At 45.3% G+C, this 253575-nt stretch overlaps 1 protein-coding gene across 2 annotated transcripts; it reads left to right on the top strand.

The window, feature by feature from the left end:
- Positions 1 to 63124: 63124 nt before the first annotated feature.
- ABTB3 (ankyrin repeat and BTB domain containing 3) lies at positions 63125 to 240744 on the top strand (the record flags this gene model as incomplete). Of its 2 annotated transcripts, XM_082495625.1 has the most annotated exons (17): positions 63125 to 64103; positions 165122 to 165271; positions 179291 to 179495; positions 191532 to 191684; positions 205690 to 205855; positions 209260 to 209349; positions 212517 to 212618; positions 213728 to 213821; positions 213931 to 214066; positions 215721 to 215941; positions 217375 to 217553; positions 229526 to 229631; positions 230445 to 230547; positions 232284 to 232365; positions 233386 to 233454; positions 236567 to 236680; positions 240535 to 240744. In XM_082495625.1, the coding sequence occupies 17 exons, from the start codon at positions 63125 to 63127 to the stop codon at positions 240742 to 240744; spliced, it is 3159 nt and encodes a 1052-aa protein (XP_082351751.1). The 2 variants fall into 2 exon arrangements, with proteins under 2 accessions (XP_082351751.1, XP_082351752.1); XM_082495626.1 differs by lacking the exons at positions 213931 to 214066; positions 215721 to 215941.
- Between the last annotated feature and the right edge of the window lie 12831 nt (positions 240745 to 253575).

Genomic DNA, 253575 nt, shown 5'->3' with positions numbered 1-253575 from the left:
TCCAGTGCCTCACCACCCTCAAAGTGAAAAATTTTGTCCTAATGTTTAATCTGAACCTGCCCTCTTCCAGTTTAAAGCCATTCCCCCTCATCCTATTGCTACATGCCCTAGTAAAAAGTCCTTCCCCAGTTCTCCTGTAGGCCCCCTTTAGGTACTGGAAGGCCGCAATAAGATCTCCCCGGAGCCTTCTCTTCTCCAGTCTGAACAGCCCCAACTCTTTCAGCCTCTCCTCATAGGAGAGGTGCTCCAGCCCTCAGATAATCCTCATGGCCCTCCTCTGGACACGCTCCAGCAGGTCCATGTCCTTCTTATGTTGGGGACTCCAGAGCTGGATGCAGTACTGCAGGTGGGGTCTCACGAGAGTGGAGTAGAGGGGCAGAATCACCTCCTTTGACCTGCTGGCCACACTTGTTTTGATGCAGCCCAGGATGTGGTTGGCCTTCTGGGTTGCGATCGCATGTTGCTGGCTCATGTTGAGCTGCTTCTTGTCAATCAGCACACCCAGGTCTTTCTTGTCAGGGCTGGTCTCCAGCCATTCCCCTCCGAGCCTGTATTTGTGCTTGGGATTGCCCCAACCCAGATGCCGGACCTTGCACTTGGCCTTGTTGAACTGCAGGAGGTTGGCTTGGGCTCACGTCTCCAGTCTGTTCAGGTCCCTCTGGATGGCATCCCTCCCTTCCAGCATGTCTACCTCAAGCCAAACAGCTTGGTATCATCAGCAAACTTGCTGAGGGTGCACTCAACCCCACTGTCTATGTCACCAACAAAGATGTTGAACAGTACAGGTCCCAGTACCGACCCCTGAGGAACGGCACTCATCACTGGTCTCCACAAGTCTCACTTCAAGTTTCACGATGCTGAATCAAAACACTATCCAGATTACTCATGCCTTTGTTGAAATTGTATGCAGGTATGTATTCTTACCATTAAATGTTTTTCACCAATGCATTTAAGTGTTTCTTCAAAATCTAGGCGCTTTTTTTTTTTTGCTATAATTGCAATTTTCTTGATAGCCTGGTAAGCTTTTCTGCACTGCAGTTAATTTGCTGTTCTTTGAGGATGTTGATTTCTAAAAACACATTGGATTTGCTGACTACACAGTCGATACTGTCTCAAGTGTTTAGAGAAGTTATATCTAAATGTTTTTTTCCGACCATTAAGGTCTCTGAAGGAAGCAGTCTGAATTACTGTGTTTTACATATAAGTAGGTCAGTTACCTACTTGAGTGGGTGCACAAATTCTCATGTGGGAGGAGTTAATTATCTTGTTCTTAGTATCACACGGGTGACTTCCAGTCGTGGGGCGCTTCTGTGCGTTGGTTTCAAATTCAGACCAGATTTATGGGTTGACAATATACACAGTGGGGCACTTGCTGCAGAATAAACTGCCATGGTTCTGCCTGTCCCTAGATTTTAAGTGATAATATTTAATGTAAATATCTGCATACTGATTTGGGTGTATGTCATGGTTTAGGCCAAATCCGCTACTGGGGACCTGGGGGACCCCAGATGGGACCGACAGATGCTCCCCTCTACCTCTCTTCAAAGAGAGAGTCAGAGGAGGAAAGAGAGACATGAGTTTAGAAGGAACTAAACTACTTTAATGAAATATTAATAATAAAATAAAAAGAAATAATGAAAAATAGATAGAAAACCCTATAAGCTCCCGAGATGACAATCACGTCACCGGCTGGCACTGGGGCAGTCCCAGGCTGGACTCAGTGACAGATGGGAACTGGATTCTGGATCTGGATTCAGGATCAGGATCACAGGCAGACGAACAGAGTCCTCCTCAGACGTCAGCCATTGAAGGAAGAGATCTGACCCTTTGATCCCTCAGCTTTTATACTGAGCATGAGGCAGATGGGGTGGAATACCCTGTTGATCAGTTTTGGGTCACCTGTCCTGTCCGCTCCTCCCTGCAGGTAGGACTCCACTATGCTTTTCCGCTTCCGACCCTCCAACGTGGCAAATAACAAAGTTGGTTGGCCTTGGCTGTTATAGCAATAAGTGTAAGCAAGAGCCTCTCCGCATACCGTGCCTGGGCATCAGCTATAAACAATTGGTCTTATCACTCTGAGAAAGTGAACATTGTCTGCACAATATGCAGTTAATTTCAGTAGTTAAAGAGGTCCAGCTAAGAAGCGAAGTTACTGAACAAAATTGGTTCTGTTTTACCTCAAACCAGGACAGTGTACAATAGCAAAATCAAAAGTACTAATGAGAAAATACAGGCATGCTCACTGTCTTGGGTGAGAGAATCTTCGGCTGATCTTGAAGGAAAAATAAAATCTCAACAGTGAGAATGGAGAAGCAGATGCTAAGTATTTTCCGCAGATCAATCCAAGTAGAATGGAGAGGTTTCCTAGGGGCGTACGCAATCAGTAGAATGAACAATTCTGTTCATTTAAGTGATCTGGAAAAAAAATACTATAGGCCTACACTGTCTTAGGAAGCGTTTTATTTTGTCAAGATCATATCGGATTTTTTGTGCTGACTTCTACTAACAAGCAATCATACCATCTAAATGAAGTATTCCACCTAGCTGTTCTGAATGAATAGGCTATGTAACTGCCGCAGAGAAACTTCATCAAGGTAAGAACATATGCTTAAATATCGCCTTTCTCCCAACCAGTCTGGAAGTTCAATAGGTGAAAGAGGAAATTTCCCAAGGAGTTAATTTCTATGGTAAGTTAATTCCCCCCTCCTTAAATGCTAAAAGGATTCTTCTTTTTGGTGCAGGCAAGTCCTTACATTAACAAAGGAAAATCTGTGATGAAGATGCTGTTCCACTCGTGTGCCGGCATGTGTGAGTTCTGGTGCTGGGACTGCAGTGGAAGAAAACTGTAAGTGGGTTACTGTGAGAGAGGGGAGAAGTTGCCTTTTGAGTAGCAGTAGGTTCATAAAAGCCCGTTGTTTCATATTCTTCCCTCCCACTAGTACTCACTGTGACCACAAAAATAAATTAAAAAAGGCTGAGGCTTTGGCCGCACAGAAAAATTGACCAAAATTTTTGGAGGTTTTCTCCCCCTGCCCCCACTACAGCCCCCTTGTGATTTTCAGGAGGAGTTGGATGTGGGTTATTACCCTGTGTGTGCAAAGGCCAGGATATTGTTTCTTATTAGACCTCTCCTTCAGAAATGGAGCTTTAAAAGTATTCCTCAAGAAAGCTCTGCTCCTGAGGGATTTAGCTGCCCCTTCCCAGAGCCGGTAGGGGACAGGGAGAAGAGTGTCGCAGCCTGAGGCTTCTTGGAAGCCAAACCCCAGGAGAATGTATTCTGGAAGTGTGCAGGGACAATTCCAGCTGATATTTGCGATGAAAAAAATAAACTTCAAGTGTCTTTAAGCCTTCAGGAACTGAGTGTTTCCAAAGGAACTTGCGTGGCCTGGCTCCTACTGGTGCTACTGGCTTACAGGGGTTTCTGAAAAAGGAGGGGAATGAAAGGAATTAAACCGCAAGCAAACCTGGGCAGGCACTGCTGGAGGGATCTGGGGCTAGTTTGGAACGAGGAGTACCTGTCGGTTAGAAATCAGAAATTAGTTTTATGCTGGGCTTAGTGACAGAGTGGACTGGTTTCTGTTGAAGAAAAGTGACGTTTATACGAACCTTCCTGTAACTTAGAAACCCTGTCTGACCTGGGCACCAGCGAGCTGTGATACACACACGGATGTTTACTACTTCCCCACCTTGTCAGCAAAAGGCAGTTTGCAAAGGCAGCCGGCTGCCCGTGCTGCTCCCCTGGGGGGTGGTGGGGAGCCCCGCTTCCATCATGGCCGGGCTCGCTCCAGCCGCCCGCAAATGCCCGGAGAATTGGATCCCTCTATTTACAGGTGGTTTGGGCTACTAAAAGTGATGCTCAGAGGTAAAAAGGAAAAAAAAAAAACAAAACAAAAGCAAATAAAAAAACCCCAAACCTTCAAGTTCTTGAGATATTTTTTAAGTAAAACTATTGGTTTTGCCTATTAAGCTCTGCGAGCTTAATTTTAAAATTATACTTTACCACAAAATTTTAAAGTATAATTTTAAACTCAAATGTTCTGTGCCACGCATATCCTTGAAGCGTTTTTTTTTTCCTACTCGCTGAAACTTTAAAAGGCAGAACAACTCGGTCTTTTTTTTTTTTTTTTTTTTGAGATAGAAGGAGAAAAATACATCATTTACGTATGTCACAAGCTATACAAGCGTAGGCGCCCGGAGAGGCACACGTGTTCCCTGTGTCACCGTGACATGGCCTCAAGCCCCATCGCAGTCGTGAGCGACACCCGAAATCGGTCTTCCAGGGCTGGCGCCGCAGCTCGCCCTCTCTCCGTGCGCCCTTAGGAGCAAACGGCAGCTTGAGGAGGAATTATTGCCCCGTTCCCCTTTCCGACCCGCCCGCTCCTCTCGCTGCTGGTGGTGCTCTCGGCCCGTAGATGGTGCTGCGAGCGCGCAGCTTGCGCGGAGCTTGCGCGGCTGCCGGCGGGGCCGGGGTGGTGGTGATGGGGGGGAGCACAGCGCCTGGCGAGGGGCCATGGCGACCGCTGTGTGTGGCCCGCAGAGATAGAACCCGCCAGGTCATCTTCTTACCGGGAGTTTGAGACCGCCCTTGAGTGAGAACTTTGGGTTTTGAGAAGGGGAAAAATTAAAAAAAAAAAAAAAAAAAAAAAAAGGTTTTAGTCATCCAAAATATTCTTGCTAAGCAGCTGGGGGAGGGGGGGCAGGTAGAAAGGACAGAATTGCTGTGTAGGTGCAATGGTTGTCGCTGTGTTTTCTCCAAATCAAACCCCAAATCTTCTGTATTATTCTAAAAGCTGCTTTTCGGGAGCGCTGCCCTGTGTGTTTGACTGCATAAACGTATATTCTCTTTTTAAATACATTTCACCTAGAGGTTATTTAAAAACTGGCTTTTGAAAACATTGTCAAGGGTTTACCTACCTGGAGCATTCACTAGGCTGGCTCTGTCCCCTGGGGAGCCTTGTGACCAAAGCACGGGGCTGGGACCCCCGAGATTTAGGTTCTTCTCTCTGCTCTATCACAAACTTGCTAAGCCCATTCCTGAGGCCTTCCTGCGCAAGCTTTTGCTAGTGTAGCCGGGTTGTTCTGCTTTGGATTAGATTAGATTAGATTAGATTAGATTAGATTAGATTAGATTAGATTAGATTAGATGAAGCAGGAGAGAAAGAGAACCTCCTCTCTCATTTGTTCTCCTCATTTCCCATAGGAAAGTGGTGTTTGGGCAAGAATTCCCTCTCTTAAAGGACACCAAGCAAACAAAATTCCCGCACTTCAGCCATTACCTCTGCTTTAAATTTGAGTGCTTTATTGCATTACTTTTTTTTTCCAGAAATGCAAAATTTCAAAGGTGGGGAGAATTTCTAGGTAAAGGGGAAGTTTGCATTGATCCAAAAAGCACAGGGAAATCTTCAGTAGACGTAGAGAGATAATTGTAATGTCGATTTCAAGGGATCTAAACTCCTGATTTTGAATTGTGTTTACCGCAGATGCAAAATTAATTCAATATTAAATTAAAAAATGCAAATAGGGTTGATTTTTTTTTTTTTTTTTACAAAACCTTCTGCAGAACTAAAAGATGGAAGATGCCGAGAAGAAAATGGAAAAGATACAAAAAAGGAGCTTCTCTCTTCAGGATGCTGTTGCTGTGTGTGCTTGCGGTAGGTCTTAGTGCAACTTTCACAGGCTGAAACTCTTGCAAAAGAGCTGCAAAATGCCGAAGTGCAGCCAGTGTGTGGGATCACACCCGAGGACCTGTGGTTAGTAGAAGCTTGTCCACCTAATGCCAGGTAAATTATACTTTTCTCAGATTTTCTTCTCTCTGCTAATTACACCTCGCACAAGAAGCTAATCTTGTTAACTGTGATTCTTCTGACTGGGAGTAGCTGGTAAGCACATAAATAATTAATAAAAGAACAATTTATAGTCAGCAATTACAGAGAAGGGAGGATTTTCTTCAGGTCTGTTTGGCTTTCTGGAGCTTCAGCCCACGTGGTCATCGCAAGGTCTTTAATTACCTGAGTTAGATGTGCTTCTCAAGTGCCTTTTACCCTGTCCACACTAGGAATATTTTTAAGCAAAGCCATCTTTACCTGGTGGTAGATAGAGCAGTGCTCTGAGGAACGACTTGCCCCGGCAAACGTCATTAATGTCGCGTTCAGACCGCAGGGTGACTGCTACACAGCCAAGAGCAGGGAGTTTCAGGGAAGCTTGGCGAACGGATGGAAGAAAGATGATGGGAGTAGGGAAGGCTTTTACAGAAACCTTAGAGAGGGAAGAAGGAAAATTAAAGGGGTGGTATAAGCTAAGTAGCTAGATAAAGGAAAGAAGCAAAAAATCAGATAAGAAATTGAAGTGCAGTGGCAGATGAGGGTGCGTGGACAAATTTAGTATCCGCTGTGTCTTGACTAACTGGATAATTAGTCCTTTTATAAAACAAGCTTTTTTTGAGGGGGTGAGAAGGGGAAGAAATCCTTTTCAGGTATTTCAGGTATTACGCAACGTTACAGAGTTCTGAAATACTTAAAGTGCATATGGCTTTGCTTTCGAAGTGGTTGGGGATTTTGACAGTTTTCATCCCAGTTCTACTACCAGCACCTGCTGGGAAGAGTGTTACATGGTCGTACACACGGCTTCTCTCCCTTCTGTGGGGCAGCGGAGCCCCCGCCGCACTGGGTGCTTCAGCGTCCCCCTTGTGCACTCCACCAGCTCAGCAAAGCGTGGCCGGGCCCTTAAGAAAGTGGCTCACCTCCTGCAAAGTATTTGCATACATGTTTGTTTTGTTTTGTTTTGTTTTTTTTTGTAATTAGCGCAGTCCGACCTTGATTTTGTTTTGTGACATCAAATGCTACTAATTACAGCGCTTACCCCCCTCCTCTTGCCGTGGCTCCTGTTGTTAGACTTCTGCATGAGAAGCTGGAGCTCAGGAGAGGCTTTTTCTCTGTGCCGCACGTGCGTTGAGGCTACACAAGCTGTGATTTTAGGTGCTAACTGAGGCTGCAGTGCCGGGTGCTTAACGAGTGTTCTGGCGAAGTCCGGTAGCGACGTCATCCAGCTTGGCTCGTGGGTAACGCGGGGAGCATGGAGCCGAGGGGCTGCTCAATGGAAGCCATTTGTGGGGCGGCGCATGCCTTGCAGTCAGGCAGAGTAGCCTGTCCTGCCCCGCTGTGGTCCAACTCACCGCAGGGAGAATTCAGGACCGTTCCTTAATTCCTTGTAGCTGCCTGGGCTTGAGCAAACAGCTGGCTTGCTGGGGGACAGCTGCCAAAACCAGGGCTCTTTGGGGGCTCCAGACAAGACTTAGAACCTCTAAATGGTTGCGCTTTGGAAGGCACTGGTTTAATCCTCCAGTTTAGGGACAAAAGTGTTGAGTGGACATGTGAAGAAGATCAACTCACAATTGGTACAGAAAGAATTACCTTAGTGCGTGTTTGAAGGTAGTATCTGAAAGATTTATTACAGTTTCATGCTCCATACCATAAAACATCACCCAAAGTAATGAAGTTCGTAGATAGAAGAAAAATTATTGAAATGTTATCTTTATGATGGTGTAGCATTTGCACTGCAAGGCATTTTGTCATGTGCTTACAGCCCTAATCAAACATGTCATTTGTAGATCCAGATAAAGGATAATGCAATTTTGAAACCACAACAGCCCTGCTTGATGAACTCTCATTTAATTCACAGTTTACTAGCGCCAACAAAATCCTGGGCTGATTTTCAGGCTGTGTGTGCACGTCCCTTGGTAGAGTGTGCACTGGTGAGGGAAGTTGCTCTCCTCTTTCTGCTCTTGTTAACGTATGTGGAAAATCGTGACAAAAATGAAGCCCTGGGAGATGCTTCATATGCCGAGATTTCCAAATTTGCATACCCAGCCTCAGGATCTAAATCCAGATTTAGACAGTTTCTAAATAATTAATGACAGCAAAATGTAGTCAGACTATCAGGTTTGACCAAATTATTTCTCATCTGAAACTGATACAGTCACCTCTTTCCTTAGGGTACCACAGGTCCGTAGCTCATGCCCAATTTCAAACTGGTACTCTCTTTACCTGGGCTTTGCCTGTTAGTCACACTGAGCACTTATAATCTCCCCAGAAATGAGCTAGCAACAAAATACGCAGGTGTGGGGGTTTATCTGTGTAGACTGTGTCCCAGGTTTAGGTCTCCTCCTCCCCGTGATCTGAGCAGAGCCGTGAGTCTCGCTTCCAGCTGCCCTAGAAAATGTTCCAAGTTTAGGCACAGTTCTCTGTGTGTAGAGCCAAGCCTCAATTTCTAGGCATTTTGCATTGTTTGGTGGGTCCTGTTACTCGTTAGCGTGATTTATGTTTTACTATCGCTCCTGCGAGAGCTGGCATCGTCCTACGGAGTGTATTTACAATGGAAAGGGATTCCTGCGGCTTCACCGAGGTAGTGGTGGATTCCATTCCCCATCTATCTTAGCTATTTTTATCAGACGATCTGGGGTGGGTTTCTGTCTCTACAGCTATCATGACACGATGTGTTTTAACGTGGCGACGATTATGATCCGTAAGTTTCTTTCAGCCTCCAGTGCCCCAAAAAGGAAACCCAGATCCACACCCACCCACCCACCCCAAAAGAAATCTTTCTTGTATGCAAGGGCACTCATTTCCAAAACACTCCCTTCTCCAAGGACAAGTATAGATGAATGGGTCCTTTTTTCTCCGATGGTAACTGCAGTCTGACGAGTGAGTGCGGCGTCTCCACTGGATGCTGGAGGCGGGCAGGGATGGGATCTCTTCCCGCTGGAATCCCTGCCACGCCGTGCCTTGCGACGAGGATCTGCTGCCAGTTTCCCTCCAATCTCCCTCTCTAACTTCTGTCTGTAGTTCTCGTCCCCGTCTGCGCACAGCCAAGTAGGCTGTGCTGCTTCTAATTAGGAAGATAATTTTGAAATATCTCTTGAATGCTTGACCCTCAGGATTCCCTCAGATGACACCCCTCTGTTCTAGGGAGAGCTCTTCTTCCTAGAAGAGTTGCCACTCTTCATGTGAAAATAGGTAGGGTGTAATTTGCAAATATTTATAAAGTTCTGTTCTGGCTAATTGAAACTGTTGTTAATTGCTCGTTATTTCAATCCAGACAGCTGGTTTGTTTTTCTGCACCGCTCCCACGGGAGAAGTTGCGTTACTCAGTGCCTCAAACCCCCAAAGGGCTGCTGGTTTGCACAGCAGATTGTCTATCCACCGCATTTGCAGTCACACTTGACTGAGTGGCGAAGGCGACAGTGCCTTGTTCCAGGCACTGAGACAGAGAATAGACAATACATAAAGCATTTTGACTTTGAAAATTTAGAAAGGATTGCACTGGGAGCTGAATGAGCACAAAGAGGAGAGGGAGCAGAGCTATCTGCTGGGGTTCGTTGGCAGACCTCGTTAGGAGGGCAGACGTTACCAAGCCTCTTAAATGGTAATCTGAGGTTAGTTAGACTTCAACTTTGACTTAGGCTGACTCTCTGAAGGTCAGGATGGGTATACTTCACTGTGGCAAAGCACATTTCACCAGAAAACTATGCATGGGTGGGTAGATCCCACCAGAAAGCTAACGAGCAGCAATGGCAGGAGAAAGGGAATGCCAGGAAAGCTGGTTAATATTATACCTGAAAGGCATCTATGAGAAGAGAGCATGTTAGAAGCAACTGGGAAAATTCAAGCAGCTGCAAGAGAAGAGGAGAGATCATTCAGGGCCCAATAAATCAATAAGGTAATCAACAGCCATGTAATTTAAAGAATGTTACAAACAACTTAAACACAGCAAAGAACAAAAAGAGACAAAAGGAAAAGAATCTGCTGTATACACGCATATAGACAAGTGTGTGTGTATAGCCTTGTATATAATAAGAGGAATAGAGGATCAATAAAAGCAGCAGTGCTCTTGAAGGGAAAAGATTGATGAGTTGGATATTGCTGTGGAACTGAATGTCTCATTAAAGACAGTGAATGAAAAATGGTCTCTGGAAATGGGAAGAAAATAGAAGAACTGAAGGGAAATCCAGGCAGCAGGCAATTCAAAGCACCTACACAGAAGTGAAGACGCTACTCCAGCTGCATCTGTGGGACCATCTCACACCCTCCAAGGGATTTGTGCAGTTGCCTGCAGCTCACAGCATGGGGCAGTGGCCTCCTCCGGCTCCACCACCCTCCGTGTGAGAGCAGCCTCATCCACACTGCTGAGAATTGGGCCCAGGAGGGATGATGTCTGCATTGGGCTTCAGCACGGGCAAACACTCGCCGTGGCATTCAGCCGGCAGGGCCTAGAACCCATGGAGCTGCTGGCTCCATTGCTTTGCAGGGGTTTCGCTCCCAGACCTTCGTTGCTGTCTTAAGGTCAGGCAGGATGAAGCTGGAGGCAGAGCCTGATGAAGTCAGTCATGCCTGGTTGCCCTGATGAGTTGGTCACCTTCCTTGGGCTTTACATTAGGGCTTTGTTTTGCAGGCAGGGTGGGCCAGGAGGGCTCAGTGTCCCCCCTTCGCACCAGGGCTTTACCAGCCCTGCCTGGGCGGCAAGCCTGGCAGCTCCAGCCCTCTGCCAGCTGCAAGGATGCTCAGCTGTGTCTGGGGAACCAGGGCATGAGGAATAATTAGTTCAGACTAAGCAAAACCCAAGTAGTCCACAGCGGGAGCTGGCAGTGTGGGACGTCTTGGGCAGCTCGTGAACGAAGGAATGAGTATAGGTCAGACCCAAAGCCCCTTGATGGCAAGAGAAGACGCCCAGTGATTTGGGGTTTCGGCTGTGCACTCCTCATGGCTGCACAAACGTCAATGCATTGGGGTGTCTGAAGCACATACTAAACATGACATAACACTTAAGCTACTTTTTGTTTCTCTGGAAATGATAGTTTTGAGGTGCTTTTAGGAGAAACTCAGTCAGTTAAACTGAGAAAACAATAGCCGATCTCAGAAGAGGGGCTATATCTAAAGGAAGCTGGGAAAAAGCAGACAGTTCAATATAAATATTGATAAGTTTTAATTGTAGCACATAGAAAAACAATGGAATGAAAATGCTTTAGATAGTAAAGGGATTTATTTGGATCATTCTTATTAATATCCACCCTATGTCTGTTTATATTTGATACATTACACAGGGTAAAATGTCCTAATTTAATTTTTAGAAAATGGCTTCATGCACATGAATTGTACCATCCACTCTTTTTTTTTTAAGAAAAAAAAGAAAAGACTTTTGTAGCTAGTTGTTGTATTAATTTGGGAAAGATTGGAGTCAGGGGAAGAGGCAAATACGTACATCTGCTATGTATGAAAATCATTGTATTGTCCATTCCTTATTTACTGCCATCTAACATTGTCTTTAATGGCAAAGGCTAATGACTGCATAACTGCAGAAAATACCGAGGAGACAGAATACACCCAGTAAGACCCTCCAGCCAAACTGAAACTCCCCATAAGCCCATAAGATCTCCATTAATTAAAATCTCTACAGATGGGTTCCTTTAATTGTAGGAAATGGAATACAATCCCTATAATTAACTCTTCCCTCAAAGGCTTCCCCCACCCCCCCTCCCCCCAGCATCTGGAAAGAGCAGCAGTGATTGTTTAGCACCTCGTTGCTGGAGGCCACCGCTGCCTCTCCAAAGCGACCTGTTGCCCAGGGCCCCACACCAAAACCAGTCTCATCACTTCGCTCAGGCTCCTCCAGCAACCCTACCGTGCAGCACCAAGAGGTTTTTGTCTTGGTATGGATCACAACGCAGGTATCCACTAGTGCAATGCCCGTTTCTCTTCCCCACGGAGGGAAATGTTGGTTCTTCTCTGCCTGGGCTGGAGGATGAGCACCTCTCCTCTGCTGCAGTGCAGGGAGAGATGCCAAGCTGTGGAGCAAGTGGTGTCAAGGAGTAACCAAAGAAAACTTGCTGTGCCCCTTGGAGCGTCAGGCAATCTTTGGGGCAGACCTTGCCTTATGATGAGTTTGTGGAGCACCTAGCAGTGCGGCGCCACCAGTCCGTGAGGACTGCCAGCTAGTTCTGTGGCAATTTCTGTCTCTGTCTCCAGAGCTTACGGTTTCTTCCAGTACAGCTCTGACATGTCACGTTTTCCCTCTACTCCTGTAACTAAAAGCCTTGTCCAATCCCACAGCATTTCATGTCCTGGTTGCTGCCTCTTTCTCCTCTTCCATCCCACTATCCCCTCTTGTTACCACCTTCCTTTGCGTGCTCCAAATCCTGTAATTGTCTCAGCCTTTCAGGAGGCTCAGGAGGTTGTTTTCCCTCCATTAGCCGTATCCTCTATGTGGCACTGAATCCCATCTGCTGTCCTGCCTTTTCTTCTTCCATCTTGTCAAGTCAGCACACCAGAGTGGGGCACAGCTGAGGAGAATGAAACAGCCTCCTTCCTGCAGCTACTGCAAAACTGTGTGTCTTTTTTGTTTTGTTTTGTTTTCCTTTCTGCTGCAGTGTGAGGCTCTGTTGACACAGTAAAGAAAACTTCCCAAGAAATGTAAGGTGGTGCCAGGCAAACTGCAAATCATGAGCTCCAGCCCTAAGACAGAGCAGCTGGGGAAAGGTGCTTGCTCCAGGCTACCCAGCATCCCTGGTCTTCTGGGACAGCTTGGCTGCGCTGCTGCTGGTAACACAAACCACCAAGGCATTGGGTATGGATGGGCCCTGATCCCGAAGGGTACGGTAACTATTACCAGGAGCAGCTGCTACAGAGAGCACTTACACACACTGCTTAGCTAAGGGTTAAGGTGTCACCACTGATGTTAAATGTCCTTGGGTTCTTCCACAGGTGAACCACACAGATGGAAGAAGCAGTGGCACCTCATGCGTGATGAATTTTAGCACTGAAGCCTGAAGCAACGTATTTCTGACCACGTACGACTCACCCAAGGAGCTTTGCTGCTTTTTGGGAAAGCCAGGGGACACCATCTGGAGAGAGGTTGCATGGTAGGAGGATTCTAGGGGACCCATGGAAGTGGAAGTAAAGCAGATACCCAGGGTCACTCTGCAGATTGCAGCCCTTCCAAATATCAGCATGGACCTTGGAGAATTCTCAGCTCTTCATGCCATGAACACAGGGCAGCTCTCCAGCAGACATGTTTCTTTTGCAACTCCTTTCTGCCTGCTATGACCAACAAGGGTCCTGGTATTGTGTCTTGGAGGAGCTTCCGCAGGCGTGTTGGAGCCATTCTCCAGGGAACCATGGGAGCGTGGGACCAGCTGCAAGGCTGACGTGCACAGTGGCTGCAAAGGCTCCCCCAGAGAGTTGCATGAGAGGAGCGCAGGGTGCAGAGGGCTGCCTTCCTCCCCACCAAAACTACAAAGAGGAAGGTCTCTGCTGGCAGTTCAGAGCACACATAGCTCACAACTGTGTCACAGACAAACAGATGCAAGAGAAGACATGCTCACACATCAATCTGAGGTAGGGGCTGCGAAGCCATGTGGCGTCTTGCCCATGGACTCAACTAAGAAAATGTACTTCATGCAAGACGGGGTCTCTGGACCAGCCCTGACCAGGAAAAGCACTTTCAAAAGGGAAGAATATATACGGGGCAGGGCGGTAAGAAAAAAAGAAAATCATCAGCTTTCTCTTTCTGCCACTCAGTATTTATTTTATTGCCGTACGTGGGTACCCACTCGGTACAAATCACTGCGCTCTTCTGCTGAATGCATTTCCACATTGTGCAGCACAGCACTGTACGAGGCAGATGTTTTACTGCTGCTTCCCACGCTTATCAGGAAGGAAAGCCAGCAACTGAAATAGTGATCATTTAATTGCTCATATGCTGTCACTTTGTTCTGCAACAGCATTGTCAGAGTTTTCTATCTATGGCGGATTTTTTTCCCCTGATCTTTAGGATGAGTTAGTTTTAGGAATGCAAATCTGCTTTTAATCAGTGTTTTTAAAAAACAGTTTTTCCTAGAAATAGCTCAAGCATTGGTATCCCTTGCTCCTTGAGACGAGCTCTTGGCTGCTGTGAAATGCTAGGGTCTGCTGGCTACTCTGCAAACAGTTTCAGACAATAAAGAATTGCATGTTTTGCTTCATGTAGCCAAGCCAGACACCCTTCAAACTGCAAATGTTCAACTTCAGGGTGGGCAGCACCTTTCTGAGTGTGGAGGGGGATCCCTGTGCTTGTGCCCATGTAAGGCACTAACCTGCATCTCAGGGCAGCTGTGTTTCCCACATTCTCCTACTTGGAGCAAGTCATTCAAGAGGGAAAGGCTTCAAGCTCCAAGGGTAGATTTAGACTGAACATTAGGAAAGAATTTTTCACAGAAAGAGTGGTTGGGCATTGGAATAGACTGCCCAGGGAGGTGGTTGAGTCACCATCCCTGGATGTGTTTAAGAGACGTTTAGATGTGGTGTTGGGGGATATGGTGTAGGGGAGAACTTTGTAGAGTAGGGTAGATGGTTGGACTCGATGATCCCAAGGGTCTCTTCCAACCTAGACAATTCTATGATTCTATGATTCTATTCCACAAAATAATTTCAGAAATGATGAAGGAAGCTTAAGACTACATCCTCAAAAATTACATATCTATTGTAGAAGCCTTTCACTGCAAGTCAATTTTGAAAATGGGATAAGCCTTAGAAAATAAGGAAAGGGAAGTATATTTGTGCTTTGTAAGGCCATTGGACATCACACAGCAGTGCCGCACAGGGCCCCAAGATGCCCCTTTGTCATGCTCCTTGCACCATCCCTTTTGCTCTTGCATATGGCATTTAATTTCTGCTCCGCTCTCAGCTCCTCGGAGGTGACTCCTCCTGGTCTTTCTCTCTGAGAGCCCATAAGGGTAGCAGCCCAGTCCAAACCATTGCTTCTGAATCCAGTGCTCCTAACAAAAAGGGGTTCATTCACCTGGCAGAGGGATCTGTAGAAAAAGGCGAACCAGCAAGTGGAGTTCAGCAGCACACTCGAAGGTAGGATTTACTAGAGAGAAATCTAAGCGTGTGCTTAGATGCTATAACCTCTTGGTCACCAACAGACGTGCAGCTAGAGAGGCACCAGTCTTAGTTGCACAGAATATAGGATGAACAAGATGAACACTCCTACATACCACCACCACCCATTTTTGGCTCACTAGCACTGGGCTTCCCACAGTGTGCAACAATCTGAGTGTGCCATCACCTCTGATCCTCTGCATCAAGCCAGAAGTGGTGTGGAGACCCAGTTTACCTCCCTGCCTTTTCTGAAGGGCTTGAACTGCTCAAAGGGCAGGACTTGGGTCAGACTTGCTTCTCAACAACCTAAACAGAGCTTCTGCACGTGTTTAAATTTGGGGATACGGCTAGGGAGGATTTTTCCTCATTCACTGCTAACAAGAAGAGTGATTCAAATTTTAGAAGTGCTACTTCTTCTACCAAGAGTATTTAATCTGCAGGGATACACCCAGTGAGTGATTTTTCTCCATCAAGTTTTGCTACATATTTCAAGAGACTGTTTCATGCAAATTGCTACCTCAATTAATCTGCTTTGCAAACCTATATGGTGACTTAATTCACTCTGCTAAAAACTCTCTTTAGTAGAAGTAATTCCCACCTAAAGGTAACGTATCCACTGTCACCAATGGATTTTTAAATGTCTCTTTTTTTTTCCTTTCACTTCAGTGGTCTTTGTTGTTGAGCCATCAGATGTTATGATCAGAATACAGACTTTTTTCCCCTCTGCATGTATAAGACTGTAAAAGTATAAGCATTGGGTCAATTGTACATTCAGGTTTTAAGAGGCTGTCTAGTAGCAAAAGTGAAGTCCTGGTTTCCTACTGCTTCCTGAGTGAAAAGCATTTCTGTTTAGCTCTTCCTAGCCAGAAAGCATCCTGCTGGCTTTTCACACCACAGGCTTGTTCCCATGCCTCCAGAGTCAATAGGGGTTTCGTCATTGATTTTATTTTTATTTTTTTAACTCTTTATCTTGTAAGGTAGATTATAGTCTGTACTAAAGTCAGTACACAATGCTCATGGATTTTGGTGGCACTGGATTAACTCATTAGTTGTAACTACATTTGCAGGGAGGTGAGGACCATGAAACGCGCCTAGCTTCTATCTGGCCTGGCATAGACACAGACACAGAATCTAGTTTGACATCCTCAGCCATAATCGTGTGGGAAATCACTAGATACTGACTTACCAACTCCATGAAACCAAAGCACAGCACAGCAGTTCTCATGGTATTGGTCTTTCTAGGAGTGACCCGTGCACGCCCAGGTGTCTCTGCCCAGAATAATTTCTTAGGTGTAAAGCTGCAGGCTAAAACCATCCAACATAAAAGAAAACATTGTGTGTCAAAACATGACAATCTTTGGATGTCTAACTTATCTGTTACTGGTGTTGATACCCGCCCTTTCCACTGATCTGTCAAGAGAAAGATCTTGAGAGATCTTTCTCTTGAGAAAGACTATTGCTTTTGTTTTCCAGCTCTGGCCCATGCAGTGCTGTAGTCAAAGGTAAATATAAGTTATCAGAACATATTCACTTCTCATTTGAGCACTGTCAACTTTAACTGCTTTTCACATACCAAACTCATTTTATATATTTAAACCTGCTTTCTGTTTTGCTTTCTACTGTTGATGTGTTGCGGTGGGTATGAGCATGACATAGAAATACAAGAAACAGAAGCCTCAAAGGGGCTGGTGCTTCTGGCTAGTTTGATGTTTGATTTGTCATCGTTGTTCATCATCTTATTGGTATTTACTTGCCATCCCCCCGGCAGTACCCAACAACTCTCACGAGACTTGTTCCTTTTTATATTCCTGTCAGGGAGAATTGCGTGCGATGGCATTTTTTTAGGGAGGCATGTTTATAAATGTTCACGTACACTAAGTCAGCTGTTCTCAAACACAGGGCGTTTGGTTTGAGCTTGGGAAGAAGCGTGAGGACCGGAAATATTGGAGAACAGTAGTACTTGCCACTAGCTAAATGTAGCTGGGAAGAGAAAATGATCTCATGGAAATCATTCCACTGTTCTTACCTTTTTTCAAAACTTATGGGGATAAATTTGACCCAGTGATATTTTTAATTTTGTGACCTTCCAATAGAAATATTGATGCACCGGGAAGGCACAGGCTGACAGTCAATGACTCATCAGTCTTATTTTATGGACCGCCTCTGCCTCTCAGCTCTTCTAATTAAATATTCATTGCTTGGAAATGCCCTCCCAGTGTGTCCTTACTGGTTAATTATAACACCCTCACTTTGGCTCTGAAACCTCTCCTGCAGAACAAATGCAGCAAACTGCTGCTCCTTACCTGGGCAAATCTTCCACCAGCTCCCTGGGTTTGTGGAGGGTGACATTGTGGCCCTGAGGTGCCGGCCACCAGGTCCTGCTCGGGTCCGCTGGGTCTGCTGTCAGCCACAGGGAAGCCATGGCAGCTTCTGCTTGGAGAAGACCCTCTGCCTTCATCAGCGCTCAGACTCTCAACCTGCAAACTCAGTGGAAGCTGCTGAAGTTGGAAGAGGACTAATCTCCTGTTGGTGTGAACTGGAACAAGGGCATTTAATTAAAAACAAAACAAAAAACAATCCATGTGGCTTCTCCGCATCCACTGATAGCTTCCCATGTGGGCCTAGCTCAAGTGTAACTGAAGTCCACATAGATTAGATCTAACATTTTCCCTGATCAAGACAAGTAGATACCCAAACAAGTTTAGTCTCATGCACTCTGTCTTTCCTAAAATCATATTGCATTTTTGCCTCCATTCGTTTCTGCATCTTGATTATAATTTCCTCTAAAATCTGTTTTAAAATATTGTACATGAGGTCAGACTAATCAACTACACTTTCTAAATTATTTTTTTCGCTGGCTCAAGATCTATCCCCACATCTTTAAAACTCTTCCAGTCATTTAAGTGCCTGCACAGTCTCCACTGCTTCTTGTATGTTAACAACATTGCAATACTCAGGTAAGTTATGCATAACCTTGAACTGTCAGTATACACAGGTTCTCTGTCTGTCCAACATAATATTAGGTTTTCAAAGAAATTGAACATGATGCAGTTTGAGACTTTCTCTATATCCAGCCTTAAATTTGTATTTATCGTGAGATAGCCTCTGCTCAGAATTACCATCATATCAATAGTTAACAAATGTAGGCAAAAATGTTCATCTGTTTCATTTACTTGAGTCCCTCAGATCAATAGAAAGAGTGTCTTTTTTTTTTTTTTTACTTTCCTATGCAAAAATGTCATCAATTATTCATCAAAGCAGACCCGGTTTCATTGAAGATCTGACTTCCTGCAGCAAGATACGGTATCCTTAAATGTTAAAGGTGCATCTTTCGTAAAATGCTAAATGCTAGAGTAGCTTTTAATTGCAATATAGAATGGATGCAGTGGTAAAGCCTAAATGAGTGTAAGCATGAAATGTGGGCTGCAATGCTTTCACACATGCAAAGAGCTTTAATGTGAGTACCGAAACTGTACAGAACAGCATGATACACAAATGGTCCTGCAGGACTTTGACAGAAAGCCCACCCCACCCCTGGATTGTTTTCCCATCCCTAAGGATCGCTCTGGACCTCTGAGAGGCACAGTGGGATGGTCACTCCTGTGCATAAAGTAAATAGGCCCCCAAATCTAGATCATCTTTAGAAGTAGGGGACACTAAAAACTGAATTTCAAGGCTGGGAGTTTCTCTCCTGCAGTGGTCTCTGGTGATCATTGCCCCGGCTAGCAAAGAGGTCCCGGGAATTCTCAGCCTGCCGGGACCATGCCAGGACTGGAGCTGCTGAGGGAAACAGGGATGTTTGCTGGAGTGGGGCTCAGACCTCGCATCAACTTTCTGCAAGCAGCTTCCAGTATTTATTTCAAAGCTCTGTTGGCTCAGTTTAAGCCATGCCCGTCACGAGCATTATGTTCAAATGCAAGCTAAAATGACTTAAAGACACATTTAGAAGGACCGTGAACCCCGTCAGAACTGATAACCAAGGCCTCGCTTTCTTTATTATTTTCACACACTCAATTTATTGAATATGTGCAGAGAATGAATTGAAAACAAAGTGCTGTATTTGTGTGACATATTTAAATTATGTATCAGTAGCCCGAGACACTGTGGTTAGCCATTAAATAAATCATCGCAAACAGACCAATTCAGAATGATCTATTTCTATATTTACATTTGTGGCCTAAGAGAGGAAATGGAAGCTTTTCACGGAGGAAAAGAAAATCCATCCATCATAGGGTCCTCCAACTAAGGTATCCAATGCTAGTAAAAATTATATTTTAAAACATAATATCAAATGAGTTTCCAGCTTCTCCTCGGAGTGGAAGGCAGTGAAGTTTCTTTGCTTTACCTTTTTTGGTTTTTACATGAGGTATGTATTTATTTTGAGAGAAATGCAATAACACTTTGTTGGCTGGGCTTTTCTTTTTAAAAGAGAAAATTGGTTTCCGCTAATTAAATTGGAATTCATCCCTTTGAAACTCACCTGCCGCAGAACTCAGCAGGCAGGAAAAGACAGTCCTGCTGGCCTTGGAAACAGTAGCAATGCTCCAGTTAATTGCAGTTGGACCAGAAAAAATAGCACTTCTCACAACAGCCTCATGGATTCAGCATGTGCGCTCAAGTGTTTGTGCTTCTCTTTTTACGGCTACAGCTCCTGGAGTCACAAGATTCCTGTCACATTTCAGTTGCCCTTTTTTGAAAAAAAGAGGGGAAAAGTTTCTACCTCTAATTGTGGACGAGGTGGAAAAAAGGGACCCCCAGGACTCAAACATGAGAAGGTAAATAAAGGTGTCTCAGGTTGGCATAGTAAACCCATCTCACAAGTGCCTTTTTGAGTCCTTGCCTCATGATTTTGAGAGACCACTCAAAAGTTGGTTATGCTACAGCAAGTTCAGGCCCTGTTGTTCAGAGCCATAAGGTCAATTATGCAGGTGACTTATGCAGGTGATCAGGAGTTAAATGCACACCTGAGATGTATCATCCCCAAGCAGGTGGCTGAGGTGGGACCTAACTTCCTTGGAGTATTCTGTCCCAGGATCTGTTTGGGTAAAGCATCGTGTCTACCAGAACATCTTAATGTAAGTGAGACCACTGGAGTTAGCAAAGCTGAGGAAACTTTTGGGATCCTGTTCTGCTTTTCATTAATTGCATTATTTTTTTTTAATTTACATCTCAGTTAGGTTGACAAAAATCAAACTCAAGTTTCACTTTCTTCTGCAGAGCTTCTGGTTAATTTAAGGTTCCCATCTGCATCCTTTGATGCAGTGCTGTAACAGCAGCAGCAAGTGCTCTGAGGGGATCCTTGGCTTTGGGGTTTATTTTTCTAGGGGAATATATACATAGAAGACACATTTTTATTGCTTAAAGAAAAGGATCTTAACCTGCTGACTTCCCTCCATTTTTTTGTGTTGACCTTACTGCGTTTGATTTACACTAGTGCCTAATTTCAAGCAAGGAACCTCCGAGCTTTCAGGAGCTAAGCAGTCTCTTTTGGCGTTCCTGATAAACCCCTTGATGATGACAGATACTATATAAACTGTGAGTACTCAGAGATACTATCTTTTTGTGATGGTGCATTTTTAACCCAAGAACAGAAAAAGCTTCCTGCATTTACACTTTGCTGTCACAAAAAACCCAACCACAAAGGCAAGGAAAAATCAACAGTAAAAAAAAAACACCCCAGGCTTGCTTTTCCCTTTGTATAAATATGCTGACTTACATCAGCTGAGATCTGAACCTGTGTGGGAAACCTGAGAAGCTGTATGTAAGCATCAGGAATAAGTCCTCCTATATTAATACCTTGTAAAAAGAGGAACAAACTGTTCTTTAGAAAGAAAAAAAATTGCACAGCTCTGTATGTGAATGATGGATCTATTACACTTACACAATTTCACTAAAGATTCTCCTGGCAAGAAAAATGCTCTGGGAAACTATCCCGAAAAGATCCAACACTGCCATGCAAACACCACCTCTGTGTATGTCACCGTATGTAAACCCGGCGAGCTAAATGTTTAACTGAATATTTCTGCTACTCCCCTCTCACCCTGAGAGCTGTTTGCATTAGCAAAGAAAGTCTTGTGTACACAGTCACCCACTCTGTCTCCCTCCATCATTTAGTTTTTATTCCAGAGAATTACTCTCTTCGGTGATGCTCGGCTGCTGTAATCGCTCCATTGAAGGATCCTGCCTCTCAAAAGAGAGCTGTACCTGTGGGGCCAGAAGATAAAAGCTGGGTCTGTGCACTTTAATTGACAGCAAAAGTTCTTTTAATCAAAAGCAAAAGGCACTGCCACAGTCTCTCTGTGACTGGAAGAGACACGGATGAGGACAGGAAGCACGTCTCTCGCTCCCTCTGAAAGTTAACCTGCGTAGAACAAGAATTGCCTTTACAGGAGAGGAAAAAAAGATGCAATAAAGCATTTAGCATCCAAGCTGTGCTGGTGAGCAGAGAAGTCCACAGTGGCATGTGCAGGTGGGTATTGTGTTTGTTCCCGGAGGCAAAGCCGTGGCATGGAGGTGAGAGTTTTCTTCAAGGCTGGAGAGATTCTGGATTAGAGATGGGGAGAGAAAGCCCATTTTGTGATGCCGTGCTCGTAGCTCTGTCCCCTGGAGCCCTGCGCACGGTACTGAGGAATCTGTGAGACACTGATTGAAGCTCCAACAATTTTCTCCTCTCTCTGGCTGGTGAGTACTGTTGTTAAAATAGTCTATTTCCAGCTGTCCTCCTCATTGCTCCTACAAACCACAGTAGTAAAAGTGGCAGGAATTACCTTCCTCCGCCTTTGAGTTACTAGGAAACTTCATCCGTTCCCTTGAATTACTGTTCAGTCTCTTGTTGCCTAGAAATTATTTTCCTTGACACCAAAGGGGGACACCTCACTGGGGCTGCAGTGTGCACCACGTGTAGTCTTGTGCTCAAATGTCGTAGTGGTGGGCCATACATAGACTTGGTGGATAGAAGGAGAAGGCTATATATATATATACGTAAGAAAACCTGCAGAATATATCTGCTGCTCCTAGCGAGCTAGGGGTGTTTGTGGGGGGTACTTCCCTGCTGTGGGACTGTGCACTTTGTGCTGATGGACACGGGGCGTGGGTCGGGGCGTCATTCATCAGATTTTGCTAGGAAAGGCTCACCTTGGTGTGGCTGGCCATGAAGATGATGATGCTACAGAGACCTTCACACAACTATCAGCAGGCAAGCTGTGAAGAGGAAAAAGCAGTCATTTGAGAATGGTGCCCAACATGGGTCCGTGTCCGCACAGCCTTTGGCCCTGCCTTCCTCCAGTCTGGTTTTTGGGGATGCTGCGGGTGATGGGGACCAGCCCGATGGCAGCTCGGGCTATGGCAAGAACAGTCTCATCCCTGGGTGAGAAACCCACCAAGGCAAAGTCCCTGTGGGTACAAGCACAACTGGTTTTATGTGACAGCGGCCCCATGGGGTGATAGGGTGCTGGGGAGGCAGCAAGGGGACCATGCGTGTCCGGCGGTGGAAAGCCAGCTCTGTCGGAGCTGGGCAGTTTTGCCACTGATTTCAGCAGAGCTGGGATTTCGGTGCTGGTGGTATCACGCAAAGGAGGATGCTCCCGTCCTACACGATCTTATTTGCTCTCAGAGACGGGTGTCCAACCCCGGTTTGGAGTAAAAATTTGGGGACTGGAGATGATAGACAAAGCACAGAGCCATGGTGAAACAGAGCTCTGTTCTTCCATCTTTACACAAACAAAAGTTCCATTGAAAGCAGTAAGACATTGAGTCCTCTGATTGAAAAATATATATATAAATATGTATAAAAAAATTATGTATTACAGTTTCAGCTCTACGCTTTCCCTTGATTTTAATTTTCTCTGTGGAGTTCAAATACAGAGTGTTCCTTCACAGCTTATTTTCAAAGCCTTTTTTTTTGACTTTCATATTTAAACTATTTAAGGCCTTTAGATATTTTGTCCCAGCTGTGGAAGGCAAAGAAAGAGAGGGATAGAAAAGTCAAAGACTCTTTTACAATACTGGAAACTTTAAAGAAAATCCTTGAAATATAGAAAAAAAACACAGTAAATAATGCTTCAATTTTTTTAAAGGAAGTTATCTTTTTGAGTGAAGCCTTTTCCCATTCTAAGAGTATGAAATAATTAAAGTGTGTGCGTGCATAATTATGTTTTGTCTCCACACCTGCAAGTATTGCAGGTTTTTTTTTTTCTCACTTTTGCTCCTATTTTATCTCTCTTGTATTACCAATCAGCCCTTGTTTCCTGAGCAGGTGCCCTTGGAAAGGAGAAATGCCTGAGCTTATGCCAGAATCCCTGTCCTGGTTCTTCAGCAAAACCAGGTTTCCAACATGTGCAGCACATGCCCTGCCCAGGGCAGGTGACTGTCTCGGGGCTTTCGTCCAGCAAGGCTGGGTGCTGCTCTCCGGGGTTTTGTTTCCACCCGACCTTGTAGCTGATGTGGCTGCTTCTCATCTTCTTTGCTTGTTTTTAGGACAAAACAACAAAGTTTGTGCATTTAAGCAGATTTGTGCAGAAATAAGCAGTGTGTGTTCAGTTCAGGTGCCTCTTGGACATCTAAGTATCCCTGGGTGACCGAAACTCTCGTTAATGGGGCTGCAGGCTTGGTCTCAGCCCACCCCTTTGCAGGCCTGGGGAGCCTGAGGTCCCTGGACCCGCTTATCGAGCGCAGCTGGCAGAGGCAGCTTGCAGATGCAGCAGCTTGTGCAGCAGTTTTGGGGCTCTACTTTGAGATCCGAGATCGAGGAGGCTCCCGGGAGCCCTTTGAGGACTGTGGGGTGAGGGCAGCAATCGGGGGCCGTGACCACTAGCGAGCTCTGGCAGCCTGGAGTTCATCTCCCTTCCGTAACCTATACTGCTGTAAAATGCTGATTCACTGAAGCTCTTTGCAGACATTTGCCTGTTTCAGTAGCCGTTTGCTTCAGCGTGACCAGTGGCGAGAGCGCTCAGCCCTGGCCTGCATCGTGCAGGCCATAATTTCGCTCTCCAACCCCACCCCCACGCCCAGGCGAGGCTTTTGCTCGCTGTCCCGAATGCCTCAGGGGCTGTGGATGGGCCTGACCTCGTCCTAGGTAGGGATGGACAATGTCTGAAACTATGCATTTCTTTTCCCCACTCAGAATGCAAAATTTTATTTCTTTATTTTTTAAAGAAATAGAGTAAGTTGGAGAACAAAAGTGAGAATTTTTGTATTGCAAAACTTGATTCATTGTATCACGCTTCCCCTGTACTCTTCTTCCTCCTCTGAAACCCTGTTTCTCCGTAGCTCTTCAGAGGACTCGTTGTATTAATATCGCAGACTGTGCTGGATTTGGAAGCTCAGTGGCTAGAGAAGGCGGCAGGGAAAGAGGCCAGGCTTCCCCAGGATGGACATAACACAGGCTGGCCCTGGGGCCACCCAGCCTTACGGGGTGGACTCTCTCCTGAAATGCTTTTCAAATGCCGGCAGCTTTGTGCACCAGCTCGGATCTGAGCAGCTGGGTTCGCTTCTTTGAAGAGTAAAGCAAGCTACTAGGAACCTTGGGAGGTGTCTCTTAAATATTGGGTTGTGGGGGTATCAATCAGACAACGTAGGGAGCGTGGAGGTCATCCTGGAGGGCCGACTCTGATGCCGGTTGTTCACAGCCCCTCCTCACGCTGGATAACAAGGAGATTTTCTTCCCATGGAGGAATATCCTCTAGCTGAAGCTGAGGAGGACAACTTCCCACTTAGAAAGCTTGGAGCATCCCAAGGAGCTATTCGGGGCCTCCTGCCAGAAGCTGCATATCTTCCAGGTCATACACAGGTGACTTTATTGGGTGCCTCTCGCAGAACTTGGGGCCACTGCCAGGGATGCTGTGTTTGTAAAACACTCTGGTAATACAGCCAGGGAGGGTGACGAGTTAATTTCTTCCTCATTTATTTTCTCTGGACGAAGCATTTATTCATGCAGTGTAATTAGTGGGGGCGTGTGCAGGTGTCTGCCATCTGGAGCACACCCAATTAAGTCAGGAGACTAAAAAATGGACTGGGAGGCTCATGGAGAATGTGAGAGAGAAGAGTGTGCTGGCTGGGAATAGGACCCCCAAAAAGGTCCCTAATGCCACCCAGCTTGCGGGCAGCCGTCCTCTCAAAGGGGCTGTGGGGCACGAGGATGTAACTCTCAGCCTTGCCCAGTCTTCTTCACCTCACGGAAACATGCCATTGCAGCAGCATTTAACCCACTGTGTGGGGAGAGGTAGTGGAAGGAGATAAAGGGTGGTGGGCACCATGGAAGACTGGAGGAGTTTGCTCCTGCTTATGGACTGGACACCATTTCCAGCTCCCTGTGTCAGGGCAGTGGGACTCGGCTGCTTGTCACCACTATTAAATTTTGATCCTGCAGGCCAAATCCAGCAGAGTTTGAGAAAAACTCAAGAGTCTCAAAGTAAATTGTATCTTCTCAGCAGATTTATGAAGAGGCTCATTAAATCGAGGAGGTGGGCCCAGGCAGGAGCCCACCAAGGGGACCATGGTTGTAGCTCTGTCCAACCAATGCTGGTCCAACATCTTGCCCATGCATATGTCACCAGAAACAGAGAGCAGGAACTGGTTATTGCTGGGATGGTGAGGATTGCTGGGGAACAGAAGATAAATCTGTAAAAACACAGGCTCCATTAATTTCACTGCTTCATAAATGAGGGTGGGGAAGAAGGGGAAGAGCAGTCATTACTAGGATGCTTGTGATTATTAGGACAAATCCACTAGAGCTATGAAATTAATATACTTAGTGTCCTAACTCTCTGGATGTTCTTATTCAGAAGTCACTTTTTTTACTACCAGGTCTTTTGCTAGATTGTTAAAAAATAATTAGAGGGGTCCAGCTCGAGCTCAGGGTAGCTGACCATGTGAATAGGACTGTATGTGAGCAAGAGCTCATCAGGTAAAAGCTGAAGAAGCAGAAGGAAAATCTCAGGTCAAAAGAAAGCGTCTCCAGACTCCAGGAAGGGAGAGAAGCTGAATGTTCTGCCTGTCTATGAAATGCATCTCTCCAGCTAGATTTTTGAGAGAGATTACTCTTAAAGGGCTGTTGTGACTTTATTTCTTAAGCATGTCAGAGAGGCTCTTCTAAGATAGTGCTTACATTTCCACTCCCTTTTGTGACAGTTGCAGATTCTCAGCAATGCTTGTTATGAAGTCTTGTTCTCAAGTGCATCTGAAAAAAAAAAGAACGTAGAGCCATCCTTAGCCATCCTTTCTATGGGGACTTGATAGATATTCTGCGTATGTTATACAACTCTCAGCTTCTCACGAGCAACTCAAGTATTTTCTATTTAAAAATGGCACAAACCCACTTCCTAAATCAGAGCTTGAGACGTGCCATGGAAGGGGTCAATAAAATGTTTGTTCTTTAAACAAGTAAACATATCCTGCTCCTGCAAATGCAGCCCATTGCGCTATGCCTAGACTGTAGGCAGTGGTGAAGGGTAAGGAAGCCATCTGGCCCTCTGAGAGAGGTACTAAGGTGCCTGATCACAAGAAAGTGATGGTCCCAGGAGGGTGAATGAGTGGCTCCTGGGCTCTGTGCTCCTGTGGGAAGGCTGTTACTGGTGCTCCAGCTAGCTCATTTACAGCTGCGAGCTGCAGTGTGGACTATCAGACACACAGTGGCTTTAAAACGCAGGGGAGACCCAAGCTGTAATTTTCCACCAGGGATGCAGGTCTTTTCCCAAATCACTTTAAGTCGAGATCATTCATAATCATTGATGCAGCAGCACAGAGGGGCTCCATTTGAAATTGGGCTCCCTTGGGTGCACTGTTGCACAGCCTCATATTAAAGGCACTCTCTGCTTTGAGAAGATTCTCCCATAAATATATAAAGCAAAGGATGAATGTGAGGGGAAAAAAGGGCCTGTCACGTAACCAGTGAGCCTGGGTGCCAGAGGCAGGGATAGCAGCAGGGATCTCCTGTATCCCAGCCCAATGTCTCCACTAGTGTTGCCCTCCCACAGAGCCTCCCTCGCTGTGGTTCAGCCGGCGGTGGCAGAGGCAGAAGCACTTGCTCAGCCCCTTGCTGGTGGAAAGTTGTTCTTTCTGCAGCGCTTCGGTGCTCAGGCAGAAGGGGCCGACTTACTAATTTGAGATCTTCGCTTTTGCTGACAAACGTGCCTCAGGAGCTGCTCAGCTGGTGGCGCTTGCTTCTCTCAGTCGATCCAAAGCAAGACAACATACCATGCCAAACCCTGCCAAAACAATGCACGTCTGCCAGGCATTATAATTAGAAGTAATAAGGCCCTGGAGGGGTTTTGTTGCCTGCAGCACAGTTGCAGAAGACTGCGGTATCCAGGCCAGGTCCACATTCAGGGCACCACTATGCTGCCAGTACAGTTGAAGTTAACCCCTGCGTCTAATGTTGCCCAGGCAATGGGGCTGCTGGAGGGCTGCACAGGCTGGGCAATAGGCAGGGAATCCAATCGGTTGTGTAGGTGCTGCCCATGCTGCACTGGATTTGGTATCTTGCCGTAATGCCTGATGTGAGACTCTGTGGGCACATTTTGGTTGGTGAAAGTAACATGTGTGGGAAGCATCGTGGTCAATCCCAAAAGACTGAAAGCAACAGCCCATGCAAGGCAGAGATGACCTGTCATGTTGGGAAAAGCTGTTTTGATATAAGGTCCTTTGGTGTTTCTGGTCCCATATGCAGCAAGCCTGTGGCTCCTCTGGTCTCTCGTTCGCTGGATGAGCATGTGCTGGCCTCTTTATGTGGCACCATTGTGACTTCTGGGAGAGCTCTCGTTGACTTTGATAAATGGCATACTGCAACCTGGCTGCCATTCTTCCATGCGCTTTCATGGTAAAAAGGTGTGATTTTCAGTTCTCAGGCATCTTTCTGTATCCACACAGGAAAAAAAAATCTGGGAGCTGACTGTCCACAACCCCTGAAACAAACCAGGAGCCTTACTCCTGTATAAAGCATAGGAAAAAGTGCCGCAAGACAGAATACAGTCAGAGTCCCTTGGGCCTTACTTGGTAAGTGATGGGTTGGAAAAACCCCTCTGAGCCACCTACTGCCTCTCGGAATAGTGATCTAAACAGGGCTCATGAAAATGTCTCCTCTGCGCTTTCAGTTCCAAGCTGGTGCTCTTTGTCATGCCATCTCAACCTCCTTAACTATTTGTTTCACCTTTCCTTCATACCCGTATCTCTGAAATTGTTTGGGTAATTAGCTATTCGTTGTCACCTTTGGTCCTTTTTTCTTAAAATTGGGAATGTTAGATACTTGCAAATACTCGTGCATTGCTCCTTCTCATCCTTTGCTTGCTCTGGTGGTGTTTCTTAAGATCCGCCTCGCACTTAGACCCATCTGCTTTGTAATACTGGTATACAGCTAATAAGCAGTATGATTTTTATCTATTGTAAGCCATTATCATTTATTTTTGCCTCTCCTACTGTATTCTTTTGAACTAATAGTCATGATGCTATAGTTATAATTGAGTTCTAGTTTGTACATAAGGCTGGCATTCATAATCTATTTGTATGAAAAATACAATTTGTTCACTACAAACTTTACAGCACTTACTCACTGAGTAGAAACAGGACTTTTATTGAGAATTTGCAAGTATATCTTTTAATTAACTTGGAGTTAAAATTAGTTATATATTTGTCCCTGTAAGAAAGTTAGTACCTGTGTCAAATCTTTCACTATGAGTACTCTTGATATCAGAGTAGCACAGATACCTTACACACTTTGTATAATAAAAACGAAATCTTAGTTCCGGGTGACGCTGAGAAATATTAGGTTGTAAATATCCTAGTTATTAAAAATTGCATTTAATTACTATAATTGGATCAGGTTAAAATACGGTCAAGTCAGCAGCTTAGATAAGCCTTAGGTGAGGCTATTTGTGACGTCAAAACTAAAGTCACCTTCCTCTGTCCTGCCTGTACAGCTAATTAGTGTGACATGATTCAAACATCTGTAATGAGGAAAATATATGGGCGAGCAGGGACCCATGCACCTGGGGCTACGTGGCAGATTACGTGAGGCAGCCCTGTTGCTCTGGGAAGTTTGTGGCTGCACGCTGACATGGGCATGGGGGCTTGCCCCCAGCCCTGCACATGCGTTGGTGCCCCATGACCAGGGATGCTTCAGGAGGGGCTGAGCAAAGCGTTAGGTGCCTGAGGAGGGGTGCCCCAAAGCCCTGAACAGAGAGCTTGCACAGACAGGGCCATGGGTAGGTAGTTGGGTACCCAACCAGGCTGCCAGAGGCACTTCTGCATCAGATTTGTAGCTTGTGGCTGGCATTGTGTTGGGCTTCTCTTGATGGTCATCGCTGAAGGTGCTTTCCTGGACCGTGCAAGACTTGGCCGCTGTTTTCTCCTCTACCTTTGAGCAGCTGAATCCCCATCTCCCACTTCCAAGATGGGACTATCCCTTACCCTGCTGAAGGCTAGTCCTACAGCCAAACTTGTCTTGCTTTACACAAATACCCTGTGACCCACAGGAAAAAAACCAAGTTCCTAGTCTGAGGATTAAGATGCTCTTCCATCCAAGGCAAAGAAGTTGTTGGTTTCAGTCCCTGTCCTTGCAGATGATTACATATTTCATATTGAGTATTCAGAGAAACAAGGGCCAGAGCCCCATTTCTGCACCATCACTGGTCTGGGGAAGCTGAAGGTTTTCCATGCTAAGGCGTGCAGCTTGAAGAGGCGATGGGGGAGCTCAGCCTGGTGGGAAGGTATGTGCTCAGCTCCCAGGGGCTGGGGATGGCATCAAGAGCCGCCCTGTCCAGCCAGGGTGTCCTCTGAAGGACAGCAGTGTTGGGTGAAAAGGGAAAGGCATTGGCATTGCTGCTCATGCAGTGGAGTCCACACGGCCTTCCATTGATGCCTGAGGGCTGCCAGAGACAAATGTGCAAACTGTTGCTCTGAGGTGATTAGTGTGAAATGTAAAAAGATCAATTAAATTAGTTTGTAAGACAAATTAATGTTGACCTTTAAAATGGTCAGTTGAAATCAGCAGCAAAAAGGCAAGGCTTGCCAGAGACTGATGTTGATTGGATAAAACCATCATGAGATAAACGAGGAACAATTTGGAGAGCCCTTGTGGTGCTTAGGACAGAGATCACATTGTCATGTGGAGATACTGCTGGCCAGAAAGGTGGTGGCTCTGTACCAATGGGTCACTTGCTGTGTCACTGAGCCATTCTGGTTTGCATTGTGTGCCTGTGCGTGTTGTCATTGTAGCCATCAGGTGAGCTACTGTTTGCATAAAATCATAATAATGTTAACAATAATTGAGATATTGTTTTATGTGATGAAGGGTGCATAACTCAATGATCCTTGCGTAGGTCATCATCTGATCCAATCATAGGTCTCGCTATGTAAATTGATCCATAAGTCTCAGAGCTTCAGGTGCTGCACGCTACGATTTATTCTTGAGGAACATCGCAATCCTGCCGCGTGGGGAGGTGCCCGGCATGGCTGTGTGCAGAAGTGGCCTTGACTTTGGGAGCAGTGATGCCGACCTTGCTGTGGCCATGGAGGGAGAGGACCTCTGCTGTAGGCAGCACTGGAAACACAGCACAGCGGCCATCTCTTCCCTGCCTTGTCTTTAGTGGCTGTATGAACTCACTCAAATTGTTTTCCCAGTTAAACCAAAACCTAGAAATTAATATAAATAATAATAATATAGAAGCATTGTAATTCCTTCTCCTGCTCTTCCTGGAAGCTAGGAATCTTGCCAGCTATGTTTACCTCAAAGCATTCAGATTTCTTGTTTATTCCCCAGTAAAAGTGCACAGGCAGCCACATCTCTGTCCTGGTGTGACAGTGCAATGAGAAAATTGTATCTTTAAATACCAACTTAATCTAATCTGGGACAAAAACAATAAAAGCCTTTAATTATAATTGCACGGTGCTTGCAGGCTGTCACCAGAGGGCAGAGACAAGGTTGTTCATTGCCACGTGTGGATAGTTTAGAAATCAAATCCCCTTTTGCAAATGCAATAGATTCTGCTCTTGCTTGTGTCCTTTCCAAATATTTCAGCTCTGTAACCAGATAGCTCATTTCATCAGCATCTGTCAGAGACTTTCTCTTGCTTCTGTCAAGCTGTGTACAAAGGGGCAAGGAGAAATGTCTTTATAATACTATAAACGCCTGACTTTGTAACATCACAGCTTACATTAAATGCTAGCTCTAAATATAAACAGGAGACTTTTCCTTCACAGGGATTTTTCCACTGCTTTGTACTTGTAGGATGTATGGTATGTGGATGCATCCCACCCTGGGTACCCACAGCAAGAACGGGGTGAGTCTAGTGGGAATGCATCTTTGGTCAGGAACTGCTCTCATACGGTACACGTAGAAAACTGTGCTGTGGTTGCAACTTAGAAGAATAAAGGTTTTAAAGCCCAGACCGGTAAGGTACAACTTGTACGCTGCTTACCCTACATAGGGAAGGCAGATTCTGAGAACTCTTCTATTTTCCACTTTCTAAGTTGGAAAGACAGCGAGGGTTTTGAGAGAGTCAGTGGCAGCCTATGAATTCATTTTTGTTCTGGTGAATATCATGAGGTTTTCGGCAGCAGGAAACCAGTTCGGTCTTAGACACTGAAGCAAGGCACATCAACCTTGAGAAACTCCACCCTGGCAGAGCCCTAGCAGCAACTGGTAGTCATTGACTCGAAATAGCTCTGTCAGCATTTCCGCTTGAGGACTAGCGCATGGAAAATCCTAGTACAAGGGGAACGGGCAGAAGTGCCACAGGCTGACTGTTTTAAAGGGAAATGCCCTCCGCCCAGGAATAGGCACTCTCTGGAGCAAGAGGCAGAAGTAGGAGACTGTGAGTCCCTGAGTTAACTGCAGATACCAGGGACTTGTTGGCGGCATGGGTACCTGGGGTGGGAAAGATGTGCTCAGCTGTCTGCTTTTTCATGGCTGCATACCTCCTTGCTCTAATCTATAAGTGACTTGGTTTTTAGGAGGAGGTTTTTAAAAGTCTTTGCAATCCTCCCTGGTTGTTTCCTCTGTGTTTAAACTGCATGCAAACACCTAAGGACTTTGCACCTTGGGGAGGCTGAAAGTCTGCATCAGATGATGCCAGGCAGGAAACATATATGAGAGACCAGAATTATGTACAGGATCTGGACGATGCTCATAACCTTGGAAGGAATAAAGCAGACTGACTCCTAAGGACAGCATGGGAGTAAAAAGGAATGCAAGAAGCCTTGAGCAGAGATTAAGTAAATATAATTTATTATACTTTGTGTCTTAGCATATAATGAAACACTCAGCTCTGCATGTTTCCCTGTCTGGAGAGGGAAAAATGGAGAAATCCATAAGTTGGGAAGGATTTGTACTATGGCTGAGTTCCAGGGGTACAGTAATGCAGAAAGATGCTGGGTGCTCTTTGCAGTGTACTAGGTTTGCAGAAGTTAAGCTGAAATTGGACAGTGTCCTAAATGTGACACGGAGGTCTTGCAGGATGCTAAGTGGGTACTCAGCAAACAGATTCAGCATCACTGATGTCAGCCATGTTGTTACAGATGTGCGATCAGCATTTTTTGCCATCGAGTTTCTTCTAGTTCCCAGCTCCAGCAGGTTTGGTGACCAGTGAACGCATCAGGAAGGACGGAAGCTCAGCACATGCAGGAGTTTGGCTTTGCACTGCAGCAAAAAGAGCAAGGGAGATGTGGCTCTTTCAGCACGCCTGGTTTTAAGGAGCTGCTGCTGCAGGATGCACGGAGGACTTCAGAAGAAACAGCATTACATGCGCTCTTGCAATTCAGGTACTGATGTTTTCCTCTCCACCCTCTCCCCACACTGCCACGGCACTGATGCCATCACCGGGGGATGTGTTTTCCCATGGACATCTCTTTGCTACCAGCTTCCAGACAGCTCCGTGGAGGAGAGTTGCTCCTAAAGTAAGATGCAGAGGCTGGGGCTTACTCTCTGCCTTCCATCTGTCGTGTTGTTCACGTAGGTCATGTGATGAGGGATCAGACACTTATACAAAGTTTCTGATCTTAAATTTGTGGTCAAGAATAGAAGATATGGGGAAGCAGACTTGCTCTTTCATCCAACCCCTTTTTTGGTCTCCTAAGGACTTAATCAGAATCCAGTCTCTCCCCACCTTGAGCCAGGATATCTTATTCTTTATTTGGAAAAATATTTATACACTAGCTCAGGCAATAGAACAATGGAAGGGGATAGAGGCTTCTCAAAGCATCTTACAAATATATTGTAGAGTAACATTATTTTGTCCTACCAGCTAATGTCCGGACTCTGCATTTGTCATTTTTACATTTTAAACCTTAAATTTTTGTAAGATAATCAGACTATAACACTCTGATCACAATTACATGCCTGTAGTTTTAGCTTAGTTTCATGGTCATGGTATTGAATCACTTTAAAGCGGAGGCAAGATAGTTTGATTGCAGTAACTATTTGTTTCCGTGCTCAGCTGGGCTTGCATTATTTCTCAGCGCATCTTTCATTCTGGAAAGAATTAGATTTTGGATTATTGCAATGCCCGTAGTGTTTTACCCCAAAATGCTCTTTTGGACTGTCTCCCTTCAACAATACCTTGGCGCAGCTTTGGTTTGGGAAAAGCTACGTTGCACAGAACAGTGCTGCCAGGCTCTGTAATGAACTGCAAGACGACTGAAAAATGCTGCCTGTTTTTCTCTGAGGTTCCTGCTTTCTAGAAGCTTAATTTAGTAGAACTGAGCCCAGTTTTTTGCCTCATGATTATGGAGGCTGAATTTCTGACCTGGCTCACTGCTCCCACACTCCCGGGACAGCCAGTGCTTCCAGAGAGTCTTTTATCTGTTGTCAAACGTGAATCCAGAGAGGTAGGCAGCAGACAGCTGCTGCCAGTGAAGATGGTTTGTGCCATGTACCACTAAACGACCCGGTCTGGAAGCTATAAATGATCTGTTGGGTCTGCTGTTCATCACTTCAGTGTGATGGCTTGACTGGAGTTAAGCCTTCACTCAGCAAGTGAAGAAGGAAACACTTTTAATCAGAAGCAGGAATCATTTGGGCCAGCTTGCCAAATCAGATTAGGAGCAGTTTATATGACCATTGTAAGGATTTATCATAAAGTGCCTGGACATGGGAGACATCAGTACATAAACAAGATATGCCCTGATTTTTTAATTATTTTGGCCTGCAACAGTGAAAAGCATTTGAAAGGCCAGATCCTTTGTAGTGCTGAACACCCTCAACTCCAGTTGCGTCCCTTGAAATCCAACATGCTTGGCGACTTCCCAGGAGGTGCATCTGGTAAAGGCCCCATGCTGCCCTCCCTCCCAGTGAGCAGCCACTACCACCTCAAGGATGAAAATTAAAGGAGCAACCTGACTCCATCAAGAACTGCAAGACGTTCCTTGTATGTGAAATTACTTCATATTCAAGATTTCTACATAGCTGTGCTGCCACTTACAGAAGCATGTTTTCACAGCTTAAATGCATTAACCCCTAGTGGACCTCAGGTCTCTATGTAGGATTTGATGTGTCTTCAGGAGATCTTCAGGACCTGCCCAGGAATCTATGTGAACTAAGCACCAACAGGAAGTTAAAAAGCCACTCCTGGAAATTAAAAAATAACTGAATTTAGATCAAACACTTGAAAAGTCTGGCTTTTGCCCTAAAAGGTTAATCACTATTTGGAATTTTTTGCCGTGGGAGATTCCTTGTGCAATATTCAAAGGCAAGATCAAAACCCAACATTGTCTTTTGAGTGCCAGTGTCACGCCTGGATAAAAACAAGCTAGATCAGCCCTAATGATATTTGCTCCCAGACATACTGCTGAATCTCTGGCTATGTTTGGGATAGGAAGGAATTTCCTCATGCGGTGAATTGGCAAAGCCTTGGGGTTTGTCTTGTTCTTGTGCATTGCTCAAGGACCATTTTTAGGAGTCTGATTTCACATTCTTTGACTTTCTGCAGCCTTGTGATCGGAGCTGAACATTTGCCTTTTCCCATCACTGGGCCCTGTTTTGTTTCTTAAGATTTCCTCTGCATTACCAAATGGGTATGGATGCACCTGATTTTTCTGCATTACAAATATACTCCAGTAATCACAAAAATAATCCAGATTATTGCCCACCTGGAAATAAATGCAGGGAAGGGAAGAGGGTAAAAGGAATAATTAGGTACTCAGTCAGCCACAGCCTTCGACTCCATTCTCTAGAAAACAAATGGATTGCAGGACGCTCCAGTACGCAGAAGCACACGTTGTGTTGGGGCAGCTCTACCTGTAAGGAACAACCTCTCTGCTTTCATGTGCAACTCCATCGTTATCAGGCCTAGTATGAAACAGAGAAAGTAATTGCTAAACCTCACAGTTAATGACAAAATTCCTTTATCGTTCCCTTGCTGTTGTAGTTATGAAAACGATCTGTAGGTCTGATAGATACTTAGAGCACGCTCAGTTACTCATGTTACTTCAGGGACGTTACTTCCAGGTCTTTGTGAACAGCCCCAATTCTTTCTTTTGTCGTTCTTCATAACCTGTGCGTACTTCAGCCTTACTTGAAGCCAATGGGAGACTTTGCACTGGACTCACAGAGAGCAGGCTTTGGCTTGGCTCAAGTAGAGCCAACAACTAGATCCAACAACAACTACTTGATCTGATGTTTCTCTAGCCGTTTTCTCCATTCTGCAAAAGGTAAGCTTATTTTAAATAATAGTCCCTAGCTTGGCATACCCCTCTCTCACATTCAGCCCCCATGATTAGAGACCCACCAAGACTGGACAGCTATGTGAAGGTTGCATGTAAGCAAACTGAAAATTGGAGCTTGAAGAGAAGGGTAAATTTAATTATTCCTCCAAAAGGAGTATTCGTTTCAGCACGTTGTAACTGAAAGCAGTGCTGGCAGTTTAATACCTAATTCCGTTAGTTATAGTTAAACTGGTCCATTCTGAGGGGTGCCTGGAGAGTTTTCCCAGATAGGGTACTGCTGTCCTCCCTTCCCTCGCCTTAGCCTGCTTTAATATCTTCCTCGTTGTTCATGGCCCACCCCACGGATCAGAGGCTGCTGAAGATGCTCATGTGAGGCAATAGCCCCAGCATGCGTCTGGCAGGCGTGACCCCCCAACTGTACGACCAACAAAGTGCTCATTGCTGCTGTCAGTCCCACTGCCATCCGGCACGCAAAGCTTAAAGGACTCTTTGACAGGCTCCAGCCGATCATACTGAAATCCCTTTCATTTAGTTCCACTTTGCCCCTGTCCTGCTGCTGCTGCTGAAGTCAGTAGCAAAAGTCCTTTGACTTCAGCTGTGCTGGATGGAGTATGTGTCCTGCCTGACCAAAAAAAAGAGGAGTCGGCTGCAATGGTGCATAAAAGGCAGGTGGAGAGGCCTGTTCCTTCCATTGTTACTTTATTATTGTTCATCATCTATCATAATTGTTGTTTCACTGTTAATTGCTGTGCATCTCAGGAACGTGCATGAAGCACGCTTCCTATTTGGAACTAACAGAGAAGGAGCATCTCAAAAAATCCCTGAGGATTTTTGAGATCACAAGGCTCAGAAAGATAACAAAATTAGCACGCATAATTCCCCTTGGTTTTCTTTGTGCCTGCTGACAAGGTTAGCAACAACCCTTCTTTCTGAGAGCTTGTTTTGTCTCCTCTACCAAACAATCCAGATTGGCAAGCGTTAGGTCTGATTTATTATTCTATATATTGTTTTTCTTATGGAAAGGGTGGTGAAAGTAGAAACAAATTATGTGAAAAGATCATAAATTATAAAGGCTGGATACTGAGGAAAATTAATAGAAAACAACTTTTTTTTGTCTTCGTCATTAGCTTAAAATATAACCTGAAGACTGTGCCTAAAACTGACTCCTATTTAATACATCCCTTCTCTAACTTGAGTTGGGGGATGGTTTAAGCAGCTTCATTATGAGATGAACAGTGAAGCCCGAGCTTGGTGAAACTGCACAGTGATTAGTATGGTCTGTAATATGGCTGTTGGTGGCTGAGCCAGGCTGCCTGTCCTCAGATGAGTTCCTCTTGAGTTACAGTAACTCAAGCAATTCTGACTGTCTCCTAGATGCCAGCTCTCAGCAATTCCTGGGATTAAATTCTAGGATAGTAGCATGCATTTTAACAGCAAAAATTCTATTGGATCTCCATTTATTTCATTCTCACAAAGAAATGGGAATTTTTCTAATTTCTGTTGATTTTTCCCGTGCACCTCCTGCTTCTCCCACATGTTCTGGCTTGTGACAGAGGCACTTTGGTGATGAAAGAAACCAGGACCTGTTCATGGGAAGAATCAGGCACGGTCTGTATGCTTCAGAGGATCATCTTGTAAGTAGCTTGTCTTTACTGTCTCACGGTATGAAAATGAGTCCCTGTCCTTGTTAATCTGGTTGATTCAGGAGTTAGGAATGGTGTGCAATGATATCGATGGGTTATCCCTAGGGCTGAAGAATGAGAATACCCATTACTTGTATTTTAAAATCTCAGTTATTTATGTTCTCAGCAAAAGCTCCTAATTTTCTCAGCTATTTCTGTATATTCAGCATAAAAGGATTGCATAATGGACCCAGCGACTCCCGCAACTATTGTTTACAATCTGTCAGCTAATCCTTTCTATGAGTCAGGCAGTGCCTACTGGGTTGGGCATTTGATTGGGATTAGAAACTCATTATTACGATGATGCATATTGCAGTGCTGCCTGGAGGCCCCAGCAGGATTACGGCCACAGTGTGCTAGACAGCATGCAAACCTATAGCTTGTAGCCTATTGTTACAGCACCTTCGCTCTAATTCTGGATTTGACCCCATTTCTCCTCATGGCCCTTGGGTAAGACATCTAATCCTGTTCTGTTTCCATATCTTTTCAGGGTAGATGATAATTTGTTTCCTATCATCAGTCAATGCCTGGAACCACCTGCTTTTGAAGGAGAATGCCAGGATGATATCACTCAAAGGCCAGAGGGAAATACTGCAGCGCAAGTGGGAAATAGTGTTTCCTCTGCTCGAATGCCTCTCCTATTCAGTGAAGTAAGTTTTGCAATGGGAATTTGTGCCCTTTCCAGCAGTGCTGTTGCACCCAACGAATATTCAAGGTGAAAAATGCAGCAAGTATTGAGTTGCACCAATGCTATTTGCAGCCATGGAGTTGCTCGCTGAGCCAGGAGCGCAGTAAGTGGTGTTAGAGCCTTCCCTCTCCCCGCTCTGTGCTGCACATGGCTCCCATCCTAATGCTGGGCAGACTCTCCTCCTCCCTGTCCTTTCGGGTTCTGGGCGTTCGGGCTGCTGCTGTTTCAGTTTCATGCCAAAAGAAAGCTTGCTGGGTCCAGCTGCCATCACACCCTCTTTGTGCTCCATCTCTGCACTGCCACGGCCACGCATCTGTGTCTGTGGTTAACCCCGAGCCTTGTCTACACCTGCTGTTCACTCACCGGCAGCTACTGCCCTACAATATTGCTCAAGTGTGAACCTTGACGGGGATAAGCTGTCTTTCCTTATAGTTTTAGGTAAGGTGAGCTTGACTGGATTTTATCACCCCATGGAAATGGTGCCTCTTCTTGTCTGCCCCGGGCACTTTACTGAGGTAGCCATATCAATAGCCTGGGAAAATGGAGCTGAGCTACGTACAGATGAGCCTTTTGAGTGTTGCCTGGCGCCCCATTTCCCTCACTGGGAAAAGTGCTGGTCAATGGGGCCACTCCGCAAGATGCTTCTAAAGAAGAACAAAGATGTCTGAGACATCTTTCAAAGACAGCAGAATCCCTCAAAGACAGGAGCAAGGGTGGTGCTTGCTGAGGAACTCCTGGACAGCTTCAGCTTCATCTCCCTCTTTTCTAAGCCCAGATCCCTCCTCTACCAGCTAATAACAATGAGCCAGCATCGTCACAGCCATCACAGGCTGGAGCTGGCACACACAAGGTTATCCTGTTTCGTGAACTTTTTTGTCTCATGGGAGGTTTGAAACTTAAAGAGTGACTTGGTCTGTACCGCCTTATTTGAGACTGACCAGTCTGAATCACCTTTGATAAATTTCCAGCAGGAGTCTCAAACATAGTTAAGTTCCTATCAGATTAATTAAAGTAGATTACTGGATAGAGAAACCCTGTGAAATGCTCCCATAGAGGAGAAAGCCGCACCGTGAGTGCTCCCTGGAGTAATCACCAGAGGCTGCTATCAGCAATGTAATTGGCGATGGCTGGTATCACAGGGCACTGAAGAACTTAACCTGAAATTCAGACTTCAACACATGCCAAAGAACAGTTGAGACAAGAGTGACTAAGGACTAATTGTGTCTACTGTATTGTGAGAATAACTGAAAAGTAAATAGAGGAGCCGCCATAAGGTGGTCTGAGACACAGGCATGTAGGAAACTGGGCTTCATTGATTTTCTTGTATTAGGGACAGCCTGTTTGATGTGGCCAAGGTTTTTAGATACCACTTTCATGCTATTATAGGCACAACGTCAATCAGGCAGTAAAAACTTTGTTAACTAAAGCAAAGTTATATTTAAAGACTTTCTTCACCTATTCCATTCTAGCTCTGCCCTGCAGTAACTTTCTAGGATGTGGTACCATGTGAATGAGGCTGGAGATGAGAAGATGGAAAGAGACAGCAGGGAAAAGAAAGCATTTAGAGTTGGCACGGAGTTTACTTCTTGCTTCTCCTACCCTGGTGCATTACTGGTGCCAGCCACGGTGGTATGGACTATAGCAGGTCACCTCTGGGGACTCAAATGCATTTGATAGACATATCTTCTATCTTCCATAGTTTTCATTATGTCTTCACAAATTAGTGTTTGTAGAAACTAACTGCAGATTAGATTAGTGCAGTGCTCCCACGGGATGCAGACTTTAGGGTTTAGGCAATGCTCTGTGGCTAACAAGAGCCAACAAGTTATACCTGAGTCATGCCCCTGGGGTGAAACATGCCCTGCTCCGATGACGACAGGAGCGAGCTGAGCAACTTCCCAGGAGACACCAAGTGTCTACACAAGGGCAGTCGTCTCCCATTGTGATTAGCCAAGCAGAACCTGCAGTGGAAGAGCCACGGAGGTGATCAATCTTACGTTTATCCTAGTGGTGATATCAGGCTGCCAATGAGATTAGAAGGACGACTCTTAATGTACTCTTTTGGTGGTGGAGCAAGATTTATTTTCTTAGCATAAGCTGCTTAGGAAAAGCTCCTTTTACTTAGCATTTATCACTTGTTACTGATGTTTTATTACATTGACAGCCATCCCAAGAAAATGTTTTAAAGTGCCTACCTGTTTCATACATAGGCATATTCCCTTCCATGCCAAACATATTTTGAGAGAACAAGACTGGAGACAAACTGAATTAGACCTACTTAGTTACACTGACGTAAACTCAGTGTAGCTCCCTTTTTGACCAACGAAACAGGCACCTAATGTGCTTTCTGAGTCACTGTGTTTCTTTCTGCTGGCACTGGTGGAAGTAGGATCCAGTGTACAGTGACCGCAGATCTGTGAACCTTACTCAGGAGGAGCTTACAGTGAGCTTAGCAGGATCTCTGGCTTAAGCAAGAAATTCCAAATTTGATCCTATAGGGTAAAACATGCTGCATTTCCTCAAAAGTCTTTGGTCCACTTTCCAACCCCACCCCCCTCAGATGAGCCAAGCCAGACACATTCCTTCTAGGTGAAATATTCTTGTTTGTTTCTTTGTTTTTCACAAGCTTCTCAGGTATACAAAAGGATAATGCAGTGTACAGCATCATCACCTAACGGTGCCCATAATGTGCACTATGCAGAAGAGTCCCAGGGTGTTGTACAATGAAATTCTACAATAATCTTAGTAATGAAGGCCAATTAAGAGCAGCAGTTAACCTATATTTTTCTACCCTACTTTAAGTGTCAACTTACACCCAGGATTGCAAATACTAGTTGGAAGTGCATCTCACCGTCCAGAGGCATAATTACAGAAAGCTGTAGTTGTCTTTATCACAAAGTTTTAATTAGCAGGACACATTAAATAACTAGCTGATACAGATCTTAATGAATCATTTATAGGCCTACATCTGAGATAATTATATGTAGCTGGTCACACATAATCACTCACATACGCCTGGGCTTATGTGAAATGCAATATGCATCTTCCTCATGTGAAGTAAAGGTGAAAGATAGGGACAAGACAAAACTGGGGCAAGAACTCACCCTAACCGAACAGCTCACGCCTGGACCATTGCTGACAAGATTGGGCGGGGGAATAAGAATAGTTGGCTTCCAAAGAAATCCACCTTGAGGAAAGGCAGGAGCTCTGGGTTCCTGAATTGTTGGCTGGTTTGTTTTTTTAAATCAAGGTGGCTGTCCCAGGTGGGCACTTCACATGGTGCTGCTCAGGAATGAGGAGAGGGCAGATGCACACCAGGGTTGGGGACACGGCTTCTGGGGCGAGCCAGGACTCTGCTGTCTGCAAGCCACGTCATGCTGTCCTTGCTGTGGCTCCCTGGCAGCCTCACACGCCCTTGATGTGTTCCCTTTTTCTCCAGCCACGCTGCCTGCCCTGGAGCACAGAGAGGCTGCTCCAGAGCAACCACCACAGAGTCCCAGCAGCCAGGTCTCTGCTCCACCAGGGGAGCTCCTGGCTCTCTGTTTTCACCAGCTTTCTTGCTGCTTGGTACGTCTGGATGAAATAGTGGGAAACATGCCCAAATCTCCAATTGCTCCAGGGCTAATTTTTGCTCCACGTACTGTTTTAGGGCCAGATTTTCAGGTCATTTTTTTTGTGATTGCTCCCTGATAGTAAAAAAGAAGTATGCGTTATGTGTTTATCTGGCCAAGTGAAGGAGGCATGGGAGCAGCTGGCCGTGAAAGCGTTATTTATTGTCCCTGCTGATTTCTGTAGAGCTCAGTAAGCGTATGTACATAGCATGGCTGAGGCCACGTAAACAAATAAGTTGTGATGTGAGAGGTGTAACGCGCGGCTCTTCCTCCCCTTTGCCTAGAAGATGCGGGCGGCTGTGGGCAGACTGCTCTCGTTGATCGGCCGCGGTGGCAGGACGGTCTGACTGATTGAGCTTCGCTCGTGGAACTGGTTCTTAGGGGAAGTCTGCCAGGCTCCGGGATGCGTATGTTGGGCCCGGTGCCAGTCCCGTTTCTTTCAGCAGGTTTATCCCTCCCACCCCACCGTGCTGAGCTCCCCCGTGTACTCGCGTCTCTGCCTCCGCTCCTCCCTGCCCCGTGGGCTGCCTTGCTCTCCGTCTCCGGCGCTGTCATTTAGCTTGTATAATTTTGAGCTGTTGGTTTCTTCTCCTGCTTTTTATCAAGTAATACTTCAATGCCTGGTTTGGTTGTATTTAATACAAAAAACGCACCAACAAAACAAACCTCCTGTATCAGGTAGGCGTATTTGTCCGTAATCTTTCTTGCAATGTCTGACTTGGCTTACCCTGCTCAGCTGGAGCTCCACTAGGAGCAAAGCCCGTGTTTGTCTGATTGCAAGGCAAAAGCTAGCGATAAACAAACCATTGCAAATGTATATTTGAAAAGATTAGGAGCAAAGTATTACCAACCCATGCACTATTGTAATCGAAGGTCCTTTAAAAGCAGCAGTGAGTAATTTTCTCAATTATACAGAGTCTGCTGTTAACAGGTTTCCCTGGTTCCCTAGCATCAGATGAACTGCTGATCTCTGCAAAACTTCTTTCGGTTTAAGTACAGAGTTCTCCTTAAAATTAGTGGGCTTTTCAGAGGCAATATATTAATCTCCTGATGCACCACAGCAGGCGTCTGGAATAGATCTAACGAGACGGTTTACACTGTGCTTCCTTTCAGGGTGGTTAGAGGCGAGGGAGCACTTGTGGCAAGAACTGATGTGGTGCAGGGTTTGACAGCATCTTTCCACACCTAGTTGTTGCTTTTGTGGAGGAGAGAGGAGCGGAGGCTCCCAGTATGGCTCCCAGTATGGCTTCTTAGCTTCTTCGCATCAGGGGTCTGTCACAGAGCAGGGTGCGAGCCCCTGCTCCATTTCCCCCAGCGTGCTCAGGGTGGCAGAGGTTTCCTTTGCCACCTTCTCCTGGAAGAAAAGGAGAAACCTGGTGGAAGAGATTTACTTTCTCCCTCTGAGGCAGAAAATAGTTTGTTCCACCCACTGAGCCTGGAGGTACCAACGCCAGAGGAGCGCACCGCATGCTCCATCCGACAGGGCAGCCGCTGGGAATGCTCTCAGCACCGTGTCTGATAGCAGCCTACGTGCTAAAGCTGACAGTCTCTCTGGACGGATGGTTGTAATAACTTTGCACTTTGTGGCTGTCGCCGTTTTTATCCTCCCAACCCACCCGGGAGGTAAGGAAGTGCTGTTAGTCATTTTATGGGGAGAAACTGAGCCACGGCATGATAAGGCCGCACAGGGAGCCTGCAGCAGAACCACTCAGCTATCAGACTCTCCTCTCCTTCCTTATCAGCTCTGCCTGATACGTGTGCGTAAGTAGGATATGGGGGAAATGGCTCCTGAGTGACTGTGAAGAGTGGGAAGGAGCCAGGGAAATGGGAAGAGCAGTGCCTGCTCCTGACACCAAAACTGGGCTGCCTGAAACCCTCAGTACACTGAACGACGACAGATTTGCTTCAGCACCATGTTTTCAGTGGAACAGATTTTTTCCCAGTTCTCTTGTTAGACTCTCAGTCTTGGTTTTCCAGCCACCGCCAACACTGTCTGGGCACAGGTCCATGTTTACTCTAGCTCCACAGCCAGAAATATGGTAATCTCTGGTTCATGCTAGTGTGTGGTTGTGCTGAATGCATCAAAATGCGTCATCAAGAGTCACCAGCTACATAAAGCACGGAGCCGTGGCAGGGAAATCAGAGAGTATATAGCACAACACTGAGGAGAGTAGCAGCACTGGAAGCCAGAAACTTGCCCAGAAGACTCTGAGGTTTAAAATCACTTTATCAGAAGGCCACTTCCTAAAGTAAAATGTTTATTTCAGAGCACCATGTTTTGATTTCTGGGCTGGATCAGGAGTACAGTTTATTTTCCAAGAGCCAGTGGTACCAATTATAGCCCAAGACTTTCAGAGCAGCACAGGGGACTCAACCACACATCTTCCATTAATTATCTCTTGGCCAAGTTAACTCTGCAATGATAGCACAAGTAATATGTCACAAGCTCATTTTCTGTCATTAAAATCAGCAGCTATGACCCTGATCCTTGCTGGGAGCTCATCTTCTCAGTAAGAAGATGCTATTTTATTGCAGGCGCTTTTCGAAGAATGCCGTTTTAATGCCAGGCTGTGCTGAAGCAGAGCCCAGCTCCTGCTTTCTCAGACCTCCTGAAGGAAGGAAGAATGAAGAGTCTGCATGAGCCCTCTTATCAGTGCAGAGCCTGGACTAAGTGTGTCTTTGCTGACCGTCTTTTCCTCCTGTTGGTAGAACAAATAAATTACCTTAGTTTCAAAAAGCTGAAACATAGGTACAGCTGGTAGGTATTAGCACTTCAGTTGTATATTGCTGGAATGCAAATAATTTGGTGGCTGTTGTTTTACTTGCTTGGCTCCTTGGTGTATATGCTTAAAAAGTCTTGGGAGCAAGTGTCCCTGATTCCAAATCCAACATTTTGGGCTCCATAGTGGGAATAGAGTGTTGCCGCTGTTGTCTACCTTTGGAAATTGTTTCAACTTTTGGTGCTCCTGTTCCCTCTCCCTTCCTGCCATATAACCTTTGGGGGCCAAAAAGCATCTATTTCTAGATAATGTCCAGTGCCCACCTCTGTGCATTAAAACCCAGCAATGCACTAACCACTAGTAATGACAACTTATGCGGCAACTTGCTCCGCCAGCCAACACGCTTTGTATCTGAGAAAGAAAAAGCAAAAAATGCTCAGTTTGCAATAACCCCATAGTATGTGTGATATTGCCATTTTAAAGAGAAAAGGTAGACAAAACCAGCCACTGGAGTTGACCATATCCTTCTCTTACCCTTCACGAAAAGCAGTGCCAATGAATCGATGTGTGCATCCCTCGGTCCATCTGGCTGCCCGGAGCCTCTGAAGACGGCAGCTGGGCTGAAAGTGGGAAGAAGGTAACCTGCTGAGAGAAGGTGTCTGGATAATAAATTAGCCCCTAGAAAACTAAAAACAAGAAGAAAGAAATTGCACTGTCCAAAAAGCAGAAGTTAAAAGTGTCAGGATTATACCGCATTAAGCGGCCTCCTCTTTGCGATTAGAACTAGGCGTCAGTAGCAACAGAGCAAGTTTTCTACCAGCTCCTGGGAGGTGCTCCAGCAGGATGGACGTGGAGATTGTGCGGCAGTGAGAAGCAGCTGGGCCTCACTGTTTTAGGGGGGATTGTACCTGTGTGGGTTTGTCCTGGCAGACGCCAGCTGGAGAAGGTGACACGTGCCTCAGGTGGGGTCTGGAATCCTGTTAGGATGCTGTGTTTATTCAGGCAGTGTTAATGTAAGGCTCCAGTTTGAATTTCTTTCTGTGAATATCAATTTTTTTAAAATTTTATTTTTAATTATTAGAGTTGTCAAAGAGTGAGTCTGCTCTTTCCTTTACAGCAGCTATTCTAAGACTACTAGAAAGTCGACTTGGAAGATGCACTCCTCCAGGTGTGCAGGCAGTGACAAGGACCTTACCCAAGAAGAGCTTTGTGCAGACAGAGCCTGACTGAAGTCGGAGCGGTTGCGTGAAAGCCTGGAGTTTATTCCTCTCCTGGAGTCGCAGTAAGATGAGAGGTGGGACTGTATGCCTGATTTCAATTGCAGGGTTATAAACTTGCCTTGGACCTCCACACTTATCTGTGTGGCCCACGGGCTCTGGCGCACCCCTCTGAATTGTTGTCACAGCTAGGAGCATCTCTATCCCCACACTCGTTCACAGCTACAGGCACAGAAAAACAATCAATCTCTTGGGCTGACAAAACTGCAGAAGATAAAGGCTTCTGTTTCAAGGCCATCAAAGAAAAATATTGCACATTCCTTCCTCCTTGGGCTACAGAACCTTTCCTAGAAGGGCTCCGTGACATGCTGCAGCAGGGCGCTGGGACTGGTTTCTCACCCGATGCCACGGGCATAAATGTGAGTGCAGGTGAGCAAAGGCTGGTACTTCTTAACCAAACCAGCATGGATGTAGAAATCATTATTTGGCAGGAATGTCTTAAAGCAAAATACATTAAAGATTGTGACGAGGTGAGAGGCTGTAGCAGTGAGAACTGTACGTATTTACAGTGGGCTGTATCCAGCGAATGTTACAAGAAAGCCAGGATTTCAGGAATAAGAGGAAACTGGTTTTAAGCTGATTTCTAATAAAACAAGGTGTACACAGTCATGTTATCTGTCTCTCTCTGCCTGTTTATACCCTCCCTCTTCTCCTCAACAGCTTTTGCCTCCATTAGGGTCACTGTCCACTATCAAAGACAGCGATGATCCCACCAGGTCTGTAAACACCAGCAAAGCAGCTGGGGAGAGAACCGGGAAAATGCTGCCCGTGGACAGTCAACATTCACACAGCTCCAGGCTCTGCTAGGGCCAGTGGCTGTGGCCAACCTCCCTGTGGCTGCCCCAGCTTCTGGCTGATGTGAGCTTCTGGTGATGGTTTTCACCCTTTTCCCACAGGAATGACCTCTGCCTTTCTCCGCTTCCTTGTGATGCACAGACGAATCTTCAAAGTCTATGACATAGGTTGGTCTCACAGATGACTTCCAGGCTTATTTTAGGGTCTGTTTTAAGCCAGGAGAAATATTGGTAGTGTCTGTGGCTGGCGTGGTCTCGCCTGGCTCTCATGCTCTCGGGAAGCCAGTTATCAGAGAGAATTTTAATGGCTCTTACAGACTATATGAAAGACTAGTGATATCAGAGGGAATTCTTAAACAGATTTGTTCCAAGCTTTACACAGTGTCTTTTTTTTGCCTTGCTGCAGAAATGTAAGCCCTAGTTGCGTGCTGCAAACTGGTACAGCTGATGGGTGCTCTGGGGAGATGGTGCTTGGGAGAAGCTGCCCCCATTGCCAGTTCTGCCCAAGGGGTGGGTTTGCATTTGCTGCTCACAACGATAACCTGGCTCATGGACTGTGCTCCTTTCCTGCAAAAGGGCTGCACATGGCACTATCCCTTGTCCTTCTGGATGGAGCCACCACTGGGTTTGTGCCTTAAAAGCTGAGTGCTGGCAAGGGGAGAGAGGAAGATCAATAATCCTCAATAAAGGGATAAGTAAGACAGTGGCTGAAGGGAAAGGTCCAGAGAGCTCATAGTTATCATTAAGAGAGACAAGGAGTGATGTCTTATTGGCATATCTCATTACAAATTGCTGGGAGCTACGGAACTGGACAGTCACTTCAAATGCCAGCAACCCCGGGGGAGCTGGATGTAAATGTTGTAATTGATATAAGGATGGAAGCTGCTCCACTACAAAGTGACATTTCAGATATTGTGGGAACTGATGATGTGAAACATCCTCAACAAGATCTGTTTCCCTCAACTCTTTTGACTCCTGTCAGAGGTGCATGTTCGAGCTTTTCTCTGGGCAGATGGCTTCTGCAAATAGAACCGGCTTTGAAATACAAAGTTTTGCTGAATTCATTATATGCCTTCTGACTTCAAAGCTTTGCACTTTCCTCTTTAGTTTTAAATAGAGCCACTTGGCTGCTTTCAGGCCTGTTCCATTTGCGACGGGTGCTGCAGTGGATGTCACTGGTGAAGCGCAGCAGCAGTGGAAGAGCTATTTGGGGTGCACTGAGCAGCAATATGTCCGCCTGGGGCTGTGTCTCACCTCTGCCTACATCTGGCCAGGAGGAACATGGTCCCTACAGTTATGTGGGACTTGGGGGTGCTCTCCCTGTCAGGGACTTTCCTGATTTTCTCATTTCTCAGCGAGGGGGATGGCTGCACTAGCCTGTCCCTGTGCCTCCAGTTCTCCCAGGGGGTGCAGGGCACTGTGCAAGGAGGAGGATGGGACGGGGTGATGGTGTTCCCAAAAGGAGTTCTGCCCAGCTCGGCACAAGCTGGAAGTCCTCTTCATTGAGGACTTCACAACAGGAAGCTTCTTCCCCAGGAGGGAGGATCTATATGAGTCAATCTTTAAAGAGCTTTATAATGAATTTACTTTCTGGAGTGTGGTGGTTTTCCACCTCAGCTTAGCAAGTGCATACCAGTAGTCAGAAGTTACTGTAAGCCCAAAGCTGTCTCCAATACTTTACTTTGGCTATAGGTACTTCACTTCGACTGAAGTGACAGATTTTGGGTTTCACATCTCATTTTTACTTCTGAGGATGTGTTGGAGCCACTCAAAGGGATACAAATTGGAGAGCTTTCTCTTTGTGTCTCACTATGCTACACAGAGAGATGACAATTTGTTGGCCAAAAGTTTTCTTTGAAAGAAAATGTCACTTTGGAGACTGAAATGTCAGCTTAGTCAAATTGTTCATACGCACAAAAGGGGGGAGAAACAAGCACCCAAACTTCAAAGCAGCTGAACCATTCGTTTCAACATCTTCTGATTTGCCACAACTTTATTTCAAGATCTTTCAGGTTCAGTTTGGAAGTTTTAAAGGCTCAAAGCCAAAATATTCAGACTGAACAAAATGTTTGCTTCACCCACATTTTTTTTTTTTTTTTTAGAACTGGCTTCGAACTGAAAACCAATTACTTGCCCTGTTCAGGTTGTCTACAGCATCTGGGTAAGTTGGAGGCAGAACTTGCTAAACTGAAAAGCATTTAGGCAGAAAAAGTTCTTCATTTGTACCTCAGCTCTCAGCAGCTGGGTGCTTTGGGTGCTTTATGGATGCCCTAAAAAGCGTTGTATTTCGACTTTCAGCATTTGTCTGTATACTCTTGAACTGGGAAGCTTTTGTAGGATTTTTGTCTTATCAGCAGTACAATATTAAAATGTCAACTTTATCATTTCATTGGGAGGACTATTCTTAATTTCAACCCTGGAGTTGGTTTGTGTGTGGGTTGATCATCTGTTCCTCCTTTCATACAGATGCTATCAACACGGGCAGCAGAGCAGCCCTGTCACACAGGATTAATGGCAGAACGTGGTGTTGCCTGTGGAGGCAAAGTAAGTAAAGGTGAACAGTAATATCATACCATATGAATAAACACTGAGATTAGAATAATTTCTCTAAATGTTTCAGCATCTGAAGTACAAAGTAATAACCCTGTCAGGAACGATATTCACCGCTCTCTCATCTGGCTGTGATGGAATTAGTGGCAGCCTCCTGGGAAGAATGCAGGTATGTCAGTGGTGGAAACTCAACATGCAGTTGTGTTAAAACAAAAAGCAAACAAATCCCTTGGTCACAGTACGGGGGGGAGAAACCTAATACTACTTGGAAAATCAGCACTGCTTTGAATATGGCATTTATCTTGGTTTCCTCATGAGAAGGATAATGCAAAAATGGGAGATATATATGTATTTGTATATCAGACAAAATGTGTTGTAGAATTTGGTAGAAGATGAAAATCAGAGGCTGTGAAATCTAGAATTAAGGTAGGAAGATATCAAACAGTAGGCAAGTAGGAAAGACCTACTGACTACTCTCTGCCTTAATACAAAATCAAGGAGGGGCAAAGCCTCAATGAAGGATGTGACTTAAAAATATTCCAGTTCACCTCACAAAAACAGAAACAATTCTGTGGCATTACCAGGGTGAGGGGAGGTTACTTAGCTGCTTTTCAAATTTGTTAAACTATTTGCCTCTAGGTTTCCATGTGCATTCATTTTTAGAGGCGCCAGCCAAAAGATTTCTAATGCTGAGAAAATTGTAAAAAAACCTAGCTCTTCCTAACTGCCCCAAGGTCAGTGCTTAGAGCGTTTAAATTTTGGAAATGTCAGGTCGAGGCACTTGCATAGAAAAAACAGATGCTCAATTACACTGTTTATCCTATCTACTTGCAAACATGTTAAACCCTAGTCATCTTTGAAATAAAATCTTTCTCCGCAACATATTGCTGCCCAGTAGCATGTGTCACAGAGCATATTTAAGATTTCTTTGGAAGAAGCCAAGATCAGCCACTGCCAGAAATCAGATATTCAATTAAACACTCTCATGCTTCAAGCCAGTATGGCAAGAGTACCTCTTCATGAAAAAATTGCTGCTGTGGAACAGCTGGGATTAAGTGATTACGGAGAGAGAATTTTTGCATCAGCAATGTAGTCCCTTGCATGTATGTAACGGCAGGATCTGAAGAGGATGGCCCCAAAGCTTGGTGTGTGTCAGATGTTGCCCATGAATGCACTTTTCCAGTCTCCAACCATGATCTAGCCTGTCCTTGGAAAACCAGAGGAAAGATAAAAAGTGGCTGTACTAAGATGATGGCTTTGTAGGAAGCAGTTGCACTCTGGCTATGGCTTTGCAAGAAGTGGCTTTGCTGGGGCTGTGGCTTTGAACGTTGTTTCTGACCATGCAGGTTTGTGCCTTTACTGCTTCTCTACCCTTCTCCAAGGCTGGCCATGTCCACATATAGGGCTGTCCCAGCACTGAACTGTGTCACAGAGCGGAGGTCACACCTTCCCCTTTCCCTTTTTGTTTTCTCCCAGTTATTTTCCCCACCAGCTCAGCTCCCTGGTCCCATTTGTGGTGCAGTCCGTGCCCCAGCGTGGCTGGGGATTACCAGGCTGGGGCAGGGAATGTCCCAGGGAACAGGAGATTTTCTGTGCCTGAGGGTGGATGTGTGAAGCACAGGCTATTTTATTTGCCTTGGGATCTAACTTTCTTGGTTTAGGTATTGTCAAACAGCTGAAAGGACTGACATTAGCCGCCTGGTTCCCATTAGCAAAGCCACTTTAAAATCTTGTTGCAATCACTTTGTTTTCTAACATGTAACTAAAGGCCTTTTTACGATTCCTTTACATGATGGATGCTTTCTACAGTCTGAGCCAGGCAAACCGAAATCAGGCATATGCATCTTGCTGATATGGGTATTTTGAAACACTTTCCAAATACTTTCCGAATACTTCTGCCAGTGACTGCAGAAAAGCTTTTATATCAGTAAGAATGTATATATTGGGTTTTCTTCCAGAAGCGGCGAGAGGGGCACAATATGTGCTGCTGGATTATTTTACCAACTGAATAAATGTCATCTCTTTTTCAAATAAGAAACCTGGACTGTGGCAGAAGTATTTCACTGTATAAATGAGTTCTACGCATCATGAGCAGGAACTCAGTGCCTTCGCTGGGCAGAAATGCTTGGATATAATTTTATATTTTTGGCAGATTTTACCTGTCCAGTACTGCACATAGGTTTACGCACACGCATACACACACCTTGGAGGAACTGGCTTTTTAAAGTAGCAGCTGAGACCAAGGGGAATATGTGAGGCCTGAGAGGAAAAATAAATATTTAACAAAATCTCAGGCTGGGCCTCTGATTTTGGGCTATGTGGTTGAATACGTGAATCCTGGACTTTTACCCCCACCATCACCCTGTTGTTCTGATGATTAGGCTATATGCTGTTTTGTATAAGGCAATGGGTTATTGTAGTCAAAAGTCTCACTGAGATACATCGTCTTTCTATCATCTGCTGGTAAGTCGTTGGGGTATTTTTCCTTCACAGGATGAGAATGTATCAGGAAGCCACAGGTCTCCTCGAGAAATGCATCGTGAGGTTTAAAATGTAGCATACAACAAAAGTGTCACGTTAAAATTAAGCCTTCTGCTCCTAATTAGGAGGTTAGGTGCCGTGCTCTGCAGGTCTGCAAAAGTCGTACACAGCAGCTGAAATACCCTAGGATGGACTGTAATAGCCACCTTGGTACTTAGGAACAAGCCCGGGGTAAGCTCTGTGTGTTCCCTGAAGTGAAATGCCATGTGGACCCTGTTGAGCTTGTCCTTGAAGACAGCTACCGTGCCGACCTTGCTGTGCTCGGTGAGGCTACCACAGATTTACTGTACAGATGGTGACCCTAGGGAGTCCATCTCCTAAATGCTCATCCAGACACCCGAGACAGCAGCGCTGTGCAGTGAACGCGGTGTCCTGTGACTGCGGAGGCTGTGGAGCCAGCTTCTCCACTCGTCTCTTTTTAGAAGAAAACATCTGTATAAACCTGTTCCTCTCCTTCCTCGCTGCAGGACTTTGGAAAAGGTAGAGTAGTGCCCACCACCCTGCAGCTCTGTGGCTGCTGGGATGGGAGCTGGGTGCTGTGGGGTCCCTACAGATGCTGGTACCCACAGCAGATGCTGGTACCTGTGGCAGAGGCTGGTACCCACTGCCCAGGCCAAGTCTGCGGCACACAACTGCTCTCTGCTCACCAGCGGGTAAAGCACCTCTGTTGCACACCCTTGTTAAAAATGCACGGGTTGTGGCACTGTAAGAATGAAATCGATGCATTTCCATTTGACTATTGTAAGTGTATTTTGCTTTTGTGGGTAGCTCCTCTAAGGCTTTCATTGGCATTGTCTGGTGATGACCGGGGTGTAGAGGGAGAGCAGGAAGCAGACGATTTCTCAACCACAAAGTAGCAAGTGGCTTTGGGCTGGCTTTTAGCAGAGCGTAGGATTGGGCTGGTTTCTTAACCTTACCTAGAAAAACCTTGAATTCGTTCTTCCGTTTACCTCTTTGCTCAATGGAATACAGGAGGTGTTCATTTGAGCTTGCACGGAGGTTAGTTTGGGATTTTTCTTTCCCATTGTCAGCAAATGGGACAGTGCTTTTGTTCCCAGACAGTTTTTAATTTTTAAAGCTGATGAGTGCTGCACTTTGACAGAGTGTTAAACATTTAGATGCACTGGTAGGGTGCCTTCTTCATATCAAACTCAGATGGCTCATCTGCAAAAATAACCCCCAAAACAAACTGAAAACAATTCTCTTCATATGCAGAAAACTCGGCCAAAAAAACGTTCTTCCTTCTGTGATCAAAGCAGGAACTATGTAGTTTGGTTTGTACAATGGGGTTAGATTTTTCTACCTCCCTGTAACATAGCTTCAGTCAGTTGTCAGCCAAGAGATATGTTTGGATTTTTCATCCCCATGTGGATTTGTGGGAACACGCTCTAGGAGACCAGATCAACATTGTAATAGTGCCTGCATTGATCTAACGCAGTGTTTATGTGGACTCCAGCCATCATTCTTTTTTTCTCCAGCATCCAGAGGCTATAATGGATTATTTTATACAATAATCATGATAGTACTTAGCTGTTGTCTAGCATTTACAAGGCATTTTATGAAGGAGGTCAATATAATTATCTCTATTTTACAGCTGGAAAATAAAGGCACAGAGACACAAAGTGATTTGTCCAGGTCCATGAGCACCACAGCAGTGATGGGACTAGGGAGAGGATCCAGGTCCCTGGAGGGCTCTGGCTGGTGCATCCTGGCCATGCCACTAAAATGAGCCCTCTCTTTTCCACTCATGTAGGACTGTGCAGGGTCAGCCCCCTGTGGCTCCAGGATCAGCACCCACCCTGGAGACCCATGGCCTGGGAGAGGGTATATCTCCCCAGGAGGACATGGCTGCTAAAGGATACAGACCATGTGGTTTTCCCCAAAAAACTATTGCTCTTTCCTTTGGTCACTGCAACGACTGTGTGGAGGTGGGTGCAAAAGAGAAGCATCTGTGTCTTCCCTCTCCCAGTTGCCTTTTCTCTTTGAGAAATCCTATCACTGGGATTTGACTGGAGCCTCACTGGTGTCTGGAATATCTGCCCTGGCAGCTCCTTTCTCCACCGACTCACTGCATTTTCACCTCTCCTGCAGCGGCTTCCTCTGGTGGCCCAAGGGAACAGGTCCTGTCCTTCCTCACCCCCCTCTCTCACCAAGTCCAAGGGGATTTGGCAGCCCAGCATGGCCACCTGTGACAACTCCATCCCTCCCAGCCCATCCACAGCAGCTCCCTGACGAGGTGCGAGAATATGGGCGTTTCCTAACATTAGGCTGAAATTAAGATCTGAAGCCAGATGAAGGCGGTGGGCTGTCACCATCACCACAGAGCTTCTGTGCTTGGGGGCAACAGACTTTGCACATTCAGAATCTGTGGAGAGCTTATCTCATTGCCTTAAACTTAGTTAAAAAAAAAAATAATAATCAGAAAATTAGTCTTTAATAGGTCCTAAACTATCCATGCTTACAAATTGGGCCCCACCTGGCTTGTGCTGTGTTTGCAGCATATGTTTGACAGCTACTTACGGGCACGTTCCTGCGCACAAGCCCTGCCCACAGGGGACAGGAGCACGGGCTAAGTGTCTCATTAGCTTTTCCCTTCCACTGTCCTTGTAACTACAGGATAAAACTGTGTATGTGATTAACCTACACCTCCTCCCAGGCCCGGAGTGGACTCCTGTCCTGTATTTACAGTCTCCCGGTTGAGCATCCAGCAGCTGCCAAGTGCGAGCCCTTCCCAGCCCCTGCTTCGGGTACTGGAAATGTTATTTTTCCCTTTGCAGCTGACATCAGCGTATGCCTGGCATCAACGTATATCAAAGTATCCAACAGGGGCCTCTGAAAGGAGAAAAAGTTGTTTGTTTGGAAAGGTGTTTTGGCAGGTTTCTAAATGAGATACAGGCCATTTGAGAGTTTGTGATGTGAAGCAGAAATGGCTCCCAGACTCCCTCTGCTTCTGCAGTGCTTGCTTCCCAAGCCTTTTGGCATATGTAAATGCAAGAAACACTTGAAATTACAAAAATTGGAAGAGACATTTTGGTAGCTCATATTTCTTTGAGTACATGGAACTCCAGTAGGTCGCTGGCTGGATAAAGTGGATAAAGCACAATCCCTGTGCAGACCATAAGTAGTTTGTCTACTCCCAGGAATGGGAGGGAAAGGGGGGGAGAGGGTGGAGAAAGCAGGGATTATGGGTCAATTAGAGGGAGAGATTTCCCACAAACATTTTATGATTTGCTCACACCTTCACCATGTGTGAAATCAGGGGTACATAATAACTTTCCAATTTCTGAAAAGCGAGTGACTCGATTCAGAAGCTGCAGCGGGTTCGCAGGAGATGTTTGCTCCTGCGTGGAGCCCACCGCCCTCGCGGGGCGAGTCCTTGATTTTATTAAACTCATTGTAACCTCATGTAACAGCATCCTCCAAAGCGGATAGCTGGCCTTTCCTTTCCCATCTTGCTGTACCCTCCATTTCTGAGTCACCAGGGTACTTATGCTGGACTGCGCTGCGCCACATTGGGGCCCCACAGAATGATGAAACAGGTGATGAAACACACCTCATGATGGCATTGGGAAATGTCAGTTCTTATCACCCCGTGTTCTCTACTGTTGATCTTAAAAAAAAAAAAAAACAAACCAAAACAACTATTAATCTTTAAAAAGAAAGGTTTGTATTATATGTTGCTATATTTACAATTTAATTTTTTTTTAATGTAAACTTCTAGCAAGAATGCTCCCTTGTCTCTCCCATGCATCAAGATACAGTTTGTTGTTGAACCTGGTAGATTGCCCTGATGTAATATCTCTCTGCAAGGAAAAATGCTGACAGCAATATGAGTTTTACTGAAGTTTGAGGCGAGTTGGTTGGAGGTTTTTTTGCTAATTTATTTATGGGCATTTCAGCAATACTTTTGGTCAGTCAAGGAATGAACAGAATGCTGTAAAGTTAAAAAAAATGGAGCTTTGATTAGTTTTTGAAGGGAACTGTGAGGAAAACGTGCAAAAGAAGTTGCAAGTGCTAGGACAAAGGAAAGGGAATGGCTCAAGACTGCTCAGTTCCTTAAATGTTATCTTGTGCCAAAATGTCTAGTTTTTGTTTTCTTATTTTTAAGAGATGAATTATTGGGAGAATAAAAAAACCCTTTATATTATAATTACTTCTTTTGTGTGCTTCTCTAATGGTTTGCCTACAAATAGAAAGTTCTTACTTAATATCAGGGAATTGTATTAGTCTCTTATCTTAATTATGCTTTGTAATTGCATAGGCCAGCGGCTCACTAATGCCTGCCACAATTATTGCAGGGGGAAGAGAAAAAAAATCCTTGCCTGCTTAAACAAGAAAGGAGTGAGGTTGGGAACCTGTGTGCAAAGCCCCCTCTCCTGGAACTGGGTTGGAGGGTAGTGGTGGAAGAGCTGCTCCCGCCCTGAGATGGCACGGACTGACCCACAGCTCCTTGTTTTGCTGCTCACCCATGAGATGGTGTGGTACCAAGTGAGGGAGGGAGGCCACGGGAGATGCAGGGAGCAGGACCTCAGCCGTGGCAGCGTGCAGGGTGGGGATGGGAAGTGGTGGTGCAGAAGAGATCTCCTACGTGGATGGCAAGGTCATTTGTGTATCTGCAAATGCCTCCTTAAGGAAAAAAAAGAAAAAGCAAAAGCATTTGATGGGGAAATTGAGAAAGTCTTTACCTGGGACTTTCCTTCACCAAATAGTGACATCTGGGAATAGGCCTAGCCAACACCGTGCTTTTTTAATAGGGCTTACCTACATTTCTGCTAAGTACTGGCAAGAGACAGAGGTGTGAATGGATTTTAAGATAATCTTCTGTAGTCCTTTCCCCCCCACCCCCCTTTCTGTTTCAAAAGAAACCCCCACAAGTGGAGGAAGTGGATAACAGCTCACATTCTTCTCCCACCCTTCCCTTTGCACGTTTGCCAGAGGGTAAAGTCCTGTTGTAGAAGCTGTAGCTCCTAAAATTGCATGTAAGGCTATGCGTGGACGAGGGTACCATGAAGAATCACATTTAAAGCCTCACAAAATACCTATTTTCTTTTAAAATCAGGACTGACCCTTAAATTGCAAACAAGGACTAATGAATACAACGCCTCAGAAGAGATCAGACGCACTGCGTGGCGCACCGGGGTCCAAGTGAGCACCAGGCCCAGCTTGTCACCTCCTCGCAGCATCAGGATGCCACAAGCACAGTTGCCTAACTGTGGGGCTGAGCCCCTGCAAAGAGCCAACAAGTTTCTGAGCGCTCCACTCCTTGAGGAGACAAAACTGTCATTCCTGAACTACCAAGTAGGAAGAGGATTTCAGTGGTGGCAGACAGACAGAGAGAAGCAATGACTTAAAACGGTAGAGTCACTTAAACCATTTTTTTGCTGGACATCCTCCCAGGCGAAGGGCTGGCTAACTCGAGAGCTGCTGCTGATCTCGAGCATGTTTGTCGCTTTAGATTTCACCTTTACATTGTTTTCTCATATAGCCATATATATGTTATGCAGGTTTGCTGTGTCTTGGGTGGGAATGGAAAACACCACTGGCTGAGCAGTCTTTCCTTGTCACTGTCCTCTGGGAAGCCTGCTATTCCTGTTTCTTTTGGTTCTGATCAAAACATAGTATGTATGTATAATCTTATTGCACACAAAGCATGCAAACACTGTTCAGCTTTTTGGGAGTGGTGTAGTGAATTGAGAAGCACCTACATCGGCCGGCTGGGGGATAATGACATATATATTCTGTTTGGGTCTGTAAGCTTTTAGTACTGCCCAAGATAAAATGAGACAGAGGCGGCCAGTCCAGTCCACTAAGAAGGTTTGGGAGCATCTTTTTATTTTTCACATTTGTAGCAAATCAATGGTTGGGTTAGATGTTAGGAAGGCTGTTTTGAGCAGTAAGATTATTTGGACTCTGACCATCCAGGGATGTTATAGAGTCTTCATCATGAATGGTTTTAAGAAGAGAAGAGATTAAAACCTGTCACAGGGTTCATGTAGAGGTTGCAGGTGATCCTTAGAACAAAGGATGAGATCCAACATCTTATAAAGACAGCACGTACCGCTGCGTTCGCTGTGCGGACCTCTGAACCAAACTACTTGCAAACTGGTGGTAACACCCTTGGCTGGTGTGGGAGTAAGGGCTTAAACCCAAGGACTACCTTGGGGGCTCCAGTCATGTCTCTGCAGCGCAGTATCTCATCTCGCACAGCTGCCCATGATAGACCCATGAGGCACTGAGCGATTATGAAGTGCTCCTTCCCCTGGCATAACCTCCCCGCTTTGGGCAAACAGCTGTTGAGAAACTTTCTGAGATGAAGATTGCATGCACATCATTGTGTTTAATAGTTACCAGTGGCCTTAGCCTCCAGGAATTTGTCAGCTCTCTTTCTGAAACCATTTATGCTCTTGGCTTCCAAAATGTACCATGGCCATGGGCTCCACAGCTTCATTATATGCGGTGAGAATTGATTTTGGCTCGCAGTTTCTCTGAGCGTCCCCGGTTAGTGGCTTCTGAGAGATGCCGAGTAACTGCTCCCTTTCATGCCATGCACGAGTCTGCACATCTCTAATGGACCTGCGCTCAGCTCACAGGGGCATGGGGACTGCAGGAACAAAGTGTAGGGAGGGTTTTGAGGACAGTGGGCAGTAGGAGCTGCTGCTTTTGCAGAGCAGATGAGTACAGCCAGGCGGCTGCCCCCGGCTAAGCAACAGTCGGCTGAAATTCAGGGGCAGCCCTGCTCCTTAATGTCCGCAAGAAGATCGGCTGAACCTTGCCTCTTCATGGGGCAATACCTCCTGCTGAGTCCTTGTCGGGGGTCCTAATGCAGCTAGTTGCTGAAATCAGCAGGATGGAGCTGACTGAGGAAAAAGTGGGTGCTGCGGTGTCTGGCGGCCGTGTCTCCTTCCCTCCAACTCACGCTGAAGGCACCACCAGTGCCTCCCTTCCAGCTAGTGAGCCAGTGGCCTCATTGCATCACTCACCCCCGCTCCTTTCGGTCGTATGCGTTTGAGGAGCAACACCAGAGCCATCTCCCTGGGCCTGCTTGGCTAAACAGTTGGCAGCAGTCGCCCAGTGGCCCCGCAGGGACGATGCTACCTGGTGCCAGCGCTCGGTTCCTTCTTTGACGGGCGGTGCCTTTGCAGCAGACTGTACACACGCTGCAGCCCCAAGGGCTCCTCTGCCAGCGATGTGCATTTCACACCTGCTTTACAGGTACAAGATTACAGCCTTGCTTTGTAAATTAACCCCCTGTGATTAGAAACATTAGCACTCCGTCTTCCCCACCAACATAAGCAAGGTCCTGGTAAGGCTCCCGGCTCGTTCCTAGCAGTGGGAGATGGCACCGGGAGATCCTGCGAGTGCTGCTTTCGGTCTGAGCTGCTATTGCAGTGCAGCACATTGAATTTGGAATACAAAAATTGCGTTGAGTGGCCGGATCCCAGGTACATCCCTGTCCTGTCCGGCAGCCTGTTTGCTGTCCTGTTTTCCCCTACAGCTCTCCAGAAGGTGCCGTTTGCCGGCAGTTGACTGGGTGGGGAAGGAAATAATTGAGCACTTACTGTTCTCCGTACAAACTCCAACTTCCCATTCACTTAAATGTGCCCTAAGCACCTTTATAAAACGTGGTTTAATTTCCCTCTTTCAGAGTTTTTGCTGGCACTTATCATCCTGGAATGGTACTTAATCAGTCCCTGTCTGAATTCTCTGTAAGGGTAATTGATGTCCACGTCTCCAACAAGCTGAAAATTGTTTCCCCACCCCCAGCCTTTGACATATAAAGGGACTTTGTTTTCTGCAGTGGATGTTTTTGTCTAATAGGCAAATGACCCCGGTGGAGCGGGGTACAGCTGCAGACACCTGCCTTTCAGCCCAGGGCAGGAGAGGTGTGGTGCCCTTTCCGGATTAAAGCTGAGGGCTGTCTCCAGAGCTCACCCCATGTGGGTACTGGACTTGTTGCCGGGGTGTGTTTCCCTCCAAACTGTTTGATCCCATCTTTTCCCAGGGTGGTTTCAAGAACGAAGTCACTCTGTCTCAGGAGCGCTTTCAGATGTCCTTCCAAATCACGCTGGAGCTCACTCTGGGATGCAGCAGCCGAGGTATCCGCACCCAGGCAAGGCGAGATCCTTCAGGCATAGAAGATCACCAGAGATCCTGAATGGCCACTCTGCACAGATCCGAACTTCCAGCCCTTTCAATGAGAAAGTAATTATTCTTCTGAAGAAATGAGTCAGAAGCGCTTGCTGCTCCTTTTGAAAGTTTAAACCAGCCCGGTGCTGCTGACAAGCCTTTGCTGTGTCCAAGTGTCGCAACATCTTCTGAACTGGTGGCGTGACCAGGGAATCAAACCACCATGTGCGAAGTGATGCACATCTCGCTGCGACTACAAAATCTCTAGTAAAGCCCAATATTTTGCTTTCCAAATTAAAACAAAATTAAACCAAACATCTTTTGAAGTACAAACTAGCTCTGAATCAGTAGTACCAATGCCTGAGTCTGCACACAGCCTGAGACAACTGTCCACTCATTTCTCCTGTTCGTCTCCATGCGTGGTTAATGCTGTAGCCTAAAAACAATGCTTCAGAGGTCAACAACCAGCCTAGGGCTGGCGTTGACCTCTGAAGCACCGTTTTTTACAAAGGCTGGTGAATAAACCACCCAACTCACTTGTTCCATCCTCCCTGGATGCCCACCTTGTGTCTTCTTGAAGCCCAACAAAACATTTGCTACAAAACTTCCCAAACTTGGACTTTCCTTGAGTAGTCTGACCTCCTGTCGCATGTGCTCAGCATGAGCAATTGTGGCACTTTGGGAAAGCACAGGGACAGACTCAAGTGATGGAGTTTGTTAGAAAAACAAATAACCGGAGGGGTTCGGTCCTGGTGGCGCATTCCTTCTACCAAATGGAAACGTGAGTTTTCAACAGCCACTGCACTGAAGTGCTGAAGACACCAGAGGGCTCTACTGCGAGACGTACAGCTGGATCGCCACAAAGTCCACAGGATTTTGCTCTCAAGGCACGCTCTCAGTTTTTATGATCCCCCCCCGCCCCCCCGGCAAAGACTAGCTGCTGCCGGCAGTCACAGAATCACAGAATTTTCAGAGTTGGAAGGGACCTCTAGAGATCATCTAGTCCAACTCCCCTGCTAAAGCAGGATTGCCTAGAGCACATTACTCAGGACTGCATCCAGGCGGGTCCTGAAAATCTCCAGAGAAGGGGACTCCACAACCTCCCTGGGCAGCCTGTGTGGGCCTGAACTTCTTATTTACAGCATGACAGTGGCTCTAGTTCAGGTTGTTCCTGCCCTCAGTTCTGCTCTTTTTTATCAAGACACAGTGCCGTTCAGGATTTCTGTGGAAACCTATTGTGCATAGTATAACTCGTGGAAGGACGAAGGCTATGCTGAGAAACCAGTTTCTTACAGCACTTGACTTAGTCTGGAAGACAAACCCCTCTCTCGGTGTTTTCGGTGGTGTCATGGTTTTCCCCAACCTGTTTGACACATGAGCCTACCTGTAGTTGCATTTGTGCCTTTCCTACAGGAAGTTTATGTTGAAGGATCGCCAGGCTTCACTCACTTGGATGGGGAAATCTCTTACATGACTTGCCTTGTCTGCTCAAGAATTTTGGCCGCCTCCGTTGGCATGATAGAGAAATGTGTTTGCTAGGCTTTTATCCTTAAAGGGATAGAATTTTCCTGGTATTTTACACTTAAAAGGATATGATGTTTCTTCAAAAACAGAACACACTAGCATATACATTCTCAGTCTGTTGCCTGGGATATTAGCCAGGCAACTCCTAATAACATTAAAGCCCAGCAAGGTAAGATTAAAATACATTTGTTGGGGATAAATTGGCCGTATTATTGCACAAGAAATCTTAATGTGCATAGGAAATGCACTCTAAGCCCAATACAAATCTTACTTGTCAAAGTCTTTGTGATACTTAGGGGGTTAATTCCAAGAATGTCTAAGGGCTTTATTGTACTTGGTTTAATTATTTGGAAATTGCTCTTCCTGACTCCAGTGATGCCTGTTATTCTTACGTAGCAATTTCTGCTCAGTTTCAAAACATCTTGACTGTCTCATGTTGTTTGTGTGTGTGCCTGTGCTGCCTTTCATTTGTTTATAGCAACATCAGGAAACTGCTGCTGTGAAAAACCAGTGAGGGCTGGAGTGGGACACCAGTTTATGTGCCTGAGGAACGGCAGCGGTGGATGTAAGGGAGACGTACTTCACACCTTGCTGTCCCCAGCTGGGAGGGAGAGAGGACTCGGTGCGTGGGGACACGGTAGGCCGTACTCTTCCCAGAGCCTCACTGGGCCGATGCCGGATTAACATGTTGTCCTGGTTTGAGCGACACAGGATTCATTTCTTTTTTGGTAATTTTACTTTTCCGTAATGTCTCTTCTAATGCTTGGGAAAACTGCATTTTTAGAAGACTCCAGTGTCTGAATTTGTGAAAATATTTACTTTATAGCCGGCTATGGTATGCGGTTTTCAAAGTCTCAGTGTTTTTGAGCTCGCCAGGTGCAGGGACAAGGAGCAGTGAGACCTGGGCACTTGACCCAAGCGGGCCAATGGGACTATTTCATACTATGAATGTCACATTCAATATAAATTAGAAAGTTCACTGAGGAGTTTCTGCTCTTCTATGATGGCTGCAATCCTGAGAGCTTCTTGCCCCGGCACAGGACCCCTGAGGCCTTCCCTTCCTCCCAAAGCCGAGCGCTGGCAGAGTCCGACATTTGCTGTCCACTGCTGGGAGTGCAAAGCTTCCTACTGATAGAATCGGATGAGTAAAATCCTCGTATATTTTATATTGGCCTCGGGATCAATATTGGTTCTTTAGTGTTGTTAATGTTAATTATTTAGCATTATTCTATTAAATCTGTTTACATTTCAACCCCTGGGGTTTCCTTGTTTTTTTTTCCCCGATTCCCCTTCCCGGGTGGGGAGGGGTCATCGGGTGAGAGAGTAATTGATTAAACGACAATAAATCCTTGTGGGGTTCTTCAAACCATAACACGTGTCTTCATTTTGCAGCGCACAAAGGCCGCGCTTTCGGGACTGGACCACGGGGACCCCCTGCTGCAGCCCGGGCGGGGGGTCCCCGCGCAGGCGAGAGGGAACTGCAGCCCCGCGGGACCGGGACAGGCCGGCGACAGCGGCGGAGCGGCGCCGGGCGGGACCGGTCCCCCCCTCCCTGCGCGGTGCGGTGCGGTGCGGTGCGGTGCGGTGCGGTGCGCCCCGGCTCCGCGCCCCGCGGAGGCAAGGGGAGGAGCCGCCGGGCGCGAGGCACCGTCCCATTGGTCGGCGGGCGCGGTGCTTTGCATATCTCCTCCCCTACGCGCCGCCCCATTGGCCGCCAGCCGGAGGCGCTTTGCATAGTCCAGCCCCCCCCCTCCCTCCCTTCCTCCGCTGTGCGCCGCCTGGCCGGCGCTGCGCTGCGGTGCGGTGTCGGGCCGGCGGCGCGGCGCGGCGCAGTGCAGGAGCCGGAGCAGGAGCCGGCGCTGGAGCCGGCAGCAGGGCGCGGGCAGCACCGCCGCTTCGCTGGCGTCTGGCGGGCCGGCGGATCTCGCCGCGACCCCCCTCGCTGTTCTCTCCCCCCCCCCCCCTTCCCCCCTCCCCCCCCTTCCTCCCGTGCTTTTCCTGCCAGCCGCTCCCCGCCCGGGTCCCGCGGGTGCAGCATGAAGTGCGGCGATGGCCCGGAGAGGTAAGACGGCGGTGAGGACGCTGGAAGACCTGACGCTGGACTCCGGGTATGGTGGCGCGGCGGACTCGGTGCGCTCCTCCAACTTGTCGCTGTGCTGCTCGGATTCGCACCCCGCGTACCCCTATGGAGGAAGCTGCTGGCCGCACCTAACTGACTCCATGCACAGTCGGCACAACAGCTTCGACACCGTCAACACCGTCCTAGCGGAAGACTCCGAGGTGCTGGACTGCGCGGGGCAGCAGTGCTCCCGGCTCCTGCCCGACCTTGAGGAGGTCCCCTGGAGCCTGGAGGAGGTGGAGGCGCTGCTGCTGCCGCCGCCGCCGCGCCGGGAGCCGCGGGCGCCGGGTACCGCCGCCCCCGCCGCCAGCCCCGGGATCCGGGATGCGGCGGCGCGGCTCTCCACGCTGGTGAGCCGGGCGCTGGTGCGCATCGCCCGGGAGGCGCAGCGGCTGAGCCTCCGCTTCGCCAAGTGCACCAAGCACGAGGTGCGGAGCGCCATGGAGATCGTCCTGGGCTGGACGCTGGCGGCCCGCTGCACGGCGGCCGCCCTCGGCGCCCTCTCCCTCTACAACATGAGCGGCAGCGGCGGCGACCGCTTCAGCCGCGGCAAGTCGGCGCGCTGCGGGCTGGCCTTCTCCGTGGGCAAGTTCTACCGCTGGATGGTGGACAGCCGCGTGGCCCTGCGCATCCACGAGCACGCCGCCATCTACCTCACCGCCGGCACCGAGAGCCTCTTCCGCGACATCCACGCCCGGGTGCTGGCCGGACCCGCCGCCCCGCTCCCGCCGCCCGGCCGACCCCCGGCCGCCGGCGCGGCCGCCGCCGGCCCGGCCGAGAAGGAGAAGGAGGGCGGCGAGGCGCCCCGCTTCACCCTGGAGGCGCTGGAGCAGACGGTCAACAACGACCCCGAGCTCTGGGGTTTGCTGCAGCCCTACCAGCACCTCATCTGCGGCAAGAACGCCAGCGGTGAGTGCGGCGGCGGGGCGGGACCGGGCGCCACCGACCACCTGTTGCGCCGGTGCGGGAACCCCCCCTTCTCCCTGGCGGGCGCCCGCCCGTCCGTCTGTCCGTCCGTCCCCGGGGACGGGACGGGCAGCGGCACCTGCCGTCGGGGCGGCCGGGGAGGGAGGAGGGGATAGCGCGGTGAGTTTGCCCCTTCCCGGCGGTGCCCGGCCCGGAGAGCGGGGAGGGAGCCGCTGAGCATCCCTCCCCACCCCCCCCGGCTCTGCCGGGGCTGCCCCTGCGGGAAGGGGGGGGTGCGTGTATGTGGGGGCAGCTGTCAGGGGTGCGGGCGGGGGGTTGGGTGATAGACTCCGTTCAGAGCTTCAGTTTTCCACAGGAAATGGCAGAAGCGCAGCTGAGCGCTCGCAAGCGAGATCAAACTTTGTTACATATGCAGTGGTTTGGCCAGAGATTGCGTGGTTGGCGCTGAAATGCAGTCTTTCTGGACAGATTTCATTCATGTTGCTGCTTGTTTACCCAGAGCTTGACACAGATGCAACACGGTGATGCATCAGCTTCCTGGGGATTTCCCCCCCCCCTTCTTCTTTTTTCAACGAAGAGTCCCAATATTTTTAACGAGTTATCGTTTGGTAGCGCAGGATCCCAAAGTTGATGTTTCTTATTTCAGCTCCCTCTATTTGTCAGGGAAGGGAAAATGGAACGAGCCGTGTCTCAGGGAATCCGAGTTAAAATCGGGTGGTTTTCTCCTACCTTCTGCTAAGCGTGCACAGGCACATGCAAACACTTTTATTCACCTTAAATACAAAATACCTGTCAAGCTGAGATGCAAATAATGGGGGGAGGGAACTGGGAGAACAAGGATAACTGGAAGCCTAGATCAGGTCTACAGATAAGCCCTGTTAAGTTGTTACAGCCACGGAGGATGCATTACAGCTAATTACCTATTGTGTTAAGACACCTTCTCTCCCATAAGAGACCCAAAGGAGGATGTCAAGCAGGAGCAAAAGAAAGGGGCAAATCCTCCTCCCCGGTGTAAATAGATGTGGCTCCGTTATATTCCTCCGGCGGTTTTACTCCATCCGTGGAGGTCCTCCCCAGAGGCTCTGCTGATCCTCCCCTCGAAACGCATCTGCTGTCGGGGCCATGGGTTGCAGGAGCCTGGCGCGTTATTCTAGGGCTGTCGCAGGCAGGCATGTCTTCCCCAGGAGTGCCACCGCTGTTTGTTTTCCTCGAGTCCTGGTACTATGTCTGTAGGTTTCGGATGGCACTGTGTTGCATTTCTGACATTGCAGCACTGGCTGTGCAGGCTCCTACTGAGCCTTTCATTTTGTTTTGCGGCTCTGTCTAACTCCCTCTGTATCAGCTCGGCGGATTTAAATTAACTTCATTCTGACCCTCAGTTATCTCCCTTCCAGGGGCCTGATTCGGCATTTTCATCTCCATTTTGTTGTAGCTTTACCTGGCACAAACCTCCTTGGTGGCTCGGTCCTGACTCGAGCAAATGGCATTTTTCCAAGATGTTCGAATCAGACCCATGCAAGTTGTCCATTTTGTTTTACCTCTCCTCGTGTCACTATGTTTTCTGTGCAAATGAATGTAATGGTGTTTTGCTTTTTAGCATCTTATAATATGTAGTTTGACGTCCTGTTACATACATTCAGAGTTACAGGTGCAAACAAGAGTCAGGCCTTCTTGTAATAAAAGCCATTTTTTACTGCTGTTTGTGTTTATTTAGATTTAATCCAAGGACGCATTGCATGCTCTTAAGTACTTTCATGGCAACTAAAACAGCCATTATAAACCATTAAACACATCAGTCTCTTTCTTCACCGGTGAGATACGTATCTGTTTATATAGTCCTCACCATTTTGATGTCTGAGTGCTCCATGGTTGGTTGCAAATGTTTCCTTCTCAGGCACTTAAAAGGTGGGGAAGTCTGATGTGAGAGATTATTTGACCCGCTCAAAACTATTTGGGCAATCTGTGGTAGGAGGCTAGGACTGCTGGAAGCTACATCTCTATGTAGTGGCATAACCACAAGTTCAGTACTTGAAACGCAGTGATAAAGCAACTTAATAAGTAGGAGCCTTCTCCTCGCAGTGCCTTATCTGCAGGCACGTTTTTTTTTTGAGGGGAGGTGGTGTCTCCCCGGCAGGCAAATATCAAACCTTTAAAAAATTTTCTGGGATAAATTCAACACCTTAAATTCCATCCAGATAGTGAAACAGGCAACCCATGACCATCACGGGATGCAAGTAAGGAGGAGCATAAGTCTGTGCATGATGTAGTTTGAGGTTACTCTAATACAGCGTGTAAACACGAGTGTTGGGGAAGGTGGTCTGAGGGTCTGCAAGACACAAACCAGCCTTTCAGGGCTTCCCTGTCAGCTGTGCAGAGCATTTAGTGGTTTAGCTGAGGTTTCTTAGCCTGGTGTCATACCCAGTCATCTTGGAAGCTGCTGAATAAGATCAGTATTGCATGATAACCTTCTCCTTCCTATAAATGATGGTCATGTGCCTTCAGACAAAGAAGATGTCTGAGCCGGTTCTTTTGGTGAGTGCTTCAGGCTGCTGGGTTTGTCTCGGGTATGTCTGGCCTGAGCTCAGACAGCTGCCTCCACAGGAGCCCTTCTCTCCAACAGCTGCCTGGGCGTTCCTCGTGTGGGGTCGAAGGCACGTGGATGAACGTGGTGGCACTCCTTCGTGCGTTGCAGGCAGTGGGCCACATCTCCGTGATAAGCCAACCTCTCGTGTGCTATGGGAGTAGGGATGACAAAGGAGAAGCAGGCAGTGGCGTCAGGAACAAGCCACTGGAGTACGCCAGCAGCTGCTGGTGTCTTGGCTGAGCTTATCCCAGTTACTATATCAGAAAGAATAGACCTTAAAAGCACTCTGAGGTAGTATTTCCCCCCCCCCCCCCCCGCACAACCAGAATTTTAATGTCATGGTTGAATGAAAATTAAAAACTTTACGTTTGGGGTTTCATTGGTGCTCAAATGTTTCAATTACGAGCTCTGTCTGAACAGCACAGTACACATTTCACCTCCTATAACAGTCGCACAGAGTGTTGTTTCCCTTGAAATGGGATCAAAATACTGCGTACTCAATGAAAAACAGTAAAAGCTGGCACCTCTGTGGTTTGAGCTGTATTATTTTCGTTTCTTTATTGCTCATCAAACCCCTACTTTTAGGCCAGATCTGAGAGCTGCGTTGAGATGACTGGGAAGTTTCCCCAGGTCTTGGATCCAGGACAAATTGTAGGAGTAAGTCCACGTATTTCATTGTCACAGGGGATGTGTGGATGGCAGGTCCAAATCGCTCAGTGTCACCTACGCTATGTTACGAAGGTCCGCTTTTACCAGGTGGAGGAATGGTATTAGGCAACACTTAGATTAATATAGAGTTTAGAAAACGGGTTGTTTCTGTTTCAGTCTTGGGGTTCTCCTTATCTTGCATGTCAGGACTCATGGTGGGAAGGACAGAGGCCGTGAGGGAGACAGCCGTGGAGCCCGGGATCACAGGGAGGAGGTTTCTGCAGAGCTGCTAGCATGCACAACTCGGCCTTGTCTGTTTGTGTACAGCTACTAAAAATAGTTATTTGGAACCCAACTGCATCCCTGTGGTTTCTTCCTATTCTTAATAATCTTTAGAGAGGAAGATACAACAACTAGGAAGAAACCCAGGATTAGGTCAGGCTTGGCTGACACGTGTCAGCTAACCTCAGTTTAACCTCAGCCTCTTCTCCTAATCCAGGCGAACTAGAGGGACTCCAAGCAAATGAGAAATACCAATATATTAGCACAGCTTAACCAAAGCAGTTAATGCATTTAAGTTCTGATACATATGTATACATATGTGTGTGTATATAGAGACCATATCCTTCCTTTACTGGTGAGCGTACTGTTATGTTTGCTATTTCTCTGCTTTCTATTGTAATTGAACCATTCAAGATGCTATTATGGCTTTAGGGGCAATGTAAAAATCAATCTAAAACTTATTTCAGCTAGGATGATAGAGGAATATTTGGGCACAAAATGGAATTTCATGCTTCTTTCCTGGGCTTTTTTAACTGCAGTTTCAAGAACATCCTTTTTTCTCCCCATTACATTTCAATCGTATCTTTTGCTAGGAAAAAGAAATTTGGAATCCAGTTTGAAGTTTCTTATATGCACCCGTGTGTTATACTTGGGGGTCTTTGCTGTTGTGTTGTCCCCATCTGCTTTTTGGCGCTTGAGTCCCTTGCCCAGAGGTTGACATCAGTAGAGGTGCAACAAATGATGTGTATTTTTGCTTGATTTTCTTACCTGACAACCTTCCAAGCAAACATCCACAGCCTCTCTAAACAAGTTGTGTGTTTGTGCCCTCTCCGCATGGGAGGGAGAGTCTCCTGCCTGTGGGGTAGAGGGTTGTGCCTGGTGGCCGCTGATGCTGGTGGGAGCTGGGATGGCTGTGAGGAAACCGTGTTCCTCCCCTGGGGGGGGTGCGTGTGTGTGTGCATCGTTCAAACACCTGGTGTTGGCAGGAGCAGGACAGACAGACACTCAGCTTGTGTGCGCTCGTTGCAGACCTCCGTTGCCTTTTGAGGGTTGCGAAGGAGCAGCGGTGGGACAGGGATGTAGAGGCCCAGTGGGAGATTGCTGTTTGACTGACTGGCCGATGAAGGTTTGTTTCCCTCTGGACGTTTTTATTCGTATAATTTGTTTCAGTTATGAGTGTAACATTAGAAACAAACAAAAAATTTTCCCAGAAATGGTTATACCAGAAGCACCCAGAATAATCGTAAAGATGATGTATGCCAATATGATTATTCCCTTTATCATGTTGGAAAGTACCTTAATGGCAGTTATAGCTATGGCCATGCTAGGGAGTTTTAGGGCTGCAGCTATACCACTTAGTTTCTGATGTAAATGAGGCTTTGGACTTACAATTGGGAAATATGACTGTATATACTAGGAGGATGTTAGGGGAATAACGGTGTAATATTAGTAGTGTATTTGGTTCCTGGCTTTTTTGCTGAATGCTAACAGGCTTCATCTCGTCTTTCAGTCCTCCTGTGAGCTGGTGAGCGTTAGGGACAACGTTGCGCCTTTCCCTGATGCTCCTGCAAATGCTCTTTCTTCCTTAGCTGCTCAGAGTTACTTTGAGTGAAAAAAACCACCATGGTTAGTGCGTTGGCCTTTGTGCAGCACGTATCAAACCAAGCTGTCAGTTATAAATAGGAAATCTTCCATGTTGTCCGGACTAAATACCCAGGGGTGCACCAGCTGAGGACTTGTAAAGCCTGAGCCTTTTCTCCCTTATCCTGGACAGGGACCTGGTTGTCCTCTCTCAGAAGCCAGAGGAAAGCTTTATGGTCTTCCCCTCACCTTACCCGCAATGAAGGTGTGAAAGGAGAAAGCTGCGCTCAATGAGATGACACCAGAGGAGAAGAGAGCTGTTTCCTGGAGCGCGTGGGCGCTGGGAATTAAATCCTCTGCCCAGAGTAATTTCCTCCGGCCAATGTGTAGTGCAAAAAGAGCGGGGGCTCCTTTCAGACAGCTCGCTGAAACTAGCAGCTTCCACCCAAAATAGCTCTGTTGCTGGCCTAGTAGAGGCTGTACAGAAAAAGCAAGGAGGGGATGGATGAAGGAGTTCATCACCAGGATGTGCTCTCTTGCTGCGGGCGTCACGAGCAGTAGTGCTGCCACCGTTTGCGTCCCCATGCAGCTTGGCTTTCTGCATGCTCACAGGGGCCGAGACGGCTGCTTGGAGCCTGGCGGACTGCTCCCGTTATCTCCTTTAACACCAAGTTTTAGTATTAGCTGCTTGGTGTTGTGGGCTGATTTTTCCAACGCTGTCGCCTCCCAAATCTCCTGTACGATCTTCATGCCGTGCATCAGTGCTTGCTCACTTTCCCAGTCTCCTCCCAGTTTCAAGACTTTGCTGGTGCCTCTCTCTCAGTCTCCCAGGCTGAATCGTCGTGTCCAGCCCTGGTAGCGGTGCCAGTCCCTCTGTCTCAGCGCTCCTGCCCATGGCCCTGTCTGCAGGGTGTTCTTCTTTGCCCTGGGGGTTGGAGGTTTCAGCAGGGTATAAGGAAAAAAAGTAGGGGCTTTTTTCTTCCTTTGCTCTTCTCCTTGTTTTCAAAAAAGCACAAAAAGCAATTGGCTGCGCCATTTCCATATAAATCTGTATTTATAATTGTTATGCACCTGGTAAGTATTTTAAAGATTGTAAAAGACATGCAAATGGAGTCAAAACTGCCCCAGAGCTTGTGCAGTCAGCTTAACCTGTAGTCCCTTTGCCAGAGGTGTTGAATGGGGACAGCCTGAAAAAACCCCACAGATGTTATAGCGGACTGTGCCAGCTGAAGCCTCAAATGTAGCTCTCAATCTGTCCTTCCTTTCAGGTTTTTCCTATAACAAAGGGTTCCTATCAGTGGGCTCAGTGTGGCCACACTTGTGTGTCAGCACGTAACCATCCCATTTTCCCGGAAGGTAATACAGCAATCCTGCTGTTGTAGGCTGTGACGCGATAGAATCTGGTGTCAGTGACTCCTTTTGCTTTCCAGAAAGCTACGTCTCTCTCCTGTAAAAACAGAAGAGAGAGGGCCACTGAGGGGGTGAAATGAGTCCGTGAGAAGGCAGCTGTAGGCTCATTTTGATAGCAGGAGTGGGAGCAGCTGAAGAACAAGGAGCCATCGTTGGTGTGGATCAGTTGAGCAGCAGGGATGGGTTACATACAGGCACTTATGCTGATGCCTTGCTGAGGCTGCAGAGGCTTGTCTTGCTTATTTTAGTTAATTTAACCTGTTGTACTGAACTGATGTTTTTGAATCATCACAGTCCCTCACCAGGCTGTTTGTAGGTGAGGAGAAGTTGCACCACATGGCTTATGGGACATGACTGTTTTCCTGGGCTCCGTTTAACCCATGCCTGTTATCTTGATGGTATTTTCATCTCTTCCTTGATTCCTACACTCAGTTCATAGTAAGCATTACCCATTTTTGATGTAATTGTTCCTGGAAACAACCCACGAGGTTTTTTGTTATGGTAACATAAGAGAGCTGTTGGCATCCTACAGTAAATGCATGGACCACCTTGGGGGCTGAGAAGGTGCTTGGGACGCTTGGGGTTTCCCATGGGCATTCTTTTGGTTTGTCACCAACAAGGAAAAGGAATCTGCTTTGACTTGATTTAGAGTTAAACAATACCAGGTTGGTAATAAGGAACAGGAAGAAAATTAGGCCACTTGTACTGACAGGCCTCAGGACAGGTGATTTGCTGCTGAACCGAGCTGGCAGAGGTGGGTCAGGGAGGAAGGAAGGACTTGTTCATCCCAGGTGGTTCCAGGCCATTTAAAAGCACTGTGTTAAATGGTATCCTGCTTGTTTGAAAATTTTGGGCCAGATTCTGGTCCTGGTGGCTGTCATGCCGGCTTGGTGTAAATCTGCTTGGTAGTGGTAGGTTGTCTGCCACCAGTGAGCATAACGGAGCTGCTTGGTGGGAACTTCGCTGGCGTGACGCTTTGGGAACGGGCTCTTCCTACCCTTGTGCTTAAGGCAGTAATGGATGTCAATACTGTATATGGAACTGCTGATACTGTATATACTGTCGATGCCGTATATGGAAGCATAAGGGAACAGGTATAAGCTCTTTTCTCCTGGTGTTGTAAGGCTGCTGAAAGCGAAAGTGCAGGGAGGGATCAGTGCTGCGGGACGTGTGGGAGGCGGGATGCTCGCCAGGAGATAGGAGCGCACATGGAGGTGTAGCAGCCGAGCCGGGAGGGATGGGTAATACCTCTGGGTCAGCAAGTTCGAAGCCTGCTCCCAGAGCCCTTACGTGGATAGATCTCGCTCCTGTGAACAGCACGTGGACTTGACGTGGCCGTAAAGGGCTCGTGAGTCAGCAGACGAACATGCAACCCCCGAGAAGATTAGAGGAGAGGCCTCTTCAAGGACCGGATTTCTGACCTTCGAGCGCTGCGGAGTAGCACCTGGACCTGTGAGAGGCTGAGGCTTTAAAATTAATAAAAGCCACCCCGCTTTTAAATTGCACTGCTATGAAATATTGCTCCCAGGTGGGGGGAAGTGAACAGGGCTGGGGTTGCAGCAGAGGTATGGTGAATGCATTTGCATTTTCAAGGCAGTCGAATAATTGGGGGAAGACTTTGCATCCCGCAGTGTTTCGCAATTTCTCTGGCCCCGTGGTAGTCTTGGATAAACACTGCTCGGCTGTAGTGCCTTTGCTAATGTATTGTGTTTGGCTGTGAACAAGGAGCTAAAGTCAGAGAAGGTCGGCTTTTCCTTGCGGAGGGCTGAGCAAGACTTGCAAACCCCTCTCCGGGATGTTATCTGGCAGGGATTTGGAAAACTAGAGGTTGTGGGGCTGTGGGCCGTATCCAGTCCCCAGGCTGCAGGTCCCTTGCCCCAAGTGAAGCATCTTTGCTTCTCCATCAGCTCAAAGCAGAGGACGTGGCCGGTAGAAAGGCAAGCTGCCACTGGTGATGCGAGCCAGATGCCCCAGGGACTGATGCTGGATTTCCAGCCCTTTGGTGGGAAGTGCTCCCAACAAAAAGGAGAGAGATCTCAGAGGTCAGAGTAATTTTGGGTACCCACTGAGATGCTTTTTGTGGAGGATGCTAAGAAGATTTTTTGTTTGTAATGTGGGGACATTTTTTTTGCATACCAGCGTATCACAGAATTTAGTTTCACTGAATCATTCACCGTAAGTTTGGGTAGGTAGATAATTTTGCTGTGGGTTCCAGTATAGTGAACAAAACTGCTAGGGGCTAGATGCAGGTACCTCTGATGCTGTTACTTTCCTTGATATTTATAAAATAAGGGGCACAAAACTCAATACTTTGCAAAAATTATCCTTATGCTTCTGGTGTTATTTCACTTCTCTAGCGTACGTTTTGTATGGAATGATGTACTATACAAGATATTCCAAAGGTATTGCTAAACCTAATCCTGCAATCCTCGCCTGATTTCAGTGGTGAGGGCAGCCCCTCAAACACCAGGACGAGCTCTCACATTTGGTAACAAATTAAAGAAACTCCTGAGTCAAAGCTGTAGGCCCAGATTTAGTTTTGCTAAAAATAAGCTTTTTCAAAACTGAAGATCAATATCAGTACCTCACTGCAGATATTTATAATTTGAAAGGATTTTTTTTTTTCATTGTTTTACTGATTCGTGGTGTTCAGCTTAAAGACTTGAAAGTGAACTCCACTTGGCGCAGCCTGTAAGCCCTCATGCTAACTGGCTAGCCTATTTCCACTGGCCCACATAAGAAAAAAATCCTAAAAATAGTCCAGCAGCATATGTTTTCAAAACTAAATTAGATTTTAAAAATAAGACCTTCAGTTTAATTATCTGGCACGCTCTCAGTAAGGAGGAGGGTGTTCAAGATAAGCAAATCCTTTAACGTGGAAAAAAACCCCCAACTCCAAACAAGCCACTCCTCAGTAGTTAGAACCCGTGGTTGCTTTGCTGTTATGCTTTACCCATTAAGTAGTTCTTCATTATACCAAATTCCCCCCCCCCCCAAAAAAAAAAAAATTGCCTTGTGCATCAAATCGTTTTGGATAGTGAAAAGAGTTTTGCAAGCTGAGTGAGTGCAGGGGCAGACACCAGCAACGTGCAGACTATTTTTAATGAAAAATTCCTGCCTGTGTGAGTGCGTACAATGCCTTGCCTTCCATCTTAAAGAGCAGCATGTTTGGTGAACCACAGGTAAGACAAGCAGGAGTAATTTCAACTATTTTACAGGTTTAAATGTAGGAAGGAGATTAAACACCCATCTAATGCAAAGGATGCTGAACTTAATGTAGCAATGTTCTTGCAGCCAAAAGCTGGGAGCTACGGTAGATAAGTCGGTGACGCTGTCTGTCTGACATACATCAGCAGTTAAACTGTGGTGGCTGAATGCTTCTAAAGCAAGATTAAATACAACAAGAGAAAAATACCCTACCCAGAACTTATTACCTCTTAAGCATACAGATAGTCTAATTGATTTTCAGGAAGGTTATGGGCTGTCACATCTCTTTGGCACATAGAAACTACGTATGCGTGGGATAATTGGCGGGTTTTATAAGGAGACCAGTGGTGATGAGAGCCATCAGACCGCCAGAGCAGATGGGGATGCTGATGTCTGCAGGCTCTGCCTCCTCTCCTCTGACCAGGGATGTTGTGGGGTGAGAAGGGCTTGAGGTTGTGGAGAGACTCAGTTATCAGACAGGTGGGAAAACACTGCCTTATCAGGGCTGGTGAGGTACTATCGAGACACCTTTAATTACAGGCTGTGTCCGTGTGAGGCAGGAGCTGGTGAGTCACAAAGTGTTTTCTAAGGTTTTGGGCTGGCCCTGGATGCTCAGGCGTCAGCCGCTATTGCAGGTGACTTCTCTTTCATTCGGAGCGAGGAAGCACAGCCATAGCAAGGTTTTCCTTTGGAAGGGACCCTGCCACCCTCACCCTGCCTTTGTCACCTTGAGATTAGATGGCTGTGATTTGCCCAACCGAGGGCTACGCTTTGGGGCTCCCTGGGAGTTCACCTGGAACGCCGCTGCCTGCTTAATAGCTGCTTCTTATGCAAACACACCCAAACTTCAAAACTGGCTACCAAGCTAGTTGCTGAGCAGAGTTAGACCTGTACGGTGGCAAGGAGCTGCGAGGCCCACGGGCAGCTTGTGCAATCCATGTTGCGTACTCCCCACAGTGCTGCTGAGACATCCCTGGCTAGAGTAAGAAGGTGCTGTGGGCACACTGAGTTCTTTAGGGTTGGGATTCATACCTTTTGTGGTCTGGTAGGGTCCAAGTTGGATGAGCCCCTGGGAAAACATCCATTTTGGGGGTAAGGACGGTGTTCAAGGGAAAAAGGGTTGAGAAAATGAGGACTTCTTAGTTTACTTCTCCCCGTGACTGTGGCTTGAGGAACGTCACAGGGATGAGTTCTGATCTTGTTCGCCTTGAAGGTTCACAGTGTTGCTGGCATTGTGCTGATACACTGAAATAGTTGTCGTTATTTAAACAAACACGCAGGTACTGGATGTGGCACAGTGAAAAATGAGACCAATTCAGCACCCCCATAAAACATAAAACATCCTCTGAGCCTGGAGTAATTAGTTCGGTTTCAGTAGCCTCATTTCCAGAAGGAGAAAGAATAGTGCAAACAGCAGAAAAGATAATGAAAGTTGGGGGTCCCAAGGGGAATATTTTGGTACGGCGATAGTCAACTGGAGTGGCGTTATTTGGTCCAGAAAGAAGGTACCCAGGAGATGCTGTGATTGCACCGTGGAAGAAAGTGAGTGGCAAAGCTGGATCTGATCAGCTGCCTTTTTTTTTTTTTTTTTTTTTTTTTTTTGCAGAGAGCCAGGAGAAGATTAAGTGAAACTGAAAGAGAGTAAAATTTAAAATAACTCTAAAGAGCCCTCTCCTTTTTGCAACGTACTGGGGGTCTGTGGAGCTAAATACTGCAGGGAATGACTGGGAAGCAATTTGCTGGGGTTATGCACAGGAAGGAGAATGTTTCTAAAGATTATATTAATACTCTGTCTTATATTAATAATTGCAGAGGAAGTCCTGTTTCGTGTTTTAGCCCAAACTTCGCTTGGACAGCCTTCCCAGGCATTGCACAAGATGTGGTGGGTGTTCCTGGCCTTCCTGTGTGCTGCAGAGCCATTCACTGCTGGCAGGGCGCTCTGCAAGCGGAGGCTCCGTCCTGCAGTATTATTCAGACAAATAAACTTTATTTGTTTCAATAGTCCCGTGAATGAGTAAGAGCCGCAGGACTGAATGATGTACTGTTTTAAAGCTCCTTTTATGATAGCTTCTCTAGGTTTTCTTCTGCAATTTTGACATGGGCAAATCTTCCTTTCATGGCTTTCATATGTGCTCTAGAGGGAGTGGCGACTCTCGAGATATAGCTGCTTCCCCCCCCCCCCCTTAACTTCAAAGAAATTCAGTATTTATGTAAGCGGCTCGCTAATTTACTGCATTCTGGCTTAATCTCTCTCAAATGCCTTTCTGAAAATAGTCTGTCCAGATGAGGTAAAAAATGTTCACTGTCAAAGCAGAGTATTTAGAAATAGCTGTAATTTTGAGTTGTATCAAACAGAAACCCAAGCATTTGCATTTGATTAAGGACAGGTGTTTAACTTTTTGCTCAGCTGTTTTTTAGGTTGTTAACTGGAATTTTTGACCTACTGGAAACTAGGCCCTTACTAAATCTGGCGTCGGTGCTGTAGCTCCGTGAGGTTCATCTTCAGTAGGAAGAAGGATGCAAAGTACCGCTTCATCACACTGGACTGTTGCATCAATAATGTAGTAATGTAATGTCTTGAAGGGAAAATAATGGGCTCTAATGGTGTAACCAGTGTGCTTACTGATACCGCAGCACAATTAATTGTGGCTTTCTTGGAATTAAGTGCTGCAAACAACTGGATGCAGGGCATTTGAGCTTAACCTCCTCCCTGCAAGGAGGTCGGTAGCCTTACCCCATCCCCTTGGGATGATCCGCAGAAGAATAAAAATGGGGCTCGTTAATTGAAAATGATGGGAATGGGTTTCTCCGTTCATCATGTGTGAGAGGCCAGTGCTCTGCTTTCTCAGGCCTGTGCTTTGTCCCTTCCTGATAACCATGGGGACTGACTGGTGGGAGAAGTGCTGTGGAGGGGCTGTGGGCTTCAAGGCTTTGCCTCCAAGTCTTTCCCTGTGGGACTGTGAATAATAGGACTGGGGTCTTAGTGGAGGTCTGTCATCTTTCTAACAGCACTGAATTTGTCTGAGAGCCTGGCAGCGCTTGCCTGAGAAGGCAAGGGAAGGAACCCTTCCTTGTCTGGGAAGGGTTTGATCTCGCTGAGAAAAGCAGCTGGCTCATGGTGGCCCCTTGTGTGGTACCCAAGCACGGCATGGGGAGGAGGCCCTGGGCAGGGCAGAGCAAGCTGTGAGGCAGGATAGGCTGCCGAGACAGTGAGTAGACTCCATGCTTTATTCAATTGTTGAGTTATTTGTTATTGTGGCCAAACCCCAGGGGTGGAGGGATGAGGAAGGCTTCGTGCTGGGGTTGGGTTGATGAAAGCTTTTTCCATCTTTGTGTCATTCGGTACAGTCCTGTGTCACTTCTCTGATGCCCAGCAAAGGTTCAGCTTGCCACCAGCCTTCCCCTCCACAAGGGAAAACGGTATAGTCTCTCCTACATCTTTTGCTTCCCTAACACTTGCAGAAACACACTTGTCAGTGGCCATCTCTTTTGGCCAGAGTTAGTTGAAACCTACCTGTGAGCTGGAAGGTTGCTGGAGGCAGTGGAGGGGACTGGCAGGCACATGGAACCATGTAAATCTCTCTTTCTTAGAAACTAGGTTAGAAATGCAACTTCCCATTTTGCAAGGATTTTGAGAAATGGTCTTTATGTGCTTATTCATATTTCTTGTAAACTCACTTAACAGTCACACTCATGTCATGTATAGAAGACAGAGAGTTACAGGAACTGCAGCTCGGGCTCCAAACATGGTGGTTTAAAGGCATCCCCGAGGATTCTGATGTCTTTGGCAGGCGAAGCTCTCACTGGATCGGCGGGCTCCAAGTTGTGTCCTGCTTTCTTTGCTATGTATTATCGAGAGGGGGGATACAGAATAGGAGGGTGTACATTTCTTAAAGCACTTTTTATAATGCACCTTTGTCCCCGCTTTGAAACTGAACAGGATGTTTCTGAAGGGATTTTAAGTGACAGTTGTCCGTTAGAAGATTTCTTTCCTATTACGAAATGAACGAATTGTTCAATTTTATCTTTAATTTGTTATAAAAGAGCCAAAATGATACATTCAGTCATTTCATAACCACACACTTTCAAAACTGTATTTATCTGATCTTTTTGCTGCAGAGGATAATTGGCTTATACAAAAATAAGTATTTTCTGTTAGCGGGTTACTTGCCTTTTCACATGTATGTAGCAGCTTTTTTTTAAAAAGACTGTGCCAGGGAGAGGTCATACTTTGGTTCACAGAAGTGACAGTGTGCATCTAAAAAGTGGAACGCTTCTTTTTATGTAGCATAGAGAAGCAGTCATAGGTGTCCATGTAATGTGAACTTGGGGCTGGGACTTACTGGGAAGATTCACCATTTAATTACCTGAGAATAGGAGCTCACCCTTTCACGGGAGTCCGCTGGAATTTTGCTGGTGGCCCTTTCTGTTAATAAACACTTACCTCATCACCTGAAGGTGCTACATACAGACAGACGTTTAGTGTATTGTAGACTACCTGCAGCCACAAGCCTCCAAGGGCATAGCCAACTAATGGTGGTGGTAGAGTTTCCTCCCCGGGAACAAGAAGGAGCTTCTGGCATGCTTGGGCCACAAGCCAGGCTTATTTTTTCTTACATTTGCTACATGAATTTGGTGTCAGCTTTCTTCCAAAGACTACAAAATCATAATTTATTTTATTTATAGGGCTGTGTGATTTATACCCTGAGATATGTCTCGATGGTTTCAAATTACAGAGAAGCATGGAAATACTGGCTGATTTTTCTCTTACCCAGTCCATAGACTCCAAGCTGCAGGTCCAAGCTTAAAACTCAGCAGCTGGTAATGAAAGCAGAATTTAGTTACACGGCCTTCAAATCTCTCTGTAAACCTTTCCTAAATTTCTGCTGCTAATATCCAATGAGGACATGCTGCAATGGTCTTCCTTAGGCATATCATTAATGTGAGGGAAAGCGATTTTGGTTTTGGTTCCATTTAGGTCAAATATATTATCAGGCAGATCTAGTGGTTGAAGAATGGAAAAGTTCCATTGAAGTCAGTATAGCTGTGTTTTAAAAAAAAAAAACCCAACCCACCAAATGAGTCTGTGACCTGGTATCTTCTCAAGTTATTGAGAGTTGACCTAGAAAAGAAAAGATACATACATCCTTCTGTTAATCACCGTGTTTTACTGTGGTTTCTATTCCTGGAGCATGCTTGTCAGAGAATACGTGTCTTATATTTGAACTTTCAAATAATGCTTCTCTCCTTAGACAATTCTCAGTGCTATCAGCCTTTGTGTTTCAAGCGCTGCTGTTGATGGAAGCTGTCCTTACAACACACACGCTTGAACTATCTCAAAATGAATGACTGATGGGGACATTAGTGCGTAGTATGTCACAGCTTTGGCGTGCCACACCTTTTTGAAGGCAGCGTAAGGAATGCTATCCAGATACAGCCAATATGCTATAGCCCGTTGCCATCAGGTTGCTTGATGCCTTCTCCTGGTGAATGCGAGCGATTCTCCGACATGGAGTCATTTCAGGCAGTCTTGCTGCCTTGAGGTGCTGGATAAGCTGTCAGCTGGTCGATAATTTGCCTCTGTTTTACATGTGTAAATGCAGCATTGGGAAGCGCCACCTCCCTTGAGCGTGCACAAATCAACCTTGTACTTGTGCACGTATTTTAGTCTGGGGATGTTGAGGTTTCCCATCACTTCACTATTCATGCAGGAGATCACCTGTGGGTAGGTGCAGCTGTAGCTAGTCATGGCAGTAGTCAATTTGACGCCTCTCATTCTGGTGTAGCATCAGCTGCCTGACTGTGGGAGCTCTTTTCCCTGACTCTTGGGAAGCTGGAAGGGATGTAAAGCAGGGGTGGGTATTGCCTTCACATATGGAAATGCCACGTCTCCTGGCGTGCCCAGCCTTGCTCAGTGCCCTGCTTCACCCCTGCGCTCTGCCAGATGGAAACCATGCAAAGATTCTGGGTAGTTGGGGTCTCTTTGCTCCCCTTAGTTGTGAATCTGTCTCGGGAGGCTGATGGGCCTGTAAGAAGGTGCTCTGGTTGGTGTCAAGCTTTCTGTCTTTGTTAGCGGGACACCCGGCTTTAATGTCTTCAAGGGCAGTATCTTGGAAGACTAGTAGAAAGCAAAAGTTTAAGTGCTTTGACTTCTTGATCTTCCTTGCGGAGACAGACTACTCCTTTCAGCCCTGTGCGTTGTGTAGACAGTCACTTCTGAAGTCTAGTCGTTTCTGAAGAGCCCGGGCCAAAACAGAGGGTCTCTGGAAGCCTTTCTGCTCAGAGGTGACCTTCGCTGCCAGCTCCGGCACCCTCCTCAGCTCAGCAATGCTGAGAGACTGGTGCGATCCGGCGGGAGGTACTTGAACTCTGAATTTTTTCCGAGACCGCAGCAGAGCCTTTGCACAGCAGCTGATTGCATTCAGAAAGTCTGCACCTTTTTATGGCAGCAGAGGGAACCAGAAGGCTTAACGAGTCCTGTTGGCTCCTCCAGAAAAGGAAGGAGGGATTTATGTTGCTCTGTAGGCCTTTAAATAAAAATAATAAAAAGCCAAATACTTTTTCTGACTTGTGCGAAGTGAATGTCTAAACTTGGTGGAAACTGAGGGGAGATTTATGCATCGTCTGCTGTCCTGCACATACCTGAGTAATTCAGTGAGAGGAAGTAAGGGTTAAGGAAAGCGGCAAAGAAGGACAGATGTCTGCAGGAGTAGCAATTGCTGTGCTGTGAGAACATGGGATATTGTCCCTTCTGGTATTGCATGCGTGCACTGAACCTCTAAAGACACCTGGAATCAGTAAACCATTTCAGGCCAAGACATCTGTCCAGAAAAAAAGGACAAGTGGAAATAAGTTGCTCTCCTGAGAAGTTATCGTTTGGGTGTCAGGATCTATACCTGTTCCTGAAGCAAAGCGAACAAATAAACAGACTCTTCCTTTGCAGTGAATCATTAAGTTGCTGGAAAGTGTGTGTGCCTGTGTGAGGGTATGTATGTTTGCGTTGCATGGATCTGAATTTGCCTGAGGTTTATATGTCTGCATTTGTATTTGATTGCTTGCTATCTACCGCGAGGCCAAGCACCTGGAATTGCATGTGCATGTGGAAGAGAAAATGCATCTAGCCAGGAGCAGTGTGGAAGTGATCTGATTGACCAGCTAAATGGAGTTTCAGTTTTGGTTGCTCAGGAGCACTGCAGTGAGTAGTTTCCATACCCGCTCAGCTCAGGACCCCCTCAAAATGCGAGTAGCAGATGTCTTAGATTATGTCTTCAATGTGGCCAGCTGTTGATATGCCTCGAAGAAAAGCACGCAGTTGTTAGTTGCACAGGTTTGGCTAATGATACTGTGCTGCCCACATTTGAAAACCTGGCTCAGCATCCGCTTCCATGGTTTGCAAGGTGTTGATGGTACCTGAGGCATGGTGCTGCTCCACTGCCTTCTGGGGTGTGTGCTGGTACGGCTTCAATGGGAAGAGAGTTGGGTCTGTAGCACATACAGTCGTCAGCGAGCGGTGAGGGTGTACTGTGAATACGGAGTATTTCTGTCCTCGTAGTATTTCAGTGACTTGTCCGTAATTGCTTCTTTAATCACCGTAGATGTATGTTGGGTTTGTGATTTGTAAGAAAATAAAAGGGAAGCAGGAAAGAGTGAATAATGTTCCTGTGATACATGCGCTCGTGGAATTCACGCGTGGAGTGAGCTCTGGAGGCTCCTTCCAGTCCTCCTCTTCTGTGACTCTGCACTGACTGAGCTCCATGGGAATTAAAGTTGCCTTCAGTCTCACTCCTCCTCAAGTAGTGGCTGTACGTCAAGTCTGTTAGTCCCATGTTTCTTGTCAGGATGGTGCTGCGCCAACTACAAGTCTCTGCAGCTGCAGTTACAGCGGGTGACACGCTATAGGGTGCTGCCCTCTGCCACATTTGCTCCTCCCTTGTCCGCATCAGTAAGCTCATGGCTAGGTTGATTTTGAGACTGAAACACAGAACGGGACAGGAGGAGGAGGAGGAAAACCCTTCCGCCCCGATCTAATACAATATCCCTGGAGCAGTTAGAAACTGCAGCGAATACACCGCGCAGCTCTTCTCCCACTCCTTTCAAGGGGGTCTGGAGGGAAGGGTGGGCTTTGCGCGGTGCCCAGGAAGGTTGCAGCAAATCTGTTCAGTGTTTGAGAGCTTCACTGGCTATCGAGGACGGTTGCCTATTTTTACCCGTGCATATGCTGTGGGAAAATAAGAAGGATGGGTTCTTAAAAAGCAGGCGTTTCTGAGTGAATTGTCTTCCCAGCACTGCTGTCTTTCTTCAACGCATAAATAGTGGAGACGAAAGCAGTGTCAAAGCTAATGGTGGGTGAAGATGACACATAAAAATGCTCTCCACTGCTTGACGGTAATGGGAGCTGCAGTGCATTTGACTGGAAGCGATGGCAGCAGCTGTCGGTGCAGGCACACCCATGGCAGTGTCTCTTCTGCTGTCGTTCCTCCGAGGCACGCTGCGACATGGTCTTTTGCCTGCATTGGTGCTAGACACTTTCCTAATGATGTCCAAGGCAGCTCTCCCAGGGAGTGGCTTCTTCACAAAGTTTCTGCTTTGCTTCTAAATTTGAATTGTGAGATTTCATTTAGAATCCACAGGCTGCGGGAAGTAGTGGGGCTGATTTGGGGTTTTCGCCTGAGACGTAACATCCGGCTTGGATGTTCCTCGACCATCACTGTGATGCATCCGTGGAATAAAGTGTTAAAACTAAAACCACGCGTTGGTTTGGGAGGTCTAACCTCGTTCCTCTTTCACCAAATGGGAGGTTGCTGGAGTGACAGTGTCACATACCACGCTTGGTGCCGCGTGTTACTAATTATTGCACAGGGGCTCAGGCAGCCCCATTCCATACATTCTCATTTCCGTTTGTTACTAATTAGGAGTCGTCGTGTTGCTGGTGGTCTCTGGTGCTCCCCATGTATTGTCCATAGGGTAGGCATCTGCCAGAAGGTGGTGTTTACTTCGAATTAGAGCTAAGCAGCCACATCCCCCCTCCTGCTATTACCCCAAAGTTTCAGATTTCCCTGGCTTTAAAAGTGTGAAATCCCTACAAGCATAGCTGTTGAGAACTACAAGTAGCCACTTCTGGTGTGAATCATAATGTCGTGCGAAGGGAAATTGGGAACACCGGGCTGTGTAGTACAATATTACCAAGAACTGAAGGGTGTTTAGGAAACAAAAAGCAAGCGTAGGTATGGTGAATTCTTGAAGGTGACCTGTAAAGTGCTTTAAAAATGGAGTTGTCCCTTTAACAGTATGCAAACAGCAACAGGAAAGGAAGTATTTAGTCACATACTTTTCGTACATATATATATTTTTTTTTTTTTAAACCTCTGAAGTCCTCTGAAATCGCTGCAGCAAGCTATCCCCGCTGTGCTGTGGTGCCCCAGAATGCTCTGATGTCCCTGGTGCCCTGCTGGGTGATTGATCTACCCCATACAGGTTCTGCATGGTGGTGATAGCATATTATGAGATGGCACAGCTTAGCATGGCCTATGATCATTATATCCTTTGAGATAATATATACGGAAATGTTTTTAGAGATTGTGAAAAATTGTTGCTCTTTTTAAGCAGTATTTTTCCATTCTTCTTTCCAAATCTGTCCTTTTGCCAGTGAGTGGAGAGGTGAAATGAGTGGAGATAATTGCCTCAGCCATATGGGCCAGCAAACCAAGTGGATGCACTCCATAGTCTGGTATTTTAATTTCCGAGTTCCTATCAGTGCTGCTGAAAATAGTTTGCTCTTTAGAGGCTCTTGGTTCTGCTACTTTGGGATGACACGAAATGTGTCCGTAGCATTTTGCAGCTTTTAACTTTTGCGGTTTGGCTTCTGATGGCCAAGTTGCCTCTGTTTTCTCTCGATCTCTCTTCGATCTCATCCTTCAGCTGGGCTGAAACTTGTGTTGTGCAGGGACAGTGGAGGAGTCACAAAAGTTCTTTTCTAACTGGGGCCACAAAACTTATTGTGGTAAATCGGATCTACTGAGCATGGTTGCGTGGGTTAGAAGTATACTTTTAATGTATATAACATCCAACTAGCTTGGGAGATTATGGAATAAAGCACATCACCACCGCAGCACCAGTGAAGGAGGTGCAAATGGTCTAGGATGAGTGTTTTTGTCTATTCTGCATGCTTCTGTGCTTCATAAATGGTTGCCAAATAGGTATCATGCACCAAGTTACTTCAAAACTTCATCACACCGTGCAGCTGGTGAAAAGGGAAATGCACAGTGACCATCTTGACCAAGTCCATGTACTGTCACTGGAAGGTACATGCTGACACATGCCTAAGGTTATTAAAGCTGTATTTCTAAAGACTTTCCCTTCCTCTTAGCGCTTTGGTTTCCCAGTCCTGTGGCCTGCAAGAGCCCCTGATGCTGACCAGAGCCCTGGAAAATTGCAAAGACGAAGGAAGTCAAGGCTGATGGGGAGGGGATACCCTCCTCCTGCAGCTTGTTTGTCAATGCTGCTGGTAGAACAGTCAGTGCCGAGGCTAGTTGCCACTGCTGGATTTTGGCACCGTTGTGCAGTGGTTTCTTAAGAGCACGTGGCCAGTGTTTCCTGATGCATCACCTGGCATCTTCTCTAAGCCTGCATCACCTGGCTTTCTGGGAAGGATGCTTGATGTTTGCTCTTGGAGAAGCAGAAGAAGTCCCAGGAACTTCACTGAGAGTGGAGAAAGGCAGCTAAAAAGAGACATGAGGAGCAGCCCAGCTTTTGATAATCCGTGGCTAAGCCACCTGGCACCAAGCTTATCCCCTGAGTTGCTGATACAACAGTTGGAAAAAGCCTCTCTTGCAAGGCCCAAGACTTTCCGAGAAGACAGGTTAAGGGTAGATGTACTGCAAATCCACCCCCTCAGCCTTCGCTCTGGAAATGCCCATCATCTTCGAGCAGCTGGGGGGGGAAGGTATTTTCATGAGGGCCATGAACTCCATAAAGAATGGGTGAGCCTGGATAAACTTGTTTTCCTGTTCCTGTCTTGACAAGGTAGGTCACCTTTAAAAACACAAAGCGTACAACAGGCACTTGTAGTTACTCCTCCAAGAAACAGAAATGACTGTGTAGTGCGCCGTTTGATTGACAGCTGCTGCAGCAGCCCTGGCTTGGCATGTAAGTGCTTTATAACTTGCTGAAGCTATTGAGTGGGTCACACAGAAGCCGTGACAAACGTCAGGTGTTGTACCTGCCATTAGTGTGTCCCTTCAAAGCCGTAGGCACGATGGTGTGGTGGTCCAGTCCCCTCCCGTGTGTGTTAGGTGCTGGTTGGGAGTCAGAGGGACAAGTTGACCATGATGGGGAGCTCCCTGAAGTGGACAACTTGTAATGCTGCAGGGATTCAGCAACGCTTGCTGTTTGTGTTATTAGGGATGGTTTATTTGTAAAGTACCTCCTCAGGCAGGGCAGATAATGTCAAATAAAAAGCAATTTTATGATGCCAGCAGAGGAGCTGTTTGGGTAAGTGCCAGGAAGCCTGCACCTTGGCAGCTTGGTCTGAGACTATTTTACTGTAACGTACGGGAACCTTTCTTCCAAGCTGCTTATGGTTTTTCATCTATTGTACATTATCCATCCCCTCGCTGCTATATATTGCTATTTTTCAATTACGTGTAAATTGTCTGCACTTCCTCTTTTCTCCCTGAACTATAAACAAATTTCCTCAAAGCCCCCTGTGCCTCCTAAACCTGCTGATCCTATTGGTGGTATCTCCCCAGTTGTGTGCCTCTCCCACCCTACAAACCTCCAGCCTTTTGCCACAAAATTGTGCCTTTTGGCTGAACAAAGGCTTATCCTTCCTGAGTGTGCGTGTCTCCCTGGCATGTGGGCTCAATGCATGGTTTCACTCAGTTTTTCCCTGGTGTTGGTGGTTCTCCATCACCTTGTGACCTCCTCATTGCTCATCACAGTGAAGTGGGTTTTCTTTCTAGGCTGTAAGAGGAAGGCGGGAGCAGATGCGCATCAGCCCTCTTCCTGGCATCAGGTGCTGTTGGCTACCTTTTGTAAATGTGATTTGATCACGAAATTTGCTTGATATTTTTGGTCTTTAAGTCATTTTTTGTAAAAACACCCTGTATCGTTTTCTTCATGTGATAGCATTTGGAGATCTAGTGGTTCTGCGTAAAGGTTGTGGGTGCTATAGGAACTTCTTCCTCTTCTACCACTGTTGTAAATAGACAAAATTGTGCATTAAAATACTGTGAAAATATGTATATGTGTGTATACGTACACAAATTGCCAACTGGCTAGTGTACCCACATTTTTCAGATATCCAGGTTATTTAAGATCACAGTAAGCACACCAACAGAAGATGTGGATCTGTGATTTGTGTAGGTGACTGAAAATCTCCAAGCCTGTTCCCAGTAGTAATACTGGTCTCCAGTGGAGAGAGTCCATGATCCGAATTCAGTTTTGAGTTAATCTGAATTAGTCTTCATAACCAGCTCCTCTGTCTGGCAGCCTGAGGTCGGACCATGCTCAGTGATTTATGGTTCCTCTGGCATGAGGAGCGGTTTGCTTTCCAGGACGAGCCGAGAATGTTGTTATCCCTGTGTGCTAAGTTAGCACCTTTCCTAAGAGCATTAGTTCACACTGTGAAGGGATTGGGTCCAAGGCTGGTCCAGCCTTGGCTTCCAGCTAAATCTGTGGCAGCTGGTGAATGTTGTCCAGATTAACACCAACGTAGATGAGCGTAGACGATGACCTAGGTCTTTCCCATTCTCTCTGGTTTTGTGGGGTTATTGTTTGAAAGCGTAGTCTGTCGTGTACATTTGTAATCCCATAGGAATAAGTAGCAAAGACTGCTTAAGTAATTTAGGATTCATTCCCTCCAGGATGTTTGCACGTTTGGAAGACATTCAGGTTTCTCTGGGCAGAATCATTCTTTATCGAACCTTTCTTTTACTCATCATGCTGTTTTATGTTGTATATTTTATTTTTTCTAATAAAGCAGTTGATTGGAATTTCCTAACTTGATGTCTTATCCCATCCCCGTGTCGTACCTCTTTTCTACAAACTGTTTATCTCCAGACTGCTCGTATCTTGCTAGTTCCATATGAGCTTCAAGACTGCTCAACAGCAGTTTTATGGTCTCAGTGTATATTTTGTTTCTTTAGATCCCTTCTGTGCATGTCATTTGGTCTTATTGAGTTATAAAATGTAGGCTAAATTTATCCCTTGTTTAACTCCACTGACTTCAGTAGATGTTTGCTATAGAAAGAATTTGGCACATTGATTAAATGAATATACTTTCACATATCTTTTCTTCTTCATTTTTTGTTTCCCAGGCTTATCTAGATCATGAATTTTATCTCCTGCTTAATACTTCTGTGTCCTTTGTAGAGAACACATAGGGAAATAACCACTGAGTGCTTCATCCATCTGGATTCTTGTTATGTGATCCCCTGCCTTGTTCAACAATAGACCCATTCTCTCCCCTGTATTTTCCTTGGTTATATTTATAAAAACATATACTTGTTTCCCATTACTCTTTCAAGCTAAAAGCAAAACAAAAACCCTACTGTTTGTCCCCTTAACTTTAAGCCTTATAATATTTTATCTCCAGCGTATATTCAGACTTCATAACTTCTTTTCTGTTTCCTCTCTCGTTTCTTTTCTCATTTACGAAATGAGCTTGCTTTATGTCAAGAGCCAGAGGAGCCATTTATTTTGACCCCTTTGTTTCTCTCTAGCAATGGAATCGCTTTCACATGTATTTCTTCCAGGTTAGCCTTTAGGATATCCCATTCTTTGCCTTTTGAAATGCAGGTCACTCTTTGCTCATTTTTTTTGTTTTAATTGAAGATAAATTTATTTTCCCGATGACCGATTGATTCTAAATTCCTTCCTTAGTACTCGGTTCATGCAGAAGGGTCACCAAGGGTTTTCTTCCAGGTTTTTAGTAAACACCTCCCTGCTAGCACCAAACTTAGCATTACCTCATGTCTCATTGCATTCCCCGTTGAAATGTGTTGTCGTTACCTTCACGGTTCACAAAGTCCTCTGACCTATATATTACAGGATGGCAGGTCTTTCCCAAGAGCTAGCTCAGCAATTAAAATTTCCCACTGGCACAGATGGTTATGATAATAGGACATCATATATTTATATATAGAGAAAGTGAGAGAGAAGGAGAGGGAGAGAGCACTCCTACATTTTTCAAAGCAGTGTACAAACATTAGCTAATTAACCGTAATAACAGCTCTGAAAGGAAATTAAATGTGATTATTCCCATTTTATGGATGGAAAAGCTCAGGGAAGCAGACTAAGTGACATGCCAGATGCCAGCACAAGATGTCATTATTGAGGGGTGGGATGAGGTGTGAGGACCATGAGCCATCCTGGCATGGCCGCTGTTCAGTCCAGCAGGCTGCTGAATGCCAGGTGAGAGCTTTCCCGAAATCCGGCTGGTTTATACCTCCTGTATGGTTTTGAATTGTCCCCGGTGTGCTCCTTTATTTAAGAGAGAGTTAAATTGTTATTTTCATAGCTCATCCTTCTTCGCATGGCTTACTTTTGCCACTACCCTGAAGCCAGAAGGAGGTGCTTGGTGCTGGAAGTTTATTTTCTATCCAAATTTTTTGGCAATGAAAACAAGCGGGTTTGTGTTGTAGCTGCACTGAGGACATCCACCTGCTTTCAGTGCAGGCAACTCCAGCACCATTTTCTGCATGCGGCTGCAGTTGGAGTTGAAATAAAATCAGCGAGGCCCTTGTTGGAAGCTCTGACCTGCTGAAAAAAATGTAGAAGTACTTGAGTAGTGAATTGTTACTTAAAGTGACACTTTTTTGTCACCTCGTTGGCTTCACCCACTGTGGGTGGTATGCGTGTGTCCCAGTCTGTGAATGGAAATTGTGCTTCTTTGGGCACAGACCTCACCCCATAGCAGCACTGGGCAGACATACCCCGTTTGCCTGCTCTCAGCATTGCATCGAAGCAGTGTGGCAGCAATGAAGCAGTGTGGCAGCAGCGTGCTTGCTCTTAGAGGCACGAACAAGGGGCTCAGCTCGTTGACACCTACCGGTTACCAGCCCTGTCTGTGTCCTAGCTTATCCACAGTTTTAACAGGGCAGCAGCGTAGTAACCCTTTGAGTCTCACAGCTTTTCTGGAAGCCCCTTGATGCAAGGGGAGTTTTGAGGCGATGTCCATGTCAGATTCAAGTGGTCAATGCCCTGAGGCTGTGGTGATGGTTCCTAGGATTTGAATGTAAGATTTGGATTTGGTCTTCCTAATGAAATAGAATGTGAAATCCAGTTGCGCTTTCCTAATCTTTTCTCACCTTGCCTGTCACTTGTGGTTTTTGAGAACTGGGCAGAAGTGTTGTATAGTGTTATCAGCTGCTATTTTTAACCCATGCAAGCAGCAGTGTAGATAACCTGTACACTTTGCAACCATTCCTGGAATGTAAGTCTTTCAAATAACCTTCCATCTCAAAGCACACACGTGCAAAATCGGATGCAGAGGTCGCAAGCATTTTGGAAAAAGATGGTGGAGTTTTGAATGTTGTTTGCTTTTTATTTTCGGGTAACCATCTGGCTAAACACCTGAAAGTGGGGTAGTATGGTGTTTACTCTTTCATTACAAGTTGACGGCAATAGCAAAACTTCTCCCTGGGGAGTTGTCCTGGTCAGGGCACAGCAGGAGCATTTGGATTAAAAATGATTGTGCTATCTGAATTTTTCTGTGCCTAATGGAAACTACAGGAGGGAGCTGGAGGAAACAAAACCCATTTCTTTTTCTGTGATGTCACTATCGTAATTTACAATGTAATGAAGCCCAGTTTATCTCTGGTTGGCCTTCCACCCAGAAAACAGGGAAGCAGAGCAAAGCCGTGCTGGGTGATGAAGGGCTCTTACTCACCGTCCCACCCCTCTGCACAATAGAAATGCTTTCTCAGCAGCAGGAATCTCTGCGAAACCTGAAATCCCTCCTGAAGCGAGCTCTGCCCCTGCGCCCGGGAGCTGAACCTGTGTGTGGCCGCCTGTGCCTAGGACATGTCGGGGGGCTTCCCCTGATCCCCACTGCTGGGGGGAACCCATCTTGCCTCCTTACCATCGCCCTGTGAGCTGGTGAAGCTTTGTTATTCCCGTGCTATGGAAGGAGGGGGATGTTTTTGGGGGTCCAGGGGAGGAGTAGGGCATAGGTGGGTGCCCTGGGAGACCATGCTCCCAGTGATCTTGGAAGAGCTTGGGTGCCCCTTCCCTGGAAGTGTTAAAGGATAGGTTGGATGGGGCTTTGAGCAACCTGCTCTAGTGAAAGGTGTCCCTGCCCATGGCAGGGGGGTTGGTACTAGATGATCTTTAAGGTCGCTTCCAACCCAAACCATTCTATGACGCTGTGACTGGAGCTGCTGTCTGGGAGAATTGCCCTGAGCCCTGCCCAGCCCCCTGGGCAGCTGCAGCAAGCAGGGGAGGAGGCATCAAGCCGGTAGCTGGTGAATTTTAAGGGTTTGTGCCACAGGCCAGACCTCTCTGAAGCAAGGAGAGGTGGGGATGCACTGCAGTTTCCCCCGAGGAGTCATAGCCTTATCCCTCGCCATGGGTGCTGGAAGGGAGGTGGATGTCACCAAGGGGGCTGCCGTCCCACAGCAGTGTTCTCTGCCCTCATCGGCCAGTGGAAACTCCGTATTGTGTTAATTATCCTTGATTTGTGCCAGGCTTCATTGTTCAAATGGATCATTCAGCACAGGGATACAGCTGGACTCGTTACGGCCTGGTGTGGATTTGGTTTATGAAGGAACGTAAATGTAGTGGTTGCTGCTTTCAGAGGAGCCTCTTTTGGAAAGCAACTTCACTCCATCAGGCTGAACATTTTAGTTTGTTTGCTTTATTCTGTCTTAAAATTCAGCATCTGTGATGTTATTTCCATACATTTGGAACTATACTAGTAAACATCTGCCAGCTGGTGGGGAGGTCCTGGAGTGACGTTACCCATCTAGAGAGCCCCATCCGGTGGGCTGGGCTTGTGAGATGGGTACATCACCTGAGCCGAGGTTTTTAGTTGTCTTCTAAGAGCAGTATCATGTGCTGCTGCCCTATATCCCTCCTTTACCTATGGTTTTGGCATGTGCCCTAAAGCTTCCCCTATGTGCCGGACCCTGGGGGAGCTGAAGGCCCAGCTGGGGTTGTTTGCAGCGTGCTGCAGCAAATGGAGGCTCTTTCATAGCAGAGGCTGTGAAAGACCAACGCGCAACGAAGCGGCATCACAAGAATACATGGGATTAGAGATGGTCTCTGGAGTTGCTGTTTCTATTCTGAGTTAAATTAAGGTTTCTGAAATTTGAAGTCTAAGGGGGAAGGGGGTTTACTGGGAGATGTAGCTCAGAAAACCTCATTATAGAGGCCTGTGTAAAAAGGCCCTTAGGAATCTGATGGAGTGCTTGTATGACATATTGAGGAAAACCAGATTGTATTCCCAATTTTGCCCTTAAATATACTTTCCTGTCTTCATTAAAGTCGGTGGCAACCTTGCATATACATCTGAGGTCAGAGTTTCGCGTATGAAAAGAGGCAGGCTTAGAGTGTTTATTGTTGGTGCACAGATTGACTCTGCAGGGGATAAATTCAGTTTATTTTCATATGGTGTAGTGTAAGAATGCTTCAAGGAATCTCAGGCACCAGCGGGGGCTTATAGCAAAATCTGGAAAAATATTCACAGACTTAAAAAATTAAAGTACAAGTAATAATTTTATTTCAAGCTTAGCATTATGATATTTTTCATTCTGCAGAAAAATAAGATTAAAGAATTGGTTTTCATATGACACTAATGGATTGGTTACATAGTTTGAGCAGATCTATGCTCAAGATATGAAAAATCTTCGAGACATGGCTGTATAGTTTGAAAGAATATTGATGCCGTTTCTGTGAAGTTTTCTACGCATTAATAAGTGGCCTGGACAAAGTAGGAGTAAGGTGTGTAATACCCAGTTATCTGAAGATGACAAATTGAGCGTGCTTTTAACATTGTGGCAGCAGCTGCGAGACGGAAAGTGTAGGAAGACCAGGAGAGTGAAGAAGAACGGGCAGCTGCTTGTGGTGTTGGAATTAGCATAGGTGTGTGGAAATACTAATACACTTGGGGTGAAAATACTATCAGCCAGAAATTAAAAAGAGATTATTAAAATGCAGAGGAGCAGAGAAAGCCTGAGGATACCTCCCATAACTAGGTAATCAAATGTGAGTATTCAGTTTGATGTGTTGCAGAAAGCAAATGTTATTTGCCTTCCAGGACTACAAGAGAATATGTCCAAGAGCAAATAGTGCATTCTTAAGTGGACCTGCTTAGCATTCCTGTGCGCTGGGGTAAAATAAGCTGGTTTGTACTTGAGGCAGCATGAGAAAGGACCTGGATTTTTTTCTTGGTGTTGGTTATGCCAGTGGGAACTAGCTCTGGCTGGAAGTCACACTTAAACTTATTATATGTTCTTCTGTCATGCAAGCAGCTTAAAACCGAAATCACTTTGGCAATGGTATTTTTCTTCATTTTATGCCATTTTTCAAAGGTTCTGGGAAAGTGGCAAAGGAAATGATGTTAGATGTCTCATTTCTTGGCTGAGCGGGCACCCCGCTGATCCATTGCTTTGGTGCTTGGGTATGCTCCCAGTCTTAACAGACCCTTCTTAACCCATTAGCACCGCTGTCATGGGTTAAATCTTGCCGCTTGCATTGCATGAATGGCCTGACAAGGGAAGCTGTGCTGCTTTTTTTCCCCCTACTATGCTCACATGGCAAAAAACCTAAAAGGTCGTCTAACCTGCTCATCAACAGCACTGAGACAAGTGCCAAGCAGAAAAGGTAGGGATTTTGAGGATTGTGGCCAGGGTGCCAGCAAAGACATGCTAGTCTCTTTTTCAAACTACCTTACCTTTCAGGTGCGTATGCTGATAACATGGGCTCTGCAACCCCTTCCATCATTCCTGTGTGCTTGCCTCCTATAAAGGTCACATCCCCCATTTCTTGGAGTTCACAGCTGGTGAAGGTTAAGTGATGAGTGAGGTCTTCTTGGAAAAGAGTTAGCCCAGTTAGTCATTTCCAGCAGGGTAACTCAAGATAAGCATGGATTAACAGAGTTCGTAGGTTTCTGATTTGGACCTGGTAGCATCTACCTTCTCACACATGCCGAACAGGTAGGTTTACCCTGGTTTTATTCATGCTGTACAGCAGCCCAGTCCCTGGCGTGCTGGTTCATGTCTTATACTGGAAACTAGAAGCCAGCCTTGCTTCTCAGAGGCTCCCATAAATACAGGCTGATTGTGTGGTGTTTTTTTTTTCCCCCATTCCTCTATGATGTTGCAAAATGCTTTATGTGAATGTCAGTGAAGGTATTAGTAAATACCTGTGACACTTGCTTTGTTGTTTTGCAATTACCCTCATGCCTTTGCAAGAGCAAACTCACTGGCTGTTCTTGACTCAAAAAGCAGTTTGATGAATGCGTGGTGATATATGAGTAGTGAGCGAGCGAGATGTGATCAGCTATTTGACTTGAATTCTTTCCGATCAGCCTGTCTTGCCATCATTGCCCTCCGTGAGTGCTAGCCAGTCTGTGGACTGGGGCACTGGGGAATTTGTGGGTGCACAGGGGTGGAGAGGACCATTGCTTTCTCCCCAGTAGTGCCACTAGGTACAGCATCACCCTCAACTGTGTGAGGCAACTAGTGCTCGTTCTCTTTCCTTGTGCCTCATAAACTGACCCCCCCAGCTGGGATGCGCTCAAAGCAGCCTATGCAATATGCACCCCCAGCCCTCATGTCCTCAAATTGGCCAAAATACCTCCTGTGTGCTGTGCTGCCTGGTGAAGTGTGGCTGCTGCTAGCTGGATGAGTGATTGCTCACCAGCAGAGATGGATGGACACAGTATTAGTGATGGTGTAGAAGAGTCAGGGCAAACCTACGTATGGGGGTGAGCAGTCTTTGTATCTGTTTGTGGAAATAGGGAACATAATCTTCCTGGTGAGTGGTAGTCTACACTGAAGGTAAAAAACATGTGGACATAGAATTCCTAAGATGTGACTTATTTTTTCCTCTGTCTTTTCTCTCCCTCAACCAGTTACTAAGAACGTCTCCTTTAATCTCCCCTACCTCCCACCCCAAGAAAAACAAACAAACAAAAAAAACCCCAACACAGAACAAAACAAATCACCACCCTACCACCCCAACAACAGCAGCAGAACTTGTTTCTTCAAACCACGTGGGGTTTTTCTTTCACTGCAAGATGGACTTTCTTGCTGGGCAGCTTTTGCTCACCACCTTGAAACTCTTTCAGGTTATCCTGGTGCTGGGGTCAGTGCTCCTTCATCCACAGTCTCTGCATTACATTGCTTCCCATGCATTTTCTCCCATTGCAATTAATATTTCTATCTGTGACCATCTTTCTGAGCTCCTTGATCTTATCTTCAAGCCAAGCCCAGGATGTGGCACCCCAGCTAGACTGAAGGTTTTTGTAGCACCCAAACATGAGGACTTTTCTGTGATATCGAGGCCTGATTCAGTCACAGAGGACTCTTGGTGGCTTGAGCCATAGAGACCGGGCTTGGGGACCACATCTTGTAGGACATTGCGGTGACGGAGCAACCACCTTGAATTCCTTGGGTCCCAAATCAGGAGGTGATTCTGCCCCTCTACTCTGCTCTGGTGAGACCCCACCTTGAGTAATGCGTCCAGCTCTGGAGCCCTCCACACGGAAAGACATAGACCTGTTGGAGAGGGTCCAGAGGAGGACCATAAAGTGATCAGAGGGATGAAACGCCTCTCTCTAGAGGCTGAGAGAGTTGGGATTGTTCAGCCTGGAGAAGAAAAGGTGCTGGGCAGATCTTATTGCGGCCTTTCAGTACTTAAAGGGGGCTTATAAGAAAGATGGGCACAGACTTCTTACCAAGGCTTGTAGTGACAGGACAAAGGGAAACGGTTTAAAATTGAAAGAGGACGGATTTTAACTGGATGTAAAGAAGAAAGTTTTTTTTTACAATTGAGGGTGGTGAGATGCTGGAACAGGTTGCCCAGAGAAGCTGTGGATGCCCCACCATTGGAAGTGTTCAAGATCAGTTTGGATGGGGCTTTGAGCGACCTGATCTAGTTGAAGATGTCCCTGCTCATTGCAGGGGGGTTGGACTAGATGACCTTTAATGGTCCCTTCCAACCCAAACTGTTCTAGGATTCTATGAAGTACTGTCCACTGGAAATGACATTTTACATTCTTTGTGGTGGGGTTTTCCCTTCCTTCCTCCCGCAGCCCTGAGTTTAATCCTGCCCTCTGAGCCTGCTGCAGTGGCAACAGCTGAAACATAATGAATGAATATTTATTCATTTAAGGAGCCCTTCAGGGACATAGAAAAACATTTAGTGTGACACTCTTCCTTTTCAATAATGGTGTGTGAGTGTTTCCACATATATTGAGGAATGCTCTCTGCAAGAGGTTGAAACTGCTGCTAGCAGCTCTATCCTCTGTATTCTGATGCAGTGTTCAGATAACTCCCTCCACTTGAACCAGATTGCATCCCGAGAGAAAATCTCCCCGGGAATGAAGTTGGGCAGCTTGACTGTATCATTTTATATTGTCATTTGAAAGAATCATTTCTCTGCAGCTGGGACTGTTCCTCTGAAAGAAGTGAAGGTTATAATTTACTTAGCTCCAGCAGGGTAGGGGATGCTGCACAGCCATACACACAGTCTTACTGTTTTCACAGCATTGAGCAGCACCATCTTCTCAAACTCAGGGCCTAGGTTTTAATACGGTTTATGAAAAATGACAGCTTTTGCAAAAAAACAGAGTAGAAGTATTAATCTGTATGCCTTTATAATTCCCACATGAAGTGAAAATTAGCCTTCTTCCACTTTGCAGAAAAATTTACCAAGAGGGAATCTGAAGGAAAGGTTGTTTTATTTTTACTTGACATACTATATTACATTTACCGGCTTCTTATCAGTAACTGAAACCACACTGCAGTTGTCAAAATAGGTGAAGCCTATTTTGTTTATGTATAGAAGGGTGCCTGTGTATACAGAGTTAGTGCTTGGTCCTGAATGATCATGACTATCCACCGAATGTCCACCTACTCCTCCAGCCTCTCGATACAGCGTTTGTGGTCACTTGTGGTCCAAGCCAACTCCCGGGTATGTCACTGGAAAAGCTCTTGTGGCCCTCATTTGGAGCTGGCTTGGGCCCTACGCTTCAAGATGCTGCCCATGCGGAGAGGGACTGGACCTAATACTCCAAGCTGAAATGAACTATTTTAGCTTGACATCCAAAGCCGTGCCGCATGCTTCATTCTTGACGGTGATGGGAAGTATTTTCTCACCGGCAGTGGACCGGGGCTGGGGAAACATTCCTGCCCTTCGTGCAACAACTGGTGGAGGAAAGCACTTGCGGGGGATCCTGTTGCCTGGTGTGCTGTTACTTCTGCTTTTGTCTGTCAGCTGTTGTAACAGGAGTTACATTTACTGGATGCTGATGCTGTGGGGTGGGGATCAGATTGCTTCTTATGGATTGGAAGACTTGAATGCATTGGTAGATGCTCCCATATATAGTGCCTTCTCTGCTTGACAGATAAGTGTCCCAGCAAGGCTACCAAAATAGCACAACAGCGGAAGGTACACAACCAGCTGCTCTCCCCATCCTGATGTGAAATGTGATGACTTTGGAGATGAGTGCAGCCATGCCCCATTGGAAAAGTCAATGAGAAGGACCCAGGTATGAAGAGTCAAGAGTATAATGCCATGTTGCAGCTTGGCAGACACAACCTCTGGGCCAGTGAAGTGGTTTTTGATGGGCACACAGAGAGGGATGTGGCTTGGCAGAAGTCAGGCAATGAATCAGATGAAGCCCAGAGGTCTTATCTCTGCAGCCACTGGCAAACTCTTCCTCCTTGCAGAACCAAGGACAATTGTTAGATCAACAACTACTGCAGGAGCTAGATAATAGTTTTATTTAAAAAAAATGAATTTTATATGGGTTTACGTTCAACAGGCCAATATGTTTGAAATCTGATTGCAAACAAATTTTTTTTGCACTGAAAGATGAGGCTGTTGTGATTTGATTTTTTGATTTTTCTTTTTTTTGTTGTTTTTTTTTTTTGTATTTGGCACAAGTTGGCTTTTGTTTGAGATGACTGGGGGCATTGCAAGGGTTCTGAAAATGCAGGGACGGCTAGACATAAGCATCCCTAATGTTCTTACATAAAGATACAGTAAATACACATGCATGCATACAAATGTGTGTAGGAACACATACATTTGTGTAAATTTAGCAAATTGTGACAGTAAATCCTATGCATTATTAAAAAAAGGTTGCATGTTATTTCCAGTTTCAACTGTTCGAGTGCAGGATTAGTTTTTCTGGCTGGACTGCTCTGGAAACTTAAGTCCAATATTTACACACAATGCTTGTGCTAGAAATGATATAATCCTATTTCAGAGCAGTTTAGTCATTGATACCAATGTAGGTTCACAGAGGTTAGATGATGCAAACATAAATCAGCAGAAGCTGGTTCCAATGAGAGTTTAAGTTTTCAGAGCCCTGGAAGGCACTGGCAGTCATCTTAATGTGGAAAACTAACACACAGACCATAAATATGCTGAGTGCAGTGCTTTTCGTGGCCATGAGCAAAGCACATAAATTTTTTTTTTTAAAAAAGGAGCTATTTGTGCATGTTTGTGCAGCATTTTGTGTTGTCACTGCCAATCTAGCTTCCCTCTGTCCTCTTTCTCAGCCATTTTAAAGAAATTAATCTCTCTACTCCTGCATCCTTCCCCTTCCCCTCTTTGGGGAACCCAGATATCATTGTATTGTGCTTAGCAGAGGTGAATACCTATTGGAAAATGAAGCAGCAGCTTAGAAGATGTGTTGTTCTGTTGCAGCTCGTAGACTACTCGTGTGTTCTTCTGAGCATGGTTTTGCCCCACCTATCCATCTGACTTCCCCCTCTCGTGGTTTTACAGCCCTTCGGCAGTGGGAAGTAGTTACACATGTCCCAAGGAACCATAACTGATTTCTCCACTCTTTTTCCTGTCCTTTCCAGTTGCAGCACATTTTCCTATATAGATTTTCAGGTTTCAGCCTTTTTGTCTTGTGGGGGTAGGCTTGCTTCTGTTCTCCTAAATTAAGTAAGCTCAAGCCATGCTGTCATTGATATGCTCTCAAATCAAACCTTGTAATCTCTTCATAAGATGTCTTTGGCCAGATTATGAAGTTTGCACTGAAGATGAAATCAATAGGCCTTTGCCTGAATAAAAACCTCAGGGTAAGGTTTTTGCAGCGTGAACTTGTTATGATGTATGTGAATTTAACCCTTCCCCTTAAGACAGTGGTTGTGGTTTGAACCAAGTGTTCATCCTTGCCTCCTAGTGCTTTCTTTTTTTCTATCGCAAAGGCTTTTGGTTGGATCCTGATTGCTGCTCTTGTATGCAACCATAAAGGTCTGTCTTGGTGCCTCCCCATGGTACCTAATGTCTTCTGTCCAATGTCTCTAATTCAGGACATAAGACATTGCACTTATCTGGCTTAGCCTTTGACTATTGAAGCAGCAGACCCTTGTCTTCAAAAATGGAGAGAGGACAGCCTGTATATAAAGTTTAATGCTGCAAGGTAAATCATCTGTGCTTTTATGCCATGGTACTAAAATCCGTGTAAGAGCACAGACACGTGTCAGGGCAGAAACTGGCTTCTGTGTTGTAAACCTGTGTTTTGGAGACAAGCTTATTAGGTGGGTGATCATCCTTCTCTCTCACGTTTTTGTTTTGGTTTTGTTCTCAAAAGCTGTCAAAGTAGCAGCGTGGTTGTAGGCCTCTTAAAATACTGGTACTTATGAGCCAAGAAAAAAGATGTGTTACAGTAATAAGTAGCTCCAACAGAAGGATCTAATTGTTCTGGGGCTTCTGGTGACCTCACGAACCACATGAGCAGGCTCAGGGTGGCTTCTCACCACATGCCCCAGATGGGAGGCGCTTTGATTGCACAGTTGTATTTGAAAATTAAACTAGTTGTACTTCGATTGTTTCAGCTCACTTTTCGCACTCCTCTTTACTTGTGGTCATCTCAAACCCTCCCCCTTCGTCCATCCAAGAGTGACTTGAATGTGTGCTGTGTTTTGGTATGAGGAGCCAAACCTGTACGGCATGGGTCTTCAGCTACTGTCTTGGTATAATGTTTTCTGCTGTAATGGCCCCTCTTGGCTTCATTGCTGAGCCCTCCATCCATCCTCCCTGTGCTTCCAGTTAAACACCCTTCCTATTGCTCACCTCCTCCAGCAGCTCCTGCCTGTCCTGTAGCCTTCAGCCTCCTCGCTTTCCTCTTCCCAAAATGCTGATTTTTGTTTTGGCTGGGAGTTTGTGAACATATTATATCTACATGCAAAATATGGCACTGGCTAGTGGTGCAAATTACCCAATCTGTGTTCGGTGATGACCTTGAGAAGTGTGACGTTCGGTGCAGCAGTACTTGAGTGTACGCACTCTTGTGTCACAGTGTGCGGGTGATAAGTCACGTGCTGGTTTTGGTGCCGCACATGGAGGAGACTGTGAGTAGCGACCTGTAGGCTGCCCAGGTGCCAGAAATGTAGTTTTATGCTCATCTTGCATACTCAGCCTCTGCTGTGACCTGCAGGCTGGGTGGGTTAGTGTAGCAGTAGCTCAGCTGGAAGCAGCCCCCTATGTGGGACTTCCCCAGAGCCAGGGTTGGACTGGTGGGCTTCTGCATGGGTTTTCCACCGAAGTCATCGGGATTGCTCGGGTGCAGGGGTGGGAGTTGGTGGTTCCTTTTACTGGTTTCCTTGAATTCAGACACAAATGACATGTAAGCCTTGTGGTGGGAATTCACTGGGGGGATTACGGTCCAGGGTGCCGATTTCCACAGGACTTCCAGTGAGTTCAGCTCACCGAGCAGTAGGTTGGGCATGGCTTTCTTATGGTACTTAATAGTGCTGATAACATTGATTGCCTTTGCTTTTTTGGTAAAGAGTGCCTGTTTAGAGGGAGGTATGGCAGCTCTTAGCCGATAAGATACAGCTTTGCTGCGTAAACAGCAAATACTGCTCTGCGTACAATCTGCGCTTTGTTCCTTGGTTCAAAATTTCCGTTTTTCTCCCCAAGGTCTACTGATTTGTAATGCTAGGTGTGAGACTCTCGCTGTAAGGCTGCCTCCCTGTCAGGAAAAAACCCTGGTAAGCAGATGCCTGCTGTGCTCAGCTCCACCAGCTGTTGCGCAGGCCGACAGCTAAAGATACGTGTTCTGCATCTTCCGTGGGGAGTGTTTCATGTTAGTGAGTAATTAGCTTTAATAATAATTAATGTTGGATAGACGTAGTTTGTACCTCTATAGTGCATTTATTTTGAGAATCTCAAAATGCATGTAGTTGCGGGCTACCAGCCTGGAATAAATCTTCATGCAGCTGGGGTTGGCGGCTTTAACCCTGCTGTCCCCTAATGAAAAGTGTGGGAAAGCTGGAAATAAGAGCTCCTTGACACTTGTGCAGCAAATCCTGGGTAGCACCCCTCCCACCCCTACAGGGCTGCTTGTTGTGTATCTTATTTTAGGTAGATGTTTTACAGTAGCTCTTGTGAGCATCAGCAGAGATCCATTATGCTCCCCCCAGAGCAAAGCATAAGCGGGAGGCGATGGCAGACCTGCCTGGCAGAAGTCAGGTGCTGATCAGTGGGACAGCAGTGAGAGGGACGGAAGCAAAGGGGACACGATGGCAGGGGCAGCTCAGGAAGCCAGCAGTGGAAGTGGCGACTGAGCCCAGCACTGCCTGCCACAGCAGGGATGAAGCCGGTGTGCTTAGCTGCGTGCCAGCCACGGGTTGTGAGCTCGGTGGAGAGTACCCGGAGCGAAGCGGAGCTATCACAGCCTCGTTTTATTAATGAGCAAAGCCTTGTGAGAGCATGGGTTAGTTAACTGGACAGGAGGGCTGAGCTGTCTTCTAAATCTGTTCTCTGTGTTTTTTTCTTAGCATTTGGCTGCGCCTCGCGTGTTACTTGGAAGGCTGAAAAGCAGGTTCAGGTCTATTTATTAATCTTTGCCTAATAAAGATAACTACCAGATATGTTCTTTGGCCTTAACAAAGAGATATAATTAGTGATGAGATTAGACATGACCCAAGAGAAGGTGCCTTGCTTAGGAAAACATTCAGCGATGACTTATAATACAGTGTGTCTGAGGCACCACATCCTCCCTGGAGGCCTCATCTCGAACTGAGCAGTGACCCTTCCCAGCACTTCGGTGCCGTAGGAAACCCAGGAAGAATACTAATGATAAAGGGATGCACAAAGCAAGCTTTGCCTCAGTCAAACAACACACTGCCAACCTAAAATTATTCAGCAGAAGTTTAGTTGGCGAAGTTAATAATTTATGGTTCTGGCTGATAGCACCCCATGCAATAGCAGTGTGTTCAGCAGCCCCAGACCTGATTAAATATGCATGGACTCATTGGATGCAATTTCAGTGCAATTAGTGTATGAAGGCAGAAGGAGCTGTATCATTTCTGGAACTGTACTAAGAGGCTCTGGTAGTTCTTCCATTATAACGTTTTACAGGATAGTAATTGTTCCACATCAGCTGTATTTAAGTACACCGCTTTAAGGAGCGGCTGCCTGCCGCGTTATGTGCCATATGAGAAGACAAGTACTCTGTGTGTCACTAGGCATGGAGATTGCTTGGAAATACTAAACTAGTACAGGACTAGAGACAGCTTGTTGCAGTAGAGCTTGTAGCCTCACGTGCACTAGATTTGTATGTGCTGGCAGTGATGAGTGCAGCCTGAGGGAAAGGTTAGACCAGAGATGATCATCGATCTTGTTTGTTTTTCTTTTTTTTTTTTTTGTTTTGTTGTTGTTTTTTTTTTTTCTGTAAAAACTTGTGTATTGTGCTCATCGGTGGGACTTCTGAATGCTGGGCACAGGAGCTTAAATACTTGTAGAAGCGCTTTAAATAAGAATGAGGAAAAAAAATGGTACTGGATGTTCCACACCCAGCGTTGTCAGCATCGGGGTGTATGTCCTGGCAAAGCACCAGTTGCTCGAATGACTTTCCTTCCTAGAGCCACATCACCAACAGTTATATTTCATGCATCTCCAGCACGGCCAGCCCCGCAGATGGAGATGAGTCTGACCAGTTTACACCGGTTGACAATCTGGCTTATTCTGTTTAGTGATCAAGCAAAATCCTTTCTCTTCTCTGCAGCTTCCTTAATTCTCTTCTCTCTTTTTTATTCTCCTTGTCCATACTTGCCTGCACTGGCTTCTTTCACCTTCCTCCTAGCTGTATGCTCTTCAACCTGCTGCCCACTTGTGAGCCCACGTTGTCTGAAGCTAGTCCAACTCCCTGGGTTTGTGGCACGTGTGCTTTTGTTCTCCAAAATACATCATTTTACTAGCTTTTCACCTAGTGGTGATTTAAGACACCCCTCTGAAGTACTGGCTTGCCTTCAGATGTGGTTCCCTTGGTGCAGAGTCACCTGAAAAAGCAAGTCTCTACAGCAGCTTTAAGGGGAACGTGGGCTCAGCAGCTCAAGACCAGAAAGGAGCTCGAAGAGAGGAGTGTTAAAATCATCTCAGTGCCATGGTGGAGAGAGTCAGAGAAGAATTGGGGTTGGAACAGACTGCTGGAGAACATCTAGTCCGACACCTGGCGGGAGACAAGACTAGCTTCAAATTTAGGTCACTTTGCTCAAGGGCTGTCCAGCCAAAGGTTTTAAACAGAAAGAACAAGGAGAAGAACCTGTGTTCCTGCTCAGCAAATAAATGTGTAATTCACCTGTTTTGGCTGGTGTAAGTGAATTGTTCAGGCCACGGGAAGAACTTTTGTATTTTTGCTTTGGTTAAAATCCTGAAGACGTGCAACCTGTATTTACTGGTATGAGTTCATACAGGTGCCTGCTCACCTGGTTGTTTGATCTTGGTGCATTATTGTGTCTGTCCCGTGGAGGCCTGGGTTTGTGTTATTTTTTGCAGTGTGCCAGTGCAGGGAGGGGGTGGCTGCGCGGTCTTGCGCGTAAGGCTGAGACTGTGGGCTTCTTATTCAGAAGTTTGGTCCTTGTTATCCCTGTGAGGACATCTCTAGCATTGGGGTTTTCAAAGGAGCCTAAGGGAAGGCTAAAAGCAGGGCAGGAATTGGACATTGAGCTCTGCATTGATGCTCAATTTCACCGAGATGCCTGCAGCTGCCCTGCCCTTCGCTCACCCCTTGTCAGCTGCCCTCCAGAAACCTCCAGGGCCATTGGTGTCTAGGTACGGGAACCTGGGAATTTAGGGCAGCTGAATGCCGCCCTTAATGCCTCACGGTCTCCTTGAATATTCAAGCCTCTAACTCACTCCCTTTGCTTCCCAGACAGTAATTTGGGGATAACAGAGGTATCTGCTTCTCAGAAGTGCTGGTAGGATTAATGGGTGAGCATTTAGGAAGCCCTTTGAAGAGGAACGCCTTGAGTGGTGGTGGTGTTGCAGGGTGGCAGCTGGCATTTGCTCAGTGCATGTGGATGGGAGGACAGCCTGATCCATCTATGGCCAAAATTTAATTATAATCTATAGGATAGCACTCCTCATACAAGGTTGCTCAGCAGAACTCTGCTGATGTGAGTCCCTTCTCTGCCTGTGATGATCTTCTACTGGGTTGCAGGGACCAGGACTGGGTTCAGAGGTACATGTGGTGCACAGTCGAACGGGTATTCCATTTCATTTGTGGAGCCCAGGGAAAGGTAATGCCTGCATGGTAGTGCTGGAGTTCAATGTATGATGTCTAAGTGAGCTGTCACACCTGCAAAACCCCAAGAAGATGGACTGCTCTGTGTTGATCGTGCTTTGGAGGAAGGTCATGCAAATAGCTTGTTTCTCCATGGGCACAGCGGTGTTGACCTTTATCAAGTGCTTAGTGCTTTTTATCATTGAAGGTGTTACTCTCAGCTGCAAAACAACTTTTTGAAGGACAGAGCTGTTGTTAGGATGTGCTGTCCAGATGCAGAGCCTCTGGCATGAGGCAGTCTCTCAGGTGTCACATGGGAAACCTGCAGGTGGGCAGCTCTTGAAGCTAATCCTTCCACGTGGCTGTCTACTGGGCTTGTCTTCATTTCCTCCTTTGCCTTTGTGCTTCATTGAGAGGTAGTAGAGTGAGTGATAGCTTGAGTTTGTCCCATTTGGTTGTCAACTTTGAAGATACAATAGCGGAGTTGCAACAAGTGACGATATGGTGAGGACAGATCAAAGGAGAAGTTTGGAGCACAGAGAAGAGGGATGCAGGAAGGAAGGCCAAAGGAAGAGGGAATGATGGTGAAGGACTGAATGTCGTCTTGCTCATTTATGTCAAGAGTGACCCATATAAATCCATGTGGAAAGACGTTGGCTGCCACTTGCATGTTAACTTGGTGAAGTGTAGCTCAAGCAAGGAGGTAGAAAGAAAAGCATGGCCTGATGAGAAGAAAGAATAAGAGAATTTGTCAGAAAGCAAAAAAAAAAAAAAAAAGGCATCTTGAAAGTTTGGGTGAGACCATTTGTAGCTCACAGGAAACTTCAATTTAAGCATCTTTTTTTTATTTTTAATTTGTAATAATCACTTTTGCTACCTTTCAAAATGTAATTGTATTCAGTCAATGTTTTCTATGTGTATTTTGTTCACATTCTGAAAAAGAATTTAAAACTGTACATTATGAAAGTCAGCTAGATTCAGCTTTACATCTATCTGTCAATTATTTATTTTTTTTATTTTCCCTTAAGAAAATATTTCCCATACTTTTAGTTTTCCATGCCACTACTTCTGGAGGTTCTGTTCTTTTCCAAAAATTAGCTATTGCACATCTGGCTGTTAGTAGCATTTGTGTCGTTGTTGGGTTCTTCACCAAGACAGGGATTTCCTTGAGTTGTAACACAATAAAATCAATGAGTTTTGTGCATAAAGCTACTGATCTTGAGTATTCTATTTGTCAGTTTTCCTCTAAAACGGTACTTCAGGATATTATTACATTTTCAGAAAGGTCCTTCCTTGAAGGAGAAATCATAAATAATGAGGTTTTAAAGGAGGTTGAATGAATGGGAGGCTCTTGAAGTAAGGAGAATCCTGTACAGAATTCCCCGTTTTACCTCCTGCAGGAATAGTTTGCCTTCTTCTGGTGCAGGTTACGGAAATACATTGCCCAGTGGGGTGGGCAAGGAGTTAGCCACTGCAATACTTTACAAAGAATCTAGTAGCAATTTGAAAAGCTGAACAGTATTTCTTTTTGCAGCATTTGTATGTAGCAAATGTAATGGCAAAATTCTCTGGTTAAAAATGGCCTGAGAGTTTTCTAGAATAGTTTTATAAAAATTAATTATTGCAATTATTCATTAGAGACGGCATTCAGTAACAATGAAGTATGTATGTGGGGAACAGATTATTGCCTTAAAGGCAATGATACATTCATATTAAGTTTTGCATAAACATAAATTGATATATAATCAAATAGACTGGTTCTAGTGAGGTTCTGCATATTCAGCAGCTCTGAAAGAGAGGTTGGTTCATATCTTCCATCAGTCTTCAACAGTAGAAGCATGTAAATCATTTTCCCATGAAAATTTAAGTTAGAGTTGCAGCATTATTAATCTGATTACTCAACTTTTCTCAAGAACAAGGATAAACCAAGGAGCTAATAATTAAATACTTGCCTGCAAACACAAAATAAAAAAAGCAGAATTTTTTCAGTGGAAAGCATTAGTTAGTTGGGGCCATGGGAACTGTTTATTTAATGATGTAACCTTTAATGTAGTGGTGCTTTAAAAGAGTTGGGTAGGAAGGGCTTAAATACTTGTTTTATTTCTAGAATATCAGCTGGTAACTTGAATGTAAACAGGAAAATACGAGTTTTCCATCCACCCAAAGCAGGGTGATACCATCATGTAACTAAAGTGGGGTTATTGTGGATTGCAAGGAGGAATGGTAGATTCATAAAAAAAATTGCTGTTAGCATTTTTTTTGTCCCAAACCACAGGGTGGTTTTGATTAACTGGTTATTCCTGGCCTCTCGAGGGAGAGTTTGGAAATTCAGAGTAAGAAGAAATAGCAAGACAAATGGGAGGGTTTGACATTATTCTGGTTCAGATCAGCTCAGATGGTGTTGGGGATGGAACCAGTGTGACTGAAAACGTGAGCACAAAGTCTGTCTTTGACTGTGGATTTTAAACCTGTTTTCCTTTTTGGCAGAAGAAAGTAGCATTGAAAGCTTGCTGCTGTTGGTATATAACCTACAGATTTTATTTTCCTTTTTCAATGCTACGTGGTGATGATGATTGTAGACCTCCAGTTTACTGAGGTCCAAATGCTTTTGTGCATCTCAAAAGCGATGCTATTGCCAGCTGCTGTGATTTTTATTGCTAGTGTTTCAGGGACTGTTTCCTTACTCCCTGTAAAGCCCTAGCTACTACAGTGGGATTTCAGAAGAATTGCTGCGTTCATTTAATTTTCTTTCTTTCCTCAATATCCACCCCCACCGCGCACATGTCAGTTTTTACATGCTGTGGCTGTGCGAAGGAGCTCAAAAATAGGAAGCATGTGTGCTCCGGAGGCTCAGAAACCTGACAGCAAATAAAAAGAATTATGGTTTGAAAATATATACATTGGGCTTTTTCAGCCCATAGCACATTAGGGGAGAAGAGGGTGGCTGGCAGATGAAGTTTATACCTTTGTGATGGGCGGATCTGAGCCCCTGACCCCAGGTACTGGTTATGTGCGTCTAAAGGAGCTTCAGCCAGGTGAGTACAGCACATTGGGAAAGGTGTTGGAGAACATATTAAACATGGGCTTCACATTTTGCTATAAATACCGTTCAAATATTCTTTTATTTAAATAGTTCGCCTTAGCATCCTGATGCTGTTGCCACAGTTGCCTCTAAAACAGAAACTGTGCCTGAGGATTAACTGATCAAAGATGTACAGGAGTATCATCTAGTTTATTCAAGCAGGTCCTCCAGGTTACAGAGAAATACGTGAAGGGGTATGGCAGGGCTTTTCTGCTTGTGCTGTGACTGCTGAGTAGATTTTAGTTTGGTCTCAGTCCAGAGAGGCTGTTGAGACCTGGCTGGCTTGAGCGGGCACAGGACCAGACCTGTGCAGAAGCTTTCTTTCACCATCACCCGAAGACACGGGTCCCCATTAACCCCTCATACGCTAGCGATAAATTCATGCTTGCGGAGACAGCAGATGGAAGGATTCGTGTACCTTCTAAACTCTTATTTGAAATATCAAAACACGGCTTGATGTTGGTGGTGCGTATGGATGCATTTGTGATGGACCTCCTTTTTCTCCCAAATCCTTATTAAGTAAGAAGCAGCAGTAGCTGGTAATCAAAGACATGAAATACATTTATTATCTGAAGTCTAACAACCTGCTATACAAACTGATGTCTTGAGTCTGCAAATACAGGAGTCGTACAAGGCGCCAGGATACCGTACAGCACTATAATTAAGCGCTTTTACCTGGGGCTCGTCCTTATTTAAAACAAACGAGACGGTTCATGGTAAAAATGACAGAGACGAGCCTGCCAAAGGAGGTGAGCATTTTCTACCTGTCATGATCACTAAAAATATACAAAATAAGTTGTGGGAAGAATGCATTTCAGGCAATAAAGGTTCTGTAGAAAACTGTAGTTTGTCCACAGTGTTCATTTAGGGGGGAGACTCAATAAGCAGCAATTTGGAAAATGTACCCCAATAAGCCTTTCTGGACTGCAGTTCCTTTAGGTGTTTTGAATATTCAGAGCAAACTTTGGCACTTGGAGTTTGCAAGTTGCAGGGTTGCTCTGAGATGGCATTGGCATTGCCTGCCAGGTCTGGGTCAGGCTGTTCTCCATCTTACGTCTGAGCATAATGTCATAACAGCCTTGCTATGCTAGCGGCCCCGAGTGCTGGGGCTTTCGAGCTTGGCTGGTAGCCCGGTGGGATTAGACAGCAGAAGCACTGCTTCTTGGGCTATATATCTTGGGTGGATACAGCGGCATTGATTTGGGGGAAGAATGTGAATGTGACTTTTTGGCCGAGACTGTGTGCAGTAGCCATTGGTAGGGTCTCATCTGGGCAGACAAAGAGGGCCTACCTCCTGTTGACACATGGAGGGGCTCCCCTCATGCCTGCTAGGCCCAGCCGGTGGGCACCCTCATGGGCAGAAATTATTTTAAACCCAGGTCCTAGTGTTGAGGAAGCACCTGGGTACCTGCTGGGTTTGAGGTGCATGCTGGAGGAGTCTTAATGGTGGCAGCAGGAGCTCAGTACCTACTATCCTGAGTCACGGCTCAAGTGATGCTCCTCCAAAAGTGTAACTCTTCAACTTTTGCAAGTTTAGATAATTTCAAAGTTGCATCTAAAGCTGGAGCATGAGGTGTTAGTTCCAGCTTAGGAGCTATGTTTTTAAAGACCGTCAAGGTGGGCTGATCTGGTGGTAGCCCCTGGAGAAATGAGAGTTGTTTGCAAGGGGTTTGAAGTTATTTCCAATGTCTCTATAATGAATGCTTGGGTGCAGTGGGTGTAAATAGTTACTGAGACGTTGACTTGGTTGGTGGTGAGGAAAATGTTAGTAACAAAGAGAAATTAATGGTTCCATTTATACTTTTTGAGCATTTTTTTTTTCTTCTGTGAGCATGGATCCCACAGACATGCCATCATCTGAAAGAGCTAAAGAGGTCTTTATGGGCTTGGGACCGGAGGTAGGAGCCATACTCTACACAAACACGCACAGATTTTTTTTTGGTCTTTTTTTTTGGAAGTGCCATTTACTTACAGAACGGAATGCTTCTCCCTCAGAAATCTGGCCACTGGCTCTTCTCATAGGGCTTTGGGGAAACACAGGCACCTTTAACACTGCTAAAGTGAAGCTGCCAACAAGGTAGGTTTTGACTTCACCTGAAGCTGGATGCACTCAGCTCTAGTAAGGTCAGGCCTTTGGTAAGGGCTCTTTTTGAGTAGACATCCAACTTGAAAAGGTGTTAGCTAAAATCCTAAACATGAATTTGCTTGTTGGGGTAGGCTTTTTATTTTGTTGGTACCTGCCACGCTAAAAGTCGAGTTTGCTTGTGGAAGAGTTGTGAGCTTGTCCTGTGGCCTGTGGTCAATTTGGAGCTTTTTGAGCACAAGGAGCATGTCTTCAGGTGTCCTGGCATGAATGCATAGCCACGTGTGTTTGAGCAAACCAGCCCTGCTCAGACAAAGGTGTCTTGCTGCTTCTTCTGGGGAGAGAACGAACGAGTGAGATATGGTAGTAATTCAGCAAATACTAGAGTGGAGTGCCTGGTGTCAGAAAACATATGAATTGGTGTGTTTATCAGTATTGACCCAGTACATTCACAGCTACACCCAGACTTCTTACCTGTGGCAATTACCATCCATCTCACTTTTCTCTTTGGTTTCATTCTAAGCTGCAAAGAACCAAGACTCAATTACCTGTGTTGCACGCAATGCAAACACTGCTGTAGAAGGCGAAGCCTGTAATCTTCAGCATTTCTCATCCAAATGCGGTTATTCTGATTGCCACATTTCAAGCCTTTCTACAGATGTTAACCCTCTCCTTCTGTCTTTTTATTCCCCCCATCAGCTGCTGTGGCAGATCTCATGGTCCTACAATCATCCTTTGATTTTGATGATTTTTTTTTTTTTTTTTAACCTCCAAAAGGAGACCCTGGGCTGAGTTAAGGTCCTTCAGGGTCTGAGCTGTTCAAATTTAGCATTTAAGCATGTGTCTTTGTCCCACTGACTTCAGTATGACTTAAAAATCATGTATGTGGGCACTGAGGAAGATCCAGTCGTTCCCTTTGCTGAAGATGTGGGAAGACACAGCCACAGCCTAGAGGCAATGGAGCTCAGGAAAATGGAAAATTTAGCATCCATGCTGCTTTTTTTCCTTTTCATCTGTATCTATTTTCCGTGGCACTAAAAATACACAAAACTTCATTATCTTAGAAACAAAACCAAAACAACCTTTTCTTTATTCATGAACTGATGTCTGTTCTGAAATCTCATCGGGGGGGGGGGGGGGGGGGGGGGGGGAAGAAAAAAAGTTTCTTTATTTGCTTGCTGGGTTGTTTACTTCCACGGGGTGCTGCTGGTAGAAATCTCGCAATAGGTTGCAAGGCAAAATGGATTTCGGGAGACTTCCTAATTTAGCACCATGATTCAGCAGGGTCCTAGAGCAGAAGCCCTGGTTTGTGATGGAATTAGGAGCTAAAATGAGGCGGAAGGAGGAAAAAACAGCAGAGCCTCAGATTGAAAGCAAGCAATTTGTGATTAGCTGTTAAAAGTGGTTTATTCAATGGATTTGTGTATGCCTGTGCCACCCAAGCACAGAAATCCAAAATCCTTTGCCAATGCCCCCGTGTCCCCTGTTTGTCCCCATATTCCCAGGCACCTTCTTCCAACCCCCTCCTGTCCTCTGCGCTGCTGGCAGGCGAGAGGCAGTGTACCCCCTGGCTCCTTCTGACCCTGTGTCTGGTTGTCAATTTTCATTCATTTTGGAGAGACTCAACATTTTGGAAACCTCATTCCCTCCCTCAAACGGGGCTGAGAGTGGCCATGGATTCAAAAGGGACCCCAGGGGACCCAGGAGGCATGAGTGTCCCTGCCCTGGGAGAGCAGGCTGCTGTGGAAGGGTACAGCCTGGGTAAAGAAGGGGAAAGACATGTTGGAAATTACTGTTGGAACAAGAAGCTAACGCAGTCAGCTAACCATATTAGAAAAGATAACCATAAAGAAAATGGAAAATGAAAGAAACCTGAGTTTTTCTGTTCTGTATTGCAAAATGAGGTACAGATTTATAGACAATAGAATTTCACGTGTGAAAGAGCATCTAAGAGTGGGAGATTTGGCTTATCAACACTGATTATTTTTTCATTTTCTAGTCTCCTGAAATTATGTCTAATAACATTTTTAATTACCTTTTCAATATTGTTCTTTATCATAATGGTTTTACTTTTTGAGGCCATTCGGTGTTTTCCACTTAAAACTAATCTTTTCCTTAAATTTTCTCTCTTCCCTCATGCTTGTTAGATGTTGTTGAGTCAAGAATCAATTTTTTTTTTTTTTAAGGGATTATATAATTTTATGTCAGATACTCTGTTATGGATATGAAAATAGAACTAAACAAATTTCATGCTTCAGGATATAGCTCCTTCTCTGGAGATGAGGAGAGATGTTTTGCTGCATTGCATAGTTGCCTGGGTACCTTGGTCCCGCAAGTGGACGAGGAAGTGTTGAGCATCTTTGGGTGCCCTGTGAAGGCTGGGGCAGGTGAGGGCACCTCTTACTGTAGCGTCAGGTATTGCTCGCTGCTGGAGGTGGGAACATCAACCCAGTGATATGTTACGTTAAAGTGAAGCCATACTTCTCTGTAGCTGCTAGACAGTTCTTACGTGTTTTACAATGGTGATCCTTTCTCTGCTTCTGTAGTTTTAAAATGTCTGTATAATGTGCAATGCAGGTAACAATCTCTGCAAATCAAGTCCCTTGAGCAATTTATTGCACTTTGGGACTTTATCAGCTGTTTGTCATGTTGTCAAATTGTAAATCCCTGTGCTGAAAGTTCCCAAGAAGGTCAGCCAAACCGATGTTTACACATATTTCTTTTTAACTTCGGAGTGGGAGGGAATTTCAATCAAAATAGCTCAGATATTTCCAAGAGTGAGATTAAGGGGAAATACGTTATGTGGTCCAGGTGAGATGTTTTGGGAGCGGGGATCTGTGGTCTGGCAGAGGAGCTGCGCAGTGGCAGACATGCCTCCCTCTCTGTCCTCACGAGGATCTACACAAAGCAGGTGAAGTGCAAAGCCTTGAAAAAAATGTCACACTGGAAAAAGTAGATTTGACACCGATTCTCCTGTCATCAGCATCCTTCTTTCTTCCCCTCAGCTGTACAGCGGCCATCCCTGCTGCGGCAGCCCTGGCTGCTGGGCTCCTGGTCCCCAGGGCAGGTGGGAGCCCTCAGCTCCCGGTGTCGGTGTCGCAGCTTTGCCTGGATGGTGTCCCAGCTATGGTAGAGCTGCCCCTGACGGGATTACCAGGCTGCTGCCTTGTGTTCCCGCTCTTCCTGAACTCCAGCCTCTGGGCTCTCGTGGGTTTAATAGGTGTATGAAGTAATGCACAGGTGATTTTTTGCATGCCTTTTTGAGACAAATTAGCCCTTACTTAGATAATCTGGGAAGCTGTTAGTTATACCCACAACCCCTTCCTCCATTTCCATGCCCCAGTGCGTTTCTCAGTTTAGAGCTTTCAGTGGGATCGGGTGCCTGGGGTTCCCCTGTGGCTGCCACAGGCATGGCCAGCGCGTCCGGGAGCTTCTCATCCCGCCCCTGAGCGGCTCACTTTGCCCTTGGCAGGGCTCGCGATCAAACGGCAATTCTGCCTGTTTGGAAGGGATGTTTTCTGCTTGCAGCCTCCTTGTGCAGCCTGCTCCTATACCTGTCCTATAGTTTCTGAGTGGAGTGTGATCAGCAAATTGCTCAGCCCCCTGCCAGGGCCGTGCTGGTCCCAGAGCAGCGGCGGCTCTGCTGGATTAGTTTTCTTCTTTCAGGAGAGATTTTTCATAGGTGTCTGCTGCTATTTCATGGTCCTGTTCTCTTGTGCTTCAGTTTGGAAGTGCAGGGTTTTTTTTGCTTCTGCAGTTTTCCAATAACTGAGCAATAGTTTACGTTCGCTCTGCAGTAAATTTAATTTTCAGTGTGCTGGCCTAGTTATATAAGTGATCCGAATCCCTCTGGATCTCTCTTGTGGTTTGCTTTGTATTTACTACTCCCTTCAGTTTCATGTCATCAGCAATTTAGCAATTTTACAGCTGGTTTCTCCAAGTAATTTATAGACATTATCAACAGGGTGGAATAGATACTGAAAATTTGCTGCATAGATCCCACTGACTTTAAATGAACTGCTTTCGCATGAGCAATAGTTGTTGACGGGGCTGGTGGTGTGTGTGATGGCAAATATTCATATCTCAGGTGGGCAACGTGTGCACACTGATGACCAGAAGGTAGGCTGGCCATAAATTTTGGTGCCAGCATTGGAGAGTTTGGGATCGATGCTTTTGAGGGTTTCCAGCCAGATACCTGTGCTGATACGTATAAGCTATTGCAGCTGTGTTAACGGCAGACACTATTGTCAGCATCACCTTGGAAGGATGCTTGCAGTGAGATACTAGCTTAATTCCTTCCCCTGGGAGATACAGGTATTTCTTCTGCTGCTCCTTTGGAAGCAGTGCTTAGGGCAAGGATGCTAAATCTCTGTGCTTTCCACAAAATAAGAAAAGGAGAAGAGATCCTAAGAAGAACCACGTGGCTGAAAAACTCGTCAGCTTGGCAGCATGAGGAGTGAAAAAAGAGGCACATCTGTGCAGAACTGCTCGGGCATTTGTTCTGTAGCCACAGCTCTGGGGAGCAGAAACTGCCCAGGACTAGGCTGCTCTTCCGTAGGGTGCCATAGCTGCTGGCCCTTTAGAGAGTGTATAGCAGGAGCAGGCTCTGTTCTCCAGGAAAGTCCAACCCCAAGACGTTCCTTGTCATTGTGCGTAAAATCCATGGCATTGCTGACCTCAAGGCTGTGATGACGGATGTGAAACTGGGGGGCTGACTCATTCCATCTGGTAATTCAGGCTGAAAGCTGGTGTTCCCCAACCTTTCTTCAACATTTAAGAGGTGTTCCCCTTCCCCTCTGAAGAAAAGTAAACGCAAGAGTGCCCCAGCCGCTCTCACTATTGCTATGTCGTGTCAAGGACTTTCTTCATGACTGCAGGCGCTGAGGACTGAATTAAAACAGTAAAATTAAAGCCGATGGTGGAAAATAGGGGTGAGGGCAGGTCCCTGCCCCTAGCTGGCTCACTCTTCCTCTTCAGGGGGAAGTGACCCATACTTAGAGAGATGTTACCACAAACATCTACTCTGAAGGGCAACAAAACACATCCGTTCTTGTGAGGAATATTAAAAGTTGACCTTTAGTAATAATTTAATGGTTGTTAGAAATTTTTGGTGAATAATACGTGGGCTTCCCCAAGAAGCCTCAGATTACCTAGGGGGGAAAAAAAAATCTCTCACCTCTTCTCCGGGTGAGAGAGATGCGCATCGCGGGTGCTGTGTGCATCAATAGGGACCTGCTGGGTAGGTGCCAATAGAGAGAAACCTGCCCTCTATTTCCAGTGTTATAAGCATCACAAAACCTTGTTTTAAATGTTTGCAAAATTTATCTTGGCCCTGTCACCGTTTCAAAAAAAAAAAGAAAAAAAGACCAATATCAAACAAACCAGCCCTTTGAAAGTGCTTGGGATATTAGATAGTTCTAATTGCTTTTCTCTGCAGTGCAAAAACAGTCCCCTCCCTGCCAAACATGCCTGTGATCACTGGTATTTTCTTTTTGTTTATCTGTGCATAACTGTGCTGTATTTTTGTGGTGACATTTCATACCTGGTTTTGATACTCATTGTTTCACTGCTTTTGCTTTTCTTCTCAAATGGGATGAGAAAAATTCAGCCTTTCAAGGTAGAGATAAGCCTCTTAATCACTCTTTTAATACTGTGATAATAAGGGAGAATTTCAGGTCCTTTTCCTGGTTGATTTTCAGGTCCTTTTCCAGTTTTCCATTTGCCTAAGTAATTCCTCGATCCCAGAGCTGACCCTCTTGATTTCTCAGTTGATTGGAGCACTGCTGAAGCAAAGAGCAAGACTGGCAAAATTGGTCTCTGGAAAAGCACCCTGGTAACTTAATAAATAGCATAGAGTGGGTGTTGTTTGAAACCCACCACACATTCAGTTCCTCATAGGCTTCAAAACAGCAGTATTGGTGGTGGTTTCTGTAGTTTAGTCCAGGAAATTCAGGCACAGGCACAGTCGGCGGTAGCAGCGAGGGAGATGTCTATAAATGTATAAAAACACATTTCCATACCATTCCCAATACTTTTAACACAACAAATGTCTAATTTCTGAGGTTTCTCTTAGAAGTGTGGGCTCCATAGCCTGCCTTGCCAGGCATGCACTGACTTATTTGCCCTATATTCATTACCGGATCTTGCAAGCTGTTAATGGGTCACCTCGGAGGTGCTGGAATGTCCTGTCTGAAGACCATTAGCGAGGTGCACACATGCCACTTGGCCCCTCCTGGCACCTGCTCCTACCCCAAACCTGCCCTGCAGCAATGCTGCCTGTACCGAGCTGCCCATCAGCCATCAAGAGCTAACGGGGGACTTAATAGCATATAAAGCCTGCACCTCTCATAGGGTTCCCCCCGCTCCCCCCTTAGTTTTATATGACCTGGGGGAGGCTGAATGCAAACAGGACCAGACCTGCCACGGGTCAAAGGAACGAGGCAATCAAGAAGGTAAAAGTTTTCCCAAGGGGGGAACGGACTTGCTGGCTGAGGGCCGGGATAATGAAACTGCTCGGGAGAAATGTCAGCTTAAATGAGTATGTGCAAAACGCCGGTTATTGCAGCAGGACTAGCGGGCCGTGGCTGCTTGCAGGACAACACGCTGGTTTGGTCTCGCCAATGGTTAGTTTGTAATGGTTGCAAGGGTGACTGCTTGCCAATGTAAATAGTTGGATAAACAAACGTACAGGAGAGCAACTGTGGATGTGAATAACCCACTCTTTATTTAGAGGTTGTGAGAAAATGTGTAGCTCTAATCAAATTTGCTGGGGAAGTGACCAGGGAGGAGATTCGGGTGTGATGAAGAAATGAAAATGTTTACCTGGGGGAGAAGAGCAGCTGAGTGCTGTGACAGAGACCCCGGGGCCTCTATCAGTAGGTCCTCCACTGGTGGTGGGGCAAAGGGCTTTGAGGGCAGTTGTCCCCATGCCACTTGCAGGGCTGAAGCTGTGGGAGCAGAACAGTGGTTGTCATGATTGCAAGCATCCCTGGGGACCTGGCTGGTGGAGAAAGGACCTATGAGGGTGACAAGGGGTGAAGCATCCTTCCTCTCTCAGGTTGGGATGCTTGTCTGCAAGGCTGGGTGGAAATCAAGGGCAGGCTGAAACTCAGCGGAAAACTTTGCAGTTCTGTGCTAAATTTGTAGCCATTAAGACTCAGGGTGCTTTAATTCAGTGAGTCATCACTTGTTCTTATTAAAGAGTCTGTGGGGACAGCTTTTCTGGCACACGTGGCGGGGTTGAGGTACAAAGGGGAGCTGCTGTAATGCATAGCCAAAGGACCAGTCGGTCCCAAAGGCATTATCCCAGCTGGAGGAGCTTGGAAAGGCATTTTCTCTCAAGAGGCTATTGGTAGCCCGAGACCAAACAAGAGAGACCTGGTCAGGAATGGCGGTGCTCAGCTCAGGAGGGTCCTGCCCTCAGGCTGGTGCAGGGAATGGAGTGATCCTGGCTGGGCACCACGTGAGAAGTGCTGTGGGATGTGGGAACATGGGCAGGATGGATGTGCCAATGGGGCTGGGAGAGTTGAGTGGATAAGAGTGTCATTCTCCTCTGATATCCCTTGTGAGGACAGGAAAATACAGGATGTCAAATCAGAGCATGCTTTCCACGCATCTTTCTCCCCCTACCATGGCAAGCAGAAGCTTGTAGTTTACTTTCTAGAGTCGATGCCTAAGTGCGTATAAATAGATGACATATGAAGGGAAGAGCTTTAGAGAACAGTGATGATAGCTGTGCTTTTCAAGAAGTAAGCTACTGTTGAAGTACCTGGCATATCTTATTGCAGTTAAAGGTTTTGAGGATGGATACTGTCCTTCAGACTGCAGCAGCATGGCTTGTGTTACCAGTTTCTTGGTGGTGGTGGTGATAGTGGTTTAATGTGTGGCGTTGCAGAGAAACCCAGTTGAAGCTGAGGTGCAGTTCCACAAGGTCCAGTGCAGGTGTAATTCAAAACACAAACCTTCCCCAAATAGCTTATGCTGTTGATTTATTAAATGACAGTAATGATTCTCTTTTGGCCTGCTTTTGGGTTTGCAGCTACTCAATATAAAACCCATTGCATGGTTATGATTTGGTAGGGTCTGAAAGTCTGAAATCTTGTTGTCCGTGTTAGGTGGTATTTTCAGTTTTGAGAGGATAGCCAAGGAAATCACTGAGCAAATCTCTTGGAAAAATTGGTGCCACCTAACTGTAACCTGTACTTTAGCTGATGTACTTCAGTTCTAGAGGTTTGGTAGGAGACATCTTCAAATGGATATTTAACATGAATAGTTAGAATAAGTTGCATTCAGAATAAGCAAATGGTTGCATGAGCACTCAGTAAAGCTATATTAGATGAGTGAAAAGCAAGGTGCAGTGCCACGCAAGGCAATCAAAAAGAGGCATTTATCTAGACTATCTTTTTATCCAGTAATATTTTGCATGGAAATTAATTATATGTAAATACATAAAAAATTAAACGGATGTTTACCTAATCTTCATTGCTAATTGGAACTCTAAATAGCTGTGTTATGTTTGATAACAGATTGATTGACCTGAGCAAAGCTTGCATATCTCTGGGATGGAGACAATTGAATTATCATTCAGAAAAAAGCAAAGATGATTATATCGTATACCATAGTTTATAGATGCTTTCTTCAGTAATATTGCCGTTAGTTTTCAATAGGTAGCAGTAGGCTCAGTATTAATGTTGCCGTGATTATAATATGGCCTTTATGGATGCAGGAATAGGTTCAGGAAGCACCACATCCTGTACTACAATTCAGACTTGGAGGCCTGATCCCATCCATCAGAGTGGGCGATGAAAACTTAAACCAAATTAGCTGTCAGCTTTTTTTTTTTTATTTAAATGTTGAGTTGGTGTCCAAGACCAGAACATATAACAGCAACATCCTTAAGAAGATGAATAAGAATGATGGAAAACACAAACTTACACATACATTTCTTGGATTCAGTGTATACTTGCAACTGAGAGGAAGCCTTAGGCCGCAGGGCACAAAGTGCCACATCTTTGTAGGTGGTCCAGAGCTGCAGTTTACAGACAGGCACACAGGTGCTTTTTGTTATTTGTTTTCCTTTAGAAAAATTTTAAGATCTCAGGTACGCAGGGTAAAGAGCTCTGGGAAGTTCTTCAGTGAAGGCAGCTGCAAGCGGATAATGGGACTGAGTCTAATTGGAATATTTTTGGCACTTTTTCTCTAAATAATTAACAACACTGTTTTGCTGAAGCTGAACCATTTTGCTGAGATGTTTTGATTTCAGGAGGGTTTTATTAGATTCTGAGATTCAAGATGGATCCCCTCCTCATCTACCACACTATCACTTGTGAGAAGGTGGTAAGAGGTGTGTTGGGGTGAGGAAGGGGGGGAAAGGGGAGAGAAATAGAAAATCTGACCTGTTTAGTCTGTTGTGTCCCATGTTGAGTTTTCCTGCTACTAGTTGTGCCTGTAAAGTTTCCAACTTACTAGGCAGAGAGATCCCAAAAATATAAATTAAATTTAATTCTCAGTTTAAAAAGGTTTTTTGTCCTGGGGAGAAGAAAAAAAATCTCTAATGGGCGGGTGTCTTAGGCAGCTCAGAAACTTCGGGGCCTGCCTTGAAGTATAGTATTGATGTTTCCATACTCAGAGGTTTGACAGGAAAATGTCTTTTACCACGTTGGCAGGAGCAATCCCTTGGGTAGGAAAAGCTGACGTTAATATCTAAGGGAAATCCGTGTTTTGTGGCCACATAGAACCCAATGCAGCACATGGTAAAATCTTACTAGGTTGGAGGAGGTTTTAGATAAAATACATTGTCAGATTACTCCAACAGCTAAAATAAGTAGGAAAATAACAGCTCTGTGGGCAATCTAGTGATTGAAACATATTGAAGATGTCATCAGACGACTAATCTGAAGACGTAGTATGCATGCTTGTAAGGTAAGACATCAGAGGCGAAACCTCCAGGGATAAAAACGGGGCTGCAATCTGTCCTTGTTTGAGAGCCTGCTGCTGAAAGGTGGTACAGAGGAATGCTGGACCTGAAAGCTGGATGCCTGCAAGGATGGTGGTCACGTTGCATGCAGGGGCCTGGATGGAGTGGCTGGATGAGTGTTTGGTGGCGGGCAGCAGGACTCCAAGAAGTGGGATAACAAAGGTGCTAAATGTGCCCCACTCCTCAGGGTCCTGTGGAAACCCGTGTTCGAAACCATGTAGGAAAGCGGTACCCAGTGTGAGCAGGTGATGTCTTCTAGGAAAAGCCTGGAGGTGAACATCATTGTGCAGATCATGTATTGCATGCTGCTAAGTTTTTGTCCCTTTGACAAACCAAATACATTGGTTCGGTGTTTCTTCAGCACAGTATAAATGAAGCTTCTGGTGACAAGGCTTGTGCCTTGGAGTCATCTGAAAAGTCCTCTTGGGCAGGAAGCTGCGGCTGGCAGTGAGTGACCCCGGCTACTTATGGCGACTGGCTTTGAAAAGATCTTTTTTCTAAAGTGTTGCTAGTGTGCAATGAGTGCTTTTTAGGCCAACATATTTTGTAAACTTGAAAATGAGACTCGGGGAATAAATTTCCCTTTTGACTGCTGTCAGAGAGTTTCAATAGTTTGTTTATCAAATCTGTACCAGCTCTTTGGTGAGCCTGAGAAATGATGGTTTGGGGCGTTATCTCTTTTCCCAAGCCTCCGTTTCCACTGCAGCAGTATTGTCTTTTTTACTGGGGACAGCAAACATGCAAGCAAGGGCTTGGAGCAGATGCTACTGCAAAGGTAACTGCACTGTCATTCCTTTCAGCTGGAAGTGTACTTGTAATTTTAGAATTAGATTTGGGTGGAAATGTTACTTAACTTGTTTATAAATACACCCAAATGGCAGACTATTTTTTTTTTTTTAAATGTCCTCAAATACAAAACAGAGCACAGACAGAGGTGGCTGAAACATTGCTTATATCCTGGGTTCCCATGTTCATCAATGGTAGCTTTCTAGTCTTCTAAACCCCCATTTTTAGCAGAAAAACCTAAGGCACAGACATATGGAACGGGAATCTGAAGCACTTCCAGAGCCTGCCAAGCTCCTGGCAGCCGCCTCAGGTTTTCTGTCACATGATTTCAGACCCATTTTTCCCCCCCAATGAGTTAAGTTCTCAATCCTCTAGAGTCTCTGCCGTTCTTCACTTTAGGGAAGATGCTCTGTGACCTCAGGTAGTCATCAAGAAGTCACTGGATTTGTATCAGGTGAAAATCAAACGGTGGTTAAAATAGTGCTGGCTGCTGGGAGGATGGGAAGATTGTGAACTCTTTGTCTGGGGTGTCCATACCTGCTATCATCACAACCTGGCTGCAGGCAGGAAACCAAACTCTGTCTGCCTCACCTCTCCGTGTAAAGTGGGGGTGTCAGCACCCACAGTGGGAGCCTGGTTGAAGTGCTTTGAGATCCTGAGACAGAAGGATCTACACGTTGTTGTCTGTGTACTTGTCCTTGTTCATGTTCTTCCCCCTCTAACGTGACTGTGATTAGCACTAACCAAGCAATGCAGGTATTGTGGCTAACTATTTATGTAGTACGTCATTAGCTTACCATCTTGAGCCTGAGAAATACCAGCCATCAAGAATTTTGAAAGCAAATGTACTTCTGCCCTTCAGTCAGCATTGTCCTTCCTCCTGTCCTCGCCCACAAACAGGAGGAACTCCTAATCTCTGTTCTTGGTAATGGTGTTTACCATCTCTCAGTCCAGGATTCTGTCGTACACTCACAAGAATAGCTCTGGGAATTGTTTCAGGAGCCCACCCCCTTACACCCGATAGGGTATCTTTGCCATTTTTGACAGAGTTTGCCTATTCAGTTTGTAAAAGTCTTCCACATGGGAAACTCCACAGGCTCCCGCAAGCGAACCTGCCCAGGGTTATCTTTACCACTGGAAAAAAAGCCTTCCCTAATGCCTAAATTAGATCTTCCTTGCTGCAGTTTGAGCTCCTAAGTTCCTGTTCTGTGCACTGTCAGTGCGGAGAACAAATCAGTTCGTTTCTATTTGCAGCAACCTTTGATGTGTTTGCTGACCTCAGAGCAAATCTGATCACTTCGCTCTTCTCTCACAGGTCCAGACCTTTGATTATTCCTGTCCTCAACAAAGTAGTTCCTTCAGTTATCCGAATTTTTTGTTCCAAGTGCAGATAGCACAGGTTTGGGTTTTTTTTGGTAACGCTAGTTTGCTAGATGTATATGAGTTCAACTCAGGAGCATGTTTGGTTGACTGAAGTAGCTCATGAGTCTTGGCAACTTTCTTTTATAGACTTGGTACTGTCAGTCAAGTTGCCATTCTATTAATTTCTTATGTCCTTATTTCACGGTCTTGCTGCCCTAAGAAATCAAGTAGTTATTTTTGAAGGTTGAGGCTTCCAGGAGTATTGGCAATCACTTGTTTTGTTTCCTTTTGAGATAAATGCTGTGTTTTCTTTCCAGTTTCAGATGACAGCAGGTGATCAGCAAGGGCATAACAGAATACGTGCATAGAAATTGGGAGGGGGGGAGTCAATGTCAGAAAAACACATGATCTGGTAAGCTCTGGATTCTCCTTTAATGTCTGTGGTGGTCAGACATTATCTGGCCTGTCCTTATATGGCTGCTTTGCTTCCCAGCCCTTTTGCACAGTAATTTTGAACCTCTGTTTGGCAGTTTACAATGGATTACCTATGAGGTCTCTGCAAAAATGAGTCTAAAAAAATCAAGCTCATTGGCATTGAACTGAACTGTGCATACATGGTGCCACTAGAAAGCTTTTAAGAATCGAAGAGTGAAAAAGGGTTAAAACACCCTTTCCTGTTGCCCCCAAAGTCCTCCCTTTTCTAAAGTAAATAAATGCTGTTCCTATTCTGTAGCACTTCTTTTCATCGTCAGAATTTCAGCAGGAAAAAACAGTTTTAGATATTTTGATTGTGATCCATCAATTGGGATAATTACTGTTATTTGAGCTCTTTGATGTTGGGAGTGAACAAGATCTGATAACCTCTATTGTTATTAAATGGGATAGTAAGACCAAGAATATTTTGTAGGATAAGATTTTTTCAAGACCAAATGTTGCCACGATTACAAATGTCCTCCCCCCCTTTATTTTTTGCTTTTCTGAAAGTGGAGGATGTTTTAATAATAAGCATCCATTTTTAAATAATACCATGCGAAAACCACTAATACGTGTGTGTGGAGTTGCACTTAAGTCATTTGCCAGACTATGCAGGTTGTAAATGACTCCCTGACACTTTGAAAAGCTGCTTTTCTCCGTCCTACAATGAAATAATTCACAAGGTCACAGAACATTTGCAAATACTCACAGGGCACCATTCATGCAGAATGGCAGGTGAAGAAGGAGTCATAAATAATTACAGAGTCCTTTCTTTGCCTTTGGTGAGCTTGGGATGGGACATGGCAACTAGCTGGCAAATGAAAACTGAGCTAAAAATATTTGCATATAGGGTTTGTTTCATGGCCATGAATGCTGAATAGACTGGGAACCTTTACAGCCACTTTGAAGATCATTTGAGGCATATAAGGATAAATTGTGTAGGTAAATAATGAGCAGCTGGCAATTTGACAAGATTAGGTTTTGCTGCTCTAAAAGGCAAGTGCTTAAATATCTTTGTGATGTGCAGATGAAGAATCTTAACTTATTTATTGTACAAAGTTTGAAAGAGGGAGAAGGTTTGCTGAGCCGCTGGCAAGTCTTGTAAATCTCCTGTAATGGGGGCTTGCCATGACACTAATAAAAAGAGAGTGACATACCCAGGTGCATTTATAGCGTACTTTTATAAGGACTGAGTTTTCAGTTGACAGAAATGAGGGAGAATTTACTTGGGCAGAGGCGACCCGGTGGTTTTCTTGTTCTCCCTGTCAAGACAGAACTGATGTCGGAGGCTACAGTCGACTAAGCTTAGGGATGTTCAAAAACCAGTTGCATTCTCCTAATTTACTTGCCTAATTTAGTTACAGCTAGTGGTATTTTGGTGCTAGCATGGAAGAGGTGGGGCTGCCCAGAGGCGAGCAGGTTCCCACCGCACCCTCGGTGGCACAGCTGAATTTTAAGCATGAGGGAAGCGCCTCACTGAATACCAGGGACTTTATTCCTGGCAGTCCTGGCATATGGGGAGGGGATTTGGGAAGAGCTCTTGTAGCAATGCTAAAAACAGAGGCTGTTGTTTAGCAGTCAGGATTTCTTTGCAAACCCTGAAAAACTCTATTATTTATTCGGTTTTTTTTTTGTTTTTTTTTTTTTTTTTTCTGATTTTGAATCATGCTCTCAGTAAACTGGTGGCTTTCAAGAGGGGTCAATAATAGATGCATTGGTTAGAGGGTTGTTTTCTTTAATGTTTTTTAGGAGCGATGGTATTAAACAGATGGATATGAAGAAAGTTGTCTGTAGAGAAACTTCAAAGTTTTGCTTAGTCTGTAGGAAGTGAATCTGCAAATTGGAGCTGGAATTAATGGGTTTTTTTTTGTGCAATTCTCATAAGCAGACTGTCGCTAGCGTGCAACAACAGCAGCTTTGGTATTCTTTTGGGATATTTTTTTGTTTGTTTGGGAATTCAAGCTGCTGTACCTGTAACTCACTTTTAAATATGTAATTTCAAAGAATACGATAAATTTCTTTGCCTGTTGGTATCGCGGGCTTGAAGAACGATTGAACGTGAAGTTTTATTAACTGTAGCCCTAGCAATTTCAAAGATACTGGTTGTGCTGGAAGCTTTTCTGACAGGTCTTATTCATAATGGCCTGAATGTGTCCAAGACAGCGTGATCTATAGCTTTTAATCAGCTAATGGATTGAACCTCACAGTGAAACTTGGCTGTATTCAGGCGGGTTAGAACAGAAAGGATTTTGCAATTTTACAGTTTTCAGACTGGGGCAAGTTTCTGAGGGAAGCAGCAGCATCGTTCCTGGCTGCCGGTGAATGACAAAGCAATGTTATAACACAGAATAAAAGCTTGCATTTAGCTCAGCTTCACCAAAGCCTTTGTAATGGCCTTTGCCCTTGTCCTGTTTTAGGATTTTGGATCTCTGTATGGCTGTGTTTTGGTCTGGCTATGGGTAAAAGCAAGTAAGGTAGAGCAGAGGGAGATTACCAGAATTCAGGGTTGGATTGCAAAGCTTTATAATCTGTCATTTTCCCCTGGATTGCAAGTTCAAATAGGTAAAGGGCTGTGTAGAGAAATAGGCAGTGGTCAGGGTCACCACATTTTGTCCTGGTTGTTGTTGCAGTGCCAGGTGGGATGTGCTGTCGGGGGCATCCAGTGGCAGGAGAAGCAGGGAGGCATGGCCCGGGATGGCACCTTCAAGTTCAAATCCAGGCATGTGGGGTGTGCGCCCCCTGAGACCATTCGGGGACGTATACGTAGGATGTCTGAAGCAGCATGCTGGAGTCCGTACAAGTTCCCTTGTCAGAATTTCTTCGTGTCTGAGAGCTCTTCATCTTGATTAATGAGGTTACACATTTCCATATTTAGTTCTCCTGTCAACCACTTCCTTTTGTCTTTTAGTCCAAACCTCCAAGATTGGGGAAAAGAAAAAGAGAAAGAAAAGTAAAAGAAAAATCAGACGGGTTGATATAGGTCTTGGGGAGTAGGAGTTGCTAAGGGATAGAGAGAAGGAGTTATTCTGCTTTGAGCAGAGTAAGAAGATGAAAATTGCCCTGTAAATATGAATTCGCCGACTTTAACGTGTGTGTGATGAAGGCCTCAAGTTCTATGGCTGTAGTCATAAGGTAAGATGAGCCTTTTTCTTTTTCTTTTTTTTTTTTTCTTTTTTTTTTTTTTTTTTCCTCCCCTCTTTCTAAAAATAAGGTACTGACCTTAGGATTGGCCAGCACTGCTGCAGGTGGTGCCCTGGGCGCAGGTGATGCTGTTCGCAGCCACACTTACTCTGCTGTAGGTTGAAGCTGGTTTGCCTGCTCTTCCCAATTCTGTGCCCGTAGAGTAAAACAGACTCTTCCCTTCAGACAATCTCAGATTTCTTAAATGTTAAAACGTGGTATTCACACCTGGCGTTGCAGAATGAAGGCACTCTATTTTTGGTTTAAAAAAAAAAAAAAACACGAGAGAAAAAGCTCCATTCCTTGGTAATACTCTTCCCCCCCCCCCCCCTTACTTAAAAAAAAAAAGAAAAAGAGGGTGTGTGGGATGCTGAGATGACTGTTACACAGGCCTGCAAATTTGTCAGGTACCCAGACATCCCATTTAAGTCACGGGGAGCTGTATGGTGTTGCTGGTGGGGCCGGGAGCATCCTTACTGGTTCCTCTTCCTGCCAGGAGCAAGGTGGCTCTGTGCAGCAGCTTTTTTGGGGGGTGTTCTGCTCCCCACCCATCCCCATGCAGAGAGCAGGGCCAAAGCCGCCGGGAGGGCTGCGGCAGAGTAAGAAGAATGGGTTGCTGGCGTCTCCCCTTGGCCCAAGGATGCCGTGGCAGAGTGGCAGGTGCTTGGGGGACAGGGCTCACCCCCTGCCCGCTCCCAGCCCTGCCCCACGCACCCCTCCTTTTCGGCAGGGCGATGCAGGGCGAGGGGTTGGTGTCAGGGAGCCGCGACGGTACGGAACCTCCCCCTCCCTGTCCTGCTGCTGCGCTGGGGTAGGTACCGCCAGCGAGTGTTTAAAGGGATTATTTGACACGCTGTTACTACACAAGCTGTAACATGTTTCAGCCCTTAATTAAAGGGACATATTTAGGAGCTATCTGCATACAAGCAGTGCTGTTTTCCCATATGCAAAAGGCTTGTACTTGAGCTTTGCAGGGAGACCGCCTGGGAAGATGGATTTTAAACTGTTGTGGAGAAACTTCTCTTTGCAGAGCATCGTCTGCGAGCAAAGGTAATTTGTGCTGGCGGGCTGGCCCTGCCAGCGACAGAGCTGCGCTGAGCCTCAAGCCTTACATTGGAAGTTGTTTTTTGCAACGATGGGTGGAGGAGGAAAAAAAAAAAAAAGGAGAAATAGTCTTGTTCCACATGGGACAGGAATGATTCATGGCCCACCTTTGTTATTACTGTGACTTAGCACTTGCCTTGCCCAGGAGGTATGTCACGCTAGGTTTGCTGCGCACAGACATGAGGTGAAGTCACTGGATCAAACTTCAAACAGGAAGGTAAGGAGACTGGTGGGTGGCTGGGAGAAGGTGGTATTTCATGGGCTGCAAATGTGAGACTCATGGCCAGTGAGCGCACCGGTGTCACACCCAAAATCTGCAGCGGATCCGACATGAACCCTCTCTGCCTCCTGCAAAAGCAGTCTGCAGAAAAGAGAGTAAGCAAGTTTATTTTCTGGAGAAGTTAAAAAAATTGTCCCATATAAAATTCTCTTGAGTGTTTGGAATGGGCGTATCACTCATTTTTATGAGCTTTCCTGAGAATAAGCCTTTGGTCCATTGCTCTCCGTGTAGTGAGTGATGATTACTGATCTCAAACTTGATACAGCAGAGGGTGAGTTGACTTGTTCACATCCTTTCTGGAGGATTAGTATTCCTGGGCTGGTTAGCCGCCATTTTGGTAGTAAGCCATATGAAGAAAAAGTTTTGAATATGTTTTGATTTTTGGCTTATTGTGGCTTGTATCAGAACAGTATATACTCTGCAGAGTTTGGCGGTGGTGGAAGTAGGGTGGCTGTGAGTCCAGGGGGCTGCTGGTGATGGGAAGGTAGTTGAGGACCAGCTCACACCTTGGGTCCGAGAAAGCCCTGGTGCCCCCGCAGCGAGGGGATGCCCACGCTGGGGCTGTGCCCCGCCGCAGGCTGAGCCCAACCCGTACATTGACCTGCGGGTTAGAGCACAGCCGGTTTGGGTAGGAGCGAGCCTACTAAAGCCCTGCGTTGTGCAGCCGTTGTAGCTGCTGCACTTGCACCGCATGAGCGTGGATGCCTGGTCGGGCACACAGCTGCTCTCAGCATCCCCGCTCCGACTCCTTGTTTGTAGTTAGGAGATTTCCCAGCCTTCCCTTGCTGGATCCTTCCCAGCTCTATGTGCTTCCCCCGCAAGGAAGTAAATCTTTTGGTCAGCTGGGGAGCAACCGAGTGGGATGGAGGGCTGCCAAAAAGCTGCATGGGTGCAGGCTGAGCCTAGCAGATGTGCTCACGGTCCTTTGACAGCGCGGGGGGAAAAAAGCCCTACTCATCTATCACAAGGAGTAGATGGGCAGATGTCACCTGTGGCTGCTGAGGTGGGTGTGTGTGAGGGTGCGGAGAGGGGGGATTTGGGGAGTCCAAGGCTATGCCTCAGGACTTGGTGAATCAAAAGCCCTGTCTTCATCAGTAGTTCTCCTGGGGTGTTCTTTGAATTTCTCTTGTAACACTCTTAAATGCACCAAATGAGCACCAGCTGAAGCCAGAGCTGTGTACAGTAAAACCTTTCCCAAACACAAGATAAGAAAAGACATAAGAGCACCTCCCGGAGCTGCCATGTGCTGGCACTGCGGGGAGGTATCAAACTCCCCTCCCTGTGCAGCCGTCTGTCTTCCATCCCTGTGCTACAGACAGGTGGACAATGAACCCTCATCCCTCAAGTATAGCAGTTCTCCTCTTGTCATACATACCATCTATGAGAGGCCACTCTGGCAGTAAGATAAGTCCTGAATATTTGCACTTTGTGGGAGATAGTGGTTTGGTGGTTTTTTCCTTTCCCCCTAATGTATCTATAAACGGGATTTCTCTTTTTTTATGATGTTTCCGCAAGTGGAAATTTCAGCAGATGCTGTCTTGGCTCATCGCTGTTGTCTCCAGCTGCCCCCCAGCAGTTGTCTTTGAGGGATGGTGTGCTGGGGAGGGGAAAGGAAACCATTGCCATGGGAAATTAGCAGGGCTGGGATTTGTGCCAGGGTCATAGGGAGGGTTGGACTCCTTGCCACTCCTGAAACTCACTCAGGACCAGTTTTGAGGCAGGCTTTCCAATCCAAGGTTCAGGTCCCAAACTAATGTAGGTGTGTAACCCCCCAGTGTCTCTAACGGGAGTTTGGTGCCTGAAATATGTGGCTGGAAACTGAGCTGTGGGTTGTGATGTGCTGAGGAATCCTCTGGGGAGTTGCAGGGAAGCACCGTGGATGAGCAGAATCAGGTGGCAAGTCCCTTTTGATACAGCATAGGGTTGGGCTAGAGTAGATGGTTGTGGACTCATCCAAGAATGCCTGCGTGATCTTTGGTGCAAACATCAAGATTCGTCCCGTTTAAGTTTGGGTCTCTGACTAAAGTTTTGGAAGGAGGAACCAAATTTCCCACCACCAGCTTTGCGAGAAGCAGTGAGGCCTCCAGGTCTCTTCCCTGGGTTTCAGGGAGAAGAGTGTGTGGAAAACAAGCACGCTCTTCCAGCTGTCGTCCTGCTCAGGATTCAGCTAAAGATGCTTGGAAGAAGAACACTCCCCAGGAGAGCTGGGAGGAGCTGGTGCCTTGAGGCTTTGCCCGCGGGTGGGAGAGGGGTTGTGGTGGCCGTGCTTTTGGTTAGCCTGCCCTCCCTGGGGGCTCGGGAGGAAGACAGAAGCCTGAGCCTGACAGAGGAAGGAGGAGCAATTATTGGAAGTACAGTTAATCTTTCTTTAATTAGAAGACATGCTAAATTAAAAAGCCCAGGAGTGATCCCACAGATGTCGGCTTACTGAAAGATAATAATTGGTGGGAGAATCGAATGTTTTGCTAAGCTTTGTATCTGCATCTGATAGTATTGTTATGCTTTTACATAATTTGTTTAAACTGAGAGAAACTTGACCCAAATAGAGAGCTAAAGCTTTGTGTTTTGATATCTTAAGGCATTGGACAGGTTTACTTAAACAATAGTGATAACAATAATAATAATAAACATCATCATCATAATCTATTGTCTATGGTCTTGGAGAAAATAGCAGCTAGCTTTAGAAACCTCTGGAGAGCAAATCTCTTTCTGATGGCAACTGTGGACTTAAAGTTTTGACAGCGGCACCTGCGGGTGATTTTCCAGGAGGATAGATCTGAGCTGTGGGAGGCAGGATGTTGTTTGCACAAAGCTGGCAGCCCCTCGCTTTGGGCATCACACAGTGGAGATGCCCTGGCTCTGCTCAGCAGCAGGCAGGAAAATCTGCTATCTCCTTTTTGAAGTATGGCAAGAAGTTTTTCTCATTTTATTCCAGGGTGCTTAAGAAAATGCCTCTCCTGCTTCATGGGGCTGTCTGTTGTCTATTCTGCAGGGTGACCTGCTGCTGCACTCCCCATCCAAGTGCCCCTCTGTGTCCCTCACTGTCGGACCCCGACGTGGCTCTGAGCTTATCTGAGCGCGCAGCGTTGGGGTATCCCATGTGAGCACAAAGCAAAAGGCAAGCGTTGGGTCCTGGTATGGCGAGTAGCCTTTCATATATTATTTTTGAGCGTGGCAAAGGAGTTCTGTACTTTCCTTACAGCTAGTAAGAAACATCAGCTCTTGCTTTATAGGATATCGGTATTGGCCAGGCTGCACCTTAACCAGAAAGAAGACCTCTTTCATGCACAAAAGGAGTCTCTGACTATCCTGACAGAAAATAAGAGGAACACTTCCACTTCTGTTGAGGGCAGAGCATGAGGGTGGAGAAGACGGTGTTCATGCCTGAGGATTGCTCGGGGCGCTGGATATGGTGCAGCTGGTGATACCTTCACCCTGGGTATTCTGCAGAAAAAAACTTGTGACACATGAGAAGGAAGCTTGTGGATTTTCGTGGGCCTTTGGATTTTGACTTGAACGCCCCTTCTATTACATGCTGAACCTGAGCAATGGCATTAGAACAAATACGATAATCACGGCAATTTTATCGATGTAGACATGGTTACAAGGAAATAAAGACTGTTCTTTTTAAACTGGCTTTCCAATACAGTAACACAGTCAACCCAGCGATTTTCTGACTTAAACCAATTTTATACTAATGTTTACATCAACTGTGATGGAATTATTCCCAGTTTACATCGGTAAGTGAGAGGAAAATCAATTGCCATGTATCGACCTCGAAACGCACTAATTACTTGCTGCGCGGAGCTGGGTGCAGTGAAGAGCCGCTCTCTGTGTCCCACAGGGCTCGCACAGGTCTCCTCCTTCCCCCTCCTCCCCGTGGTGGCCGGGGGCGGTTGTGGTTTAACGGCTCAAACACTCGGCAAAGTTTTCCTGCTCCTTCAGATAAGACTTTTTTTGAAAGATCCTGACTCTGGAGCCCTTCTTTCAGTGGTCGGCATCACGGTGGAGGAAGGGCAGAGTCTACTCTCATGGGCAGTGGTGCGGCCAGGTCCTATGTCCCGGGGAAAAGGAAGGTCTTGGAGGTGCTGTCGGCATCTTCTGTTTGCCGTGCAGAACCACCACCCGAGAAACAAAGGGGGATGCTGGAGGGCGCAGCAGCCCCTGAGAGGAGAGTCCCGGGGGAGCCTAGAGCCGGGGCTGAAGGGCAGCGAGGGGGGCCGGGCTGGTCCCATGGATGCTGCAAAGTGGCACTGGAAAACTGGGAGGCTCCCAGGGTCTCATCCCGACCTCAGAAACTCCACCGCATCGTGCAGCTCTGGCCAGCGTACACACATCCCCCAACTGCCACCTGATTTTTATGTTTTTCCCAGAGAGAGGGAGAATATCTGAATGTTTTGGTTTGGGTTTTGTTTTTTGTTTTTTGTGTTGGTTTTTTTTTTTTTTTACAGTCGCTCTGAATCTCACTCAAGTGTGAAGTGAAACCTGAGGTTGTATCCAGTGTTACATAAATTGTTAACCCTTTTCTCACGTGCCTGTTTCTGTGCAAGGCGTATCTTCAGACTGCAGGAGGGTGCTTTTTCTCTCTGCGCTCAGGGGCTTATTGTCTGGCTCAGACGTAGGATTAGATACAAGTAAAAAGAGATCAAGACATTGATTCAGCAATGCGCTTGCATTTAATCCTGTGCCTGCCCTTAACAACAGCAATAATACTTACAGTGTGACTATAATCAGTGTTTACCATCTGAAATTTAAGTGCGTGCTTTTGTACTTGGCTGAATCAGCGCCCAATTTTGTGTGTATGTAGTGGAAGGGGAGAAGAGTGCTGGCTGAAGAGCACAAAGTACAGATGCTTGCTTATCTCATCAAGACTTTTACACCCATGAGCCTCACTCCAACTTGGATACACCTGCCTTAACACCCACATGGCTGGATGGCTCTGACAGCAGCACATCACCTTGCTCAGGGTCAGGGGGTCATTTTGGGATGCTCTGCTAGGTGGTGGGAATCACGCGTCTCGCCGAGGTGGTTGCCTGTGTCACTTTCTGTGCTTGCAGAAATGGTTTGCTTTTGCATTGGCACATGCTGCGGTGACAGATCTGAGGCACGGAGCAAAACCGTTCTGGCAAATGAATGGCTTTTTTTTTTTTTTAAAGCCTTCAAGAAGAACTGTTGTCAGTAACTGTACAGCCTCTAGAACAAGAGCTGCATTCACCTTGTGTTTATAGCAAAGGCTGCTCCGCTGTGTGGAAGGTATGTGTTCCTTTTTAATTTCAAACACAAGGAAGTCCTTTTTTTGTGTGGCAGTTGAGAAAGAAAACCACAGAAGTTTCCTCTTCTTTCAATGCACTCTGCTCAAAACACGCTTTCAGGAAATACTTGTTCCTGCCGGAGAAAGGAGAGTGCTGGAAGCACTGCAGCTCGTAGCCACGGCACAAAAAGTTTGACACTAGATCATTTTGCAAGCTGTCCTAATGCAACAATCAGTAGTCCTAAAAATGAAGGAAATTAGGAGGCTAAATAATGTCTAATAGCTGATAATATTACTTTAAAGACAAGGTGCCAATAAGCAAGTTTTTCTCTAAAAAAACTCATGAAAATATTGTTTGTCCCACCACTTTTGGGAATGCCAGCCTGCAGCCTGTGGCTCCTTCGTGTACAGTCTTGTCGCATCAATTTAAAACATTCTCTACCTAGTTAAAAACATTCATATTCATAGCTTTTTCTCTCGTGCTCTTCCTTGGGAGAAGAGTGCAGGTTTTCTGCTGAGTAAAACTTCAGGTTTTCATGTGTTTCGGGAGGCGGCTGCTGGCCTAGCCTTCACCAGCAGCGCTAAAGAAAAGAATTAACGGGTAAATTCATCTGTTTTCTCCAGCAGGCAAAGGCCGTTTGTCTGACTTTTGACTACAGCACTGACTCTTCATCAATTTTACTTTAAGGTCTTTCAGCATTTTGCATTCAGTGAAAAGTCCAGTGTTAAATGACATAAACCCGACATCTCCTTTTCCAGTCAGCCATGCGATTCGTTTGATTGTTTGTATAAGTTTTGTGGGAATGTCAACATTAGGAATTGATGGTGCTTGCCTTGTCCGTGACTGATGATGATTGATGTGTTTTGGCACGCTGTATTTGTTCATAATTCATGAACTTGCTTTTCTGCCTGGGTTCATATGTGGCCGGACTTTGCAGCTGTGTAAATCAAGGCTGCACTTGAGCAGTCGCCGTCCCCGCTGACCTGAGACTCTTTTTTGTTAAAGACGAGTTAAGATTGTCTCCTCTCATTTTCAGATGTGATGTTTGCATCACCGTGGGGCAGGGAAAAGGTGCTGCTTGTGGAGACGTGGTTTCTGATTGCGAACCTCCTTGTGTTTGAATTTGTACCCAGCCCGGCTGGCAGAGCAGTTGGAGCCGGGGTTGGACATGGATGCAAACAGACAGTATGCTGTCGGCCTCTGCTTTCCCACAGACAGATCTGAGGCATGTATTATACATAGGCTATATGCAAGGAGGCTCAGCAGTGAAAGATATAAATGTTTCGGCATTGCAGAGCCCATTTCTGCTCTCGTTCTTATTGCAGGATCTATGCTGATGGTAAGCTTTGGTTTTAGCAGGGCTTTCTTGCTTTTGACCCAGCTAGTGACCTTCCAAGTGCCCTAATCCACACAGTATGGTCTCTGGACAATATTCTAGCCAAATTACTCATCACAGCGGTACAGCCCCCGAAAGGCTTTAAATGATGCATTAAGCAATGCAGTAGCATCTGCCACATGTGGTTCCTCCTCTTGGGGATGTTTGCACGCGGGCAGCTCTTTGTTTTGCTTTGTGCTTTTGAAGGACAGGGATGCGCGTGCGCACGTGAGCGAGGGAGATGTGCCCGTTGCTCGTGTTTGCATGGATGGTGGTAAAGATGCGTACCTGGTGTCAGAGTTGCAGCATTGACCTGGCAAAGCCCTTAAGCTTATAAGGTGCGAATAGTGTCGGAGAGTTCAAGGAGGTGCCTTAAGTGTCTTCCTGGACGAGAGCCCGATTACTCAGCATCTTTCGGGTCCAAAGCCTGGCAGCAGAGGTGAGAAGATCTGTGGGTGCTGAAAGCAGTGGAGGTGAAGCAGCGTTTCTTGTGCAGCCTCTAGCAAGCAGTAAACACGGTGAAGGGTCGGTGGACTTTCGGAGCAAGGGCTCCTCCATCCTATAGATGTTTTAACGCTGTGGGCAGTCCTGCTGGAGCCTATCGGGCTGTTGGTTGGGTGTTGGCAGGAGGACCCTGGAGTGGAGCGGGAGCGCAGCCTCCGTGCCCACCATGCCTCCCTACTTGCCCATGCACCCATCCCTGCAGCATGGTCCCATGGCACTGCAGCCTGGCTCCCACGTCAGGTGTGTGGCAGAGCTGGGAAGAGGAGAGTAAAGCCGCTGAAACCATCCCAGCTAGGTCAAGCTTTTGCTCCGGTGGCATGCAGGAGAGTTGCTGTGACAGGGGTGGCGTTCATTACCTCCAGGTTCACCGTCAAGGCGGTGGAGTGACCTCCCTGTCACATTGTGAAGGCTGAACTAACATTGCTGCAGACCAGGTGAAGGGCTGCGCAATGCCTGGGGGAATGCGAGCGCTCGTGACGTGCTGCGCAGCGTAACAGCTACACGTGTGTGCAGGCAACTCGGTGTAAGTACATAGCCCAGTGTGCAAACACCTCTTTCAGCACTGTTATCCTTAATTGGCAAGGAGGTTATGTGCACTGAAGGTGCTTGGCCTGAACGAAAAGGAAGGTACAGTCTTCTGTACATTGGTAAATTTGTGTAAAGATTACTGCAGAATTTAAATATGACCTTAGTGACAGATATATTTGTGAAAGGGAGGGTTTGCCTTAGCAAATGCACACTCGGAGCACAGGTGGGTTTTACTTGAACCATCAGCGTTTGGGATGCTGGGATAAACTGCTGTGGTTTTGAGTTATACCTCAGGAATAACACTGCAAATAGCCCACCTGCCAACTGAACCTAGGTGCTACCGTGACTATCGCTGATTTTATTATAGTATTATCCAGAAAGTCCTGCTGCTGCTGGTTGCCTTATAGTACACACATTTTTTGTATTGAGAAAGACTAGCTCCTTTCCTTGCATGCCCATCTGGTGGGCAGATGAGGGGTGGGAGGAGAGTGGAGGTTCACAAAGTGGACCCCAGTCTTCTCCATTTCAGTCTAGTGCTTGAATACTGAGATGGACTTTGTTAATGACAAAGCAAAACATAATGACTTGGGAAATCGTGACTTGTCTAACACTGACAGAGGCAATGTAGTGGTTGTCGGGATCCAGGGCTTCCTTGAGTATAAAGAACCTGAGTGGGTTCCTAGCTGAAATTAACACCTCCAAATCAACCTGATGTACAGCAGGAAAAAATACAGATTGTCAATTATTCTAGAATGGAGACAATGTTTCAAAGCCCATTTAGATTTGGAACAGTATCCAAATAATTAGTGGAGGGTTTCTGGGTCTCTACATCCCTCCTGGAGACTGAGGAATAGTGAAACTACCCTCTGTGAAGGTTCAAGGTGGTACAAGCCCCTGCATCAGTGGATTTAGCTGGCAGAAACCTCAGTTCAGCCCGTTGTCTCACCAGTAGCTGCAGTTCCAGCAGTGGTGGATATGAGAGAGATCTGTGGGAGATGCTGTGATGCAGAAATGTCTAGCAAGGAGGGAGCAAATAAGAGCTATATTTCTTTTTTAGCTAAGGGAGAAGGGAATACTTTTACAAGGTTATGCCACTTTCCCCAGTATTTGAGTTTCAAAACCCATTACTCTCTTGGAAGAAAACTCAAGGTAGCTCCATCAAGAGCCGGGAAATTAGGAGACCAAAGGAAAATTTTAACTCTCTATCTAGAAGTGTAATTCTCTGCGCAAGGACGATCAGGATGACTGGTTTCCTTCCTTTATCTTGGTGGGGCAGCTTCCTTGAGCGCAGGTGACATTACTGCTGAACTGCCTTCTCAGTATATCTTTCTTTGTATTATAATACTGGAAAAAAAAAAAAAAAAAGAAAAAAAATAAGATGACGAGGCAAAAAATGCTGGCTAACCCAGCCACAGTTAATGCACCGCCGTGGAATTTGTTTCAACAAACAGTGATTCTGAGGTTATGTTGTAGTCCGTTGTGGAGATATTTAAAACCTTGTTGGTGGCAATGCTGGGAGAAATAAAGGGTTTAGAAAACAGAATACAGCTTCATTTGGCACAGAGTAGGTGCGAGCCATATGGAGTCCAGATGTTCCCGGTGCCTTCTGAAAAGGTAACAAATCCAGAGTCACTGAAGGAGGAATTTCAGACTAAACAAATGAGAAAAATATGTGGCCGAACACAACAGAGCTTTTCAGCACAGCAGTCTCTCCTGCCTCTCTCACCTTCTTGACATCGCCCCATTTCGGTGCTTTCTGTGGGAATTTTTTAATTTAAAGTAGCGAAAACCACGTCTTGATAGGCAGAATAGTGTCTCAGCATCTGTATGCAGCCCGAAGTTGGCAAACAAGGCAAGGTGCTCTGTTTTGAGGGATAATAAATAGAAAAATGTTTATAGGTGGAAATAAATAGAATAAATAGAAAATGTAAAACATTTTTTAAAAATCCATCATTTTCCTGCTCCTTTCTTTTATTATAGGCCTCAATATTTTCTCTTTAAATCTTCTGTGCTGAATTGTAACTTTTTATCAATAATACATAATTTGGATTTGCAGCACACTGCCTCATTTTCATTTTACTTGTCAAGCAACTTGAATATAAAGAGATGAAGTCCCCAGCTCTGCAAACATCTATACGTATGAGTAACAGTTCAATTAAACAAAGATATACGTATGCATATGTTTGCAGGGCGGAAGCCTCTGTGTTCCTCCTGAGGTAATTTTGGAAGTTTAGGGTTTATTCCAGTTGAGAATAGAGTCCATGTCTCTTGATAGCCGGAATACTCTGAATGCTGTTTTTCATTAAATGAGTTAATCTGTCTTGTGTTTGCATGGAAATCAGGCTTCCTGATAATTTAAGTTGCTTTTCTGTACATGAAGAAGAGGATGATGGAAATATGAATGAGAGGTAGTGCTTAGGCATTCAGGACCATATTCCTCAAAATCCTGCACCACTGTTGCCTAGCCTTGCGCTGGCTACATTTTTATGCTAAAATTACCAGATCCTTAAAGTTTGTGTTACCTGTAGATGGGATATCTGTGCCAGCAGTAGCCCATGCGTAAGTGCGGATGTAAAGGCATATTAGGTCTGCTGTCAGGGTGATTATTTTGCTTAAGGGGGGGAAAAAGAGAGGTTGAATTGTAATATTGTTGTTTAGTTGATTGAGATTTTCTAAGTGGTAGGAAAACCCCACTTTTATAAACCACTTGTCTAGCTGTGTACTAGGAAGATGCTCCCATTGTACATCTGCTCTAGGAGCATGTCTGGTGTGGGGTTGTGCCTTGAAGCACACCTCGCCTGTCCCTGACCTTCATGTGAGGGGTGGATGGATAAACCTCCTAATCTGCAGAAAAAAGGGAGAGGTCTCCTGGAGTGTGCTCCTTTTAAAAGAGGAGCCCCAAGTTTGAAGCTAGCAGCCTCCATCTGCCCTGAGTTTGTATGATGGAGCAAGTATAACTGCAGTATCTTCCTGTCAGGTTCACCTTGTCCAAATTAAGCGAGGAAATTGGTTTTCTCGAGGCACGCTCCCAGCATTTACCCTCATTAAGACTTCCTGCTAATGTGAGTGCTCAGCAGTATTTTGCCTTTGCGGATTACAGAGCTAATGGGTGAGGGCTGCAGCTAATGAATGGCCTCCTCAGTCTTCTCTGAGCTGAGGAAAAACACCACTCGACTAGGAGGATTTGGCCTGACACACGACGTTTTGTGCTTCTGGATAGCTCTCGCTTTGGATGTTCATGAAGCGTAGGTACCACGGGCCATCTGTGCCCCTGGTGTAAGCCACGTGCGGTCAGGAGGAAATGGCCTCGGACCCGTGACTGCAGGCAGTCACAGCCAACGTGGTGGCTACCTACCGAGAGGGTCAAGCTGTCAGCAGAGGTCCTTTCCCTGCACCACCTTCACCAGTGCTTTCATAGCACCTTGCCAAAAACGACAGCCCCCTGCAGAACTATTCATCACCCGGCTCGCCTGCCCGCTCCCTGGCCTGTCCTGGGTACAGAGCCTGGCCATTTGCACGGCTGGGAGACTCCGTCGGCTTCAGCTGGCATCTCGCAGGGAGTCCCCGTCTCCAGCCAGGGAGCTACCATGAGCAGATGGAGACAGGCTGGCGCGGTTGACTGGTTGGGGGCACAGCTGGAGCCAGGAGACGATGTGCATCTCCCTGGTCTCATCTGGAGAGAGAGATGGAAAACATCTGGGGTATTTCAATCTCAAACACCCATCAAAGGTGCAAAAAGACCAGCGTTGTGGGTAATTCTCTCCAAGTCTGAGCCACCCGTGTTCCTTTTTGTTCTCTCTGAATGAAATAGAAAACAACAAAAGAAAGTAAGGTGGTATAAAACATGAGGGTCAAAGTGCATCTTCTAGAAAACAAAATAAAGAATTTTCAAAGAGGTGCTTTCTAAGGTTTAAAACGTTTTGCTTTCTCATGTGTGCGTGCTGCTTTATTAAGATGCTTTGAATCTCAATCTGGAATTTAAGTTATGCTTCCTTGTCTACTTAAGCAAGGTGTTGTTTTGTTCCTGCTTTCAAAGCTGCTGGTGTCAGGTTTGGCAGTTTTTTTATGTCCTGATTCACGTGTGCCGGCATTGGCAGCAGCATCCAGCTGCTGTTCCGCTGGGAAACTGCGCGCTCTTTTAACTTCAGGCCTTAAATCAACAGTTTTTCTCACATTTAGGGTGTTTGTTTTTTACATGCGTGCTCCAGAAACATCCATAAGGGTCTGTTGTGGTGTAAGCAGTCTTGAATCTACCTCATTTTGGTCTGGAAGCATTTACCGTCTTAAGGTTATGAAGCCTTAAATTTTCACTCGGTCTGGTTTTGGTATTAGCTGAGGGTGCCTGAGCTTGTGACTACACGTGGAAATACGTGGAAGATGATCAGAAGGGCAGTTTAATATCTGGTGCCTTTGGGACTACAAGTGGGGCCCTGGTTTCTGTGTTAGTGGCATTCAGGGAAAGAAATGCCATTAGGACATCTTTTTTTCTTGTCTTGCACCTTCTCAGATTTTCCTGATTTGTTCATCAGTTGCTTCATCGAGGTGAAATTTATGCTACTGATCATGTGGGAAGGTCAGAGAGGATCATTAAATGACTGAAGAATTGCTGTTGAGGACACAAACGCCAGTCTAGATTCAGTTGTTCCCACTTCTGACCTCAAATAAACATGAGGTTTGGGATGTATGGACCTTCAGGCGGTTCTTTAGGTGTTAAAAAAATGACCACAGCAGTGCCATAATGCTCATTACCCTATGCTGTTGGTGGACCTCGCCCTTGAAACGTGTGCTCTTTGTACTTTGTAAGGGTCCTCTTAAATAACTTGTAATAATGCAAACATTTTTACCTGTAATTAGAAGGAGTCAGCAAGCTCCTCCAGAGGATTTTAGCAGTAGAGCTGGGACAAGCGATACAAGGAACCAAATTCAGTCTCCAGGAAGCGCTAATGATGGTAATAATGAAAGAGAGTGCTTTCCCTTGGAGATTTAATGATGGAGAGAACAAACTGAAGGCTCCCAACCTTCTTGCCATCAGGTCCTTAGAGACGCCAGGCAAATCTTTGCTCAGTGCAGCAAAAAAAAGCTCTTGGACATCAACCATCCCTGAGTTCTCCGGGGTTTTGTGCTGCTGGTTAGAGCACAGAACCTGCACGATGACCCAGATGGGCTATTTAATGAGGTGTTCCTCTAATGAGGGGTTATCATTTTAAAGCCAAGAGAATAAAGGGTGAGACTTCATTTCAGAGTCTTCCTTTTTTTGTGGGTTTTACTGGATGTTCGACTGTCCTACTTAAGGTGAACAATACTCTAACATTGCAGAGCAGTATTTCATAAAAGCAGATTTGTCCTGTCTTTCCATATTCCCCGGGATATTACCCATTACAGTTGGAAAAATATGTTATTTTTTTTCCTCCCAGGAGAAGGTACTGCTCTGTAGATGTTCAGCCAGAGGTGGCTAACTGTGCTTTGGAAATATGCCAATGTGAAGACATCCATCTCAGTGACATCAGGACAAGGAAACTCAGCGGGCGTTTGAGTTTCTTTTTCTTTCTTTGTTATTGTTTTTCTCTAGAATCAGGGACTAATCGCTGTAATCATCTGTTATTTCTGCTTTCCTTCCAACTTTCCAGTATTTTTTGCAGGTCTCTTGATGGTATTGTGGAAAAAAACAGTATGCAGTTGTGGAGTAAAGCCATGCGTGTTAGTGTGCATGCACAAGAGAATAAAATTACGATTGTAGTGGTGAATTTAATCTGGCAATACCTAATTTTAGAATACTTGACTTTGTGACCTTAACTTTCCTTTAGTGTGTTTTGGGTGTACAAGTAACTAAGTTGTTCCAAAAAATATGTTTTCTGATTGCATCGTGTGTGGAATATATTGTAACTTAAGTGAAGTATCAACCCAAAAGTATTAATGTCTCTGTATTTTGTTACCTGTATATTGATGAGTACAGTAATTTTCCTGCACGTATGGGTTTTTGTCTGAGTTTTTAGGATTCTTTGGTTTTTATGTAGGGCATATGTTAAAATATGTGCAATTTTTGTCAGCCATGTAATACTGGGCTGTGAAGTTTAATTTTAGTCCAGGTCACGCTCACACTGGTCACTTAAACACTAGTGAATTGCTAGTAGATGCAGTATATTATAAGGTATAGACTGCATTTGCCATTTAGGGGTATTTCTCTTGCTTTAAACATTCAGTCTTTTTTTTTTTTTTTTTTAAATTAGACTTCATAGTTTACAGCCTTACAATAAAGACAGATAGTATGCGTATGTAAAATGTTTACAGAAACATTAAAATTGTAAGAACAGAAAGAAGGAATCCCTTCACATCTCCTCTCATTTCTAGTTGGTAAGCTCCTTGTCTCTTAAGAAATGACTTTTAAGTATCCCCCAGTTTTGTAGCGCAGCTCTGTAAAACCTTTAGTTGAGCGAAGATCAGTTATACAAGGGGACGGATTTATTGCTATTCCCTTGTGTGCTTCCTTGTGGGCAGTTTTGCTGTGAATATTGTTTCTAAGGGTGCAAGAAGGGGCTGTATTTTTGCACGTGCGAGAGCGCAGCGGCAGCCCACAATTGCTGGGGACGAGGCTTAGCACAGGCTGAAACTGTGTTGGTGCTGCCGAGTCTTGCTGGAGTGGCTGTCAGCAAGGAGATACCAACTCTGGCTGGCAAAGCCTGACCGGCAAAAAAGCCCAGAATCTAGATGCCGTTACACAACCAAAATGACTGCTTTTTGGTGTCTGTATTGCTGCGGGCAGGATCTAATGATGCAGCTTTTTATCTGCCTGTGTAGCTGAAGACAAAGAGGAACTACTCCAAGAAGCCACCTGTGCTTGCAAAACTTCCAGTGTCATTTCCACCTTTTCCAGGTTTCCCCCCGACACCTTCTTCTGCTGAAGTTGAATCCCTACCATGCTTGCCAATGTTTCCACCCCCTTTTCTGGGTAACCCTACAAATAAGAGATGCTTTGGAGTAAATCCTTGCATCTCTTATCAGTTCGTTTTATGCTGAAAGAGGGTAGATTTAGATTAGATATTAGGAAGAAATTCTTTATTCTGAGGGTGGTGAGACACTGGAACAGGTTGCCCAGAGAAGTTGTGGATGCCCCATCCCTGGAAGTGTTCAGGGCCAGGTTGGATGGAGCTTTGAGCAACCTGGTCTAATGGAAGGTATCCCTGCTCATGACAGGAGGGTTGGAACTAGATGATCATTAAGGTCCCTTCCAACCCAAACCATTCTATGATTCTGTACCTAGAATTTTCTGATACGTTTGCTTCTAACAGTGTTTTCCTGTCTGTACCCTTCACAGATTTTACAGCTTTTTGCCAGTATATCAAGGCAGGAATAACATTTGGAGTTGAAGACTTATAGTCTCCAAGAGTTTGAGCTGTAGATAATTTTTTTTAATGGGTAAATCCTATTTAAGATGCTCAGCACAAATACCCTCTTTTCAGTTGATAAAATTATCCCAGTTGACTGTGAATTACGGCCAACCGTAACGACACCCAAGTTAAGCAGGAATGTTGATTCCCAGGAGGATAGGGAAGTTCTACAGAGAGACTTAGATAGATTGGATCATTGGGCCAACATCAATGGTATGAGTTTCAACAAGGGCAAGTGCCAGGTTCTGCACTTGGGCCACAATAACCCCATGCAGTGCTACAGGCTTGGGGAAGTGTGGCTGGAAAGCTGCCTGGCAGAAAGAGACCTGGGGGTTCTAATTGACAAGCGGCTGAATACGAGCCGGCAGTGTGCCCAGGTGGCCAAGAAAGCCAACGGCATCCTGGCTTGTATTAGAAATAGCGTGGCCAGCAGAAATAGGGAGGTGATTGTGCCCCTGTACTCAGCACTGGTGAGGCCACACCTCGAGTATTGTGTCCAGTTTTGGGCACCTCAATACAAGAGAGATATCGAGGTGCTGGAGCGAGTGCAGAGGAGGGCAACGAAGCTGGTGAAGGGCCTAGCAAAGAAATCATATGAAGAGCGGTTGAAGGAGCTGGGACTGTTTAGTTTGAGGAGGAGGAGGCTGAGAGGAGACCTCATCACTCTCTACACCTATTTGAAAGGACACTGTAGAGAGGTTGGTGCTGGCCTCTTCTCACAGGTAATTAATGACAGAACAAGAGGGAATGGCTTCAAGCTCCAACAGGGTAGATTTAGACTGAACATTAGGAAAGAATTTTTCACAGAAAGAGTGGTCGGGCATTGGAATAGACTGCCCAGGGAGGTGGTTGAGTCACCATCCCTGGATGTGTTTAAGAGACGTTTAGATGTGGTGTTGGGGGATATGGTGTAGGGGAGAACTTTGTAGAGTAGGGTAGATGGTTGGACTCGATGATCCCGGGGTCTCTTCCAACCTAGACAATTCTATGATTCTATGAATTCTATGATTCAATTACTGTATAAACTGTATCACTTCTCCTAAGATGGTAGTTGTGTCTTAAGTACATTTTTTCCTCTGTAGCAGGCTGCTAACTCCATCTTCCTTCAGCTCTGGATCCAACTGTTGGCCTTTATTAGTCTTGCGTGTTGGGTAGGATACACTTGGAAGACTTGGGAACATCAGCAATGGCTGGATTTTGAAGGGAACTGTTGTTAAACTGTATATTGTTACATTTATGTTTGTTTTCACAGTGAAGTTGGTTGCAGTGCCCAGCTAAAGAAGTGAGTGAATTCTTGCTGATCTGACACCAGCCTTTATGTTGAACCCTGCACTTAAATCTGTATTTGCTTTAAGTGTTCAAGCTGCAGCTTGGTATAAAGGCTTGATGATGTAATTATTTTTGTTGGCAAGCCTAACACTTCAAGATGTTCCAGAGTGAATAGTGATGGGGTCTGTCAAGTGCTTTCTTGAAATCTCTGAAGTTTATGATGAGTGAATTTTGCCATTCGATGCTTTCTTCAGTGATTAGTCTTACAGTGAAAATCTGGTGAACACATGAGCTTTCAGGTCAAATTATTCACGCCCTTCCTCTTTCGGATTTTCACGGATATTTTTCTTTCATTTTTTTTACTAAAATGAGTTCCTTGACTTCACTAAACAAAACTTGATGTAAAGTTTACATAGAATGACAGAGGAAAGCATCTCTGAAAAAATCTCGAACAAACTGAGTGAAAGCTTGCCGTGCAAAATATTGCCAGGCTCCGTTTTCATGTTATCGGGAGTGCCCGTCACTGCGACTGCTCAGGCTGGGTATGGCTGCCAAATGTTGTTTCCAGCAAAGAGTAACAAACCCCATGACGATTTTTAGGTTAAATTACTTGTAAATGCTTGTCATCCGCATGTGTTTTCAGCTGGGATGGTTAAACAAAGGCTTTGCAGAGATAAGTGCGTTCTGCCGTAGAGTAAGAGGTCTTGTTTGGATGGGCTGTGCACCTTCTGGATGGCTCCCTCGGCATCCGCTGCTTCCCGTTGGGATTTTGGAACTGAGCAATTAGCAAGCTGCTCGTGAGATCTAGTTATACCCAAAAGAGAAAGAGAGAAGGGACTAGATTTTCCTGAGTGTTTTGCTCAGGGGTAGTCTCAGTGGCGTTACTCCTCATTTTTCACTGTAGTGATGGAGAGCTTGATCTGGTATGTTATTTTTATGGTAGGATTTTAAAAACCAAAAAGCAGATGAGTTGCCAAATGAAAATGTCCCACCATCTTTGATCTTTATTGTGCTGACGATAAAATTGGTATGAGTTTTGCCTTGTCTGAAACCTGTTTCCTATGGGCTTCATCTGGTTAAGAATATTCTGCTAAATCAGTGGTCGGGTTAAAGTAATTTATCACTGTCTCTTGGCGGTTTCATTAAACTTTCTCTTAATAATGAGAGCTTTTACATCTTTAGAAAAAGCTGAAACCAAGGAAATGCTGTGACATCCCAGCCCAAGTTTTCAAATCGTGGTGCCAAATATTAAATCTGAAATTGCCGTTTTTTACACAGTCATTAATTTCTATTAAGTTCCTTGTGGCATGTTTGCATTCAAAGCATGACCTTGATACGGGGTTACTTTGTTCTACAAAGCACTTGGGCTTGCCAGTCCCACCAGCCAGCTCCAGTGGTGAGGGGTGGTGGGACCGTGCCCCAGCCCTTGGCCCACAGCCCCAGTGGCTGTGCCTCTGTCCCCAAACCTGCAGGGGTTTCTCTGTGTTAATACCAGCAAAGCTCAAAGTGTTGGAATGATTTAAGAAATAATAAGAAGGTCACAAGAACAGCTTACCAAAAAATGATCTCTTGTTCTGGTACTGTTGCATGAGTTATATTTGTATTATTTCCTATTTTTATAAAATCTGTCAATACGGATTCTTTTTCCTAGTGCTGAATTATTTTCATTGTCTTCCCTTTCCCTGGCAAACACCACGAGCTTTTCTTTGGCATTCTTTATAATTTTTTTCCCCACAAAAGATGAAAGAAAAGCAGGAGGCTTTGATAGATTTATTGCCTGTAAATCTATGAAAGGTGCTACTAAAAATCTCAGACTGAGTGGCTGAGATACCAGTGAGGATCCAGTTAAGAACCCAGGCTGGTGTGGTCAGTAAAGGTCTCTGTTTGATGGTTTTCGTAAAGCCCTAGCTCTTGGGATGCTGGGTTTTCTTCAGAACTCCTCTGAAAGGCAGGAAAATGTAATTTCTGTTTTCTTGTTTGAAGAGGTAAGTTTGACAACATGACTAGAGCAGAGTGTGTACTGAAAGCTGTAGACACTAAGCAGCAAATGAAAGAACTCCGGTTTTACTCATAAAAATGTATTTATTTTTAAGCCAATTTTGGGATCTTTTTACATTTGGATTTCCCAATAATGAAATGTTTAAAAGTATCTTTGAGACTGTTAAACAGTTCTACAAAGCTACTTCATAACGTTTCACTGCCCTTGAATATTTGCTCTCTATGATTTGCAGTGTCTCTACTTTATGTTTTTATTTTTTCATTCCTTTCCTCCAGCTCTCCCAGGTAGGCTGTGCAGTTCACTGAGGTTTTTAATGAATATAAAGTGTGCTTTCCTCCTTGCATTTTTCTTTTGACTTTTTTTAACAAGGCACAGTTTTAAGAATTGAAATATTAGACATCTGGATTTATAAAAGTCCACAGTGTTGGGTGAGGGGAATATTTTTTTTAAGAGCACTTCATTTTCACCTCTGCAAAGTGGAGTAGTCTTTGAAATGCAGTCGAGGAGAAGAGCGCGTGCCCTTCTGCTACTAAGGCCAGGTCATCTGCCTGCGTTTAAATAAGCCACCATGAAGCTCCCATTTTCACTGTTTCTTTTGAGAATTGGTTTGTTGATAAAACTACTGGGGGAGCCATTTATGTAGCATAGTGCTTCTCAAGGTGCTTTCCAAACATTACTGAAAGAAGCCTCCACGGCATCACCAGTTTTGCAGAGATGGGCGTGCGTAGGTCTGTGGGCTTGTTGGAGGCCAAGTAGGCATACATGGCAGACTGCAACTAGAGGTGGGAGCCCTGGATGCCAGCTCATTTTGGAGGTATGCGATGGGCAGCTTGTGCTTGCTGCAGAAGATCCTTAGACCTGGACGAGGCGTACGTTACCCGTGGGAGCAAACCTCCTCTTCCCACCCCGCTGCTCCTGTGCAGCACGCTCCTCTAGATGTCTCTCATTCTTCATCATGATGAGTGTTTTGGGCCCATAGTTAGGGCTGATTTGGGACCATCAGTGGTGTAAATAAGGGCCAGTGCTTCCAGTGTCAGCATACGTACATTGGGGTGAAGCCACTTTGCGTGGCATCAAGTTAGAACGTAGCTTCTTTAATGAACCTTCATTGGATTTACATGTTAAAGTGTTTGCTGGGTGCATCGTTCACACTGCATCCTCTTGGTGGTTGTGGCGGTGAGCCTCGTGTTGCTGGATTCACCCAGCTAGCGTCTCACACCCGGCTTTACCCTGCTGCCGACTCTTTCACTTCTTACAGAGAAGGGGGTTTGGGCTGGTGGATTTAGACCTCCGAGCTCTGGTTTTGTTGCAGGTACCAGTACCTCTGCTTCCATTCAAGGCAGCAGATTTGAAGCGTTACACCTTAATTGTGTAAACTAAGAGAGGCCTAACCGTACCCGCTGGAGTCACGGAAGCCTGAGGAAAATTAATGCTCTAATATTAGTTAATTGCTTTGAAGATATATATTGAAAATAAAGTTCTTAGTATCTTGGTAAATATTGTTTCCTTTATTACAGCAATGTATCTCATTTTATGGGAGTCATCTGCAGTAGCATTTGGTCTGTTGGTGATAAAGCAAACCCAGCAATGCGCATTACAAACCCCCGCCGGCGCAGGGCTGGTTTGTGCTGATGGCTCTTCAAAGCCCGCGGATGCTCACCGGCGCGCACAGCTACGCGAGCGAAAAACCGAGCCCGTTTCCGTGCCTGCCTGCCTGCAACCACAGCCTGCAAACCACAGCACCTACTGACGTCACGTACATCCCTCGGCAGGATGAAGGAGGTCGCTCTGTTCTCACAGGTTGTGGTCGCTGCAGAGCCCTCCTGAAGCGATGAGGAGCCAGCCCAGCTTGGCAGCGGCACTGGTTTCCCCGCTCTCTGGCTGGCAGCGGTGCGGCTGTGCCATCAACCCCCGTGCTGTTCCCCCTGCTGCCCTGGCAGATTCCCGGCTGTAGGCTGCGGCATGTGGAGATTTGGTTGGCGGCCAAAATAAACCAACGGAGGGAACTGAATAAAGAGCGGGTGTTGGCACCCGCACAGACGTACCGGTGGGGAGCTGTTGCTGGAACAGGATTTCCACAGGCGGCAGCTCATTGGTGTTTGCCACCAGCCGAGCCCCAGCACAGCAGGCATTTTGCATGCCTACGGGAGTCACCTTCCACATACAAACATCCCCGGTCCGCTCAGCTTGGCGGCAGCTTTTCCAGCGTGTGCCACGGGCCTCTGGATTTGATATTTAAACAGGGTATTAGCCAAATAAGTAAATATTATTAGCCAAGTACCTTGTACCGGAACTGCAAGGTGTTGAGACATCGTGGGGCAGTAAGTTCTGGGGGAAGTGTGGTGGCTTAGGTGCTTGCAGCAGCCTGGGTGGCTGAGACGATGTGCTGCACAAGTTGGGGCTTGCCAGGGGCTGAAGGCTTCATGATTGGTAGATGAACTGCCCTTATCCAACTGAGAGGTGACAAAAATGTGTTTGTTTCCACCTAGTCTAGGTTCGTCCCTAATAATATATTTCTTCTCTTTGGACAAGACATTGTCTTGGTTGTTGTCCTGGATGTTGTCTTCTTTGGATGAAGACCTGCATGTTCTAGCTGCCCCCAAGATGCATAATCTTTATTAGCATTAGTATTGCATGTCTCTCCTTGCTTTGCTTCAGAGTAATTCCTTGTTCAGTCTGCTTTGGAAGCACCTAAATTAAGGTTTGCTGTACAGTTAAAATTAAATACAAACTGATGTTTGCTTGAGCAGAGCTGTCATCATACATTGCTGCCATGCACACCAGTCATTTACTTTTAACTCATAAAAAGTACGAGGATGGTAGATCACATGAATGTTATTGCACGCTCAGCTGTCATTTCATTCCCCAAAAGCATGCAAAGAGGCTTAGTGTGAAGATTATTTTCCATCACTTATGTTTTTATTGTTTTCCTTCTCTATAGCTGCTTGCATTAATCTTGTATGTCCTATCGGAAAAGACAGTCCATGAGCTCCTTATCTCTCTTGTCTACATCATATTGGTCTGTGCTGACTCTTGAGTTATGTGCCTAAGGACATTTTAATCATACTTCCACTTGCACATGAAAGCCATTGCTTCATCCTGCATATTTCCCATTTTCCCATGATTCTGAAGTCATCCCAAAAATATTTTATTATTTTTCTTCTTAGAGTTGCAAGCGCTGTCTCTAATAGTCACACTTTTCTTCGCCCCTCACCATGATGTGGCAGACTCCAGAATGTATTTTTTGCTGTATGAACAATTCGGATTGAATTTTTCAAAAGTATGTGAAGATCAAGGCTGCAGATCCTGAGAAACCGGTTCAGGGCAGTCTGTCTGCATCTGCATCTTGTTTCCCCATCTCAGAGTGCGCTGGGGAAAGCCATGCTGCTGGACTTGCCCTTTCTGAATCAGATCCCTTCTGAAGCATTTCTTTTGCTTAGAAGCTCCAATGGGTGGACTTTGCGAGTGGCAGCCTTATGAGCAGTCCATAACCAAAACTGAAGGACAGTTTCCAGTTCCTCTTTCTGGCTCTGTCTGAAGAAGAAAACCATGTCCAGTTGTCCCCTGCATTTCATGATCAGGGCAAAGTCAAGGTTACTTGGGGATCCTTGAATGTGAACGGGTAAAATTTTTAGTGTTTGTGGGGTCAAATGCAGGGTAAAACTGGAATTCCCAATGTTTGTAATTTTGAGAACTGGTCTCAAAGGTTTTCAGATTGTCACATTGTCATTGCTTTTGCCAGGATTGCTATACTTATTCTTTTAAATAATTTTTTTCTGTCAGTTGACACTAAAGTTCATTGTGAATTCAGTTTCAAGTAGTGGCTGTTTAAGCAGAGGTGGGGAAAGAGCCCGTGATCATATGATAAATCAGTACCGGTGACGTGCACACACACAATTGATTTCAGAAGCCAAATAAAAACGTGTCTAATTCCCTATGTTTAGTGTACAAAGAATACCACCTGAGTGCTGAACAAAGATGAAACTGTCTGAGGGAGAAGCTTACAGATATATTAAATGATAAAGTTTCAGTGCTTTGCTGTGCTCTGGAAATACCAAGCTCACCTCTTTTGTCAAACTTCTGCTTCTTTAAATGTGGTCTTTCAGTTCTCATACTGAAGACTTTGCCCACTGCAGCCGTGTTCATGGTGACCTGCATATTTTGGAATCTTGCCGTTACCATACCATGCCCTTCCACTGCAGGAGAGGAGGAGAAGGGAGGTTACTTCCACCTCTGCCAGGGGAAGAAGCAACTTTCTTACTCAACAACTCATTTTGAGTGTCCACTAAATCCAATGTTAGTCACCTAGAGACATGATTGGGCCAGAAGAATTGTCTGTCTTCATTATGCAAACCTCATGTCAGAAAAGATGACCCACATGCAACGTGTCTTTCAAATATTGTGTCTGTGTAACATATATATATAATGGTGCAACAGAAAATGATATTGTTTCCCGTTTAAATGAACAGTTTAGCTCTGCCTGTGAGTAGTCTGTAGTTAGACACTACATTTTTGTCCCTGAGTGCACTAAAATTTAGTTTAAAAGACCACAGCAATGAGAGAAATCTGTTTACTTAATATGGTACTTTCTTGCTGATGCGTTGGTGATGGTCAGGAGCTGTCAGATACCTGTACAACAACATCCTCAGCACTGTGCTGTGGCTTAGCCCTCACACGAAAACAGATGCTTTTAGGAGAAGAGTCACATCCTATTACCTGTTAACTCTTGAGATGAAACAAATGCATAGATAAGCAGGGGACAGGCATCATAACTCGTTTTTTTGCATGTTAGCTGTTGGTGACTCCACCAAGCATCCACCAAGAGGGGTACATGTTGAGGTGGCCCTACAGGCATGCATCTGCACAGCCAAGTTCAACGCGTATTCAGACGCTTAGTGGCAAGTTAAGAATTACTTTCTTGATTACATATTTCTGGGCAAACGAGCTCAGTTAAGTGACAGTTCTCCAGCAGAGGGTACTCTCTGGGAAGTCTGGTGCATGCAAATGCCTACTTTAATTTCACATTGTGTGTGTATATATATGTATATGAACCCTATTTAAATTTCTTAATGAAGCTCATAGATCACTCTTGGCCTGCTGTAGCAATCCCTGTGGCCAGGGTCAATGGTAGTGTGTTGTCCGCTTCTGGCTGGAGGCCATGAGTCTACAAATGATTTAAATTGCAGAGTTCTGCCTTTTCACTAGAATAGAATTAAAATAATTAATTACAAATTTATTTTATTTTCGAACTAGAAATTTAGTCTATTTTTGTTCATTTTCCTCGTGACATGCAGCTGAGACAATTCCTGTAGGTCTTGCAGTGTTGTGCATTGCAATTACCATTTCATGGAGTGCTTTTATGCGGCAGAATAGTAGTTCTTGTTAAATCTGTGTCTTTTCCAAATATTATGAACTTTGCGATTCTCTTATAATTCCCTATGATTCATATCATTGCTAATATTAAGAATTCTAAACCAGGGAGCATTTTGTTATGCTTAACCACAGGGAATGCAATTGGAATGAGTACAACTTTACTTAATTTAGGAGCTGTACCCACCTCCAGTGAGGATTTCGAGGCTGAACCGTGGGGTTGGTTTATTGCAGGTATAAGATGTTGTTGACAGTAAAAGGACAGGGGGTTTCTCTGTTGTAGACCTGGAGAAGATGCTGAGGAATGGGTTCCAAGGACACTGAGAGCAGGTAGATATCATGAGCACAGCCGGTGAAAAAGGAAGTGGAGGTCTGTATGGAAGTGAAATGAGGGAAGATACGTTGTCATGCGCAGGCGGCTGTTCAGGGACTGTACCTGAGTGACAGAAATGGAGTTTATTTGACTGTTGGGAAAATGGAGTATGATGAAGAGTTTGCTTTGTATCGATTTATTATTTGAGGGTTCTTTTTTATCTGGGGTTTTGACCTGAATCAATTTCCAAGATTTATATTCTATTTCTATGTGCTTCATGGTGTATATTGCTGCTTAGTCAGCTTAGCAGTTATGTAATGCTGACCCACTGAAGCTGTGCCTAAAAGTTTCTAAATACCATTTGGTTTCTTTCAGTCTGCTTAAAAGAGAAAAGGCCGAATAAAATCAGCAGATGAGATGTAGCTGGTGAGGCAGTTAGCGTGGCCTACTGTCGCAGCTACCTGCCGATGATCATTATATGTCCCAAATTTCAGTTGCTTCTGATATGTTCCAACAGCATTTAGCTTTTTCTAGGGCAGGTACCTCTCCCAAAATGATTTAAAGTTTTTTTGGTTTTTGGTTTTGTTTTTTTTTTTTTTAAATTTCACCCGAATCGGCTCAGCCATTTGCAAGACCAAATCTGTGGGGGAAAAACTGCTCCGCGGTTTGTTCTCTGCCCTAGTGTTGGGGAAGGGCTGGTGAAGCAGTGGCATGGGGTGGCCAAGTCACCATCTGGGATGCCTCTCTGTCCCCGTGAGGGGACTTGTGGGAAGAGATGAGCCCACAGGGAACAGCATCATGCTTTACTCGAACCAGAGGATGGATAAGATGCGGTCATGTCAGAGTCATGCCAAAGACCATACTGAACCAGAAAGATAAAATAGTGAGCATCTGTTTATTCATTAACTACTGTCTCGTTCAGTGCACTGGTGAAGGGTCTGATGTAGAAATTATCATATTCCTTTACTAGAGGGTTTTTGGTGTTTGTTTATCTGTGTGTGAATGTCTAGGTGAAACAGTGGAGGAAATTAATAATGCAGAAGTTCAAATCTGAAGATTATGCATAAATGAAATCTGGGTTTGACCTTTAACCACTCTGAGAATAAATGCACAGCCATTTCTGTCTGGAAAAAGTAACAGAGGGCACAATTTTCAGAAAATAAATGAGATATTTTAGGAATAAAACAGTGTATCTTGGTATGATAAAATTCAGAATGTACAAGTGGATACTCTGCAGGGATTGAAAAAAAGTGCTAAAACTCTGTAAAATAATTTTTTAAAGTCTTTTTCAGTTAAACTGGTAGCCATGTAATGAGCTCAGGCACCTGAACACAGTTTGTATTACAGCTGGGTGGGGAGTAGGGTGTCCATCAGCTCTATAAAACCTGAATTATTTGAAATGGGTTCAGCCAGCCAATCTGTAGGGCAAGCGGTCATAAAAGTATGCTAGCGACACAGTCTAATGTCTCTTGTAAATTTTTTTCGTTGTCTGTAATGATTTTACCATATATATATATATGTATATAGGTTTACCTTTACTGGTCAGAGATGATTTATTGTTGTAGGTGTCTATATCAAAGGTCTGGATGGTGAAATATATGCCATTAACAAGATATTTCTGTTTATTAAGCTAAGTGGAATTTTTGAAGAACGTAAAGGTTACTTTTAGAAAGGACTGTCATCTGGCCAGCATCCAGGGTTTCCAGTCAGTGAAATTCTTAGGTGAATATTTGGCTTTAAATATGTGGCAAAACCCCCTTGAAGCACATGCTGAAGGCAGAGGGTTACTCCTTTGCTGAGGGTGGGAGCCGAGTACCTTGGCCCCACGCAGGTCACAACCACTGGTACCTGAACTCAGATGTTTGCGGGTGAGAAGTCTCGCCTGCTAGGAATACCCTAAATGATGTGGTGAGCCTGGTTGGGGGTGGAGGGTGGGGGAGGGAGGGGATTGCAGAGGGCTGTAGGACAGCCATGTCCTGCTCTGGGGTTGTAGTCCAGTACCATACACCTTCAAGGGTAGGTGTTTTTTATCCTGCTGTGATAATCCGTTTGTTTTTATCCTGCTGTGATAATCCATTTTCGCAGTGCCATCCTTAGCAGGGTGGGAAGGGAGCACTGTAAATGCTCGGGGTGGTGGGATACTGCCCTAAAGCCAGTAAATAGCAGCTCGTGTTCCTAAAACATCTTACTGTTCTTTACTTTCATTAAGTGTGGGCTTTCATGGTGAGGGTGGAGTGGCTAATCTGATATTCATCTGTGCAAGCAGTTGAAAGGAAATTCTAATTACTTAACCCTTACTGCAGGCTGCACACACGCTGGTTTACCCAAAACTCATCGCTCGGGGGTGAAATCCGGACCCTTACAAAGTCAGCAAGAGTTCTGCCAGAGCCACCTGCATTTCCCTGCTGGAGCATGGCAACGTGCAGCAGTGGTACAGTGTTGTTCACATGTGTCCATAGGCTCAGGGGCTTCATTGCAGCCCCTACATGTCATGTGTCTTCAGGTTTAATGCCCTACCGACTGCAGACTTTACTAATTATATTTATTTTTTATTTAATTTATTCAATCACATAACCTAGTGCCTTCCCAGAAACCTTTGGGGCTGATGACTTAGTTGTTCAAAGTTGAAGGGCGGTGATGGTTTTAGCTGCTTTTTGAAGGCTTGGGCATTTGTGGAAGGTGACTGACAAAGCAAACAGAAAGCACCCAGCTCTGCAGAAAAGGGTGTCGTTCTCCCATCAACCGGTCACCCTGCCCTTGTAAGGTCAGGTGTTTCACCAGTTTGAATCGCAAACCATCCTCATGCCTGTACGTATGGTTTGCATAAGCTTTTGCATACATAACTGGCTCCCAAGCGCAACGGCAGTGGTTGCTCCATAGAGCACAGGCGCCTTGTCTCAATCCTGTTTCCAGCTGCTGTCACCATCCCTGCCTGTGAAATGGGAAGGGTGCAGTTGGTAACTGTGATGGTGTCGTTGTTTGGGCCAGACTGGCCACTGAGGCGAACAATGGATGCTCTCCCCCACCACTCTCTTCAAGGAGAGGAGAGAGAGAAAGAGACTTATGAGTTTAGAAGGAACTGAACTACTTTAATGAAATATTAATAATAAAATAATAAAAAGGAAATAATGAAATATATACAAAACCGTATCAAACTCCCAGGATGTTGATCATATCACCGGCAGGCACGGGGAAAGTCCCAGACTGGACTCGCTGATGGACAGGAGCTGGATTACAGGTCTGGATTCCAGAACGCATGAATCAGGATCAAAGGCAGATGAACAGACAGAGTCCTCCTCAGATACCGGCTATTGAAGAAAGAGGGCTGACCCCTTTGATCCCTCATCTTTTATGCTGAGCATGAGGCAGATGGCATGGAATACCCTTTTGGTCAGTTTTGGGTCACCTGTCCTGTCCACTCCTCCCCGCAGGTGCGACCCCTCTACACTTTTCTGCTTCCAGCTCTCCAATGGGACAAATAAAGTTAGCTGACCTTGGGTGTTATAGCAGTAAGTATAAGCAAGAGCTTCTCTGCATACAATTCCTTCACATAAATTAGGGCTAACCAGGTTTTATCATTCTGAGAGTTAACAGTGTCTCCACAATATGCTGTTAATTCCAGAGAGTTTCAGAGAGTTCAGTTAGTTAGAAGAGGCTTAGCTGCAAAGTAAAATTACTGAATCATAGAATCATAGAATGGTTTAGGTTGGAAGGGACCTTGAAGATCATCGAGTTCCAACCCCCCTGCCATAGGCAGGGACACCTCCCACTAGACCAGGTTGCCCAAGGCCACGTCCAGCCTGGCCTTGAACACCTCCAGGGATGGGGCCTCAACAACCTCTCTGGGCAACCTGTTCCAGTGCCTCACCACCCTCAAAGTGAAAAATTTCTTCTAATGTTTGATCTAAACCTGCCCTCTTCCAGTTTAAAGCCATTCCCCCTCATCCTAGTAAAAAGTCCTTCCCCAGTTCTCCTGTAGGCCCCCTTTAGGTACTGAAAAGCTGCAATAAGATCTCCCTGGAGCCTTCTCTTCTCCAGGTGGAACAACCCCAACTCTCTCAGCCTCTCCTCGTAGGAGAGGTGGTCCAGCCCTCGGATCATCCTCGTGGCTCTCCTCTGGACACACTCCAGCAGGTCCATGTCCTTCTTATGTTGGGGACTCCAGAGCTGGATGCAGTACTGCAGGTGGGGTCTCACAAGAGTGGAGTAGAGGGGCAGAATCACCTCCCTTGACCTGCTGGCCACGCTGCTTCTCATGCAGCCCGGGATACAGTTGGCCTTCTGGGCTGCAATTGCACATTGCTGGCTCATGTTGAGCTTCTCGTCAATCAGCACCTCACTCATCACTGCCCTCCACTTGAACATCGAGCCGTTGACCACAACTCTTTGAGTGCGACCGTCCAGCCAGTTCTTTATCCACCGAGTGGTTCATTTGTCGAATCCATGTCTCTTCAATTTAGAGACCAGGATATCATGTGGGACAGTGTCAAACGCTTTGCACAAATCCAAGTAGATGACATCAGTTGCTCTTCCCTTGTCCACTGCCGCTGTAACCCCTTCGTAGAAGGCAACCAAATTTGTCGGGCATGACTTGCCCTTGGTGAAGCCATGCTGGCTGTCACCAATCACCTCCTTGTTTTCTATGTGCCTCAGCAGTTTCCAGGAGGATCTGCTCCATGATCTCGCCAGGCAGAGGTGAGAGTGACGGGCCTGTAGTTCCCTGGGTCTTCCTTGTTTCCCTAGTTGAAAGTAGGGGTTATGTTTCCCCTTTTCCAGTCAGCAGGAACCTTGCCAGACAGCCACAACTTCTCAAATATGATGGCTAGTGGCTTAGCGACTTGATCTGCCAGTTCCCTCAGGACCCACGGATGTATCTTATCATGTCCCATGGACTTGTGCACCTTCAGATTCCTCAGGTTGTCTCGCACTTGGTCTTCACCTACAGTGGGCGGTTCTCCATTTTCCCAATCCTCGTCTTTGCATTCTGCATCATGGGCAGTGTGGCTGCAGTCCTTGCCAGTGAAGACTCAGGCAAAAAAGTCATTGAGTACCTCAGCTCTGTCTCTGTCCCGGGTAACCAGTTCTTGCGTTTCCTTCCGGAGGGGGCCCACATTTTCCCTAGTCTTTCTTTTCTCGCTGACATACTTAAAGAAGGATTTTTTGTTTGTCTTAATGTCCCTGGCCAGATTTAGTTTTATCTGGGCTTTAGCTTGTCTAACCCAATCCCTGGCTGCTCGAACGATTCCTCTGTATACCTCCCAGCCTACCTGCCCCTGTTTCCACTCCCTATAGGCCTCCTTTTTCCTTATGGTCATGTCCAGGAGCTCCTTGTTCATCCATGCAGGCCTCCTGGCTTTTCTGCCTGCCTTCCTCTTTGTTAGGGATGCATTGCTCCTGAGCTTGGAGGAGGTGGTCCTTGAATATTAACCAACTGAACAGAAGATTGGCTCTCTTTTACCTCAAACCAGGACATTCCACTCCTTATTCCATACCAGGACAGATGGGAATGCCCTGTGCTCAGTCTCAGTGCTGAGTGTCTGCTTCAGTATGTATTATTCATGGGGTTTTGTACAAGTTGATGGTGTTCCAAAGCGATAGGAGGAATTTTGGCAAACAATTCCTTCTCCTGTAAAAAGCATACTAATCTTTGCAAATATTGAAGCAAATAGTGGAGGTGTTTTTTAAGGTATCCAAAATACTCTTGCTAAGTGTATTGTATAGTATTCAGCGCAACTGAATACGCAGAAATGTGCTCAGAAATGTAAGCGCATTGGTGTTTTTGAAATGATCCGTCTGACCCTTGAAGGCATCCGACGAATGGTGCCTGTGCCAAAGGAATGGTAGCATACAGAGAAAGCAATGGGGAAAATGCTCTTTTGGATTAAGAATTTTGTACCGCTTTACTATAGCTGCAGTACCTGGTACAGGAGCCTGTTTGGATAGTAGGTCTCACAAAAATGGGGGACTATGTGCTTGCATGGGGTTATTATCATTTGCAAATGAAATACAGCCTTTCTTCTCAAAAAGTCCAAAACAGTATCGTTACAAGAAACTCGCTGCTCATATACTATACGATAGTGCTTAATTACCTGCTGGTGTTTTGTTTTCATGTTTTGACTGGGTTGTGAGAGATGCCGCATCAGCGCCATTGGACTTTCAGGCCGTGCCCACGTCACAGTTGCTGAAGGGGAAGTCATGTGTCGTGGCTGGGCATTTTGGGGGGCTGACGGTAATGAATAAAGGAAATTACAGGCTCTAGGAAAGCATATTAAGCTATGAATCACCAAATCCTCTTGTTCTGCTGCTATCAGCTGACAGGCCTTTTCCCGTAAAATAAAACCCGTTAACGTGTTCTTTGTCATTTTCAGTGACTCAAAGGCTTAGACCTTCTGCGAACTCTCCGTCTAATAGGGGATTGTGCCTGTTTTTAGCCAAACCCATTTTTGTATGAGTTGGTACTCCTGTGCATGTCCAGCGTCCGTGTTCATACCAGTGCGCATCCTTTCCCCCTTGGCTATGTGTCTGCCATCTTGTGTACTTGCCGGTAGCTGCAAGAGGTGTCTCACGGGGGGACTGGGTACCGTCAAATCTGCATTTCCCCAAGCTTCCTCACTAGCCGGCACTGCCAACACATTCATCATGCTCTTTTCTTCCTGTGCATTCCCCACGACCTCTCAGCTTCTTGCTCGTGTTGAGGCACTGAGAGCTGCTCCTATTATACTTATTTGCATGTAGCAGAGAAGGAAGGTGATACTGGCATTTTTTTAATTTTGTTTTCTGTATCTGGATGCCTCCCGTCAAAGAGCGCGATAAAAAACCTTTCTCCTCCACATCACAGTTCCAGGACAGCATAGCTTAGATCAGGGTAATCTCGAACTGATGGGTACTTGGCGTGAAATAAATGCACTGTGTCAGCTCTAACATCTCTCTGCCAAAAAAATCACAACTCGCGCTGAAACTTTTGTGGTCACTGTGACAGTGGAATAGCGTGGCTGAGCACAGTGTGCTGTTGAGCAATTTTCATGTTGTGAAGTTGATAAAATTCCCCTTTCTGGCCAATAGGGAGAGCGGTGATGAAAATCACAGGTAGGTGAAGGCATGTGGTGCACATCAGTTCCGTCACTAGGGAAAGGGAGGGGGATACAGCTGTTGCATCAGCCGCAGCTCGCTATGCCATCAGCAGATGTGTTGTCTGTCCAGCCCATGGACGCACGTCGGTAAGCAGCATCTGCTGCCTCTGGCCTGACAGCAGTACCACAAAGACCTCTTTAGGGAACTGGGAGGGACCTTGGGATAAGCATGAGGGCATGGATCTCCCATTTCTTCTCTTGCTTGTGTACTGGCTTGCTTCACTGTTTTTGTAATTGTTTCTTTTTTTGTGGTGGTTTTGAGGATTTTGAAGTTTTGCAATTGATTTTGGCAGGACCAAGATTTTGTTTTCTCTGTATCCTAATAAAAATAAATGTAAAGCTGTTGCTGGTGATTTCGGAGCTTAGTTTCTGCGTTCAGTGGGATCTAATCTTCTGATTCTTCTTTGTTTTGTAATATATAGCCTAAACAGGCAAATCCATCCTTCGTTCCACTTGGTTGTGCACCACTTAACTGCTTGGTGCTAGCAGAATATATCCTAATTTAGTTGAATTGTTGTTACTTCTATGCCATTTTAAGCAGCAGTGATTGCCACTCATTATCATTAGGCTAAAACAATTGCCTTTAGAAGGATCCTAATAAGGAGGATGTCCCAATTAAGTAGAATGTGTTGTACTAAGAAACTCCTTACAAGAAAAGATGTCACAGTCACATGTTGTAATATAATTCTATTATCTCGTCTTCCTATAACATCTGCTCTAATATCTCACAGAGGTACTCTCTGCTTTGGATGATGATCATCTGTTCTGGCTTTTGATGAAATCAAATCCAACTCAGCTGGGACACTGCCCTGAAAACGATCACATGTCATTGGAAAAAAACTGCTCTGCAGACATGCAGTTACTAAAATTTCCAGTTGCAAGGAGCCAGAGACAAAACTGCTCAGACAAAACCTCCAAACTTGGCCAGATGAAATAAAAAAAAGTTGTCGCGTAGCTCAGAGGATTGTTCTGTGCAGTGGTTCTGGAAGTGAAGTTTGTGCTGGTAAGAACCCAAAATCTGCCGAGTTTGTACAGCTTCTGTTTGTCGTTTATCGGTGGTTGCTGCCATTGATAATTTTTGGCAGATTTTGTTAGGCTCTCAGTTCTTTCATTTTTAAGTATAATTCATTTGCTTTTCTACTGATTTTTCCAGGAGAGAAAGGGTGATCTCTTGTGGTTAAACTGCATAACTAGAGGCCTCGTGCTCTTTTCCTGGTTTTATCTGACATTTCTTATTTCACCTTGAATTAGTTACTAAGCTGTCTAGCGCTTTACTTTCACTTCATCTATAAATTGGACATTAATGTGACCTTACCTGCTTAACAGCAGTGTCTTGAGGCTAAGTGGAAAGCTGGTAATGCTTATTAATGTGTTTGGGTAGTAGGTGTAAAAGACACACAAAGTAGTGTCCCTTTAGTCTCTTGCATCTGATTCCTGTGCCTGTTCCACCCTTCCTCATTTGGGCAGCTCTGCCTACTCTTAAGACTCAGATTCTGGAAACTTTATATCACCACCTAGCTTTCCCAAGCGCTTTGCATTTTCTCCATGCAAAACCACTCCCTGTTATTTAACCAGGCTGGAATGTGTGGAAAGAAGACACTTTGCACTCCTTGCCTTGAATGCTTTCCAGGTCCTCTGTTAACTGAAAGCACTGGCTGATATGATTAGCATTAAGGTTTTCCCCATAGTCTCATTTCTGTAAGGAGAAGTCAAGATGTTTTCCATCTGCCTCTGGTCAGGTTGACAGGCTGAGCTAAGGAGTCACGGTGCAGGTTGCTTCAAACAACAGAGACCATAGAGTTTCTTTCCAAGTTTGAGCTTCTCCATGGTGGTTTGTGTCCCTTTGTATTGATGCTGAGCACACGTTACTGGTGTTCCCACACCGTGCTTCAAAATCTGGTGTGTACCTGGATGGTGCATCATCCTCACATACTCATGGCTGCCACAAGTGCCAAGCGTGGGGTCGGGAGAGTTGTTCCTCATGTTGGAATACCAACCATGTGAGGTGTGCTCCTTGTGACATGTAGTGCTATTATTGCAAAGGCAGCTGGTAATACTTTTGTCCCTTTTATTTCTTTCCCATAGGCCTTAATGTTGTAGATCTTAAGAATGCTCTCTGGTGCTAGGAAATATTTAGTACATGAGCTTGTGGAATAAAAAGGGTATTTTTTGATTGGATGTTTTGTGAGCTCTTGAACTTCATGTGATTTTTTTTTTTTTTTTTTTTTTTTTTTTAATGAGAGCAGGAGACTGGTCTGAAAGACCTTCTAATCCCATGTGCCTGTAGGGGGAAAAAAAAAAGTGATGACAATTGAGTGGATTTCCTACTCCTAAACATAGTCCTGCTAGGCAAGGTCGGCATTTACTTGAGCAATGTAACATGCAACACCACGTTTTGGGGACTGTTCAGGGTTAACCACCATTTTCAGGCTCGTTTTGTACAGCAATTTGCCTGATATCTGTCCCGCACCCTTAATTTCTATAAACTCTTAGTAGGATCCAGCTATTCCTTGCAGTGGGAGTATAAGCTGTTTTCCAGATATGTACATTTGCTTAAGATGTAATAGATAGATATAGAGGGAGGTCAAAGATACTTTGAGTTATTTTCTCTTGAAAGTAAGAGCACTTAATAACAAGAGAGCAGCAAAACCTTCATGCTTCTATCCAGACTCTAAATTAATATATATATATAAAGAAATCTGGCACTCTTTCCAAAGGAAAAAATGGTGAAATGTGAAAAAAGTTATTTTACAGTCTTTACAGCACTTATATTTTTAGTCAAAACAAACAGATTTGTGTTGGGTTTCTGCTCAGCATGGATAATTTGAATCACTTTGTCCAGCAGGCATTTTTATTAATTTAATATCTTTGGAAATTTGTTTTGGTTTAGACCATGGGATTGGAATACTAAAGGAGAAGGAGGCAAAGAATTTGAAACGTGGATGATATTAGGTATTGCAGACCCATTAATATAGGCAGCGCAGACTTCTCCTTGCTTGCCTTGGTCTGTCACTTTGTATACAGATGAGTATAGATATATATAACTGAATTCAGTGATAGTTGAAGTATCATCTGGTCTTGGTGAATTTGCTGTATACTCAAGCAATAGCTTGATTAAATGTCTTCAAACTCCTTGCAAAGCAAATAGAAGCTTTAGATATAGGAGGTGTATGGTACTGAAGCATGTTTACAATAGGTGAGAAGAAGGTTGGAGCAATAACTTCGGACCTGCCATAACTGGAATTGTGAGTTTAGGTTCTGTCTCTCTCATTCTCTTTCTCCTGAGGTGGACACACAGTTGAAAATGCTGCTTTAGGTGTAAAGCTGGTTTGGGATCAAACTATGGGACGTTTGAGGATGCAACACAGCCTTGCCCCAAACTTTACTGCCCATTCCAAATAATCAGACTTGCCGTTTTATTGCTTTCCACATTGTGTAGTCATTCATGGTGGTATATAAAAGACTGCTTGTCTTATTTTTTGCTACTTTGCCCTTTGAGCTGCCTTAGCACGATGCAAAAGTGTGGCACTGTGCAGTGCCAAGAGCAATACGTGGTCCGTGGAAAGCAAGCAGCCTCCTACGCCTGAGAGAAAGTGAAGTCTGACTGCCGGTCCTGGAGTATGGGCACCGTATGTGCCAGCTCTTCAGGAATCAAATGTTTTGCAACATCTGGTATGTAAACAAGTGCAGATATCTGTCTAAATAGAGGAACAGTGGAGGGGGCTTAGATTTTTTTTTTAATGATTCTTCTGTATTTAGCTGAGATTTGGGCTACAAACCCCATATTTCTCCTGCCCAGAAAGACAAAGAGGTCACACAATTGCTGCTGTATCTGGTGTTGGAGTTGCTGTTGGCCATCAGGTCCTTCAGGCTGTGTTGCTGGGGAGGCACTGAGGAGCAGGGACAAGCTCTGCTGGGGCTGCTGCCAGGCACGGAGTTTGGGACGTTTGTGTGGTGCGTGCACCCTTCTGTCACCCTGCAAGGACAGCACGGGCAGTGCCACAGCAAGCTCTGCAATGAGTATGCAGAAATGTGTGTATATTTGTGCCAAAGTCTGCCTTGCAATGGAGGGTTGTGCATCAACTCAGCCCAAGAGGTGGGAATGTGCATGGAGAAACTGGAATAGAGTTACCAGGTACCCCTGGCTTCGGATGACTTTGCATGAAGGTTTAAAATAACTGCTTCTTTTATAAGTTTGGGCGTCTTTGCTTTGTCATTTTGTGCAATACTTCTCTGGTTTGGGATTTTTAAGTCCTTGGGGATTGAGCTTTGGCTCGTGTTTCAGCTGAGCCCAGAGGGCAGGAAAAATGTGGAGTGTATTAACTGTACAGCGGATTTGCCCTATGATGCTGTTTTTTCTCTAGAGATTTGGGAGGGGAAGCATTAGGAGCTTGTCACTGTGATTTTTTTTTAAATTTTTTTTTTTTTTTGGCATACTGCTGATTTTAAAATGTGTTCTCTTGCGTTTCTCCTCAGTCTTTTACCTACAGACTGCAGGGTACCCTGAGGCCAAGGGCAAAGTTTCAATTGCTTTGAATTTTGGGTATGGCCTCTTCTGGATATGTCTCCCTACAGACCAAGTCCTAGACAGATCCCTGCCCCAAGGGGGGCACAGATGAGGGGAAGCACTGAAAGAGGTGACAAAATCCAAATAGACTTGAGTGCTTTGCTTGTCTCGCCTTGCTCCAGTGGTTCACGGCAGTCATTGATGCAACGTACGGCTGCTGTACATTGGTGGGTGGCACAGAGCAGCCAGGGGTGCACCGAGTGAGTCTGGCCCCGTATTCATCAGGCAACAACTGACCAACTGACGGCTTAATTTCCACTCTGGTGAATCAGAGGGAAGAAGAAGGATAAAGTAATGGGCGAAGAAGCGCACAAGGTTGAGTAACGGTGCAGAAAGGAAGGACATTGAACAGTGCCGGTTGAGAGAAAAGGCAGATACTGCTGTTCATTTCTGAAGATACTGCACAGAAATCTTTGGTGTGGAAAAGCCAGGGGGAAACAGTCCTGTTTTTTCAGGCCATTGGAGGCTTGAGGTCCTCACCTGTTTGTCAAGTTCAACACAGTACGGCTGAAAAAGCAAGCAGATAATACCAATTGGCAGAGAATTAAAATAAGGAAGTTGAACTGTAGCCAAACCAGTGAAAGCCGCTGGTGGTTATTTATAAAAAAAGATATTTATAATCACAAAGTTTATACCTTTTTCCCATCTCTCTTCAATTTGGCATGCTCTCTTCTTGCTGGGGAGCAATTCCTTACTATAGCTTTTCATCAGTAAATTTGAGCTTTACATCAAACACTGATATAAAGAGAGTGGGTTTTTCTTCTTAAAAGCATTTTATTCACTTTTCTTTAATCATTTTTGGGGAAAACAGTTGAAGCTAGAAAATTGGCAGAGTTGCATGCCCGAGCCATAGAATTCCCTTTCTCCGTACTGGCGAAAACCAGATCTGATCCAGCAAAATTATGAGAGCTGTAAATGGTCTTCCAACACCCCATGGTCACGCGCTGTGGTCAATTATAGTTTTGAAGCTGGCATATCAGTATCAGATGTTTGGCTATTGCACGTCTTTACTAACCTCCGACCCAAGTAACACCCTTTGGCGTGACATAGCCTATAATTTGTTAAGTTTTCTAACAATGGTGCATTTTGCATTTCGTTTGCGCTTTTCATCCGAGAACCAAAGAATATGCTCCCCTCACTACAGAACAGAGTAATTAATCATCAGGGCTGTTTGTAAGGAAAAGGCCCGGCTGTGGGAATGGAGTCATAGACAAAGTAGAGAATAAAATGTCTATATCCCACTGTTTTAATCACTTGGAGAAATATCTCCTGTACATATTATGATTTTAAAGTGTTTGAATCTTCTTTGTAAAGATCTTAAAGCAGTATTTTTTTCCACACTTTAGGTGTGTTTTCACTGAAAAATATTTTCGTGTTGAATATTCATTTTTTAAAGATGCCATAAAGCTATTTGTGCTCTATTTCTTCTTTTTAGAAATCTCTTCAAATATCAGATCGTTTACACATCTGTTTTCTGCAGGGAAGACTCTTTCCAATTTTGTCTTAATTTCTATCCATTAAAATTATAAAGAATAATCTAAATAAATGAGAAAGACTTGCAGGAGAGAATACTTATTAAAAAATAGCAGGCAAGTCTGCATTTTAAATCCAGGTGTTGGTACTTCTCATGCTCTGTACATCCCCAGAATATAAATGTTGAACAGTGCGCCAAGTGTTTATGCGAGTTGGCCACTGAGTGATGGCAGGAGAATTTGGAGAGCTTGTTTGATAAGCTGTTGTCGCTTTTTTATCCTTTACCTCTCTGCTTTTAATTCTTTCCTCCCTGTTGCTGTGTTCAGAAGTCCTGCTTTTTCTCTCCAAGGCGCTTGTGGCCTTCCAGACAAGCATACGGTTTTACTGTGGTCGTTACAACCCTGGGACGAGAGCCAGGGCTGGGATTACGGCTGCTCCTGCTCCTCTATCTCCAGCATTCAAGCAGGCTATTAGGGAATTTGTTCTGGTGTTGCTGTTGCATGTAGAGGGTGATACTGGTTTAGGTTGCTGTCTCATGGCCGTGGTGGACGAGACCTCTGGTCCCAGTTTTCCTGGTGTATACCCCTGCTTTTTGTTTTGAACGTGCTCACTGAACCTGTGTCGTCTCTCTTCTCCCAGGATGGGTGGTTTTGGGTCCATGCTACAAATAGAACTTTTAAACTATTTGCAGAGGGGGCATGGATGTGAGGAGGGAATCCAAAGCAGTTTGGTGGAGCTAACAAGGTGGCTAGGAAGCATCCTCTCTCAGGCATGTTACCTGGTCTTGCAGTGCTCCAATGCAGTGATGTTTGTGGGACTGTTTCATAACTGAAGTAAACAGGATTAAGGTGGCCGTTCTGCCCAAGACCTCCAATGTTGTACCTATTGGTAGAATTACTGATCAGTAGAGTTAGATGCCATATATTTACTGAGCTGGGAAACTAGGTAAGTTCTTCCCCCTGAAGAAAAACACTAAAACCACTCTTCCTTAATGTATTTTGTACAGTCTGCTTGGCTCATATGTGCAGAACTTCTCCTCCGTGCTTAAAAGGAAGGAGAAATAAAAGCTAATGGAAGATACACATGTGCTAGTCAGGCTTTTTTTCCAAGGTTATTGTTGCAGATCCCACAATTGGAGATAAGATGAAGTTTAATCACAATAAAGAGGTACAATTGCACTGCCTCCAGCAGGTCTCAACCTGTGTATATCCCAGCAGGACCGGGAAGATGATGCTGTGGAAAGCATGGCCATAGCTGGCTGTTTATAAACCACAGGAAAGGAGGAGAGCTTGCTCTCCAAGCTGGACTTCCATGTGGCTGTTACCCAAGGATGGTAATGCAGCATTTGCTCTTGTAAATAAGCTCTGTTTTTTAGCATGACAGTGATTTTGATTAATAAACGTGTGCCCTCTATCTACGCCTGAGGGTTTAGATGTCATGGCAGAAAGTGACTTTTGTGCCCGAGTGAACATGTATGTAAATTGTTTTATGTCAGTAGCTTTTCTTACGTCTTGCCCTACAAAAATTCACAGCTGTAAGGGCTTCTGCATAATGGGCTTTTGAAGCCCAAGCAGTTCAATTGCCAGGATTTGTATTTGCAAAAGAAATTCAATGAGCCCATCAATGACACTGTGAGCATCTTGAAGCTGTCCATTGTTTTGGCAATTGTCGGTGGAATTCCCCTTACAGGGAAATCCTGTAGATGTATTGTCTGTCTCATATATCATTTAAAGCCAATCTGTAAGAATTCTGTCGCTGAGATACTGTTTTCTAATAGATTTTTATGGGTTTGGAGTAGTTTCTAGGAAGCTTCTTTGGAAACATCTTGACCTCCTCCTCAGGCAATTCCCTAGGATTTTCTGTAAGAATTATCTTTAAGTGACATCATAAGTGACTGGAGGATATTCAGAAGAGCTAATGAGGGCCAATTCTCAGAGCATGAGTCATCTGTGACATTGAGTTATAGATGTTGATTGGTTTGGGGCTCTGCATACACAGGCTACGTCTTGGAATGTGCCAAAACCAATGTGGTGGTGGCAGCAAAGTCATCCATACTGGCTGCAATTACATTGGACTTCTCCTTTCTTTTTATCCACTGTAGGTGTTCTCTGCCTGCCGGACAGCTTGAACCTTCACAAGGAGCAGCAAAGGTCAAACAAACCTGGGGAAGTGCAGATGTTCAGCCAGTCAGAGCTAAGGACCATCGAGCAGTCTTTACTTGCCACGCGTGTGGGGAGCATTGCTGAACTCAGTAAGTAGAAGGTTGTTCCTAATGTATGGTTTGGGTTTGGGTTTGGGTAATGTTTGGGTACTCTGTCCTCGGAGTAAAGCAAAGCCGCTTGCATTGCCTGGTTGTGCAGGGGAGAGATGAGGTAGCACATGTAATGTTGAAGGAGATGCTGGATCTGATCTAGCTGTGCTTATGCTCCGTGGCCAGTTTGAAAGCTGAAGCCATAGAGGGAAAGAAGTCTCAAGGCAATGCCTATGACCTGTTTGCAGACACTGCTCTCATTTTTAAAGGGGAACGATGCTTTATCTCATCTTCCCTACATTGCGCTTGAGAGCACCTCACAGCTTGGCCAGGCTTGGAAATGTCTGCCATATTGGTGTCCTGTCTCATTTCACTGGGATGCCTGTTTTGGGATGGGCAGGCAAAAACCTGAAAGTTGCAATAAGTGAAGGAAATATTCTCACAAATTTAAAGCACCGCTAGTTCCACCTGTGTTACAGAGGGTCCTTCACCCTGCCTTTACTTCTCCAGTTCCAGTAGAGGAAAGAACCACAACTCAAACCTGCATTAGAGGAGTTTGTGCCTGGAAGATAAATTATTTACTATGACTCAAAACACTTTTTGAAAAATGTGAGAATCTATGATATCTGTCAAAATCTTTGAAAGCTTTGGTTTCAGCACAAGTAGATTTTAGGAGGCAAATACCATGTGATTCCTCATGTGGCACGGAGATAAAGTTATCAGAAGTGCCTTCTTTATTATTTTTTTTTTATTGAGAGAAGACTTCCAATTGCATGTTTACAGTATAGTTAGAGATATGAAGCTATGGGTGGGAAAACAGAAACATTCAGACAAAAAATGTATTTTTTTTTCTGAGATTTGTCAGAAATACTGTCAAGTATTTTTTTCCTGAGACTTATTGCAAAATTTTGGGGAGAAATGGAAAAGATTAAAATCTATGAAGATAAAGGCGGCCCAGCTTACTGTTGTTCTTATTGCTGAATTCTGTGTTACCAGCATCGTAAAGAGCATGTATAGGGATCTAATGTTCACTTTCCTTGCGCTTTCTGTAGCAATGGGATTCTCCTCTGTAGCTCCATCATATCTTCAGGGCTCACTTCACGTGCTGTTCGTGCACCATGGATGTTTGTCTGCAAGCCTCAAAATAAATTTCTGTTTTCAGCTTGCTAATTTTTTTTCTGTTTTGGTGAAATGTCAGCAAGCCAAGAGCACTTACATGCCTTAGTGTGAAGTGTTACTCTGTCTCTGGAATCAGGTGTTTGGTGTTACTCAAATTAAGTAATTTCTGCTTATTTATTTCACGCGCATGAAACACAACAGTGCTGTCTTTGTGCCAACTAAATTGTGCATGACACAGCTCTCTCTCTAAAGTACATATAGTTGTATTGTAATAAATAAGTAATCTGTGAATATTTCAGGGTGGGTTTTTTTTCCCATTCTGGATTTTTTTGAAGCTCTGTATGCAGCCCAAAAAAACCAGACTCCTTAATCCTCCTCCATTTCTTTTTTAATTTGATTTCCAAACATCTGTCATCTCTGAGTAGTCCTACCTCAGATTCAAATGCTTGGTTGATAAGGTTTGCTCGCTCTCTGTCTGTTGACTGCAAACACAGGCAAAAACACTCTTCAGGGTGGCCAACTCGAAGAACAGAGCGCGTCAGTGGGAGTCAGATGCAGCTGTCAGAGAGAGGTTGGCAACTCCAGCACGCTGGTAGCCCTCCAGAAAGCCCTCTGGACAACCATCGAGGGTAACTCCCCAGCCACAACAAGCAGATGCATGTCGGGGGAAGAAGCAGTAGGAGTGGTAATTGGCAAAGCTTGCAAGCCTTCATGCTCAGTTGAGTAGAAGTCTTTGCACCGGCACTGCTCCACAGCAGAGTTTGCAACTTGATTGTGAAACGTGAAGAGAAGCGCGGTGTGTTAGTGGGCAGTACCCTGTGGATTTGGGGGAAAATCCTAAAATGCAAGGAAAAGGGAGGGGTGGAGGGTGCAAGGGGGTTTGCTCGTTGTTCGGTGCTTGTGTATCTGTCTCTGGCATCAGCAGAGGCTGTGGCCCAGAGGTTAGAGCAAAGCTGCTGCCACAGAGGGAGGCTGGAGAACCACAGCGTGGGGGCAGAAACGCTGAGCAGCAGGGCAGAAGCCGGGGGGGAACACCTGGGGATCAGAGTGCGTTGGCGGGGAGGTAGTAGGCGAAGGAGGATTTATTGTTGCCATGGTGGTGCGAGGGGGATGGAGAGCTTTAGAAGTGGTGTTGTGGAGAGGAAAGAAGGTATGGCAAGCTCTGGCATGGAGAAAGTGGGGTATGAGGGAAGGGTTAGGTATGTAAAAGCCCCTGCTCTTGTGGGGATGAGTAAAGGTGATGAGAGAGGGAGAGAGACTCTATGGATAGGAGGGAATTGAGAGGATAACACTTGTGAAGTGGAGGAGGAGATGGCAACCAGGAGTGAGTGGCAAGGACAGAAGCTTGGCCTGCTGGACCAGCAGAGCAGGCAGTCTCTGGGCATGTGTCTGCAATGTCCCACTGGTTTGCAATATCCCAGAAGCCAGGACTTCATTTCTGTTCTCTTTAAAAGAGCACAGAAAACAAGGGCAAAGAGTGACCTTGCAATAAAGGAATTTAATTTTATCTCAGATCAAAAAAAAAAAAAAAGGCAATTCTAATTGAATGAGATTTCCTATAGTTTATCAACATTAATAATTAAAGTATTGCAAGTATGCAGAATAAATAGAATTAACAAATGCCCATGGAAAGGGCAGGCTTCTCCTGCTCTCAGTCCTGCCCAGCATCCTGACATGCAGTGATCTGGCCAGCTGCCGAGCTGCTGGAGGGTTTGAGACTGGGAAATCAAATCTGTCCCATGGAAGGCAACAGCTGGCAAACGGGGCCCGTGTACTGCCCAGCAGCTGTATTTCTGCTCAAATCTTCTTAGTTTCTTCACAGTCTTTGTGTCTGTCCCAGGTGGATAATAGATTTACAAGGTGAAAAGCCTTGCGTCTTGTGGTATCTTCACACTACCCTACAGATGATGCTCTCATTCTCCTGCTCCCTTCGTTTGTTCGTGCATGCTGTCGGCGTATTAGAAAAGACCGTTTGGGTGAGCTACATCTCCCTGGGGTGTGACAGAGGCGGTAGAAAATTGGGGAAGGGTGGAATGGTGGACACGACTGTAGAGGAAGTGTAGCACCCTTTGGGAACGCTGCAGAGAAGGAGGTCAACCCAGGCTGCTGTTGGGCAGGTGCCTCATGGCCGGGCAGGTGCAACCAGACTCATGGACCCTGTTCCTGTCTCCCCAAACGCTGCTTGCCTGAGCCTGGTAGTGCTTCTGCTCTCATCTCCTGGGCTTAGCAGGCAGCGGGCGCTGGTGGCTGCTGGGACGACCCTGCCCTGCCTGGTGGCAGTGGGGCGAGGTAGCACCACTGGCCCTGGGGCGATCTCCAGAAAATAGGAAGAAGAGGTGATGTTGCTGACTTAGAGGAAAAATCAAAGGACGGTTTCGTCTCCAGGACTTAGGAGGAGAATGTAAATAGAGACCTAATTCTGCAACGCAATTACAGTGGTAACGCGTGATTCCAAGGAAAAGGCTTGAAAAATTAATGTGAAACCTTATTCATTAAAATATAATGAACATGGCACAAAGTTAAGGAACAACAATAAATTTGGACTACGTTATATTGGCATTTAGTATTCAGGAATTGTAATTGCCTACTACAGTGTGTTTTAAAATAATGTAATTTCATTTTAAATGCTTATTATATAGAGAACATTGGGAAGAACTGAAGCACAGCAAAAATAATAGGATTTTAAACAGTATTTCACTGTTTAATCTTAGAGAAAATATTTCACAGGACTCTTTTTAGTTGGGTTTTTTGTTTGGTTGGTTTTTCTCCACCCTTCCCCACCTCCCAATTTTTCCTAAAATTTCCTGTATTTCCAGACCAGACCTAGAGTAGAAGAGGAGGAGATCTGATTATTATTTTTTTTCAGAAAGTTTTGGGAGTTCTTCTAGATTTCTATTTCTTCTTTTTTATATCCTCCGCCTTCAGACAGGGAAAAATAAGTAGACTGAATAGAAGAAGAGAGGAATATTAGGGAGAGCTTTGGCTGTTGAGAGATCCCATGATACTGCATTTTGACCTTTGAATATTTTTCCTAACTTTTTTATATGCATGTTTGCAATCCACAAATGTTTATGTTATATTTAACTGCATAGCACTCCAACACACCTATTCATCATCCATCTAAAAATATCACTGCCGGCTCAGAGACCAGATACAGAAGGGATGAGGCTCACAAGTGGAGGTCGCTGGTGTTTTGCTGGATGAAGGAGGACTCTCTTTCTCTTCTGTGTGCCCATAGAGGGTGACAGGGAAGAGCAGAGCCTTAGTGTGTGCTGGCCACCACCCGTGGCACCAAGAAATACTCCTCCCTTGCTGCCTTCAGGTGAAGACCACAAAGTGTATGGCTGAGCAGGGGAAAACCACCCCGTGCTGAAGTGCATGTGAAGGGCTGCAGAAGGTCAGTGTCTCTTGAGCTGCACAGAGGAATAAAGTGTGGCTTAGGATATCATTCAAACTGTCTTCACACATGTCTTCAGGTTAGAGCAGAAAACTGTTTGGGGCTTGCTTTGAGTCCAAAGATGACCAGTCCGCTATGGCTTTCCTGGGTGGGAAGTTGTCCACGCAATCTTGTGCAAACCACAGTGACTGGTGATGGTGGTATTACTCTGAGCGTTAACCACAATGAATAGGCATTTTTATTTGAAACTAGGATAATCTGAAGATGCGGGTGCAACTTAACACTGCTGATCTCAGAGCTTTTTAGCCTTTGAATGGTGTTTAACTTAGAGGAGCTCCCAGATTTGATGTTCAGGCTTGTATTTCCTCCACGTCACCACTCAGGTCGCAGCAAGGTTTTCCTTTTTGCCATTGGAAAAATGCTACCCTTCCCCGTCATCCTCTCTTTGCCTCCACAGTGCTAAATGCATATATTTCCAAAATAACAGCTTCCCAGTAGATCTTGGCACACTTTTAGGGATGAAAGGAAGGGTTACTGCTTGAGTGTAAGTAAGAATGTGATTGCACATACCAATGCTGTTTTTCATTTCTCCTCACAGCCCCAGCTGAGGAGATGATGAAAGTCGGCATCCCTTCCCTTGCCTTTTCATCTAGTCTTAGTCCTCTGCAACCAAAAGGAAGGAGCACTGCAGGAGCCATACAACTTGATTCATGTCCTGTTGTCGAGGTTTAACCCCAGCTGGCAACTAGGACCAGGCAGCCGTTCACTCACTGTGTACCCTCCACCCCTCATAGGGTAGGGAGAAGAGGGAGAAAAGAGGAAAAAACCTCATGGGTTGAGATAAAGACAGTTTAATAGAACAGTAACAGAAGAGAAAATAATAATAATGATAAAAGGTTATTAAAAAAATTAACATAATGCAATATGATTGCTCACCACCCAGTGACCGATTGCCCAGACCATCCTGAGCAGCAATTGTGGATTCCTGCTCCCCAGCCAACCCCAATTTATATACTGAGCTTGACATCTATGGTATGGAATATTCCTTTGGCCAGCTTGTCCTGTCTATGCTCCCTCCCATCTTCTATGGGAAGCGGAAAAAATCATTGGCTTAATATAAGCATTGCTTAGCAACAACTAAAACAATACGTGTTATCAACACTATTCTCATACTAAATCCAAAATGCAGCAGGTACTGGGAAGAAAACTAAAATAGCTGATACCAGAACGCCTGTAAATAAGAGGTTAAATCCAGGCTTAGAAGCAAATGCCTGGGAAAAGATGCTTGCTGGAAGGGTGGCATCTGAAGGAGGGTTGTTATAAGTGCTCTGCTTATTTACTGCCAGAACAAAAGCCCTGTTTGTTAAGGTATTTTCTCAGACTAAGTAGCACCACAGAGGAAGACCAAAGCATATTCCCTGTGAATGGTTATGTTCATGCAGCACAGTGCCGAGCTAAGTGCAGGTACTAGCCGAGACCTGCAATTCAGGCAGCAGAGCTCTCTTCAGCGTAGGGTTTGGCCGTAGACTGGCAGCCTGTGTGGGCACTCTCTGGATGTGATGATACTCTTCTGAGTTTTTGAGGGCCCTCAGCTGTGTTATTGCAGAAGATCTCTAAGTCCCCACTCTCCCACCACCTTCTGGGCATCTCGTTTGCAGTTCTTCCTCAGTGCCATCCACACGTCATCCACTCTGTGTGTAAAAGCTAAAAAGAGAAGTTGTTGAGGTGCTCCTTGGTCCCCCAGCAGAGGCAACAAGGCAGATGCATGCAATGTTTAAGTGCTAGATAGTTTCTTCCCTCCATTAAATGCTAGCTGGTTGCTGGCTCCCCTACCTGCTACTCCATTCCCCTTGCAGCCCCCCTCCAAGTGGTGGACCTGAGCCTCCATTTGCAGGCTCCATCTGCTCACAAGAAGGGTTATGCATTACTTTATAGCCCTAAAGGAGCCTTTTCTTCCCTTCCCCTGAGATACCCAGTATCATAAACCGTAAAGCAATACATTTATTTATTAGTGGAAACAAAGTGGGAGGGAGGATGATTTGAAAATACTAGTCTACATCTTGCTAAGGCTTCATCTTCCCTGTCACTTCCCTGCTGACCGGGGAGCTGGATTTGTTTCTTGTGTTACGGGGGCTGAACGGAGGCAGCTATCACTTGTCTGGGTCCCAGTCTGCAGTCAGCGCTCCTTTGGGGGTTTCCCCCCATGGGCTGAGGCTCAGCCTTCTTTGCCTCCTTGGGGGCTAAGCTGGGATCTGTCCCCACACAGGTGGCTTTCTTCCTCCGGGGCTTCTACCTCATGCACTCAGGTTTAATGGTTAGAGGCAAAAGGCATCGCCTTGGTGGGTGGGGGATGCTGGAGCTCCAACCCTTCATTGCCCTTCCCCGGTATACCGATGTATCCACTCAGGACTCCCCCATGTACATCGCCCTTGAGGTGCAGACTCCTATTCACCCGTGAACTCCTGTGCATCACAGCATGCTCGGGGTTAAAAACAGCATTTTCCTTTCCTTAGGTTTGCGGTCCTCCCTGTCCCTGGTTTGCGAGCGCAGGCAATTGGCCAGGCCAGGGTGAGCACTCTTCAGCTGACGTGCTTAGCCATGGGGGGCTCTTAAATTCAGAGTCTGAGGAAGTGGATCCATGTCAGGCCAAAGAAGATCCAGGGACGGCGCTCCATAAGGCAGTGGCAGTGCACATAGAGAAGACTCTGCATTAGGTTGGCAGATGAATAGCTCATCGAGTCAAAGCATGTTTTGTTTGGAGTTGATGTGGTTTAAAGGGAATCAAACACAAACATCATTGTTGCCACATTGGACAGGAGATTTCGAGGGTAATAGTGTTATTATAATAGGTGTGTGTACTTGAGAAAATTTAATTATTATTGTGGCTTTTTTATGGGGTATATCCAATCCCTTAATTTCTCAGTCTTCAAAGGCTTTGCAAACGCTAAATGGCACACAAACACGTACTATGTAATATAAATAGAAGCTTATTGTGATGGTGGGATAAGTGAAGATAAAAGGTTAAACGATCTGTGGGAGGCCACAGGGAAGCCACTGTCAGGAAATGGGATGCTCGTATCCTGGTCCTGTCTTTTGGCATTGAACGCAGAGTTTGGGACCACAGCTCCTTTGTCTGCCCTTCTGTGCAAGAGGTGAATGGCTGTTAGGAGAAGAAAAGGTTGTCTGGGGTAGCAGATTCACATAGAAGCACGACGTGGGCAAGCGGAGATGGCAGAGATGGGGAGGTTTCTGCAAGGTGAGCTTGATGGTGAATCTGTCATATGTGGGATGCTCCACTCACTGCAGGTTACGGCACCCCAAGCGCACCCACAGCCCGAGGCATCTGGCTCTTGAATTGTGAATATACTGTGTGCCAAGAATAGCGTAGCTTTATGTTTGAAGATATTTTATGCTAAGAGTATACGCGCAATAAAATACATAATAAATGCCTTCCAGTGTGCACCCACCCTAGCTCTATGCAGACTCCTTTCCTGGTATAGATGGGTCGTCTTGAGTTAACAAGAGCACGACCTCTGATAAATCGTGAGGAGAGGTTTTGCTCGAGTGGTTTTTGCTCAGCTGACTTTTGAAACATAGAGATTGATGCAACACCGGAGGGAGAGCAAACATGGAGGAACAGCGCAGCTGAAATCAAGAGCATAGGGATGGCTCGGGCGGCTGACTGAGTGGATGGCTGGAGGCGGTGTGCCGTAGTACAGAAGACAGAGTTCAACTGCTCGTATTCACCTGCATTCACGGGCTGACAGGCACACGGCAGGGTGAGCTGTAGCAATACATCACTTTGGTGCAGAAACCAGAGGGAACGGGGAGGGAGAAAGGGAGAGAGACTTAGCTACAGTATGGGAAGGATGCAGGGTGGCCCTGGCTACCAGGTAGGAGGGTGACTGAATAGGCCTAGTTTATTATCAGGGTTATAATTTGTGTTTTCAGTAGCCTCCCCAAAGCTGGTCCTGAACAAAAGCTGTAGATCCAAGACTTTTATACTGAGGTGTGAAAGGAATCCAGGTCAAGAAAGTGAGTTTTGCTCCTGGCTTATGTACTTGAAACTACCAGCCATGTTGCAGAAGTTGGCACCTGGAGTGCAGATCCCTGACCAACGCTTCTCCTGTTGATGGTCTGCACAGGACAAAGGAGGATGTTAAGGGTTCTGAAGGACAAACATGACTCCAGCCTGTGGCTCTGGCCCACTTGAGCAAGAGGAAACGTTAATCCAGGTAGCAAAGCGAAGTGGCAATACTGCTGCTGTCAACAAGCCCCATCACAAGGCATGATTCCCGAGAGCAGGCTATGCACATTCAAGTCATGGATGGCTGGAGGGATGATTGGACCAGCGTTATTGAACTGATGGGTGCTGCCTGCAGGATGCTGTCATGCTAGAAATGTGGCTTGCTGCTGCTTCGCACAGTGCCCTAACAGGGCATCACGTGGGAAGATGTCTACGGTGACAACCGATCCTCGTCTCTCCCCTGGGGTTTGAAGGAAAGATACAGGCCAAAGAACTGTGTGGCTTGTTGACAGTGTGCAAAAATGTCATCATTAAGTTGTTCTTGTGGTTTTAGGATGTGTTCTTGGAACAAGAAGAACTTGAGGTAGGTGTCGTAGGGAGTGGCCGTGTAAGGAGCGGTCCAGTGTCATTCACCTCGGGGTCGTGGCTGTGCAAATGCATACCTAGCCAAACATTTTAGGCTGTGGAAATTTATCCTTCTGAAAGCAGTGAGCTTGCTCCCAGGCAGGCGTGACTGCAAAATCAGGTCCGTCATGACAGACCATAAAATCCCAGAGGAAGCTGCTCAGAAGTGGGCATTGGACATCTGTTGTTTCCTCTCCCTTCCTCTGCTTTTTGTTTTTCTTCTTTTTTCCCCGTCCTCTGTTACAAAATTAGAAATGGATGTGTTATTTTTTAAACATTGGGCTCTAAAATAGTAAGAGCAGTGATAATACCCTTTACTGAAGCCAAACACAGTAAAAAAAAAAAAAAAAAAAAAAAAAAGCTTCACTGGTCACTGTGGAGAGGGCTCAAGCCGTCCAGTTGAGTGCTGTATGTTGTGGATATACCACTCCCATACAGACTGGAGCAGCTTAACTTTCCCTGTCACATCACATATTTGGCTTGTATTCAGTGAAGCTGTTCCTTAAATATTCAGTATTGCCTTAAACCAGGCCTGTGTCACAACATGTGCATTACATAATATTTTCAGTCTTTAAATCAAGTGTACGCGGACCTTGCGTTCATAAACCATGTTGAACTGACAGCAGCAGCGATGGACAGGTCCTGCTTTAGTCGTGGAAAGGGAAATGCTGGTAGCTACAGCAGCAGCTCTCTGCACGCTGCGGTGCAGTGATGGCTCCGTGAGTCCTTTGCTAGCCAGCGTGCAAGGCACGGCGTTTCTCCTCCGGGCTGACAAACTCCAGCGTGGAGCTGTGTCACCAGACCTCTTCCCTGGCCTGACCCAGGGCTGCAAAGCAGTGCCAACCCGGGGCTTGCCACCACCTTTGCTGCCCTCTGGGAGCCTGCCCTCCAGTTCTGGCTTGCTAGCTTTGGCAACAAAAATGTCCTCAAATATCCCCCCACCTCGCTGTTCATGGTTTTTTGGTGTCTACCCCGCACAACATGATGTCTTCCTCTCCCCAGCTTTGTCAGCAGAGCAGTTTGTGCAGCGGCTGGCTTGGCTTATGTTGCATAAATTGTGGAAGTGTTTATTTGATTTAAATTAAAACCAAAATAAAATTGGCAAGGTCTTTTGTCAGGCATATCAGCTCCCCAGTCTGTTCCTCAGATGGATGGCAGGCGATGGTACAGAGGTGAGAATGAGCGCAGGGGACAACGAGGCAGGGATCCCCGCCGAGCCCCTTGTGTGGTGACGCCACAGCCCTCGGGAGCCGCATCCCTGGAGTTACAAGATCTGCTGGGATTTTTATTTTTTATGGGTTTTTTTTGGAAATGATGCACTCGGGAATTTGTTGTCCTTCCCAATGCATGCAGTTGATATATCTGAGATGTGTTTTCCGGGCCAAAAAAGATGCAGAAGAGCCAGCAATGCTGCAAGCAGGTACCCTTCACTTGCTGAGTGTTGCTGTAGCTGAACACGGCTCTGTAGGGCAGAGGTGGCTAACACACAGTGATGAAGGGGTGTTCCCTCTCTGTACTTGGCCACAAATTGAAGGTTGCCCTCAGTGTTCAGATATACCTGGCTTCTGCAGCTGGCAAGGAGAGCAGATAGAGGTTGGGTTTCCCAGGTGAGACTTGAGTTGGCTGACTGCTGGAGACCAGACCAGTGAGTCCTGTCATGGAGCTGGTTTCATGCCAGTGGGTTTTGGGACGCTCTGTCCAGGGTCAGAGTTTTTCAACACTTGGTATATTTTCTGGAAGAAAACGGAGAAGCAAAAGCAAGGAAGAATAGAAGCAGCAGAATGTGGTAGGGATTGAAACAACACACGTGCATCTCAAACCAGATGTTGGACTACGCTGCATTTTACAGAGTATGCATAAGTGCTACCATACAGTGTGTGCGTGCGCCTGTCAGCTCCTTCCTCCCTTCTCAGCACTGATCCTGGTGCACAGATACGCTCACGCACAGTCTCTGCCCTGAAGAATTTGCACTGTAACTGGATGCGGCTGGAGGAGGAAAAAGGCACCAGAGCACGTGGTGGCTTGTTGGAGGTTACACCGTGGAATAAAACAGAGCAGCAGTTCCCATCCTGTCTCCAGTGCTCTGCCTGTTGGGTACCAAGATCATAATGCAGCTTTTTATGCTTGCTTACTGTCCGCTGTGAGCCTTGATGCTTTATAGGTATTGATTTTTTTAAGCTTTGAGTTGTCTCTGATAGAGGAATATTATAATAATTGTTAATATAGAAATTATTTGATATGTAATCAGAGATAACATAGCAAAGGCAAAAGCGAGATACAAGCCAATCAGTTCTTGGTATAACGTAATTAAATGAGGCTTAAACATAAAAAGCATTAACTCAGCTTTGATGACATGAGTTGGTTTGGGTTTCTTAAGCAGTTGAGGAAATACAGAATAAAAGGGTGAACTCCTGGTCATACTGAAATGGATGGGAGCTTTGCCATTGATTTCAGTGTGGCTCGAGATCCCCCAGCCTCACGTGGGCAGCGATGCTGTGCTGCCTGCCCTGCCTACATCATTCTTGCTGCTGCTTTCCCTCCTTACTCACCGGGCAGCTTCCTCTGGCACTGGATGTGTCATTGAAGTCACATCGCCCCAGCGCTCGGGGAGGAATGGGGATGAAGTAATGCTGCTGCCTGAATCTGGGCCTAAATTCCGTCCTGATTTTTTATTCATCATTGGGTACAGAAGACAGAGACGTTCTCTGGTGCCTGCTGTCTCAATCCACCGAAATAAGACTAGTCATGTGCTTAACTTTAACCACATGTTTTAGTGCCGTAGTGGCTTGGGTCTGAAAAGGCTGAATTAAGTGCAACTCCTTTTTCTCCGCTTTTGCTGTTATTGTTAAAGCTGGATGTTGCAGCCAGCACTTCTACACAACTTTTTTGCCTTGTGGAGAAAAAGAGAGGAATTTACTTTTGCTATCAGCAAGGTTGCTAGCAGTTCAATTGGTCCGTGCTAGGCTCGGCAGCACACGTCTGCTGTGATGGAGTGGGCTGAGTGGAGTGAAGGGGGTCCCAAACTTCCCTGCTGCTGCTGGTTGCCTGCAGATAATTTTGTGCAGGATTGGGGAGTCATCTCGGAGGGACATCTGTTTCTGCCGCGGACCTGATCCTGCAGGCTTTCTGCATGCACAGCTTCTCTCGGAAATTATGAGCATGCAGGGCTGCAAGATTGGTCCTATCATGATAATTTCCTGGCGGAGGGAAAAGACAGAAACTATTTTTAAATGAAAGCTTTGAATCAGGGGAATATTGCAGAGTGCAGCAAAATATTGTGTCAAAACCCTGAAATCATGGACTCGGCAGTTTTTTCATGCCAGCGGTTTTCATCTCCTCATGGTTTTAAGGCTGTGTTTTTGGAGGACTGGGCTGAGCATTTTTCAGGGAGAGGTTTCTGTTCTCCCTGGTGCGCATTATCACAGCAGCAGCATCATTTTCTGTGCAAGTCAGGCCGGAGAGAGGTGATGTGCTGTGATGTGTTCGAGGGGGTGGGACTTTGCAAAAAAACCTGTGCTCTGCCTTGCACAATGTCAAAATGGTTCTCCTTTAAGTTTGCCCAGGAATTCATTATTCAGTCTCTTTTTTCTTTTTTTTTTCCTCCCAGATTTGGTTTTATGTTCCTACCTTGGTGTACGTTTCCAACTTTTCCTTCCAAGTTTCAGCGCTCAGTGGTCGCTTGGGAAAAACAAAAAAGAGGGAGAGTGTGACTTCTTCTTAACACAGGAAAATTATGTCCTCTTTTCCCCATCACTCGCTTTTGTATAGCTTAAGAATGACCCAAAGGGCTCTTGCTCAGACTTTCATTTAAAGCAAACCATCTGATTTGATCCGAGATCATTATTTCCCCCCAAAGCACTCTCAGAGTGATTTGAACACGTGAAAACAGGCAGTTTATAACCACAGTTGTTTCCCTGCCTTTGATAGAGTGGTCACTAGTCAACAAATGTAAAATTCACTGCCTCGGAGGGAGATGCTTTAGTTAATTAGTTACAATCAGTACTGTGCTAAGAGACTCCCTGCTGCTTGCCCGTATATTTCCCTGCTAATCTTGCTTGCTGGCTTTGCTGATCCCGGTCCGTATATTGTGGCTGGTTTCCTATAGCCACCCTGCGAAGAAGCGCGCAAGAACCACATCATCACAGGGAAGGACGACAAGCATCTTCCTCTTAGGCTGTTTTCTGTGCTCTGGGAGCCCGAGGGGCTGGGTGAGAAACTTTACACGTTTTGCTCTTTTGCTGACATGAAGTTATCCAGGCCCAGCCTGGGCTTACAAATTGTAATTTCGGTTGCACATTTCTGATACTGTCTCTTAGCATTTTTTTCCCCTTTTGTCTTCACTCACATGTCCCTTCACGCGTTCCTGCAGTGCTCTGTGCGTTATCTGACTGCCTCCTTCCTCATTGCAAAGAGCCGTGTTTCCCTGCCACTCTCTACCCAGGAGCATACGGCTTTTGGTGCCATTGGTCATTTTTGGGACTATGGGGTTTTGGCAGCCTCCAAGGGCTGCCCGCAGGTAGCTGTGACCCCAGCCCCAGTGTACTGGCTCTTATAGCAGTGCTGAGATGGGCCAGCCTGACGCTGCCGACACACCGTATTTGCAGAAACCCATGTCCCCCAGGCCTTCAGGGGCTTGTCTGCAGCCCAGGCATGTCACACCATGCTGTGTAAACCACCAGGCAACATCCGACCTGGTGATGAGCAGTGCACAGGATCCTGTCCTACCCTTTACTGTTTGCATATGCGAGGTTAAACAGAAGGGAAAATCTACCTTTCACACCTTTTGGTTTGAAAACTTTGGGGAGAGGCAGCCAAAAAGCCTGGCATTCACCCAGCTTTTGCTTTTTTCCAGGCGACCTGGTATCTCGAGCGATGCACCACCTCCAGCCCCTCAACGCCAAGCAGCACGGGAACGGGACGCCCATGCACCAGAAGCAGGGATCGCTCTACTGGGAGCCAGAGGCTCTGTACACCCTCTGCTACTTCATGCACTGTCCGCAGATGGAGTGGGAAAACCCCAACGTGGAGCCGTCAAAAGTCACGCTGCAAACAGAGAGGTAAAAGCCACTGCACGGTGCTTAATGTCGTGGTGAAGACGTTTTGTTAATAAATCAGCCTGGCTGGCTAATTGCTAATTACAGCTTGCGCGTGAGAGGCTGCAGAGCAGTCTGGTTTGGTTTAGGATCACCTCTTTGAAATCCGTTTCTCTCGCTGAAGCGCTGCGTGGCTGACCCAATATATATCAAAAGTGACACCCAGTGGCTACATACAGCAAATTGGTTCCAGATGTGCACTCGGGAGAGATTTCCTTTTCCTTTCGTTGTTGCTCAGCTATTCTGTGTTTTGGAAAAGAAAATGAGAACTTCTATTTCTGGCCTAGCAGGTTTGGGTTTAAATGTATTTTTTTTCTACACATTAATAGGTCTCAACAGCTGCGATTGGGGAAGTGGAAAATGAATAAAGTAGTGTGTAGAAAGGAGAGGTCGTTAAAGATGCTGGGCTCCAGCTGTGCCGAGTACCTTGGTGCGGGAGTAACCTTAGGGCTGCCCTGCGTGGGGACATGGCAGGGTCTGTTTGTGCTGCTGTTGTCCCCCCTTCTGGGGACAACAGGGCAGGGGAGGCACGCCTGGGGCCCTGTCCTGACTCAGGATCTGCCGTAGGGTGAGAAGGAGACACCACTGAAGCTGGTGATGGGGTTACCAAATGCCTGTTGGCAAGCAGGGTGCCCAGCGCAGGGCAGCTCTGCACCCGGGCGCTGCAGAAAGCAACCAGGACAGCTTGTCGGCCAAGAAAATAAAGCCATCTCCTGTCAAAAGGCCAACGATCTCTCAAGAGATCCACTTGTGTGCTGAGGCACGCTGTGCTATTTCCCTGCTGTGCTTCTCACCAGCCTTAAGCCAGGCTTCCCCGGTGCGGAGATGAGAGGAGCGGCTGGTGCTTGGAAGGTGCTGGGTGTTTGGTTTTTGGATGGGTATCCTGGATGCAAATGCAAGCTGCTTTTTCAAGCCGGGCTCCACATTTACATCCCAATGTATATATCGTGCTGGATGTGTGCCCCAAACTCTGATCTGCACGTGTGCCCCAAGAGCTGTGCGTACGGGGCTTGGTTATTGTTTCAGTATTCGGTCTGCATCGCAAAAGCAGCATTTGAGTATCTCATCGTATGTGTAATCATAAATGGTAAACATTATGATATCTTCATTGAAATAATTTTGTATCAATTCACAGAAAAGCGTACAAGATGAAACTCTGGCATTAATGATGTTACTGGGAATTTTGCCATTTGCCTTTGGATGGCATTTTGTTTCTTTTCTAGTTTGGGTCGCTCCGTGAGCATGGTTGTTGCTTTTTGCTCTATTGTTTCCAAAGTATGAAAGAAAAAAAAAAAAAGAAGGGAAATTACAAGAATCCAGAATTTTTTCATTTTTCTGAATTATTTTTAATTTCATGGCTTGTCAGCCAGCCTTGTTATTGCAGAAGACCTAACTCGTGTCCAAGAGTGTTTAGTATGCACAAAAATTAACCAAAATTAGAAAATACCCTCACCTGATTTGTAGTCCACATCTGTGGGAGTAGTGCCACTGGAACCAGTGGGAATATGAAGGCGAATAATGCTGAGTCTCTTGTTTTGTAAGATTTCTGCAGACTTCCCTGTGGAAAGTGAAAAGGGCAGGAATATTTGAAAAATCATTTTAGCATTTGCTTTAATAGGTTTTCCTTTCTCTGAGGTCACCTTAATACGAGTTCTCTTCATTAGAGCAGTTGAAACACTGATTATTTAAAGCGATTGTTCTTCTTTGCTTTTTTTTGAATATTCCATCTGGCAAGATGTCTTCCTTTGGCAGGCCAGTTTAACAACTGTGGTGTGCGGTTAGGGCCAGAGCAAGTACTGGGTGTTATTGCCAAGGGCTTGTGGTCACTTTTGGAAGGAGTGGATACTCCTCCTGTTGCCTAATCAAACATGCGTTAGTACTTAGCGCTGGAGTGGGAGTGATGCAGGGTTAAGCATGAGCCTGGATATTTCCATGGGGTTGTGCTCTGGAGCTTCCCCAGCTGGATGTAACCATCCTGTGCTGCTTAGAAAGGAGACCGGTGAAGCTGACTTCTCCTTAGTTCTCTGAGGAGTCGAGCCTTCCCACCTATTTACGATCCTTTTTTTACATGCAAGCATGCTTTGTGGTCCATGACTGACTTCTGGTGGTTTTGGCTTCTGTGGTGGTTTTTGTGCATTGCGGTGGAGTGGGTTTGTTAAACATGACATTTCTGTATGCAGAATATTTGCAAGCTTTGTGCTTTATCTACATGCCTTATTCCCTCTCTTCATTTATGGCTGTGACAATCACTTTTATGTTGGAAGGAGCCCAGAAGGAAGCAAGGAGGTCCAGGGGTCTTTCTCCATCCTTAGTCCTTCTGTGTCACTGCTGGTGCAGAGAAGCCAGGACTGCGTGGACCTGGCTGTAGACAGTATTTCCATGAAACAGGGATTGTCCTTGGCTCATGTGAGGCCAACTTGGCTACCATCTTGGCCGCCTCTTCCTTGACCATGCCTGCCCAGGGTGGAAGGGATTGTGGGATGTGGCCAGAGAGCTCCCCCGGCACTTGCAGGGCTCGGTGGCCCCATGAGAGCTGCTCCCATCCTTCCCTCTCATCTCCAGCCCACCTGGATTTTGGCTCAGAACTGGGCTAGATTAGGGACCCACCAAGGCTCTGCATGTCCGTCTGCGGAGGTTGGATATGGGAGGGAATCTGAAGCGTAATCTGTACAACCGGTGTGATGGCAGACCTGCCTGGCTTAGCACTTTCTAGCACAGAAAACAGTACCTCCCTCAAAATCTTGGGGGATGCATAAAATGGGATGTTTACCTTTGAATAAATCCGGCGCTTTGTTTCTAGGGAGTATTTTCTAGGGAGCGTTTCTCCGTGTTTGCTCTTCATGGAGGCAAAGAAACCAGAATGTGGTGTGTTTTTAATAGTGTTTGTCTTTACATAAAATAAAAGGGGAAAATGATTATACAGTGAGGCTCTTGCAGGGGGGCTGCTTTCATGGGAGGGGTGGTGGAAAGTGGCCAGGATTGCTCAGAAAACCTGAAAAAAGATTCCCCGCTGTAAGATGGATGTTTGACCCCCTCCCACCCCAAATTCGTATTCTTTGGAAGAAGCCCTCTGATTTTTTGGCTGTGTTGTGGGCACCAACAGAAGCCAGTCCTGCCGGGGTAGGTTATCTAATGGCCCCGGGTACCACACAGATCGCTATTTGGGCAGGTGTGGAGGTACAGGAGGGGTTTTGGACCTGTTTTTGGTGTCCCCCTTCCCTAATGCACCCAGCTGGGATGTGTTAGAGGCATTTGTCTTGTGCCAGCTGTTGCCTATGAAAATGGTGCTCCTCCAGTACCTCCACCTGCAGGCGGCTGCAGATTATTTAGGTTTGTTCATTCTTTTGCTTTCCCAGGAATTAAAAAAAAAAAAGAAATTGTAGATGAGACCACCGTTACCAAGATTTCTTTCTTGCTTACCACTCCCGGTTTAATAAAAGGATCTGTCCCATGCTTGTGTTTTGCTTCTCAGCCTCTATAACACTTCCAAAATTATTGCAAGTAATTTCTTAAGCACCGGAAAGCACAGAATCTGTAGCTGCAGATTTGTGTGATGTTTTTTTTTCCTTAAGTGGTTCCTTAGCCACTTTTATCCACAGCTGTATTGACAAAGTCCTCATTACTTCCTAACTCTCCATGTTCCCCATTAACAACTCATTGAGAAGCGGTGGCTCAGCAGCTCAGCCGGTCCAGAACCACCGATTAATTCTCCTCACACGGCAGCAAAGTTCCTTCTCCAGCGTTTCCTCTGCCGCTCCGTCTTGGATGAACATTAACTCCCTGTACCGCCTGGCAGCCTTTAGCTCTTCCCCTCGAGTCTTAATTGAGTTGATGGATACATGTCTGGTTTTAACCTTCTTTCCACTTTACTTCACTACTTTTCCCTGTATGCGGAGCAATCCCATAGGTAACACCCATGGGTTACTGTTTGCTTTTTATTTTTCTGCCTGCCTTGCACACAGGCACAGACACACACACAAATCTACATGTTCCCCGCACACGTACACATGTGCAAATTGTAGCCTGTAGTCATTTGTGATTAACCAGAAGGGTTTGGGCTATCATCTGAATTTTGTTTCCTGCTTTGGATAGTTATTAGTGTACCTGGCTAATTAATATGATACAGCCCTTTTAATGAGAGGAACGTTCCACAGCTATAAAATAACCTGAACTCATCCAAAGCACCTTTGTAACTGGTACAGCCATGTCCGTTTTACAGATTATACCGGTAGAACAATTTCAGTAAGAAGATAACTAGGGAAATGTCGTTGGTTTAAATTACTATGTGGTACAAACTCCATGGGTAGGGCAGTCTCCAGCAAAGGCCAGCAGAGCGTGGAGGGAATGATGGGGAATGCTGATGAAGAACAGGTGAAGTGTTAGCACTGGGAATGTGGAAGTCCTGCTGTGAAACCTGTTCACCTTGCAACGTATATCTGAAGAAGTCATTACACATGCTTGATGTGTCAGTATGGTGTAGCCCTATGTAACCCTATATAGTTTCATCCACTACTTACTTAAAAACTTCAGGTAGTAAAACCGTGGCCTCACTGAACTCAAATTTTACACCAGGGTTGATTTTGCTGGGAGCCACTGAAAAGAAATCCCAAATCCATCCTTATGTAAATCCTCTAGATTTGCATCCTAAATATCAAACCGCTCACTTCTTAAAAATCCCTTCAGAAGCAGAAGCAGTATCGGCAGCTGCCTGCAGCGTGTGGGACTGCGCGTTACAAGAAATAGTTCAGGCAGTATTCGTAGCTCGGCTGTCAGACGGTATATCCTTGCTGGGCTGGGGCTGTATTCTACATCTAATTTATCAGACTAGGCTTATGCTGTCCATGGGATGGCTACAGGATTTTTTTAAATAGAGAAAATTGTGTGCAGCACTGCGAGAACAACGCGTTGCTCAGGCTGTTCTGCCCCGCGCACCCAGCGCTGGCTTCTGTTCAGGGATTTATGCCACAGCCAGTCGTGTCAAATCTGATGTCAAAGCTGCCTGTGAAATAGTTCCCCGTTGTGGTTGCTGGCCGGGTCATCACTTTGACTTGGTTGCATTTCAAGTCTCGGCCATTAAGGATTTTAACGCAGGAGAGGCAACGGGGACACAGCGTGTTTGAACACTCGGTGCAAGTTCAAAAAACGTGACTTGCAATAACCCTTGTGAGGGCTCTGGAGCACTGATGTCTTGGTACATGAAAACCTGAGGGTAAACCATCCCTCTGCTTAGGCGGGTCTCACTGAGGCTTGTGTGAGAGCAAGGAGAATTGATCCTTCAGCCTGAACAAAATGCAGAATTGGCTTTTTCAGAGGCTGGTTGCTTGGGTCACCCTTAGCTGGGCTTCTGGGGTGGCAGAGGAGTTGCCTAGTGCTGGAGAGCTGCATGGGCTCGCGTGGTGCATCAGCTGGCGCTGATGGGTCCCTGGACAGGAGCAGGGCTGGCAGCCTTCATCAGAAGGGATTTCCTCACCAGGAAGACAAGTAGCTTCTGGTGTAAATATAAAACACTAGTTTTTCAGGCCAGAAACCCATCTGAAATGCATGCTGAACATTGGAAAAAACATGCTTTTCTATCCTCCAGTAATGTTAAAAATGAACTGGCAATGCATATATGGTTTCATCATATGTTCTAAATGAATACTGTCAGAACTGAGAATGCTTTTCAATTCGTACGCTGGGATTTTCTTTAAAAACCACCCATGAAAACATAAACGTAAAACCAAACAAATGAAAAGACCTTTTCATAATGTTAAAGTTGCTGACTCATATCTGCAAACAGAAACATCTCTCTACCTTTATCTTGATAGGCTTTTCTTTGCAAAAGTACAGCCTTCCGCTTCTCAGAAGCGCTGTTAACTCAAAAATTGCAAAAGCTATCGGTAAAATAGCAGTGACCTGCGTGGAGCATTTTGGCTGCCATTGCCACGCAGGTTTGCAGTCACCACTCCTTGGCTGGAGTGAGTGAAGAACTCAACACCTACCACAACAGCCTCCTCCTCAGTAGCTAAAGGATCCCGCAAACAGAAATCAACCAAAGCAATTGCAATAATTGAACCATACAGAAGGTTTTTTAAGTTAAAGCGAGGTCAGGTCTATACAGCTGTGTACACTTCACAGCTGGTGAAACTGAGGGAGGGACAGCATGAGGCAGCTGTGGGAATTCACATTCAAATAAGATTAGTCCTCAGGAACTTCTCCGTTCCCATCCTGATGCAGACTATCAAGCCAGTGCTCTCCATAGCGGTTGATTTAATATATGCAGTGAATGTGTGCTTGTGGTGGGGCAAGGGCTCGGTGTGTGAAGGAGAGCAGTGAAATGCCCCTGGAAATAGAGAGGCTGCTGTCCTGCACTTGAAACGATGAGTTTTTCTTTGGGCACTGTGGCTATTTGGGTAAATCTCTTGTGTGCACTTGAAGAGCTCCGGGACCTGGAGCGCGCTGCAGGCTCTGCTGTGAACAAGGCACTGGTGGCCTGTCCGGGGTTCATGAGGCACAGTGGTGGAGGAGCCTGGGTGAGGAGCATCCAGAGGTGATGAGAATGCCATTCAGGAAGGTATTTTAACTCTGCACGCCAGAGGAGGTGACAGGCAATAGTCCTTCCTTTGGGAATCTCGTCACCTGGTAAAAATGATTAGGGAGTCACCCGCTGGAGGGGAGCTCTGGGGGAGTCATCCCCATAGTGGGAACTGGGAGGAGAGAGTGAGACAGGACACTGCTTTTCTGCTGGGGGGCCCCACCAAAAAGGTGGATTACTCTGTGCAAGGGAGAGGGAGCAACTGGGGAGAGGAAGAACTTGTTCACCTGTTGGGAAATCAAGAAAAAGAGGGCGGGTGTGTATGGTGGCTCTGCTCTTGAAGGACTGGGCAGCAAGGTGGACCATGAAGTCACGGTCAGTGGGTGGCAGGGCGTCTGTGCCTTGCAAACGTGGTAGGGACAGAGAAAAACCAGGGCCAGGGGTTATTGTAAGCTGGGATTTGTAGGAGTGGTGGCCCTAGTGCCTTGCAACTCCAGCGTTGCAGCAGGCGGCATCCAGACAGGAGCTTCATCGATCTCCTCACAGACCCACGCAAAACTAATGCAGCATCCTATTGCATTTTACAGTGCACATTTCTCGTGCTCTTCCCTCCGATGATTTCTCCTGTTTTATAAAGGTATATTGCCACTGATGACAACAACAATAATAATAATCATGTAAAAGCCCGAGCTATTGCATATGCGTGACAGGACTTTTAATATCTTCATGTGCCAGCAAGTCATGAGGAACAGAAGGAAGGAAGGAAGGACAGAAATTGTGGGCAGCCCAGGACTGCTGCACACGTCTCGGAGGAGTATAGTTTTTTGGGGAAAAAAAGTGGCATGATTGGAGCAGGTTATGCCTTACATTTGGGTGCCCCCAATAACGTTTACTTTCCTGATGAACCATTTTGTAATTTGAAGTGCCCCAGAGACATCAGCCCTGCAAAACCCGAGATAGGTTTGATGCCTGGTCAGGTGCAGAGGGGTCGTGGGCCCCAGTCCGGAGGGAGGGTGCCGGGGAGAGGCATGGGTGGATGCTGGTGGGGAGCTGCTACATCTGAGGTCAATATGGAGAAGGACGTGTGATATCTGGGACAGGAGAGGAAGGCGAGTGGTTGTGGGAGGGGTGCTGGCTAGGTATTGCCTGCAGATGTCCACAAGGCACAGGAGCTCATGGGTCCCCAAGCTGTCCCGAAATAGCTGTAAGAGGAGCATGGGGCAACAGGAGGGAATGGGGAGGGATGCTGTGTGGAAGGAAGAAGGGGGGATGTGGGGATTTGTGGGGCGCTGATTATTCAGTTTTCTGTTGAAGTAGGGACCCAGGGAGGGCATGCTCCAAGAGAAGCCAGCTGTCCCTTTGCCAAGGACCAGGGAGACAGCTCCCAGAAGGGTTCAGCCCTTTGGGATCTGCTTTTTGTTGGCCTCCCCCATCCCTCTCTTACCTCCCAGCTCTTTTGCGTGGGATGGGGATTGTTCTGTGCAGAGACCTCTCCCTGCATGCCCATCTGGCATGTTTTTCCCCTTAGATGACAGTTTAGGAAAATACAAGCCTGTGCGGAAATCCATCCTTTATTTGGGACATTACTTAAGCTCATGCTTAACTTTGAACTGCAGTGAATTAAAGAAGATGGGAGCATGTGTTTAAAGTTAAGCTCTGGTACAAAGATAGGCTGGAGGAGGAGATCAGAGTGCTCACTTATCTGTAGCCCTGTAAGATGCTTCTGCAGCAGTCGCATTGCTCCTGACTTTCCACATCGTTCAGGCAGAGTCAAGCCCAGCACGTTCCTACTGTGGTTAGTTTAATTTAATTAAGGTATGTGCTTCCAAAACATATAACTAGGTGACTTATCTGCTATGTGTCTGCCCTAGAACACAAAAGTACCGAACTCTCCTGGTTTGTTGCCTGCCTTCGTATGGCAGAGAGAAATCCATGTATGCACCAATGATGTGATGCATTTGTTTTTGCACGGTGCCATTTGAAAAGTGAAATGTGTCTTGCTGATGTCATGCTGTCTTGTGGGTTGTCACCTCCCTAAAACTTTGTGTTCCTCTTTCTCTTTTGGCACACAAACAACATTAAAAAAAAAAAATCCCCTTCACGTGGTGCATAGACTCTTGAAAGGGTATTTTTAACCTATTGCACTCAACCATATTTGGTTCCCTTCTCAAAATACAAATTCCCTGACGTGCTCAGATATGCAGCGATAGCGGGTTTTTTGCCTTGGAAAAAGGAATATAATATATTCTGAGCAAGCTCCATGTCATCATGTATGGACTGAAATTGGGCTTTAGAGAAAATCCCTCTGCTTCCATCAAACACCAATTCTCTTCCCTTTTGGGATTTATTGCACCAAATAGCCATGTTCATTTCTATTTCTCTGTTGAAGTTTGCAAGACCAGGAAAGAAGAAAAAAATAGCAATTTTCACAGAATCACAGAATAGTCAGGGTTGGAAGGGACCTCTGGAGATCATCTAGTCCAACCCCCCTGCCAGAGCAGGGTCACCTACAACAGGTTGCACAGGACAGCATCCAGGCGGGTTTTGAACGTCTCCAGAGTGGGAGACTCCACAACCTCTCTGGGCAGCCTGTTCCAGTGCTCCACTACCCTCAAAGTGAAGAAGTTCCTCCTCATGTTAAGATGGAACTAACTATGTTCAAGCTTGTGCCCATTTTATAGTGCAGTTGTCACAGTCCCTGTAAATAATTTTATTTGCTCTGGCCATACTGTGGTGGGCAGATTTTCTGCTGGGTGAGTTTCTGACCTGCATGAGAGAGGAGAAGAAAGCGTGAACCCCCAAGTCATGGCCCTTCAGCCATGGCCCTCTGTTCTTCTGTTTGCCCAGCAGATGTTACAGGAAGGCTTCATACAAGCCTATCTTCATTTCTCTCATCCAGGCCATGTTTACTCATGCAAACCATAACCTAGAATTGAGTTTCCCTTTAGTTGTTTTCCTAGCACCAAGTTTTGGGGGTAACTATATGCATTTTTACACTTCCAGTGTGATTTGCAGCTCCCTTTCTGCTGTTTGCTCAGCAAGTGATGAAAACAACTCCCACTGATCACTTGTCCCCAGCTACTTAACGCTGCAAGAGAAGGGTCCCTTCTGCTCAGAGGACGTGTGTCACAGGTGACCTGGGAAGCAGGTCGCCTTTCAGGAGCAGATACACCCCTGCTTCTCCCCTCTCCCTCCTCTGACTGCTGCCACCATCACGACAAATGAGCTGGGTTATGGAAATCATTTGGGGGAAGCTCTGGGAGAAGGTGTTCTGTCCTTATCTGCCTCCTTACGTGGCCGTGACAGGTCTGGGGAAAGCAAAAAGCCTTGGAAGCAAATGCAGCCTGGTCTTGAGGTGATGGCAATGTTTGAATAGAATAACGATGAAAGTGGCAAGTCAGCCAAAGATGTCATATTTCAAAAGGAGGTTGTTCATTTAAGCACCTGTGGGATTTGGGAGCCCGGCGTCCCAGGGAAAGTTGGTGGCCTCAGGGCTTCTGTGTCCTTCGGCGCTTGTGAAATATCTCATCCCTCCTCAAGAATATTAATACCAGAGCTATGTAAAGTCAAGTCTTCAAAAGAGAAATAAATGGCATAAAGACCTATAAATAGGAAAAGGATATTCCAGAATCAACATCTTCTTAAATAATTTTTCTCAGGGTAGATCCTTTGGGGGTAAAGTTATATATTTAAAATGTAAAGTATTTGCCTACTGGGCACCTAATCCAGACTTTTTTTTTTTTTTTTTTTTTTTTTTCGTTTTTCTTCCCCCTCCATGAAAAGGTAGCGCAGAAGAAAAAGCAAGTAAGAGAAAACAATATTGCAGGAAAAGGAGAAGGGAGGGGAGAAAAAGTAGGGGATGATGTTGCACTAAAAAGAACATTTCCAGTTAGAATGATATACTGAGCTAATAAACAGGGGAATATACAGTTGAAGAGGAGGTGAAAAGGAGATGCATAGGAAATGAGACAAAAGAAAAAGCTACAGAAGAAGAAGGCAAGAGCAGGTTAATTACAGACATTCCTTGAGGACAGTAGCCATTTAGAAGTTTTCATCTGTTTCCTTTTTTTTTTTTTTTCTTTTTTAATATTATAGCAGTCTGTGAACATCCCTTAGCCATGGTATCTACTTCACAGTGTGCATGAAACAGTTTCACTGTGTCTTGTTTTCAGCACTCCAGACTAAATACAGGACTTTCAGCATAGTTTTCAAGTAGCTCTTGGACAGATCTATTATTTTTTAATGATTTTACAATTTTTAGAATTTTATAGTATAGTTTTATAAAGAGAGATTTCTTCTACCCTTCCTCATCCCTCCCCGCACAGACTTTGTCTCCTGCGTACAGCTGCAGAGGAGACACCCATTTTGGACAGCCCAGCTAGGTGATGAAGTGGGAATGAAAACCTGTTGGGGATGGGAGGGCAGTTGCTGCAGCCTGTGTTGCTCTGGGGATTTTGTCCACCTTGACCTAACAGGCAGCGGCCTTCCAAGATGTTCAGCTGCAGATATTTATTCTTTTAACTCCCATCTAGGACTTGAAGCTATGGTTCTCATTTAAGGTTTGGCCTTTTTCTCTTGGTCCCCAAATAATTTTTAGCGTAGATGGGGCTAACTGTATGCTGTGTGCTTCACACAAGGCATGGTCATCTCCTGCTAGGACATAGGGCTGTCCAGGTCTTGTGGAGTAAAGGACCATGTCTCCGACAGCGTCTGTGCTTTGCTCAAGTGGGGGCTATGTCTCAGAGTCCCACCATCCACTTTGGGGGTTGGTTTTGTGTATTTTCGCTCAAGTGGCAGAACAGCTGGTACCCAAAGGGGTGGTGGCTTGATACAAGCAACAGTAAGCTAAAAAGTGAAACGAAACAGCCTGGTTTCTGATGCTGCTCACTGATAACCTCCAAAATACAGCAGTATGACTTTACAGCTGTAAAGGTCCCCACTTTCAGTGCTGAGCACGAGGCATGCGTTGCATTGTCAGGAGGTGCTGAAGACTTCCTCACGCGTGACCTATCCATCCCTGGCATCCTGGGGTGGGGGAATCCCCTCTCTTTGCCCTGGTTCATTCTCCCATCCCTGTTGCGAAGTGGCGCGTCAGCTAGAGCAGGACGTGGTCCTGTGCCAGGCTCCTGCCCTCTTTTCGGGATACACCGTGCGAAGGATGAAGGGGGGCGGGAGGGCTTGCCGGGCGGGTGCACTGACCTGACAGGAGCCCCGTAAATGACCGTGCCTCATAAATCTCACTCTTCAAATAATCCTGCTCCGGAGACAGGGTGAGACATCTTGATTTAGACCTGCTTGAAATTTGCTGAGCTGGTCTGCTCTCCTGTGCTTTCGTTTCGCTTGTTTCCTTCTCTCTCTCGGTGTATATATATATTCTCACGCATACATATACACATGCACACACACGCACCCCCCTGCTCTCTCTTCGTGTACCTGTTATTTTGATGGTAGTGTACTGTAGCGTTCATGTCTGTGTGCTTCCCCAGGCCGTTCATTGTGCTGCCTCCCCTGATGGAGTGGATACGGGTTGCCGTGGCTCACGCGGGGCACCGTCGCAGTTTCTCGGTGGACAGCGATGACGTACGGCAGGCGGCGAGGCTCTTGCTGCCGGGAGTTGACTGCGAACCTCGACAGTTAAAGTAAGTCCACAAAGAATATCGGCTGCTTTGTGCAAAACGTGTCTCTCTTTCCTAGTGACAGCGAGCAAGCGAGCAGGCAGGCAGAGGGCTCTGTTATTGCCTTGAGAGGTGCATGGATGCTCCGGCTCGTCGCTGTGTGCGTTGCAAAATCGGCTCCTGGTATTTGCTCACATCCGTGGATAAGCCGGTTGCGTGGTGATGGGTGCCTGAATATCTCACAGCTGGATCGAGCCCGTAATCTGCACATATGGTTGTCTTTTTTCTTTCTCTTACTATTAGGTTCTGCTTGCTAATGAGGGGCTGAAATCTTCTGCTAATTGTGTGCTTCACGTTGCTTTGCTATAAAATACTGAAATGTAATTGGCAGGGCTGCAGATATTTTTCAGGGCTTTGTTTTCAGCATTAATGCTTAAAGGGCACGTTTAAACTCATGGGTAAGACTACCTCTTGCAGTAAAATTGTATTTTTCATGCTAATGTCGGTTCAAATTAGTTGTAAATGTCAGCCTAGATAATTTGACTTTTTCGTGTATCAAATGTGACCTTTTGGTTTTGTAATGAAGTCTTAAAGTATTTATTGCCAGGATATGTTTTTAGTGTCTGTTTTGCCTTATTATCATATACATGTATAAAAGCATGATCTAGAGCTGTTCTGGAGTCAAGAATATATTTGGTTTCAATTTTCATATGGAAAGGCATTCTGAATCTGCCAAAGTAGAAATTACTCATTGTTACTGCTTCACAAATTTGTACATAAACCCCAATTTTCAGCAGTGTGCCTCTTCATACAGCAGTAGGTGCATTCTTTCTTGCAACACAGAAAACAGAGGGGTGATCTACATGATTAGCTGTGACAACCTGCATCGGAGCAGCTGCCTTCTGTTGTCTCTGGCCTTGACATGCTCTTTCACCATGGAGTATTTTACTTTACTTCAAGACCTGCATAGGCCTTTTCTAGTCGCAGTTATTCAATATTTAATTGAAGAAATATGTTGAATTTCGAACGCTATATCTTGAGCGTTTCAGATTTCAAATCTTGGCTGTAATTGCTTCCCTTTGGTGTGACCATCTTGGCCCTCGTTTCCAGAAGTACAGTGTTCTGTGTCCCTACTGAAATGTCAGGACTTACGGGTACTATGCACTTTCTGAAGACCTAGCACTTGGTTTTGAAAAGGCACAATTAATTTAATTCCTCTTCCAGTATATGGGTAGGATTGCAGATAGGGCAATAATGTTTCTACTCTACCTCCTCTGTCTTAAAAATTAAGGTACAGTTAAATATCTGTGGATTAAAAAATGACAATATACCATTTTTATTTTGTCAACGTGTGTATATATACACACACCATTCTTAAAGTTGTATTTTGTCAGTGCACGTATATGTATATATAACATGCCGTCAACTGTTAGGCAATTTTCCAGGAGTTAGGGAGAGTTGTATTATGCTGCAGAAGAATTTATTAATTATGAGGAACAAATCAACACTTAGTTTAAAGTTGCCAACAAGAATTCATTTCATAAAGAATAGAAGTGATTGCTGTTGTCCTGCTTGTCTTGCAAGTGGGAATGAGCCTGAAGAGCACAGCCTGGGATTAATCAGGTGGGAATGAAAAGAGAAATAATTCCTGAGACAAATTTTGGATTTTAGAGAGACCAGCTTTTGCGATGTGCCCTTATTTGACTGCAGGGGCCTGATTCACCCACTGATGTCCCAAAATGACAATCTCACTCTGCTGTGCTGGCAGAGTGGCTGTGTCCTTGTACTTTGGATTTATTTTAAGGTCTGTGCGTACTGCCAGTGTAGTGTATCAGGTTCTTTAGGTAGCTGAGAATCAGGGCCCGTCTGCCTGTAATCCTGAGATCAAAGGAAGGACTGAGCTTTTCTGAAGAATAATGTTGAGGCATCAGGATGTTAATTTGAAACCTTGCAGCTTGTAATTTTTTATTTTGTATTCAGTGCAGACCCTCAGAACTTCTCATTTTCACTAAGTCAAGCACCAACCTTTCATGCCTCCCCATTAGGGAGGGAGTATTTCCAACTAGCAACTCCTCAGGAAGCATCAATTCCATAAATGCAAACAGTTGGAGGGGGGGAGAAAATCCAACAACTATGCAGGGGATGGCTTTTCAAATAAGCTGTGTGATGGGTGACAGCGGGAGGATTTTAAATGCAGTTAGCTTGGTATATTTTGTGACTTTTATAAAACTGGCTTAATAAGTAGAACCTTGAAACAGCTTCAATTTCTAGGCTTTTCTTAGCATTCTTCTTTAGTCTCTAGAATACAGAGACCTGAACCCAAAAGTTCCCGTGGTCCCATGTGATATTGCATCATTTCACAGTGTTGATTCACAACCTGTCATTGCAAACTCATAAAGCTAAACCAGCTTCCACGCTGGAAAAACACATACAAGGAGAGGGGGAGAGAGAGAGAGAGATTGGCAGGATCTCAAAAGCTATGAAGTTCAGGATCAGTTCGGATAAAAACCAAATGTTCAGTTTCTTATCTTGAACTACAGCACGGAGGTCTCCCAGCAGATTCGTCTGACACTTCCCAGCACAATCACATACTCCAGCAGTGAGGTTCCTGATATGCGGCTTTGTAAATCATCTCTGCTTTCTTCCTGCCTTTCATTTGAATACTTCCTCTCTTTCTCCCCTCTTCTGATCCTTTTTTAAAAATCCTTTGCCTTAATTTCTTGCAATGTTTTCATCTCCTGAAAGAGGAGCTGCTCTTGCTCTGGGTAGAGGAGTGAGGTAAGCTGGAATGGGGCAGGAGCTGCCTGCCTCCTTCCTAATCTCTCTTCATTTTACAGCAGCAGACCTGCCAGAAAGTTTCTTCCCTTTCCCCAGCCCTGGGAGGTGAGTAGAGAGGTAAACGTTTGCCTTCCCCCAGGATTGGAATTTTTAAATAGAGCAGTTGTCTCTGCCTTTTGCAAGGAGGTAGTTTTCACAGATGGATTGGCTGCTGGATGCACAACGGCTAGCTGAGACAAAAGCCCGAATTGTGTCCAAAATACTCTTTGTCATAGTGGGAGACCTGACTTAAATAAAGCCTCGGCTGTGCCCAGGCCCTGTTGGGCCACCTGAGGCGGCTGGATGTAGTCAGCAGAGATCTGTGTGCAAAGTAGCTCTCTGCTGGCATAAATCTGGTGAAGCTGGGTGCTCTGCTCCGTGCTGTAGATTTTTTATTAATGAAGGCATCAGGGGATTAAGGTGATTTTTTTGCCAAAAAGGGGCACGGTGGCAACAACTGTCTTGGACCTGCTGCTCTCCGGCGATAAAGTAATGTCGCTTCTCAGTCTGCATTGGGTCTGGCTGGCGGCAAACAGATGCCTGGTTTTGGCTGCTCATCATCATCGCCTCTGCAAGAGGTACCTTTCCAATTGCTCCACCTAAACACAAGAAGCTCTTTGCATGTCTCCCTCCATTCTGTGGGACATTTGTTTAAATAAAAACCAACACAACAAAAAACCCCAATGTGTTAGACATGTGCTGGGGAGGATTGCTAATGGATGACCACATGTGGGGACTGGAGGCTGATGGCAGAGAAACAGAGCAAGGGAGGAGCATCCTGTATTGCTCAGCACAAAGGCTGCCGTGCTTTTTATCAGGGTCAGTGTCTTCGTTTCTGGTGGCTATATATCATGGCAATCCTCGAGGATGTAAAGATGGAACAAATGTAACTGAGAGAGGTGGTAATATCATGTGGGAGGCTGTTACATGGTCACTTCTGCACCTGACTGGATAAAGGGCTGTTTTCTGGCCAGTCAGAGGTTAAAAGAGGGATAAAGTCTGGGGTGCAAGTGTGTGTGCCGGCACACATGTTCATTCTGATATCCAGAAATGGCAAAAATTGAAGAAAAATCCACAGGCCTGAGTGCAATTCCCCTCTATGAAGGGCTGTTCTTACATGTTATTTTTAATACTTTCTTCTACCTTCAGCATTGCCTCTTAGATTCCAGGTCGTCCCCTTTCTAGTCTCTCTGGGGAAAGCTGCTTTTCCCAGGTGTTTTTAGGCCTGGCAAGCAGCCCTCTCGCTGCCGAGAAAGACTCTGTGCTCTGCTGAAGGGAATCAAGTGAGCAGCATCCTCACTACTGGTGCTTCCAGTGGTGCAGAGGGAGGTGTTTTAGGAGATCTCAGCTTGCGCTGTCCAAGGATGAGGTTCTGGCTCCTGAACCCTAAACGTCTCAGCTGGATATCTGATCCTCAGCTTGGCTGGGGAAGGAATGCCCTGCAGGGTTGCTGACCTAGCCCGTGTCGTGTCCAAGGGACCTTCCTGGTGTCTGAATGAAGAGGAACACCTGAATGTGGCCTCATGGCACTGAGGTCCTCCAGATGTCTTACCTGTGAGGCTGGGTGTTTTTCTGCAGCCACAGGGGGGTGTCTGGACTCCCTCTTATGCTCATTAGTGCCCTGTCCACTTGCCCAGCAGGCTGTGACGAAGCTCCTGGCTGGGATTTGTAGAAGAAGCAGAGTTTAGTCACCTTGAGGAGTGGTTTCTTCTTATCCATAGAAGAAAAGGCTTGTGACTTTCTCTTGTATGGTGGAGAAGTGGGGTTGCTCCCTGTGGCATTCATTACCATCCCCGACAGGCCATAGCTGCTCCACTGGAGGCGGGTGCTGGCAGGAGGAGCCCAAGACAATTCCGTAAAGACGTCTAAAGTCCTTTTTGGCAGCAGTACCCAAAGGGCAGTGATGGGAAATGGCATTTTTGCCATCAGACACCTCATGGGTGGAGTCCCATAGGGGTCTTTTTTCTTCTTGCCCCATCCCATATTGATGTGCAACCTGTGGAGACCCCTCGGGCTCTGGTACCACCAGGGTGCTGGTCCCTTGTTTGCAGGCCTCGGTTATTGGGGGATGCTGGAGGACAGAGGTAGGCAATGGGATTTGCATGCCGACCCCACTGGTGCGGTCAGAGCCCCCCCGATGTTCCAGTTAAATTTAGTTGGAGGTGGCAGCATCGTTGTCGGTCAAGATAGAGCTGGGGAGAGCAGGAGCTGGCACGACAGGGCTTGTGCCTGTGCACAGATGGAGAGCCGTGATAACTTGATCCCCTTCAGTTGCTTGCTCATACAGTTCCGCAGCATTTCTGAGTTGTGGCTGGGTTCCCTGAGGATGCTGGGCTCACGTATAGTGAATGCAGCAAATATCCCTTTTCTTTTCTGACTGGCTGTGAGTCTGGGTCCCATCTCTGCTCCTGACCATAGACGTTACGCATTTTTCTCCTGTCTTGCAGGAGTACAGAGGTGAAATCGGTATCTGTAGGTGCTGTCCTTGAGAAGGCACCTGAGAGAGGTGTGCATCAGTGCCAACAGAGGCCATCACCCACGAACTTAAGTGAATACTTTGCCTCTGTTTTCGGGAAGAAAATCCTGGGGAAAAATAAAAAATAGCAACAAGGTTATGAAAATGGAAAAACTGTAATTAAAAGGACAGCAAATCATGCAGCTTAATGCACTCAAATTGGAGTGATCAGATAACCTCTATCCCAGTGATGAGAAAGAGCTGCCTCACAAAATCAGAGGGTCGGAAAGAAATATTTTGGAAAAAGCCCAGAGTAGTGCCATAACTCTAAAAATTAATAATAGTAATGCCCAACTTTTGAAAAGGATGAAAAACGATCCGAGGAAAATTCCAGGCTGTTAGTGCAAGACCTTCGAATGTTTTTTCAAGCAAAGACTGATTAAAGACATGTTGTTGAGGGAAAAATGGGATAAAATGTGACACAGATTTTCTAAAGATAGATCATGCCAGACTAATCTAATAACTTTTTGATAAGATAACTGATTTTCTACCCCAAGGAAATTCAGTAGATTTCATCTATTTGGACTTGAGTTAACGATTTGATACAGTGCATGCAGGGAGCTATTAGTTAAGCTGGAGAAGATAGGAATTAGTAAAGGAATTGGAGAGTGAGCACGGGCTGGCTTCAAGAGAGGTAGCAAGGGCTGGGTTGGCTGCGGTGGGGTTACAAGCAGAGATCTGCAGTTCTCCATCCTAAAAACGCGTCTTTTTTAATTTTCAGAAAGGGGTTTGGCACAAATCTTAGCAGTGTGCTCATGAAGTTAAAATTTGCTGATGCCACGATGCTGAGAAGCAGTGTCCTGACAGAGGAAGTTTGGGAAATCATCCAGGAAAAAGTGGATGACCTTGAGGGCTGGGACAAAAGAAATGGGATGAAATGCAGTTTCCACAAATGGAAGGCAAACACGTGGAGACTGATTAGAAAAATACACACTGCAGTGTATATGTAACATATACGCTATAAATGCAGTATAATATATAGTGTATTGGGAGCTGAGTATTGGAAAGGTGGTGGTAATGACTGGAGAGCAGTATTTCATCTCAGAATGATTGTAAGCCACAAAAGTGGATTTTTCCACAGCCATGAAAAGAAACAAATACATTTTGAGGATGCAATGGGAGAGGTCTTTCCAGTAGAAGCAGGAAAATATTGGTGCCTCTGTACGTGAAAGTGGTAGGAAGTGATGTAGAATCGCAAATCCTGTGTCCGGGTCAAGAAAATATTCACATTGGAGCAGGTACAGAGAAATGGGCTGGGGTGATTTGAGTTTTGACAAAATGTTCTCATGGATCAAGGCTGGGAGAAAGGGGCTAATTCTGCTGAGCGAAGTGGGCGCTGAGGGAATGTGTGTGACTATTCTCTAGAAATTCATCAGAAGTAAACACTGTGGAAGGAAAATTACACTCTATTTAAAGTGCAGTGCGAACACAGGAATATGTGGATATTAGGTCACGAGTTAAGTTCAAACTGAAAGTGTAGATGATCCGAGCCTTGCTGCTGCGTAGGGCTGGGTTTGTTAACCCTCCAGTCCCATATGTTCCCGCAGCTGCTGCCCTGTCGCAGCCTCACCCAGGGCTCTGAGCTGCATTTACAGCTCCGATCCAGAAAGGTCTCCGGGCAAGTGCAGTGTCTGAGTGCCTCTGAAAACCCGTCTTCAATTGAAAATCAGTCATAATTTCCAATTAGCCTTTGCCTGAGAATAACTGAAGTCTGCTTTTCTGTCTGGGACCATCCCTCTTAATTGAAGGCTCTCTAGGAAAATAGTATTAACTACCTCAAGACTGAAGCTTATTTAACGTGGCAGCATCCTTGGCTCATTGTGGAGTTTTCTTAAGACTGTGGAAAGGGAAAAACACTGCAACGTAAAAGGAAGATGTGCTATTTTGTTCTTTCCGAGCAGTCTGTACCATTTGTTGTGTCATCTTAATACTATACCACACATAAGTAGTTCTAACTTGAAAGTGAAAAGAGGAAGAGTTGCATTTAATGTTTTATTTATGGAAATCCTGTGCTTGTACTAGAGCATGAAAATATAAATAGACTTTAATAAATAGAGATTTGAAGGCAGAAAAACATTTCCACTGCTCTTCACTCTCTTAAATCGCACTGGGTAAGGTGCTGAGTTTCTGGAGAGGGAGAGTAGAAAATTCCTAAGAAATTCTGCTATTTAATGAGATACAGCCGCTTTTAAGTAGGGGCGGTTGGTGTTTGCCTAGCTCCTTGAATGTCCTTGTTCTTTCCACAAATTTTCACTAATCCTTTAACACCAGCCGTGGCTATTGCCGTAATTAGACACAAAAATGCCAAACCAGCAAGCAGTAGCAAACAAGCTACTTGACAAAATCCAGCAGTCCCTTGGGGCAGATGGTGCCAGTGGATGAAGGAGATTTTATTACTTAAAAGGTAGAGCACAGGTTTCCTGAGGTGAATCTCAACCTCTCTTGCCAACTGGCTGCTTCAAGACAACAGTAATAAGAAAAATTATTGAAGGGGAGGACCCTGCCCTCATGTTCTCCTTCACTTTTAGGGCAAAACACAGTTGCATTTTTACGGGCTTTAGGATCCATACTTGTCCCATTGCAAGCAAGTTCATTGCTGTGTCATATGCTCTGTCTCTGTACACATTCCTGAATATAATAATCAGGATACAGATAACAGAGTCTTCCACTCATTAGCGAAGGCTTGTGCTGTCTAGTTATAGGAAAGATGAACCTGCACCCAAATTTTCTTATGATGTGTTCAGAATCTGAAGTCAGATTCACTTTTGAACATGGTTCCTGGCCTATATACATGGGACTGTAATATTAAGAGTGTTTTGAAATGTAGATTTGGGTCTTGACTTGATAGTCACATCACTTTTTTAATGTATTTTCCAGTATCTGTAACCAATTTCTTCTCAGGCCTTTGACAAGAATAAGAGTTGGCTAATAAATATCCAGAGTATTTTATTTTTTTGTCTTAATTTGGCTCCTGATTAAAGCAAATGGTGATATTTTATGTCTGCCTTAAAATGTAATGCTCTTCATCACTTTGATCAACATGTTTGTGCTTATGTTTCCCTCTCTCCAAAACTAAAAATGCAAATAACTGCCTCCATATAGTATTTATATTGCAGTCCTATTAATATCAGCATTATAGTCCCTTTTAAAGCACCACAGTGGAAAAAAGAGTGCTCACAAATTTAAATCAAATCATCTGCCGCTCCTGCAATTGCCGTTTCTGTCTGTAGTCTCACTGAAGAGCCCCAGGCAAGGAACAGGGCCCTTTTGTGCTACGGGCTGTGCATACCCAGATCAAAACTGTGACCCCTGACCCCAAGAAATTCAGCATTGCAAATGCATGTATATTGCTGGCTAAAATATGACTCCTTCCAGACTTCCAACCAGCTGAACTATAATTTCTGACTCAAGGCCTCATTCATATTTAGGACACAGACAGACTGAATAAAATCCATCATTCTTTTAATTGAAAGGGCTGGCGATCGAGTCCCAGGTGGACAAACAAGGTTTTGGTGCTTGGCTATCAGAACGACAATCTTTTCATTTCAGTGGAGGGGAGCATTTGTCTTGATGGTCATCACAGTCTGCACTCCGTTTCATTTGAATCAACTATTAGCATGCTGTGCTGGCACGTATCATTTAGAACATGATTAAAATGTTCCTACGTGTTTTTTGGTAACATACAGAGCATTGTTTTTTGGTTTCTTTTTGGTTTTTTTTTTTTATTGTCTACTACTGACTATAGCAATAATCCCCTCCCAAAGAACAAATAATTGAAAAGGTATGTAATGAGAGCTGCTGTGTCTACCAGTTACGATGGAAACACGTTGCCTTTGAATCATCCATTTTCCCAAATGTGTTCAATCCATGAGTAACTTATTAAAGATCCACACAGACCCTGTCTTAGCCAGTCTGAGTGAAAATGAAAAAAATCCTTTGCATTTAAACCATTGCTGTAGAAGTGCTGCATTATGTTTTTGTAATGTGAGTTTGGGAAAAGATAAAAATAATTTGTGGTACTGCTAGCACCCATTATAAATGAAGAAAATTATCTTTGACTCCTTTCAGAGGTTTGAGTATTTCGGTGTACGAGAGTGTCATGGTCACCGTGCAGCATTTGACAGTGACCATTTGCAAATAATTAATGTTACCATGGCATTCCCCATATACAGCCACAGTAAGTTAATTATGTGCAGTGGCAACATTGTAATGATCTTGAAGATAACTGCTGTAGAAGCAATATCTGTGAGGAATTAAAAGAGGACTTGGGAGAAAATTGTATTGCATTGTAAATTAAAATGTGGTCACAGCTTTGCTACAAATATAAAATCAAGATGTTTTCACGCCTTTCTAATTTTCCTTTTACTTTATAAAGGCAATTGTTTGCTTGATTCAAGGTAGGGAGGCACAAGTTAGGGAGTTTACTGGCTGTGTGATTGAACCCCTGAGTTAGAGGGGTGGATTTGCTCGAGCACAAGGACTGTGATCAGTGTGTGTTATTAATTCGTGCATGTTACTTCTCCGTTCTGGGAGTGGGAGCATGTGTACAGCGGTGGTGGTGCCAAGGAGCCTGCCCAGCCCCACAGGTTGCTGAGTAGGGGAATCCAGAATAGACTCTTTTTTTTTTTTTACGAGAGGATTTCACCCTCAAAGGATGCCGGCCAGTCCTACCTTTGTCACTGTATCAGCCGGGGGGGACCTCAAAGTTCACCTGACCCAGCCAGCATCCGGGGTGGTGATGTCCTGCCATCCTGAGACTGTCCCCAGGGAAGGGAGGAGGAGAAGAGCGTTGGCATGCTGTGGTCTTCTGCTCTTCCCGCCAGCCTTCCCTGCCCCTTTGATGAAAAAGTGCCTTTTCTGCAAGGTGAGGTCTTGGGGAAAGGAAGACCCGAGTGAGCGCTGGCAGCCAGCACAATCTGGCAGCAAACCAAGGTGGCCTTGGAGGGGACATCCCACTTGCCAGGCTTGTGTCAGCCTCCTGTGCGCTTGGAAGGATCACGAAGACTTTTTGGCAAAAGGGCCGTGAACTGACTGTGCAGCTGGGGAGGTTTCCAGCTCTGTTTGTGCTTATGCTGGCTTCCTTTGCTTTGCAGGCACGGTTTCACAGCTCTAAAAAGTGACCCTGTATATTTAGCTGACTTAACTGTTCCTCGTCAACCTTGTTTTTCAAGCTTCCTCCCATCCCTTTCCCACCTCTTCATAGCTTGTCAGTGAATTCGTTGCAGTCCAAAGTTAAGAAATCTTGAGTGAGTCAAGCCTGGGTGCTGCTCCCTTCCTCCGTTTTTATCTTGCATCTTTTAATGCTAGCAGTTCTGGATGATATCTGTGATGGAGCAGCATCCCCTTATACAGTGTAATACGGAACAGAGGCCCTGTGCTCCTGTTGGAATCAACATTATGCAGTTAATGGTATGAAAGAGGACTTGGGAGCAAAGGCAGTGCTGTGGTGGCTTAGGGTTGATTTTTGATGGATTTGGGTTGGGTTTGTTTTATTATTATTATTATTATTATTATTATTATTATTATTATTATTATTATTATTATTATTATTATTATTTTTCAGTTCTCATTTTGAAATGCAACTGCTCGGTCTGTCTTCTGTACCATCTTCCCAGTTGGCTTTCTCCAGTGTTAAAAGTGATGCTATGTTCTCTTATTCTGTACTTGTAGTTCCCAGTCATTGTTGATCTGTCTCTTTACTGCTTTTTATCTGTACATGTTAAATCTCCTTTTCCTTAACTCGTTCATCTCTCTGGCTTTTTGAGATGTTGCTACGCTTTCTTTTCTGAAGCATCCTCCGTTCCTTTCCCTTGCTTCATGCTTTTATTAAACTCCCCAGTTTGATCACTATCCATTTTATTAGTCAACATATGACAACAGTGGCACCAGCAATGATCTATATCAAATTTCGCCATATAGTTTCCTTTGCAACATCCCATAAATCAGGGCTATACTCACAATGGGTCCTTTTTGAGGTCCAAAAAGGCAGTGGGCCACTGGTAGTGGTAGTGAGTTGCGGTTTCTTGCTTTGTGGTACTTGGTCTAGATCACACTTCATCGGTGGTAGTATCCTCGCAGCCGTGCCGCTCAGGCACCCCTCTGCATCCGTGTTATTGTTGCAGTGTTTGAACAGCTGTAGCTTCCTGGGGCTCTTGGACCAAGATCCTTATCCCTCCAGCAGATTGAGGAGTACTGATTTGCTGATACCCATTATCAGCAGTAATTAATGAGTCCCCTTTCTTGGCTACAGTGAGCAGGTGAACTGGCGTGCTTTTAGGGGACCAGAGCCAACTCATGGAGGAGTTTCTTACGGAGAAATAAGTAACTTCTGAACGCAGGCCAGAGTAGAGGTCTGGGCAGCCTGTGCAGGAGAGGTGAGATAGGTCCTTTTTCCTCCTTCCTCCCTTGTGTGGGTGTGCAACCTAGGTCAAAATCTGGCTTTTTTTTAAAGAGAAGATCATCAACTATCGTTTTGCATGCACCGAGCTGGGCTGACGTCAGTGAAGCTTTGCCTGTCTCTGCCAGCACTGAGTTTGACCCATTTTATTCAGTGTATGTTCTATACCTCAGTACAAATGATGAAGCAGTGACTTAACACAGGCAGTGATTCATAGTGGCAGACACCTCTGCAGTCCTCAGAGGCCGTCTAGATCTTTCCATAGCTGCACTTTGCCAAGGAACCACCTCATTTTCAGCCCCGAGTCATCTGGAAATGGCCAGCTGTGGCTGGGAGGTCCAGACTCTCTCTCCATGCACCAAAACCCCCACCACCCTGCCAAGCTTTAACTTTGCCATACGTGAAAGGAGGGCACAGATGATCTCTAGCATCTCATGCTATGGGGGGTAACAAGTACCAAATGTTGCTGTAGCTCTTGTGTCAGAAATGCGCCGTACAGTGTGAACGTGTTAAGCCGCAATTGCTCCCGTGGATCTCAGTGTCATTGAGCTCAGCTCTGCATATCTGTGCTGGTTTTCCTTTTTCCTTAAACTCGCTCAGAAACTATTGCAGAAAACCCAGCCTTGCTACTGCGTTGCTTTCTTCATCTCTGTTGCAGGCATATAACTGGTGCAGAATCTGTTCTTGCTTTTACAGTGTATTTATTGTGAGCAAAAGTTGTGCATTAATCTTGTAGCATACTGTTGTGATGAAGCATCGTCCTTTTTCCCCTGAGTAATGACACTCCAAGCGTACCTTGTTTGCATTCTTAGGACATCAACTTTTTTAGCAGTCAAAACCCAAACTGAGCTTGGAGAATGAACATCAACAAAATTTCTGTTGTCTTCCCAACTGGTCGTGGCCCAGCACGGCAGAGACCAAGCTTGAGCTCAGATGCCAGTTTCAGTACTAAGTCCTGCAGAAGCTTTGATCAAAATACTTTGTATTTTCCATCTCACTTTTCTTCCTCCATTGAAAGAGGAAGAGCAGTAGCTATTACTACATACCACTGCTTCTATATAAGCAGCATATTCGTTGCATATTGCTGTTAAATATTGAGCAGTGTTATATATTTTATAAAGCTCCGATAAAGCACTTTGAAGAAGAAATTTAAATGATAATGATGTGCTGTTTATATTTTTCTTTTGGTTTGCTGCATTTTTTTACATATGAAAAAGAAAACAAATATTTTATGTATGCTTGACTTTTTCACTTTTGATCTGTATTTTGTTTTTCATTCATAAGTAGCCCCTCGTTTTCAGACCTAGCATTTTTGGAGAATGAAAGTGATTTTTTTTCCAAACAGTCCTTTATCCGAGTTCACACCAAAAGCACTGTGGATTTGGACTCCACCCTCTGCCCCAGACACTCCTCAGCATGAAAGAAAAGCAAATCTGTCTTTTAATAAGATGAAACCAAGTTGGATAAACATCAGATTTGAATTGCCTGGCTCTCTCTGGAGCTGTAGATTCACATCTTGTCTAAGTAACTCCTAGCCCTTCTTCCCTTTGAAATGGATCTCTTGAGCAGTTTATAGTTTGGAGGTCTTTTGAATAAAACCGTGAAAGAATGACATCTCATCTGTTAGACACAGCCAGCAAGGATTTGTGGTGTTTTGCCACGATTACCTGGCAAGATTGCCTTCTCCCTGATTGCATGGTGCCCTGATGTACAGGTGGCCCTGCTTGAGCAGGGGGCGTTAGACCAGATGACCTCCAGAGGTCCCTTCCAACCTCCCCAAGTCTTGGATTCTGCAACTTGCACTTTCTGCTCCAAAAAGGTTTCCCTGTTACTGGGGCTGTAAGATCCTTGAAGGTGTTTGGAGTGACATTATTTTCTCTTTGCTGTATTGTCAATGATTATACATCCATTTGATGTAAGTTCAAAGCTTACTGAAGCCACTGAAACTTTTGAGAGGCGAGGGAGACTGGATAACCTTGCCATGCAGAAAGAAAACTTGCGGTGAGAATGTGTTGTGCATTGCTTGAACAGGGAAACAAAATGAAGTGAAAGCTGTGCTTTTTTGCCCAATTTTTTATAAAATGTGTAACTTGTCCCATGAAAGATAGACCAAGGGCAGTCTCCATTAGCTTGCATTAGCATTTTCCATTCAGCACTTCCCTTGAACATGCGGGTCAAAGGAGAATGAATGTGTGCATGACCTACATCCTTCACAGATAGGGCAAAGTATTATTTTCCTAGGGACAGCAAGGTCTGTCCTCTGATTGTCCTCTGAGGGAGTTTATTTCTCAAATCCACAGAATCGACGACTGTTTTTGTGCATCTCGGAAACTGGATGCAGTTGCCACTGAAGCCAAGTTCAAGCAGGACCTGGGTTTCCGGATGCTCAACTGTGGCCGAACAGATCTGGTTAAGCAAGCCATATCCTTGCTGGGGCCGGATGGGATTAACAGCATGAGTGAACAGGTAATGAGATAGAAACGTAAAGAAGCAATTGGGAAATGTAACAGTTTTGTCTGCTTATCACAGGAAAGGAGACCCAGCTTTCAGCTAAACATAGATGGGACCTTAATGCTTTCCCTGCATTACTGTGCATTGAGTTGAAGCACTGCTAGGTGAACATCTACATTAAGTTTGGTGTTTTCAAGTTGCATTGGTTCATTGGTACTGAGGTAACTCAGCATGAGGGCGAACACGTCCCCTGAAATCTTCCTAACAGTGAACTGAGTTGGGTAAAGCCAGAAGAAGATCCCAAGAGAGCTTAGTGTTGATTTGAATACTTAAAACTGCTTCAATGCTGTTAATGGTGGAGTGGGGCAGGGCGCTTTGAGGTGAACATCCTTCCACTGAACACTGCCCTGGGATCTGCAATGCATTTCATGTGCACCACCAAACCCCTGGCAGGAAATGATTAACTGCTGGCACTCTTTAATTGAGTTCAGCCCAGTTTGAACTGAACCTCCAGATGTGAAATTATCTCTGCAGTGTTACCCCACTTGGTGGTGGTTGGTGGCCAACATCCACCAACTGAGGAGCCTAAATTTCCCTGGAGTTACACCTCCATGAGGCTGGTGGTTGTGTCTGGGTATAAGCCTGCCTCTGTGCTACCTACTGGCAGCAGTCTGTTGGACTGTGATGCTCACCAAGGTGGTTTCCCCTTCCCAGAAGAAAACGAATGGCCATGGATACTACTGTTTCCTTTTGAAATGGAGTCCCCTGAATTTTCTGGTGCCCCTGATGAAAGTGTTGCTGCATGTTCCCTGATCTGTGGCATCCTCTTTGGCAGGAGGCAGGTGGCTGCTGCCCCTGAGGTGGTCGCTTGGGACAGGAGCTGGGCTGTTAGGGGTTTAGGTCTTCTGAGAGGAAAGCTGTGAGTTATGTTGCTGTTCAGTAGCTTCAGTTGGAGTCAGTATTGTGGATTCGTTTGAGAAAAGGTTTAGAAGAGGGCAGTACTCCCAGAAAAGAAAATAGCGTCAGACTGCTCATTCCAAGGTTCATACATTATACTTTTTAAAATTATTATTATTTTAAGTTAGTCTGAACCTGTAAACTTTTCACAGCATATTTCCTCTGTCCTCCAGGCTGAAACTTGGGAACACTCTGGCTTGATTCATCAAAGTACCTAATCATATGCTTAACTCTGAACACATGCTTACATCCTATTTGAGTGAAAGTTAAGCCTGTGCTTAAATGCTTTGCTGGATCAAACATCCCACATCTTGTAGGATCCCACATCTTGCAGGACAGAGCCCGAAGTGATACAAGGCTGAAAGAAAAAGAGCCGTTTTATACTTTGCCAAAAGCCAAATGCCCTTAGTGTTGATCGTACACGTTGTTACCGTGTTCCTGTGTGTGTGTTGAACGCTAATGATGGGCTCATTAAAAATCCATTCCTCCCACGTGCAAAGAGAGGGGGCTGAGCGATGCTGCAGCGCAAGGCTGAGCTGCAGAGCGAGCCTGGGGGACCAGCAGAGCCAAAAGCAGCAGGATCAACAGTGCGAGGGAGGGGGAGGTTAGAAACCTCATTAACTCTTTAAAACCCTGATATTGCAGCATGACATTCTGTGCCCCTTTTAGTCAGTGGTAGGTCCCTCATCAGCTTCAGCAGGGCCAAAATAGCCTGTGTAGTCCCCAGGCAGACCCTTTGCTCTGGGCCTTGCTGCAGGGTTCTTCACCACGACTGCCCACGTGCTGCGTCTTGCAGGGGGCAGCCCCAGCTTGGGGCTTTCAAATTCTTTACTTCAGATCTGATTAGAACCCTTGTGCACTTTATTGAATTACCGAATGACGCTTCTTACAGAAATTGAAATAATAGTTGAAGGAACATGTATTTAATTCTAAGCAGCTATCCCATCCTCATGTTTCAAGGCCCAAACACATTTTTTTTTGAATTCTCGTGGTCCTGTTTGTTCCTGTAGTGTTTATTGACTGCCAAAGGAAATGTTTTGCCACTGACTGTAGCTGAAGTAGTTTCAAATTCTCTTTGCAAGTAACTTCAAGTCACCCAGGAACTCTCCTTGCCTGGGGTGAACTCACTTAATAATAGCATGAGGCCCCAAATGCCTATTCCCTTACTCTGTATCGCCATAAGTACACTGTGGATGTGATCCCATGAAATTCTCAATGTGTTTTAAGTGGGCTCTAAGTACCTTGCAGGGGACAAACCTTAGTTTTTATTTTCTTTAAAAGGGCAGCCCTTCCATGCCAAAGCACCCACTACCTTTAGCCCTGCATGCAAACAGGAAAAATGGGGTAGTTCAGCAAAAAATAGTGATGCTGGGCTCTTGCTAGGAAGAGCAGTGTCATGGCTCTGTGTCTGGCCGTGGTGGGCAACTCCAGTTTCTCTGAATATAATTTCACTTCATGGCAGCACTCAGGTTCAGCAGCAAATGGGCTATCGTCTGACAGCAAATTTACCAGGGGACCTCAAGGTAGGCTATAAACATGCATCAGAGGTAGCTGCGTGCTGCGGTAGATTTACTACAAAACAACTGGTGGCTGTTGATCATCACCCCCTACCGTATTTAATAAGCAGCTTTTTCTGATATAATTTACGGCAGATTTAATGATTTTTTCATGGTTTCATCTGGACTCATTACCACAGCCACAGTAATACTTATCTTAAGGGAAATGGTGATCAGCCACAGCAGGTATTTCAGATTAATACAAGTTGCATTGTGGTGGTTCTGTAGTGAAGGGTCACTTAATCTACTTTTCCTCCAAACAGGGCCATGTTTTCCTAGAGCCAGCAACTTGTAAGAATGCTGTCTGGCATTTCATTTAAAATTAAGTCCTTGTTTGCTAGGGAGTGCTATACAAAGCCTTTACATTTCCAGCCCCTTACGGTATCTGCATTGAAAAAGCTGTGCTCAAATTTAACTTGTCTTAAGAGGAGTGTGGGATGTTTTTAAAGGCTTTTTTGATAATTAAAAAGTTAGATTTTATGAAACCGAATAGAATTATTGTCATAGAAAACCAAATAGAATTATTGTCTTTTTAAAACACCAGTGGAAATATGGTTGCTTTGATAAAAACATTATTCTGCTGACCCCCAAAGACAAAGATGCTCAGTTTAGTATATGTAAATGGAGGCGAGGCTGACAAGCCTAGTTTCACTCAGCACGCTGAGGTGCCGAGGATAACATGAAAAAAAAACAGTCAATCCAAGTGACAACAAAAATGGAGATTTTACAAAAATGGTTGGCTTTTGCTAGTCTGAGGGGCATGTCTGTAACACAGGTAATGGCTTTCTTTAAATACATACTGTTAGTCTTGATGATATATACTTAAATAATTGTTTAAAAAAATCAAAGAGAGTTCTGTGTTAAATTTGTCAATTCCTTTGTTTTTTAACTCCAAAAAATGACTAGGGCATGACTCCACTGATGTATGCTTGTGTCAGGGGTGATGAGGCTATGGTGCAGATGCTGCTAGATGCTGGAGCAGATCTGAATGCAGAGGTGAGGACTTTTTGTTGGTTGTATCTTTGTTCTGTTATTTGTTTACATCTTAAACTACCCCCTGAAACTGTAGCAAAGGGAAAGTCCCAAGAATTAAAAAGAAAATAAATTTGTCTTATCCTGGATGGCACCACTTTAAATGAATAGTGAAATCAAACTGCGTTAGGTTAACATTGGGATTCACTGCACAGAAGGGGTCAAGTCATCGGACTTACCCCCCAGGTAATATTGATTTAGTTGTGTTTGCACACTGCAGATGAATACAGGCATTAGCGCTAGCATGGAGCACAGCTCTAATGATATTGGAAGGACTCCCTGAATCTCAGCTGAGTTAAAATGAAGAGGGTAAAAGAAATACCTGTCTGATGACCTCCCAAAGCTCGAGCATTTCTATGCATTGGGATGTTCCAGCTAAGAATGCCCAGCACACAATGCTATGTAAGTTCCACTGTTTTGTTTTGCAAAGTGCCTTGGGCTAAAAACTGTTGGATGAGGAGCTTGAAGCTTCCAGAATATAAACGTCTCTTTGATGAATGCACATCACAAACTTAGACAATCTGTCCACCAAACAGATTGTGGTCTGACTCTGTGCAATGCAGGTATGTACATTTTTAAAGAGCCGCTTGAAAATCCGCAGAAGAATTATTTGGTAATGATTCCAGTTTCAATTTGTTGAGGTCATGAGTAAATTAAGCTGTCTGCTTCACTTATCTGTGTTCCATCTGTTCTGTTTGGACTTGAGTGAGCTGATAAATTGTAGTCACTGCTTTCAGCCAGACATTTTGCACTTTTAAAAAATCTAATTTAAAAGTAGAAATGGATGTCACCTGTAAGAGACTGATAGTCGTTACTATCTGATTGCTGTTTGGTGGCTTATGTGAAATCAGCCGATGATTTCAGTTCCCCAAATTCAAGCACACCACCCTCAAGGGCTGGCAGTAGCTGAATACTCGAACCCTTGTTAGTGCTCTCAATAGGCACGCCAAAGACTGGATGGACATGGAGACTGATCTCTCCTTTAACCCTGCCTGCGGCTTAGAGGTGAGATGGCATTATATAGTTCCTAGGACAAGTTTTCATTAGGAGCAGTCTCCCAATTGCTCCAGTAATCTTCCAGACTTGAACCAAATGCAAATTTAAACAGTTTTGTCTTCCTGAAACTGCTGACATCTGAGAGAACAGCTCCAGTGAGGAATGTGAACCTCCCTGATTCATTTCTGTAGATTGTTTGCTCTAAAATCAAATGAAAACACTTTGGGACAAGAACTGTGAATAATTATGGTGTGCAATTATAAGATGATTTGTGCACACCACAACCAACTGTGCAAATTGGGCAATTACGGCCAAAAAAAAAGCCAAATCAACCATGAACAAAAATAAATACTCTGTCAGGTGCCTGCATCATTTTCCCCCTTTCACTTTGCAAATCAGTTATATATATATGTTTCCAAAAGTAGCCTCAAATGATGGGTGCCTCCCTTTTTGATTGCCCATCTTTAGCAAAAAATTTCCAGATGTGCTGAGAAGCTGCAATTCACTCTGGAGTCAGTGGGACCTGTAGCTGTTCAGCAAATCTCAACTGAGGCCTTAAAAGTCTGGTCAACCTCAGGTCTTTTGCAAACACCATGTCAGTTGGAAAAAACTCTAACCAAAAGAAAAAGGAGCAAAGGAGTTAAAATGACTTAATTTTCTTTGCCGTGGGCTGCCTCAAACAGTGGTGGGAATCTGTGCTTGAGGAGGAGCTGGATGCGTTCACTAAACCGTGACCCTGCCCATCCTCACCCTCCGCTGCTCTTGCTCCCCAGCCTAAACTCCAAGGCTGAAGCTGCGCAAACCTCTTCCTTCTGAGCAATCCCAGACCCAAAGAAGCCCCATGCCTGTGCTCAGACACCAGCACACTTCTCCCGTTGGCACTCTGAGCTCTCCTTTTGGCAAATCTGGACGATAACAGCCAGGTGCTGGTGCAGATCTGCTCCTCTGGCAAGCTGCAGGATCTGCATGGGCTCTTCAGATTTCGCCCTCATCCCTGTCCTCGGGACTGAGGGGGCCCAATCGTGTGCTTCTAGCAAAACACTGCATGCAGTGCTTGGAAATGCGAGCTGCTAATGCAACCGAGCATTTAATAACTGGCCCTGCTCCCCTACATGGATAAAAGTACTTCAGACAAGGTAGCGACAGCATAGCTGGCTGATGAGACAGAGAGATGGTGCATCTTGTACTCTGATTTTAGTCCTCCTCTGAAGATCAATAATAAGATTTTGAATTTTAGTGTCACACTCCATCTGAGTGTGCAGTCTCGGATTGCAAACGTTCATTAGATTTTGCCATCTCTCTGAACCTCATCAATATTAATGTCCCCATCTTTAAGACAGGCAAACTGAAGCAAAGAGGCGTTATTCATCTTCCCCAATGTCTACATTAGAGGCACCAGGCACTAAGGCGTGGAAAATGGAAGGAGCGATGTGAAAAATACCATTTTGTTTTCTAAGGATAGAGTTTGCATCTCTTTTAACTGTCACCACCCTGCTCTTTTAACTCAAGTCAGGCAGGAGAAGGCAGTAGAAAGGAGTTTTAAGAAAACATTTCTGAAGTGCCACTCTGCCCCGTCAGTTCTCAGCTGTCTTTTTTGCCTCCGGTGGGAGAGGAGGAGCCTGGAAGCACTCCTGTGAACTCTAGTGTAGGGCTTGTGATGTGTCTTTCATGATGGCAGTGACGAAAGTCATACTGATTTACGTGGAAAGAATTTCTTTGGGCCTGGAGCCATCCCAAGACCTGGGGCTGTTGATACGCAGTCTGGAGAAGTCAGTGGGAGTGGTCCTTAGCTGTAAGTGTCCTGATCCGTCCCTGCTTCCCCAGTGTGTGCTGCTGTAACCAGCTGTGGATGTTTTGACCTTGTGCAAAAGTATCTGGTGGCCAGTGGTTTAGGTGGAGCTACAGTAGTTGGTAAAAAGACTTGATTTGGTATGAACTGTATTCAAGCTGTCAAATCAGCATGAACAGTTTTAATATTGAGAAAATTTTTGCAGGTAAAAAATGAAGCCAATCATTTTATAAAGCACCTTTCCCAGGTTTTCTATTTCACTTACTCCCTCACGTGCCTGGCTTTCAGGCAGGTTGAATTTTATTACGTATAGCTCTTTAAAAAAATAACTTTAATTTGTTTGTAGGTTGTCAGTACTGCTCATAAATACCCATCCGTCCACCCTGAGACCCGCCATTGGACAGCTCTGACATTTGCTGTGTTGCATGGACATATTCCTGTAGTTCAGGTATTATTGTATTTCCCTACCTGCATCTCATTCTTTTGTTTCTCCTCTTCAGTTCTAATTACATCCATCTCAAACCAGTATCCTCTTGTCATACTCATATTGGTTACTTCTGCTTCTCCTAGAGTGTACTGATATATAATAGACCTATTATATAGCGAATATGGTGTTCAAACCTTAACCAATATGAGGTTTAAACAGGACAATTTAAAAGCAAAGTTGCACCAAAGAAAGTCTGACAACTCCTTGTGCTCCTTCCTGACCACTTGTTTTATATGTTTGTTTATTCATTCATTGCACTTTCTGACACTATAATATTCTAGCAAACACAAAACCGCTGCCTTGCTGGGGGAGAGGTGGACAACAGCCCTTGTGCTGCTCCAAAGGGGGAGAGAAGCACTCGCTCTCCTTTCCCCAGTGAGGTGTCGTGTGGGATGTGCTGGTTCTGTGCTTTAGCATTTCAAAAGTTGAGAAGGTTTATTCTTCAAAAATGATTTGACTGTGGCAGACTTAATGAAGAGCCAAAACTGTGAAGGCATTGAGACAGAAATGGCCAAGAGGGTGCTGGAGCACAGGCTTCATCCTGCTCTCCTTGGCCACTTTTGTTTTCAGTGTTGTTATTTACGTGGAGGTGTCCCTGATGGAGATCACAGCTTTTGGACTGTGACTGGTTCTTAAGAATTGCCTTTCTTTTGGCCATGTCTTTATATAAAAGATGGAGGCAACTGAATTCCAATCCATTTTAGGATGGTGCTGGAGTTCTAGAAGACTGTGAAGGAAGGATGCTTGTCGGGCTAATTTTTAGTACTTCCATCTTCAGCACATTACTTCCTAACACTGACCTTACCCCATTTCCCATTCAGAAACACTGGGTTACACTTTTTTGGCTCTGAAGTTGGACCCCAGCGCTCCTGGTGTCTGGCAGTGTAAAATGAGCGAAAAAAGGAATCAATTTGCCTCTGTGAAACAATGGACAGAAATTGCATGTCACTTGTCTCCATCGTATCTGGTTTGCAGCTAACAAGAAGCATTAGACTCTCATTTGTCACTGTTCATGAACTCTGCAGACTGTAATACCCCCAGTTGCTCTAAACGGTGAATTTTCTTTCTAGCTGTTGCTGGATGCTGGAGCAAAGGTAGAAGGTTCCTTGGAGCATGGAGAGGAAAATTACTCTGAAACTCCTTTACAGTTGGCAGCAGCTGCTGGTAAGGACTTTCTCCTCCCACCATAATAAATTCTTCAGTCGGGATCTGTGGTTTGGGTGAGCAAATACTGGATTTTAAAAGAAGTAAAAATGCACCTCTTGACTTGCAGGAAATTTTGAACTGGTCAGTTTGCTGTTGGAGCGAGGAGCTGACCCCATGATAGGAACAATGTACAGGAACGGCATTTCCATGACTCCACAAGGTGACATGAACTCTTTCAGTCAGGCTGCCGCACATGGACACAGGTAGAGTGGGAACAAGTCTAGTGGCATCCTTCAAGTGCTTATTTTTTGCCTGGGCATCCATTTTGAGCAGATGGGTGAAAGTTCTGCATGAACAATTGAACATACCACCAACTGAGCAGAGATGGAAGGCTTTTTGCTAGCATGTGAGTTTAACCAGTTGGTGGTACAAGCTGCTTTTTGATAGCTGATTATAAAAATAAGGACGGGGACTCCTCATGGTGTGTTGCAATGCGATGTTTGGTAAATGGTAGCTGATGTGACAGCAGAAAGGAATGCCGAAGACATTCCTTCTGAATTACTCGTTGACGTATTTCTCAGGTTTGGGGCGGATCGTGTCTGTTCTGCTGCAGCCTTAATTGTTGTTGAACAGAGTTTCTGCATCTGTGTTTACTGTAACGTCCCGTATGCCTTAATGTTGTATGTATGCTGCAAATTTTTTTTTAAAAAGTAATGAAATGAGCACCTGGCATGCATGATCTTGCAATGCTCAGGAGTTGACTGCAGTGTAATGGATTAGTATTATGATCTTCACATTCCTACTTTTCTGATTGTAGCCATCCAGAGGAACATAGATACAGGTTAGAGACAGTACCTACCGTCTGTTTGCTTAGAGACAAGCTGCCAGTCTAACAACATGCTAATGGCATGTCAGGGCGGGTTCGCACAACGCTGCCCATCTGGAGCCTGCGAGGGATCCCTGGGACAGAGAGGACAGTTTGGTTATTGGAGTCTCACATCCACTGCTCCGGCCTTGCTGCCAGCCAGCATGAGTGGGAGCCGTGTGCCCAAGGAGGACCTCTGGGGCTCTCCTCGGCTTGGCTGCTGGCTGTGCATGTTGCAGGCCCTGGCTCTTGTGTTCCTACCTGTGCACCGCTCACTCACACTCCCTCCTTATTCCCTGTGTGCTGCAATTTTTGGGGGGATATGTCATGTCCGGCTGCCACCCCCCGCCGGGGTCTGAGCAGGTGCAGGGGAGGACATTGGAGTATGAGGGAGGTGGGATGGGGACCAGCCTGGTTTCTCTTCTCACAGCTGTGAAACTGAGAGTGACTCTGTTGAGATCAATGAGGTTACACTGGTACGAACCTGAGGGCACCAAGACTCTGAGGTTGAGCTTTGCTATTTGATGGCCCAACTGGGTCAGTGGCTTTGTCCCAGATGTGCTCGAACCTGCCCTGACTGTCCTCGTTGAATGTCTAGCTGCTCCAGCTTTCCCAGACTGCTTTGAGTGTTAATCAAGTGGTGGTGCTTTCCGTAGCTCCAGGCAGCTCCCTTCTCAAGTTACCTCCGTGGTGAAAGTCCTGAGAGCTTGTCCAGAGGCACCTTGGTCTTCCCTGATTGTGGGAAGAAGTCTTAAGTCGTGCTTATTAGCTCATGGGTCTCTGTTCCCATGAGATGCCGCCACTCGTGCGACATCTGTACAGTTCCTGTCACGACAGCAGCATCTTGCAGACATGGCCCTAGCAGGTGGGCTACCAGGAGCAGTGCTTGCCTTGGGACTGCTCTCAGCCGGTCCTGCCATTAATTGGAGTGATTTCCTGGATAGGTGTCCTAACTTGCCACATTGCAGCAAGTATCCCGGGCACAAAGAAAGCCAAGCCGCTCACTCTGCTCTCTTTCCCTCTCCCTCTCTCTGTTGTGCTGTGATGGACAGGAATGTCTTTCGTAAGCTGCTTGCTCAGCCGGAGAAGGAGAAGAGCGATATTTTGTCACTGGAGGAGATCCTGGCCGAGGGGACGGACTTGCCTGACTCGGCAGCAGCTCCGCTCTGCGCCAGCCGCAACAGCAAGGCCAAGCTGAAAGCCCTGAAGGAGGCCATGTACCACAGCGCCGAGCACGGCTACGTGGATGTGACCATTGACATACGGAGCATAGGTCAGTCCCAGCACCCTCTCCTTTCCCTCTGGGGTGGGACCACTATAAGAAACGCATCTTTCTTGATGGGCTGTTGCTTAAACAGACCACAGGTGGACCTTCCTCAGCTCTTGTGGAAGCAGAAGGTGATGGGGGATCTTATGGGTTCCCGGCCCATTTTGGCTCCACAGCGCACCCTTTTCAGGGATCACTGTCACTCTTCTGCAGGGTGGAGTAGTTTCCACCAGCAGCCGTCCTCACTGCTGCCTGGCAGAGGGTTAGCTAAGGGGCAGTGTTCGGATGCTGTGGGCCAGCTCCTAGAGCTCCTCTTTTGCACTCTGCTGTAAAGCACTTCACCATTAAAACATCTTTATTTTCCAAGGTTTGTGAGCCTCTGAGGGCAGGAGCAGGGAACTGGCTTCTCGGTGTGCCAACTCCGACAATGTGGGACTTGAACATCATACCAGCCTGCTGGGAAAGTCGCTTCTGCCCGCGGGGAGGGTGGTTGGGTAGCACGGAGGGGAATCGGTCTGGACTGTGTATTTATCACCCCGATTGACCTGTGTTCAGAGAGAGAGACCTGAGTGCCCAGCATGCTTCTGCCTGGTGTGGAGTTTCAGCCCTGGGGACATGTGGCATTGGTCAGGTTGTGCGATGGTCTCAGTGACAGCTCAGCAGGGAAGGACCTGGCAGTGAACGAGAGGCGAGCAACACGGCTGCTCTCCAGGTGCTGGATGTTTGCTGAAATGGAAGGAAAAACCTTTTGTAGCCAAATGCCAGGCTTGCGTTTCCTCCCACTCTGTTTCTGCAAGTGCAGAAACTAGGTCACATCCAGCCTAATGCCGGCAGAGGTATATTACCTCCATGTGCTTTCTCATGCAGTGCATGGGAGCAGTTCCCTTTAAGTTCCTGGAGAGTGGTTCTGCCGTGACAAACTACTTGAAAAGGCTGATGTGCTTAACTCGCCCAGCGTTGCTGAGGGAAAATAGTAATGATTGGGAGAGGACATGGGGTAGCGCTTGGAGAAAGTTTTAATCTGAAGACCACCAGTTTGAATCCAGGTGGGTAGTGACCAAAATCAGTTTTTTTAGCATTTAATGGCTCTCCAGGGCCATATTCAAACAAATGAGCTAGTGTAAATCTAGTTTCCAAAAGGCTTTTGCATCACAGAGCACCACAGCAATTACCACAAATTGGCAGTCTCAGCAGAGAAACTGAAAGCTAGATGAGCAGAGAGACCGCAGTCTTCTCTTAGCACTTGGAGGAAAGCCTTTATGCATTAGGTCTGGGATGTCCTGATAACCACGAGCCTTCTCAATTGGGGATAAATAGGAATTTGATTTCTAGGTTTATTTGGCAACTTTTGCTTTAAATCTTAATGTAAGTAAAGGTAAAAATGCAGAAGGGCACATCCTTCTCTGAAGCTGAGAATAAGCTCTGTCCTCTTTCCATAGGTGTTCCCTGGACGCTGCACACATGGCTGGAGTCCTTGCGCACGTCCTTCCAGCAGCACAGACGACCCCTCATCCAGTGCTTGCTAAAGGAATTCAAGTCCATTCAGGAAGAAGAGTACACAGAGGAGCTCATCACACAAGGGTTGCCTCTGATGTTTGAGATACTGAAAGCCAGCAAGGTACGATAAATTATGCGTTTTAAAGAAATCAGCCTCATTCCCATCCCATTAGACACAAAGCTTGCAATACTGTTTTTGCACAGCCGTCCCAAAGCTTGTTTAGACTGTATAGGATTATTGTTATTTGTATTATGTATCTCAGGTTTTTTTCACTGTGGAAGCGTGTTAAAAATACACAAGCTAATCACATCTCCTGCTAGAACAGCTTAAAATTAACAATAAGCTGGAGAGACAACAGGACCTGATGCTAGTGGTGAAATTAAAGTCAAAAGGGTCACTGCGGTGTGGCAAGAGATGTTGATAACCAAACCAACCCGAAGAGTAACTTTACCTAGCTTGTTTTACAGGACCATACAACAAAGCTAATATTCGTGTTTGCTTTGGATTTCTGTAACCTCTCACATGACTTTCTCTTCCCTTCATGTGGGATTTGGACTCTTAAACTTGTGGGGAGACTGGTTTCTACAAGCACAGAGCGGGATAATTTTTTTAAATCTTCTCTATGAGTGTTTGAACTTGTAGCCTCCCCAGTTTTATTCTTTCAGCTGACATTTTCTTAGCCAGACAAATCAGACTAACAAAACCTTTTGAGGGAGGTACCATTGGGTATGCAGGTATAATAGCAAAGGGGATGATCATGGGGCAGGCAAGGAGAGGAAAATGTCTTACCTAGTGAAGCATGGATACTTCCTTTAAAAATTGTTATAACCAACAGTTTCTTCTCTACTGGTCCCCCTGACGGTCAGTTGCTCCCAAGGAATGCCCAGTCAACTTTAGTATTACCAGAAAATCGTTTTAGTAATGAAAAGTGTCAAAAGGATTTGATTGCTGTTCTTTTTCTCATACCCCACAATACATGTTGGTATAGGCTTCTAATTGTTTAACTGGGAAGTAAGTAACATTTCTCACTGAACTCTACATGTAACGTGAAGGAGCAAATAATTTTTAGCATCTGCAGCCATAGCCGAAATAACGTGAAAAGGGGAGAGGTTCTGTTATAGACACTCAATATTAAAAGGTTCCAGACTTAGTATAGCTGGTGAAAGCCTACATGGATTTATTTCTTGTATCCTGCTGCAAAAGAGGGTTTGGAGTACAGTCCCAAGCAAATCCTGAACATTTGTTCCAGCAATTGTTCTGACTTTTGCTCCCACAAGTCTTTCCTTTGGGATTAGTTTGTATTGGATGGGTATTTATGGAGAATATTTGAGATAGCTTTTTTGGAAATCATTCCAAATCCTAGGATTTGTAGATGCCTTGTTCTGAACTCGCCTGGGTTAATGTGTGTTCATCCAGAAACTACCAGCAAGATGCTGTTTGGTTTGAAAGCTGATATAAAACTAATTGTATTGAAAACTTAACGGAGATTATGTTTAGGCCTTGTAATCTAGGCTGAGGGATGTCTTTAATTGCTCTTCTCTGGGTGGCTGAAGCCAAGGCCAATGATCATCATTAGAATAAGTTATTTATATAGGATTATACCTGTGGGACATGTTAGGCTGGGTCTTCCAGAGCCTGTTGTGGGACACCTGGAAACAAATAAGTCTGCTACCTTCTGCTTTGGGTTGACTTAAAACCTGAAATGTGGAGGGGTGAAACAACTGAAGTATCACAAAAAGCCCTACACAACAAAAAAGAAATCTGTGCTGATCTTTATTCCTGCCTCTGGGCTTAGGGGAGCTGGCTGTCTTCACTCTTCATGAGCATGCATATTCACAAACACACACACATACGCTGCTTCATATTCTTAGAAAAATAATGAATCATTCTGAGACACTGTAAGGGTTTAAAAATTGTCTTCAAATGGCATGAATTATTGCAGCGGTCTTGTCCAAATGGCCTCTCACAAAGCTCTCCCAGACAGAAATGAGGACAGACTCTATGCAACCCTTTGGAAGGAATCAAAATAAATTCATTTGTAGGTGAATGAGCCAATAAAAGTTCTCCCTGGTCACTCCATAGAAGGCAGCTGAGGAAAGCTGAGATTGAAAGGATCTTCTGTTCCCCTTCTCTGGAAGGGCTGAGAGCAGAGACTGTTCTTTATGTATACACACAGAATGGAAATCTCCTTTAGGAGGTGCAGAAGGGCTGTAACTGTGGTTCACATCCCTCTGTTTTGACAGCAAATTGTAAAGCTCTGCATTTTGTAGAGCTATGGGGAGAGGAGCTTAATTTGCCAACATGGACATCCTTTTCCCTGTGGGCTGGGAACTTTGAAAGGGATTGCAACTCTTGTGAAACATCACAGTCTGGCCCAGTACATTTCCTTAATGAGTTTTTCAGGGCAAAAAGTGTAAAATAAGCAACTAGAAAGCACAGAGCCACTTAGCATTTCTTGGCTAACATAAAACAAGATGTCCCATTTGCTACCTATTGTGATGCTCAGTATATTTTAATTGCATGGCAACTTGCACCTAATGGAAATGGTCTTTTGCATTCCTATAAATAGTTCCAACTATCCCATAATCTCAGAACAATTTACAAATATTAATGAGTTGAGCCATGGAAGAAGATCCTATCCTCCCTTTACCAACAGGGAAACTGAGGTAATTAAAAAGGCAGATTTTCAGCGCCTCGTAGAGTGACAGTCTTGGCCTCAGAAACTGTGAAAACCTGGATAAGCCAGGCAGCAATTGAGTAATTTGGCCAGAGAAACTCTTCAAAAATTGGATAGAAACATAAGGCAAGTCTCAGAGTAGGAAGCACACCTTCTGCCACCACCTTCTACTTTGCACTGTCAGACAAAATGTTCTTACAGGTTCCCAGGCTGTGCAAAAAGGCCAGATACTACAGAAATGAAAAGATTACAGAAAAAATAACCAATACCTACAAGAACACCATCAGATATAAGGGATCCCTTTTGTCTTATAGAAGAGGGTTTTTAAAATGCCTGTTCCTAGAGTGTCCAGATGTGAGGGTCTATGTGGGAGCTCTGCCACCAGCCAGCACTGATGCTGGAGTCCTGCAGGGTGGCATTTTGCTCCCATTTGTGTGCTGGGACGCTGACAATAGAAATAAAAATAAAATCTGCAGAGAAGTGCTGATGCTGGAACACAGAACGGCAACAAAAATTGGCAAATCAGGCAAAACTGGCTGAGCTGAAGTCCCCCGTTTTATTGCCTCTCTTCAAGCTGTGAAATAAGCAGGGAAGAACAGTGAATAGATTGCACATTGGTTGTTCGCTGCTGCACTAAAGCCCTGGAGGAAGAGTTCCAAAAGCAGAAATGAAGGTTCGGTACCCAGCTCCTGGTGGTTTCCAGTGGGACGGAGCGCTTTCATTTCCTTTCATGTCTTTAAATGTCTTTATCAGCTGCACCGTTGAGAATTGGATGGAGAGCAGAGAAGTGGCAGTATTTCCATGCTGGCGAGGGAGAGCTGCGAGAACAGACAGAGAATTGCTCTGCACTCGCTTCCCCCCATGATTCCTGCTGTCGTGCAGTGAGCTTGGGTCATTACCAAACCAAAGACCAGAGACAAGGTACTCTGGAGAAAGCAGCATCAGTGGAAGGGATGCCGACAGCTCGGTTTAAAGCACTTTCCTAAAAGCAAGGAAAACTCAAACTGAGAAAGCTCTGTCACTAAAAATGTCAATGACGTGGTAGTAGATTTGGGCCACCAGATAAGGAGAAAAAGCGCTGCCATTTCAGGACAGATTGAATCTCTTTGCAGACAAGCAGACTAACATAGTCTGCTAGAAGTGGTTTGGACAGGGCTGTGTGAGACAAAAGCCAGAGAGACACTTCTGGGAGCGGGTAGCCCTGAGCTAAACTTCAGCTGCTGCGTAGAGCAGACTTGAGTCCCTCAGAGCTAAGATGACACTGGAGATCTTGTTACAGAAGAAGGATAGAAAGATGCAGACGAATTTCTGCCTGTTGGAATCTATGTTGTGCTCATTGTGGCCTGAGGAAACCCCCAAACGTCTCACTGGAAGCTCTCCTTTGCCTCCAGACGAGATTGACATTTGCTTTGCATGAGCTTGGCTGTGAGCTGGATTGCCCCCCTGCCCCATGTTGGAGGACCATATTTGCCCAAGGAGTGGATGTGCTAGAGGGCTGGCCACAGCTTGGAGATTGGGCCCCCCCAAATAGAGACTTTTAAAAAGCTGCATAGAGGCTGCACCCAGATCTGCTGGCTTGTAGTGCCCAAGATGGGGCTTGCAGGTGAGCTCTTCCGTTTTTGGAGGGAGGTTCTCTTGAGGATAACGTGCTGAACACGCGTGATGCTTCTTTGGCTATGAAAATCCTGGAGCTGTTTCAGTTTGATCTTGACATTTCCACAACCTGAAAAGAGAGAGACTAAAAACCACAGCCTTGGAAGTTAAATATATCTGGCCTTTGGAGGAGGTTGGTTTTAGATTTCCACTCTGGAGCTCTGCGTGAGCTTGAATTGTCGTTAAAATCACCCAGCTCAATCCATCCATGCAGATGAGCGAGCCCCATTGCCGATAGGACGAGGTTGCGAGCCAGTTTCATCCACTGCTCTTTCCGTGTACAGTGCTTTAGATCAGGTTGTCCTTGACCTAGTTTTTGGAGATAAAAGACAATCTGTTAATTCCAAATAACATCTCTTAGAACTTTCTCTCTTCCCCCATACTATGGCGTGGAGCTGCTATTTGCTATTACTTTGGATCCTTTGTGGGCACAAATCGCCAAAGTCTGTGTGTTTGTGCCCGTGTGCGTTGAGCACATGTGCTGAAGTGTTGTCTGAAGCTCCACCTGACACTGGAGGTACTTCACACCAGGAAAATTTGGCTAAGGACTATGACTATTCTTGCTAGTGTATTGTGCAAGACAAAATCAGCTTGAAAAGTCGTGGGACAGGTCCTTCATCCTGCTTCCTCTGTTGCGTTCTGCAGCTTTCTCTTCATCCTTCCCATCAATGACAAGGTCATTTATTTTAAAATTTAGACGATTAACGAGGTGTTGATCACGCTCTGCAGCCAGGCTTGTTGAAAGATGCAGGAAACTAGTTTGCAAAGATGTTTCCTTGGAATTTAAAGCTCCTGCAGAGTTTCACAAGCTCTACAAATTGCATTGCTTCCTATAGGCAGCTGAAGAAAGCTGCAGGGGCGCACCGACTCTTTTGGAAGGCTGAGTTGTTTGAAGAGCAGCCATCAGTCTGGTGTTGACAGTTATTGAAAACAAATAACAATTCAAAACAATAACCAGTTTTTTTAAAATTCCAAAAGGATTCAGGCTTGTGGGTATCTTGAGAAACCTGGCCTATATAATTTAAAAGCAAACGTACTCTTTCAGCAGTGACTTAGCCACCTAGAATCCAAAAACTCTTAGAAAGTAAAGTTGGGCTTTTTTTTTTAAATATATCTTTTCACAAATAGCAGCACGTAGCCTCTGCCACAGATGCAGTAACTACTGGAAAAAAGAAAACAACTCTCCAACAAAGAGAAAGCAGCAGGAAAGGCTGAAACACCTGCCTGCTTTGTGGCAGCAAAATGTTCAGAAGCTGAAGCTTGAGATGGGCTTCCTGTTTCTTTATTGCTTTGGTCTTTCTGAATTTAATTCCTCTAAAACAAATGTCGGGAGAGGTTCCTCAGAGAATGTCAACAGACTCAGCTCATGCATCTGTTCTACAAAGTCCAGGCACGGTGGTCAGCAAACATCAGATTTTCCCCGAGGTCTGCACATGACCTAGAAAGTGACACTGGAAGATGAAGGAGCTAGAAAATTCCCCTTTTTGTCCCTTGCTTCATGATGGGCTGAAATGAATATTTAAGATGGGCTTGAGGGAAGCTGTGTTTTGCTGTAGGAAGCCAGACTACCCTGTTCTGCAGGAAGGGCTTAGGTTAGAGGGGAGAGGTGAACCCTGTACAGTGCTTAGGCAGGCACTGGGTCATGCTCAGCTCCTAGGGGAGAGCCTTCCCTTGGGAAAGCGCTGTGCATGTTTCTCCTGCCTGGAAACAGATCAGGAAAGACCCCTCTATGCTGGGTGAAATTTCACTTCCTTCTTTAAACTGCTTTTCAACAGAAAATTGAAGTTTTACTATAATGACAGGTTTCATTAGAATGTTTGTTCTCCACATAGTATTTTACATTCCTTGAAAAATTTAACACCTGAAAATGGAATATTTTGGCTGACAACTGAAATACTTAAACTGAAGAAAAATATGGACTTTCTGCAGAGGAGACAGACACACCAGAACCTTTACTAAAAATAGCCCTCAAGACGTTCCAGGATGCTAAAGTGCCCACTTACGGGTTCCATGGAGTGGCTAATGCCCTTCTGTGTGTCAACTAGTGCCCGGCCTCTGCTTGGTGATTGATCTTTTGGCTGGGACTTTTGAGTGATTTCTTAAGGCAGGTTTCACTGTTCTCAAGTAATTGCAGCGATCTGTAATGTTGCCTGTTGTCATTTGTAGTACTTCTGTGTCTAAACAGTTCAGAATAACCAGGACGCAAGTTATCCACACATGTACGTCGTGCATTCTCCATGTGAGATGCAAACGCCAGGTACCGAGTGGCATGTTAATAACAGACTGTTAACCCCGTCTCGTGTTTTCGTAACGCAGATCCAGCTTCGTACTAACACAGGTTTGATTTTTTTTTTTACCCTCTGTCTGCCTTCTGAAACGTTTCCCTGCCAGAGGCAGGAGCCGTTTCTTCATTTACAATAAATAAATGCCATGGATGTGACACCTGCCCTTTTCTGGGCTCTCACCCAGGGATTAGACTGTGCCTGGGGATCTGAGCTTTTTACATACAATGCATAGCTGTGATATAAAGAGCCTTTTGAAAGGGAGGCTTGGCAGCTTTCCCAGAAGCTAACTGAAGGGTCCATTTGTGCCTTACCTGTGATTAATTCTTTTCCGTTTGTATTTGCAGTGGAAGGACTTAAGCCCGGCACTAACAAAACCCATTTTGTTACGCAGTTCACTACCTCTAACTGTATCTCCAACCTCTGGGGCTTCCCTACCTTTGCAACTGTTGACTAATATTAATTATGTGTATGCTGCTTAATCATCTAGGAGTGACCCTCTAAAGTGGCATTTAATCAGTTTTGAGGCAGCTGGCAAAAGTGAATTATGCAAGAAGACTGGTAGTGGAAACACCTAGGCAAGGATGGAGAAGGTTCAGAGAGATGGCGAAGAAAGTCTTACAGAGTTTGAGTGCTTAGGGCTGGGGGTCTGCAAAAAGCCTGCTCTGTTGCTTCGCTCTTTATTGGCTCTTTCTGGGAAGAGGGGAGCATAAACAGAGGAATAATTCAAGGGTATCCCAGCATGTCGTGGAAGAAAGTTCATGGATGAGTCCTCAATGGGCTCAGGGTATCCTGAGACTCCACCACTGCTGGAACAGCTGCTGGGAACCCATGCGGGATGGGTGACTAGAAACAGCTCTTCTGCCGTTCTGCATTTTGCGGAGAGCTGGGTCCCGCCAGCATCCTCAGGACCAGGGAGAGAAAAGATACCTTTTCCGGCACCCCTGTTCTCTGAGCAGCATGGCTTCTCTGCTTGCTGGGGAGGTGTGTATTAACAGGCAGTCACTGAACCCAGAAGAATAAATGTGTTACTTTTCTGCCTAACGTGGTGAGGTTTTGGGGCTTTGCGGTAGAGGAATTTGAGGACCTGGCACACTTAGGTTAAAACAGCATTAAAGGGGCTGAGCTGGTGAGGGGTGACATCAATAGAAGGAAAACCCAAAGTACTGCCTGGGATTTCAGAGGCGAAGAAAAGTAGCCTAACTTGTTACCACTGTAGAGGGCAGCCACGTGGGGGTGGTGGAATATCTATAGGCCAATAAAGAGAACTAAGCAGTGGGTTTTGAGCAGTCCACAGAGATGTGGTGTGGGAATAGGGGAGCCTATGAAGAAGAGGCAGATGAAGCAAAGTGTGGTCAGAGAGGAGCAAAACCTTAGCCTAACTGCTGAATCTGACCCAGGTTTTCCCCTTGAGAGTTAGGAGCATAGCCATCAAGATGACACGTATCTTCCACAGGTACTGGAGATAACTGGCTACATATTTCCCAGCTGTGACCAGTACCTTGTAGGACTACGTCCCAGAATGGCTAGGCTGGGTTGAACTGGGTAAGCTGGAATGGAGCAAGCTCTCCCAGGGTATGTGCCGAAGTCTGGAGAATCCTTTTCTGAGTCTTGGCACAGACCCTTCATCAGATGGACATTCAGGAAAAAGTACCCCTGCACTCCCCACCCAGGTCTTCACCTCTTTTCAGATAAGTCGACTAGTCATCTCTGCTCCAGCAACTTGAAAACCTTCAGCTTTGCTTTTTGAAGCAATTTATGAATTCCCCTCGCAGTTCAAGTACATTCACCAGGAGGGGGGAATTCCTTTAGATCTCTGCTGAAGAATGCTTTTAAGTCAGGAGACCGCTTGCATCTACAAAGCAAAGTTGCTTGCTCACCGACCAACTCTGCTGGAAGCAGCGTCTCCCTCAGAAGATTCACTGTTGTTCCCTGTTCCCTCTTGCCTATCTGTAAACTACCCCATAGCTAGGTAAATATTTTCATTATATCCTACGCCAAGCTTTCTTCGCCCTCCCACAGTAGAAGATGCGCATCAGCTCCCTTTGACTGCGAATGAACGCCCATGTCTGAAAGGAAGCTGGCCTAGCTCCAGCTCTCAGCCTCACACATCCTGGCACAATGTTTTCCGACAGCAAACTGCAGCGAGAAAACAAACTTCGGTTTGCTCCTCCGGTGTTAATATCGCCGCCCACAACTGCTGCAGCGAGCTCTTACAGCTGTTCTTTCACAGTCAGCTGGTAGGGTGATAGGATAAATGAGGAAGAATTATCCAGCTTGGTGCTTAAATGGGGGATGGATGTGCTAACCAGGGAAGCTTCTGAGCTTCCCAGTGTGGGCACCGCACAAAGCGGAAGGTTGAATAGGCTGGGCATGTCCTCCTCTCTGCCAGAGCAATGCTGGTGCTCCAGGTCGTTGACTCTTGCAGTTGTTCCTAGTTACCTCGCAGACAGGCCGGCTCACCCTGCTCCAAGAGCAGGATTTGGCTCTAAAAAGCCAATTTTTTCCCTGTCCGTCCAGTCACAGACGAAGCATCCTTATCTTTCTCATCTTTTCTGCCTCTTTCTGCCTGGTTTATCAGTAAAAGCCAGCAGAGGCTCTGCAGGGAGCAGATGCAGGGCCACAGCCCTGTGAGCTTGGCTGTGTGCGGGGTGGTGTGGGGAGCGAGCTTGCTCTGCTGCGATAGCTCCCCGCTCCCCTCACGGTGTCTCAGGGAGAAAACTTGCTGCTGTTTGTTAGCGATGACTCTAAATGAGCACATCCTTCAGCTTTCTATCTGAGCACATTTTTTGGCCTTTTGGTGGCATGCGTTATAAGTATTTAATGTTATCGACAGAAGCCAAAGGTCTCCAACCTCCTCTCTGCCAAATGAGATCAGTGTCCTGCGTTGGAGGTCTGAAGCTCCGCAATGCATCGAGCTGCTGTCTGTCTGATGGCCCTGCTTTCTTTGATGTGCTGGTCCTAAGGTCTCTTTTCTCTTCATCCCATCTCTGTTCTGTGTCTCGGGGTTTTTAAGCATCTCTCATGTGAATGTATCACATCTTGAGCTAATCAGAGCTCAGTTTACACCAGGTTTTTCAAAGGCTTGTGGGCAGTCAGTGGCAAGGTGGCTTTAAAATGGGCTTGTTAACTGCATACCACAGGGTCTGTGCCCTGTTGGTGACCCAGGGAGCTGGCAGCACCTTGCCTGTGTAGGCAGGCTTCCATGGGGTTGTCCCCATGTTCAACCGTTCATCGTGTTGGTTGGATTTATGAGCGGGGTTCCTCTTCTCCCACCTGTGTGACTGGTTTTGGCCTGTTCTTCCCTGGTGTCGGTGCACCTGGACATCCCAGTACACAGTGCCAAGGCTCAGACCAGTGAGTGAGACCTCTGGCTCCTAACGAGGAGCTGGGAAATATCCAGTTGTTCCATCAGTGCATTCCTACAGGCACCCCAGAAGGAGGAGATGCGTTGTCTTTATTGATGTATACCTGTGTTTTTAAAAAGCTATTGCCCAGGCACAGCTGTAGCTGGGACTGGTGAGTTCACAGACCCACTAAAACCTCAGTGGCATAGACAGGACCTGCGCAGACCATCAGATTCGAGAGGGAGCTGCCAGTAGCCATCCTCTTCAGTGCAGTTACTCTGCTTTTATTCACTGTGGGTAAAGGTGAGCGTTGCTCTTTGAATTACGCCTCTCCTCTCCAGAAGCTTCCCTCTGCTCTGAACCACAGAATTATCCCCATTCTCTGTTGTGTTTACTGACTTCTTAGCATCTGCTGGATCCAACTGGGAGCTGCCCTGCTGGTAATCAGCATCCCCCCGGATGCACTCCTCCCTGGCTGACTCAGTCGGCCACCGAGCTTCAGCACAGCCCTTCCGAGCAGAGAAGCAATTGCTCTTTCTGCCCTGTCTGTCTAGAGCTCTCCCCCCCAGCCCTCCCAGCAGCTGAGTCACTTCCTTCTTTAAATCTGGCCTTAAATCTTCCTTTTCTCTTTGCCCTGTGATTCACTCGCTTTGTGAAGCGCTTTGCTGCGCTCCAGCTGGAAGACGCTGAGATGCTCCTGGTGCGAGACGTCCTCCTTGTCTCAGAGCCACAGTGGTGAGCCCCTCTCCAAGGGCTGGTCCCTGCGCCGTGCTAAATGGTGTCTTAGTATCAGTATTTCTCTTATCTTAACATTTCTTTCAGTGCTACGTCTGACGTAGTAATGGGAACCAACTCCTGCCTGCAGGCAAGCGCGTGTAATTTCCTTTGACATCAGCCTGTGCCTGTGAGGGCACAGCTCTACCCTTTCCCACCCCATTTGATTAGATTCAGTAAGGGAGTCATCACAGGATCTCTGCTACTCCTCCTCGTCCCTCATGGGATTTAAGAAGCACCGCTGTTAGAACTGAGCTGAAATGTGCTCAGAGAAAGGAAAGCTTCAATTTCTGCTCCCTAAGCCTGGAGGTATTTTTAGTATAACATCTACACAACTCAAATTTTTATGTTAAGATTATTTTTCGCTCTTACTTGCTTATTTCCTTGGCCTTGTACCCTCTCATATCTAAGTGCCTCACCTTTTCACAGTTTCCTGGTGTGGAAGGGAATCGCCAACCAACACGGTAGTGAAAAGACATCATGAATTAGCCACGTGGCACCATTGAACTTGGCTAGACCGGCTCCGGTTACCGGCAAAGAGTGGGATGGATAAAATTTGCCAAAACTTTTAAATCCAGCTTTCAGATGTGACTTAGATAGTTAAGCACTAAATGCATTTCACTGTCCTTGCAGCTTAGGCGTACGAATACTCAAGTTGCTTATGCACTTAGGAAAGCATCCAGCGGGTGCCTTGCCCCCAGAGGCTGGGCAGAAATGGGCAAAGCCAGGGATCAGACCTGGTTCTGTGAAGGTGTGGTGGCTTCCTCAGGACAGTGGTGTCCAGGCCAGTGTCAGCAGTGTACGAGCACATTAATGAAACATTTGGGATTGTATGAGGAGGTTCGGTGGCAGACTGTGATGCTTCAGTCACTCTGTAAGGGAGGGTCTGTTTGTGAGACAGTTGCACTTAGAAATGCATGCGGGCTGTGCAGCTATATCTGTTTGTAGCTCTGGTTTTCTAAAATGTGACCGATGGCCATTATCTAAAGAGCGACAAAAAGTCATTTTCCGGTACAGTAAGTCTGCAAATTAAATGAAATCGGTATTGTAAAGAAAGTTAGTTTCTATTGAGGTGACAGAGGCTATGGAGTTTGTTAGGAAAAGATCATCTCTGGTCCAAGGAGAGGACTTTTCATTTAAACTGATTCCTACAGGAGACATAGCAATCAAGTAAATGAGAATTGCAGTTTCTAACAAATACTGATAATCCTAAGCTCTGATTTTTAATAAAGCTTCAGCAACCACATTCTTCAGCTTCAAAACAGGCAACTCTTGAGAACATCGTAACATCTCCTTTGCGTACTGATCTTACCTTGCATACTAAGCTTACATTGCATATATTTGTTTTCTTTTGCTTAGAACGAAGTGATCAGCCAGCAGCTCTCTGTCATTTTCACTCATTGCTATGGACCCTACCCTATTCCAAAGCTTGTTGAAATTAAGCGCAAGCAGACCTCTCGCCTAGGTAAGCGTGACTTGATGATACTTGTTGGCTCTCCAAGGAGAGCTGTGGGAAGTCTGCATTGCTGGCTGGGTGCTTGGGAGGGGGGGTACGATTTGGAGAAAAAAAAAAGAATTTGAAAGGCAGAACTAGAAAAAGGAAGGAACCCAAACTTAGCCTGACCTGAAACTCCTGCTGAAATAAGGAGGGTCATCAGGTGCGTTAGAGTGGGACCATAAATCTGCAATCTTGTCTGTGTTGCTAATTAGGCTGGGATCCGAGCCCGCAGCCTGGAGCCAAATATCTGTCCGCATCTCAAACCACCGTGTCTGGCTGGGGGTGATGCCGTGGCGGCACAGCCCTCTCAGCCCTGCTGACAGAGCCCGGGTTGTTCTAGTGTGACCGAGAGAAGACCCGAGCGATTCTCCAGGACTCTCTTCCCCTTGGCACGAAGACTTCCCCGCACAGGGAGAGGGGCATAATAGGGTATAAATGAGCGTAGGGCCTTCCAGCATCCGTTCAGCTGCAGTTTCCTTTGGGTAGCAGAGCTGGGAGGCTGTGCCAGCTCCGCACGGTGAGGACGGCTGGCTGTCGTCTCAGCAAAAGGTCGTCAGGCACTTCAAAGCTTCGAATTCCCTTTGTCTGAACTCCACGTGGCTGTCTGGGGGGCTTCTGTCTCAGGCTGTCCAAAATAGCTTTATGGGCTTTACTCATTAAAAACAATATCCTTTTACACTATTGTCTTCTTTTGTCCAAACGGGAAAATATTCAGTACGTTCATGACCTCTTCTAAACTAAAGTTATTGGCTTTTTTTTTCCTTCTTTCTGTGATTCTAGATCCCCATTTTCTTAACAACAAAGAGATGTCAGATGTTACGTTTCTGGTGGAAGGAAGACCATTTTATGCACATAGAGTGTTGCTATTTACTGCATCACCAAGGTAAAATATAGAGACATTTCTGTTTTTTAACAAAAATAGAATTTGATTTTTTGTCGTCGTCTCCCCCCTTTTTTTTTCTGCTGTTAAGATTCTTTGACAGCTAGTGGCCCAATCTTCAAGTTTTTCCTAAGCAGGACATCTCAACAGCTTGTTTCTGGTTGATTTCTGATTGATCTGCAGGACGTTTAACAAGTGCTCTCATCACTAGATTCCCACCCAGTAAATGATCCATGCTTCTGGCCATGCATCTGACTTCATTCCACTGAGGCACATTTGCATGGAGCTCGTTGCTGCATCCAGCTCTTAATCATAGAGGAGGCTTAATATTTTGATTCCTAATAACCATTTATCCTGTGAGTGGCTAAATCCTGCCTTGCATTGGTGTAGGCAGTCTCCAGGAAAAACAAGCTACTATCACACAATTCATTGACAGCATTTGACATTTTTAAAATAAAATTAAATAACAAAATGTATCATACTGTATCCCAAGGTGGTATTTATAGTCTGTTCCCTGTGCTCAGAAGGCTGGACATGGGTTACCCAGCTCAACCCAACCTTAAAGATGCTCACGAACCTTATTTGTATGCAGCTTTATAATTAAAGGTGTGCTTTCAAATGAATTTAGCTGGCCCTGCATAAGAGCTTGTTTCAAGATGTGGCAAGGACAAGCCCCACTGAGTTTGGGTAGTTTGAGCAAGGTGGGAATTGATGCTAAACCTGCTGCCAACCCGCAGCACAGAGTAAAGAGGCTTGCATAAAGCAACTGCAGTATCTGACCCTGCCTTCAAGCAAGAAATGGGTGTTTTGGTTTAGAGCATATTGGTAGAGGTACAAACACATTCCAAACTCCAGCTTTAAACCTACTAAATTGCATTCATAGTAGAGTTTGACACTAGTAAAAGGAAATCAATCATTCTGCATATTTTAATTAACAAGATGCAGTCGTGATACGGAAGAGGTTACCATCCAGAAAATGCTGGTCTTGATAGATAAGCCATGCTTTGCTCTACCGCTGGAAGGTCAGATGAATTATCAAAAAAGAGGAAGTACAAGGGCAGATGTTTCTGACAGCGCATTTCCCATTTTTGCCTTCTAATCAAATGGGAATATCTAGTTCTGAGAAACAGATTGCTACATATGTATGCGTTTCACATAAATATGCAAATATTAACTTAAAATGTGGGGGGTTTTCCTGGAACCTGTGTCTAAATTTCAGGTTTTGATAATCACTGAACAGCCACCTATCCAGTTTTCTCTCCTGCCTGTTCCTACACAAGTGTATTAAACCTGCATGGAAGCATTAAAAGTCTTAGTGTAGTTGTTTTAATATTTTGTTCCAAAACATGTTTTTTGAAGCGGTATAATGGACATAGGCCAAAATTTATCTCCTTGTTGTGCAGTTTTTAAATGTTGCAAGTCTTCTGAAAAAAAGATAATTTTTTATTCTCTAATATGCATCATTACAGTATCTTAATTTCTCATATACATTTTTTTTCTATTGTGATATTATATGTATTTTTCAAAAAATTCAAATTGAAATCTCTTAAAGGAGAGGCTTCTTCCTTTTGGTTTGAACTTTATTTTACGTCAGTATCTAAATCTTGATGCTTTTCGGTGACAAGTCCATTAGTTTCTATGTACTGTTTCTGCAAGAGCTGATGCTGTCCTTCCACTTTGCCGTACTTTTTCACAGAGATAATTGGGCTTGTATTTCAATCTTGCTCCCTTTTATTTAGGTTTAAAGCATTGCTGTCTAGCAAGCCCTCATCTGATAGTACTTGTATTGAGATCAACTATGTGAAGTACCCCATCTTTCAGGTAAAGTCAGTTCTCACATTGAATTTGAATGGAACATGTAATAGGAACATCATACATGCCCTGCCCAAATTAGTACGTATGTATTTGGTAAACACATAGCTCAGACTAGCGGTGTCATTAGCACAGGCTGCATCTCTGTTCATACACGAAGCTGCAGAGTGCTATTGATTGCAAATGTTTGCCCGACCAGACACAGCAGCATGCATTTCATTTATACAGGCTACGCAGACAAAGCAGTGCATGTCAAGGTAAAGCATTTGATTCTTTTTTCTTTCATTGTCTCTTTCTGCATTTAATGGACAGGCTTGGAAGAGACATACTTCATTCCCTTCCTTAGCAGTATTGTTCAATCAGATTTTTGCCATGAAAATACAGAGCTTGCTTTCTGTATCTGTAGCGTATAGGTGTATAATGCTTCCCTTTAGTTGAGTCAGAGCTCAGACAGTTCCATGTATTGACTGGTACCGCTGCAGATAATTCCCAAACGCCTACAATCACTTCAGGCTTGCTGGAAGCTCACTGCAGAGGATCTTAGCAGGCTTGTATTACAGTGCAAAGCGCCCCCCCTCTTTCTCATCATCCACACATGCCTGCATACAGCTGGGTGAAGGTGAGGGTGCCATTGCCAGGGAAGGAATAAGGGAATGACCATTATATATGCTATATTTTCCCGAATCGATACTGTACTGAACATACTGGGAAATAAGTTGAAAATTCCGAATGAATTAATCAGCTTCCTGCAAATGGTTTGGAGCTCACCAGAAAGTCCAGACAACATGGCTGGTGAGGCTTGAGACGTTAGACTGCCTGTGAGAAGGAAACGTGGAACTGTGCAAAAAGAGAGAGTAACCAAAATATATCTTGAAATCAGGAGGTTTGGGCCTCATTGGAGGCTCTCCAGCGCCACAAATCCTTGATAGTGTGGAGAGCCTTGGGTATTGCCTGCAATCTTTACATCAACCCCCTATTTGCTGCTGTCTTGAATTGCTTTTTGTAAACCCTCCCTTTGTTTTATTACAGCTGGTTATGCAGTATCTTTATTATGGAGGTGCAGAGTCACTCTTGATTAAAAATAATGAAATTATGGAGGTAAGAGACATTTATCTTAATTGCAGTGGGAGCAATGTTAAGTGATCTGTGTACCCTTCACCCAAGGGCACGTTGCCCTTGGGCAAGACATGAGCACTGCTGGAAGAGCCAGCAGTGCCTCACCCGGAGTCCCCAGGCTGTCTGTCCGCAGTCCTGTGGGAGACACTCAGTCTCCTTCCCTGCCGGTCACCCGTTATGGTGACTTTTGCCAGTATGACGTCGACCGTCAGAGACGAAAGAGTAGAGAAACTAAGATCATCAAGCAAAAAAGTACCTGAAATAACAATATCTAGTTAGATGCTTTGCGAGGCTCTTTCAAGGAAATGCTAAGCTGGTGTAACTGGAAGCAACTCTGGGCAGCAGAGTAGACCATCCTCTCTCTCTGTCAGCCTGATAGGTGAAGTGCTCTGCTCCAGCTGGGCCGGTCAGCTTCTGTCTGCCACACTCTTACTTTTAGCTTATTAGCTCAGGCTTAGATGGCCAGACCTATCTTGGCAACGTAAAAGCATCCAACTTGGTTCCTCACTCGGGAGAATTCTCAGGCGTGTACCTGGCTTTAACCATGGGAGAAATCCCAATGGAGTCACAGTTCAGTTCAATTGCAAACATGTGACTGTCATTTTTTCTGAATAAAACCTTAAGCTGCTCCCTGAGATAGAGACTCCTTTGCCCCTTTCTCACTGCGTGTAAAACATCCAGTGCCATCGTGCCCGTTTGCAAAAGCCAGACCTCACCAACTGGAGCTGCCTGAGCCTTCAGTATAGCCACACATCCACAACCTGTATGGATGTTGAGTCATCGTCTTCCCAATACTGTGTGCTGTCATTACCAGCTATGATCAGCCTAATGACTCCAGCCATATAGAACTAAGAGATATTTGGGCAAATTCTTGATAGTCATTCAGGGAGTTTTCTTGTTGACAATCACCAAATTATGGTAGCCAAATAGAATACAGGATAGTAAATACTAAAATCAGAGCCACTTAAACGGATGGTAATCAGTCATGTACAAATTATAGTCTGCCACCATCATGTTTTTATTGTTGCCTACATTAGTTAGTCTGTCCCTGTGACTACTGCCTGGGGCATCCATGCGAAGCTTGACTTCTACCAAAGTACTGCTAACCAGAAACTGGTAGCAACTCTTTTTTGGGGTACAAGTGGCCGGGATGAATCAATTCTGATGGTACAGGGACATCTGTACCAACCCTGCCAGCAGCCAGAGGATGGAACTAGTCCAGACTGAAATTATCCCTCTCCAAAGCAGGTGGTGGGATTTTAACTAAGCATGCCCCCATTGACTTTCTGAGCTTTATAGGAAAAGGTCACTGATTCTCTATTTCACTCACAGTTTTGAAAGAAGCTCCTGAATTTCTAACCCTTTCTGAAATAAGGAGTCTCAGAGTAGGCAGTGGAATGGCTTTATAGAGATGCGTATGTTATCACCTAGGCTGTAAAAAGCTTGTGCTGTAGTTCAGCTGGCTGCTTGCTCTACTTTTGTGACATTTCAAAACTTCTGTGACTCAAGAATGTATGACTGATTGATTGATCTGTTGATAACAGATCTGGCCACGGTTCTTCACAGTTTAAAGTAATTACAAACCAGCACGTGACTGCTTGAGCCACAGAGGCAGCTGGAATAGGATTTGGCTTTATCTTTCAAAACTGCATTTAGCAACTCGCCTTATTACAAATATGATAACAAGAAGCACCAGAAATACTCCACAGAAATCTTTGTTGCAATTCATAATTGGGGCCAGCTGGCTGCTATCACATCAGCACTGCAGATTTCCAGCACTTGGATTTATTTATGGGATTAAAGCAGAGCTTGAGCAGACTGCATAGGAGAAGTCAGAATAATGTCATGGAAGTTTCAGGGGTTTGTTCCCCAATGGTCCTACCGAGTGGCATGAGAGCCCTTTGTGGATTCACAGGATAGCTTTTTGTCATGCAGTCCCAGGTGGTCAGGGCTGTATAAATGAACAGCTTGGCCTAAGAGACCTGGCTGTGTTAGAGCAAGATGTCAAGCAATGAAGAATCCCAACCTGCTTCCTAAGCCAGAGCAGAGAGCCAGGGGCAATGACCTACCATGAGAAGACAGAAAATGAATTTCCTTTTCCCTGCTGTGAAAGGACAGAAAGATGGCGATACGGGAAATCCTAGCACTACTGAAATCAGTCGGAGAACTCAAAATTTAAGCCATTTTCACCCCACAAGCTTCAGGTCATGCCCACAGTGTGCAGTGGTATGCAGAGATCCCAGGACAGTGGCAGCCCAGGTACCATATCCATGGGGTGGATAGAGCACCAAAGAGGGAGGTCAGCTTGGGTCCTGATGGCAGGAGATACGTGGTAGTGCAGCGATACAGGCACATGGCACTAACATGAGTGTTAACTAGGCAGTGCCTTGCACCAGGCTGGTCCCCACGTTTGCATCGTATCCTCCCGTGTACCCACTCCTTGGAGTCGTGTGGAGCCAGACAGTGTTTCAGTGCCTGTGGCCGAGACGTGACCCAACTGCTGCTCGTGAGCCAGAGCAAGGGGCACACTGAAATCTGACTCCATTTCCTTGAGCCTCCCAAGGTGACAGATTTGACATTTATTGCCTCTCCAAATTTTTAAGACTGCCCAGCATGGTTATGGTCCTCTGGTTTGAATTACTCTATACTCTTGGTCCTGGCACTTCTGCTGACATCCCCACATCCAGTCCATGTGCTCTGTTTCAGCCAGAGCTTGGGAAATGGTTGCGCCCAAACATTTTTTTCCTGGAATGTAATTGCAGATCCCTCCTTGCAGAGTCATGTTTGCAAAGTGACCAAAGACTCTCCAAGCTGCCATTTCCTTTTTCTCTCTCCCCCCGCCCCAAAGTCAGCACGTGGACCTGAGCAGCCTGTGGTGGTCTCTCCATACACAGCTTCCCACAGTGTGATCTAGAGGGGACTGCAAAGGGTTGAAGCAACCAAACAACCTTCTCATTCTGACTGTTTGTCAGTACTTTCATGAAAACTGAAGCAGGGGCGGAGAAAAAAATATAATGAAACAGTAAAGAAGCAAGCTCCGATTCTGTATCGCTCAGCAGTTGTGACTATTTTTTTCCATGCTTTTTTTTTTTAGCTTCTCTCTGCTGCTAAATTTTTCCAGCTTGAAGCTTTACAACGACACTGTGAGATCATTTGCGCAAAAAGCATTAATACAGAAAACTGCGTGGATATTTATAATCATGCCAAGGTAAAAATAACCACATATGCTTTTATGTTATGTGCCTGTCGTCAGTTCTATGATAAGTAGTGGTAGTTTGTTACTTATTTAAGATTTGTCATTTACTGTGACTGAGTGGCAAATAGGTACCTAGTATAGCGACAGTCCTAAATCGTGTAATGTTAGAGCATCTGCGGCCACTGCTCACCCCCTTCTCTAAGTGCTTCAAACTCAATTTGAGTGTACCACCGTGTGGCAGACCTGTCCCTTATCATGGCAACCCAAACTGCTGAGTTATTCAACAACAGTCACCTAACTGAATAGGACACCTCTCTTTCACCTTCGCAGCTGCATTTTCCCATTACAATTCCCTGTTTCCTCCTGCCTGAAGCCCACTGGGGTGATATACTCAAGGCTGGTGACAGCTTATCAATAAATAAAAATGCCACGCTGTCAAAGTGCAACGTCTCTGAGCCATGCAAGGATGGCAATGAGAATTTTATGTCTTGGAGAGGAGAGATTCACAGCTTCTTATTGGAGTCAAATGATTTACTTAGCTTGTGAGGGGGCCTAAGTCATTAGGCATAAAAGCATGGCATTTTTTGACCTAGAAAACCTATTTTCGCTCATTGATGGAGGTGGTTGCCACATTGATTAGTTTCAGTTTTTCTCCTCCTCTTGTGTGCTTAGTAGTTAGACTTTCAGTTGGAAGATGGAAAGGATACACAAATAGTTGCACTGAAATACTTTTAAAGCATTCCTTAGATGATATTTTTCTTTAACTTACATGGTCTATACGAAAGATAAAATGGTGCAGTGTGACACGGAGGCTTGATTGAACAGAATAATCCTGCAGATTGCTCCAAACCCCTGCAGATCTGACCTCCATTCCCATCATCAGATGTTTCCTACAGAGAGTAGTATTGTTAGGTCTTGATGTACAGATAACGCGCAATCAGCGCAGTTGGAAATAGCGTAAAGTTCCACCTATAAAATGAATAAGAAACGAGGTGTATCTGCAGTCCATTTATTGTAATAGGAAAAAAAATCAGCAGTGTAGGAATATTTTGAAAAATATCAGATTTATCCTCTAGCTCGTGGGAACTTCTCAATTTGTATTCCTGTTACTAAAAGTAAAATGAATAATTTTGTTTTAAAATTACGTGTTTTCTTTGATTTGTGAAATGTGGTTGTTATTTAAATCCTGATTGAAGAAAGTTCTTACACGGAGCTTTAGCCCTGTCTGAGGAACTTGTACACTGCTGATACTGGGGCTGAACAAACCCAGTGGCTAAATCTGGCTCCTTCTTTGCCTGTAAGGGCCCCAGCCTGCAAGTCTTTTGTGCCTACATCTCCCAGTGGAATCAGTGGAAACGGTGTACTTGAGAGGCTTTTACGGCCAGGGTCATGTTTGCACTGACGTGGGTAGTGCATTGCGGAGATAGCCAAGCTAGCTGTGAATGAAATCTTGACTTCTAGAATTAGTTAAGCCACATCACTCTGGAGCTCTTCAGGGGCTAATTTACCCTGCTTCCAGTAAATTACCAGGGCTGAGCTTCATACCGCTATAGCCAGAAGGTTTCCAGGACCTCAGCTAGTACATTTCAAGCTAGTTCAGATACCTCTCTGTTATGCTGTCTACAGAGCAGAGAAGACACTCCCATCTTTTTGTTCCTGGTCTGTGGGATGTGCAGGTGATTAATCTGAACACAGATCGTTCTGTCCAGAGTGCTTCCATCACACAGTCACTTCATTTGTTTGTTATGTGAATATGAGATAATGGTATGTGGTGGAAGAGGCCAGATGGTCCTGATGAGCCAGGGGAGCTCACAGGCAGTTCGAGCGCAGCTTGCCAGCCAACCATGTACCTTTCCATGTTGCTCTCTGAAGTGTGGAAGAAGCTCGTGTTAGACTGCAGTGAGGATGGGAATAAGATAATCAGACACGGCAGCCGGGAACCACCGCATCAGCCAGGAGCAGGTTCTGAGTAACTTGCTCCTGTTGTAGGTACAATTTCTTGTCCTTGCTACTTTGCAAGCTCAGCTGCATCTGCAGAAACTCAGGTGATACTGAGACCTGCTTTTCCAGATGGGGATGTGTGAGCAGGTTGGCCCAGAGACACATAGAGCACAGTCTTTGTCATCATGATTGAGAGAAAGGTATGATTTGGTGGAAGCGTAGCATGAAGTGAGAACAGATTTGGAAGGCTCTTTGTGGTGGGGGCGTAGGTTGTAGGAGAGCAGTGTTCAGCAGGATGGTGAGATGTGAAAAGAGCTGTAGGAACAAAGAGATTGAGACCCTGGGTTAAAGAGGTGAACTACTGGTAGGAAGGTGAGAAAATGTGGATTCGGTCACATTTACAATTAAAAAGCTGAATTGAGAGTATTAAAATCATCTGTGGCATCCCTACAGGCTTTCCGTTCCTACGGTTGCAACATTTACAAAGGCAGCCAGTGGATTAGTATCACTTTCATGGTTTCATTTTTCAAAGTCTTTGTCACTGTTTTTTACCTCCAGAGGGGAGTTGAAGTAACTGGGCAAACTGGATTTATAATGGTGATTGATTAGTTACCACTGGATATCAGTTGTGTTTTGCATGAATGCCCTCCAAACTCCCCACAAAATCAATTGGAGTTTCAAATACATGCCTAAAACACTCAGCACTTGCACAGATTGCAGTCTGGGCTTCAGAACAAACTTTAAAAAAAAAAAAAGAAAAATACATTATTTCCTCAATGTAATGAATATACTGAAATAATGAATAGGGGTGAATAGTGTTTCAGAGAAGAATACAGATTCACACATATGCTGTCGCATCCAGGTGCAGAATAATGCACTCATAGTCTGATGAAAACTTACATGGTTTGAAATCAAGTTGAAATAATTCATTTTCCTTGGGAAGACAGATCCAACCCTGGCCTAATCTGTTTTTTGGGGGTTTTAATTATTTAAATTTTATTTATTTATTTATTTAGCAATTTCCATTCTTAGTTCTGACTGTGATGTTAAGGTGGTGGTGGGCAGCACTGCTGCGCAGTTGTTCCAGTCTGGACCCAAAGCTGTGCAACGCCCCAGCAGTTCTGGCCCTTCGGGCTGCACCTTGCAGCCAAAGGTTCCCATTTTACTCAGAGCTCGGACCCAGCGGGAGATTACTTGTGCTGGAGCATGGGCTGAGCACTGCTCTCTACACTTGCATGGCTTATAATTACTCTTATAGTGGCATATCACGGCTATATGCTTTGTATAACCACAGGATCTAGGCAGTGGGTGATGACCAGTATGGGTCACCCATCAGATAACCAGTATGGGTCATTTAAGGTTTGCTCATGCATTTTTGCTCACACAGTTAAGGATTCCTCACACATTACAGTATCCGGCCCTATTACCCAGACATGGTTCAGCATAAGGGGGATACCGACAGCCCCAGACCACATGCTCTGCAGACCTCCATTTCTCCTCCAAAGATTCCTTGAAGCATGAAACTTTGCATGACAGGTCATGTGTCCCATCCTTGCTAAAGATGGCATTAATTAAACTTGGTCTGTAGTAAGTTGTCCCAAACCTATAGTTTTAGGGTGTAACTTCTAACACGAAATCATGGGTGTAGTGAACTCTGTGGTAAAACTCCCACTAATTTCCAAGGGAGCCCTCAAGTTGGTTTCCTTAACAGTCATGGCCTGATAACATGGAACTGTGACCAGAATCGTAAGTGTAAAGTGCTGATTAACTCCTTCCCCTCCCACATATGTATCTGTAAGGGTGACTGTGCCTGTCTGTAAGGCTTAGTTTGTGTGTTTGTTTGTTTGTGTGCAGGTCTTACGCACTGCATTTGTTGAGCGGGTTTGCTCAGAATAGTTATCTTTCTCTAATTTCACTTCTTGTAGTTTCTCGGAGTCACAGAACTATCTTCCTATTGTGAAGGCTACTTTCTAAAAAATATGATGGTCCTCATTGAAAATGAAGCTTTCAAACAGCTGTTGTATGACAAGAACGGAGAAACGTCTGGTCAAAATGTACTACAAGACTTACAGAGGACGTTGGCCACAAGGATTCAGTCAATTCATTTGTCTTCTTCAAAGGGCTCCATTGTATAAAGCTGAGGAAGACGGTAACCCTCTAATAAAGACCCTGCAAGTTAAGTCTGCAGTTGCAGTTGCTTAAACCCGTTGCAGTTGCTTAAACGACTACAAAAAAAAAAATATCTAAAAATTCTACTTTGCATCCAAATAGTTCTGTGTTGGCCAAAGGTGCTGCGCTGGGGCTGCTGCCCTGTTTGGATGAGGGAATACAGAAAACAATGCTCCTCCGTGGTTTTGAGCAGACGAGGTACAAGAGTATCCAGTGCATCGCTGTTGTACTCTAATTATGAACACACGTGTGTGGTCATGGAGCTCGATGCCAACAAAAGCCAGAACTCACATCAGTGAAGAGCAGAAGCGCCTGCCTGAGCGGTGGTGCCGGGGAGCACCCGAATTGACCAATTAATCATTTAAGGTGGATTTGTTCCAGTGTTACGCATTTAAGAACTATATCTATCCCGGAGTCCATTATCTCGTGCATTTAAGAAATGTAAGAACTGTTATTGCTGTCAAGCAAAGATCAACTGTATTAGAGAGTGGGTAAGACTGTTACAGCTGAGGAAATATACTGGCAGATTTTTAGGGGTGGGAACTTTTTAAATTGTTCATAAAAAATAATGGGGTGGCCTTGTAGTTTAAAAACTATTTCTTAAGCTTAAAATTTCATTTGCGACAGAGCTGTGTTTGAGAATCTATGTAACATGTTTTGGTTTTTTTAAATGGTAAAATGTACATTGTGCAAACATACATATGATCAAGTTTTGCTCGTATTCTTTCCTAGGGTGGTATAATCTTGCCTAACAGGGTATGGTTACATCAGAGAGGTACATTACCCAGACTATCTCTAATACAGTAGTTGGGGGGGGGGGGGAGGGGGCGGGCAGGAGAACTGCATGCTACTTGTGATTTGGGGTTAAAACCAATGACAAACTCAACATGCATTTGCATGGTAACTGTACCTGTGAAATGTTACGTTCGTGCTTCATTTCGCCAAGACAAATGCAATGTTACTTCTCGTCAAACTTTATTTGTGAAATTAGCATATTTTTTTATTTGGTGCAATTGGTTGTGATATGATACCCCCGGAGACCCTTCTCGAGATGCCGATTTCTGTTTGTTACAGTGAAGGGACAATAACAGATCTTTACTTCAGTAATGTGTCAATACTTTGCTACTGGCCAGAGATTGTGTCCGAGTTAGACTTTTTTAAATTATAATTAAATATGTACTATAGAATGATTTCTCACTGTATCCTGAGAATGTATAGGTTATCTACAATGCAGGGTTTGGGTGGGGTGGGATGGAGGGGTGTGATTTAATGTCAATGCTTCGTTTCTTTTGCAGTGTGTTGTTAGCAAGACAAATCTGCTCTGTGCCACAACATTCCTGATGCTCTGTCTATGAAAACCACGGCAAGAAGTAGGCAAAGATGTTGCCTTCTCCATGGCAAAGTGACATTAATACATTTATTTTCTAGCGTGCCGTTCAGAAACTGTGCCCAGTTCATAGACTTCAGAAGTTTTATTTTGACAGTGCATGTTAACCTCTTGTTCTTTTGCTGAAGTGTCTACATCGGGTGCTCTTCCATGTTGATAGCTTTTGGCATGCTCAGAGAACACAGTTTTGGCTTTAGTTATCAACACAGTAGGAAGCTGTTTCATGACTCTGAGGTGTAAATCCTCCAGTGCACTTGGTCTTTTAAAGTCTTTACAGTTTCTGCAACAAATTACAAAAAATGTCTAAACTGCCACTAATGTCGCAGAGACACAGCAGGTCAGTCAGTTAGACTTTTTTTTTTTCTGCATAGTAGATGTTCACACAAAACGTTGTCTGGAACATTTAGGTAATGGCAACTTCTGTGTGAATGTTGTGATCTTAGAGAAGCGAGACCATGGTTGATGCAACAGCCGCACGCAGGGGTGCTTGTTGTCATTTGGTGTGCCTCCTCATCCATGGAAACCCATCCTTCCATGCCAATGATAACTAGATAGCAGCAGACCTCACCCTGCAGCTTCATGGTTTAAAATAGCAAAGTTTTTCAGGCAATAATCACGATATTCACATTTTTCCCTTGGGTATCTGCATAGTGCCCAGTGAAGTTGCCAGGAGTTGCATATGCCTATATCCGTAGGCAAAATAGCTTTATCTGGGAAACATGCCCACAGGTATACCTGTAGATAGGCAGTCTGGCGTCTAATGCTGTAATGATAGCCACAAGTGGTGTGCCCCTGTTTCTAGCTCAAATACTAACTGTGGTTTTGGTAAGGAGATGTAGAGTCCTGTGTGCACAGGCTGCCCCTGGAAGGTGATGTCTTTTGAGCATTTGTAGGACCCTGCCTGGGACTCATGAGGAAGGAAGGACTGAAAACTCTGTGCTAGTTGTTCTGATGAGTTGAGACTGAGGAGCTGAGAGTATCTGGTATCCGTGGTAACATACACTGGTTTTCTTTCCGAGATAAAGGGCTTAAGATGTCCTTTGGTGGCCATACGTGAACTGAGTGGTCACCGGCTTTGGGCACTCAGAGGCAAACATGAGCCAGAGGCTCTAGCGACAGAATGTAGGTGCCTCCAAACACACACTGTGCAAGGCTGCCGGCAGAGCTGCGTCAGCCCATGCATCCGTGTGTCCCGCGTTGCTCCTTCAGGGGCTTGTGAATCTGGGTGGCTGACCATGACAGAAAGCGTGGCACCCACTGCTGCCGCGAGATCTGCTGGTGTCTAGCAAATGGTAGGAGAGAACAAGCCCCAAGAACCTGTCGTTCAGAGCTGTTACAGGAAGGGATTGTGGCTGTTGATGTATAAGGGAGTAACTTTCACCCTTCAAACCATTGGTAATCCCAAAGTCAAGCTGAAAGGAACCTTAAAAAAAATCATGACTTCCAATTCTTTTTCGATCTGTGACTCACATCACTTTTGCCAGCAGAAGAGCCAGCTGCCGTGTAACCCTGACATTCATTTCTCCTGAAAGTAGTCAGCAGACCTTTGTGGATCCATAGACCAGAATCTGAAAACCATGGTTGTAGTCCACCTCTCCTGCCACGAGGCTGGGTGAGGCCTAGCTGAACCACGCCAAACAGCTTGCAGGCTCTTGGAATGTCCAGTGATGGCGATCCTTGATCTTCACAATCCTCATAATCAGAAGGTTTCCCTAAGACACGGCTTGGAATTTACTGCAAATTGAGCCACTTTTCCTTCAAGCCCTGATCGACAGGAAGAACAGATGATCTTGCAAGATCCTCTTAAAAGATTATTCTGTGTGAGAGGAACTATCCTACTTCCCTCACTAGTATAAGTCTTTCCTTGTTCCTTTGCTAGTATTTTCTAGGTCTCTGATTTTTGCTGCCATTCCCCTCATGACTCCCCAGTTTCCCCAAAAAGCAGAACCCCAGCAGGTGTTTTATACAGTAACAAGCAAAGCAGAGTCTCCTGAGGTTTATGTACAGCATATCAGAAAATATATCCTGGAATATTTTCTACAAAAACATCCCATGGCTGACTTTAATTTAGTCTGTCTTCTGTTACAATTCCTGGGTGATTCACTGCTGCTTTCCCAGGAGTTCCCACTTTTATTTGTGCGTTTGTTTACTACACCTTCCGAAGTATAACACTTTCAACTTGTCTCTATTACATTCATATTGCTTTAATTGGGGTAATTTCCCCACTTCATCAAGATCAATTGCAATTCTGATCCTGTCTTCTAGCCTGTTTCATAATCTCCAGGCTTTAATATACGTGGCTTCATGCATGGATTCTTCATTCCATTAATCTGGGGCTGGGGCGGGAGGGAGGGCTCTGTTGTCAATTTAATCTAAAAAGCAGTGTGAGTTTCAGTGGGTGCCCATGAATACCATCCCTATCAGATAAGGCTATTTCCAGCAGAGCGTTTTATTAGCATTTTTTAGAGAGATGGTATTAGCATCTTAGAAAATACAAAACCTTCTGCTTCTTTAGTGTTTGTATGAGTTGCAATAACTTACAAATTGTGAGGGAAAGTATTACCTCCAATCTAGGTGAAATAGAAAAAAGCACAACATCCTTAGAAAAACCTGTGATTTTCTTTTTTTTTTTTTTTTTAAATCATAACTTTCCAGCCTGTAATGAGTGAAGGGCTGTTTCTGTTCTTTTCCATCTGTCTTTTTTTATACTAATCCACTGCTGTAATAGTTGAGGACTTACAGGCATCCTGCCTGCTGCCTCATGGCAGATCTTTCCTTCTGCCTCTCTACAAGGTCCTCCCTTAGTTTCCAGAATTCCCTCACATTTCCACTTTCCCTCTCTTGCTGCCAGTTTCCACACTTCCCAATTTTTTTGCTCTAGAGCCCTGCTGGATTCCTTCCCAAGCCTAGAAAGGGTATCCGTGTTCTCCTGAATGGGCCATTTTCCAATAATTGGCTTGAGAGCTGGGAAGAGAAAAGGATGGGGAATGTAGGAGGGCAAAGGTTTTGGACATCACAGAGGAAGGCTGGTATTCTTTTCACGACAAACTTCAGCACTGTCTGCTTGTTTCTCAGATTTTGCCCTGATCTATTCCTTATGCCTGCTGTCCTCTGAACACAGCTGGTGGCCAGATGCTCTCCGTTCTGGAACAGGGCCAGCCTTCTAACAGCTAAGACTTTTTTTTTTCCCAGGTAAAACTTTTGCCTGCTTGGTCTCAGCTTCAGAGTAGATTTGTGCAAATGTCTATTAAAGACAGAGGAAACATCTTTAAAGAGGTGTGAAGGCTTAGTGGCCAGGCTGCTATTGGCACTAATGAGAGCTGCTTGCTGAATCCGCCACATGCTGCTTTTGACACAGAGCCTTTTTGTATTGAATATGCACTGGCTACTGGCTTCATACCAAGCGTTGCCCAAGCCCTGGATGGGCTGCAATGTGTGGTGCACCGGGGGCTTTCGGAAATTCTAGTTTTGTTTCAGAGCGCAGCACGATGTGTTGCTCTTTGAAGATTAAAAGAAAAAGGGAAATCCTCAGTTTGTACTGAAATAAACTGCTCTGAGGTGGTGTGGTGAGAAAAAAGAAAGGGCATCTCTTCTTCCCTCCCCATACCTGTCCAAAATCAGAAGAAGGTTCTGTTACAGCATGTGATGCAACTAGGTCTGTGAGAGTCCGGTGTGCAGGACCCTGTTTAAATGGGTTTTTTTTATGTTCAAGAAGAATACAGGTGCTATCAAAGTTCACACATCCACATACTCGAGGCAAGGCTCAGGTCATCCTAGAGAAAAAGCCCTTCCTAGTACGCTTGTGTATGGGTTAAATCCTAGGAGAAGCCAAGAACCTGCAGAACTTGTCAAAGTCAGTTGCAGGTATTCAGTGTCCCTCAGGACCTGACTCTGTCTTAAAAATATTGCTGAAAGATGACATCCTGAAGCCTGTGTTCACTAAAGCTGCCTCTGAAGTCGGTGGAATATTTTTTTTTTTTTTTATGAGCAAGAGTTACCTAAAGTCAAAGACTTGAAGTTAGTTTGACAGTGTCTTTCATGTGAGGCTCTGCAAGTGATTTACAGAAATGAAGGGCTGATGTTGCTTTCATCCCCTGGCCTAGAGATGTTGAAATATATAAGCATTAAAAAGGCTGCTTAGGATTTTTCCTAGTGTATAATAAATCAGCTTGCCGAAAGTTAGCCTTGAAATAGCACTCAAATAATATCTGAAACCCCATAGACGAGAACGTCACTGATTTCAGATGTCTGCCTATAAGCACAACATTTATATCTCCAACTTGTAGCACTTCAGATCACATCCTCCCTGCCCTCTCTGACCAGATTATCACATTTCAGCAGAATTGCACCTGACCCACTGTTTATAACTGGCCTCCAAGGGCAAAAAGTAGCAAAGCTGAGTCTTCAGCTGGGAGTCAGTGATCCGTGAGTTCAATGAAACCGCTGCTGAAAACGCTACAAACGCAGTGCCTAAAGCAGAAGGAAAAGCTGGAAACCCGCAGAAGCTAATGGCCATTTGTCAGCTGCTTTCAGTGAGCCTAAGAACTGGGGAAGCAAGCTCAGTGTGGACAGGAGGGGGGTATCCAGTTTCTATTTGTTGCCATTAAATTGTCATTCTTGGTTCAAGGCTTCTTGCATGGAACAGCCATGGATTTATCTGTGAATTTATCTCAGGTGCGTGCAGAACGTTCAAATGTGGTATCTCGCATTTTCCTCAAGTTAGTGTAGTCTCAGTAGATGAGGCTTTTTGTGCTTTGCTTGGACTGCTTGTCACTAAAACACCCAGGAGCCATGGCAGCAACTTGCAAGAGAGTTTGCATTGGCTGGATAGGTTAAATTCTACAAACATCTTGTGGTTTGCAAGCTATGCTGTGTAGTTGGCTAAATCTGTCCACCTGATTGTACGTGATGTACCAGAACGGCAATTTTGGTGTTTGTTTTCCTTTGGAGAGGCATTTTTCATCCTTCTTTGGGCTTACAGTTTTGTTCTTTCATCCTGCAGAGGCGATGACGCTGTGTGAACAGGCATGCTTAGAGTAGGCATGGGTTTCTGTCCCGGTTGGATGGCACATAAATGAAGAGGTCTCAGTAAGGGAAAAGGACTAGGTACATGAGTTTAAATGTTTAACCCAGATCTTTGCCTTGGATTTCGGAGGTATGGTGTTTCCTATTTCCTGCTTCATTTGTTCTCCAGCGTGGAGTTCCTGTGAAGTCAAAGGGGAGGGAAGGGCAGAGGACAGGGCAGGGGGAGAGGAGGAAGCAGCCCCATCTCCCTCCCCTTACTCAGCATGCCCAACCAGCCCATTTGGCTCTGGTCTTGTCAGTGCTCATGTGGAGGGTTTGCTCGGTCCCACTGCTCAGATACGGCCATATCTCCACTGCCGCAGCTGCAAGAGCGAATTTTCCTGAACCCCTTTGTGTGTGGTTAACTTTGGTCTTTCCACTTCCCATCATCTCTGCTGCTGTATTTTCATTAAAACTTCCATTACTTGGCTTTGCTGAGCGCAGTGAGAGGCAATCTTGTTTCTTATTGCCTTTCTAAAGCAAACAAAGACAGGAGAAAAAAACCTCTCTGAAATACCCAATCAGAAATCATTCATGGTTTAAAATAAGCCACATTAGAAAACAGAGATGCTCAGACCAAATAAAAAGACAGCCACCTTAGAAAAAGCCAGTACGCTGGGAGGTCATTTTAATTAATTAAGGTCAAAGCCCTAACACCTCATATGTTCTGGCAGGGACGGATTAACATGCTTCAAAACATCTGGACTTGTTCAAGCCACAGGTTCAAGAGAGCCCAGCCTTACCCTTTCCCCTTCCCAGCAGTGGATAAATTGACTATCCTACAGCTTACTGTGTGCGAGGCTTTCAAATGAGCCTTTCCGAAGTCGGCTTCTCTCTGTTTTGCTTGGTGTTTAAAGAGCTCACAGCACATCTGCGGGCTGAGATTTGCCCCCGAGCACGGTCGAAGGGCCCCTGTGCCCCAGCGCTGGCTGTGCCTCACCAGGGTGGAAGGTAGGAGTACAGAAAGCCCCTGGAGTCTCATCAGAATGAAAGCTGCTTCCCCATCATCCAAGCGTTCACTTGATCGAATACTCTGCTTAACCTGCTCAGGCCTGGGTAGACCACTGATAGACAAATTTGGGACAGTTGATTCAATACCTCGGGAACTGATTTTTGCCTTGCAATTATTGAGCCAGTGACTAATTGTGCCATCTGGGGACGTGGTAAAATGCACCATCTTCCTTAAGTTGTGAGTTCATGTTTATCCATTGAAGAATACAAGGACTAAAGGAAAGTATCTGAGAGCTTTTTGACCTCATGTTCCTGGCTAAATTCCAATTAATACTAGAAAAACTTGACTTATTTAAGACCCATCAGTACATTTTGACCAGTATGTTTTTTCCTGTCTGTGTTTCTTGGAGTGTTGCAGCTGCTGTACGGCCATAGGTGCTGTATCAGTGGGGAATAGAGGTGCCTGAGCATTATGCATACAATAAAAAAGTAAATCCCATTTTCTGCAGTGCAGGACGTTCCTTCTACTGATCTCTTCAGCATTATGTGGAAGGTTGGATAATGCATCTCTGCCATTTACAGCACCAAGATAAGGTCAACGCTCTTTTTCCCCGCTCTCTCTTCACTCTGCCAACTACCACACAGCAGAGCGATCTGGATCCTGCGTTTTTTGGATCATAATATAATGAAGAGCAGCAGAAAAAAACAACACAGGAAATGTAACATTCTCCCCACCCACCCCCCAGGAACAGGTGGGCTACTACAGTGTCCTTCAGTCCTGCTCATCTGAACACTTATTGCAATACCATTTGTGCATTAGTTATCCTCAGAGCAGGCGGGCGATTAGGTTGAAGTCTGGAAAGCATCTCAAGTCATTCAGGACAGAAGTGGCGTTGTAAAACAATTTTTTCTATGTCATCCAAACTGTGCATTTTCTGCTTCTTTGTGGTTTTTGTTGTTGTGTTGGTTGGGTTTTTTTATTGCAAAGAAAAGGTTAAGCGTATGCAATGCTTTGGACTTTCTGTCCATAGTTATCTTTGTGTGTTTGTATGTTCGAGAGAGAGAGATGGACAGTAAATAGATCTACGGGATATGTTATGAGGCGTGAAATCATGTTTGTAATGAGATTTCTTGTTAATGGCAGTCAGCCTTCCTTGATGCTAAGCATTAATGCAATATCCATTAGTGCGGCTAAACCTCCCTCCGCTCCACTTTCCCAAACGGGTTTCACTTTGTACCTATTTTAGCATTTATAAATATTTGATACAAGGTTCAAGAAATAATTCACGTGTTAAGTGAAGGATAGATGAACCTTCCAGGAAAAATACAAGTTAAGATTGTACTATAACATCGTTCACAAACCAAACATGAAAACATGATGAAATTTGCCCCATTAAAATTGCCGGAAGCCTCTTCATTGATTTTTCTAGTCTGCGGATTAGGTCTGTTTTCCATCTCTCTTTCATACTACATCACCTTTGAAGTCTCGGCGCATCTCACAGTTTCCAAGTCAAATGCATATCTGTAATTAGAAAGCGCAATCTTGATCTTTAAATGGGGAAGAGATCCTTCCTCTGTCATCCGCTCCTGAAGGGCTGGGCTTGTATCTTTATGTTTACCACTGAAAAGAAGGGCTGAATGGGGAAATCCCAGCGCGAGCCTGAAAACGCAGAAGAGCTAGCACTGTCTGTGGGACACCTCTCTCCTTCCTTCCTCCCTCTTCGCCTCCGCTCCCACTTGTCTCTGTGGTGTCTTTGAACTTAAAGCTAGAAGAGAAGAATGAAAGCTAGAGGAGAGCACGTGCCAGAAATAAAACAGTTTCTAGAATGGTGCGGGATCACTGAGCTGATCTTGATTTTGTGCAGCTTTTAGGCAGACTCCAAATTTGTGTAGTATAAAACCAGGAGTGGTTTTGCATTTGTGATGATCAATATGAGTTTGTTGCGTTTTTTTTTTTTTTCCCTAGCAGAGTAGTTTTGTCTGCTGTCGTCTGTTGTTGGGGTTTTATGGGAAGGTTTCACTTGACTTTTTATTGAGAAACAAGTGAAAGACCACACAACCCAACAGTAATCATCAACAAACACAGAGATATTGTCCTCCATGCCACAGATGCAGCTTAAATACTGGTTTGTGGCTTCACAGGCATGTTTGAGGTCATCTACAATTAACAACACAGGTGAAACTTTCTTCTCCTTTGCTTATCCATTTACAATGGATAAAAAAAAAAATAATAGCAGAGAGTCAGACAATAGGATGGCAGGTGTTTTTCAATAGAGAAAAAAATACAAATGTTTCTGGAACCCAATATTTTTCCTCAAAAAGAGAGATATGTATCTGTAGCTTGTTTGAAGGTGTCAGTCTCTCAAGTCTGTTAGATGCTTTTGAAAATTGCCTGTTTCATGCTGTTAATGTTCCAGAGCAAACCCTTCCACTGAAGACACTAACTTAGGGCACTCTGAAATGAGGCAGAAGGGAATGTATTAGAAATAGAGGAGCTCAGCCATAATTTGAAGTGGCAGCTTTTGTCCACAACTTGAACATTATTTTAAAATGTGTGTTTGTATTTAATTTCTTTCGATTTTTTTAATTACTCTTTTTGAAATGAACATAATTTTCCCTTGCGTATAATGTATTCAGTCAGCAAGATCAGAAAGCTTTACGTGTTCTATCACATAATCAGGTCTTTAGCATAAACTTTGGGAAAACTCTGAAAACATCTTTTCTGAGTGCACCTCAGGTTATCTGAAACCCTGTTCTGCCTGATGCTGATACTTTTAAAAAATTTGAAATGAGATTCTGATTCATTTGTCATTGCTAGATGTCCTTTCGTTAACACTGTGCAAAGGCAGGGCAGCACGTGAAACCAGCAACTCGGGTTTTTTTAATATTGTATCGCTCTGAAAAAGAGAAAAATTAGCCACGTCTTTGTTTCTAGTGTAAAATACTCCCTTGAGCTTGAGAGGACATGTGCAAAGCCTCTGCTCTGAATGCCTCGTTATAATCAAGTTACAAAATGGAGGAAAATGGTATGAGAGAAAGATTTTTGAAAAACTTGACTGCCATGGTGAGGAACATGCGCTTGTAAAGTCTGCTCGCTCTCCTCTCTCTCTCTCATGAAGTCACTGGGAATCTTTAATGGGAATTACTGCAAGGCTGTATGTTTTTTTTTTAATGCACTAGCAGATGTAATTTCCCATCCACTCATCTGCACAGTTGTGGTTGGTACACCATAAAGGCTGAAGGCCAAATCCTGCTGTCATTGCACACAGCAGCCCGACTTCAGCGGGGATCGTAAACATGTACTTCTGTTACATGAGTCGGTTGCACAATTTTGCGGGTTTTTGCTGAAGAGAAATGGGAGGGGGTAGCCTTTCCTTCTGCTCGTTGATCACAGCCGCTACATTTCCAATGACTTTATTAGAAGCATTATATATTTACATGCTGCAGAATGAGGCCTGCATGGGGTGGGAAAGATTTTTATGAATTTAGACCTGCCTAAGAAAACATCAACCATTCTAAATTTAGGCAAGTTGCATTCCATATCCATCTGTTTAGTGGATCAGTCTGATGTTTACTGTTTAGTAAATTACATTTGGTCTTTTTTTTTTTTTTTAAGTTTCTTTGAGGGCATTGCCTGCTGTCAGCTAATGTAAAATAGTGCCAAGGACTTCCAACCATACCCTTAGGGCCAAACTGTGCTAGCTTCGCATACCACAGTCCCATCAAAAGCAAGGAAAGCCAGACTGGGCACATGAACTGCAAACCCCCCGATGTCCAGTTACATGTCCTGCCTCATTTCGTACAGATTGGTGACTTCCTGGAAAAAAAAACCACATGGTGCCAATTCACCCCAGTTAAAAACGCACCGAAGTCGAGGAAATTATATTTGACATGACTGTAGTCTACCAAATCCAGTCCTGTGCATAGGCAGAACTCCAAGGGAAAGTAATGGGAGTTTCTGTTACGGAGCTCGCAGAACGAAGCCTACGTAATGAACTATGACAAAATGTCAGCTTTGTGTAAACTCTCCTGGTGGGTCTGTGTAAAGGTTTTTAAGAAATCTTCGTTGGAACACACCAGAGAATAATAAACTTGCACCTTGATAGAATAGCTTTATTTGTATATACTCTATGTAAATTTTAAACCAGAGGAGACATGTCATTCCTTGTACATATCTGACTAAGAATGGTGGCAGTGCTGTGCACTGCTGTTTAGGAGATCCAGGTTCTCCAGCCTTGGGTTTCCAACTGTAAAGGCTGCAGGAGACTGCTTGGGACCAGCCAAAACATGGGATGGATAGATGCTCATCACCCACTGCTTAGAAATGAAGGAGCAGGAATTGGAACAGATGTTGGCTATGGAGAAGATTGCTTGCCTCCACTCCTGGCTAAAGGACAAGTGCCTCCTTCGCTGTCATCTCCAACTTACGGTCAAAAAGTGTGGAGAACATTCAGCGCCCTATTTGGTTCAGTCTTTTATAGGGGTCTGAGCTTATAAGGAACCCACACGTCTGGTGTAACATGGGAAGGTCCACAAAAAAGCAGTGTGTATATACATCTACCTATCTGTCTGTCTGTTATCTAATATCCCAGTGTTTCTGTATTGAATGGTTTCAGTAACCTGTAAACAAGTGATTGCTCCTGTTGTGTTACTGCTTTGAAATTCTTTGCATGCACTCTGGCATATACTTCTTTAAGGAAAGAAATTATACATATTATATATATATATATATTGTAGCTTGCAAAATATTCATGTTGAAGAGCCATGTTTTGTGCAAATTGTACATTTATGTTGTGAGCAATATTGCAATATGAACTTTTATTAGTTGTTGGCATTAAAACGTTTTTATTGATAGTAAATTTGTCACATTATTTTTGAGCGTATGTATGTATCTCAAGCTTTCAAACTCAGGCATTAGAGCAACTACTGAAGGAGACTTTCTCTGTGTGGTAGAAATAGCACAGGCTTTCAGTAAACAGGCGGGTATGCAAGTCCCCTTCTGTTTAACGCAAGTTGCAAGGCTGATTCTTCATGCGGTTTGTCGGGCCGATACTTCTCTTTTGTCAGTGCTGGAATTCATGTTTGGTACGAGGACGCTGTTGCCCTCATGTAAAACAGAACTAAAACCCCGACCTTGCAAAACAAAGTGCTTAACTCCTGCTGCCCTCTGTCTCCTCAGGTGCTTCACTATCAATATGACGAGGACTTAGGAAATTTCCAGTTTCCTGTTATATTTTCAAATGTTCGTGCTAGATAGTTTTCCATGTAGGGGCTAGAGGAAAGTGTAATACCACTATGGCTTTAGGAAAGCTGCAGTGTTTGGAGCTTGACCTTGAAACTTTTACCTGATTTCTGAACATCATCGGTGGCTTTGTTTGCTCAATGTTTACCTCTG

This window comes from Vanellus vanellus, assembly GCF_965231255.1.
Source record: "Vanellus vanellus genome assembly, chromosome: 1".
Classification (NCBI taxonomy): Eukaryota; Metazoa; Chordata; class Aves; order Charadriiformes; family Charadriidae; genus Vanellus; species Vanellus vanellus.
The sequence above is the reverse complement of the archived record's forward strand: the minus strand, read 5'-3'. Positions and strand labels throughout refer to the sequence as shown.